The sequence below is a fragment of the Nuphar pumila genome, chromosome 6 (assembly GCF_984573655.1).
Source record: "Nuphar pumila chromosome 6, dmNupPumi1.hap1.1, whole genome shotgun sequence".
NCBI classification, from domain to species: Eukaryota; Viridiplantae; Streptophyta; class Magnoliopsida; order Nymphaeales; family Nymphaeaceae; genus Nuphar; species Nuphar pumila.
Window position 1 is genome coordinate 45,827,303 of NC_143254.1, and position 240,976 is coordinate 46,068,278.

General features: G+C 37.5%; 3 protein-coding genes and 1 long non-coding RNA gene across 8 annotated transcripts in view; 2 read left to right on the forward strand and 2 right to left on the reverse strand.

Moving 5' to 3' along the window:
• Positions 1 to 14,159, forward strand: part of LOC149834771 (protein FATTY ACID EXPORT 5-like) — a 16,963-nt gene extending 2,804 nt beyond the window's left edge. The window contains exons 2-5 of one of the 3 annotated variants that reach the window (XM_090011546.1): positions 9,333 to 9,420; positions 9,736 to 9,804; positions 13,421 to 13,540; positions 13,681 to 14,159. In XM_090011546.1, coding sequence (XP_089867672.1) covers positions 9,333 to 9,420; positions 9,736 to 9,804; positions 13,421 to 13,540; positions 13,681 to 13,684 — 281 coding nt within the window. In that variant the 3' untranslated portion in view covers positions 13,685 to 14,159. The other 2 variants (XM_090011545.1, XM_090011547.1) reach the window with 2 other exon arrangements.
• A 16,629-nt stretch (positions 14,160 to 30,788) lies between these two features.
• Positions 30,789 to 153,747, reverse strand: LOC149834772 (uncharacterized). 3 transcript variants are annotated; one of them, XM_090011548.1, is made up of 7 exons: positions 153,275 to 153,747; positions 152,072 to 152,212; positions 151,609 to 151,974; positions 150,991 to 151,236; positions 81,303 to 81,395; positions 80,926 to 81,126; positions 30,789 to 31,185 (listed from the first exon to the last, which is right to left on the reverse strand). In XM_090011548.1, exons 1-7 carry the CDS (start codon positions 153,608 to 153,610, stop codon positions 30,970 to 30,972), a joined length of 1,599 nt encoding a protein of 532 aa, XP_089867674.1. In that variant the 5' UTR covers positions 153,611 to 153,747; the 3' UTR covers positions 30,789 to 30,969. The 3 variants fall into 3 exon arrangements, with proteins under 3 accessions (XP_089867674.1, XP_089867675.1, XP_089867676.1); XM_090011549.1 differs by lacking the exon at positions 150,991 to 151,236 and having other exon boundaries at positions 153,275 to 153,744; XM_090011550.1 differs by lacking the exons at positions 80,926 to 81,126; positions 81,303 to 81,395 and having other exon boundaries at positions 153,275 to 153,743.
• An 11,185-nt stretch (positions 153,748 to 164,932) lies between these two features.
• LOC149834773 (uncharacterized) lies at positions 164,933 to 174,069 on the reverse strand. Its single transcript, XR_016432565.1, has 3 exons — positions 174,001 to 174,069; positions 165,471 to 165,501; positions 164,933 to 165,345 (listed from the first exon to the last, which is right to left on the reverse strand). It is a non-coding gene; the product is annotated as an uncharacterized LOC149834773 (long non-coding RNA).
• A 2,671-nt stretch (positions 174,070 to 176,740) lies between these two features.
• On the forward strand, positions 176,741 to 178,180 carry LOC149834774 (fatty acid desaturase 4-like 2, chloroplastic). The gene has a single exon (XM_090010289.1). It carries the CDS (start codon positions 176,944 to 176,946, stop codon positions 177,904 to 177,906), a length of 963 nt encoding a protein of 320 aa, XP_089866415.1. The 5' UTR covers positions 176,741 to 176,943; the 3' UTR covers positions 177,907 to 178,180.
• Positions 178,181 to 240,976: the final 62,796 nt, after the last annotated feature.

Sequence of the window (240,976 nt, forward strand, 5' to 3'; positions counted from 1 at the left end):
TTAGCACGAAAATTGTATTTTATTATTGAGTTTCAAACTTAATCCTCGACCGAAACAACCTTCGGAACATTAGATCTTCACATCTAATGTTGGGATACCAGAGACCTCCACATCCATAAGTGCAACTTTCTTGGTATACCAAAACAACAACTGTGTCTAAATACCACCCCCAAGTAAAGTGACAGATTCTCTCTAAATCCGTAGCCAGAAGAAATAACCTCAATATCGGGTTCAGAAGTAACAACAATGTACACAGAGTTTTTGTATTCTCACAGTTCTCCAAAACCGCAACTCTAAGAGTCTCATTTTAACCATGAGATATCTCAGAACGTATATTACACTGTGATATTTCTTTATCTTTTTATTAATAACCGTTTCATTAATTTGTAATTCAATATGCCAAATTAGTAACACAAGTACACATATTCAAATGCGAGACTCATCACGGGATCACAACCCACGAAAAAACATAAAACAATACAACATAGTGAAACAATATTAATGTAACTTTTGCGATGTATTAGAAACAAGTAAAGAAGGAGCAATCCAAGCTGAGGGCTCACACAACCCATCGTGATTTATGTCACAGTGATTCGGCTAGCAGAGTGCCGCACCCGCGTCGACGCGACTCGACGCAGGTGCGGTCAACCCGATCCTGGGTGTGTTGACCGCACCCAGGATCATTTAGATCCATTTTTTTTTTTGGATTTTTTTTTTTAAAATTTGCCCTATGAAATGGGCTGCGGAATTTTAAAAAAAAAATTTTGCTGACAGCTGCTGCTGCTCCTGCCTTTTCAATCATGATCCTTCTTTTTCGTAAAGGATTTTCTCTCTCCATAATAAATGATAATGATGGTGGTAGCCTTGCTGGCTATTAGTATTCACTGTTCTCCTGACGAGATGGGTGTGCTATCGTGCAACTGTATATAAAATGAAATTTGAAAAAACCCGCGTCGGGGGAACCCCCGGACCCCCTTATATATATATATTTTATATTTTTGCCCCTGCCGCACCTCCGCACCCGGGTTTTTTGGAAGTGCTGAATCCCCACACCCGCACCCGCACCCGCACCCACACCCTTGTGACATAGATCGTGATCTATTATTTGATCATCGATGCATCATATGCAAAAATCATATATATGCAATGATGTCAACATGCTTTCAAATGCACATTGATATATGTCAATTTAACATGTGCATGATGTCAACATGCTTTCAAATGTACCCGCCTGCTACAAACAAAAATCCTGCTTTAAAAAAAAAGATTTGTTTCAGATTTTTTTTTCTTTAATGCCTCAACATCGGCTGTGGTTCAGATCAGGCCCAGCCGACCAGGGTCGACTGGGTCTGGTCTGGTCAAACCCAGCTGGGCCTGGCAGGAGGCTGCCCGATCCGTGCCAACCCAGCCAGAAGGCTGGGCCTGATAGGCTCTGCTAGCCCAGGCTAGCCAAGCCAGCCCAACTGAGCTCACTCAGCTGGGCCTGATAGATCATGCACAGGCCCGACCTGGCCTGTGTATGTGCTGCCAGGGCCCGACAGCATAAACAAATTTTTTCTCTCACAAAATAACCTACATCCAACGGCTCATTCAATGAAAATCAAGTCTAGCATAGATCAAGCCCTCCATAGGCCATTTTATCGTGAAATAAATTCTATTTTAGCACAAGAATAGACATGTACCGAGTTTTATTTGAGAAAAGGTGAAAAGAATCATCAACACACCTATGGAAGAGGATCTATGAATCCTCATCCATGTATTTTTAGGGTAAACATCCATATTTATTTTCTCATTTTATATAGATTTTCATCAAAACATTGCATGAAAATCTCATCTCTATTCAATAGCTCACTCGATTCAAGAGAGGAAACCTGTACCTTAACCGTGAATCGAAAATAAATATGGATTTGATGGTAAAAACGTCAAATGATTTGACTTGAATTTCGTTCGAATTTTGCCTAAATTTAAAGGTAAAAAATAAAATTATTTTTTACATTTGAAATGGCTCGTTTAGACCTAGTTGATGAGGTCTGGAACATGCCCAGACTCAAAAGTATCCGTCAAAAATCGAGGATCTAATGATTTTTCTTCTATACTTAGCCAAATTTTCAACAAAATCATAAAATGACTAAGTGCGAAAATACGCGATATTACAAAATATTCAAATCAGTCTAAAGAAACAAAAACATTAAATAACAAAAAATCTACTTGCTGAATTGTTATACTAACTAATGAATGAAATAACATGACCTGGACGTGAGCTATACTAAACTCTATTTCTAAAGCAACATAGGTGCAACAATAAACTACTTGGCTCACGCACACAACCAGAATCACTCATGTTGTGTCTTATGCTTTACTCAATGACGTGATTGTGACTTGCGCACATACACGTGTTCAGTCTGGCATACAAAAGCTCTACTGACAATACCAGTTGACCGAGTCACACGACAAACGTGATCCCTAAATCACGATGGAACTTTGTAGCACCAACATATACCAGGGCTCGTGTAATATATTTACTTTGATTTATGCAGATTATAAAACACAGATTCACGTATGAAATCAAGACTTCAGATCCTGATCACGCCCATAGATGTGGATATCAGAATGCGTGGTCTAACAAGAGCATGCTGATCTACATGATTCATAAAGTCACATTAAATAACATAATCTTGTCTTGATGTGAATGAGATTCGATCAACTGGTTTGACCTTAATCAAAAGACTGACCAGACCTGCCTATACAAACATATCACATTCGGTTTTTAAGCAGGAGCGAACAACGTGCACTACAACTGAAACTTGTCTATTTGATGCTGAAATAAATTTATACTACTCTCTAGATGCAACAAAACAAAAATCAAGAGAAAAAATATTAAACTATTGCAATAGATAAGAACAAGCAATCTAAACTATATGCAAGATTAAACAGTGCTATATGCAACGATGAAATATTTATCATGTATTCTACGAAATAAATAAAAACTAATCTAAATAATAAGCTATGGAAAGATGGGAGAGAAGAAGCAAACCACGCGGTTTACCTCTGATGGAGGGGTTGAAAAAAAGAAGTGATCTTTCCTCCAACGGACCACACTCACATGTCTTCTACGACAACGATTCAGGTAGAAATAAGAAGAAACATAAGGGAATAAGAAATAAACAACGAATAAAGGACTCACCCAGCCTCCAGAGTCGGCAGTAGAGGATTTCGACAAAGAAGGGGTCGCCGGAAAGGTGTGTCCACAATGTAGATCCCAGCAACGGCTGGCGTCGGCGTCTCCCGCGACGTTCAGACGACAGGGTAAAGAAGGAGGGGAAGAAAAGAGGAAGAAGGGGAGATGGCGTCGACGGTAAGAGTGTTTCAGAAGGGAAGGGATCACCAGAGTGGTGTGGCGCTGTCTCAGGTTCCAGCAACGACAACAGTGGTGGCGTCGACGTATCTAGTTGACGCTCGAACGGAAAAGGGGAAACCCGACGAAAAATAGAGAAATGAGATGGGAAGAAGAAAGAGAAGGTGAGGAAGAGGGCGTGGGTCGACGACGGGGCTGCTCCCATGGTCTATAGACGAGCGAGGAGCTCTCAACCAAGAGGTTGATCAGGCGGAGGAGATGGGGCTCACGACGACAACACTTGGCTTTGGACGACTTCCGAACGAGGATGGAGGGAAGGAGAAGAACAAGGAGAAGGAGGGGGGGGGGAATAAAACATGCAAGAATAGGCTTCTCGCTAAGGTTTCTATTACGAGTGTGTTATCGGGTCCGGTTCAGACTTAGTTTGGGTCCGATTCGGGCTTGACCCAATGAACGAGAGAAAAAGGCCAATATATATATATATATATATATAGAAAACGTGAAAACAAAACCATTAAAATTTTTAACTATGACATTTCATGATGAAATGGGTCTTGTATACATGCGATAATAAAAGATTTAATTTAATTGAAGGTTAATAATCCTATTTTAAACAAATTTTTGATTTAAAAGTTAATATTCTATTAAATTACAATATTTTTTATACTAACTTTTATGAATAAAATACTCTTTTTGCGAAATTATTCTTAGAACCATCAAAATATGTCCAGTTACGCTCGAAGCACCTCCAAAACGCTTAAATGAGTTTGTGATTTATTAAAACGATTAAATTGAATATTTTAATAGTATTTTATTTATATAAATTATTGAAACGAGTGTAGCTGAGATGCGTATGCTTAGATGGATGTGTGGAAATACAAATAAAAGATAAGATTCAGAACGACGAGATACGTAAGAAGGTAGGTGTTGCATCCATTGAAAATAAGATGAGAGAATTGTTTACGGTGGTTTGGACATATTCGTCGAAGGCCTAATGATGCTCCAGTTAGAAGGATGGAGAAATGGGAAAATATATTAGTTAAAAGAGGTCGGGGTAGGCCTAGGAAGACTTGGATGGAGATGATAGGAAAGGATATGAATGCTTTGAACCTCACCGAGGACACGGCATTGGATAAAAATGATTGGAGGAGAAGGATTCATGTGGAAGACCCAGAATAATTTTCTTTGTTGGTTCATATCGCCGACCCCAATTGTTTTGGGATGAAGGCATAGTTGTTGTTGTTGTTGTATTGAAATGACCATTTTATCCTTTGTCAGAAAGATAAAATTAAGCTTATAAAACACACACAATACACAATAAAAGATAAAAAATATTTTCAACTCGAAATAAAGCAATTCTTTCATTTATTTATTCTTAAAAATTTACAGGTTTTACAATTTCATCCTCTCAACCTTAGTTACTCGAATCTTCTTCTTCATTATCCTCTTCATCCTCAACCAGTGAACCCGAGTCATCCTCACCTTCGTCAGGTATTAATCTCATTGTTGATTTAGGCCCTCCACTGTTCCCAACTCCAATCTCCTCACTTGTCACTCCTCTTCCTCCCCCTCCCCCTCCTCAGCCTCAACACACTCACACTATGATCACCTTCACCCAAGATGGAACCTTGAAATCTTGTCTGTATCAAGCCACCAAGTGCCCATTACCTATTGCTCTCTTAACTGAGCTCTTCATTGATGTCAAACCTGTCTCCTTCAAGCCTCCACACAATCCCATCTTTGCTTAAAAATCAGACTTTGACCCTTGTCCTTCCATCAGAATATTGTGTATTGGATTGCACTGCCTGATGGAGCATCATAAGGTAGTTTATCTAGAGATCAACAAAATGCTTATCCAATGTCCTGTCATAAGAGTTAATACTTTTAACATTTTTAATCGTCATATTTACCTGCATAATTTCTTTTAGGATCATAATTGCTTAATATATGCTCATTTAGGCCTAACATTCCATTAAAAAAAGAAATATGTTTCTTTAGGAGTAAGTTCCAACTATTTTTTGATAGATGGTCTAATTGAAGCAGGATTGGTCTTCGGGTTACTATCATGTGCATTCATCGACTTCTCTTTTGATTATTGCTTTCATTTTTTCCTATTCCCTTCTACTTGCAGTCTTTAGCTATATACTTTTATGGATAAATACTGTTTGGATAATGCCTACATGTGAATGCCATGCTTTTTTTTGACTTTTTGCATCTATTGGTTCAGACCAGTCAGGCTTAGACATTCACAAGAATCCTCTGAAATTATGTTGTGTCCCATAGATCATGCACAACAGATGGGCCTTAGTGTCTCAATGAAGGAGAGTGCTAGGATGGTTAAGGGACTTCGATGTGGCACATCTGGACCAATCCTGATGTACGCGAGGAGCAAGACCCGATCCGGATTGCCGTGCCTGCGACCCCAAGCCAAAAACACTCAATTTGGGTCCAAGTGGGGTCTAGGGGCAAAACCATCATTTCATATTTTTGATTTTTTTGAGAATTTTTATCACATATCTTAGAAAATATTTTTGTTATTTAGTTTCAAAATTATGTTGTATTTGAATTTTTAAGTTGTAATTTTTATTTTTTATTTTATTTTATTTTTGGTAGGAGCCATATTCTACGGATCTAGATAGTTCTAGTGCCCATTAGGATCTCTTTATGATAGTAGAGGGTGTAGTGAGTCCTTGGGGTCAAATTTTAATTTTTAGATCCAGATCTGGATCCATTTGAGAGCATGATCTCCACATGCCATGTGGACTCTTGTGAATGGGTCTTGAGTGAGGTGGCCACTTAAGTGACCAACCATGGGCCAGCCACCTCATCTCCAAAACCCATTGATACTTTAGAAGTGCCGCCCAAGTAGAGCTCTCATTGGCTAGCCAAGAGGAGAGTAAAATAAGAATTTTCAAAATGAGGCCTCTCATTGGCCTTAAGGAAGGTGGCCTCCCAAGAGACCAATGAGGGCCAAAGCTACTTTCTTTCCTCTTTAAAAGAGCTTCAGAAGACTGTGTAAGGGGATTTTGTCTATCTTTGAATCTGAAAAAAAGAATTCTGAAAAAAGAATGAAGGGAAACCACCGTGAGGGTGATGAAAGGAAAAACATGAGCTTCATTGGAGGCTGGTGCGTGAAAGCTTGTGAAACTGGTGCTTGTGACTGAACATATGAGGGTTGTGGGTGAGAGAGAAAAGCTTGTGCGTGAAGTTTGAGTGTGAGAGCTTGTGTGTGAGTGTGAGAGACAACTGGTGGACTAAACCTAGGCTCGTTGAAAAGTGTTTGGACCGTGTGTGAGACCTTGGAGAAGTCGTGAGAAGGTGTTGCTATGCATGTTTTGGTCGATGAACCAAAACTAACTGTAAAAGTGAAGTTCGAACCAGTGTGGTCTGAACCTTGTGCTGATGCTGAATCGAGGGTCATGAAGGGCGTTGTTCGCTTCTGTTACCATTTCCGTCGTTTGGCTGATTTCCTGTCTTTGATATTGATATTCTGTCTTGAACCACATTTTTAGAAACCCTGTTCGTACTCTGTTATTGTTCGTCATATTCATGCTGTTACAGATTTGCTGTCATTAGACTTTGTTTGAAGTGACTGAACTTGTTGAGCTTCTTCGCTGTTGTGAGCTACCGTATAAAAAACAAATTAAGATTGTTGACACTCCTTAAGTCATTTGTTCCTGCTTGAGTGGATGTATTTGGCATGCGTAATCTGAGATCAGTTCGATCGAAGTGTTTGCCGTTATTTGAATTTTCAGAATCATGATTGCTGTTTGAGATTCTGATGTTCAGATGAGAATGAAACCTGGGTCTTTGAGAACCCTGTTTGACTGACGTAACCAGTCCCTGTTCGGCATCGGCTGTGACTGCCACAGACTGGTCTAAAGATTTCTGTATGCTGCAGTGTACCTTCCAAGCGTTGACAGAACCTGACAAGCTGCGCTTGTTAACTGATTTTTTACTCCTTGTTTGTCGATTTAGTTGGCTGTGCTAATGCCTTAAGATTCATTTGTGATAAATCAATTTATCTAGTTTGAATATTGAAGTGCATTTGATTTTGATTCATGGTGTTCGGTGGAAGTCGGAGATACGTATTTGGAGTGTTTGTGTGCAGGTTGCTTTTGTTTCCCATATATATATGCGTTTGGTCATAGTCCTTAATTGAGTGTAGCGTAGTGTAGGTAGTTTCGTATCTTCTAAAAATTCTAAAAATATTAGTTTTCAAATTTATTTCTCATTTAGAAACAAATCACTTACTCATTCCAAATTAGCTATTTAGGCACGTTTGGGAACCGACCCCAAGTAGTCGGTTGCACCATTCAATGTAATTATAACTCCTAGTGTATGTACAAAAAAAAACCCTTTCTTAGTGTCTCTTTGCCAAGTGAAAAATGTCTAAGGCCCTCTTTAGTTTTCATTTATATTTATTATTTATAAAAATAAATAGAGATGATCGGTACAAATATATTTTAAAATAAATAGACAATTTTGTTTTTCTCGAGTGCATTTTATATAAATATATTTAAAAATAAAATATAAGCAATTTTGTCTTGCTCGAGTGCATTCCTATTTTTTGCTCCCTCTTTGCCTCTGTTGCTCTGAAGAAAACATTACCAGGAGAAGACTTGGGAAAAGACAGTACTTGAGCAAGAGGGCAATGGGTTTGCAGAGAAGGAAATTAGTAGGTTCTCGTTGGTGATGGAGGCAGAACACGTATGAATTTGGTTTGAGAGAGACAAAGATGGAGGAGATGGGATCAAAGGGACATGCTATGACAAAGAGGGGAGAGCAGTTGAGGTCTGCCCAAGGCACTCGGCCATCAGTTGACTCCCAACTGTTGATTGTTATTGTGGAATTTAGGGAAGCTGTGGTGGTGGACATGGGGCCAGTGGGTGGGGTGCCAGTCGTGGCAGATGTGAGTGATGAGGGCAGTGGAGGTGGTGTACATCGGGCACTGATGAGGCAACAGCGGTAGGCTAACATGGCAAACGGAGAGAATGGGGAGAGTGGGTCCAATCAATTGTAAGAAAGAAATAGAAATTGTAGATTGCCTCTTTTTTTTTATATTTTTATTACAAGAGCCTGTTTCTGTTTAATTTTAATGAAATTTCTAAACAAATAAATAAAATGAAACAACCAAACACTACATAATTTATTTAAAATAAATATGGTATAAATAAAAATTGGCCATTTATAAATACATCCAAACTCTACCTAAATGTAATTGTGCACTAATCTACCAATGTTTAAACCATTACCTTTATTGTAAAACACATACATGCTTAAAGTGTCCAATTTTCACAAGGAGAGGGAACTTCCATGTATATTACATGTGTGTGCACACGCTCATGCATGTGTGCTTCATTCAGAAACTGCAAGAGAGGTTGGCCTGGAGATTGGTTGCAAAAAGCTTATAGTTTGTTCGTGGCACAGTAGGGCTTCCTTCTTTCCCCGCTTAGATGCAGTTCCTTTTTTTTCTATTTTGATAGACAAGCTGGGGTTAGGCAGACCCATACCATTGGGATTCAAACTTGCAACGTCCTAACACAAGGTGACACACACTAACTCCTACAGACAAGTGGAGCCCCCGTTGGTGCTTTTAGATGCAGTTCCTTCTTTTAGATATGATGCATAAATCAGAATCTTGTTTTCATTATTTATTTGGTTAACGTGTCTCTAAGTAGTACTTCAAGATGGTCTTTGAGTTGTGATAGCTGTCACCTGAGATTCCTCTTGCTTGGTGATAAATTTTGAATGTTTTGAGTTTTAGATATAATTGATCCTGAGATGTCTATACAACACGGGTTCTCTTATGTTCCAGACCTACAAACTGAGGAAAAGATGAAGCACCAAAAAATCAATTACAGTTGCATTTGGATTTTAATGATTGTTTTGTTCATTGAGACATTAATAGTGGAAAGCCCCGTGCCTTTCATGTTTCAACAATTGGCTTATGTTTTGATGCTTGCTTTTGGTACAGTATGCTCAGTGACATTGGCAGTTGTAATGGGAAGGAGATATGTTGAAACTTCCAAGATAATGCCAGCTGGATTAGTTGCTGCAATCAGGTTAGTTTAACTAGATTTGATTTTTTTTTATATATAATGTAATCTTAGTCCATTGTATAATTCTAGCAGTTTATAATAGTTTGGTTTTCAATGATTCTCTTAATTATACTTGACCTTTCTATTTTGTTTCTTATACACTCAATCCACTTTCAATCACACATGAAAATTCCATGATTGTGATATAGGCAGGATGGAAATGTAGAAATAGATCCATTGAGAAGATATTTTTATGTACTTTTGTTGTTTTTTGTGTGCCTCTCACGTATTAAGTTTATTTGAAAATAAAGGTTGATTGATTTTCCAACTGATCTGCAGTGCTTTAATGACGATCTTTTTTCTATACAAGATTGTGGGAGGTGGCAACCATATTCCCTCAAAAGCTGAGTGAGTTCGATGTACCATCTGTTGTTTCTCTATGGGCATTGTATTCCACTGCTTATATTTTCTTGTTTGATTGCTTTACAAGCATGAACTTCACAAAAGAAGCGTTCGTTGAGTGTTAAAAGATGTGTAACTCTTTGAATGGAGAATTCCCGTTGACTGGCTTAACATGTGCAGATTTCATGCACTACAAGGCACCGTTTGCTTGTCATTTGTAATTGTAGAATTTGAACACAGCATTGTTTTTTCTTTTCTACTGAGTCAACACACGGGTGAAATCATGGCTGCATTGTTCTCCTTTTCTACCGAGTCAACACGTGGGTGAAATCATGGCTGGAATTGCTCGGTAAGGCCATTTCTGCATACCCTACGAGAATATTTTACACATGGCAACCCCATCCTTTTCTTGCAACAGAGCGGTCAAGATGGTTGCCAAAGTGACCATTAATCCTGATCAATTACTAATCTATTGATCCTGCGCATGTTATAGTAGGCATTAACTCAATGCCTTCAACATTACTATTTGTTTTATTTGAAGGGCAGAAGTTTGGTCTAGATTTGCATATAATGCCTTCAATGGTTATCTTTTTGTATCCTTTTAGTTGTATTTCCTCTTTCATAATTTGCTTCTTAGCCATGATTATATCTAAAACAAAAGGTTCTTACAAACTTCCTGCTTTAGAATAATATATCAAACCGAATTAACTTATCCTTCTAAGCTATACAACCAATATTTCAGACAGGTCAGTTATGAAATTGTGCTTTCTCTAGAAGCTAAGTGTTATTTTCTGGCTGTTCTTTTTTCATCTGTTCTATACTAATTTTTGGCCACCTCCGAAAAATAGAAAAAAGTAAAAAGAGATCAGGATGTTAGCTTTCCATGCCACCAAGAACACCTTGATTTGAAGAGCGGTTGAGGAGAAATATCTTGTGAAAGATACATTGTTTCTCCTAAACATACGAACTATGGTAAGGATGAGGAAGTTCACATAAAATATATGCAGACTTGAGGAAGTCCAAAATAATATACGAAAAATGACCGTATCGTAGGAATAATTCAACATGATTTTCTAAAAAGCTTATAATTTTTTATATTTCTTTCAATGTCCAAACTCGCAAATATCTAACATCGTTAGGACTTTTTTTATCCTTTGCAATTGCTAATTGATGCTTTATTGCGATAGAATTGTACTGCCGGTTAGTGCAATCGTACGCTTAAATCTAAAATCACATCTTTTTTTTTTATGTAGACCTTATGAACTCACATAAATTTATTTGTGAATTTTCAATAAAATTGAAACCACCAAAATCACAAATATCTTACCTTTTCACGTATACTTCAATATTTTGCATAAATATATTTGTGAAACTTCAATCACAAATATCATATATTTTTCATATATTTCATGAATTAAAATAAATATATGGAAAAAATGTAAGAAACTACAAATTTGCAAATATCGTATTTATTTATATATACTTCACAATCTTTCATAAACACATTTGTGAATCTTCTTACGTTGCAAATATCATACTTAAGTATTTACAAATTTATGAAAAATATGTGATATTGTTTATTTTTTATGGATTTATTGAATTATATATAAACTTGTTGTGGTTTCGCTTATTTTCACATAATCTAAAGATTTTTTTTGTCCCCAATTAGTGATCCTCAAATTGCATCTCTTTCGATAACTATTTTTGGCAAATATTTTCAATAACTATTTTCAACAACTATTTTCAGCAACTGTTCATAGGTGACACTTTATCACTATTGAACCATCGACGATGTATTTTTTTGGGAAGCGCAATGTTCTCTTTTGTTTAACGGCTGAATCAAAGAGTGTTCTCTTTTGTTAATTTAATAATTAAATCAATAAATATTTCCTTTTGTTTTTTTTAAATGCTTTTTCAATATTACCATCAATGGTGTCTTGTTTGATTATTCATCATTGCAAATAGTTTGTTTGCTTTTACAATATTTCCTGTATTGTAAATTTTTTTGAATATGTTTATTAATACAATATGGCCAATAAGAAGACTGTGCCAAAGGGGTCCGCATCCATATCATCTTCTAGTGTTGTAGCATGACAACAAAAGCCAATGAATAACTATAAAGTCGGTCATTTTATTGCAAGCACGACTTAGTGTGCAGAAGTGGGTAGAGAGGGAGCCACATTCAAAGCAAAAAATGTAGGGGTCTAACATTTTTCACAAAAAATACACTTTCGATAACCAATCACCTTTGTCGCGCTCAAATAATCAGCTGCAAAAAAAACCTTCATTGTCGTATAAAGAACAATTACAAATTTTAAAATGGCTTGCATCTAAGGCAACATGTGCAGAAAAAGTTGAGCAGTTTGTGGGCATATTATTGTCTCTTATCTCGGAAGTATCTAAGGAGGGAGAAAGTGACCCATTGGCTTGCACTGAGGTTGTTGCTAACCTCAATGCCCTAAATAAAGCTGAAGATGCGCCCACCTATAGGTACAATGGTGAGAGGGCAGAGAAGGTACCTGACAAGGGGTTGAGGTTAATGTGGACCCTCCTCAAGAAGTGGATGTAAGTGAGGGTCATGTGGATGGATTTAATGTGAACCTTATTTAAGTGTCTCACGCTGCTCCCCATGCGGAGGAGAAAGTTCATGTTTTGACCAAGAGGTCGCAGTGGGAAAGAAGGTCTTGGTGCTCATGGACATGTATTTTATTTATTTGTTATTTTGTAATAATCAGTTTCAATTTTATATTCAATTATCGATTTTATATATATATATATATATATATATATATATATATATATACACTACATTCAATCGTTGATTTCAGTAATATTAATTTTAATTAAAGGATCATCAGGTAATTGATTTAAAAGAGCCAACATCCTGCATGCACTAATTCTACTGAAACCAAACACACTAATGGTTTTTAAAAGTATTAGAGGAAGCGAAGGAGTTATTGGATCAAATGCATTTTCGCAAATTCTTGGAGATCATACCATGGAACATCACTCATCCTTCTTAGAGGTTGTTGTGTAGTTTTGGAATCCAACAATCAACATATTCAAAGATGTTGGGATGATCATCACGTTGGAGAAAATGACACGAATCACTGAATTGAAGTACCATAGGAAGCCAACGAGTAGACAACATTAGAGAGACTTCAAGCACTTGTGTGCTATTTATTTGCAAGTAAATGATGATGCATTCAAATGCAAAATGATCATGTTTTCATGGCTAATGAACTATTATGACCACACTAAGAAGAAGATGATGAGCAAAAAACTACTGTTGGAGGGAAGGGCGGTAGTAGTAGGGTGAACATGTCGGTAAGAGCATTTATGCTATACTTTTTCGGCTCATGCTTATTCATTGACACTGATGGGAAGACAATCCATGCATCATACATCAAACTGTTGGTGGAGCTGGATCACGTTGATCAATACGCATGAGGAGCAAGCTCACTTGCACACTTGTATGCAAGTTTGAGTAGCACGAAGAGTGAAAGGAAAAACCTTGTTGGGATGTTGGTGCTATTAGAAATATTTATACTCATACATTATACTTATATGATGTGTTTTGATATATACTATATTTTAATCCTTCTTATTCATTGCCATGCAGGTTTGGACATGGGAGCACATATCCATTGAAAGACCCCAAATGTATGACGTTGCCCATGAATTTTCATATGACGCAATATAGAGTCGGTCATCTAGCGAAGAAGGACATGATCGAAGATTGGTAGGTCCTCGCATATCACATGCAAATGCATTGCATCACTTCTCAGGTTGACTAGGGCAAACATAAGTATTGTTCTTGATATTTCATATTTTTTTTTAATAAATGCATGTTTGTAGGCCTAAACCATAAAGAAAATGTAGGTAAACTGGTGCCCGTATGAAGGCGCGTTGGAAGAAGAGTAGAACTTGTCGATATGATTCAACTATGAAGAACTTGTTGCAATAATCTTCTAGTAGCTTACCCTGATACAAACTGCATACGATCACATGTTCACAAGAAATCCCGCTAACCTGTCACTCTTCACAAGAGCACAAGCATCTCTTAAGATCAACACTGTAACCATAAGATCGGTCGCATGCTTCGTATTATTGTTGAAGGCAATGCACTACTTGCATACATATTTATTGTACATTTTTCTTTAGTTCATTTAGCTTGGCACCATAATGCCTTTCATATGCTGCTCTGCAATTATTATTTTCTCAAAATGTTTCATTAGCATGAGACAAAGTTTTTCAATAAGTGAAATTAAAGGCTTGTCACGTATGACGAGAAACTATGAATTGAAGCTCTCTGTTATATTAGATGTTAAACAATCATATCTTTCATTGGAAAGTGACAGTTGGCCCAATGTTTTGGATCCACGTCAATGATAATATAATTGTATGCGTCTATACTTTGTTCTTTAATTTTGTCAAAAAAAAAACAATTGCATTGTTCTTTCCTGATTGCTCAAGCTACACTCTACCAAAGTGCACTGAGTAGTGAACCAAATTTCTTCGAAAAGTTCTTTGTCAAATCTTTCATGCAAAATCCAACTATATGTAGGCCATGTGTGGGGGACAACATACTTTAAACCTGAATGCCTATATGAGATAACTATCAATACCCTCTCTCTAAACTCGTTGAAGTCTATGAATTCATGTTTTAAACATTCTAAAAACCATGCCCATAAATCATTGGACTCCTTATCAACAACTGCAAATGCTATTAGATACATCTCACCACAACAATCAATAGTATGAGCCGACAATAATATACCTGAGTATCTTCCTTTTAGGAACGTGCCATCTACCATAAGAACTAGCAGACATCCTTTAAAAAATCCATCGATGCTTGGTCGGAAGGATAAAAATAGATACTGAACTCGATCTTTTCGATCGGTCTTAATATACCCTAGTGATCCTCAGTTAGCCTTCATCAGATGATTCAAAGAGCCGAAAAGCATCTTGAAGGACTCTTTAAATGAACCATATAATACAACGTTTGTGTGTTCCTATCCGCACCATGCTTGTTTGTAAGTAACTTTCCCACCTTCCTCACGACTAATATCATTTATGATTTCTCTTGAAGTTATCTTATTGTTATCGTGCATGTGTTTGTAAATAACATCTAAAATCCACTTGGAAGACACTTTGTACACTATAAGGTTGCCCAGTGATCCACCACATGTATGCTCACTTTCATACTTCTTCACTTGAAATAAGTCTACTGCACGTACTTTTGTGCAATAGATCTTTTAGAGGCAACCAATTGTCATATATTTATTTTTTCTCGTGCATACGAGAATGACTGTTATTGCAGCTCTTTAAATTTTTTTTTTATAGTTATTCTTGATTACATAATCTTTCAAAAACTCGTGACAGTACTCAAGATCATTAAACCTTTTGCCCAAAGTAAATTCTCAATCATTTGAGTTTGTTATTAGCCATTAAAATTGTTCACAAACATTAAACTTTTCATTACGTAATTGCTCATTGATGCGATTTTGAAAACAATAATTTTAAAATAAAAAACTGTGCACCAAATGATAATTTTAAAATAAGTTCTTGCACTCGTTGTAGAGTAGAAAGTTAGATCATCTTCTTAGAGAATGAGACTAAGGCAACATAATTCACAAGAACTTACTTTATTAATATCTCGAAAAAGAAAATAACTTATATTATTCTGAATTACAATGTTAAATTGAAATAAAAGCAAAAACAATAAAATTAACAATTCTAAACTATGCTCAGGACTCTAGCACGCTCCAAGAAGCTTTGAATATATATGATCACCTCAACCCACCCTCCTCCTGGTTTCGTGGATCAACTTGTAAAAAGAATAAAAGAATCTATTCTATTCTAATCGGTTAACACAAACAATAATTAATATATAAAGAATTAATTAAATCTAACTAAATAATGCAAATAACTGACATAAAAAGCAAATAAAAATGAATGCAATTAATTATCTAAACTAAGATTTAAAAGACAATTATTAACTAAAGAAGATCAATTATTCTAAAACTAAATTATTCTATCAGCTAATAAAGAATTAACTAATTTTAAAATGAATTAATTTTGAAAAGACTAATTACTAAAAATAAATGATTGAGAAACTAACTAATCTAACAAGTGATTAACAAAAATTAATTAACTAAGCTAAACTAACATGAAAACAACTAACCGAAAAATACAAAATTGGAATATTTAAATCTAATTAAAGGAAATGAATAACTAAATTAATTACTAATTAATCTAACAACTAACTAAGCATTAAAGAATTCAAATCTAACATAATAACAACTAATCTGGAACAATAAACAACTAATCTAATATATCTAATCTAACTAATTAATCGTAGAATAAAAAATAAAGAAATTGGCAACTACCTAATTACATATTAATTGTAAACAAATCTAATTTAAGTGCAAAATTCAAATTCTAATCTAAACTAAAACTGGAATAAATGAATTAGATCTAATCTACTGAATTAAACTAAAATTAACTACAGCTAATCACAATTAATTCTACAAAAGAAAGCTAATATTAATTATGCTTAATTTAATGCAACCAAGATAACATCGAACAAAAGAATTGAATTCAGTTAATCTAATCTAACTAAATTAACTAAATTAACTAAATTTGATTAATCTAATTTTATTCTAATGAGATTAAATAAAAGTAATGCTAATCTAATTAACTTAAAAACAGAATTTAATGTGAACTAAAAATATTAATTTAAAATAAAAATTAAAAACTAGCTAGATTCGGCTAGAATGAAATTTTCTAAATATGCAAAATTAACTAGCAATTAAATCAAGTAATTTCTAACTAAATATTGGAATCAAATTCTGGAATTAAATTAAAAGGGAACTAACTAATTAAATGAACGAAAAGCAATTTATTATACTCCACTGAGATTAAAAACTAACTGACAATTAGCTATTTAATCAAAAATTAACAATGCATAATAAATACGACAATTAAAAGAACTAATAACTAACTAACTTGTTGGAAAATAAATAAAACATGAGTTAATAGTAATTAAAATAATCTATTTAATGGAAATAGACAAACAACTAGATCTAACAGTTCGGTATTAAAAAGAAATAAAACAGAAATTCAAGAACACTAATCTATTAGAATTAAACTTCCAATAAATTAACTCCTAAACTAATTACCGAAATCAAAATCTAATTTATATTGAACTAAACTAAATTGGACCTTAAATAAACTACATCTAACGCAATAGTAATGAAAAGAAAAACTAGATATAATTAGATTAAACGGAAATTTAATGCTATGCGTGAAATACAAAAAAAATTGATGGAAACTATCTAATATCTAATTTTAACTAAAGATTAACATGAATCTAAAACATAAAAAAACCTAGTCAGACCTAAGATTAATTAAAACTAAACTAAGTAACAAAAATAAAGAAATAAACTATTAAACTAAATAATACAAACACGGTTTACAAGTCCACGCTAGCCGACTGGCCTACTCGGCTATTGTTTTGGCCCGAATGACTCAAGACTCGATTAAAACACCATCAAGAAAATGATCAGACCGTAGAATCTGATTCTACATGCAAAATAACACGACGTATCAAAAACCCAAACCTAAACACGAAGAAAAACTGACCAAGACTCGACTTCTTTGAAAAAAATATAAAAATAAAAAACGAAAAGTAGAGAGGGGGAGGAAGGCACACCTTAAGGGCTGCTCGACGAGTTTAAGGGTAGAAAAGAGCAGACTTTTACCTCGAATCTCATGCCACACATGTCTTTTTGTTGCTTAAATCCAATCTTTGATGCAACACATTGGAAGCCGAATCGTTGAAGGGAGAGAATTGGTGGAGAAGCAAAGAGATCGGTCAGTTGAGAGGGAGATTTCTCGACCGTCGATCATGATGGTAGATGGTGGTTCACACCAAATCTGAAGTCGAAGCTTCCAACCATGGGTACCTGCAACAAATATAAGAATCTAAACAACGAAAAGGAAAAAGGAAAACACAATGAAACCAATGAAGAAGAGAAGAAGAAAATGGCAAAAGAAAAGAAGAAGAGAAGAAAATAAGAAGAGGAGAAGAAGAATAAGAGGAGGGAGAAGAGAAGAAAGGGGTTGAAAAGGGTAGAATGAAACCCTAGGAAAAAGATGCCTAACCTATGTTGGGCGTCCCCTATTTAAAGAAAATTTTATAAACAATTCCAAAACAAGGCTTAAATAAAATTATTTCTAAAAACTACCTAAAACTTTCTAAAATTTCTAAAAACGCCCTATGCGCCACACATGGATGATATTTTCATTATTTTTCTTTTTGGATCTATGGACTTTGGTTCGTTTGAAGTGTGGATCAGATCTAAGGTCCATTAAGAAGAACTTTGGATCAGATTTGGATCCAAATTACATCAGTACAAATTCATTTTTTCAAAAAGCCTCTAATTTCCTCATTTTAACTCAAATTTTGATGAAATTTGAATCGAAACTCTTTCATACCTAAAACATCATAATCACAGGTAGTTAAGCTATAAAAACACATAAATGCATGAATTTATGATAAAATAATATGCATTTCATGCATTATCACTCATATAAATCGAATGTCTTTGCTTCAATGATTTTCAATTGCTCTCCATTGTATGAGAACCCATTGAACGAAAACCAAAGGTTCACATTCTCAAATGCTATTGGTTCATCGCTTTCACCTGCTCTTATTCGTCTAATATCATAATTGTCTTTATCCTCTCTTATCGATATGATATACTCATCATTATAAACAATATGAACATCTGATTCTTCACTATCAACACGATCATTGCTATCACTATTTGATTGTTCGATTGCTCCGATTAAATCAAAATTCATTGTATTTATCACTTCATTTGCTTTCATTATTCTTGCATTTTCAACATTCAAGATTAACCATCAAAATATCAGATCATCATCATACCTACATCTCAACCATAAATTATATCAAAATTATAACTGGTACCCAGCATTATCGTATGCCCATGAAGGTTGCATGTCATTCAAATTATTGCGATGAAGATCACTGGTACTGGTTTGGCTATATGGTTCCACATCCTTTGTAGTGATCCATTGATCATGTACAACATTAATATCGTCTAATGTTTGGGACAGTTGGATAATCAACAAAGAACTCGACTCAATAGATGATGACTAAGATACATGCACATTCTCTACGGGATTCACATCATTCTATTGATAACTGCTCATTGATTAACTTTGCATACATCCAAGTAAATATCACCACTAAATAACATTGATTCTATATTATTATTGTCTTCAACATGTATCTATATTTTTTTATTGTTTAAGTTTGAAGAATAACTATACCAGAGGCTCACTGAGTTTGCGTACTATTTTTGAAGATCACTATAGATTTTTAATTAGTGTAATCATACCTACGATAGTGTACTTTAGCCCTTTTATATGCTATGATTGACTTCCTACAACAACCATGGTAGTGTACTTTAGTCATTTTAATGGTCATGCATAGTGAACCCTAGCCCCATTATACCAACACAAGAACAACAAATATCAACTAAAGGACGAACAAACATCATAAATCATCTATAACAATATATATATATATATATATATATATATATATTTCTATGAAAAAAATATAAACATAGTAAACCCTAAACAGTAAATTCGATGGCCGGAAAGTCTATGAGAACACAAGAAAACATAAAAAAAACATCCATAGCAACAAAAAAAGAGAAATACACATGGGGATATTAAATGATCATGAGCTGGATCTATTTGCACCCCTGATTATAGGCTATCATATTAAACAAAAATACACATGGGGATTCACATGTATGTATTATATGAAACTCACCTTTCAAACTTATAGATGAGAAAGCGATTACAAGGATGATACCACGGAATGCAAAGCCAAATTACACAAGAATCGTTGAAAGGGTTCTACATGAAAGTTCTTTGTAGACACAAATGAAAAGAAGAAACCCTCGAATAAAAAATGAATATAATATGATTTGAGAACTCCACAAATATTAAGAAAAATTATATATAATAATAAATTCACAAATATATAAGTAGGACATTTATGATTTTGCTGTTTCCCTTTAAGTGGAGTTTCACACGTATATTTATGCAAATTCATGAAGTATATGCAAAAAAATAAGATATTTGCGATTAGAGTTTCGTAAATATATTTATGCAAAATAGTGACGTATATGCAAAAAGGTAAGATATTTGCGATTTTGGTGATTTTAGTTTCATAAAAAATTCATAAATAAATTTATGCGAGTTCACGAGACCCGCATAAAAAATGTGTGATTCATAATTTAAGTGTGTGTTTGCACTAGCCGAAGGGCAGTACAATTCTATCACAATAAAGTGTCAATTCATATATGCGAGGGGTAAAAGGGTCCTAACAATGTTGGATATTTGCGAGTTTGGACATCAAGAGAATATAGAAAATAGTAGTTTTTTAGGAAATCATGTCAAATTATCCATATAGTATTGTCATTTTTCGTAAAATATATGTGGACTTGAGGAAGTCTGCATAAAATATGTACAGACTTTCTCAAATCTGCATAAAATATATGCAGACTTCCTCATTTTGTTTGAGTTTGACAAGATGTTTGCAAATATTATTGCGCGAACTTCGTGAAGTCTGCAAAAAAAAAAAAATATGGACCTCATTTTAAGTGGGAGTATGTGGCACACATTTTGTATGAACTTTGTAACTTCCGAAGGGTAAAAAGGACATTCAAAAGCTGGTTATTTGCGATTTTAGACATAGGGAGAATATCTAAAATTGTAAGGCATTTAAGGAAATATGTCAAATTACTCGTACAGTCATTTTCAGTTTTAAAAAACGTGTTGCTTTTTTAAATTCATTTTCTTTCAGTCCCTTAATTGACATCATGCACAAATAGCAGCATCACAGTCTTGGCTTGCTTTTCTAACTATATTCAGAAGAAGGTATTGGTGTTATGAGAAGTTTCGTCTTTACTTGGCACAAAGCATCATTAGGGCTACCAACGAGGGCTCTGCTTGTTTGGTAGGAGCAGTGAGTGCACGTCACCTTGAGTTTGAGACGTTGCAGGTTCAAATCTCATTGGTATAGTTATATAACTGGTGGGGTTCTACCTAACCCCAGCTTGCCTATCTAAAAAAAGCATCATTAGGGCTTAGTGCATTAGGGTAAAAGTTTTGGTGTTCGTATCTGCCAACGAGATGGGAATGAGAGTAGTAACAACAAACATGCACATATGCTAAGGCACTCACATGGATGCATGCATGTGAGAAAATTTCTGTGACTCAAATGAAAAATTAACCCTCTCCCTCTCTCATTATTTGATATCATGAATAGTTTTCATGGAAATGAATTGAACCTTTTGGAAAAGAGAAGGAGAATAACAATTAAGATTGTTTCAAAAGATTCAGCCATAACCACTAAGTCCAGTTTGTTTTTCTGCTCATGCCATTATGCAATGAGAGAGAGAGGGATGGCAATTACATTATCTTGAAGGATGTTCAGCCATCACAAGGTTAACTTTGGTTTCTAATCCTTTCAAGCCAGCTGAATGAGGATGAGTCTTGAAATCACTGGTCACCCTTCCTCTTTTCCTTCTATATTTAGTAGAAGTTTCAAGAAGCTTCCACCTGGTATATTAGGCATACACTTCATAGGCAAAGCCTGTCATTTCTTCATGCGGTGAAGAACGGAGCTGAAAATTGGGTTAATAAATGGACCGCATTTTAATCTCCCTCTATTTAGGACTCCAAGAGTTTCCCTGTGTTCCAGCTGCAAAGAAGTTCGTGTTAACGGCAGATGCTGATGCTCTTGATAAGCAACCTCTTTGGAATAGAGACAACCAAGGTTTTGGGATCAGAAAATTTGCTGAGTTGAGAGGAGGGGACCGCATGCTCACGAGGGATGTGCTTATCTTCTTGTTGCAGCCAGAGATGTTGGGGAAGTATGATGGAGACTTTACATTCTAGTTGAAGAGGATGTTTTAAGCGAGTCCATCCTCAACATCACATTTTGGCAAAACCATATTTTTAGCAACGCATGGAAATGATGTTTCCATCTCAATGCAAGGTTCCCAAACAGAGCCTTAGTGGCAAGGCCAGTCAGCCGTCATGGCTCCGTGATTTTGCCTGTGTGCGAATGCATAGATACATACATGCATGAATACATATATACTCATATGAGTGCATGTATACCTAATTTTGCATAAATGAAGTGAATCTACTAGTACACACGTTGCATCAAAATCAGTTTGACATAGAGGCTAAAGAGCATATCAACACTGTATTTTTTTTAATAGGAAAGCTGGGGGTTAGGCAGACCCCCACCAGTATTACAACCGTACCATTGACATGGAGGCTAAAGAGCATATCAGCACCGTAATTAGCATCGCTACTCAATACTCGGTATCAAAGTTCTGCCGTGGTAAGAAACATCGGCACTATTTTGATGGAACAGAATTTAGATCCATATCTACTTTGGTTTTCATGACTCACGTCTATTTTTGCAGTACATCGGCATTGAAGTAAACATATTCGAGGCCAGCCCATTTCCACGTGAATTCTTATATATATGTGTGAAAATTGGTAGCTGCTCATTCGTTAGGTGGTAAAACCTAAATCACTCACGCTGAGCATCTACAGCACGGTTAGGCCCAATTTTTTTTGCGTTGAGTTTTGCCTTATAATAGCCTACCAAAAGCCCTGCATGGCTCACAAGGGCCTATCAGCCTTGCAACCCTTTGTATAGATTTAAATATTTGTACTTTTGCATGGTGCTTGATACTATTGTATATTCCCTGCGTTCAATTAATTGATTTTTGCTGAACGTTCTTCTCTCCTCATCTATTCTCTCGTTCTCTCTCTACTCTCTCTCCGCTCTATGTGATTGTTGCCTCATTATAATTATGTGTTTGCTTGCAATACTGCCTGCACACTTGTTACTTTCAAAAAGATGTGTTCACTTTTGGAACTCGCTAAGGCATGTTAGGTCAATGTTCACCTAATGCCGCATGGGCCTTTAAGTTTAGCATGTGACAAGTGATACCATATATTACTTTACCTTGAGAAAGGTGAAGTTCATCGAGTATCGCTCGACCAAGTGACAATCGTTGATCAAGACTTCTAGGGATTTTGGTGTGGTAATACCACCGAAGCCAAAGAGCAAGAAAGAAAAGGAGACTGCGATGCCCATCACCAAAGAAGTTTGGGAAGCTCTTTCAGCATAATCCACCAAGTTGGAAAGATTGGTGGAAAGACTCCTACGGGATATGCATAAGATGAAGGCTATATTTTTTGAAGCATTTCTCTGCTATCGAAAGCTCGATGGTGAGCTCAAGATTGCAAATGAAGACCTCCAAGGAACGGTCATGTTGCTCAAGATGGAGTAGACTCAATCATTGCCGAATTTGACACCACGAGAGATCAAGGGCTAAGGATGGAACAAAAGAACCAAACTTTAGAGCGCAGAATCCTAGCTTTGGAATGTTGGCCAGCGATCGACGATAAAGGTGCAATCAAGATGTTGATCACTTGTCTGAAGATTTCTGAGCTCAAGAAGTTCATTTGTGCTCACAACGTCAAGGAAGTAGAAAATTTCTTATAACAGATAGAGAAACTCGTCGAAGTAAATTATATCAAAGATAAAGCAGTTAAGATTTGTGCAGCCACAATGTGGTTGGCTGATAATGTCATTGTTTGGTGGCGAAGAAGACACAATGACATAGAAAAAGGACTTTGCACCATTGATACATGGGATGCCTTCAAAAGAGAGTTGAGAAGTCTTTTCCTTCTAATGGACCCTAATTATCTGGCATACAAGATGATGACGGGCTTGAAACAGACTGGGTTGATCCATGACTACATCTAGACCTATTCAGCCCTTATGTTGAAGATTACAGATATGAGGGAGATAAATTGCCTCTTCCATTTCATGATGGGACTACAATCTTTGGCAAAGCAAGAGCTGCGAAAGCAGGAACCTCAAGATTTGCTAGAACCTTAGCAGCGACAATACTTTCAGATTTTTTGCGAAAACCTAAGTTCAAGGGAAGACAACTGAAGAAGATAATTTTCAGGGACGAGAAATAAAATGATAATTGGGATGATAGATAAAATGCTCAAGGGAAGAACCGCCAAGACAATCGAAACTAAAATAAAAAAAGTTATCGGGGACGGTATGATGGGAACATGAACTACATTGGAAATAAGAGAAATGATGATAAGACTGTGAATGCTGCTCAAACAAAAGATCCACCAAAGGATAAACCAAGGATGGACACTCTACAAAGAGTATCGACACTCAAGGAATTGAGTGTTGACATGCCTTCATCCAGCAAGACACTCATGTATGTGAATGTCATCGTGAACAGGATGACCACTCATGTCATGGTCGATTCAGGTGCCACCCATAACTTCATCTCTCAAGAAGAGGTAAAGCAGTTGGGCTTTAAGTCTACAAAGAAGGTGAACAACATGAAAATAGTAAACTCTGAAGAGAAGCCAATCCTCGATGAGACAAAGAATGTAACTCTCAAGATGAGAGATTGGTTGGGCACAACCAGTTTCTCGGTAGCTCCACTCGACAATTTTAAGGTAATCCTCAATGTGGAGTTTTTATGGGTGAACAAAGCCTCTGTCATGCCCCACTTGAATATGGTGTCTTTTATAGTGAGTGATGCCCTAGTATGGTCTCTGCTCGTCCTGTTGGCATTTCGCATATGCGGATTATCTTCACAATTCAGTTGAAGAAGGGCATCAAGTAGGGCAACGAGACCTTCCTGGTGGCCCTCCATGAAGCAGAACCTCTGAAGAAACTAGGCACCCCGTCTGGATTGGTCCCTATGTTGGAGGAGTTTATTGAGGTAATGCCTCCTCAGCTCTTGAAAAGATTGCCTCCTCGAAGCGAGGTAGATCATGAGATTGAACTACTACCCGACACAAAACCCCTTGCTATGACCCCATATCGCATGACTCCACCAGAGTTGAAAGAGCTATGAAGATAGTTAGATGACATGCTGGCCTCCGACATCATTTATCCCTCAAAGGCAGTGTTTGACGTACATGTGCCTTTTCAGAAGAAACATGATGGGTCCTAATAGCTATGCATGGACTATCGGGCATTGAACAAGGTGACAATCAAGAACAAGTATCATTTGTCATTGACCATTGACCTGTTTGATTAGTTGACAAACACTTGAGTGTTGTTAAAGTTATACCTGCGATCAGGGTATTGACAAGTTAGGATCATAGAAGGAGATGAACCCAAGACTATGTGCGTGATGAGATATAGAGCATACAAATTCTTGATTATGTTGTTCGATCTGACGAACGCCCTTGCAACTTTCTTGACCCTCATGAACAAAATCTTTTACCCATATCTGGACCAGTTTGTAGTCCTCTACTCGGATGACATCGTTGTCTACAACAAGAATTTGGAAGATCATGCACATCACCTGCATATTGTGTTTCAATTGTTGAAGGATAATAACTTATATGTAGAATGGGAGAAGTTCCTATTCAGGCAAGCAAAAGTTGAGTTCTTGGGCCATGTTATTAGATGTGGCATATTGCAGATGGACTAACAGAAGGCCCAAGCCATTGTTGAGTGGAAGTTGCCCTCCTCTATGTTTTGAATTTCGCACCAGCTGCGATCATTCATGGGACTCGCAAATTACTACCACTGGTTTATTGATGGGTATTCTCTAGCCTGTGCCCCTCTCACAGATCTGCTTCAAAAGGATCAAAGTTGAGATTGGTTAAAGGCATGCTAGGCAGCCTTCAAAGCGCCGAAGATGGATGTTACCAGTGATTCAGTATTGAGGTTGCCTAACCACATGAAGACGTTTAAAGTCCACACAAATGCTTCAGATTTTGCAATTGGTGGAGTGTGCATGCAAGAAGGGCACCCCATTGCTTTTGAGAGCCGCAAATGGAAGGACGTTGAGTGACAACATTGCATTCATGAGAAAAAAAAGACTACGGTCGTGCATTGCTTGGAGGTTCCTGAGATCTCAATTCATCGTCAAGACGAACAACAATGTCACTATCTACTTTCAGACTAAAAAAAAACTTAGCCCTAAGTAGGCTAGATGACAACAATTTCTAGCAGAGTTTGACAAGGTTTTAGAGTATAAGCCTAAAAAGACTAATGTCGTAGCCGACACACTCAGTAGGAAGACCGAGTTGGCAGCCTTATAAGAGGAGGATGCCTCATCTGTTCAGCCACAAAGTGACCTCATCGACTGCATTCAGGAAGGCATCCAGTTCAATCCATTAGCTCAACACCTGGTGACCCTAGTTCAACAAGGAAAATTTAGGAGATTTTTTATTCAAGATGGCCTCCTAGTGACTAAGGGCGGTCACATTTTTGTACTACGATGGGGATCATTGCAGAAACTGGTGATCAAGGAGTGTCATGATACATGATACCTGGTACTCAGGGTACCTAGGGCAACATTGAACGCTCGCTTTAGTAGAACAAGCTCACTACAAGTCTTTTATACAGAAAGATATAGAAGGTTACGTTCACACCTTCCTGATTTGCCAATAGGATAAGCTGAGTAATTAGAAGCTCACAGGACTACTCAAACCTCTTCCTATTCTAAGTTGTCTGTGGGAAAGCATTTTTATAGACTTTATTCTGGGACTACCAAAGGTGAACGACTGTCGTTCAATATTTATGGTAATCGATCAGTTTTCAAAATATGTCATCTTCATGTTGATGTCTCCCATAGGTACAACCAAGCAAGTTGCATGATTGTTTATGAAGCATGTTGTGATCAACTGGGGGATTCTAGAAAACATCATCAGTGACCATGACTTTCACTTCATATAGACGTTCTAGCAGAAAGTGTTTCGATTGTTAGGGACGAAGTTGAACTTTTCAACGTGCTTTCATCCCCAGTTGAATGACCAAATTACCAATGCTCTCCTTGAAGAATATATGCATCACTTTGTAGGTTCAAATCAGACAAACTGGGTAAACCTTTTGGACATCGCTCAGTTTCTCCATAACCTGTATAAGTGTGAATCAACTAGCCATAGTCCCTTTGAGTTGGCAATGAGGAGATAGCCCAAGATGTCGCACACCATTGTGGTGAATTATAAAGGCAAGAGACTACTTGCCCATCATTTTTCTTCAAGAATGGTAGGATTAGACAGAGCTGACCAAGGTGTTCCTGCACAAAGCTGCCAAGATGATGAAGAAGTGGGTGGATCAAAAGTGTCGTTGTGCGGAGTTCAAAGTGAAAGACCAAGTATTGGTCAAGTTATACCCTGAGAGAATCAAGATCTTCCATGGTCTCCATCAGGGCCTCATCTGCAAATACGAAGACTCCTTTCCTATCATCAAGCGCGTAGGCAACCTTGCCTACAAGCTCGAAGTTCCTCCGCACTTTCAAGCACATCCAATCTTTCATGTTAGCAACTTCAAGTTGTTTCACGCCGATAAAAACGACAATACCTCTTCGCACAACTGACGCCAAAGAAGTAGAGTATATCATGGACCATCTGTGCAATCGTCAAAGACAGATCAAAGAGTATCTAGTCAAGTAGAAAGGATTGCCAAAAGAAAAAGTCAGTTAGGAGAAATCAAAGAATGCCCACTAGTTTTCCTCAGCAGTGGATGAATATGCAGCATGGGCCCTGTCACCAAGGACATCAACAACTTACATCAACAACTTAGGTCGGGGAGAATGTTAGGTCCAAAGCTTTTTACGTAGAGTTTTGCCTTGTAATATCCTACCGAAAGTACGTGGCTCACAAGGGCCTATCAGCCTTGTAACCTTTAGTATAGAGTTAAATACATGTACTTTTACATTTCTCTTAATGAGAATGTGGTACTTGACATTATTGTATATTCTCCGCATTCAATGAATTGATTGTTGTTGAACATTCCTCTCTCTCCCTCAATTCTCTCATTTCTTTGCTCTATGTGATTGTTGCCTCCTTGTAATTGTGTGTTTGCTTGCACACTTATTGCTTTCGAAAAAATCCGCTGCATTCACTTTTGAAACTCGCTAAGGCTTGTTGAGAATGCCCAACGTCACACTGGCCTTTGAAGTTTAGTTCGTGACATGATAGACACTCGGTGATATTTTTTTGCTATATATATATAGAGAGCGATAAGAATTGAGAATGTGATAATATCTCAGCATGGAGATTATTTCAGCCAGATGTGGTGTTACTATTGCCGCTATGAGTTCATGCATTTGAATCGGGTTGTAGCAACTTGACCAAGCCTTGTTTAGTCTATCTCCTATATGTTGCCTTACTATCTAATGCAGGAGTAGAGAAAAAGTGCTATTCGGGTTCATAAGAGATCCATTTGTGTTTAGTTTAGTTTAGTTTAGTTTAGTTTAGTTTAGGGTTATTTGAGCTTTTATTTAAATATTTTTTGTTATGTAATAGATTCATCTTAGATCCAATTTAAAATCAGGGTTTTTTTGTCTTATATATAAATACTCATTGTAGGGATTTTCCATGGAGGCTTGATTGATTGAGATTTTGGTTATTTTCTTTAAGTTTATGAATTATTTTATTGTTGGATTTTCATTATTCCTGTTTTTTGTAGTTCAATCTTCATAAGAGTAAGGTAACATAAATTTTATGTATCCTCGAGATGAGGGTACATCAATAATGATGCATGCAATAGAGGTTCATAAGAGATCTATTTGGATCTAGTTTAGTTTAGGGTTATTTGAGTTTTTATATAGATACTTTTTTTGTCATGTAATGTAATGGATCCATTTCAGATGTAATTCAAAATTAGGGATTTTTTATATTCATTATAAGGATTTTCCAATGATAGTCGATTGATTGAGATTATGGATATTTTCTTTAATCTTATGAATTATTTTATTATTGAATTTCTATTGTTCTTATTTTTCATAATTCAATTTGCATAAGAGTAGGGTAACATGGTTATCACTCTCTCTTGCTTAGATTATAGTTTTTTATTGCAAAGTGCTGAGATGCTGGGTCAAGACCGGTCCGCATTATTTGAGCGCATTTGGGTTTTATCAAAAAACCCTTTTGGGCTTTGACCATGTCATTTCTTTCAAATGGATACGGTCTTGTCCCCAGCCCTGTTGTTCACGGAGGATTATAAGGGTGAGCTTGGAAGGTAGGGTTGGACCCCACAGTTCTGACCCAGATAGTTAATCAGACCCCTTTCTTTGTTATAAAACCCTAACACTACTGAATCAGATGATAAGGTGCTAACACATGAACCAAAGCATTTTTTTGGGAGCCAATAGAGTTCGATCTCAAGCATTTTGAGAATCTCTCATCAATCGACAAATACAGCTGTTGCTTTATTGCAATGAGGACCCATCATGGAACTCACCTTGCGAGGATGGCGTTTCTGTTGAAGCCCCAAGTGATACAATGCACATGGTATCTTTGTTGGAGGCCTCCATCTTGTAGATTCTTAGCTGATAGGGCTGGGACTGCCCGTGGCTCATGTTCGGTTCGTAAAGAGCTCATTTGAACTCGTGAAACTTGAGCATGAACTACCAATGTTCATCTTGGCTCGGCTCATTTAGACTCGTTAATTAATAATAAATATGTTATATATATATATATATATATATATATATATATTATATTATAGAATGAAGATGGTTGAAGTGTTTGGCTTGCAAACAAAATAAGCTTAACGTTCAAATCCTATTGCTTATATTTTGTAAATGAGCCAGTTTGAGCTTGACTTAGTAGGTTTAGGCTCTAAATTTTATTGTTTTTAACATTTAAAAAAAAAATTTATTTTGTAAATGCCTTGTTCATATTCCTCTCATTTAGCTCGGGCTTTTCATGGGCTCAAGCCCAGCTCGCACGACACAATAAACAAGCCAAGCTTGAAAACCCTCTGTTCTAGTTACGTCTGAAGTACAAACCCAAAACTCAAAGGGGGACATGACATCTTGCGATGCCCTAAAAAAAATATTGGTGATGCTATTGTCAATGTTCTTCGGTGTCATCCAAGACCCTCTTTCCATCGAGTGCATGTGCGTGCGTAAGTGTACCGAAGGGTTTGAAAGGAAGTTTTACCTGCTCGTGTACTTTCCATCAGATCAGGTCAGTAAGATATAGCCGTCATATTTTACTAGGTAATGCAGATCCTCTTCGAGATTTCACACTTTGGATATCAAGATAGCTTCTCATAAAAGGACAAGTGATTGTGCAAACCACACCAACATGCAGTAACTAAGATATTAGCTCCTGACATTCAGATCACTTGGTCCCCCAAAAAAAGATAAAACATAAAATTGTTTGCTCTAAGGCACGTAAGTCTTTGCTTGCCTTAGATCTCAGAGTTGAGGTAATCTGATTCAGTGTTTGAGGGAGAAATGTGTGAAAAAATGAAGATCTCTGGCCCGACCTCCCCCTTTGGACCAAAGGCTGAGTGTTGGATCTCAGATTCAAGGCTCTGAGAGTCTCTGTTTGCAAGGCTCTGCGTGGTTGGTAGGAGCTGTTACTGCACGTCTTTTTGTGGTGGGATGTTGCAGGTTCAAAGCCCCAGTGGTACGTTGAATAACCTTACCCCAGCTTGCCTTTCAAAAAAAAAGGCCCCAACCAAGACAGAAATTGAAAATCACGACCTACTCTCGGCTTAAGAAATCAATGTTTCCTTTGGCAGAAGACAAGACAGTAAGGTATAGAAATGCACCAACAGGGGCACCGTCCGTTAGGAGCAGTTTGTTCAAGTCACAATGTGATGGGGGCAAGTTTGAAACCCCACTGGTATGGGTAGTTGAATAGCTGCCTGGTTGTATAATACCAGTAGGGCTTGTCTACTGGAAAGGAGGGAGGCCCTGAATCCCCCAGCTTGATAATAAAAAAAGAGGCATAGAAATGCCAAAAAAATCAAATCCATGACGGAGTTCCTAGCAGTGGATTTTGCATGACCCTTTGCAATACAAATGAAATTGAAACAGCTCTAACAAAGGAGATTGAAACTTTAAAAGTGGTTATAGATGATCTGATTTTCCCATTTGTACATTAGTTTACAATAAATCAGCACTAGCATATTACCATATTTACAAAAGAAATGTACACTGCGAGCTAGACATTAGGACCGAAATCAGCACTTGTCTAGTATACAAACGGCAGTAAAATGTTAAAGTAAAAATATTAACAGTTTTTGGCCCTATTGTATTCAGGCGGTAGGGATGGGCACCTCTCGTTCATCTGAGGGTAGGGATCCATAGTATTGTATCCCGGCAATTCCATCCTATATCTCCCACGGATTTGGCAAAAAGGAAGCTTCACGTCATCACCCGCATTGCACCACTGTGGCAGTCGGCTCGAGTTATGTTCGAAAAAACTGAGGCTGTAAGCATCTTTTATCTGCACCAAATAGACAAATATCATGAATAGGAAGATCTTTATCACCACTTTCATCCAGCTTTTTATTAAATTTCCTGTGGTTAATGTTTCTATGAGAATTCTTGCAAATGCCATGATAAAAATACAGACTTATTGTTAATTGCTAAGCATAAAATCTGACACTGCTTAGTTTGCAGTGCAGCAAAGGAAAATTATATGAGCAAATTGTTTTAAAAAAGCAAATTTAATAGAGCAATCTATTTATTTTAGCAGTGTAAAAATGGCATGACAACATACACAAGCTACTGTTCATTGGTCCAAAACAGTCATATCCATCCACCCTTTTTTTTAACATACCACTTCCCAAAGGTGGATAGAAAGATCCATCCTAGCGAAAGATGAGAAGGGAAAAAAAGAGGATCACAAACCAAAGTTGCCACAAGTATGTGTGAGTTTTGGCAGACTTCCAGACCTAAATATGTTGAGAGAGAGAGAGAGAGATAGAGATCCTTTGGGATGTTCCTCTATTTCTACATACATAGGAGGACATCCCTAGGCTTATGTTATAGAGAAAACAATACAAGATATTGTGTTACATTGGGATTGTTTTATAAGAGTTAGTGTTGGACTAAAAGTAGTCCAGCAATATGACTAAAATGCCCTCAGCTGGGATGATATCTATAATCTGAGATTACAATGCCTGAATGATCAGAATACCCTCACGTGTCTATCCAGAAATAAAGAGTGGTTGCACTTCCATATCTTCCACTCATTCGTGAATAAAATGTTGATCTAAATCAACACGTTTCGTCTTTCCATGTTGAACGGGATTAGTTGCAACAACCACTGTACTTAGATTATCACAATATATGATTTATTTATCTATCCGTTGTCGCAAGCTCAAGAGCAGGTGACGAAGCCATAAGATTTCAATCGTGACAACAACCATTACTCTATATTCAGCTTCCGTGCTTGACTTGGCCACCGTTCTTTGACTCTTGCTTGACCATGCTGTAACTGACCTTCTCGTGGAGGAATCACCAGCCCAATCCAATCTGTGTCTGAATACGCAACCACCACAAGGTCCATTGAATATGTATGATTTGTTGTGTTAGAGTATACAAGACCATCAATAATTGTGAATTGATATATCTAAGGATTCGTTTCACAAAGTCCACGTGGCTTTGATGCATGAATTGTGATACCTGGTTAATGACATAAGCCATATCTGGTCATGTAAAGGTTAGGTATTAGAGGTGATGCAAACACGACCGGACTATGGGAGGTCAGTCCTGCGAATACGCGTACATGCCAAATTTATGTGCAGAAGCAACTAAATCCTAAATGATAAAATAAAATTTTAAAAACTATTTTTGTTGTTTTTTCAAAAATAAACAAACTATGCTAGACTCAACTAAGGCTATATATATAGGATCCCTGGAATATGTAAACCAGGGAAAGATGTAAACCGGTTGAACCCATTAGAATTGTCCAATCAACTCAGATCGGATGGCCTTCATTTTGTTAGGGTTACCACGTTCAAACTGTTTTGAATCTTGCGCCCCTTGAAAACATTCCTGCCCCATCACATCAATGATCAGTACGAAGTCTTGAGGATTACACCCACCTGCTTGCTCTCTCTCTCTCTCTCTCTCTCTACATGCCATGATACCCATTACCCACCCGCTCTCTCTCTCTCTCTCTCCACCCTGACGCTACTTTCCCACCCTTTGGTTGCTCCCACTCACCACCCCTGCTCGCTGGAATCCCAGACTGAGGTTGCCCCATCTCTCTTTTTTTCCCCATCTAACCTGAGCCCACAAGCCCTTGCTCAAGTTTTCCCCTATCTCTCTTGTTCTCTCCATCTCACCCGTCCCTCTCACCATCTCATTTCCCCCATTTTCCCTCCTCTCTCTCGCTCTCCCATCGTTGGAGCAAACCCTGTCGGAGCCCGATTTAGGATATATGATTGATCGCCTGATTCAGAATTTTGGAGGTAACTCGTCAGTGTTGGAAGGATGTGCAAACCGGTCTTAATGGGTTCAACAGGTTTACATATGTATATAAGAATATTCCTAAGATGGAATAGTTAATGGCATGGCAAGATAGGAATGATATATATATATATATATTAGACACGATGAAACTGGACAGATTTGACTACTACTAGCAACCAACAATTTCAACACAATGAACCCTCAAATCCAAACACCAAAGCAGATCTTATTCACACCCTTGACATACACATTCAGCCAAAAAAAAACAGATAAAAAACTCACTATATTCAAGTATGGAATCAAGAAAACCGAAACATGTATTTCTAGGGAATCGCCTATTTAGATTGGAAGCATGCAAAGAGAGAAATAATCCTCTAAAACAAATCAGACCAGATTCGTACATTAATTACACCATTAATATCAGTCACAATTTTAGTCTGGAATTCAGCTCACTAATCAGTTCGTAATCAGATAACAAACTAGATAATACAAAACATGCAAGAACTATATAGTCAACAATAGCAATAGGCACTTTCTAGCACATTAAAATATTCAGATTCAATTGCAATTCCAGATCAAATTCTTGTACTACTCAAACTGCAATTTTCAGTAATTAACTCCATCCACAATCAGTCCATATGACAGAATATTCACAGCTAGCAATTGAACTACACGATTCTCGCACTAACAAGGAAATCGGCTAGCACATTCTTTGGAAACTAGCATGTAACAACACAACCAATGGTCCGTATCTGATATAGGATCAGACCAGAGTCGAACTCAAGTGTTTTCAGACTTGGGATATGCTCACAACAGAGTTCTAACAGTCTATAACTGGGCTGCAATCAAATCAGAACATTCATATAAGTTTTGGAATGTATATATGTTGGATAAAGCCAAACCGCCATGGATCGGATCCGGGTCAAGTCTGAAACGGATCAGATTTGAATTGACATGTGGGTGGACTGGGATCACCTCAGAAACACGTCTAACAGAGAACACAAGCCGAGCACTTTGATAGGATTCAAACATCACAAGAAAAATCCACCGAAAATTCAAGTTAGTGAAAATCGACTTCCAAAGCTTGGGAAAACAAATGTGAAACCTAGAAAAATGTTCATTCGACCTCAGGAAACTGATACAGACCTAGACCCATGTCTTAGGTTCTGAATCAAATCCTCAAACTCAAATTTCAATCGAGTTACAGATCTGGAACTAATTAGCTACGAATTGCTGCTTTCAAAGCTCATGGTTTTTTCCAAAAAAAGAGGTTTTTGCAATTTTTTTCAAAGAGTTTAATTCCAACTCTTTTCCCAACTTTCACAAATTGATTCCACATATATGAACCCTCTACGGTTCAGCAAGCACACAGAAAACAGAGATGAAATTGATATCTCAAAAAATTTCTAGATTAAAATCACATAAAATATCGGTTTTGGAGTGTTTTGTAAGACCAACACCAAATACAAGTTCTAGGAGCTCAAACCAATGGTTCCACCACTCCTCCAAGGCTTGAAACTTCAAGGTTCAGTCCTCCACAAGGTTTGAACAGCAGCAGCAATGATGGTTCAGCAAGGTGTGCCGTCTTCTCCAAGGATGGTGCCTCACGAGTTGACGATGCACAAGACGAAGTAGCAAGAGGTTTGGTCGACCTCCGTGGTTCACTCCAAGCATCACAATGTCCACTCTACTTCTCACACAAGCTCACAATGGTCCAGACGTCGCAGCCACAAGTCCACACAACTCACATTCAACCCCTACACTCACTCTCACCTTGTTCCTCACCCACAAATTCACACTCACCTCCACTCACGTTTTCAACCCACAAGGTTCAAACCCTCCAAAGCTCACATTTTCTCCATGTTTCCTTCTTTTTCAGATTTTTTTTTTAAAATAAACAAAATACCTTCACCTTTGTTTGCTGAAATTTTTTTATATGGAAGAGTCAAAGTAGCATGGCGTCTCATTAGCCACAAGGGAAGCCACTGACTTCACAACATCACCTTCGGGATATCTGGGAGGATGCTCCATGTATACTTCATATAATTTTCCGTGAAGAAACACATTCTTCATATCAAGCTGATACAATTGCCAACCAAAAGAAACGACAAGGGAAAGGATAACACAAATTGTCTCCAGGACTGAAAGTTTCATCAAAGTCAAGACCATGATTCTGAGTATAACCTATGACAACTAATCTTGCCTTATATCTCTTAATACCGTCGTCAACCTTATACTTAATTTTATAGACCCACCTACATCCAACAATATTTTTATCTATGGGTTTGTCTGTCTATGACTTTCCAAGTGCCACACTCGTGCATGACATTGATTTCTTCATTCATAGCTTCAATCCACCGATTATTTTTACATGCCTCAACGAGACTGTACGGTTCCTTTTCTTGATGAATGGTAGCTATAAACAATTCAAAATCAACAGAAATGTATCATAACCCACTTGTCCGGCAGATGGCGCGGTCTAGTGGATCTCCTGAATTGAATATGTTGTCCATCAGAATTACAACTTGTTTCTGATATGCCATGAAGATAATCTACAGTCCCTGTTTGGATCCTATCATCATCATTAGCTCTTTGATTGAGCTGTGATTCCAGCTGCTCCTTAGAATGCCCCTTATATACCAAGGGAAACTGCTGAAACTGGACTGGTCGAGAAATATTATTAGAACCAGCAGTACATGATTTGGTTCCGCTATCCTGTCCAATATCCGAGTTTTGCCGCATACTGAACTCATGACCCTAATCAGTATTACGACTAAACTGCAGATCATCAGTTGCTGGTTGGGTCCCCAGCTGGCTGCCAATGGATTGCACATGATTTGGAGGTGTTCCCTCATGTGATTGAGATCGGTTGGACGTTGCTATAGGCCATAATTTTATCAATGGTTTAAAGTTTAAACTGACCTGAATCATCTTTTTCAGCTGAAACTGCACTCATTTTCGTGGAATATAACATGTCTAGAAATGACAAGACGATTATTCTCCAGATTATAGCACCTGTAACCTTTAACTTCATCGTCATATCCAACAAATTGACAAACTTGAGCATTGGGGCAAGCTTGTTCCGAAAGGAATCATCAACATGAACATAACACTTGCAACCAAAAGTAAGGACAGAATAATCAGGATGCTTTCCAAACAACCTGAAGAAAGGTGTTTAACCATTTAACCCATTTAAAGGCATCCAATTAATAAGAAACTGTTAAAATATATGTAATTCATATATATATATTTATATATATATATAATACCCGATAGGGGTATTTCTGTCATTTCACAAGTACCCGATAGGGGTACTTGTTTTTCTTAGTTTATTTTTCTCTTTATTTTTTGTAAAATGTATTTTTTATTTTTTTGTTTTTTGCTCACTAAAAGGGGGCCCCACCATGTAGTCGATGGGGCCTCCAACGGTCACATTAGTGACCGTTGGGGGCTCCCAACGACTACATGGGGAGCCCCCTAGGTGGCTCTCCTTTTAAGGCCTCTTGGCCCTCTCCCTCTCCTTCTCTTGTGTATAAATAGGGGTGCTCCCCTCTTGTATTTCTTACTCTTGAGAGCTCTCTCTCTTTCAATAAGAGGCATTTATATTTTTATGTTGTGTTGTCTCTTGTGGGTTTGGGTATTAGCCCCTCTTTGTTTGTTCATTAGTAGATGTTGTAAGTGCCTAGTGCACTCTTTGCTTTTCCGCATATTTCATTACATGGTATCAGAGCCTTGTGTATGCTCTTCTTTTTAATATAGCTAGTGGTGTAGCTATATTTGTTTTTTTTGTTTCTCTCTCCGTGATATTCTCTTGTAAGTGGTTGTTATGGAAGGAGAACAAAAGATTGATCTCTCCTTCAAGCTCAATGGTTCCAACTACATGATGTGGGCCGCCGCCATGGAAAACAACCTCAAAGGGAAAAAGCTTTGGGGATACGTTATGGGCACCATTCCGGAACCACAACTCCAACTAACTAAGATGGAAGGCGATCAAGAAAAAGCTCTTGAAGGAGATGCCCGCATAAAGGCCATTGAAGATCATCAATCTAAAATAGAAGATTGGGAGAGTAAGCATGCCAAGATTCTTGCTTGGTTCATGAATAATGTGGAGCTCAAGATTTGCGCCAACATTGCCAAATTTAGGATGGCAAATGAAGCATGGTTCTTCATGAAAGGTATGTTTACACAAAAAGACCTTGCTCGTCAATTCTTTCTTCAAGAAAAAATCCGGACTATCAAGCAAGGAGAAATGAGTGTTAGGGATTACTTTAGCACTCTTGGCCCTCTATGGGATGAGCTATCCTTACTAGAACCAAAATGGGTTTCTAGTATAGATGTGGAATTAAGGAGAGAACAAATGGAAAAAGAACACTTTTTCCAATTTTTACATGGGCTTAGGCCCGAATATGAACAAGTGAGATCCTCCCTCCTACATAGATCAAAGCCTCTTCCCTTGGAAGATGCCATAGCCGAAATATGCCAAGAAGAAACCCGTCTTGGCATGATTAAAGGAGGAAATGATGTCTTGCCGTATCTAAACCCGGCAACCATATGAAAACCTACAAATCTCCACATTTTGGAAGACAAAATAACTATAATGGCAACCATAGAAAAGCCATTTGCCATCATTGTCAAGAACCGGGTCATATAAGACCTAATTGCCCTTAGTTGAATGAAGCACCAAAAAATAAAGTTGCTTCCGTCGAAGAAGCTACTCAAAAGAAAGAGGAAGCAATCAAAGGAACGGACTCTTTTTCTCTTGCTCAACTATCGGAGGCACTACAAACTCTACTCAAGATTCCATCAACTTCGGGTGCCGCCGTAGCTTCCTCCTCTCCTCCAGGTATGTCGTCTTGGATCCTTGACTCTGGAGCTTCCTTTCATATGACCCCCCTTGAAAATGAGCTTTCCGATTTATGTAATAACTTTAAAAACTCCTATGTTTCAACTGCCGATGGTACATCTTTACAAGTTAAAAGTCTTGGAACCTTAAACTTTTCAAAAGACTTCTTTGTGCCAAACGTGAGAGTTGTACCTCAACTTAATTTAAATCTCCTCTCTGTTGCTCAAATATGCGATCATGGATGTAAAATCTCCTTCTCAACTAAGGATTGCTCTATACAGGATCTCCGGTCCGGGAAGCTGATTGGGCAAGGCCATAGAAGGGGAGATCTCTATTACATGAGCAACTTGAAACTCCCCATTAACTCTTTTTGTAACCATGTCCAAGATAAAAATATTGATATTTGGCATCAAAGACTTGGACATCCAAGTTTCTCAAAAATGTACTCCTTTCCATTTGGAAAGAAATTTTGTAATGAGAAACATTTTGTTTGCAAGAATTGTATTTTTGGCAAAATGAAATCTACTCCTTTTCCAAACTGGACTTTTGTATCCAAAAGACCTTTTGAGTTAGTCCATTCGGACGTTTGGGGCCCTTCCCCCGTCATGTCTAAAGGAGGGTACTCCTATTATGTCACTTTCATCGATGACTATACTAGGTATGTATGGATCTACTTTCTCAATTTAAAATGCGAAGTCTTTGAGTTTTTTAAAAAATTTCATATGATAGTTAAAAATCAATTTTCAAGTAATATCTCTACTCTTAGATCCGATTCGGGTGAAGAATATTTATCAAATGAATTTCAAAACTATTTAGAAGTAAATGGGATTTGTCATCAAAGATCGTGTCCTAGGACTCCTCAACAAAACGGCTTGGCCGAAAGAAAGCATAGACATATCATGGAAACCACTAGGACACTCCTTATTTCCAAAGAAATTCCAAAGAATTTTTGGGCCGAAGCGGCCTTAACCTCAACTTATTTAATAAATAGAATGATATCTTCATCCTTACAAAATACATCTCCATACGAAAAACTATTTGAAAGAACACCTGACTTCAATAGATTAAGAGTGTTTGGATGTAAATGTTTTGTCCTTACTCATAAACGGGACAAATTATCTCCTAAAGCTATTGAATGTGTCTTCTTGGGTTATGGAGAAAATCAAAAGGGTTTTAGATGTTTTGACTTGAAAAATAACAAACTCTATGTATCCAAAGATGTAACATTTTTGGAAAATGAAAATGGTTTTGTGAAAACTAAAGATATTGACGAAAGTGAATATACTTTTTTATTTGATCTTCTATCTCAAGAAGATGAGACTCCTCAAGAAGAGGAAATCTCTAATGAGTCTTTGAATGACCTAGAGGAAATCCATCTTGATAATGCTGTAGATGAGAATAATAGACCAATCCAAACATATGTTAGGCGTGGTCAACAAACTCAGATAAGTGCCTTAGAAAAATACTCTCAAGGATCCGACATTGAAGAAACATCTTTAAGGAGATCCAGTCGGATCTCCAATCCTCCAAATAGGTTTGTTTCCTATGAGTCCCTAACTCCTAGATATAGAGCATGTCTAATTGCATTACATTCATTTCATGAACCTTCACACTATAATGAGGCCAAAAATATTCCCCAATGGGTTGAAGCCATGAATTTAGAGCTTAGTGCCCTTGAAAAAGCAAAAACTTGGGAAATAACTTCGTTACCCACTGGAAAGAAATCAATAGGATGTAGATGGGTCTTCAAAATTAAAACCAAGAGTGATGGTTCATTAGAACGTTATAAAGCACGATTAGTAGCTAAAGGATATGCTCAGTAATATGGTATAGATTATGAAGAAACCTTCGCACATGTTGCTAGAATGACTAGTGTTAGGACTCTTATTGCTATTGCGTCTGTAAAGAAATGGCCTATCTATCAACTTGATGTTAAGAATGCATTTCTAAATGGCGAATTAAATGAAGAAGTTTACATGGATCCCCCACCAGGAGTATGTATTGGTAAAAATAAAATTCTTAAACTTAAAAAGGCATTATATGGTTTAAAACAAGCTCCAAAGGCTTGGCATGATAGATTTAGTAATGTAATGACAAGTTTAAATTTTCGTTCATGTTATACTGACACTGCTTTGTTTGTGAAAAGTGCAGGGTCTTCTGTAGTTATTTTACTACTTTATGTTGATGATATGATCATCACAGGAAGTGATGAGCAAGGCATTAATGATATTAAAAAGGTTTTGAAAGAAAATTTTGATATGTCTGACCTTGGTTTCTTAAGATATTTTTTAGGAATTGAAGTGGCGTACTCTCCTCGAGGGTACATTCTCTCTCAGATGAAACTTGCTGCTGACATCTGTTCCAAATCGGGTATCTCCGATGACAAGAAGACAGAAACCCCAGAAGTCATCAATGCAAAATTAAGGTTGGAAGATGGAACACCTCTCGAGGATCCTACTCCCTACCGGCAACTTGTTGGGTCTCTAACCTACCTATCCATCACACAGCCAGACATTGCTCATGCCGTCCACTCTGTCAGTCAGTTTCAACATGCACCTACAACCGTGCACATGAGTGCAGTCTTAAGGATTATCAAATATATCAAAAATACCATAACTAAGGGAGTTTTTCTTTCTTATGCCTCGTCACTTGATTTAATTGCTTATACTGATGCAGATTGGGGAGGAAATCCCAATGACCGTGTCTCAACTACCGGTTTTTGTGTTTTCTTAGGTGACTCTATGATTTCGTGGAGATACAAGAAGCAACACAAAGTATCATTGTCCTCGACGGAAGCAGAATATCGTGCTATGGCCACTATAACCATGGAACTTGTATGGCTAAGAAGCCTCCTCAGTGATATGGGCATTGTCATCTCTACTCCTTCGAAGATGTGTTGTGACAACAAAAGCGCAATCTATATTGCAAGCAATCACACCTTCCATGAGCGTACTAAACATATTGAGATGGACTGCCATTACGTTCGGGATGAATACCTAAGAGGAACTATAGCACTACCTTACGTCACATCAGAGTACCAGTTGGCGGACTTCTTCACTAAGGCTCTTGCGGCTCCTCGGTTTTTGTTTCTCCTTAACAAGCTTTCGGTTATATCCCCGTAAAGCTTGAGGGAGGGTGTTAAAATATATGTAATTCATATATATATATTTATATATATATATATATATATATTTATATATAATACCCGATAGGGGTATTTCTGTCATTTCACAAGTACCCGATAGAGGTACTTGTTTTTCTTAGTTTATTTTTCTCTTTATTTTTTGTAAAATGTATTTTTTATTTTTTTGTTTTTTGCTCACTAAAAGGGGGCCCCACCATGTAGTCGATGGGGCCTCCAACGGTCACATTAGTGACCGTAGGGGGCTCCCAACGACTACATGGGGAGCCCCCTAGGTGGCTCTCCTTTTAAGGCCTCTTGGCCCTCTCCCTCTCCTTCTCTTGTGTATAAATAGGGGTGCTCCCCTCTTGTATTTCTTACTCTTGAGAGCTCTCTCTCTTTCAATAAGAGGCATTTATATTTTTATGTTGTGTTGTCTCTTGTGGGTTTGGGTATTAGCCCCTCTTTGTTTGTTCATTAGTAGATGTTGTAAGTGCCTAGTGCACTCTTTGCTTTTCCGCATATTTCATTACAGAAACAACGGTGTGAAAGGCTTTTGTCCATAAGTCTGCTCTCAATTCATCATAGTGAGAGCCGTCTCCATGATGATGTTAACTTTCAGTGGTGTCATCCTGAGTTGGAGTTCTTGGGCAGGACATTTCATGCATAATACCGTTATCATGGAGATACTCAATAAAAACATTTGAGGTGAATTCACCTCCCCCATCTTTATGAAAGGCAAGAATTTTTCTAGAAAATTGGATTTCAATATTTGCTTTGAAATGTTTAAAAGTAAGAAAAACTTGATCCTTGGATTTCAAAAAGAAAATCTAAGTATACCTACTAAAATCATCGACAAAGATAACATAGTATTTGGATTTTCAACGAGACATATCAGGGCTTGGTCCCCAAACATCAGAATGGACAAGTTCAAAAGAGAATAAAGTTCTTTTATTAGAATGTTCAAACGGTAATTCATGACTCTTACAAGCGCGACAACTATCACGAGAAATAAGACCCATGACTTTGTCTCTTAATAGAATGATTCTTATTACATAAAAGACTCAAGAAACCAGAATGACAATGACCTAACCTATGATGTCACATCTCAGCATCATTAATAGGATGAGTTACTCCAGATAAAAGTAAGGAACAATCAGAAGGAGGAGACACACGAAAATCTGATGATGGAGGTACTTCATTCACCACATAAAGACCCTCGCTTCCCTTCCCTTTAACGAGCATTCGCTTCGTGTGAATATCCTTCACAGAAACAAAAGACGAAGAAAAGGAGACATGAGAATTTATTTGATCAGACAATTGAGAAACAAAAACAAGGTTACGCTTAATACTAGGAGAAAGAAGGGTGTTGGGCAAATAAAGAGGACCAGAACTGGTAGGTACCAAGACAGTGCCTATAAGAGTGATGGGGTGATGTTTACTATCTCCTATAATAATGCGACCCAATCCATGATAAGGTATAGCATGCACGAATTTACCTTAATCCCCTGTCACATGATGTGCTGCCCCAGAATCTAGATAGCAAGTATTCTGAGAGGAAGGAAGAGCATGAGAAAAGGAACAAATTGTGTTAAGAACTCTCATCCGGTCAGAAGTTTCAACTCTATCGGATTATCAGGATTATCAAAACTCTCATCTGATTAGAGTTCCATTTTTTTATAGCATTAAAGTGTTTTAGATAAACTGGTATTGTCCATGTGTGTTTTATGTTTTTCTGTTCTCCTCATGTATAAATACTTGTATATGCTGTATGGAATTTAATGAAGCAAGTTTTCCTCAATCCTCTCTCTTCTCTGTGTGCCGAATTTCACATGGTATCAGAGCTTGGATCGCTTGTGCTCTCATGCTGATGCCATTGAAGACCTAGGCACAACCTCACTGCTCTCTTACCGGATCCTCCCTTGCCGATCTACTTCTGAGTCAGATTCAACCCTCAATGACCATTGTTAGATTCCCATCCTCCACCTGTGATCTTCCTGTTGAACTGTAGATTCATTGGCAGTGTTCCTCTGCAATTTTGTTGTTCTTCCAGTGTTTCACTGGAGGCACAACCTGGGTTTTTCTTATAAGACATAAGTATGAAACTTTTGCCATTATAAAAGATTTTTTTAATCTTGTCAAGACCCAATTTCGTAAACAAATCAAGATCCTTCGTTATAATAATGGGTCAGAATTTTTTTCACATGAGATTCAAGATTTTTTTTTTTAAACTCCACCTGTGTATAACTGTTTAGTTATCCACCGGTCCCAAGCCCGGATAAAGGAGGAGGGTTGCGGTAGGCCTGTGACAGCCAGCATAAAAACTTAGTCATACCCTATGAATATGAACCAATATGAGAATTTCGTTGGGACGTTCCCTATTGAGCGACGCGCTGTACTCTATAGGCCCGGAGGCAGTGATAAATGGGCAAGGGTTGCTAGGTCGTCGCCCGGAAGCGACACGTCACACCGGCGCCCGGGTGTGGTGTCAAATAGGCAAGGGTTCCCTCACTTTGTTGGACGGGTGGGGGTAAAGAAGTTAGTCCAAGACCATAAAATTAGGTTAGCCACTTGGAACATAGGATCTTTAACTAGTAAGTTGGTAGAGTTAGTAGATGTTATGTGTAGGAGAAAGATTGATATTTTATGTTTACAAGAGACCAAATGGGTAGGTGAGAAAGCAAAAGTGATAGAACCTTGGGGATATAAGATTTGGTATACAGGAATAAATAGGAATAGGAATGGAGTAGGGATTGTTATGAGTCGTGAGTTTATAGATAATGTAGTTGAGGTCCGTAGGAAGGGTGATAGGATTGTCAAAGAAGAACTGGACGACATATGACCAATCTAAGAACTGCTCCGCATCGAACCGACCCGCTAACTCTGGAAGCTCCAACTTCACCCCATATGTGGAGGGGCGCTCTGGTGCTCTCTGCTGTCGGGCCTCCACCATGCCTGCTGGGTACTCATTCCATAAAGTATCATCGTCTCATACTGCTTCATCGCCCTCTGTGCGGTACTGCTCGCCTGGATGCTGGTGCTGACGAACTCCACCGATGGGTGGCCGATGCTCATGTCGCGCCGGTCCCTGTTGATTCTGCCTTCAGTTTCTCCTCCACATTCATGGCATAACTACTGGCCTGATCTAAGGACTCGACTGTGATACAACTGAAGTTGTCAGAAATGGCAGGACGGAGACCAGAAATATACCTCGTGACCTGCTGGCAGGCGGTCTCCTCTATCTACACTCGTAGGGAAAGACGATGGAACTCGGCAGTGTAATCCGCCATAGTATTGGTGCCTTGACGCAGGTTCAGGTACTCTTTGTAGGCTCTCTTGGCGTGATCTGACGGCACAAACTTAGACTGCATTAACTGCTGCATCTCTTCCCAAGTTTGTACATGCATTAATCCCTGCCGCTCCCTCGATCTCTGCAGCTCAACCCACCATGTCTTAGGTTCAGAGGTTATTAATATTATTAGTGTTTATGCACCTCAAGTAGGTTTAGATGATTCCATTAAGCGTCAATTTTGGGAAGATTTAGATGGAGTAGTACAAGGGATATCTTATGGAGAAAGGCTTTTCATCGGCGGTGACCTTAATGGGCATGTAGGCATTAGTAGGGATGGATTTGAGAGTATCCATGGAGGCTATGGTATAGGAAAAAAAACGAAAGTGGAGAAAGGATTTTAGATTTTGGTGTGTCCTATGATATGATCTTAGCAAACACTTGGTTTAGGAAGAGAGAGTCTCACCTAGTAACATTTAAAAGTGGGCTTAATACGAGTCAGATAGATTTTTTCCTACTTAGAAAGATATATACGGGTTGTTGCATCGATTGTAAGGTTATACCGGGAGAAAGTGTAGCTACACAACATAGAGTCTTAATTTTAGATCTTAGAATTAGAAAATGCCACAAAAGGGATAGACATAGGATAAATCCTAGAATTAAGTGGTGGGCACTGAAAGGAGCTAAACAAGGAATGTTTGTAGAGAAGGTAGTTAAGGAAGCTGATTGGTGTCTCGAGGAGGATTCAGAATCAATGTGGAATAAGATAGCGGGTGGCATGAGAAAGGTGGCTAGGGAGGTATTGGGTGAGTCTAAAGGCGATGCACCGCTAGGTAATGATACATCGTGGTGGAATGAGGATGTCAAATTAGCTATTAAGGTTAAAAGAGAGTGTTATAGAAATCTAAGAGTCGTGATAATGAGAATTTGAAGAAGTATATGATAGCAAAGAAGGAAGCTAAAAAAGTAGTTCAGAACACGAGGGATAAGGTATATAAGGAGGTTTATGACAAGTTGGATACCAAAGAGGGCGAGAATGATATTTATAGGCTTGCAAAGATGAGAGATAGGAAATCGACGGATCTGGGTATGGTTAGATGTATCAAAGATGAAACGCAAAGGGTTTTAGTCAAAGATGAGGAGATTAAGGAGAGATGGAAAGATTATTTTGATAAGCTATTTAATGAAAGTCATGCTCAAGATCTTGGAGACTTTTCCATTCCTTTTCATGAGATGAATCGTGGCTTCATGCGCAAGATTCAAAAGAAAGAAATTGCAGAGGCTTTGAAGAAAATGAAATCAAGAAGGGCAGTTGGCCCAGATGGTATACCTATCGAGGCTTGGAAATGCTTGGGAGAGAAAAGTTTAGAATGGTTGACAAATCCTTTTAACAAGATTTGGCGGACAAATAAGATGCCTAATGAGTGGAGGAAGAGTACTTTAGTGCCTCTATATAAGAATAAGGGTGATATACAAGATTGCACAAACTATCGTGGTATAAAACTCATGAGTCATACTATGAAACTTTGGGAGAGGGTGATTGAGTCTAGGTTGAGGAAGGTTGTCATGATATCGGAAAATCAATTTGGTTTTATGCCTGGAAGATCAACTATGGAAGCTATACATCTTCTTAGACAACTTATTGAGAGAAATAGAGAGAGGAACAAAGATTTGCATATGGTTTTTATTGATTTGGAGAAGGCATACGATAGAGTACCTAGGGACGTTCTCTGGTAGACAATGATGAAGAAAGGTGTTTCTCTCAAGTACATTAGTATAATTAAGGATATGTATGAAGGAGTAGTAACCAATGTCGCACTTGTGGAGGGATGACAACCAATTTTCCTATAACGGTTGGGTTACATCAAGGATCTGCTTTAAGCCCTTTCCTATTTGTTATAGTGATGGATCAGCTTACAAGATCAATTCAAGAAAATGTGCTGTGGTGTATGTTGTTTGCTGATGATATTGTTTTGATTGATGAGTCTAGAGCTGGGGTTAATGCTAAGTTAGAATTATGGAGACAGACATTGGAAGCAAGAGGTTTTAAGTTGAGTAAGAGTAAGACAGAATACATGGAATGTCGGTTTAGTAAGCAACGAAGTAGTGATGGGAGTGTAGTGAAGCTTGGTGAGCAAGAAATACCGGTGGATGATTGTTTCAAATATTTGGGATCTATCATTCAAAAGTATGGAGAAATTGATGGAGATGTAAATCATAGGATAAAGGTTGGGTGGATGAAATGGAAAAGTGCAACTGGAGTATTGTGCGATCGTAGAATGCCATTGCGGTTGAAGAAAAAGTTTTATAGGACGACTATTAGGCCCGCTTTACTATATGGTACGGAATGTTGGGCTGCCAAGAGACATCATATTCAAAAAATGAGTGTAGCTGAGATGCGTATGCTGAGATGGATGTGTGGAAATACAATAAAAGATAAGATTCGAAACGAGGAGATACGTAAGAAGGTAGGCGTTGCACCCATTGAAAATAAGATGAGAGAGAATCGTTTACGGTGGTTTGGACATATTCGGCGAAGGCCTAATGATGCTCCAGTTAGAAGGATGGAGAAATGGAAAATATATATTAGTTAAAAGAGGTCGGGGTAGGCCTAGGAAGACATGGATGGAGGTGATAGGAAAGGATATGAATGCTTTGAACCTCACCGAGGACATGGCATTGGATAGAAATGATTGGAGGAGAATGATTCATGTGGAAGACCCAGAATGATCTTCTTTTTTGGTTCATATCGCCGACCCCAATTGTTTTGGGATGAAGGCGTAGTTGTTGTTGTTGTTGTTGAGATTCAAGATTTTTTAAAAAACAATGGTGTGGTACATCAACATAGTTGTGTTTATACTCCCCAACAAAATGGGGTAGTTGAACTTAAACATCGACATCTTCTTGAAGTGGCCCGGGCTCTCCGTTTTCAATCAAACTTACCTATACGGTTTTGGGGTGAGTGTGTTCTAGCTGCAACTTATCTAATCAATCGAACACCAAGACCTAAACTCAAGGGAAAAACTCCTTTTGAAAAATTGTTTCATAAAAAACCAAATTACAAACAACTTTGTGTGTTTGGTTCATTATGTTATGCAACCGACACATGCCAAAATAAAAGCAAATTTGACTCGAGAGCCCGACGTTGTGTATTTATTGAGTATTCAGAAGTGCAAAAAGCATATAAAGTGTACGATTTAGAAAATCATCAAAGTTGTACCAGTAGAGATGTAATTTTTCATGAAAACGTATTTTCTTATAAATCTATTAAAGAAAATGAGGATGGAGCTGTGTTACCTAAGCCTATAGATCATGCCGAAGACCAAGGAACCGTTACCATATCACATCCATTACAGGACCCAGTACCTGAAGTACCAACCCATGAAACTCCAGATTCTTCCATAGAGGTTCAATCAGAAATTGTAAATGAAAATTTAATATCGTTGAACCTGCATCTTCCGTACCTCCTCTCGAGAGTGGCCTTAGAAGATCATTTCGTCCAAGAAAACCCAATGCGTGGTTAAAGGAATTTTACTGCTCGTTGATTTCTTCACCAAGCCTGAACACGTCTTCCATGCAAGGGTCCAAGTTAAGTACTCGGGTTTCCATTGTCAATGTTTGTCTTCTTAAAAAAAAATTCAACATTCTTTTTTCTAGCCTCTGTTGCTTCTACTCATGAACCTGATTCATTTGAAGAAGCGGTTTAGTATAAAGTTTGGCAGGATGCTATGCACTCAGAAATATGTGCTTTGCAAGAGAATAATACTTGGACCATCACCACTTTACCTGACAACGTGAAACCTATCGGTTGTAAGTGAGTGTATAAAGTGAAACATAAATTTGACGGGTCGATTGAACGGTATAAGGCACGACTGGTCGCCAAAAGATACTCACAACAAGAGGGTCTCGACTATAGTGAGACTTTTGCCCGATTGCAAATATGGTCACGGTAAGAACTTTACTCGTTGTTGCGGCTACCCACAATTGAGTACTTTGTCAAATAGATGTTCAAAACGCATTTCTTCATAGAGATTTGCAAGAGGAGGTTTATATGGAGATCCCTCCAGGATATGCCCAACAGGGGGAGAATCGTGTGTGTAAACTATAGAAATCCTTATATGGTTTGAAACAATCACCGCGGAACTGGCACCACAAACTCTCTAATGCTCTTGAAAGTTTCGGGTTCAAAGAGTCTCATGCATATCACTCTCTATTTACTTATGTCCAACGCCATATCTTTATGGCAGTTTTAATCTACGTGGATGATCTAGTCATTGCGGGCAACATTCCAGGAGAAATTGATAAGCTAAAGTTGCATCTCGCAGATTTATTTCACATGAAAGATTTAGGTGTTCTTAAGTACTTTTTGCGCATTGAGGTCACCCACTCAGGTAAAGGAATCTATTTATCCCAACAGAAGTATGACTTAGATATCATAACTGAGATGGGCCTTTTCGGTGCCAAACCGGTTTCCTTTTCTATGGAGCAAAAACATGGACTAAGTTCAGAACAAAGAGCCCTTGTACATGATCCTCGTCACTATTGTCGTCTGGTTGGACGATTAATATATTTAAGCGTTACACGACCGGACATCCAATTGCAGTGCATGTCTTGAGTCAGTTCATGCAACAACCTCGACTCCCAAACTTTCAAGCTTCCCTTCGAGTAGTTCGATATTTGAAGTTACAACCCGGACAAGGAATATTGCTGCAAAACAACAATCCTCTCCACCTTACCGCATTCTGTGATTCAGATTGGGTAGCATGTCCCCAAACACGACACTCTGTAATCGGGTATTGCATATTTTTGGGCCCTTCTCCTATCTCCTGAAAAACAAAGAAGCAAGCCACGGTTTCTCGTTCGTCAGCCGAGTCGGAGTACCGAGCTATGGCAAATTTTGTATGTGAGGTTATATGGCTTAAGTTATTATTAACCGACTTATATGTTGAGCACATACAACCAGTCATTGTATTCTGTGATAATCAAGCGACTTTGCATATCGTCGCAAATCCGGTGTTTCATGAGCGCACTAAACAGATAGACATTGACTATCATGTTGTGCGGGAAAAGTTGGCACAAGGTATTATTCGGACATGTTACCTTCGCAGTCAAGATCAAGTGGCAGACCTCTTTACCAAGGCATTGGGAAAAGAAGCATTTCTTTATCTTCTCGACAAACTCGGTGTGTGCAATCTCCACGCACCGGTTTGAGGGGTAGTGTTAAGAACTCTCATCTAGTCGGAAGTTTCAACTCTATCGGATTATCAGGATTATCATAACTCTCATCTCAGGATTATCAAAACTCTCATCTGATTAGAGTGCCATTTTTTTTATAGCATTAAAGTGTTTTAGATAACCTTGTAGTGTTTTAGATAAACTGGTATTGTCCATACGTCTTTTACGTTTTTCTGTTCTCCTCATGTAGAAATACTTGTATATGTTGTATGGAATTCAATGAAGCAAGTTTTTCTCAATCCTCTCTCTTCTCTGTGTGCCGAATTTCACAATTTGTCCATTAACATTGTGTTGTTGATGTGAACCTGTGGACCACAAATTCATCGGTTGGGTTGTTGCAAATTTAACTGGCTGAATGCGATACTAAGAGTATCATGATCGTGATATGCGCAGGATACAAAGGCAGTGTTGTAGGGGATAATGAATGATCATGCATAATTTATTCAATATTTTACACAGTTTGTATGCATGATTTTGTGTAAAATGAGCATTAACAACCCCCATTTAACCGATGTTTGTGCACGGTCCTGCATAGAAGAGTTTAATATTAATTACAGAAAAATTTAAACAAGTTTTCACCATGGTTACCAAACTAAGAAGCGGAAGCGGTAAACGATACGGGAAGCAAAAGCGAGAAGCGATGCATTTTAAAATTTATACGAAGCGAGAAGCGAAGTTTAATTTAAAAGCAAAATATGAATAAAAATGAAGCAATATGGAATCAAACAAGAAACAAATAAAAACTAAAATAAAATTGAGCATTCTTATATTTCACGATTTTTTTATAAAAGAGTTAATTTTTTGTTAAAATCTAACCATGATGGTTACCAATTTAAAGAAAGTACATGGAAAGTGAGTGAAAGTGTGAGAGAAAATACATGAAAAAGATGAAAAGAAACGTGACAAAAGTATATAGTATGCATAGACCATGTGTATGATAAGCATAGAAGAAGCATGGAGGAATTGAGCTTCCCATGAAGTTTCGGAAGCGAGGAGTATCGTGCTTCCAAACTCCGAAGCGAGGTTCCAAGAAGCGAACTTCCCACCTACCTAAGAAGCTTCTGGTAACTTTGGTTTTGACCCATTTGAGTTTTTTTTAGAAAAGTTCGGTTTTTACTAACAAGTCTTTAGAAAATAGTTTTTGAACAAGGAGGTTTTATGAATTCATTGAAAATCAGGAAAGTGTTTTAGAAAAGTTTCTAAAACATTTTTTAAAACCTAAGTTAACCCTATAAATATTTGTTAAGAGGAGTTAGAGGGTTGTTTTCCCTCTGAGAAACACGCCCCCTCCCCGCCTCTCTCTCTCCTTTCTCTTCCCCTTTTCTTCTTCCTTTCTCTCCCTTTTTCCTCGCCTGCTTTTTCTTCTTTTTCATCGGAGGTGCTGCGTGAAGCGTGCTAGCGTTGAGAAGGCTGCTCTGCTCTCTCGAATCCATTGGAGGCGACTTCATGTACTCCTCTTCTCCCCCTTCTCGTTTCAAGTTGTTGCAAATAGGTAGTTTCATTTATTGGTGCAGTTTTATTTATTAATTTGTTGCATAATATAGGTTTTTGGTCAATCTACTTTTTTTTAGCATAAATTAGTTTTTTTTATTCTGCTCAAATTGAAAACAAAAAAAAGGGGCTGTGCTTCTTTTTCTTAGATCGGTCGATTTGATCTTTCCGATCAGATCTCACCAGATCTGATTATTTTTGCAAAGCCCAGCCAGTGTGATTCAGCAATCACGCAGACCCATGCCTGTGTATCCTAGTCAGCCTACCAGCCGCCTTGAGCGTTACCAGTTGATCAGGCCTAATCTGCAGGTTTTTTTTTCATAAATGCAGCCTGTTGATCAGCCCTGCAGCTCCAGAAATATTTTTTTAAGCCTGCTAGTTCTAATTCAGCATGCGTCTGACCGAGCAAAACTACAAGCTGAACCGAGTCCACGCTGATCAGTCTGCCAGGGCAGACTGATCTGTGAAATATTTTTTTTTCTCTCACCTGGTTTGAATTGCAGAGCCAATCATAATCTGACCGGCTAATCGGCCAGGCCAGACCAGGCCGATAAAGTCCGGTTTACTTTCATCAGTCTTGTTGTCCGCAGCAGTGCAGAGCCCGGCCAGCATGACCCGACTAGATTAAGACCTGGTCAGGCTCGGCTAGCCTCAAAACCGAACAATATTCAATCTGCACAAATTTTTTTGGGTCTACTGAACTGAGTAAAAATTGGACTAGATCAAATCTAGTTGGACTCGACCCGCGTATCAGGCCTGCACAAAACTGACAAATCTGATCGGATTCGAAAGATAAAAAGAGGCATGACTGATTTCAATGTCTGTTAGATAACTATTTCTCTTTAGTTCATTTCTTTTTTTATTTATTTAGATTAGGGTTTCATTGAACTTTAGTCTAAAATTTGATTGCCTTTAGAATCAGATATAATTAGATTCTTGTATTGATTTTTTTTTTATTTAATCTTTATTTTCTGCAACTAACATTAACTAGATTAGGTGATCTAGTTGTGTTATTTGTTTTGTGGTTTTATGCTTTGCAGGTGGGTTCATGCGTGTTGACTAGAACATGACAACGAGGGTCGTGCACGTGCGAACAAGAGAAGCTAGATCGTGAATGAAAAGAGCCCTGCAGATTTTTTCTTTTCTTTATTTGTATTTTTAGGACCGCAGGCCATTTAATTTATTGGGTTGTAATAATTTTTATTTCTTCTCGAACCACTGTAATAGAGTAGCACATTTTATTTACATTTCATTTAAGGCAATAAACTTCGTTCTTCCGTGGAGTACAAAAGTTATAAAGTCGTTCCCTAAGTTCAACCCAGACTTCACCACTAGTGTGAACTGGTTAATTTAAGATTTGATACACGGTTTGCATTGATAATTTTTAATGAAAAATTCCTTTTAAAATACTTTCAAGAAAAGTTGCATCAAATTTTTTGCACCATTGCCGAGGAACGACGATTTAAGACTAAGTACTCACTTTATTGCCTTTCTTTCACGCATATTTAAGATTGCTAATTTGCTTTTGCATTTTTTTATTAGGATTACTTAGTTTAATTTCCTGATGATATCTAGGACAGCTTAGTTTGCTTTTATTTATTATTTAGGACTACTAGAACCACGCTGAGTGCAAACCATAAAACCAACTTACTTTTTCTGCACGACCCACCTACTAGGGTACCATCTTAGGTGACTCTGGATATAGTTTGCTTTTAAGCTCTATATCTGCACTTGAGTGCTGTTTGTTTATTTTCAGCATTATTTTTCTATTTTTGCTTGCTTCGTGATGTGGTTTAATCGCGATTGCACGCTAGTGTAGGTAGAAAACCAACTTTTAGGATGTTTGTTGCGTCGGGTCTCAACTCTACAGGGTATGCAAGGGCGACGTTCTTCAGGCCCTGAACTTATAGATCCTGTTAAGAACCCTGAATTAATTCTCAGAAGATCTCGTAGAACCAGACCCATGGTGAAAGAAATTGCCCAAGCTCGTCCCTTGAGAGAGTACTTCGTCTCTACGAAGTACAATCCGGTGTCGTGCATAGTGAGACTTAATATAGGAGCACCCCAATATGAGATTAATGCCAGCGTTATCCAAATGCTACCATCGTTCTATGGCCTCAGCAATGAGGACCCTTACCGTCATCTCGATGAATTTTTAGAGATCTATTCCACTGTGAGTATCAACAATTTTGGAGATGACGCACTTAGGTTGACTCTGTTCCCCTTCTCCCTCGAAGGTAAAGCCAAGCACTGACTGAAGTCTTTGGATACGGTCCAGATCACCACTTGGGATAGAATGCAAAAAGAATTTTTAAAGAAATATTTCCCAATTGGTAAGATGAATCAATTTCGTAAGGTTATCACCAGTTTTACGCAAATTGAGGGAGAACAATTCCATGAGACGTGGGAGAGGATGAAGGATCTTTTCTGAAAGTGCCCCCATCACCATGTGCCCATATGGCAACTGGTGCAATACTTCTACGACAGGCTGACTGAGAAAAATCGACAAATTGTTGATGCAGCCTGTGGGGGCATATTTATGCTCAAGAGTGAGGACGAAGTGTGGGCTTTGTTCGAGACCCTAAGTGAAAAGTCTATGCACTATGCTTCGGCCTCTAGAGCAGAAAGGGCAGCACCTGCTACAATTAGAGCGAAGAAAGCTGACATGTACAAGATTGGGACAAACCTTGAGTTGCAAAACAAAGTTGACCTTCTGACACAGAAATTGGATCAGTTATTGTCAAATCCCTCCCCAACTATGCAAGTGTGTGCGGTGTGTACTAGCCCAACACACTATGTGATTGATTGTCCTGCGGCGTCACAATATCCTGAATTTGTGTAAGAGCAAATTCACGTGGCGCAAGGTTTCGCCAAGCCCGCAAATAACCCTTTTTTCAACACCTATAACCCTGGTTGGCGAAACCACCTCAACTTTTTGTGGAGAACTCCACAACAACCCCCTGCTCCTTCCCAGACCCAAGTCAATCAAGCTACTAGAGACCCAATTTCCATCAGGCTCAGCCTATGTTTAGCTAGCCTTAGTCTCAAGAGCCCACTTCTAGTCAGACCTTTGAGGACAAAATGCTTCAGGCTTTTGCTGACATAAAGGCAAATGTGAACTTCCACACTCAATCTATAGTGAAACTAAAGACACAGATAGGACAATTTGCCAAGGCGTTAAGCAGGCGTAGCGAAGGAACGCTACCTAGCCAACTGATGGTCAACCCTATAGAAAAGAAACTTATTCATGGCCTGCACATGACTGATTCACACCAAGAGCAAGCTAAGGCGATCACTACCCTTATGAGCGGGAAGAGATTTCATGGAACAAAGGAGACTACTGAACAGTTTCAGAGACAAACAAGTGAGCAGTCGGTCCCCTTAGATATACCCCAGGAAAGTGAGAGGGCTCCACAACTTGAGCTTTTCAGATCTTATATACCCAAGGCCTCCTTTCCTGAAGTAATGGAGAAACCCAAATCATTTGGCAAACAAGGGGTGAAGATACAGAAGATGCTTGAGATATTCAAGCACGTTCAGATTAACCTCCCCCTATTGGATGCTATTCAACAAGTCCCTGCATATGCAAAATTCTTGAAAGAACTTTGTACACAGAAGAGGAAGTTAAGGTCCAATGTGCCCAAAAAGATTTACTTGACTAAGCAGGTAAGCGCGGTGTTGCAACACCAAACTCTTCCCAAGCTCAAGGACCCAAGGGCTCCTATTATCTCGTGTCATTCGAGACATTAATGTCGAGCGCGCTTTGCTCGACCTTGGGGCAAGTGTGAAGATCTTGTTGGGTTTCTTTTATGACGCTTTCCTGTTAAAAGAGATGAAACCTACACCTATGACCCTGCAGTTAGCAGATAGATCAATCAAGATCCCGCGAGAGATTTTTGAAGATGTGTTGGTCAAGGTAGAGGATTTTTATTTCCCTGTCGACTTCATTATTCTAAACATGAAGGGAGTTGATCATGTTAGGCAGACAACCATCATCTTAAGACAACCCTTCTTAGCTACTGTCAATGCGTGCAGTAATTGTCGCATAGGATCAATCGACGTATCATTTGGCAACAGGAAGATACAATTGAATATTTTCAATGCTGCCATGAGCCCTACGGGCGAGGATGCTTGCTTCAAGGTCGATTTGGTTCAAGACCTGGTAGGAGCAGAGCCTTTATGGACGTTGAGTGATCCACCTCAGGAGTAGAATGATGAATCACTCATAGAAGATAGTATAAGATTGATTGATAGATTGTCAGGTAAGCTAAATTGGACTTGTCACTTAGAGTCCCTCCCGGATTTGGCAGAGCAACCTGCCAAACCTTCGATTGAGAACCCGCCTGAGCTTGAGTTGAAGCCTCTAACAACTTCTCTCAATTATGCATTCTTAGGAAAAGAGCAGACCTTGCTTGTAATTATTGCGGCAGACCTGACGAGTATTCAAGAGTGCCAACTTTTGCAGGTTTTGCATGAGCATAAAGAAGTGATAAGTTGGTTATAGTGGCGGATTTAAAGAGAATAGATCATTTTTTTTTGTATGTATCGTATCATCATGGAAGATGGTGTTAAACCCTCTAGAAAAATGCAGAGGAGGCTAAACCTTAATATGAAGGAGGTGGTGAAGGAGGTAGTTAAGTGGTTAGACGCGAGGATTATATATCTTATCTCCGACAGCCAGTGGGTGAGCCCAACTCAGGTTGTCCCTAAGAAATTTGGGGTCACCATGACCATCGATGACAAAGGAGAAAGCGTCCCCACAAGGACTACTACAAGGTAGCGAGTATGTATTGATTACCGAAAGTTGAACGCAACTCGGAAAGATCATTTTCCGTTGTCGTTCATTGATCAAATATTAGAGTGACTCGCATGTCAGCAATATTTTTGTTTCCTGCATGGATATTGAGGATATAATCAAGTGGTCGTTTATCCTGAAGACTATGAGAAAACTACGTTCACCTGTCTATATGGCACATTTGCTTTCAGGTGAATGTCGTTCGAGTTCTGTAATGCCCCAGCAACCTTTCAAAAGTGCATGATGGCTATTTTCTCGCATACAGTGGACGATTTCCTTGAAATCTTCATGGATGACTTCTCAGTGTATGGCTCATCATTCGATGATTGTCTCTAAAAGTTATCGAGAGTGCTCAAACGATGCATGGAGACCAATCTTGTGCTCAACTGGGAGAAGAGCTATTTTATAGTAAGGCAAGGGATTGTTCTGAGACACATTGTGTCCGAGAAGGGGATTAAGGTCGATAAAGCGAAAGTGGAGTCCATTGCAAAACTTTCTCAGCCGAACTCTGTGCGACAAGTTCGATCATTTTTAGGGCATGCAAACATTTACAGTCGGTTCATTAAGGATTTCAGCAAAATTTCATGATCGCTTTGTAACTTGCTATCAAAAGATCAACTTTTTCATTTTGATGATGCCTGTATGAAGGCATTTCTTACTTTGAAAGAGGCCCTGACCACAACACCCATCTTGAGATCTCCTGACTGGTCATTGCCCTTCGAAATCATGTGTGATGCTTCTGACTATGCGGTAGGAGTCATTCTAGGTCAAAAGGTTGAAAAGAAACCGTACATGATTTACTATGCCAGTAGAACCCTCTCTGATGCCCAGATGAACTACACTACCACCGAGAAGGAACTGTTGGTTGTAGTGTTTGCGTTAGAAAAATTTTGATCATATTTTTGGGCTCGAAGGTTGTTGTTTACTCAGATCATACCGCTCTGTGGTACCTAATTAGTAAAAAGGACACCAAACCGAATTTCATTCGTTGGATCTTACTACTGCAAGAATTTGATCTCGAGATTCGAGACAAGAGCGGATGTGAAAATCTAGTAGCAGATCATCTATCCAGACTGACAGTGGAGTCATCCACTGATCACGGACAGATAGATGATTCGTTCTCGGATGAGCAGATTTTGCACGTCAATCATCTTCCCTGGTTCGCGGATATTATTAACTATTTGGTGACCGAAAAATTCTCTGCACATTGGAACAAAAATGAAAAGGATCGATTTATGGCGCAGGTGAAACATTATTTCTAGAAGGATCCAGAGTTATTTAAGTTATACCCGGACCAGATGATTCGGAGGTGTACCCCAAAAGAGGAGAGTGAATCAGTTTTGGTCTTTTGTCATTCCCTGGTCAGTAGAGGTCATTTTTCCAGTTGAAAGACCACAACCAAGGTCCTCTAATCTAGATTATGGTGGCCTACACTATATAAAGACTCGCATGAGTTTTGCAAAAGATGTTTGCAGTGCCAGCAAACAGGGAACATTTCTAAAAGAAATATGATGCCCCTGCTCTCTATTCTAGTTGTTGAGATTTTTTATGTTTGAGGCATTGATTTGATGGGTCTCTTCTCGCCTTCATTTGAAAATGTGTACATTTTGGTGGCGCTTGATTATGTGTCAAAATGGATAGAGGTCGTAGTCTCTCGGACCAATGATCATAAAGAAGTGCTTAAGTTCATTAAGCACATCTTTAGTAGGTTCGGAGTCCCGAGAGCGATAATTAGCGATGGAGGTAAGCATTTCAAAAATGTACAAGTCGCTTCCTTACCTAGGAAGTATTTCGTGCATCATCGAATTGTTACACCATACAATCTGCAAACCAATGGCCAAGTTAAGGTCTCTAACAGGGAGATCAAATGGATTTTGGAGAAGACAATCAAACCAGATCGCAAAGATTGGTCTCAACGCTTAAATGACGCTTTATGGGCGTCAAGAAGTGCCTTCAAGACTCCTATTGGCATGTCCCCATACTTGTTGGTATTCGGGAAACCATGCGACCTCCCTGTTGAATTGGAGCACATGATCTATTGGGCGATAAAGAAATTCAATTTTGACATGGCCTAAGCCGGCACAGAACGTAAGCTTCAATTGAGCGAGCTCAAGGAGTTGCGAAATAATGCGCATGAAAGTGCCCAAATTTATAAAGCTCGAACTAAAAACTTTCACGACAAGCATATCTTGATAAAGAAGTTCGAGCCTAGTCAAAAAGATTGGCTCTTTAATTCGTGGCTCCAACTTTTCCCAAGGAAGCTGAAGTCAAGATGGGATGGTCCATTTGTAGTCCAGGAAGTATTTCCACATGGTGAAGTTGATGTTTTGGACCCTAGAACGGGTGGGAAATTCAAGGTCAATGGGTAAAGGCTGAAGCCCTGCATTTCTGATGTCACTTTGAATCGGGATATCGAGGCCATTGACCTCGTGGATGCATAAAGAAGCACATTGTATATTATGTTAGGATTAGGATGCATTTTTTTTCTTGGTAACTAAGTAGTTTTTATTGCATATTTTTTTTCTTTTGTTTTATGAGCATGAATGATAGATCATGTATACATTTCACTTTTTGGATAGTGCTTATGAGTTGCAGGTTACAGGAAAATGTGGAGCCTCTCAAGGAGCAATTTCAGAGTCAATCATGTTCAACACATGCAGGGTTCCATCACATACATCATACATCAGGTGATATATATCCTCTCTCGTATTTCTTTTATTCCCCTAGTGTGCATTCATTCAATTGCATATAAGCATGGGAGAGTGCCATAGAGGACAGTGTCATTTAAGCATGGGAGAGGGTATAGTATGCACACCCAATTTTTTTTTTTATCTATGTATCTGCTCCGATAAAAACTCATAAGATTAGGCGTTGAGAAACAAGTTTTTAAGCATATATGAATGTTTTACATAATCTGACATTTTAGAGAATTTTTAAGCCTCATGTGAAATTTTTTTCTGAAACTAATCTAGAAAGCATGGTTAATTATGTGAATTTTAAAGAAAAGATTGTATATGAATGTTGGAGCTTGTGTTTTGAAGCACAAATATGAATATGCACAACTTTATTTTTTTAAAAACTAAGCAACTGAAAAAATATAAAGAAATAAGAGATTCAAAAGAAAAAGAGTATATGTTTAGTTGTTTGATGTCTTGGTTGTTCCTTAGAAACTGAGCTCAAACACAAGTTGAAGTGTTTGCTTCCCATATTGAAAAAGGACAACGAAGGAGATCACTTCTTTGTCTAGTCAATATATGTGGCTTATTTAGTTCGAGCAAGTAAGGTCCCCCTAAAGCCATCTGGTTTAGGAGCCACTGGCCCGAAACCCCGGTACATGAACTTTATAGAAAGCCTAAGAGACGTTGACATTGCACATGACAGGAAGATGACTATATATAACTATAAATCTAAGGTCTAGTGACTCGAGCAATTAAGTCTGGAGGAATACTCTGTATCTGGTGCCCTAAGGTCGTCTGGCCTAGGAGTCACTGACCCAAAGCTCGTTACACGGGTCACGAAAACCTGAAAATTGATATAGTGCTCAACTAAAAAAAAAAAAAGGTGAAACTGTGAAAATTTGAAAAAAAAAAAGAAAAAAAAGTATAACAAAGAGGTTATTGAAAATTCATTGCTTAGAAATAATTATGAAAAACTGTGCAGAAAACATACAAATGATGCTAAATGAGCAATATCATGATTGTACTTGAATTTATAAGAAAAAAGCATAGATAAGTGCAATTTTTAGAAAAGTGAAAAAAAAAAAATTCTTTTGTAGTGGCATGTTAAAACTCTAAATATGTTTTGAAAATGTAATTACATGAAATATTTGTTTAGACGAATTTCTTAACTGCCTAATGTTTTTTTAATTTGAATTCTTATGTATACATGACAGAGATGTTTGTGGGTAGCATCACTGTAAACCCTCACGAGACCTTACCCATCCACTGGGGTAACCCAGGGGTTTAAAGGGCTTGTTGCATATGCTAAATGCAACTGTGATTCCTACGAAAGTGAGTTACGTTATTAATTTGCATGTTTTGTTTTGCTTTTGTTAAGGGTAAAGTTTGCTCGAGGACTAGCAAACGATAAGCATGAGAGAATTTGATCATGCTAAATTTATTCATTATTATTTTATACAGTTTATATGTATGATTTTATGTGAAATGAGCATTAACAACCCCTGTTTAACCGATGTTTGTGCACGGTCCTGCAGAGAAGAGTTTGATATTAATTACAGAAAAATTTAAATAAGTTTTGACCCATTTGAGTTTTTTAGAAAAGTTCAGTTTTTACTAACAAGTCTTTAGAAAATAGTTTTTGAACAAGGAGGTTTTATGAATTTGTTGAAAATCAGGAAAGTGTTTTAGAAAAGTTTCTAAAACGTTTTCTAAAACCTAAGCTAACCCTATAAATTGTTAAAATGTAATATAGATATATATAATAATATTATTATTATTATTATTATATTTATTATTTTTATTTATTATTTATTATTTTTCTTTTAATTTATTGTATAATAAATATTATCTAGTTCATATCGAACTAGATAATATCTAGTTTGGGCTAGATTTTTTGGCCGTTGGACTAGTCAAACAGCTAGATGGGAGAGCCCTTTATGAGCTCTCCCATTAGCTCTTGTATAAATAGGGGTGCAGCTCCCTTTTAAACTTCACTTCTTGTAATGCTTTTCAAGCATCCTTTTTACATAAATAAAATTATTTATTTATGTGTGTGTTGTTTCTATTTTACCCTTTTTAAGGGCTTTGCTTAAAGTGTCTTTTAGACACTTGATTTGATCATTCCAAGGGCATTCTTGGAAGACCACCATTTCATTACATGGTATCAGAGCTACGGGAATATTAGATCTTAGAGAAAAACTGCCTCGGTTTCCGTGCCCTTTGCAAAAGTGTTTCGTCGCTTGAAGGAAAATGTTTTATCACTTCATTTGAAGAGTTCCCACATCTTGTATCACTTTCCTTTTTCATTCTTTTATTGTTCTCTTCTATCCCTATTCTTTCTCTCCCCTTGTAATCGATGGATGACAATGATAAAGTCACCATCATTCCCATGAAGTTAAGTGATATGAATTATGTAACATGGGCTTCTATCATGAAGCACCATATATGGGGAAAAGGTTTATGGGGATTGTGGATGGTTCCGATTAGGAACCTAAACTATCTCTTACTAAAAAAGAGAGAGATAAAGAGGTTCCTCTATCGGAAGAAGAGAAAATCAAAACCCTAGCCTCTTATGAGAAAAAATGAAAAGAGTGAAGAATGGCTCATGCAAAAATAATGTCATGGCTTATCAATAGCATTGACATTAAAAAATGTTCAAGCCTTGCCAAATTTGATCATGCCGATAAGGCATGGGAATACTTTAAAAATATGTATTCCCTTAAAGATATTGCACATGTGTGCAACCTCCAAGAAAAGGTTCGAATAATGACTCAATGTGATAAAAACGATTCGTGAATATTACAATGGGTTGTCGGAACTTTGAGAGGAACTTCCTCTCTTAGAACCAAAGTGGCATTGTGCAGAAGACATTGAGCTTCGCCAAAAGCAACTTGATGCTGAACACCTTTACCAATTTATAACTGGGTTAAGGCCAGAATTTGAAACCACAAAATCGGCCTTCCTTCACCGGGGAAAGATTCCCTTCATTGTTGAAACTATTGAAGAACTAACAATGGAGGAAAATCGTCTCCGAAAAGGTTCCTCTAAAACTGATGATGATTTCGTCCTAGTTGTATCTAGGCCTGGGAATCACACTCGCACTTACAGGCCACCTCATTTTGGGAGGCAAAATGGCGAGTTTGATAAAAGAAAGGTGATTTGTCATCACTGTCTTGAAGCATGGCATTATAGGCCTCAATGTCCAAAATTAAAGAAAAGAGATGAAAAGAAGGTTGCATCAGTTGAAGAATCAAAAGATCAAGATCCACCTGTTTCTATGGCTCAACTTATGGAGATCCTTCAGCCTCTTCTTCAAGGGGTCTCTTCTTCCGCTGAAGCCTCAACTGGAGCGACAGTTGCATCTGTTTCCGGTCCAGGTAACTTTCCTTGGCTTTTAGATTCTGGTGCCTCATTTTATATGATCCCACATTATAAATGTTTATCCGAATGTCTTAAAAATAACTCAAGTATTTCAAAAGTCTTTACAACAGATGAAACATCTCTTGAAACAAAGGAAATTGGGTGTTTTGAAAAACACAAAACTTTTTGTGTTCCAGAAGTTAGATATATCCCAAAACTTAATTTGAATCTCTTATCTGTTTTTCAAATTTCTGATTATGGATGTAATATATCCTTCTCTTCTGATGGTTGTTGGATACAGGATCGTCAGTCAGGGAAGCTGATTGGGGAAGGCCATAGAGAAGGAAGACTATATTACATGGATTTTTTGGAGCTACCCAAGAATGTTTTTTGCTTAAATGTTTAGAAATTGGAAACAGACTTATGGCACAAAAGACTTGTCCATCCTCATATGTCTAAAATCCAATATTTTCCAAATTTGAGAAAGTTTTGTAAATATGAAAATTTTGCTTGTAAAGACTGCATTCTTAGAAAAATGAAAAGATTACCTTTCTCTAGTAGAACTTTTGTCTCTTCAAAACCACTTGAGTTAATACATTCAGATGTTTGGGGACCCGCACCAGTAATTTCTAAAGGTGGTTTTGCATATTATGTCATCTTTATAGATGATTTTACTAGACATACTTGGATTTATTTTCTTAAACATAAATCTGAAGTTTTTACTCACTTTCAAATATTTCATAAAATGGTCACAAACAAATTTCAAAGTAATGTCTCCATTTTTCGCACTGATTCAGGGGGAGAATTTATGTCGAGAGTTTAAAACTATCTTATTTCATATGACATTATTCATCAACGATCTTGCCCAAACACCCCGCAACAGAATGGTCTTGCAGAACGCAAACATCGTCACATTATGGAGACCACTCGGACTTTGCTAATAGCAAGCCAAGTGCCAAAAGGGTTTTGGGCAGAACCGGTTGAAAAACTTTATACCTTAGCTCTAAACTACTCCAGACTAAGAGTATTTGGTTGCAAATGTTTTGTATTTACAAACAAAAACGATAAATTCTCCCCTCGTGCAATCCCATGTGCCTTTTTAGGATGTACCGAAAATCAAAAAGGGTACAAATGTTACGATGTTCAAAATAATAAATTATGTGTCAAGGAATGTGACCTTTCTTGAAAAGGAGAATTTTTTTGAAAGTGAAAGCACAAGGATATTACTGAATATTCCTTTTTAATTGACTTAACTTTCAAATCTGATGAAAAGGATTTTGAATGTAGTTTTGACAATGACCAAAGCCCTACTAGCTTTGATCTTGATACTGAAGATCAAACTAGTAGGGATGTTAGTCTTCAGTATTCAAGACGAAGAATTGGAGAGCAACGCCCTCCATGCGCATTAGAAAGATTTTCTGAAGTTCCTCCTCGTAGGACTTCTAGGATCTCTAGACCCCCCAGGAAGTTTGTGTCCTATGAATCTTTTTCACCCTCGTATAGGGTAACTCTTGCTTTAATTCAATCCTATGTTGAACCTCCCTCATATTTTGAAGCCAAAAATCATGCAAAATGGATTGAAGCTATGAAATTAGAGCTAGATGCTTTAGAAAAAGCCAATACTTGGTTCATCCAAGACCTACCTCTTGGAAAGAAACCTATAGGTTGTCGATGGGTCTATAAAGTCAAAACCAAAAGTGATGGGACCCTAGAAAGATACAAGGCACGTCTTGTGGCCAAAGGCTACGCTCAAGAGTATGACATTGATTACGAGGAAACCTTTGCTCATGTGGCTCGAATGACCACAGTTCGAACTTTAATTGCCTTAGCCTCTATTAAGAAATGACCTATATTTCAAAATAGACGTTAAAAATGCATTCTTAAATGGGAGCCTTGTTGAAGAAGTATACATGGAAGCTCCTCCTGGTATTAGTCTTCCTAAGGGTAAAATTCTTCATCTTGAAAAAACGCTTTATGGTCTTAAATAGGCACCAAAAGCCTGGTATGATAGGTTTAGTCATGTTATGACTAATATTGGTTTTCGTTCTTGTTTGACTGACACTGCCTTGTTTATTAAGCAATCTGATGCAGGTATCATTATCCTTCTTATTTATGTGGATGATATGATCATCACTGGATGTGACAAACAGGGAGTTGCTAATATCAAAACTCTTCTTAAAACTCATTTTGAGATATCTGACCTAGGACTATTACGATATTTCCTCGGCATAGAAGTTGCTTATTCCCCTAAAGGGTATTTGATTTCTCAAACTAAATTTGCTTTTGACATTGTTTGCAGGTCTGACATCTCAGATGAAAAGAAAGTAGATACTCCAGAAGTAGTTAATGTTAAGATGAAAATTGATGATGGAGAACGACTTGAAGATCCTACTCCATTTAGACAACTTGTTGGAGCTCTTTCCTACCTTTCTATCACTCGGCCAGATATTGTACATGATGTCCACACAACTAGTTAATTTCAACATGCTCCCACCTTTGTTCACATGGGAGCAGTCTTATGCATTATTAGATATTTAAAGAGTTCTCTTTCACGAGGACTTTTCTTGTCTGCATCATCTTCTTTAGATTTAATTGCTTATACTGATGCTGACTGGGAGGTGATCCTAATGATAGACACTCAACCACTGGTTTTTGTGTGTTCTTAGGTGAATATCTCATATCGTGGAGGTGCAAGAAGCAACAAAAGGTCTCTCTTTCCTCCACTGAAGCCGAATATAGAGCCATGGCAACCACCACAATGGAAGTTGTTTGGCTCTGAAGACTGTTAGCTGACATGGGAGCTGAAGCAACACAGGCCTCGCGCATGTGCTGTGACAATAAGAGTGCAATCTACATTGCAAGCAACCGGACCTTTCATGAACGCACTAAACACATAGAGATGGATTGTCACTATGTTCGAGAGGAGTACCTACACGGCACCATTGATCTGCCATATGTTACATCTGAGTACCAACTAGCAGATTTCTTCACCAAACCTCTTGTGGCTCCCAGATTTCACATCCTCTTAGACAAACTTTCGCTCATTGTACCGTAAGTTTGAGGGGGAGTGTTAAAATGTAATATAGATATATATATAATAATAATAATATATTATTATTATTATATATATTTATTGTTTTTATTTATTATTTATTATTTTCTTTTAATTTATTATACAATAAATATTATCTAGTTCGTATCGAACTAGATAATATCTAGTTTGGTTAAGTTCCACTTGGAACTTAACCAAATACTAGATGTTGGAACTAGTCCAACAGCTAGAAGGGTGAGCTCTTTATGAGCTCTCCCATTAGCTCTTGTATAAATAGGGGTGCATACCCCTTGTAAACTTCACTTCTTGTAATGCTTTTCAAGCATCCTTTTTACATAAATAAAATTATTTATTTATGTGTGTATTGTTCCTATTTTACCCTTTTTAAGGGCTTTGCTTATAGTGTCTTTTAGACACTTCGTTCGATCATTCCAAGGGCGTTCATGGAAGACCACCATTTCATTACATAAATATTTGTTAAGAGGGTTGTCTTTTCCTCTCTGAGAAACACGCCCCCCTCCGCTCTTCTCTCCCCTTTTCTCTCTCTATCTCCTTTCTCTTCTCCTTTTCTTCTTCATTTCTCTCCCTTTTTCCTTGCCGGCTTCTTCTTTTTCATCGGAGGTACTGCATGACGTGTGCTAGCGTTGGGAAGGCCGCTCCGCTCTCCTCAATCCATCGAAGGCCACTTCAGGAACACCTCTTCTCCCCCTTCTCGTTTCAAGTTGTTGCAAATAGTTAGTTTAATTTATTGCTGCAGTTTTATTTATTAATTTGCTGCATAACATAGGTTTTTGGTCAATCTACTTTTTTTTATCATAGATAAGTTTTTTTTATTCTACTCAAATTGAAAACAAAAAAAGGGGTTGTGCTTCTTTTTCTTAGATCGGTCGATGTGATCTGACCAGATCTTATTATTTTTGCAAAGCCCAGCCAGCGTGATTCAGCAATCAAGCAGACCCAGGCCTGTGAATCCTCGCCAGCCTACCAGCCGCCCTGAGTGTTACCAGTTGATCAGGCCTAATCTGTGGCCAGCAGCAGAGCCAAATCAAATTGCGGTTTTTTTATTTCATAAATCCAGTCTGTTGATCAGCCCGGTAGAAGCAAATCTCCAGAAATATTTTTTTAAGTATGCATCTAACCGAGCAAAACTGCCAGCTGAACTGAGTCCATGCTGCCCAGACTGATCTGTGAAATATTTTTTTTCTCTCACCTGGTTTGAATTGTAGAGCCAATCCTAAGCTGACCGGCTGAACGGCCAAGCCAGATCAGGCCGATTAAGTCTGGTTTACTTTCATCAGGCTTGTTGCCTGCAGCAGTGTAGAGCCCGGCCAGCATGACCCGACTAGATTAAGACCCGGTCAGGCTTGGCTAGCCTCAAAACCGAACAGTATTCAATCTGCACAATTTTTTTTGGGTCTACTGAACTGAGTAAAAATTGGACTAGATCAAATCTAGTTGGACTCGACCCGCGTATCACTCCTGCACAAAACTGACAAATCTGATCGGATTCGAAAGATAAAAATAGAGGCATGGTTGATTTCAATGTCTGTTAGATAACTGTTTCTCTTTAGTTCGTTTCTTTTTTTTATTTAGATTAGGGTTTCATTGAACTTTAGTCTAAAATTTGATTTTTATGCTTTGCAGGTGGGTTCATGCGTGTTGACTGGAACGTAACAACGAAGGTCATGCACATGCGAACAAAACAAGCTAGATCGCGAATGAAAAGAGCCCCACAGATTTTTTCTTTTCTTTATTTTTATTTTTCAGGCTGCAGGCCATTTAATTTATTGGGTTGTAATAATTTTTATTTTTGCTCGAACCTCTGTAATAGAATAGTACGTTTTATTTACATTTCATTTAAGGCAATAAAGTCCGTTCTTGTGTGGAGTACAAAAGTAATAAAGTCGTTCACTGAGTTCAACCTAGACTTCACCACTAGTGTGAACCGGTTAATTTAAGATTTGATGCATGGTTTGCAGTGACAATTTTTAATGAAAAATCTCTTTTAAAATACTTTCAAGAAAAGTTGCATCAATGAAGGCCTTGGGCCCCCTCAACTCAAGCTCGAGCCGAGTTTGAACAACCTATGCCTAGGATCGGATTGGCTCGAGCTAAACACATTTATAAAAATAAATTAAAAGTTTTTTTTCAATTTGTGTCGAAAGCACTTTTTGAAAGAAAGCGGTGGGATTTAAACCCAAGTCAATTTCAAAAGTCCAAAGACTTACCCACTAAGGTAACACTTCTTTTTGTGTTCATGTAAAGAAAAAAAATATACATATATAAAATCTATTTTCTTTATATAACTAGGCGAACCGAGCTTAATCGGGTTTAACAAACCTATCCGAGCTGGACTACTTGTTCAAGCTCGGCTCATTTACGTGTACCGAGCCTAAACCCTTGTTCAAGCTTGGCTCATTAATTTTTTCGAATGAGATCGAGCCGAGCTAGCTCAGATTCGTTGTGCAACCCTACTCCTGAGAGTGCGAGAAAACATTGTAGAATAGGAACTGTTGGTGGGTGACACGTGGAAACATACATCCAGTAACACTCCGAACTAGTGTGTCCACATCTTAGTTGTCATAGGCGTTAGGCAGAGCCTAGGCGGTGAGCCCCTAAAAAGGCCTAGAAGGTACCAAAAAAAAAAAAACATAAAAAAAACATAAAAAACATAATAAGAAACATGATATTGTCATCTTTTTCCTCTTATTCTTATTCTCCTCCTCGAAGAAAACAAATGATGTCTTAAAAAAAACTTCAAAAAAAACAATGCCTAGGCTTTAAAAAAAGCTTATGTGGCACTTAGGCGGCAATATAGGGCCCCACTGCTCAAACCTGGTTGCCCAAGAGGTGGGGCTGCGCCTAGGTTGCCTACGCTGCCTAGTCGATGCCTTTGACAACTAAGGTCCACATTTGCCACACATCTGACAGGGAGTCGATAAAAGTCTCTATTTGAATGCGGTCCACCACAGGGAGTGGGTAAAAGTCCTGGACCTCTACCAAAGGAGTTGGCTCTACCACATCCTCTGTCTTCGCCACCATGACCAGATCCAGAATATGAGCCAGTAAAAAGAACCACATTGGACGCCTGATCCATATTCTTCCTTCCAGAGGAGTTACCTAGATCAAACATAGCCTAATATTCTAGTAACATGGAACATGACTGATTGAAGGGAGGTTGTGGTCTCTGTCCTAAGTACATAGTAACCAACATGTTGAATTCTAACCCCAAACCTCATAGGGTCTGCATGCATATATCCTCATCCGCCACAAGAGCACCTATTGTTGCAAGTTGGTCAGTGGTAGATTTTACTTTGCTCATATAATCTATCACACTAGAAACTCCTCTAGTAATCCTCCCAAATTATCCTTTTAGATTATAAATTTTATCCAAATCCAGATCTGGATTCAGACTGACGTGCCTAATGTAATGCCCCTTATGTTAATGCCTCTATGTATTTTCTTTCTCGTTTTGCCCCCCTTATGTATGAGGCTTTGTACATTAGTCTTAAGGGCATTATTATACATGTAACATCACATCAAAAGAAACTCACGACATGAAGTATTGTTGTAGCCCTCTTCTCCTATCATTCTTCTCCCTTCTCTCAACCTCTGGTGACGCATCCCTGATTTACATGATATCAGAGCGCGATTGGGTTTTGATCTCCTCTCCTCACCGTGGTAAGTTCGGATGGATTTCCTTGTCTGAAAAACCCTAGATCACGATTTTGGGTTTGGGTTTTTTCTTTAAACTTCTCATTGTTTTCAGATCTGAATCTGAACCAAGATTCAAATCTACTCTCTTTCAAAGTCGTCAATCTGATTTTTTGTTCCTATTCCACGACCCAATATTGGTTTGGGTGTTTCTTTCTCATGTTAACTATAAACAAAGTTTCTTTCTCATTATTTTCAGATTTGAACAGGAACCCAAATTCAGATCTGCTCCCTCTCAAACTCATGACCAAAAATATTTATACATACATACATACATATATATATATATATATTATTCTTGCTTTGAAACTGATAATATTGATTTGTTGTTGCTGATAAACATTTTTTTTTCGTAACTGTCTGCCCTGCAAAAAAAAAATCAAGACACCCGAATTTGTCTTGCGGAAAGAAAAATGATGAAAAAGGAGTTGTTATTGCTACCGTTCATGTTCAAAATCCGGAATATGTATCATGGATGAAGCATGATGAAGCACTTATTGTTCATATCACCTCTACATTGTCACAAGAGGTCTTAATGGGCATTCCTGACAATTTCACAACCATGGAACTATGGACTAGGCTTGTGCAAACATATTCACAGGTTTCAGAGGCTAGGATTATGTTCTTGAAGAAAGAGTTTTTGAATCTTGAAAAGGCTCTATTTCAATCATGGAATACCTGAATAAGATGAAAGAAATAACGGATTAGCTAGTCATGGTCGGATGTGAGATTCCCAATAAAGACAAGGTGCAACACCTCAATGGGCTCAGGCCTGAGTACAGTGTTGTGAAAAGCGTTGAGGCGTAGCGAGGCGCTCCACCAAAAACTGAGGCGAGGCGTAAAGCGTAAGCCTCAAATATTTTTTTTGAAAACTTCAAAAAAAATATCTAAAAATAAAAATAAATAAAGAAATGCTTTATTGATGAAATAACAACCAATAAGAAATAGAAAATCTCAAATAAGTACTAAAAAATGTGAGATTAACATATAAAAGTAACTAAAAACTGATTACATAACTGAAAAATATATGAGATTTATCTTTTGTAACCAATATGGCTTAAACACACATTCCTCGATATTGCCCCTCAAACTTCTGATGTTCATATAATGAGGAATTGCAAGGCAGAAAGAAATGATGTAATGTGAGGCTTTTTAAAAGTGTCAATGAACCTTAGGGATGTCATGAAAGGCATGGTGATGTATTCACAATTTATTGTCTATTGAAGCATGCATTATGTATTATTTTTCAGTTGTTTATTAAGACAAAACTAGTTGCTGTTTAAGTAGCATCTCATTGCCACACTTCATCAAGTTAGGATCAGAGATTGAACACCGATTTCAGAAGACAACCAAATGAACTACTGGCAAGTAGTTCTATAGAGCTTTTTGATTGGAATATAGTTTTCTTTTTACTTCACCAGGACATGAAAAAACTATCTCACAAAAAGGCACTAACTTGTGGTGGAAAAGTACCCACTCTTCTCCTTTTCATGTTGTCAGTATCAGAAATGCTCATGGAGCTCAAAGTGAGATTTAATGGAAGAAATAAGTTGTGTGCATCCTTTTGTATGATGGGTGGTACACATACTGCAAAAATATGTAACATCCTGAAATTGGATAGAGCTACGAACTGCGTTAAGAACAATTATCCACTCCACTCTTCTCAGTAAACTTGCCAGACTTATTGAACTCGTTGCACAGTGCTGAAAGTTCTGAAAAAATGCCTAACTGGACCACATGCCACAGGATGCACCATTGCCCAAAAGTAATATTTTCTGGTCTTCTCTATCAACAAGTTTCACAAGTCTCGTTTTCTTAAATGAAACCTCACTCAAAACTCGTAAACAATTTGATCCCTCCCCCAAAAGAAAATGAGAAAAAGCAGTAGACTGCGTGTGAGAGAGGTAAGAGTACCTGTGTGAGAAAAATATGAGAGAGAGGGAGAGTATGCGTGTGAGAGAGAGACTTCGCATGAGAGAAAGAGAGTATGCGTGAAAACATAAAATATTAGGGTTTGTTTAAACTTTAAACCCTAATTTTTGGTCAAATGAGGGTTTTGACCCTCATTTGACCAAAAGCCCCAGGCATACTGTAATGAAATAAGCGGAAGAAACCAAGAATGCTAAAGCATTCACTATGTCCCACACGGACAAATGCAACAAACAAGAGAGAAAATCCACTAAGGGATATACAAAGGGCCTTATAAAAAGGCTACACACATGAAAAATAATATCACTATTATTGAAGAGGAGCTCTCAAGAGCAATACCACATACATGGGGGGTTCCCCCTATTTATAAGAAGAGGAGACCAAAGGGGCTCCCAATAGAGTCGTTGGGAGCCCCCAACGGTCACATATGTGACCGTTGGGGGCCCCAACGACTCCATTGTGGGGCCCCTTTTCGGTATCCAAAAAATACAAAAAAAAAGAATAAAAAGAAAAATAAAAAATAGTGAAATATGAGAAACAAAATAAGTACCCCTATGGGGTACTTTGTGAAATGACCATAATACCCCTATCGGGTATTATGGTATTATTACATATGTTTTAACACCCCCCCTCAAACTTTACGGGGGAATGACCGAAAGTTTGCCAAGGAGGAACAAGAAGCGAGGAGCAGGCAGGGCTTTGGTGAAGAAATCAGCAAGTTGATATTCTGAAGTGACATATGGCAGTGTTACTGTCCCACGAAGATATTCATCACGTACATAATGACAATCCATTTCAATATGTTTCGTCCTCTCATGGAAAGTGTGGTTGCTGGCAATGTAGATAGCACTTTTGTTGTCGCAACAAAGCTTCGAAGCCCCGGTAATTTCGACGCCCATATCTTGAAGAAGACTTCGAAGCCACACCAGCTCCATTGTAGTGGTTGCCATAGCCCTGTATTCTGCTTCAGTAGAAGACAATGAGACTTTCTGCTGTTTCTTGCACCTCCAAGCAATTAGCGAATCTCCTAGGAATACACAAAAGCCAGTAGTTGAGATTCGATCATTTGGGTTTCCTCCCCAGTCAGCATCAGTATAAGCTAGTAAATCTAAGGAAGAGATTGAGGATAGGAATAGCCCTTTAGTCAAAGTATTTTTAATATATCGAATGATCCGGAGCACAGCACTCATATGCACAGATGTAGGAGCATGCTGAAATTGGCTTGCAGAGTGCACAGCATGAGCAATATCGGGCCTGGTGATAGTCAGATAGGTGAGGGAGCCTATGAGTTGCCTGTAGAGCGTAGGATCGTCCAGCAGAACTCCATCCTCCAGTCGTAGTTTAGCATTGATAACCTCGGGAGTCTCCACCTTTTTATCATCTGAAATCCCAGATTTGGAGCATATGTCTGTAGCAAGCTTCATCTGTGATAGTATATACCCTCGAGGAGAGTATGCAACTTCTATGCCAAGAAAGTACCTGAGAAAACCCAGATCAGACATATCAAAATTATGTTTTAACATATTTTTAACTTTAAGAATACCGCTTTCATCATTGCCAGTGATGATCATATCATCAACATAAAGCAGAAAGATGATGATACTATTACCTGCATTTTTAACAAAAAGAGCAGTGTCAGTATAACATGAGCGAAATCCCAATTGTAACATGATAGCACTAAATCTATCATACCAAGCCTTAGGGGCTTGTTTAAGACCATATAAGGCTTTTAATAACCGAAGGGTTTGACCTTGGTTAACACTGATTCCCGGCGGAGGATCCATATATACTTCTTCATTCAACTGACCATTAAGAAAGGCATTTTTAACATCTAATTGGAATATAGGCCATTTCTTAGATGATGCTACCGCAATTAAAGTTCTAACGCTTGTCATGCGAGCCACGGGAGCAAAAGTCTCCTCATAATCGATGCCATATTCTTGTGAGTATCCCTTAGCAACTAATCTCGCTTTATAGCGCTCTAGGGAACCATCACTTTTTGTTTTGACTTTTTAGACCCATCGACATCCTATAGCTTTCTTATTTGGAGGAAGGTGAACTATTTCCCAAGTTTTAGCTTTATTTAAAGCATCTAGTTCAACTTTCATTGCTTCAACCCAATGAGGTATACTTTTTGCTTGATTATAATGGGAGAGTTCATAGTAAGAATGCAAGGCTATTAGACAAGCTCTATATTTAGGTGAAAGAGTTTCATATGAGACAAACCTATTAGGTGGAATTGATTCTCTAGAAGAACGCCTAAGGGAGGTTAATTCTAGGGGTTCATTAAGCCGCAAGAATTTTTCTAAAGCACTAATAGGTTGGGCTTCCTCACGCCGAGTGTATACTTGGAGATTGTCACCATTAGTTGGTGATACATCATCATCATGAGAATCATGAGTATTTTCTAAAATTTCCGGATGACTCAAAGAGTCATCATTTGAATCTTCTAAAAGATCATTGATAAATATATAATCAATTTCATTTGATTTTTCCAATATGTCAAATCCATTTTCATCTTCTAAAAAGGTTACATCTTTGGAGACAAATAACTTATTGTTTTTATGATCAAAGCATCTATAGCCTTTTTGATTTTCACCATATCCTAAAAATACACATTCTATTGCTTTAGGTGACAATTTATCTCTTTTATGTAAAAGAACAAAGCATTTACACCCAAAAATCCGAAGACGATTGTAGTCGGGTGTCATATTAAAAAGTTTTTCATAAGGAGAGATATTATTCAATTTTGAAGATGGCATCCTATTGATTAAATAGGTGGAGGTTAACACGGCTTCGGCCCAAAAATTTTTAGGAATATTTTTAGAAATGAGTAAGGATCTAGTGGTTTCCAAAATATGCCTATGTTTTCTTTCCGCTAGACCGTTTTGTTGAGGAGTTCTTGGGCAAGATTTTTGATGACAAATGCCATGTTGTTTTAGATATGCTTGAAAATCATTTGATAAGTATTCTCCACCCGAATCGGATCTAAGAATGGATATTTGACTTTGAAATTGATTTTGAATTTTTGCATGGAATTCTTTAAAGAAGTTAAAAACTTCCGATTTAAAGTTAAGAAAATAAATCCATACATATCTAGTATAATCATCAATAAAAGTAACATAATATGAATAACCACCTTTAGATAGAACCGGAGATGGCCCCCAAACATCGGAATGCACCAATTCAAAAGGTCTTGTTGTCACAAAGGATCTAATAGGAAAAGGAGTAGACTTCATTTTGCCAAAAATGCAATCTTTGCAATTGATATCTTTTTCTTTACAAAACTTGTGTCCAAAAGGAAAAAGATACATTTTAGAGTAACTTGGATGTCCAAGCCTTTTATGCCAAGTTTCAATATTTTTGTCTTGGACATAAGTACAAAATGAGGTATTTGGAAGCATTAAATTATCCATAAAATAAAGGTCTCCCTTCCTATGGCCTTGCCCAATCCGCTTCCCGGACCGGAGATCCTGCACAAAGCACCCTTGGGATGAGAAAGATATTTCACATCCATGGTCGGCTATTTGAGAAACGGAAAAGAGGTTAAGATTTAATTTTGGAACTATTCTAACTTTTGGAACAAGGAAATTTTGAACATTTTTAGAATCAAGAGTTCCAACACCATTTATTTTGAGAAAAGTTCCATCGGCCGTAGAGACACAAGACATTTTTGAATTGGTGTGCACATTGTTTAATGCATTTTCATGAGGGGTCATGTGAAAAGAAGCTCCAGAATCTAAAATCCAAGAGTACGTACCGGGAGGTGATGATGAGGCAATGGCGGCACCGGAGGTGGAAGAAGTGACCTTTAAGATTTGTTGAAGAGCCAAGGAGATTTGTCCAAGAGTGTCTTTGAGATCCCCGTTCTTGCCGTCATCTTCTTTGGTGGTGGATTCTTCAACGGAAGCCACCTTTGGCTTGAATGCCCCATTTAGCTTTGGGCAAACGGGTTTAATATGTCCCGGCTCATAACAATGGTGACATATAATCATTTTTCTTCCACCACTCCCTTGCTTACCAAAATGAGGTAGTTTGTATGTTTTAACATGATTGTCGGGTTTAGATACGGCAAGAACTTCCTCTATGCTTTTACCCATGCTATGCCTAGTCTCTTCTTGAGTAATCTCGGCAATAGCTTCTTCTAAGGGAGGAAACGTGGATCTATGGAGAAGTGAGGATCTCACTTGTTCAAATTCGGGACGAAGCCCAAATAAAAATTGAAAAAATCTATCTTGTTCCATTTGTTTTTGTCTTAGAACCACATCCTCCATAGATACCCATTTGGGCTCTAAAAGAGCCAATTCATCCCACAAAGGATTTAGAGCACTATAGTAATCTTGTATGCTCATGTCGCCTTGTTTTGTGGTTCTTACTTTTTCTTGCAAGAAATAAGCTCTTGCAAGATCCTTTTGGGTAAACATACCCTTCATAAAAAACCAAGCTTCATTTGCCCGGCGGAATTTTGCAATATTTGCACATACCTTAAGTTCGACATTATTCATAAACCATGCAAGGATTTTTGCATGGTTGCTCTCCCAATCTTCCATTTGATGATTATAATCTTCAATGGCCTTGAGACGAGCATCGCCTTCAAGTGCTTTCTCTTGATCTCCTTCCATCTTTGTGAGCTTAAGTTGGGGTTCCGGAACGGTTCCCATTACATAACCCCAAAGCTTCTTGCCTTTGAGATTATTCTCCATTGCGGATGCCCACATCATGTAATTTTTTCCATTGAGTTTGAATGATAGATCGATCTTGACTTCCATTGCTACACAAGGAAGATGTGAGAAAGAAAGGAAGTAGAGAGAGACAAGATTTTACCTTTAGAAGATCTTATGGCTTTGATACCATGTAATGAAATAAGCGGAAGAAACCAAGAATGCTAAAGCATTCACTATGTCCCACACGGACAAATGCAACAAACAAGAGAGAAAATCCACTAAGGGATATACAAAGGGCCTTATAAAAAGGCTACACACATGAAAAATAATATCACTATTATTGAAGAGGAGCTCTCAAGAGCAATACCACATACATGGGGGGTTCCCCCTATTTATAAGAAGAGGAGACCAAAGGGGCTCCCAATAGAGTCGTTGGGAGCCCCCAACGGTCACATATGTGACCGTTGGGGGCCCCAACGACTCCATTGTGGGGCCCCTTTTCGGTATCCAAAAAATACAAAAAAAAGAATAAAAAGAAAAATAAAAAATAGTGAAATATGAGAAACAAAATAAGTACCCCTATGGGGTACTTTGTGAAATGACCATAATACCCCTATCGGGTATTATGGTATTATTACATATGTTTTAACACATACACGCCTCAGTTTGAGGCGTGCCTCGCCTCGAGGCGTGCGCCTCAAGGCGTATGAGGCGCACGCCTCGAAGGTTTTGCGCTTTATATATGCGCCTCAAGGCATAAAGCCCCTCGCCTTGAGGCGAGGCACGCTTTTTGCGCATTGAGGCGCGTTTTTAATAACACTGCCTGAGTATAATGTCCTCCACTGCACTTTGACATGTTTTGATATGCTGCCCACATTCGAAGCCTTGCATCCCAAACTGCTTCAGTTTGAGATGAATTTGATAGGTACATCAGAGAGTTCATCAGTTGCAACAGATAGTCACAATGTACTCATGTCAGGTACGCAGTATGAGAGAGGAAGAGGAGGTATGCAAGGAGGACAGTAATGAGGCGGAAACCAGGGAGGCTGTGAGCTGCTTCCCCTTCCCAATATTCCTCATATCCCCTATCAAGGTAGGAAAATCCCCACTTGTTTCATCTGCAAGAACCCAGGTCATGCAATCACAATCAAATCAGCTATACCAACCTTGGATGAGTTTTGTTTCATATGGAACCGGTCACAGAGCACGATGAAGTTGATTAAGTTAATGGTGAGCTTGCCGATTAAGGAGACAGAATAGAGGATGAATCTAATACTAAGCAACAAATCAACAAATCAGCAAATCAGATTCAGTAGATGGCAAGTTCAAAGGTATCAACTGTAGGGATAGAAGTAGTACAAAAAATGTTTCGGAGCAAGGAAACAATGAATTACATAATGATCAAAATGTACAAACAGTAAGAAGATCCGAAAGAGTTCAACATCCTATTGATTGGTGGGCTATGTCACACAGACTCGGCTAGGGGGTCGACACACCCACGTCGACACACCCGCGTCGACACGCCCCGACATGGGTGCGGACACGGGTGCGGCTTCGGACACGGGGCGGACTCGATCAACAGGTGTCGGACTCGGTCAACGCACTTGGGCCGAGTCCGTCCACTTTAGACTCAGACAACTTTAACTGAGTCTATATTCGTCCATTTTTAAGGCAAAACACTAAAAAAAATCAAATTTTTTATATTTTATATATATATAACCAGATTGTATGCACAGTCACATGGGCAGTGCTATCTTATTATTTTGATCGTTCCCAGTGCTATCTTATTAATTTATTGTTATATATATAATTATATATATTTAAAATATATATATATAGCCGAGTCCTCGTGTCCAAAATTTTTGAAATTGCGCCGCACCCGTGTCGCACCCGCACCCGCACCCATGTGACATAGTTGGTGGGTAAGCTAAGAGAGTTTTAGTGTTAAGCATCAAACATTTTCTACAATTATTTCTAAACAAGAAGAACCCCAATCTTATAATCAAGTTGCAAAATCCAACAAATGCATTGAAGCAATGAATGAAGAAATACAAGTGTTACATGAATGCAAGACTTGGGATGTTGTCAAGATGCTTGCACAAAAGAATGTTAGATGATTGGATCAAAATGGGTGTTAAAAATCAAATACAAACTAGATAACATAGAAAGATACAAAGCAAGGCTGGATTCAAAAGGGTTCACTCAAGAACATGGAGTGGCCTATAAAGAAACCTTCAGTTTGATGGGGAAAATAGGCTCTCTAGTTGTTGATCATGGTTGATTCTTGAGCCAGTTAGATGTAAAAAATGCCGTCTTGCATAAAAACCTTAAGGAAGAAGTGTACATGGAACAACCACAAGGATAGAGTGAAAAGGATCTTTCAGTTATGTGTGTAAGCATCCAAATCTTGGTTTAAAAGATTTTCACTTGAAATTTAGAAACGTGGTTTCAACCGATCTCATTTGGATCACTCTTTTTTAGTTATAAAGATCAAGGACGGATAACTGTATTGCTAATCTATGTTGATGATATCATAGTTGTAGGGGACCGTGAAGAGCATATTAGCGAGATCAAGGAGGTGTTGAGTCGAAAATTTAAAACGAAGGACCTGGAAAATCTCAAATTCTATCTAGGTGTGGAAGTTGATAGGAGAAAAGATGCAATGATATTGACTCAACGCAAGTACACCATTGATTTACCCAACAAGGCTGGAATAAAGGATTGTAAGTCATTGTTAACTGAAAGTGTATTGCATTAGAAACTTGGACGTGATGGAGAGATTTTTGATGATCCCACAAAGTATAGGAGCATTGTGGGCTATGTCATAGGGATTCGGCTAGCAGGGTGCCGCACCCGCGTCGACGCGACTTGACGCGGGTGAGGGTGTGGTCAACCCGACCCTGGGTGCGTTGACCACACCTAGGGTCATTTGTGTCCAATTTTTTTATTAAAAAAAATTTGTGTCCAATTTTTTTATTAAAAAAATTTTGTTCTAAGGGGCGCAGCCCCCCCTGGACCCCCGCCCGCTGACCGCGCAGTGGGACCCGTGCCGGGGGGAGCCCCCGGACCCCCCTTTCTGCAAGGGTAAAAACTCTGAATCAGGCTCCACAACTCATCAGCTCGACTCCTCCCTTGCACAAATTTATATATATATATATATATATATATATATATATATATATATATATATATATATATATATATATATATATATATATATTTGCCGCATCCCCGCACCCAAGTTTTTTGAAAGTGCCGCACCCCCGCACCTGCACCCATGTGACATAGATTGTGGGCATGCTTCAATATCTCACAATACCCGTCCTAATATTGTATATGCAGTCAATCAAGTTTCAGAATTCATGCATTATCCACAAACCAGTCATGTTGAAGCAATTAAGAGGATACTTAGATATTTGAAGGGTACGCTTGGAGATGGACTTTGCTATAAAAAGAAGAATAGTAGTGAGAACACAATAACAATGATGGCCTTTTCAGATGTGGACGGGGTAAGGGACCCAGATGAAAGGAGATCAGTCTTTGGGTACTGTGTTTTTATTGGCAAAAATCTAGTTTCATGGAGCAGCAAGAAACAAAAGGCGGTGACTCATTCCACTACTGAAGTCGAATATCGGTCAACGGTTGCAGCTTCATCGGAGATAACTTGGATCTCAATTAGCAGACGCCATCTTCCATATTTTTTTGTGATAATCAAAGCGCGATTAAGATCTCACTTAATCTAATTCAGCATGAAAGTACCAAACATATTGAAATAGATCAACACTTTATCATAAGCATGATAGAAAGTAGAAAGTGAGGAGGTTCCAACTTAATTTGTTGGGACTCAAGATCAAGTGGTTGATTTGTTCACAAAGGGGCTAAGTAAGCAGAGATTTTGGTACTTGAAGAGCAGGTTGTCCATGGTTCTCACCATGCACAACTTGAGGAGGCTATTAAAATGTGACATTTTGGGTCTGGATCCAGATTGACGTGCATAATGTAGCACCTTTTATGTTAATGCCTCTTTATGTATTTTCTTTTCTATTTTGCCCCTTTTATGTAAGAGATTTTGTACATTAGTCTTAGGGGCATTATTGTACATGTAACATCATATTAAAAAGAACCCACGACCCACAAGGGGTGTGCGTGGAGTATTGTTGCAGCCCTTTTCTTCTCCTATCTCTCTTCTTCCTTCTCTCAACCTCTGGTGACACGTCTCTAATTTACATAGAGATCTGCTCAAACCAATAATGCAGAATTTGTCAAAGGTCTCGAGCATTAACACCTGGGGGGGGGGGGGGGGACATGGAGTAAGACCTCTTGAGATAGAGTAGCTGAAATATAGGCAAAAACAACTTGGTCATTTTTATACCATATGGAGAAATCCGGATTAGGTGCAAGATTATTTGTCTGCTTGTCGTCCTTTGATTCAGATTGTAATAAGAACTCCGCGAGAAGTAGAGTCTCATCGAGATGCCCAAAAAAAACAAGGCTGCTGATAAAGGGGATGATCTGCTTCTTCCAAGTAACAAAGTTGGAAGAGTTTAACTTGTCTGATACAAGTTGACTAAGGAAGAGTTGACAGGAGAGCTGAAACTTAGGGTAGCCATGATGAGAGGGATCTTAGATTATTTGAGAAGGATAGAAGAAAAAGAGAATGGAGAAAACCAGCAACAGTTTTTTTTTGGTCGAGAACAGTGACTACAGACTACCAAGATTCTGCAGATGAAATCTTTCTGGAACAGAATATATATTTTTTCAAGAGACAAAGAAATAAAGAAAGAAAGAAGGAAAGAAGGGCTCAAAAGAGTGGGCTGACCAGCAGATTCAGATCTGGAAATTGATTCAAATCTGAATCTTTAAGATGTCTTTTGCCCCCTTTTTTTTAAAAGACACATTCCTTTTTTTTTGGAACGTGACAGATCTGAAACAGATCAGAACCGACAGGCATGCGATTCTGGATTTTTTTTTAGAACATGACTCAGATCTAAAACAGATCAGACCTGAAATCCACGTGATTCTGGAAAAGGGTTTAAGAAAGAAAGAAGTAGAAGAATAAGAAGGTAGATCACCTTACCAGCAGCCTCTGAGTTGATGGGTGCTTACTCTCGCACCTGCTCTGATACCATGTGAGTTTTGGCAGAGTTCCAGACCTCAATATGTTGGAGGGAGAGAAAGAGAGAGAGTTGAGGAATCCTTTGGGACATTACTATATTTCTACATACACAGGAGGACGTCCCTAGGCTTATATTTATAGAGAAAACAATATAAGATATTGTGTTACACTGGGATTGTTTTACAAGAGTTAGTGTTGGACTAAAACTAGTCCAGCAATATGACTAAAATGCCCTCAGCTGGGACGACATCTATAATCTGATATTACAATGCCTGAATGACCAGAATACCCTCACGTGTCTATCCTTAACAGTATGTTCATCTTAGCAAAATCATATCAGATCTTTATCGGAATAACTAAAGAGGGCTTCATAGATTCAAAAGATAACTTTATTACTCAAATCATTAGTCAACTGACTCAACTTCATTTCTCTCATTCTTAATGATGCCAATATCACTTTTCATGGACAAAACTTACCGTAAATTCAGTGACTTGAATGGAGCTTGCAAAAGGGTCAAACAAGCCTGCCTTCTTATACATTTGAAGAACAAAGGCAATGCAAGAGGTTGAATACCCATCTGTGTAAAGCCAATCATCTTGTTCAGGAATTGTTAGCAACTTATCAAATGATAGCCCACGGTTTTCACTCTCAACAATAATTTCAGGAAGATCAAGACCCTGCAAAAATCACAAAAAACAATTCAAATCACTTATGTAACTATAGACACGTCTGAAGATGAGAAAATGATAAAGGATTACCGGTAGCCATACAACATCAGAGGACGACCAAATAATAGAACAATCAATTTCCCTCTATGTAAATGACTATTTGAAAATGGAATGGAGATTATTACCTTGGTCCCAAGCCGTTTATTCAGTGCTTCATTCCACATGTTAGCAGCATACGTAGGCTGCATCCGGCTCCACATAGTCATCACAGAAGCAACCTATAGAACATTGAAACATCATGAGTACTCATCTTTTGATCAGAGGAAGGTTTAAAAGAAAGCCTTAACAGCTAACAGATGCCATGTTATGCAGTATGCACATGTCTACTAGCAGCCCTTAATGGTATTGTACTTGGACTGGTACTGGGTGTTTCTAAGTATAGGTTAATTGGGTTTTAAACTTGACTCATGTTCATTTTATGATTCAAACCAAGGTTGTCCGTATCCCTACTTTTTGGCCTAACGATATGATATATACTCGTATCGCGATACGAGTGTGTATCGTACCCATAACAGGTGGGTGTATCGTAGGATACACCTTGTATCGTACGATATACCTTGTATCGTACAATATGGGTCTGGTGCACTTAAAAAGACTCGAAAACAAGTCTTTTTCGTTTTGGGTTTAAAAGCCCTTTTTAAGGGCAGACTTCTACACATGTGTAGAGACTCTTGAAAGGAAACTCATGCATCTTAGGTTCTATGAGATCGATTTGGGGCCGATTCATGCGCAAGGGAGAGAGATTTTGCGATTTTTTCAAGAGTGCATTTTCACCTATTTTTTCACTCAAGAAAGTGGGTTAAGGTAAAAAATCCCTATTTTTTTGTGTGTTATTGAGTGTTTTTTAGGAAAGATGGCATCGAAAGATCCGGCATGGCAATGGTGCACTCAAGTAACGAGTGGAAACAGATTAAAAATTAAATGAAACTATTGCCAACATAGTTTTTCGGACGGTATCTCTCGATTGAAGCATCATTTAGTCGTGACACATCATAATGTTGTTGCATGCACATCAAGAAAATTGCCGAAAAACATAAAATGACAATACTGGCAATTACTTGATAATTTGAGAGGAAAAATACAAGAGATACGAATGAGGCATAAATGGGGTATGCTCTAGGAGGATGTGTATTACGAAGATGAGCTCTCTACTTTTGATCCTACAACCTATAGCATAGGATCAGAAGTAGGAAATTCTGCAGCAAAGAGAAACGGTGTGGTTGGTGTCGATAGTAGTGCCACAGACACAAAAAGAAGAGGAAGAAGTTTTTTGATAGAACAACCAGGAGGTAGAGCTATAGGCTCTATTAGGAGTTTTTTTCCTCCTAAGACTGCCCCTGGAGCATAACCCGATATTTGTATTGTTATGACTCCTCAGCATTTAGTTGAGCATGCAGATGTCACGGTTGGGTGATGGTTCTATGATACCTACGTTTCTTTTAATGTGACAAATTTCTTTCATTTTCAAGCCATGACAGATGTCATATCATGCTTTAAGAAGAAGTATTTTAGATACTAATATGAATGAAGTGAAGGCTTATTGTAATAAGATGAGGCAGATATGGAGAAAGACTGGGTGTAGCATCATGACAGATGAGTGGACTGATAGAAAGTCGACCTTGATAAAAAAATTTGTCTATTGTCCCAAAACAATCATGTTTTTAAAATCAATTGATTTGTCTGATATGCCTAAGACAACAAATATATTGTTGAGGGTTATTGACCAAGTTAAGGAAGAGGTTCAACCTCAAAACATTGTACAACTCGTTTCTGCAAAAAAAATACTAAATTTATTTACAATCATGCATGGGTTTTGAGCCTAATAAAAAAGTACACTAGTGGTGCTGAGTTGATTCATAGTGCAGGTACTAAATTTGCTATGAGTTTTTTAACAGTGCAAAGTTTAATAAAGAATAAAGTTGCACTAAAAAAATGTTTTAGCAGATGGGTGAAATGTTTATCTCCATGCACATAAAAAAGCCCAGACAAATTGTAGATGTTGTATTCAAAAGTGAATTCTAGGATTCATGTGTGAAGTTATTGAGAATAACTATACCTTTGATGAAGGTACTTCGATTGGTTAACATTGAAGATAGACCAATTGCGGATTATCTTTATGAGGCCATGGATAAGGCAAAAGAGGCCATTAGAGATAATTTGAAGGGGAAGAAGAAATTCTAAATACCTATATGGAACATCATTGATCATAAGTGGACGGGGCAACTTCATTAACCTCTTCATGTTGCATGCATACTATTTAAATCTTGCATTTAAATACTCTCCTACTTTTAAAATGGACAAAAAAGTCAACAAGGGACTTTTGGATTGCATCGAAAGGCTGAACCCAGATTATAACATTTAAGATCAAATTCATAAGGAAATGAAAACTTATGATAATGCATTTTATGATATGAAGAGACCTGCAACAATGCAAAATCATGCCACAATGCGTTCAAGTAATTTATTGTCTATTTCAATTTTAATTTCAAAATGTTATTTGGTTATGATGTTTTGTACGATTGTACATTTGTTATTGTCTTATAATTGATTTCTTATTTTTTTGTTTTTTATGGTGGGCCAAGTTTGAAAGTGATATTCCAAATCTGAGAGCTTTTGTCATTTGCATTCTAAGTCAAACATGTATTGCAAGTGGATGTGAGAAAAACTAGAGTGTCTTCAAGCAAATCCATACCAAAAGAAGAAATAGATTGGAGCACAAAATGCTCAATGACCTTTGTCTACGTTCGCTACAACTTATGGCTGAGGCAAAAGTATATAAAATTCTAAAATTTATTTTTCATTTTAATTTAAAACTCAACTAATTTTAATTTTTTCATGTCATCTTTTTAGGCAAATTAAAAAGTTATCAGCAAAGAGGCACAAAGAGCATTTTGATCATGTCAGTTTGGAACAGAGTTACCGGAAGCGCCTAGGCAAAAGGGGAAGCGTACTTCCCCGAAGCGCCCTTCGGAAGCGTGAAACGTCGCGCTTCCGAAGCGTGAGGGGAAGCGTCCCCCTTTTTTGGGAAGCGCACTTCCCTTTTATGGGAAGCGCGTTTCCCTTTTATGGGAAACATGCTTCCCCCACGTTTCCCCCACGCTTCCCCATTTTTCATTTTTTCGCTTCCGGTTCGCTTCCTAAGTCACTTCCGGTTCCCTTTCTTGGTCGCTTCCGAGACGGTTCGGAATTTTCTTCTAAGTGGTCCCACGCTTCCCCGCTTCCTAAATTTTTGAAAGTGACTCGCTTCCCGCTCCCGCTTCCCGTATCGCTTCCCGCTCCCGCTTCCTCAACTGGTAACTCTGGTTTGGAACATTTTGATGAATTTGATGCATAGGCTGAAGAGGAAGCAGAAACTCTTTTGAATAAAGAGAACATTCAATGGATTAACATGGAAGAAGCACAAGAGGTAGATGATGAAGACCCCACGTATCTTGGGGACGATGTGGATGCCGAAAAAGGAGAAGAAGATAATGAAGATGATTATGATTATTGATATAGAGAAGAAGAATATAATAAAGATGATTATGATTATTAATGTAGAGAAGAAGATAATGAAGATTATGATTATTTATGTATCATGTGTTCATGTTTTATTTAAAAACTTGTTCTTATGAGATGTTTTTGTTTATTTAATATAAAGTATGACTCTTGTGGTAAATGTGATTTTATATATGTAATTTGTACAATTCATTATTATTTCATGTGAAATGATTTTTACTGAATTTTTTATTTTTGTATTTTTCTTGATTTTTTTTTATTTTTTTTTATTTTTTGAATTTTTTATTAAAAATTTATGATACGTTTACGATACGATATGGTGTTACCAGTGTTGTTAAAATCATGCCTCAAGGCGCAAAAGGCACACCTCGCCTTGAGGTGCATGTATGAGGCGTAAATGACAAAAGCATAACAAAAAATGCATTTTCAAAACATTAAAATGCATTATTTATTATTATTTTAAAGGTTTATTTTAATAAAATACATTTTTTAACATTAAAATAACAAAAAATAGTTTTTTATTAATTAAAAACTTCAAAATATTGTGTCCTCATATCTTATTTTTCAAAACATTTTCAAACTTACGAGTCGAACCTGCTCATGCATCCTTAAGTCGACGATGTGTCTTTCTGACATACTTTGAGATGGATGGTCATCAGCAATGGAGTTGTATGCTAAGTGAATCGAAGTCCAATCTGAATGCATGTTCGGATCTTACTTGAATGATTCAAATATGGAAATAATATGCCAGACTTGGATTGGATATTTGACGGTATCATATCCATTTGCACCCCTAGTCTATAGGATGTTAGGTTGAAAAGTCTAAAACCAAACTGAGCATTGATGGTAGAGAAGATAGTTAGGGTAATGAATATCCTATGTAGTTTTTCTCATGGAACTCATTTAGAAAATAAAAATCAATAATTTTTTGCATAATTATGTGTTAGGAAAAGCAGAGTTACCAGTCGAGGAAGCGGGAGCGGGAAGCGAGGCACTTTCAAAAATTTAGGAAGCGGGAAAGCGGGGGACCACTTAGAAGAAAATTCTGAACCGTCTCGGAAGCCAACCGGAAGCGAAAAAAATGGGGAAGCGAGGGGGAAGCGTGGGGGAAGCGCGCTTCCCATAAATGGGAAGTGTGTTTCCCATAAAAGGGAAGCGCGCTTCCCCTCACGCTTCGGAAGCGCGACGTTTCGCGCTTCCGAAGTGCGTTTCCCCTTTTGCTTAGGCACTTCTGGTAACTCTGGGAAAAAGTAATTATGTATAATAATCTTTTTGGTATTTATTTGAGATTTTCTATCTTATTGGTTGTTGCTTTATCAATAAAGCATTTTTTAATTTATTTGTATTTTTAAATATTTTTAAAAGTAATTTTTAAATTTTCAAAAAAAAAAATGAGGCCTACGTTTTACGCCTCGCCTCAGTTTTTGGTGGAGCGCTTCGTTATGCCTCAACGCTTTTTACAACATTGGGTGTTACTATTGGGTCGACCGATATGAGTAATGATGCACTAATTACAACCTTGATTCAAACAATGTGTAGTTTACGCTAAGACATCAAAAGTGCCTACTATTAACCAGAGAGCAGACAACTAATGCATTCCACTTATTTAACATAGTATGTGTGACAAGATGATGCCTGAAATGTCATCTTTGTATTTGTATTCTTCACATGTATGTTTTTATGTGTGTTTATGTATTCTGGGTCTGGATCTTATACCAGACCCGATCCATACTGCAACATAAGGAGTTTAAATACAAGTTTTAGGTCACGATTTTTGCATCGAAAATCATGACAGCCGCAACCCCTTCTTTCTTTATCTTCTTTCTTGCAAGATAGATACTCATAAAAAACTAACATGGTATCAGGGCAGAGATCCTTCTAGGGTTTTGAAGTAGCTTACAAAAGGTCTAACCTGAGAGATCGACCTGCTTCCAATCAAGGTTTTTTTCTCTTCCTTTCTTCTTTTTCGCATATCTAACCCAGAATCAATCTGTGTTTCTCCTTGTCGTTCCTGTTGTTGATAATCTTGTATTCTTGCTTTAGAATTCTGACTGGAATATTCAGATCTGGCAGTGAATCTGCATCAGATCTGAATCTGTGTTTCTTTTATCGCTCCTCTTTCTGGTAATCTCGTATTCTCGTTTTGCATCTAGCCTACAATATTCAGATATGGGCGTGAACCTGCGTCAGATCTGAAGCATTCAATTTCTGTTGAGGTCAATCCTATCTGCATCAAATCCAAGGTGATGTCGATATTCTGTTTCTCTTCAGATTTAAAACTTTGAGTCAAACCTGAAATCTGTGTTTTAATCTATCAATTCCTTCTTTGCTGTTATTCTATCCAATTATGTCTGATCTGAAAAACATCTTCAGATCCAAACTCTATTCAGCATGTGTTGTTCATTCAAAACAAAAAAAAAGGAAATCAAAAGAGGTCTTTCTACATCAATTTCGATTCTTTGATAAAAACAAAGGAACAAAAATTATCAGATTTGTTTTCAGGCCTGAAAGTTTTCGGCCTTTGCTTTCTTGCTCTCGAAGGTTGCACAACTGCAAAAAAAAAAAAAAGAGGACCAACGTATCATAAATATCTTTGTGAGAATCTCTTCTTCTTAAGTTATGGATCCCTTTCATTCCTCCCAATCTGGCCTTTCCTCAAGTTTTCTCAATCAGTTTGTTTCTGAAAAGTTAACCACCACAAATTTCTTGATTTGGAAAAGACAAATCATTCCCTTTATAAGGAGTCAAGGTCTCTTAGGTCATCTAAATGGAACTACTCTAGCCCCGCTAGAATTTGTTGCGCAAGAAGAGAAAGATAATAAAGGGGCAACTTCAACTGTATATGTTAAAAATCTTGAATATCTCAACTGGGAGAGAAAGGATCAGTCAGTCGTTGCATACATTACCTTTACATTGTCACAAGAGGTTCTTGTTGCAATTCCTGATAATTGTACGGGCATTTAACTTTGGGAGACACTGGTTCGGACGTATTCACATGTTTCACTGACAAGGATGGTTTTTCTCAAAAGAGAATTCCAATTGTTGAGAAAAGACTCCATGACCATCATGGAATATCTAAACAAGATGAAGACTATTACATATCAACTTGCAGTTATAGGGTGTGCAGTGAGTGACCTTGACATGGTGCAACAAACTCTAAGCGAATTAGGGTCTGAGTATAATATGATCATCACCTCATTATTGTGTTTGCCTGCTCTCCTCACTTTTGATGAGTTGCGGGCCAAATTATTTCAGTATGAGATGACTCTGAAAGGCTTTTCTGAAGAAACTCACGCTCGCACGAATCCACAAGAAGATTTGGTCACATGGGTGACTTATGGTCGAGGACGGGGACGAAGAAGACAAGGGAGAAATGGAACGTGGATTGCTTCTCACTCCTAATATGTCGCCCACTGCTCATAGACAAAGACCCATTCCCACTTGTTTTCTTTGCAACAAAAAAGGGGCATATCAAGGCGAATTGTTGGCATAATCCACAAAATAAAGGAAAGTTTTCACAGACAGAACCTAAAAAGGAGCCCAACAGTACCAAAGACAATGGAGAGATTAGAGAGTTGCTGATATTTGTTGTGTCAGGATTAAATCTAAAGCAGAATGACCAAGGAACTTGGTATGTTGACTCCGGAGCAGCAACCCACGTGACTGGTGATGTAGGTAAACTTTTCAAACTTATTCCTAATTTTGGAAAAAGTAAGATTGTCACTGAAGATGGATCTTACCACCCTATTTCTCACGTTGGAAAGTCAGTTATTCCCATGCCACATTCTACTCTTGAACTTTCCAATATCCTCCATGCTCCCAATATCAAGAAAAATATTGTCTCTATTTCTAAACTTGTCGATGATAATCATGCTTCAGTCGAATTCAGTCCCTTCTCTGTGCAGGTCAAGGACCTTCACACGAGAGAAACATTCGTCGAAGGAAAGAGACAAGACAATATGTACGTCTTTCAAGAAGATCCATGCCATTCCGCTTGTCCTGTCCATGTGGATTTGAAGCCTTCATTAGAGTCATGTTCCTTTTCTTCTGAAAATGTTCTTAGCATCTCTGAATGTAATAAGCCTTTTCTATGGCACAGTTGGTTTGGACATTGTGGGAGTCATTTTATGCAAAAGTCATGTATTGTCTTTTCATTCTGTTAATAAAAGAGCTTCAAAGCCTTTTGAGATAGTGTGTTCTGATGTATGGGGGTCTACTCCTATTGCCTTTGGTTCTAGAAGAAGATACTACTTGATTTTCGTTGATAGCTATTATCGATACACCTGGATATTCTTCATGAAAAATAAGTCAAAAGTTTTTCCTTTGTTTCAGAATTTTTTCTCATTGGTTAAAAACCAATTCTCTGAGTCCATTCAATTTTTCCAATCTGATGGGGGAGGAGAGTTTTCATCCAGTGATTTTATTTCTTTTCTTTAAAATAACGAAATAGGAAGAAGGGTATCATGTACACACACTCCACAACAAAATAGGATTGTTGAACGAAAACACCGGCATATCATTGAAAGTCTTATGAGTATGCTGCATGACAACAATCTCCCCGTTAACATGTGGAGAGAGGCTTTTCATTCAGTTGTACATGTGATAAATAGACTGCCTATGGTTGTTTTGGAAAATAAGTCCCCTTATCATTGTCTCTTTGGAGTTCATCCTGATTATCATGCTTTATGTGTCTTTGGATGTGTTTGTTACGTGCACATTGACCAATCTCTGAGAAACAAGTTTCCGGACAAAGCTCAAAAATGCAGATTTGTGGGATATGCAGATGACTATAAAGGATACAAATGTTATGACCCTGCTAGCAGACGTGTTAAAACATCGAGAAATGTTGTCTTTGATGAGCTGAATTTTGATCATAAAGCTGGCATAACTGATGCGGCTTCTACCACAGTTGAAGTTTATTATCCTTGGCTGAGTTCAGAACTTTTTGTTGGTTTCGATGAAGGGTGTTCTTCGAACTGCATACAGGAGGAAAAAGGGGGGTCTGAAATTTTTAATGCATCGTGACTACAGAATTATGTAGAAGCACTGTCATTGATACAAGGCAGATATAAGGGCATTTCTTATACCCGGCAAAGAACAAATACTTCAGGACTCTTAGATCGTGCACCAGAGGTTGCATCTACTTCCTCACATCCCCTTGAGGTCAGAAGATCCAATCGCATGTGACATCCCATTGATAGGTGGGTCAATTATAACAACTTCTCCATGGATTTTCAACTCTTTTTAACTGCGCTCGACAATGAAAATAAACTTATCATGTACTATCAGGCGGCTACTTCTAAGAAATGGGTAGAAGCTATGAATGATGAAATGCAAGCCTTGCACGAATGTGAAACTTGAGAGATTGTTCCTAGACCATTTGACAGGAATGTGGTAAGATGCAAATGGGTCTACAAAATAAAGTACAAACTAGATGGAACCATTGAACGATATAAGGCAAGACTTGTGGCAAAGGGTTCACACAAGTGGGGCAAGATTATGATGAGACTTTTAGCCCAGTTGTAAGAATGGAAACAATTCGAATTATCCTTTCCTTGGTTGTTGAACATGGATGGACGCTGAGCCAGCTTGATGTTAAAAATGCATTCTTGCATGAGGATTTGAAAAAAGAGGATTACATGTAACAACCACCTGAATATTATGAGCACAATTGTAGAACACGTGTGCAGATTAAAAAGGGCTATCTATGGTCTAAAGCAAGCATCTCGTTCCTGGTTTGATAGCTTTTCTCTTGAGATTCAAAAGCATGGATTTTTCCACTCCCTACTGGAGCACTCATTATTCATTTTTAGAAGACAAAATGTGATCACCTTATTACTAATTTATGTGGATGACATTGTCATCACAGGAAATTCTGAAGATCACATTAAAGTGAAAAAACTGCTAGGTTAGAGGTTCAAAATGAAAGATCTTGGTACCTTACGTTAGTTTCTTGGGGTAGAAGTTGACAGGCAGCCAGATGGCTTAACCCTCACTCAACACAAGTATACGATGGACGTTCTAAGCAAAGCAGGTATGAAGGATTGTAAACCCTTGGGAACTCCAAGTGTCCTCCACCAAAAACTAAGCGCTCACGATGGCGACTTGTGTGAGGACCCCACCAAGTACCGAAATCTAATAGGGATGTTGCAGTATTTCACATTCATTGGACCTAATATTGTTTATTAGGTCAATCAGGTATCTTAATTCATGCATAAACCACGTACTGGACATATGGAGGTTGTTAAAAGGATACTAAGGTACCTAAAAGGAACAGTTGGAGATAGATTGATATATTCTCAGAAGCCATCTGGCAAGGATAAGCATGAGATTACTGTGCAAGGGATCCAGATGAACGAAGGTCCACTTCAGGATATTGTGTCTTCATTGAAAAAAACTTAGTATCCTAGAGTAGTAGAAAACAGAAAGCCATCGCTAGATCAAGCACTGAGGCCGAATAAAGATCCATTACTGCTACTGCTGAAGTCACATGGGTCTGACATCTATTGACCGAAATGGAAGAGGTGATCTCTCGATCTATCTTGTTATGCGACAATCGAAGCGCTATCAATATGTCATTTAATTTGGTACATCACAGTCGATCTAAGCATATTGAGATAGATCAACATTTTGTGAGGCAGAAGGTTGAAGAAAAGGAGATTAAGCTTGAATTTGTTAACACTGAAAGACAAGTTGCAGACATATTCACAAAAGGCTTGACAAAGGATCACTTTTGGATACTTAAAGGCAAGTTGTTCATGGTTCAAAACCATGATCAACTTGAGGGGAGGGGGGGTGAAAAGATGACGCCTGAAACGTCATCTTTGTATTTGTATTCTTCACATGTATGTTTTTATGTGTGTTTATGTATTCTAGAACTGGATCTTATACCAGACCCGATCCATATTGTAACATAAGTTGTTTAAATACAAGTTTTAGGTCACAATTTCTGCCTCGAAAATCATGACAGCCGCAGCCCCTTCTTCTTTCTTGCAAGACAGATACCAGTGAAAAACTAACAATGTGGTCGGTCTATGACCCTTGAATGTCGAAGACATCCTTGAGGTGATCTTTTAGTTCCTATAGGGTGGAGACGATGGGGTCTTTCCTTCATTTGCCACATTCTCATAGTTGGTGCTGCTGCACGTACAGGAGTTTTTATGGTAAGACTATAATCCAACTACTTGACACAACGATCTATATATTTGCTGATCATAATTTTGTTAGTTAACTATATACCTTTAACATGATTTAGACTTTTAGTTTGTCATTGATGTGTATATAAACATAAACATATTTAAAAATCTTAATCTAAATTAATAAAGCATGAATAATATAATCTTAAGTAGGGCTGGACAACGTGATGAGCCGGCTCAGCCTGGCCTGGTTTTGGATGGGTGTGACCAGCCCGTTGATGGGTCAGGCCTGTCAACCAGCTGGGCCAGGCTTAAGCTCAGTTCAGATTTAGCCTAGGTCTAAGGCCTGGCCGATGCCCTGCCCATTAGGCCCATGACATGACCTGCCCATTAGGCCAATGGGACAAAATTGAGCCAGGTTGGGCCAGATCCGCGACATTGATTCACAGCCGCGGGGGAGGTGTTGCAAGTGGCATACGCGGGCTCATATGTTTAGGCATGAACGCAGACACACACACATTTTAGTCGGGCCAGGCCAGCCCATGTCAGCCTGCAGCCTAGCTTGAACGGGCCAGTGTAAATTCTTCAACAATATTCCATATGATAAAAAATTTAAATAATAAATCTAACTTGATGTAATGAAGTAAAAGGAAAGTGAATACAAAGTGTTTGAATACAAAAGACAAGTCCACTAAGGGACAATACAATTGTCAAAGGACAATACACAAGCACAAAAGTGCATATAATAGCTTACAATGAGCCAAAAGAGAACACACGAACATAAAAAAATATATTATTGATATCAAATGCTTGGGACAAGCATAGAATACAAGTGGAGGCAAACAGCCCTTATATATACACAAATAGGGCATTGGGGAGCTCTCAAAAGAGATGCTTGGAGCTCCCAACCATCATAAATAAAACCGATGGGATGGTCCAAACGTCTCTATGGTCTTTTAACTATAGAGCCCAAGAACAATATAAAAAAGACAAATAAAATAAAGAGAAGTAAAAAGAAATATAATACAAAAACAGTTCTTAATGAACGGTACCTAGCACCTAATTACATATAATTAATGACCAAAATATCCCTGATGAGCAAAATAAATGATATCACGAGACAGTTATATATATATTGTAGATAGAAAAAACCAATAGAAGACTCAGAAACGAGAGATAGAGAGAGAGGGAAAGACGTCAAAATCTTAATTAGGTCTAATCTCCTTTAGTTTAAATAGAGATTAGCCAAAAGAATAAATTTACATTTGAGTTCCTCATTATTCATAAAATATCAAAACAGCCTTAAGAATAAATAAACTCTAAAGTAGTCGACTTATCTTAACACTCCCCCTCAAGCTAGAGCATAGATATCAATCATGCTCAGCTTGCCGCAACATTTTGAGAAACTGGACCTGGCAAGAGGCTTTGTAAAAATATTTGCAACTTGATCCTCAGATATTACATACTTGGTAGAGATATGTCCAGCTTGAACCATATCTCGTATGTACTGCAATCAACTTCAATATGTTTTGTCCTCTCATGAAATACCGGATTATTGGCTATATATGTGGCTGCCTTGTTATCACACATCATCACCATAGGAGATGAAACCTTCACTTGAAGATCAGTCAACATTGTTCGAACCCACATCAATTCAGTTGTCGTTTGGGCCATAGCCCTATATTCTGATTCAACACTCGACCTAGCAACCACGGTTTGCTTCTTGCTTCTCCAAGAAATTAAGTTACCTCCTCCCAGAAATACACAGAATCCTGTGATAGATTTCCTATCCTCTATAGTACCTGAGTATCATCATTGTAGCATTTCAGTGTACCTTAATCGGTTTGTCCATGAATTGGCTAACCTTGCTTACAGCCAAAGCAATATCAGGTCTAGTCACTGTCACATATAGTAACTTTCCTACCAATGAGCGATAGCTCTTGCTATCAACAAGTTTTGACCCCTCATCCAATAAATGAACTTTGTGATCCATGGGAATATTTGTTGGTTTAGCTCCCAACATTCCTGTCTCTTTTAGTAAATCAAGAACATACTTCTGTTGAGACAAAATCACGCCCTCACTGCTCCTGACTACTTCTATGCCCAGAAAGTATCTAAGGGAACCAAGGTCTTTTGTAACAAAATGTTTTTGAAGATGAGCCTCCGTAGCTGTAATATCTTTCATGTTATCTCCTGTAAGGATGATGTCATCCACATATACCACCATAACAACTATGCCTGAGTTAGTTTTCTTAATAAATAACATGTGGTCTGACGCTGACCTAATAAAACCAAACTTTGACATCACCTCAAACAACTTTTTGAAACCATGCACGAGGACTTTGTTTTAGACCATATATCGCCTTTCTTAATCTGCACACCTTCTGACACTCCCCCTCAACCTCAAACGCAGGAGGTTATAGCATGTAGACTGTCTCAGACAGATCCCCATATAGAAATGCATTTTTCACATCTAGTTGACACAAACTCCATCCATGGTGAACAGCTACGGAGAGAACAAGACGAATGGTGCCCATCCGTGCTATTGGAGAAAATGTCTCAAAGAAATCAACACCATATGTCTGAGTATAACCTTTTGCTACTAACCTGGCGTTGTACCTTTCAATTGAACCATCTGAGTTGTACTTAATGGTATATACCCATTTGCATCCAATATTGCCCACATCCAATGGGGGATCAACGAGGTTCCATGTCTGTTGAGACAGTAAAGCATCTATTTCATCTTGCATAGCCTGCTTCCACCTGCTATCGAGTACTGCCTTTTGATAACTCAGAGGAATAGTTTCAGCAGATAAGTCTGAAATAAATGTTTTCATCTGATTACCAATTATGGCATCTGACACAAACTGAGACATAGGATATAAGGTACATTATCGTGTCCCCTTTCGCAGAGCGATTGGCCTGTTATCATCAATAGGAATGTCATTGCTATCAGGAGCACTTACCTCAGGACAAGAAGAAGATAAAGGCACTAGAGGTGGAGCTCTATGCACATACACCAATGGAGGATTGTGAAACTGTGAGGTAGGTGGAGTTGGATTCGATAATGGGGGCACTGATTCCAAGGAAAAATGAGGAACAGTAAGAGGAAAGGAGTCATCTTGATCAGCTTGCATCCTAGCACCAGTACTGGAATAATATGGAAGAGACTCCAAGAAAGATACATCCGCACTGACATACTCCCGACAAGAAATCGGATCATAACATCGATACCCCTTTTGATTTTTTGGATAGCCTATAAACATACACTTAGTGGCTTGAGTTGCTAATTTATCACGGTCAGGTCCGAGTCTGTGCACAAAACAAACGCACTTAAATACCTTGGGCGAAAGAGAGAAGAGAGGTACATTAGGATACAGGATTTGCAAAGGAATTTGGTCTTCCACGGATGATGAAGGCATGCGGTTGATCAAATAGCAAGTCGTGGTAACCGCATCACCCCAATACGAAGCAGGAACATTGGATTAAATCATAAGGGTGTTAGTACATCAAGGAGATGCCTGTGTTTTGGCTCAGCCACCCCATTTTGTTGGGAAGTATAGGCAGAGGTGGTTTGAGGTTGAATGCCATGGTCTCTGTTAACGACCTGAAAGCAAATGTAGAGAGAGAGAGATACGGTTGTAGGAAACAATAGAACTTGTTATTTGATTAGGGCTCCTCTCTATGTTAAATAGAGAGAGAGGCCAAAGAAGTGAAATTACACGTAAGTCCCTCATTAGAATAAAAATTCAAATAGCCTCTAGTTTAGGAAAACTTAACCATAAAACCTCTTAATCTCAACACTCCCCCTCAAGCTGGAGCATAGATATCGATCATGCTCAGCTTGTCACAACAATAGGAGAAACGAGGCCTCGCAAGGGCCTTGGTAAAGACATCAGCAACTTGATCTTCGGAAGATACATGATCTGTGCAAATATAACCAGCCTGAATCAAGTCACGTACATAGTGACATTCAACTTCAATATGTTTAGTCCTTTCATGAAAAACTGGGTTGTTGGCAATATATGTAGCAGCCCTATTGTCACACACCATCACTATAGGTAGGGATACGTTCACCTGAAGTTCGGTCAAAACTGATTTTACCCACATGATCTCAGCTGCGGTCTGAGCCATAGCTCGGTATTCTGATTCGGCACTCGACCTGGCTACAACAGTTTGTTTCTTACTTCTCCAGGTAACAAGATTTCCTCCCACAAAAACACAGAATCCAGTTGTTGACTTTCTATCTTCGATAGACCCCGCATAATCTGCGTTAGTGTAAGCAACAACGTCCAAGGAAGGATTTTGTTTAAATAACAGTCCTTTACCAGGAGATGACTTTAAGTACCTGAGAACCATCATAGCTGCATCCCAGTGAGCTTTGGTAGGTTTATCCATTAATTGACTAATTTTACTCACGGCTAATGAAATGTCCGGTCTAGTAACGGTCAAATATAACAACTTACCCACCAAGGATCTAAAACTGGTACTATCCACATATTCAGATTTTTGATCGAACATATGAGTTTTGGGATCCATAGTTATGTTAGCTGGCTTCGCTCCTAGCATTCCAGTCTCTTTTAATAAGTCCATCACATACTTTCTTTGTGACAAAACTAAGCCCTCTTTGTTTCTTGCAGCCTCAATACCCAAAAAATATCGAAGGGAACCAAGATCTTTAGTAACAAAATGTTCCTGAAGATGATCCTTTGTTGCGGAAATATCTTGGGCACTGCTTCCTGTTAATATGATGTCATCGACATATACCACCATAATCACAATTCCAGAACTAGTTTTCTTGATAAACAAGGAGTGGTCTGAGGCTGACCTGACAAATCCAAAATTCGACATTACCTCAAATAATTTTTGAAACCATGCCCGAGGACTCTACTTCAAGCCATAAATAGCCTTATTCAACTTGCACACTTTCTGACACTCCCCCTGAACCTCAAAGCCTGGGGGTTGTTGCATATAGACTGTTTCATGTAAATCTCCATACAAAAAGGCATTCTTGACATCCAACTGAGACAAGGGCCATCCATAGTGCACTGCAACAGAGAGAACGAGACGAATAGTGCCAAGACGAGCGACTGGGGAAAAAGTTTCAAAAAAGTCAACACCATAAGTCTGAGTATAGCTTTTTGCAACCAATCGGGCTTTGTACCGTTCAATTGACCCATCCGAGTTATATTTAATGGTATATACCCATTTGCAGCCAACAATATCTGCATCAGTTGGAGGATCAACCAAGTCCCAAGTGCCCCTAGAGCATAGGGCATCCATCTCATCCTGCATAGCCTGCATCCATTTGGGATCGAAGAGAGCCTGACTGTGATGAAGCGGAACAGAGGAGGCAGACAAAGCCGAGATAAAATTCTTCATAGATGCCCCAAGATTAACTTCAGAAACAAACTGAGAAATGGGATGAAGGGTGCATTGTCTTTTCCCTTTTCGCAGAGCAATAGGAAGATCCTCATCAAGAGCAGAAGCTTCAGTATGCTCAGAGATACCTCAGGAGAAGGAGATAATGGGGGCATGGAGGTAGGTGGTAACCTGTGAGTATACACTATAGGAGGGTTTCTGTATCGAGACTCCCCAGAGGATGGAGCCACAGGCTGTGGAGTGAACGACTCTAAAGGAAATGGAGGAATTGGCAGAGGAAAGACATCACCCTGACTCTCTTGTAACCTTGGAATAGTACTCGTGAAATATGGGGTAGACTCAAAGAAGGAAACATCCGCACTGACATACTCTTTATGGGATATAGGGTCATAGCAACGATATCATTTTTTATTCTTAGGATACCCAAGAAAAACACATTTAATAGACTGTGAAGCAAGTTTATCTCGTTCAGGACTCAGCTTATGCACAAAGCACACACATCCAAAAACTTTAGGAGGGATAGGAAAAAAAGGAGCCTCAGGACGGAGAATTTGGATTGGGATATGTTCTTCTACAGAACTTGAAGGCATGCGGTTTATAAGAAAACCAGCAGTCAAAACTGCATCTCCCCAGTATGACGCAGGCATATTGGATTGAATCATTAGGCATCGAGCGACATTTAGAATTTGTCTATGTTTTCTCTCAGCCACACCATTTTGTTGGGATGTATGAGGACATGTAAATTGAGGTTGAATCCCTTTATCAGAATAGAATTGAAGCAAGTCTTTGGATTTGAACTCAAGAGCATTATCAGTGCAAACAACTCTAACACACACATCAAATTGAGTTTTTATTTCAACAATCAAAGATTTAAGAATGGCAGGGCCTTGAGACCGATCTTTTAACAAGAACACCCACGATAACCTTGAGAAGTCATCAACAATGACCAAATAATGACACTGAGACCTACTAGGAATCCTACTCGGACCCCATACATCGACATGAAGGAGGTCAAACAATCTTTGACTCGATGGACTTTGACTAGAGGGAAAAGAGCTTCGGCAATGTTTTCCCAATTGACATGTTTCGCATGGAAAAGAAACTAAGGGAGGTATATGAGGAATGAGTCGACGAAGTTTTGGCATTGGAAGATGACCCAGACGATGATGCCACAATAAAGGACTCGAGGAAGACATAACAGCAGAATAGACAGACCCCACTGGTTGATGTAGATAATACACACCACCTTCCTCATAGCCGCCACCGATACTCTTCCCCGTAAGCAAGTCCTGAAAAGTGCAACCCATAGGATAAAAAATTACCCTACAATTCAGTTCTTTTGTCATTCGACTGACAGATAATAGATTCTGTGGAAAAGAGGGAGCATGAAGAACATTTGACAATTGAAGGGTAGGGGAAATAGACATGTTTCCCTGCCCTACAATTGGGGAAGAATTGCCATCAGCAAGGACTACCCTTTTTTTATCTGAGACAGGTTTTAAATTTAAAAAGTTACACGAATTCCCACACAAGTGACTGGATGCTCCTGAATCAATGATCCACCTACCACCTTGGCCAAGAAGGCCATCTCTTGTCGAGCCTGCAACCTCTGCACCAGGAGGCTTCAAAGCGGATGAACATAAGGCAAGGAGCTCATCATATTCAGCTCTGCTAAGAGTTACAGAGTCATTGGAATAATTTTCACCTGGTTTAGCCCCTTGAGCCATAAGATAAAATGATGGGCTTGATTAAAAAAAAAGGTACAACCACACGCGCACCCAGTTTGCTGAAAATCCAAATCTGATTCACAACCAGCTATACAACTGGCTATATCTAGTTTTAATTTCACAGATAAACCCTGAGATTCATGACCACCGACTGTAATACGACGACTATTCAGACCCAATATATCACATCCACCTTAACAATGAACTGCTATAGGCAGCATATCACACCACCACCAGAGATAGCACTAAAGACCTGCTCCACACTCTGCAGATCAACTACAGTTGATGGCCTTCACCGAAATACCTTGAAGCTTCAGCACAACTTTCTTCCAGACTTGACGTCAAACCTAATTCCAGATCAACGTCTGAAAAAAAAACTTTCAGCAATCCAGATCTCCACCTGATCTGGTTCCACGATCATTAGATTTTTCTCTCCACCTTCACTCGACTTCAACCTTCACGCTATCTCCTGGTTGGGTCTTCAAACAGTTTCCAGATCTGCCAGCAGACAACTTTAACTACAACAGAAGGAATATCAGATCTGATTTTGAGAAATCTGACTTCGATAGAGAATATCAGATCTGAAGGAATATGCAGGACCACGACTTATATAAGAATCCCTATAGTTTTTTTTTTTCGACAACCAGAACATTAAAGGAATGGCGATATAAGCAGATTAACATCTGTTTTCACAGCACTAATGCTACGACCAAAAAAATCACGACCCAGCAGGAATCACGCCTGCTGATATTCATGTTCTGAAAGTGAACAGCCAAATAAGATCCGAGAAGAACTCGGCAACCATATTCACGACCCACGATGACAGGCGCACGCAGAAGCATAGAATCACGACATCCAGAAACTTTCGGTTGTTTTTTTTTTCAGCAACAAACAAAAACTTTTCATATCCAGATCTTAATGACACACACTCATCGTGTCAAAGATCTATCATCAGAGAAAAAGGAGCGACACACCTGTTTCCACCTCTTTCAGTTTTATTTGAATTTTTTTTTTTTGTTGTGTAGATCGATCACGCTCCCGGGATCTACCGCTCTGATACCATGTTGACGACCTGAAAGCAAATGCAGAGAGAGAGCGAGAGAGAGAGACGGCTGTAGGAAACAATAGAACTTGTTATTTGATTAGGGCTCCTCTCTATGTTAAATAGAGAGAGAGGCCAAAGAAGTGAAATTACACGTAAGTCCCTCATTAGAATAAAAATTCAAATAGCCTCTAGTTTAGGAAAACTTAACCATAAAACCTCTTAATCTCAACAGTCTCGATAAAATTACAACAATGCTTTGGTTTTAAACTCAAGGGCATTATCAATGCGGATAATCTTGACAACGGACTCAAACTAAGTTTTTATTTCAATAACCAATGATTTGAGGATACTAGGAACTTCAGATCTTTCTTTTATTAAGAACACCCAAGACATCTTAGAAAAATCATCGACAACAACAAGATAATAACGACATTGGATTCTGGTAGGAATCTTACTAGGACCCCATACATCAGCATGAAGATGTTCAAAGACTTTATGACTTGACTGACTCTGACTAGAAGGAAACAAACTCCTATGATGCTTACCCAATTGACATGCTTCACACTAGAATAATGTAGTAGACGAAATTTGAGGAATGACACGACGAAGCTTCGACAATGAAGGGTGTCTGAGACGACGATGCCACTGAACAAGACTCGAGAAATAATCGATTGCATCAAAAATATTTCCTACAGGGTGATGTAGATAGTAGACTCCATTTTCTTCATAGCCTCCACCAATCTTCTTCCCCGTCAACAAATCCTGAAAATGACCACACAGGATCAAATATCACTCTACAATTTAGCTCTTTTGTAAGGCAACTAACTGAGAGTAAACTTTAAGGAAATGAAGGAGCATGAAGGACATTGTTCAACTGCAAGGAAGAGGATATAGAAACATTTCCCTGACCAATAACAGGAGAGGAACTCCCATCAGCTATTGAGACACTCCGATGTGCAGTAATAGCCTTTAACTCTGAAAAAATTTGAGAGTTTTCGCACAGATGTCTAGATGCACTAGAGTCAATCATTCACTTATTATAATGGGGAGAAAGATGGTCTCCTGTTGAGTAGGCCACACCAGCTACAAGAGAAGAGGAACTTGAAGGACGATGTGCGATCAGTGCATCATATTCTGCACAACTAAGAGTGATAGGATCACTAGGAGAATTGGTTTCATTCGCTACCTCTGGTTTTGTAACATTAACTTTTGGAACATTAACTTTTGGAACATTTGGCTTCAATGGAGAAAAGGCAGACCGTCTATGTTTATCCCAGCAACGATCTTCTAAATGTTCTGATTTTCCGCAATAGGTACATTAGAGTTTACCTCTACCTCACATACCTCTTCCACGACCTCTTCCTCTAACATTCAGAGTATTTCCTCATCCATAACTAGATGGAACAGCTAAAGCAGATGACTGAGATGCAGGTTGAGATTGTGGAAGAGAGATGGCAAGTCTACTCAATCGATTGTATGCATCAACAAGAGTAGAAACATCAGACTCTGTCAACATTTGGACTTTAGCAACTGAGAACTCTGACGATAGGTCTATGAAGAACCGAGCAACCATAGTCTGTTCTTGATGATCCTTTTGTTTTGAGCAACACAGTGGCCTATGAGCATTAAGTCTCTCAAAGGCAGCCTTAACAGAGGCATAGTACTGGGCCAAGGTCTGATCACTTTGCTGCAAATTATATATCTCTTGTTCAACTTGGAGAATACGACTCACATTAGTTTCTTGACAGTACGTATCTCGAAGATTGTCCTGTAATGAAAAGAGGTGGAAGCACCAATGGAGTAAAAAGCACTCTTTAAGAGTGACCTCAAGAGCCAAGAACACAAACACTAAAAGTGCACACACAAAACTCTCAAAAGTAGAAAATGACTTAAAGTCATAAGTTGGATTTATTGAAGAAAGGAAGAGAAGGGTGAAAACCCAATGCTTACAAGAGGAGAATACCTCCTCTATTTATAGAGGAGGGAGACTAAAGGAAGGGACCACAAGGGGCTCCCTATCAGATTTTATATCTGATACAGCGTCTACAGGAAACAGGGTGAGAGAGAGAGAGAAAGAGAAACCAATGGCTGGGACGGCTCACAATGCTCGACCTCCAAGCCCTAACCATTTAATATAAACAGCAAATATACAACTATCCTTGTAATATCACAGATATTACAAGGATGCCATTAATGATAGTAAAACAGCATGTGTTTCATTAATATACCATGCGTATGGATCTGGATCCAGATCCATACGCAAGCTATATTTTAACACCCTCCCTCAAGTTGTACGTGATTTTGGATAATGTACAACTTGCTCTTCAATAGCCAAAATTGACGTCCTGTTAACCCCTTGGTAAACAAGTTTGTCACTTGATCTTCTGTTCGAACATGACGTAGTTCTATCTCCTTCATCTCGACTTTCTGCCGTATGAAATGTTGGTCAATCTCAATGTGCTTCGTTCTGCTATGCTGGATAGGATTACATGCAATGTTTATTGCGCTTTGATTATCACATAGAAGAAAAGATCGAATAATTGTCTCCCCAAGATCACTCAATAAGTGTCTAATCCATGTGGCTTCTGCCGTGCCTGCAACCATCGATCTGTATTCAGCCTCTGTACTCGATCGTGCCACTGCCTTTTGTTTTCTGCTGCTCCAGGACACTAAATTGTGTCCAATATATACACAATATCCAGAGACAAATCGTCTCTCATCTGGATCCCCTGCCCAATCTGCGTTTGTATAAGTGATGAGTTCATGTCCTCTATGCAAATTATCGTTCTTGCGATAAACAAGTCCATCTCCTATAGTTCCTTTTAAATAACGTAGAATGCGCTTCACAGTTTTCATATGACCCTCCGTTGGAGCATGCATAAACTGGGATACCTGATTGACAGCATAAACTATATCAGGTCTGGTAAAGGTCAAGTACTGTAACATTCCCACGAGACTTCTATACATTGTAGGGTTGACACAAAGATGACCATCTTCAGAGCTCAGCCTTTGATGTAATACACTAGGAGTACTGACTGGTTTGCAATTCGTCATCCCGGCTCTTTCCAGAAGGTCAAGAGTGTATTTTTGCTGCATGAGTGTCAATGTGTCTTGTTGTCTGTCAACTTCCACACCAAGAAAGTACCTCAACTCCCCTAAATCTTTCATTTTGAAAGTTTTCATTTAAAACTGCTTCACGTCTTGCACATGATTATCTGAACTCCCAGTGATCACAATGTCATCAACATATATAAGAAGAAGTATAACAATGTCTGCCTTTTGGCAAATAAAGAGTGAGTGATCCAGAGAGCATCTTCTAAAACCATAACTTTGAATTTGCATAGAGAAACTTTCAAACCAGGAACGGGACGCCTGTTTCAACCCATACAGAGATTTCCTTAGTTTGCACACCCAGGCAGTAGGATCCTTCTCGGCATAACCAGGAGGTTGCTCCATATACACTTCTTCCTTTAAAGTTCCATGCAAAAATGCATTTTTAACATCCATCTGACTAAGGCTCCAACCTCGATCGACTGCTAGCGATATAATGACACGAATAGTACCCATTTTGACTACCGGACTCAAAGTTTCATCGTAGTCTTCACCATATTGTTGTGTGAATCCTCGAGCAACAAGTCGTGCCTTATATCTGTCAATGCTTCCTTCAGGCTTATACTTTGTCTTATAAACCCATTTTGAGCCAACTACATTCTTTCCTTCTAGCCGAGGGACTATTTCCCAAGTCTGGCATTCATGAAGGGCTTCCATTTCTTCATTCATAGCTTTAGTCCAATGACGAGATTGAAGAGCTTGATTAAAACAAGTGGGTTCAGCCTGTTTTGTGAGCTGAGACATAAACAACTGGAAATCAAGGGAGAAGGTCTCATAACTCACCCATCGTTGAATAGGATGCTTAATGCGTGACGGCCTTTGAGCCGGATCATTGGCGATGCTTTCCACATTTCTCGGCTCTGTATTTTTGTCCCGTCTAGTGTATACCAGCCTAGAGAAGCGTTCTACTGGGGGTGGCTCAACTGGAGATGATTCAACATGTATTTGTGAGTCATTCAGCTCCCTACTCAAGCCGAAGGAAGGACAATTTGTCTGACATGTTTCTCCTGTATTAGCAAAAAGATTTGCGCTCATCCATGGATCATATACTTCTAATTCTCGAGATGGCAACGCTGCAGAGTCATTGACCTGAAAATTTCGTTCGTCAAAAACAACATTTCTGGAGGTCCTAATGTAAGAACCACAAATTTTACACTAAAACTTAAGAATTATGTGGATTTGGGCCTAGGATCCGTTATTGGATCCAAAAGAAAATTGCGTATATTAGTGTATTCTAGTAATATTACCCAAGCCGAAGCTTGAAGTACGTGGCATAGAAATATTTCTCCGGTTCTAAGGTAATGGCTTCCCAGCATCCTTGAGCACCTACCGATATACCTCGGACTATGGCCCTTAGGTACGTGGTAGGGGGGCGCGAACCCAAATAAGTGGCCCAGTTGTGAGGCTCTCTCCCGAACTATGGTTCAGTGAGACAGCCCAGCAACGTGAAGACCGGGACAATATAGGTAAGGAGGTTTTCAAAATATGGGCAATCGTGCAAGAAATCAGAAGGCTCTAATGCAAGTCCTAAAGAGATAGATTAAAATGAAGAGAAGCATACACTTGCATACATTGTTTTGCATTCAATCCCAAAAATTGAGGAGAGTTGTATTTAAAACCTAAGTCTAATGTGAACATGAATAATTTCATCAATATGGTCCTACCAAACCATATTTAAATCCTATATGCAATGATGTCAGCTTAGGACAAAAATCTAGTCTCCTAAAGTTTGCATGAAAATGTAGCTGACATTTTGAAGAATAAAGACTTAGACAATGTCAAAGCAAAAGAAAAGGCATTAAATTCGACCGAACGAAGACAAGTCCCATCACGGTCGCCAAAACTGTGTTCATCGCAAAATTTTTCCTCTCGTAATATTCTCTCTTTTCCTTCTCTTTTCCTTTCCAACCTCTTATTTTCCTCCTTTTTGAAAGGAGAAAAGATAAAAGAACGGAAAAGAAAGAGAGAAGAGAAAAGAAAGAAGAGAAGAGAAGATGAACTCTTTTGCGGGTCTCACTTGACCTTAATTTTAAAAATATTTGAAATAACTCGCCTCTGTTTTTGAAATATTTGCGGGAAAACTGGGAGACGGGATCCGCTCGTCGGTACGAGGTTCGACCGTTCCTTGCACCTTTATCAGGGGTAATCGAACCAAGGGTCGAATTTTATGCCTTTTGCTTTGCAAAGAATTTATCTAAGTATTTATCCTAAGTCTAAAATGCACAATGAATCATGCTTGTGCAAATGCAAAGATGTATGCTCTTTTTGAAAAAATGTTTTGAAGAAATCCCAAGTGAAAGTGAAGAAATGTTTTCTAACTTTAGAACTTAAGATTAAAGTTCTAAGTTTTTTAAAATAATCAGGAGCTTGGGAAAGTAAATCTGGCATTTGGAAATTGATCTTTGAAGTCTTGTAATAAAAAGAGAATGAAGGAAATTTTCAAAGTCATAAATGGATTTTGAATTTAGAAGTTTGAACTTGGATGAATATCTAGAATGGAATTGAATTCCATTTTTTTTGAAGTTTAGAAGGGAATATGGGAAATCTAAATTGAGAAATGAGATTTGTAAAAGTTGAATTTTCAAGATGAAATCCGAATCCAAGTTCTGGATAGATTTTTTTTGAGTTGATTTTTAGGATCTGAAATAGGGACTTGGTTTGAATGAAATGGAATTGGTTTTAAGAATTGGAATACGAGATGGTATTTGGATCTGAAATCTGAGATCCAAAATAAGGTTGGACTCTGGATTCTAAGATGGAATTGGATCTGAAATCTGAGATCCAAAGTAGAATTGGGTTCTGGATCCTAGAATGGATTTGGATCTGAAGTCTGAGATCCAATGTAGGATTGGATTCTAGATCCTAAGAATTGGATTTTGGATCTGAATCTGAGACCCAAAGTAGGGTTGGATTCTGGATCTTAAGAATTGGAATTTGAATCTGAATCTGAATCTAAGATCCAATGGTAGAATGAGGATCTGGATCCTAAATGAAATTTGGATCTGTGGTTGGAGATCCAAAGTGAAATAAGGGTTTGGACCCTAAATGGAATTTGGATCTGTGATGGGAGATCCAGAGTAGAATAAGGATTTGAATCCTAAGAATTTGGAATTTGGATCTGAATCTGAGATCCAAAGCAGAGTTGGATTCTGGATCCTAAGAATTGGAATTTGGATCCGAATCTGAGATCCAATGGTAGAATGAGGATCTGGATGAATTTTGGATCTGTGATTGGAGATCAAAAAGTGGAATAAGGTTTCGGATCCTAAATGGTGATGGGAAATCCAAAGTGGAATGGAATTTATACTTGGAAATCTGGATCCAAGTTGAGATTAGGATTTGGGTTTTTGAAAAGTCCAAATGGGACTTCGATGGCCCGGATGAAGCCTGCTTTTAACAAATCTTCAAGTCCTTCTTTGACTTGTTGTTCAATTCGAGGGTCTAACTTCCTCAGTTTCTGCTTGATTGGTCTGGCTTCTGGTTTCAACTTGAGTCGATGCTCAACCAGCTTGATATCCAATCCTGACATATCTTCGTAAGTCCAGGCAAACACTTCCTGATGCTTTTTGAGAAACTGGATGAGTCTAGCTTTTTCAACTTCGCTTAGACTCGACCCGATTTTGAGAATCTTCGGATCATCTTCCGACCCAATGTTAATATCCTCAGTTGGATCTTGAACCAAAGATGATGGTTCATCCTGCTTCTGAATGTGAGCAAATTCTGGCAATTCCTGAATGGTGGAATCAAATTCGGCTGGCTCTTCAGCCTGTTCTGCTGCCTGACTGACTTCTGCTCTGTCTTTCATCTCAGGAAACCTTGCCAATTTTAGATACTTGGGATTGATAACAAATCTTGTCATTGGTTCAGGAGTTAATGGTCCTGAAAACGCAAAAAGAGGTTTTTTTTTAAGAGAAAATACGAGCCAAATCAAAATTTTTATATAAAGCAAGAGCAATGACATAGACAAAGTATAAGAAGGAAATGACAGATGCTCAAAATGTGAAGAGAAAATTGATTTTTCATTGATTGGAAATGAAGTATTTATAAGACATTGATAAAAGATGGGATCGCGTTGTCCCTACAAGATTTAACAAAAGATAAGAAAAGAAAGTAGGAAAACTAAGGCATCATCTTCATTTGTTTCCTCTGACAAATACTGTTTTCTCGTTGGAATCCTGGCCGGTAAATCCCAACCCTGAACTGTCTGCATGCCGAACTGGAATGATGGGCTCTATCATGCCATCTTCATCTTTCCCCATGCCTCGGAATGGCTGGTATCCATGTTTTATCAGCAGATCAAATCCCTTTCTTGCTTTAGAAAATTGAGGAAATAAGGGATGATCTTTAAAGGAGGCGTAATCAATGCGTCCTCCTAACTTGAAGAAACAAGGTCCCTGCCATTGGACCGTAGCTGCAACATTCGCCTCTTCCATGACATCTTTCAGTTTTAGCATCTCTAGACTGTCACTGAGATTGATCTCATCTGCTTCTCGAATGCTTGGAATATCAGCTGTGAATGTTGGACGAGGAATCATAGGTTGTGGCAGCCTCTCTTCAGGATCTTCGCCTAAAATGGTAGTGATCATTCCACCTTTGGACCACTTGATGCACTGGTGGAGAGTCGATGGAACGGCATTGGCATTATGGATCCATGTTCGTCCCAACAAAAGATTGTAAGTTGGTGGCACATTGACAACATGGAATAGCACTGTGTGTACTGAGTAATTGATAAAAATCTCTAAGAAAATATTGCCCTTGGCCGTCTGCCCGTGATTATCGAAGCCATAGATAATAATGGGATCGGGCACGTACTCTTCTTCCTTTAATCCCAGGGCCTTTGCTGTCATCTCTGGACAAATATTGAGACTGCTGCCTCCATCAACCAGTACATGCGGGACAGTCATACCCCTGGTCCTTACCACAATGTATAGTGCATTGTTGTGAAATGAATGAGGCTTGGGCAAGTCCTCATCAGATAAAGTAATAGGCGCATTAGTCATCGCCTGGTTTACAATCTGCGCCTTATCTTCGGGTGTGGTGCCCGGCTTCACCTTGATCTTCCTCAATAAGTCATCTAACTTCTCTTGATGCTTAGGAGAATCATGGGTTAATTCAAAAATAGAGATATTGGAGAGCGCTGTAATAGGCTTTTGAAGGCTTTTGGCCCGCTCTTCCGCTGCTTCTGAGGTTTCTGCTTCCTCTGTGCAGGTCTCCTTTCTTAGAAATCTTTTTGGAAAAACTTGGATTTTCCCATTTTCTACTGACGTATTTCTGATGTTTAAAAATGAGAGGATATCCCCTCTCTGAGATGCAGGCTGATCCTGGCGTAGAACCATTACCTGATGTTGCAGACTCATCTCCTCTTCGGAACAAGGATGTATGTGACTCTGCGGGAGAAAAGAATCTTCTGAAACGGTTGATGCGGAATGCTTTGGAAATGGGGCGGAAAGGATGTCCATTTTGCCCTCTTCTTCATCCTCGATGAGGATGCTTTTGTCGATGCAATCTTGGATCAGATGCTTCAGAACGAAGCAGTATTCGGTGTCATGACCCATCGCTCTGTGGAACTTGCAGTATTGTTCCTTAAATCTTCCCATGAGCACTGGCGGATCTGCAACCTTGGGAAGTTTCACCATCCCATGAGACAGCAAGTATTCCAATATTTTCTCCAAAGGCTGATCGAGGGGAGTGAATTTTTGATCCCTGCTCCAGTTTATATGTTTAGGTTTTTCTTGAAGGTCCCCCTTTTGCTGAGGACCGGTCAGGAGAGGCTTGTCATTGTTCTTGAAGAATTTCCCTTTCCTTCCTCTGTTCTGCTCGGGCTTTGTGCCACTGCCACTGCCCTACTTACTGCTACTGCCCTGATCATCCCCTGGAACCTCAGCGGAGTAGGTGAAGTGTGCCTTCTTCTTTGGGTCTGGGATATTTTTGGCCAAGGTGACACCTTCATACATTCCGTTCTCCACCCCCATCTCGAGCCATTCTGCTCGCTCTGTCAGTTCGATAAAGGATTTGGAGGGGTATGGAAAGAGGAGGTTTTTTAGAGGCTGGGAGAAGTTGTTGAGGATGACTTGGAGAGCATGCTCCTCAAAAATAGGGTTCCTCATTTTGTTGCACAGGCTTCTCCATTTGTGAATGAAATCCCTAGCCTTTTCATTGGGCTCCTGCTTCAAGTTGCACAGGTGGTTTAGGGTGGGCAGAGCTTCCGTGTTTAATAGGAAGCGTTCAACAAACATGTTGACCACCTTGTCAAAATCCCTTAGTTCGATAGGATTGACGTGCTCAGCATACCATTTGGCAGCTATTCCCTCCAAACTGCGGGGGAAACAGAGGAAGAGGGCGCGGTTGTCTTCGCTGAATCGGGCGCATTCCGCGAAGAACATGGCAAGGTGGGCCTTGGGATCTCCGGATCCATCGAATTTAATGAATTTTCGGGGGAGATTCTCCAAATTGATGTCTCCTTCCAAACCAAGGTAGAAATCCTGCCTGGTGTATGACCTTTTCCCTTTATCCCGGACTTGCAGGTCTTTGACAATTTTGGTCAGTGCCTGGATTGAGTCCTCTGCGGGGGCCCCATGCTTGGGCTTGTTCACTGACACTGGCTCTTCCACTGGCTTCTTGGACTGTCGCAGATGTTTCGGGATGTAGATCAACTGCTCTTCTTCAGAATTCTCTTCCGCTGACTCAGAATCTTCAGAGGTACTGTCACGCTGTACCTTCTGCTTGCTGATCTTGACTGGCTTTTTTATGGGCTTCTTCTTAGCCTTGGCTTTAGAAGCCGCCTTCTTTGGAACCGCCTTAGCCTGCTCGGCCATCATTTTAGTCATCATTTTCTGAAAGATTCGATACATGGCCGGATCAACGTCGCTTTCATCTCCGGAGTCATATTTTTTGGAATGTCTAGGAGAATTTATTTCTTCTTGCTCGCTATCACTATGCTGTTGAGCAGCCCTCTTATCAGCCCTTGTTTGAACCATTTTCAGATGCCAAAGCTTTCCTGATTTGCAGAATATGGGAATGATTAGAGTATGGAGAAGCTTTCGAAAATCATAATTTCTCTTGAAAACAAAGCAAGAAATGAGGGGATTTGGTAAACAATTTCAAAAGATTATCCCATTACCCGGGATTGGATCATCACTCGATTTGTGATAATTGTGTTACCATTTGATCATAACAGAGAAATGTGCCTTGTTACCTAGGCGAGGTCGTCAACCATGATAAGATATATTGAAGAAACGCTGAAGGAATACCCCTTTTACTCGGGATTAGGTCGTCATCCAAAATTTGTGACTTTTATTTGCGCTATAAACAAAACACAGAAAACAACATTTTTGGCCAAAAAGTAAAATTTTATTGATATTTTTAACTTTCAAGGACAAAGAGAGGGTGGGCAGACAGTTTGCCACCACTCTTGATATTCAGATGATACATTTGGCCCAGGAAATATAAACAGAGAAATAAAGGAGTTCCAGGTATATTTAGCGACATGATATGCCCCAGACCACTGATCCGACTGCAGGTTGAATTCTGACACGTTGCTTGTCGGGAAACGGGTGTTGGCACGGACCTGCCGCTGCGAAAACTGCCTCAGACATCGCTCCGGCTGATAATCAACACAAAAGAAGGGTCCCATCAATTTGTAGCGCTTGTCACGAGTATAAGTGTATCGAGGAACAGTCTCTCTTCTGTCAAAGAAATCCCAGGTGATCTCCTCCTGACGCAGCTTCTCGATCAGAGCTCAGCATTGGATGACTGTCTTCGGCTGCTTACTGTTGAATCTGAAAGAACTGGCCTTCGAAGGAACGTGTCGCAAGAACCACGACTGCAAGGCGTAAGTGCATCCTTCTACCAGAATGGTCTCCCCAAGGGCAAATCGAGCCAAGCCTCTGTAAAGAAAGGCTAATGCGGCCATGGAGACTGAAAGTTGGCGGGTTTGCTTGCTTCCCCATCTTCGAAAGAGCTGAGCGACTCTGATATCTATGAAATTCTGACCATCTTGGAAGAAAGCTAACCCCACTGTACACAGGATCATGGCATGCTGAATCCTGTCCTTCGCTGCTCGAGAAAGAGTGTCGACCTCTTTGTAGGCTCCATACTTTTGATATAGTTCAAATAGGTCGATGAACTGATTTCCACCGATCGCAGTGAGAGGCCAGGATCTGCTCCCTGTTGCTCTTGCTAAGGCTTCTCGAACGTCCACTCCTTTGATGTTGATCAAAAACTGTTGTTCGACAGGATCATCTGGTTGACCGGCTGGTTCGGGCAATCCCATAATATCAATGAATTCGTCCATCAGCAGAGTCATCTCTCCCCAGGGAAACCAGAAGGTGCAGGTACGCGGATTCCACCGTTCTGCCATAGCCTGAATCAGAGCTCCGTTGATGGTTCGCTTGCCTGCTGCTGATGCCATCTCCAGCCCACAGTCATCCAAGTGGTCTGGAAACATACGTGAGAAGGTGGCGAACCAAGAATAATACCACCGAGGGAAGAAAGGACGAGACTGGATGACCCGCAGATCCGGGGGTCCATCCTGAATCTGATAAAAGACATGATCTCGGGGAAAGACAGCATCGAGGGAATTTGACACCATTGAGATGATACTGGGGAAAAGAAGAAAATAAGGAGGATTAGATAGAAGGCAGGACTTACGGATAGATCTTTTTAAAGAATCAAACCTGGAAATTTTGAAAGATTGAGGAGATTTTAAAAGAATTTTCCAGGGTTTTGAAGAAAATTTGATCTAAAAGAGAAAAAGAAATGTAGGTAGATAAAAATATGCACCAGGGGTTTTTGAAAATAAGGGTAAGTTTTGAATAATACACCCAGGGTTTTTTAAAAGGTTCTGATACATATATATGAGAGAATAAGAGAAATATCACACAACCAAAGCTGCACAAACAAGGATGCGCATACAGCACTCCCTAAAGGCTGACTCTAAAATGCAATATTTGAAATGGCTTGTAGGACCTTAATCCTAACTCTAGGGTTCAGATCATCTGATTCCAATCAAGATACGCCGATATACCCAAGCCGAAGCTTGAAGTACGTGGCATAGAAATATTTCTCCGGTTCTAAGGTAATGGCTTCCCAGCATCCTTGAGCACCTACCGATATACCTCGGACTATGGCCCTTAGGTACGTCGTAGGGGGGCGCGAACCCAAATAAGTGGCCCAGTTGTGAGGCTCTCTCCCGAACTATGGTTCAGTGAGACAGCCCAGCAACGTGAAGACCGGGACAATATAGGTAAGGAGGTTTTCAAAATATGGGCAATCGTGCAAGAAATCAGAAGGCTCTAATGCAAGTCCTAAAGAGATAGATTAAAATGAAGAGAAGCATACACTTGCATACATTGTTTTGCATTCAATCCCTAAAATTGAGGAGAGTTGTATTTAAAACCTAAGTCTAATGTGAACATGAATAATTTCATCAATATGGTCCTACCAAACCATACTTAAATCCTATATGCAATGATGTCAGCTTAGGACAAAAATCTAGTCTCCTAAGGTTTGCATGAAAATGTAGCTGACATTTTGAAGAATAAAGACTTAGACAATGTCAAAGCAAAAGAAAAGGCATTAAATTCGACCGAACGAAGACAAGTCCCATCACGGTCGCCAAAACTGTGTTCATCGCAAAAATTTTCCTCTCGTAATATTCTCTCTCTTCCTTCTCTTTTCCTTTCCAACCTCTTATTTTCCTCCTTTTTGAAAGGAGAAAAGATAAAAGAACGGAAAAGAAAGAGAGAAGAGAAAAGAAAGAAGAGAAGAGAAGAGGAACTCTTTTGCGGGTCTCACTTGACCTTAATTTTAAAAATATTTGAAATAACTCGCCTCTGTTTTTGAAATATCTGTGGGAAAACTGGGAGACGGGATCCGCTCGTCGGTACGAGGTTCGACCGTTCCTGGCACCTTTATCAGGGGTAATCGAACCAAGGGTCGAATTTTATGCCTTTTGCTTTGCAAAGAATTTATCTAAGTATTTATCCTAAGTCTAAAATGCACAATGAATAATGTTTGTGCAAATGCAAAGATGTATGCTCTTTTTGAAAAAATGTTTTGAAGAAATCCCAAGTGAAAGTGAAGAAATGTTTTCTAACTTTAGAACTTAAGATTAAAGTTCTAAGTTTTTTAAAATAATCAGGAGCTTGGGAAAGTAAATCTGGCATTTGGAAATTGATCTTTGAAGTCTTGTAATAAAAAGAGAATGAAGGAAATTTTCAAAGTCATAAATGGATTTTGAATTTAGAAGTTTGAACTTGGATGAATATCTGGAATGGAATTGAATTCCATTTTTTTTGAAGTTTAGAAGGGAATATGGGAAATCTAAATTGAGAAATGAGATTTGTAAAAGTTGGATTTTCAAGATGAAATCCGAATCTAAGTTCTGGATAGATTTTTTTTGAGTTGATTTTTAGGATCTGAAATAGGGACTTGGTTTGAATGAAATGGAATTGGTTTTAAGAATTGGAATACGAGATGGTATTTGGATCTGAAATCTGAGATCCAAAATAAGGTTGGACTCTGGATTCTAAGATGGAATTGGATCTGAAATCTGAGATCCAAAGTAGAATTGGGTTCTGGATCCCAGAATGGATTTGGATCTGAAGTCTGAGATCCAATGTAGGATTGGATTCTAGATCCTAAGAATTGGATTTTGGATCTGAATCTGAGACCCAAAGTAGGGTTGGATTCTGGATCTTAAGAATTGGAATTTGAATCTGAATCTGAATCTAAGATCCAATGGTAGAATGAGGATCTGGATCCTAAATGAAATTTGGATCTGTGGTTGGAGATCCAAAGTGAAATAAGGGTTTGGACCCTAAATGGAATTTGGATCTGTGATGGGAGATCCAGAGTAGAATAAGGATTTGAATCCTAAGAATTTGGAATTTGGATCTGAATCTGAGATCCAAAGCAGAGTTGGATTCTGGATCCTAAGAATTGGAATTTGGATCCGAATCTGAGATCCAATGGTAGAATGAGGATCTGGATGAATTTTGGATCTGTGATTGGAGATCAAAAAGTGGAATAAGGTTTCGGATCCTAAATGGTGATGGGAAATCCAAAGTGGAATGGAATTTATACTTGGAAATTTGGATCCAAGTTGAGATTAGGATTTGGGTTTTTGAAAAGTCCAAATGGGACTTTTGAAGATGGATCTGGGTTTTGAAAACCCAGATTGAACTTAGGAATGTTTGGATTTGAGATTCAAAGTCAATCTCAACTTTGGTTTAAAATTTGAAGAAAACTTGATTTTGAATCAGAGGATGAATCAGAAATTTCAAAGTTAAATTGAACTTTGAAATTGGATTTTGAATTGAGTTGGGATTTTGGAATTTCAAAATTGATTTTGAGAATTTTGAATTTATAAATGAACTTCAAAGTCAATCTGGACTCTGAATTTGGAGCTTGAATTTGGAATGAATCAAGAATATACAGATTGAATTTTGAAATTTCAAAGTCAAATTGGACTTTGAACTTTGAAATTTAAATCTTTAAACTATAGACTTAAGAAAGATATTTGAGATCACTTGGATTTTGGAAAAGAATTTTGAAAAATATGATGTAATTCTATCCTATATGATGAATGAATTTGAATAAGTTTGAAATTGGAATTTGAAAAAACTATTTCATTCTTTAAATGAATTAAAATAAGATTGAAAATATAATACACCCTTGACTATGGTCATTGAATGTATTATATGATAATCTATATTTAAATTCAAAAAGAAGAATAAAATACATTTTTAGTGCTTTTATAGAATTTAAAATAGAATCCACCCTCAATATACCCTGACTATGGCCATTGGTATATATTTTGAGTTAATCCTAAGTTAAATTCTGATAAAAGAAAAAAATATTTTGAGAAAATATGATGGATTTTGAAAGTGGATCCAGTGTTATTTCGTAAGAGATAAAAATACTAAGTCTTGTTTACACCCTGACTATGGCCGTTGGTGTAAATCATCAACTTAGAATTAATTTACCTTTTTTGAAATGGTGCACGTGTCATTCGTGTTTCACCATTGTGAGAATTTGAGAAATAACGAAAAAAAATGCATGGAATAAACAATTCATGGTATTCTATGATGCTCATTCATTCTACCTAAAGCAAGAAATGTAAATTCTTATTCCAACCTAACTATTACAATGGATAAATTCAAATGTACAACTCCAAGTAATGATATTTTTTACATGTTTCCTACAAAACAACCTGATTAGTAATGAAAAGAGAAAGAAGATCACATATATCATGTGGATGTTAATGGTAGAAAGGCTCATATAGCAAGATATTTATAATGGAAAGGATAAAAATGACATACATATCAACATGACTATATGAGATATATAAAAACCTTGCAGTTAAAACACCTAAAATTTCCTAAATCTGGGATTGTAACAATATTTACAAAATTCTGCAGGTAGGATCATATTCTACATCATTGAAGGGGACCATCTCAACTCCATTATTGCAACTAAAAGGGGCCAGTAGGTGTTAAGGTGCTGTAGTGACTGAAAAAGGAGCCGTGGGTATAGTGAAACATGAAGTGTTTGGTGGTTGATGGATCTAGGCTCTAATCGGCTGGAATGCAATTTGGGGGTGAAGGCCAGAATGTATGAAAACAGAGGCTGGGATATTGAAAAGCATAGGGTACAGGGGATGTTGTAAGCACCCAACCAGGTGCTACTGCATACTAATGAGTAGCTAGTATATGCGGCTGTGCAGCAATGAGTCATGCTGGAAGATGATGACAGCAAGGTGCTGTAGGGGTGAAGGGATGAAGAATGATAACATGGTGTAGAGGGGTGAGGGGAATACAACCAGCTGGTTACAGGTGGATGTGCTTTTGTGGTGGATGCTAGCAGGGAGGTACTAAAAAAAAAATATGAGAATGGAATAGTGTATGCATGCCAGTGCATCATGATCCTTCCTGAATAGATGAATTCTTTCTGTGAACCGAAACACATCAAAATATTTGATCAATACTCCTTGTTTTAACAAGAATGATAGAAATTCTGCTATCGAATCTTATCCTTGAGGACGAATTCCATACTGCCAAGATCCCTGCAACTTCTCCTTGCTGTGATCTGTAAATGAATACCATTATTAAACATATACTGTAATACCCTTGTAACGTTCTTTTTATCCATTCCTTAGCCATGACTACCCAGCATGTTGATACCCAGTTTCTTAATCATGGACATCATCCCAGTAACCCTCATCTTGTAGAATCTGAGAGAGATATCCCTCAACTTGATCTTAATCTATGAAGTATGATGACCTTTCGATAACATAAACTATAGTCTGCTGAGAGGTTTTAACTTTTATATCAACATTTTCACAAACTACAGATGCAGATTGATGACAATCAACTAGTTATTTAAATCAAAGTAATTTTGATCACTTGCTGCCTCAGGGGACAATCACAACTTGATATTTGAAGAAAAACCACTACAGAACGACCAGGAAAACAACTCAAGCCTGATATTTTTCTAAAAAAAATGCAGGGAATGTTTTCAAATTTTGCTTCCGAATGGATATGCTCCATAACAGATCTGAATCAGAACCTGTCACAACCTTCTCTTCTCGAATTGCATTTGAAGTGCTTATGAGATCATCAAATCTCATTTCTGATTCAATGATATCCCACTGTAAGCCCGTAGAGATGCTGTTGTTGCTTATCTGCGTGTGGCTTTTACCGTTCTTCTCAGCCTGAGAAGCTTGGTTTAATTTCAACTTGGTCTGGTACGAATATCTCACAAACCTTTGTTCCTTGTAGGAACTAATTTTACCAATCTGATCACCTTATTCAGACGTCACCTCTAGAAATCCTCATTAACTGTAACGACCCCAACTCCTACCTTTGAAAAATGCAGAATATTTTTTTTTTTTTAAAAGAGTCGCGGAAAACTTCCCAGAGACCTGGGGTCACTACAGTTCCAATTTCAGTTGGATAACCACACACCACAAAGCAACTTACATTTATCAATCATAACCAATCCACTGAATTCTTTTGTTAATGAATCAATAAGGGTAATATGTTCCATGTCAAAAATGAAATATCAAACTGCAGGAAATCAGAAGAACTAAAAGAAAATAATAGTAGAGCCACTCTGTCTGTAAGTGAAGTCGTCTGAAACAAATGTGACCCTCGTATCTCTCAGAAGCTAGTCGACTTCACTGATCACCTGTGCCTGGGAAAAACCAATAAAATAAGAGGGTCAGAAATCCGAAGAATTATGCGTACAAGTTTCCCTAATGAATCAAATAAGAAAAAGAGCATAAATAAGATCCATGTAATATTTTGAGGAATACAATTATACTCAATTCTTAAGTCAATTAACCATTCATGCATAATTAAACAGTTAACAGGAGGAAACATGAAATATGCAACATTGATCATAACTTAATCAATATAGCAATTAAATGTAAAATAGATCAACATCATACAATAATCAACATAAACAACTAAGTGAACAGGTAAATATGCATGAACTAATGCATAGCAGGAATATGCATGATTTGTGTGCAATGCATGAACCATTTATTATCTTCCATTTAAGTTTTCCTCTTTCCATATGCATGTCCTATTAAATGCACACATCCTTAAGTTCCTCTTTTTAATTACAGTGGCCCGCGGATACACCAAACGGGTACAATCCCCGAGGTTAAGTAGGGTTCCCGGGGTAGCTTCACACACAATTTGTATTTTGTTACCGGGTTCCAAACTTAGCCCTCGACCGATATCAGGAAACAGCACCATCCATCGGAACCTTGGAAAACAGCATCCAAAGTCGGGGACACCAGGGAAAACAACATCCACTGGCGCCACTTTCTTGGTATACCAAAACAAACTCACAGCTGTGACTAACACACCACTCCCGGGTAAAGTGGCGGATTCTCCCTAAAACCGTGGCCAGGAGAAGAACCTCAATATCGGGTTCAGGGGCAACAAAACGCACACGGAGTTTTTGTATCCTCACGGTTTCCCCTAAACCGCAATATCCAAGATTCCCACGCTAAAGCAGGGACATCAAGGAGAAAGTGAATTACACTGTTCTTTATTTTCATTTATCTGGTTATTAATTCATTTCTTTTACATTTGCAAATTTACATGCAGAATTAATAACATAAGCTTGCACATCAGCATGCTAAGCTTTTCACGGGATCACAGCCCGTGACAACATAGAACAGTGCGATAAAACAACAATATCACATTTGATTTGTTGCAGTGCATCAAAAACAATTAAAACGGAGAACAACTAGTTCTCGCGGCTCATCCAGCCACAAATGATCCAATTTGATCATTACCACATGCATAAGCAAAAATCATAAAGAGTATGCCACTTATGCATTCTTTTCACATGTTTTTCAATGCGCATTCATTTAGGACAATTTAAAGGTGTACATGAAACAATAACATACATATACCTATGCATGAGTTCACAGCTTCAATTTAAATTTCATGCTTTCATTCCATACACATGCTCATATCCCATGTATGATTTCATTTAGCCTGTCAATGCATGCTTTAACATACATGTTCATGTCACATGCACACTTTGATGAAATTACACACCTAAATCAGCATGTGAACCTTCAAGTGGTGGTGCACGTGTCAATACATCAAGTTAGTGTACAATATGCATAAGATGTAGCTTTGCAGCAAATACTTTGATTTTGGCTTAATGTGTGAAATGCAGAAAAACAAAACATATCATGCTCTTACACCCATAGGTCTGAATATTAGGTAAGCATAAATATGAAAATTTCAAGAAGAACTGAACCTTACACAAGCTAATTTCACTCAGCCTATAATATTTAGTTTAAGCCGTGGAAAACAGCACGTATGATTACATGTTTAGCTAAATTATGAGAACACCCATAATGTTTGTGTCATACAGATTACATGGGTGTATGCCTAACAATCTTTACACGTCCCTATGCCTCTTAATCACCTTGTAAATAGGCATGACAGGATGCATGACAGTAATCAATCATGCTACAAAGCAATATAAAAATTATGAAGCAAATGACCACTCACACATGAGTGTATATAAAAAAAATGTGACCATGCAAAGCTGGACTAACACAGGTATAATGTAGTCTTATTTGAGAAGCAATGACCCAGCCAATGCACTTGGATGAGGCTCCGCAACCACCAGGCTCGGCCTGTCAGGCCAGCCAAGTTCGGCTGGGCTGACAGCCAGCCCACCTTAACAAAAACTTTTCAGATATATATGTATATATAGATATATATATATATATTGTTACAGATGGGGGCTGCCAACACTTTTTAAGACTTCAAAGGTTTCACAGCAACATCGATCGACTATTAAACATGCAAAGCTTTATCTAAATGGAATTTACCAGAAGACATAATACCTACGCCAATTAATAAACAGAGGCTTATTCAAAAGGACCGTGTATGGGTATATCTCCCTTCAAAAGGACTCAGAGTCATGGTACTACAACCCAAAACTCCATAACTCAATGGACTGAAATCCCTAAAATTGTCGATTTGGGGTCTCCCGCACATCAAACCCCCAAATCTGCCTCTCCCTAATGAGTACCCTAAAATATTCCAGGGAAAACAAATCTACACCCTCTTTCTCACTCGAAATCAAAAGGAAAACCCGTACCTTTACAATCCGATGTTTTGGGGGTTGCGGCTGACGTGAGGAGACGAGCTATTTCACCGGCCTCAACTGCTCCGGTGTCGTGATGGTCGCACGCAAGGGAAGAGACAACAAAAGGGGCTGCCGTGGTCTGCGGTGGCTGCAGCCTTCCGGCGATCTTCCACCTCCCCAATGCTCGCCCACACGAGAGAGAGAGAGAGAGAGAGAGAGAGAGAGAGAGAGAGAGAGACGAGGGAGACGAGAGAAGAGGGTGAGACCCCCCTCTTCCACTTCCCATTTATCGCCGAACCCCCCCCCCCCCTCTTTTCTTGCCGAGATGGGTGGGGGTTTCGGTTACGCCTGCGTAACCCCCCCCCCCCCTCTCTTTCCCCTTTTCTGCTCTGCTACAACCCTATCGGGCAACCCTATCGGGTTGCCCCTTTCTTTAAAAAGGGTTACACAGGGGGTGCGGCTCGGGTCCGGACCCGAGGCCCGTAACCCGACCCCCAACCATATGGATCCATCAGTTGGATCCGAATGGATCCAACTGTGGATCCTCGGATAAATAAAAAAAATAAAAATAAAAATTTAAATTTTATTTATATATTATATTATTAGTTTTATTATGAATATGGATATAAAGGCCATTTCATGGATCTTAGATCCATATGTTGGATCCAAACACGGATCCAACCTTAAATACTCGGTTTTTCTTTTCTTTTATACTATTAATTAATTATTTAACTATTATAAGTATAGTTTTAATACCCCATTGTGGGTTATTTACACGTTCTATTATGGATCCGGTAATGGGTCCGAGGCCCAAATTTAGAAAAATACTCGTTGTTTTCAAATAAATTTAAATAAATAAATTACAAAATTTGAGGTTATTACATTAACTCAAAGAGATCAGATATTTTAATGAGAAATGAGCGTAGATGCTGATTACAGAAAATGACCCCTGGTTTTATCGAGCACAGATAGAAGGAGCAAGAAAGGTGTCATGCAGTATTATAGCTAACACACATAAGAACGAAGACCGTGAATGTGATAAAAATGACATCCCTTAAATGCAGCAAAAATGCAGGGATGAAGAGCTTATATACAGAGAATATTACATTCACAAAACGATATGGGCTATGTTTATAATTGAATTCTATTAATTACGCAGAAGTGAACAAGTAGAAATTCTCAGATCTATACCACCAACATCTGATCAATAATAGATTCATGGAACTTACCTGCTGCCGAATCTGATATACAGAGGCCAGGAAAAGAAAAAGGAAAAGAAAAAAAAATGTTGTGCATATGTGAAACAGTGTTGCAAATGGGTGAATGGGTGGAAGATGGATTGAACTCCTTCCTTCACGGATGCTGATAATAGGTGGACTAGGTGGATCACCAATGGAGGAAACTCCTGGATGAGAGAGATACTGGCTGAAGTCGATGATGTATCTTGCAGGACAACTCGATGAAGATAGGCGATAATGGATTTTGGCAGAGAGGAATTCGATCGATAATGGGTGAATGGGTGCTCTTGCCGAAAGATCAATCTCCAGGGAAAAGAAAAAGGGGATGCTATGATTATTGTGGTTTAACCCCCTCTTCACTACTATTGAGGAGACGCCTTGAAGAAAGGGGCGAAATTCTTAATTCTGTAGAGGTTCCGAAGGAGGGAGTCACGCTCTTCTCTTCTATTACGGAGGTCTTCTGCTCCTGAAGTAAAGGAGATGGTTCGGGGAAGAGGAAGATCGCCGAAAAATGTATGATATGCGCTACCACAAAGAAAATGGGGAGTGGAAAACACTAAGGGATGCTGTTTGCAATGGATGGAAGTCGATGCCGGATGATGGATCCCGAAGGAAGAAGAGAGATGCCCTCTTTAAAGAGAAGAAGGAAAATTTGAGAAGCTATTTGTTGAAGATGAAAGGGGGAGAATGGGGGGTTTGTTGGAAGATCAACGGTGGAGAGGAGAAGGAAGAAGGCGCGGGAGGATTCCGTTGTAGAATTTCTCATTTTCCAAAAGGAGGCTTCCTTTTTAAGGAACTTTTTTTTTAAAAAAAAAAATGGTTATGAAAATGAGGTTTTCAGAAAATCGTTTCACAAGGCTTAAAATCCTTTGTTTTTCTTGTAACTTTTCCCAATTTTTTTGGTTTTTCATGTTATTTTTCTATTTTTTTGTATTTTTTAGAATAAAGTCCTAAAACTTTACGAGAAATCGAAGATTTAAAACTAATTTTTTTGTGTTTTTGTAAAATATTTACAAAAAGGAATTTTCTGAGCTATTTTGAGAGAATTTCTTTAGAAAATGGATTTGTGTCCGAATTTTTGAAAAATATTCGAGGTTTACAACCTCGAACTAAAAGATATAGGGCCGAGGATCCAATCATTTTTTTGATATTTTTGCGATTTTTATTTTGGAAACCGGACAACGGGGCTCAGGTTTGGATTTAAAATACTGAGTTCAGATCTGGAGTTGAATTTGAAATGTGGAACTTAATCCAGAGATCTGGAGAAAGACTGAAATTTAGCTTTGGTTTTCTCAGAAAATGGAGTCAGGGGTAAAAGGGTCATTTTTACAAAGCTTTGAAAAAATTGGGGTGTTCACAGGCCACCCACCTACAAAGGAGGGACCCCGAACCCTTCCTTCTCCCTCTCTCGCTGTCCCATTCTCTCTCTCACTCTTTTCTACCTTTCTAAACCTCGAAGCTCCCACCAATCCCAAGCCGCAGCTCGAGGCCTTGCAGTGAGGAGCCAACCTCGCCGGTGGTGGTGCTGTCCAGGCCGACCGACCCCTCTCGTGGATGCCGCAACAACCTCGCCGGATAATGGTAGGTTACTGTTTTTTTTCTGTAGGTAACTCGCGTGTTGGGGGTGTGAATGAGTGGGAAGGGGGGGAATCGAAAATCCCCAAATCACGAGGGGTGTTGTGACAGTTGGGGATTTCGGTAAATCCCACGCCAGAAAACCCCCAAACCCTAACCCTAAAGTCTCAAATCCACATCGATTTGGGTGGGTTCAACTCTTGGTTGTATATTGTAATACATTTTATGAGTTTTAGTTATACGAGTTGCCATTATGATGCACAAGTTGTTAAAATGTGAAATGGTTCCTAAATAATAGAAACTCTTTTATAATAGAAATTTACTTATAACAGGTTAGCCGATCCCTTGAGTCTGGTTCATTTAAGATTACATAACAATGGTTATCAAATTCCTGTGATGCATAACTGAATCTGTGTAAAGGAGTAAGGTCTAACCTGTTATCAGATTTCCTTTCTGATCATTTTCTCTATTAATATGCTGTTATCAAATGCTATTAAGACTGAATACCTATGTTTTAACTACCTGTAACCATACTTTATTCATTTTTATCAGAATTGAATTCCTCTGATTTCATGTGTACAGTGATGACATTTGTGTATCATTAAAGTAGGTATACTTTAGGAATTTCCTGGTAATCATACATATAGTCAGGGTTTGAACTCTTAGGGTGTTCGATAGAAAATGGATTTGGGCTTTTCCTGAATAAATTGTATTAGGAACTGTGATAGAATCACTGTGGGATGATTCATGTTTCATTCTTGTATATGCATGATTCATGATTATATTGATCGGAATTGGTGACATGTTTAAACAGTAAATTGTGAGTTTGCATGATTGACATATTAAAATAGTAAATCAGGAATGTGTGTTTTGTTAAAATAACAAATCTCTAAGTGTATGACGCTATAGAGATCAGGAATGTGTGTTTTGTTAAAATAACAAATCTCTAAGTGTATGACGCTATAGAGATGTTATGCTATTTTGATAGTTGTAATACTAGAGCAATACGTTAATTTGGGGTTTTCTATTAAGTCTGTAGTTTTCTATTAGTTTGTTAGATGTGATCAGATCTGAGTACTTGAAACCATGTATAAGAGTGTATAATTGTATGCATGAGGTTGGGTGAAATTCTATATGTCACAGTCTCATAAGTTTCTTTCTCATAGTTAAAGTATGCTGGATGTGATTTGTTTAAGTGGAATTCATTGTTTCCTCAGAATAAATTGGATTAAATCATGTGCTTCTTAGTGATGTTTGAGATACTTTATTTGGTATGTCTTGTTCGGTCGATGTTGCAATATGCTGTTAATATTGTCATTTGATGTGCTATAACCAATAAAAGATAGTTTCACTTAGTAGGGTATTACATTGGAAAACTTTGCCTAATGGACAAAATGGGTTGAATACCCGATATGGGTATTGAAACTATTAGCTTGTAGGCTATGACAATGAAACTGATGAAAAAACTTATTATAAATGATTGAATGTCTAACAGGTTTAAAGACACTGGGCATTGTGCTTGGTTGGTTTAAAGGCACCGGAGCACCTAGGGTGGGTTATGAAATCAATATGGCAAATAAATGGGGACTGTCATATTTCACCTTAGTAAAATGACTAAGGTTAGGAGTTCTACTGTTGTGGTAGTGGGGGGGGGGGGAAGTTGGGGAAAATACCCCGTACTTCGGAAAATAAATTAAATGAAAAGATTAACCCACTCAGTTCTTGGGCTTACCTTGGAGAGGGTAGGTGGTACAAAACTCTGGAAGCACGTGTTTTGGTTTCGAGCGTAAAGCGACTCGTTGGTCCCAGTCCTCAGAGTTGGGGGACCCAGACTACCAATTTTGTCCTAGGTGGTAGTTCTTTGTTCTTCTGCAGAAGTTAGGGATGCATCCTGTTTTGGTTTTGGCCTTTGGGAGTTTCTCTCGGTCACTGGCCGCTCCCTTGGGATTTCAGTCACAGTTAGAATGTTCGGGTTAATAAAACAACCTTGAATAATATACCCCCGAACGTTCTCTTCTGTGATGGTTGCCTTGGCCCGTGTGTACCCGCGGGATAAGAAAAGATAAACATTAACTAGAACAGTTAGGTTCAGAGTTACCAGTCGAGGAAGCGGGAGCGGGAAGCGATACGGGAAGCGGGAGCGGGAAGCGAGGCACTTTCAAAATTTTAGGAAGCGGGGAAGCGGGGGACCACTTAGAAGAAAATTCTGAACCGTCTCGGAAACGACCTAGGAAGCGAACCGGAAGCGACCTAGGAAGCGAACCGGAAGCGAAGGGGAAGCGAAAAAAATGAAAAAAATTGGGAAGCGAGGGGGAAGCGTGGGGGAATCGTGGGGGAAGCGCGCTTCCCATTTATGGGAATCGTGTTTCCCATAAAAGGGGGACGCGCTTCCCATAAAAGGGAAGCGCGCTTCCCAAAAAAGGGGGACGCTTCCCCTCACGCTTCGGAAGCGCGACGTTTCGCGCTTCCCCTTTTGCCTAGGCACTTCCGGTAACTCTGGTTAGGTATCACTATGTTGGAGTCATTAAAGAGACAAGGGCTTACTCTTTCATCATGCTTTATATTCGGTGCTTATGATGAAACGACATCCTAAACTGTGTATATATTAGTTAATTGAATTCATATTAAGGATGTTATTCATGTTAGTGTAAGTTCTGCTTTAATTGCTTAATATCTTACTTAATTGTTGTAGTTGCATAAAATGCTTTTTGTGCTTAAGTATAACTGTTACATAATCTACCTTTCTATTCAGATATATGTCTATTATTGCTATTGCATCGAATTCCTTATGTGTTTATGTTTAGACTGAAATTCAACACGGCACCCACATCACACTTGACACATGATCTACTTGCAAGAATAATTACAGTTTTCCTACTTAGACGTGGTAGTCTAATTCCTATCATTCCTATTATTTTCAGGAGAATAGTAGTTTTATGAGCGATGCGGGATGAGGCGCTGACCAAGACTTGATCTATTTGTTCCCTGGCGGTCCTACTTTCTTTAGGATTGGACAATTTGATTTTGAGACTCATGATGTGAAAACTTTGATTCTATTATTTTTGAAATAAGAATAAATGGTGTGGTTTGCTTTTACTTTCCTGTATCGTTCTGAAATACTTAACCCTGTAATCATTTGTTGTTTCCGTTTTAAAAAAAAAAAAAATCCTTGAAAATTTGGGTTAAATTTCGGGGCGTTACAGTTATGGTATCAGAGCCTGGGAACAATAAATCAAAGTTCACGGTCATGCCACATCCTGAGATCGCTCTGTGAGTATATTTTAGTTATTTTACTTTAGTATTCATGATAATTACATTGTTTCTCCTATATAAGTATAAATATATACCTGTAATGATTTTTGAAACACTATAATGCAAAGATAGTAAAACTGTGTGTATTGAAATGGTTATTAGATGTACCGTCGATCCCAAGCTAATTCGAGCACGGCAAACGAATGGCAGGACCAAAGGGGTTTCGTGATGGAAACTCTCGGTAACCTGGCTCAAACCATGGACACTCAAATGCGCCTCCAGGTGGAGTTAGCCGCAGCCATAAGCGAAAGGAATAATACGAGCACAATCACGTATGAGAAGTTCTTGAAGTTGAACCCGCCTACCTTCTCAGGCAAGGCCGATCCTGAACTAGCCGAGAGTTGGATTGCAGAGACAGAACGAGCTTTTCGGGTTCTGTCTGTTCCCGAGGATAAGCAAACGAACTTCGGCACTTACCGCTTGACGGAAGATGCACAGAAATGGTGGGACACAACCCGAACCATCCACTTTGCCGGAGAGGATACTATTCCATGGGAAGATTTCAAGCGGACATTTTTAGAGACATATTTCCCCCAGTACGCTCGTGATCAGAAGCATCAGGAGTTCTTGGAGCTTACTCAAGGAAACATGAATTTGGTGGAATACACTACCAAATTTCGAACCTTGGAGCGTTATTGCCCAAATTTGTTCGCGAATGATAAAGCCAGACCAACTAGGTATGTGCGCGGACTCAAGGACGGATTACGACCACGAGTGATGATAAATCTGCCGTCGACTCTCGCACAAGCTATCGAAGTGGCTACTATGTTGAATGAAGAATGGGAGCGATCAAGGAAGAGTCAAAAGGACACACCAGGGAAGCGGGGAGCAGGTCCACATCAGCACCACGGTGGCAAGAAGTATCAGCCACCTTACAAGAAGCAGAAATACAATGGTGGAAATCGTCCTTCGCAGCAACAGGGACAAAATCGGGTGTGCCAGAAGTGCAATCGGTCCCACTACGGACAACCTTGCCCTAGAGACATCGGAGCATGTCTCTACTGTGGGAAGATGGGTCATTATGCCCGTCAATGCCACAAGAAGATGGCGGATATGCAGAAACATAATGCCGGAGGAGGGCAGCAGCATCAACCATCGCAGCCGCAGCAAACACCACAGCAAAATGCACAGAAGAGGGTGCCGGGACGAGTATATGCCACCACTGCAGAAGAGTTGGAGAAAGGAAATCTGGTACAAGGTACTGTATTTGTCAATGGTTGTGCTGCACTTGTTCTATTTGACTGTGGTGCTACACATTCGTTCATATCAGTAGAGTTTGCAAAATTACTTGGGGCACATACTGAATCTCTTAAACATGAATTATATGTGTATAATCCGATAGGATATAATTCGATATGTGTAAACTACATCTCTGATGTCGTAATTGTACTGGAAGGGCAGAACTTACCGGCTGACCTAATCCTGCTCGATATGACTGAATATGATGTCATATTGGGGATGGATTGGTTATATGAACATTATGCCAATGTTCTCTGCCGCCAAGGGAAAGTGGTTTTGTCCCGACCAGGATTGCCAAAGGTTGAGTTTCGGCTCTCTAGACCTACAGTAAAGGGTCGAATTGTATCAGTATTAAAGGTCCAGAAGTATATACGACAGGGGTGCCGAGCATTCCTAGTAAATGTATTCTCCTGTGAGTCGAAGGTCACACCTTTAGAAGAACTTGAAGTGGTTCGTGAATTTCCAGAAGTGTTTCCTGGATTACCTCCACAGCGTGAGGTGGATTTTCATATCGAGTTGGTGCCTGGGACGACACCAATCTCGAAAGCACCTTATCGTATGGCTCTAGTAGAGTTGGAGGAGCTGAAGAAACAACTCCAAGAGTTGATGGAACAAGGTTTCATTAGACCGAGCGTGTCACCATGGGGAGCACCAGTTCTTTTTGTAAAGAAGAAAGATGGTTCTATGAGGCTGTGTATAGACTATCGGATGTTGAATCAAGCAACAGTCAAAAATAAGTATCCCTTACCTCGCATTGAAGACTTGTTCGACCAATTGCAAAGGGCTAAGGTGTTTTCAAAAATCGATCTTAGATCTGGGTATCACCAACTTCGGATCAAGGACGAGGATATTCCTAAGACGGCCTTTAGAACAAGGTACGGTCACTACGAGTTCGTAGTCATGCTATTCGGACTAACAAATACTCCCGCCGCATTCATGGATTTGATGAATCGGGTATTCAGAGCCTACTTGGATACTTTTGTGATTGTTTTTATTGATGATATACTTATATACTCTGAAAGTATAGAACAACATCGTGAACATTTGAGGATCGTATTGGGGACTCTCAAGGAACACCAATTGTTCGCCAAATTCTCCAAGTGCGAATTCTGGCTCGAGAAGGTCATGTTCTTGGGTCATGTTATATCGCGAGATGGAGTCGCTGTGGACCCAGCTAAGGTTGAAGCTGTATTAAATTGGGGTCAACCGAGGAATATCAGTGATATCAGGAGTTCTCTGGGATTAGCAGGCTATTATAGAAGATTCATTCAGGACTTTTCACGAATTGCCATGCCCATGACCAAACTTCTAAGGAAAGGAATTAAGTTCGAATGGACGGATAAGTGCGAGGAGAGTTTTTAAATCTTAAAGAAGAAGCTTACCACCGCACCAGTGTTTGCTTTACCTTCAGGTCATGGTGGTTTTGTGGTCTACTCAGACGCATCAGGTACTGGGTTAGGATGTGTTTTAATGCAGAATGGTAAGGTGATAGCGTATGCCTCTCGCCAATTAAAGATTCATGAGCGAAACTATCCAACTCATGATCTCGAATTGGCAGCCGTAGTGTTCGCTTTGAAAATATGGCGACATTACCTGTATGGGGAACAATTCGAGGTATTTACTGATCACAAAAGTCTCAAGTACCTGTTTTCCCAGAAAGAGTTGAACATGCGACAACGACGATGGTTGGAGTTTATAAAGGATTACGATTTTACCATTTCCTATCACCCAGGAAAGGCAAATGTGGTAGTTGACGCTCTCAGTCGCAAAGCTGGCTGCAGTTTGTCCAGTCTATTGACAAAAAGGTGGAATTTGGTGGAGGAATTTATTGATTGGAAACCGTTCGCAGATGTCGGGGGAAGTATCAAGTTATCTAATTTATCTGCTCATCCAGAGATCCTTACAAAGATTATTGAAGGTCAGAAAGAGGATCCCCAGTATGAGAAACTGAAGTCACTAGCCCAACAAGCAAATTCACACTTCTCACTCAAGGAAGATGGCAGTATCTGGATGAAAAAGCGACTTTGGGTCCCTAGTGACCCCAAGTTGAAAGAAGAGCTATTGGGAGAAGCACATAAGTCCAAGTACACCATACACCCAGGAGGCACAAAAATGTTTAAAGATTTACAACGAGGGTATTGGTGGAATGGAATGAAGCGTGAGGTCGCAAGTTATGTCTCGAAGTGTTTGACTTGTCAGCAAGTCAAGGTGGAACATCAGAAGCCTGGCGGAATGATGCAGCAAATGGAGATTCCACAGTGGAAATGGGAAGAAATTACCATGGATTTCGTGGTGGGTTTGCCCAAAACACGGAAACAACATGACGCTATATGGGTAATAGTGGATCGATTGACCAAATCGGCTCACTTTCTACCCATACGAATAAATCAATCCCTCGAGAGCTTAGCAAACTTATACATCAGAGAGGTTGTTGGACTGCATGGAGTACCAGTTTCTATTATCTCAGATCGAGATCCTCGATTTACTTCTCGGTTTTGGGGTCAGTTGCAACAGGCCTTGGGTACGAAACTGAAGCTGAGTACTGCTTTTCATCCCCAGACTGACGGACAATCAGAGAGGACTATCCAGACACTAGAAGATATGCTGCGAGCATGTATGCTGGATTGGAAAGGTGAGTGGGACAAGCATGTTATTTTAGCCGAATATGCTTACAATAATAGTTACCATGCGAGTATTGGCATGGCTCCTTTCGAAGCTCTGTACGGGAGACCATGTAGATCACCGGTGTATTGGGACGAAATTGGAGAACGGTCGGTAGAATCACCAATCGTGTTACAACATTACACCCAACAGATAAAGATGATAAGAGATAGACTGCTCACAGCCCAGAGTCGACAAAAGAGTTATGCAGATCAAAGGCGAAGGGAGCTCACTTTTGATGTGGGGGATCGAGTCTTTGTGAAGGTATCACCCACCAAAAGTGTGTTTCGTTTTGGTAAGAAAGGGAAATTGAGTCCCAGATATGTCGGACCTTTTGAGATTTTGGAACGGGTTAGAGAAACAGCCTATCGTATAGCCCTACCTCCTCAGTATGCTCAGATACATAACGTATTCCATGTATCTATGTTGAGAAAATATCTTCAAAATCCGTCACATGTCATCCAATATGAGGACGTAGATATAAGGGAAGACCTAACAATGGAAGAAAAAACAGTGGAGATATTGGAACGAAGTGAGCGAATCTTGAGATCAAAGACCATTCCTCTCGTCAAGGTGAGATGGCAACACCATGGCATCGATGAAAGCACGTGGGAACCGGAGGCTAATATGCGAGAAAAATACCCCAAGCTGTTCGAGTAAACACCGACAGGTAAATTTCGAGGACGAAATTTTTTTTTAGGAGGAAAGGATGTAAGAACCACAAATTTTACACTAAACCTTAAGAATTATGTGGATTTGAGCCTAGGATCCGCTATTGGATCCAAAAGAAAATTGCGTATATTAGTGTATTCTAGTAATATTATATAAATAAATATTTAAGAAAATAGATTTTTCAAATCCACGGTTCGGACCCAAGTGGATCCAACCCCTGGGTCCACTAATGTTCATGCAACCCGGACCCAAATCAAATTGGGTCCAGCCTCGCGGGTCGGGGGTCGGACCCGGACCCGACCCACTCCCTGTAATAAACTTTTATTACAGGGAGGAATAAAGAGGGGGGGGGGGCGATAGGAGGGCCGCCCGATAAACATAACCTGTGAGGGGGGAGAACCCCTCCCCCGATATATCGGGTGTTAGGGTTCGGCTGAACCCTAACACACAAAGGGATGGGGAGTTGGGGGAAAACACCCCGCAGCCGCCGGGAGGGTATACCTCCCTTCCTTTTCGGGAGGCCACCCACCTACAAAGGAGGGACCCCGAACCCTTCCTTCTCCCTCTCTCGCTGTCCCATTCTCTCTCTCACTCTTTTCTACCTTTCTAAACCTCGAAGCTCCCTCCAATCCCAAGCCGCAGCTCGAGGTCTTGCAGTGAGGAGCCAACCTCGCCGGTGGTGGTGCTGTCCAGGCCGACCGACCCCTCTCGTGGATGCCGCAACAACCTCGCCGGATAATGGTAGGTTACTGTTTTTTTTCTGTAGGTAACTCGCATGTTGGGGGTGTGAATGAGTGGGAAGGGGGGGAATCGAAAATCCCCAAATCACGAGGGGTGTTGTGACAGTTGGGGATTTCGGTAAATCCCACGCCAGAAAACCCCCAAACCCTAACCCTAAAGTCTCAAATCCACATCGATTTGGGTGGGTTCAACTCTTGGTTGTATACTGTAATACATTTTATGAGTTTTAGTTATACGAGTTGCCATTATGATGCACAAGTTGTTAAAATGTGAAATGGTTCCTAAATAATAGAAACTCTTTTATAATAGAAATTTACTTATAACAGGTTAGCCGATCCCTTGAGTCTGGTTCATTTAAGATTACATAACAATGGTTATCAAATTCCTGTGATGCATAACTGAATCTGTGTAAAGGAGTAAGGTCTAACCTGTTATCAGATTTCCTTTCCGGTCATTTTCTCTATTAATATGTTGTTATCAAATGCTATTAAGACTGAATACCTATGTTTTAACTACCTGTAACCATACTTTATTCATTTTTATCAGAATTGAATTCCTCTGATTTCATGTGTACAGTGATGACATTTGTGTATCATTAAAGTAGGTATACTTTAGGAATTTCCTGGTAATCATACATATAGTCAGGGTTTGAACTCTTAGGGTGTTCGATAGAAAATGGATTTGGGCTTTTCCTGAATAAATTGTATTAGGAACTGTGATAGAATCACTGTGGGATGATTCATGTTTCATTCTTGTATATGCATGATTCATGATTATATTGATCGGAATTGGTGACATGTTTAAACAGTAAATTGTGAGTTTGCATGATTGACATATTAAAATAGTAAATCAGGAATGTGTGTTTTGTTAAAATAACAAATCTCTAAGTGTATGACAGTATAGAGATGTTATGCTATTTTGATAGTTGTAATACTAGAGCAATACGTTAATTTGGGGTTTTCTATTAAGTCTGTAGTTTTCTATTAGTTTGTTAGATGTGATCAGATCTGAGTACTTGAAACCATGTATAAGAGTGTATAATTGTATGCATGAGGTTGGGTGAAATTCTATGTCACAGTCTCATAAGTTTCTTTCTCATAGTTAAAGTATGCTGGATGTGATTTGTTTAAGTGGAATTCATTGTTTCCTCAGAATAAATTGGATTAAATCATGTGCTTCTTAATGATGTTTGAGATACTTTATTTGGTATGTCTTGTTCGGTCGATGTTGCAATATGCTGTTAATATTGTCATTTGATGTGCTATAACCAATAAAAGATAGTTTCACTTAGTAGGGTATTACATTGGAAAACTTTGCCTAATGGACAAAATGGGTTGAATACCCGATATGGGTATTGGAACTATTAGCTTGTAGGCTATGACAATGAAACTGATGAAAAAACTTATTATAAATGATTGAATGTCTAACTGGTTTAAAGACACTGGGCATTGTGCTTGGTTGGCTTAAAGGCACCGGAGCACCTAGGGTGGGTTATGAAATCAATATGGCAAATAAATGGGGACTGTCCTATTTCACCCTAGTAAAATGACTAAGGTTAGGAGTTCTACTGCTGTGGTAGTGGGGGGGGGGAAGTTGGGGAAAATACCCCGTACTTCGAAAAATAAATTAAATGAAAAGATTAACCCACTCAGTTCTTGGGCTTACCTTGGAGAGGGTAGGTGGTACAAAACTCTGGAGGCACGTGTTTTGGTTTCGAGTGTAAAGCGACTCGTTGGTCCCAGTCCTCAGAGTTGGGGGACCCAGACTACCAATTTTGTCCTAGGTGGTAGTTCTTTGTTCTTCTGCAGAAGTTAGGGATGCATCCTGTTTTGGTTTTGGCCTTTGGGAGTTTCTCTCGGTCACTGGCCGCTCCCTTGGGATTTCAGTCACAGTTAGAATGTTCGGGTTAATAAAACAACCTTGAATAATATACCCCCGAACGTTCTCTTCTGTGATGGTTGTCTTGGCCCGTGTGTACCCGCGGGATAAGAAAAGATAAACATTAACTAGAACAGTTAGGTATCACTATGTTGGAGTCATTAAAGAGACAAGGGCTTACTCTTTCATCATGCTTTATATTCGGTGCTTATGATGAAACGACATCCTAAACTGTGTATATATTAGTTAATTGAATTCATATTAAGGATGTTATTCATGTTAGTGTAAGTTCTGCTTTAATTGCTTAATATCTTACTTAATTGTTGTAGTTGCATAAAATGCTTTTTGTGCTTAAGTATAACTGTTACATAATCTACCTTTCTATTCAGATATATGTCTATTATTGCTATTGCATCGAATTCCTTATGTGTTTATGTTTAGACTGAAATTCAACACGGCACCCACATCACACTTGACACATGATCTACTTGCAAGAATAATTACAGTTTTCCTACTTAGACGTGGTAGTCTAATTCCTATAATTCCTATTATTTTCAGGAGAATAGTAGTTTTATGAGCGATGCGGGATGAGGCGCTGACCAAGACTTGATCTAATTGTTCTCTGGCGGTCCTACTTTCTTTAGGATTGGACAATTTGATTTTGAGACTCATGATGTGAAAACTTTGATTCTATTATTTTTGAAATAAGAATAAATGGTGTGGTTTGCTTTTACTTTCCTGTATCGTTCTGAAATACTTAACCCTGTAATCATTTGTTGTTTCCGTTTTAAAAAAAAAAAACCTTGAAAATTTGGGTTAAATTTCGGGGCGTTACACCTAATATGTTTTGTAGTAGGATCATAGCATCGATAACATTTGTATTCATCTGCATACCCAACAAATCTGCACTTGACAGCCTTGTCCTGAAACTTATTTCGCAGAGATGAATCAATATGTACATAACATACATAACCAAAAACACGCAGCTCATCGTAAGAGGGATGTTGCCCGAATAAAGTATAATAGGGAGATTTCCGATCCAAAAGTGTCATAGGAAGACGATTTATGATATAAACAGATGTGTGAAAAACTTCTGTCGAGAAACTAACGGGCACATTGCTATCATGTAACATGCTCATCGCGCTCTCAACAATATGCCTGTGTTTCATCTCTGCAACCCCATTTTGTTGAGGAGTATGAGGGCAAGAAACCTGTCGACTTATTCCTTTATCCCAAAGAAAGGCAATAAACTCGTTCGATGAATACTCTCATCCACCATCACATTGTAAATGCACAATATCACAAGCAAACTTTGTTTTGACCATCGAATGGAATTCCCGAAATATTTGAAAAACTTCATGCTTGTGTTTTAAGAAATATATCCAAGTATAACGGGAATAGGAATCAATAAGAATAACATAGTAACGACTGCCCGAAAGAGAAGGAATAGGTGCGGGTCCCCAAACATCAGAACAAATAATCTCAAATGGCTTTGAAGCTCTTTTATTTATAATATGAAAAGAAAGAACATGACTCTTGCAGAGTTCGCATGAGGAACATTTATTATTATTATCAGAAAATGAACATAAACTAGACTCTGGAAGGAGACCATCAGATACAAGGTTTTCAACGAAACCTCGATTACAATGTCCCAAACGACTATGCCAAATATCTGGCTTATTACAATGAGATGAATTAAAAACTGCCAATGAAGGAAAAAACAAAGACTCTGAAGGCGAAGACACTGAAGAATGCTTGGACGACTTCAACTGGAGGACTGGGACTGAAGGCGAAGACATTAAAGGAATCTCCTTGAAGACGTACATGTTTCCTTGTCGCTCCCCCTTAGCGAACGTCTCATTCGTTCGTAGATCCTTAACATAAACAGAAGAGGGAGTAAATTCGACGGAAGAATTCATATCGTCAACAAGTTTAGCTACAGAAACAATGTTCTTTTTAATATTAGGAGCAAGAAGGACATTGGACAAGTGAAGTGAGGACGTTGACATAGGGATATGTGCATTGCCAGTATGACTAATGGAGTAATAAGTTCCATCTCCCGTAACTATACTACCTTTTTCAAAATAAGGCAATAAGTGAGATAACTTACCCGCATTACCCGTAACATGTGTGGCGGCACCTGAATCAACATACCATTCACCTTGTTCATTTTGCTTGATCGTCATCTGTGACAATGCTGATAACAAAAGTTGTTGCACATCTGTGGATGGCCCTTTTGTGTCCACAGCAGTAGCGGATTTATTTTCAATTTTGTTTATTTTTCCTCTATTCTGTAGATTGAACCAGCAATCAACTTTCACATGTCCTCTTTTGTTACATAAGAAACAAGTGGTCACTCTCCTCTGATTCCCTATGTTAAAACCCCCTGAAATATTGGGTGTAGGCAAGATACCACGTCCTCCCTGCCCAAAACGTCCACGACCTCTGCCTCCTTGATGCCCTCCATTCCATCGTCCAAAACCTACAGAAGTGTCCATGGCCAAAACTGAATGAGGACGAGCTGATTCGTTTCCTTCTGCCCTTTGCTTCATAATCATCTCATGCTGGAGAAGTTTTGCTTGGAGGTCGTCAAAAGTGGGCAAGTGAGGAAGGCATGATAAAGCTGTGGTAAACATGTCAAAGTCAGGACCCAATCCATTGAGGAGTTGTTGAACTTTATCTTTATCTGCAATAGCACTTCCAACAACAGCCAATTGATCAGTAATACTCTTCAAGCGGCCTGTGTATTCCATGACCGTCATGGAGCCTTTCTTCAAACTTTGAAATTCATTTTTTAAGAACATAACTCGGGATTCTGATATCTGAGAGTAAGTCTGTGACAGCTTACTCCACAGATTCGCCGCAGTGCAATCATCTGAAAGAGTAACCAACACTTCTTGAGAGAGTGTTGACGTAATATAAGCAACTAAAGACTGATCTCGCTTCCTCCAAACTGTATACTCTGGATTCTTAATGGAAATGGTAATTATGTCACCTTTCTCATCCTTGGTTTCCTGCAAAATAAGTCGTGGTGGTATAGGAACTAAACCATCCAAATGTTCATCGAGATCCTGACTCCGTATAAAAGGAAGGATTTGCCTTTTCCACGTCAAAAAATTAGAATGAGTAAGTTTTTCTGTAACAAGCTGACTCAAGAAATTGGCAGAGGGACCGGATGATGAAGACGAAGAGTAATCCATATCAGTAGAATAATGAATAAGCAAACAAGATGAATGAAAGGAAATAAACAGATTTGGGATCACTTAATCAATCAGTAAAACTGTAATAAGGCAGATACTTGTACGACCAAAAATGTTGCACAAAGAACACTAAAACAACAATGAAGGAAAGGAAACTTGTGGAATCAAAACTGGTTTGAAATAAAAAGGGAACAGCAGTAGGTGATGTGTAAAAAAAAATTTGAAACCAACACAGATGATAAAGTAACAGAAAAGAGAGAACTTAGGATGAACACAGTCGATGAGTACGCTGAAGGAGGAACACGCTGAAAGGAGGAACGCGCAGTCAGAGATTTTATATCTGGTACGCTGAAAGTACCAATTTTCAGAAGGGGAAACTGGTACGCTGAAAGTACCAACTTTCAGAAGGGGGAAATCTGTTGTTTTATATCTGGTACGCTGAAAGTACCAACTTTTAGAAAGGGGAACTGGTACGCTGAAAGTACCAACTTTCAGAAGGGGGAAATCTGTTGTTTCAGAACTTCTTCACGCACAGGGAGTTCTGTTGTTCACGCTGACCCCATCTCGATGAACACGCTGAAGGAGGATACGTTGTTTCAGAAAGGGAGATTTGCTGTGAAGATACGCTGTTTCAGAAGGGGAAAATATGTTGTTTCAGAACTTCTTCACGCACAGGGAGTTTTGTTGTTCACGCTGACCCCATCTCGATGAACACACTGTGCTCTGATACCATATCAGATTTTATATCTGATACAACCTCTACAGGAAACAGGGCAAGAGAGAGAGAGAGAGAGAAAAACCAATGGCTGGGGCGGCTCACAATGCTCGACCTCCAAGCCCTAACCATTTAATATAAACAGCAAATATACAACTATCCATGTAATATCAGAGATATTACAAGGATGCCATTAATGATAGTAAAACAGCATGTGTTTCATTAACATACCATGCGTATGGATCTGGATCCAGATCCATACGCAAGCTATATTTTAACACTCCCATGTAGTCGTTGGGAGACCCAACGACTTCAAGTGTGGGGCCCTTGTGGTCTTACAAAAAGGAGAAAATAAAAAAGAAAAAAAGGAAAAAGAAAAGAGAGAAAAAGAAAAAAAGTAAAAAAGAAAAAGTTACATTGTGGTTTTACAAGAATACCCCTATCGGGTATTTCAATAAAAGGGAAACGGTATATATATACATATATGTATATATATACGAATGTATATATATATAAGTATATGTATATATATATATACATATTTTAACATGCCCCCTCAAACTTTACGGGGAGAAGACCGAAAGTTTGCTAAGAAGAAACATAAATCATGGAGTTGGAAGCGCCTCGGTGAAGAAGTCAGCTAGTTGATACTCTGAAGTAACATATGGTAATGAGATAGTCCCTCTGAGATATTCGTCTCGAACATAATGACAATCCATTTCGATATGCTTGGTCCGCTCATAAAAAGTGTGATGGCTGACAATGTATATCGCACTTTTGTTATCACAGCAGAGCTTGGTGGGAGTGGAAATGGGGACGCCCATGTCACCAAGGAGGCTCCTGAGCCATACGATTTTCATAGTTGTCATTGCCATGGCCCGATATTCAGCTTCAGTGGATGACAGTGAAACCTTCTGCTTCTTGCATCTCCACGAAATGAGGGATTCACCTAAAAAAATACAAAGACCCGTTATTGAGATACGATCATTGGGATTTCCTCCCCAGTCAGCATCAGTAAAAGCAGTTAAGTCAAGAGATGAGGAAGAGGATAAGAAGAGTCCCTTGAATATAGTATTTTTGATGTATCGCACAATTCTCATTACGGTCGCCATATGAACCGAAGTAGGTGCATGCTGAAACTGGCTTGTTGCATGAACCGCATGAGCTATATCTGGACGTGTGATGGATAGATAGGTGAGAGATGCGATTAATTGACGGTAGGGGGTTGGATCCTCAAGAAGAACACCATCTTCAAGTCTCAGTTTTGCATTAATAACTTCGGGAGTCTCAACTTTCTTTTCATCAGATATTCCTGATTTGGTACAAATTTCTGCAGCTAATTTCATTTGAGATAGGATGTATCCTCGCGCGGAATAAGCCACTTCAATTCCTAAAAAATATCTCAAATATCCAAGATCAGACATATCAAAAGTTTTTTTAACATAGACTTTACATCATTTACTCCCTTTTTATCATTCCCAGTGATGATCATATCATCAACATACAGCAGAAGCATAATAATGGAGTCACATGTCCTTTTAACAAAAAGAGCAGTGTCAGTATAGCAAGAAGAAAATCCTAAATTGATTAGTACATTATTAAACCTATCATACCAAGCTTTAGGAGCTTGCTTAAGTCCATATAAAGCCTTTTTTAATTTCAAAATTTTTCTATTTAAATTCATACCTGGAGACAGTTCCATATAAACTTCTTCATTTAAATTACCATTCAAAAAGGCATTTTTGACATCAAGTTGAAAGATTGGCCATTTTTTAACAGAGGCTATACCAATAAGAGCTCAAACACTAGTCATTCGAGCAACTGGGGCAAAAGTTTCATCATAATCTACCCCATACTCTTGGGCATATCCTTTGGCTATCAACCTAGCCTTATATCTTTCCAATGAACCATCACTCTTAGTTTTTACTTTAAAAACCCATCTACATCCAATGGGTTTCTTGCCATTGGGAGGATCAATGATTTTCCAAGTTTGCGCCCTTTTAAGAGCATTAAGTTCTAGTTTCATAGCTTCATTCCAATGAGCATATTGTTTAGCATCATTGTAATGAGATGGTTCATGAAAGGAGTGAAGAGCAAGTAGGCATGCTCGAAAGTTAGGAGAAAAAGAATCATAAGAAACAAATCTATTGGGTATTTTGGAAATCCGATTTGATTTTCTTTGAGAAGTCTCTTCGATTGGCTCACTTTGAGAGAATTTTTCAAGGGCACAAGGAGGATTTCTTTCATTACTTCTAGAGTAGACTTGTATTTGTCTTGAAACATTTTCTTCTAAGTTTCGATCATCATTTGAATGTTCAAAATGATCTTCACCAAGGGGTTCACTAGGATCAATATGATCATCTATGATGTTTTCTTGAGGCAATAAGTCAAATAAAAAAGAATAATCAATATTTTCATTTGGTTGGTGCGAAAAACCATTTTCTTCTTCTAGGAATGTGACATCTTTTGAGATATAAAGTTTGTTTTTGAGTATGTCAAAACATCTATAACCTTTTTGTTTTTCGCCATATCCCAAGAAAATACATTCAATAGCCCTAGGAGAAAGTTTATCATTTTTGTGAGTTAGAACAAAGCATTTACATCCAAAAATCCTTAGTCTTTTATAATCGGGAGACATATTGTAAAGTTTTTCAAATGGAGAAAGATTTTTCAAAGAGGATGAAGGGGTTCTATTGATAAGATACGTTGAGGTTAGAACCGCTTCGGCCCAAAAGGATTTTGGGATATTTTTTGAAATTAATAACGTTCTTGTAGTTTCTATTATGTGTCTATGCTTTCTTTCCGCAAGACCATTTTGTTGCGGAGTGTTGGGACAAGAACGTTGATGACAAATTCCATTTTCTTTTAAATAGCTTTGAAAATCATTGGACATATATTCGCCTCCCGAATCGGACCTAAGAATAGATAGATTTCCCAAAAATTGATTTTTAACCCTTGCATGGAATTCTTTAAAGAAGGAGAAAACTTCGGATTTGCGACTTAGGAAGTAAATCCATGTGAATCGAGTGAAGACATCAATAAAGACCACATAATACGAAAATCCTCCTTTAGACAAAATAGGGGAAGGTCCCCACACATCGGAATGAACAAGTTCAAATGGCCGAGTGGTAAAGTAACTTCTTTGAGGAAATGGAGTAGCTTTATATTTCCCAAAAATGCAATCTTTACAAGTCATGTGATTGTTTTTACAAGTATTGTTCAAAAACGGAAAAAGATACATTTTTACAAAATTTGGATGACCAAGTCTCTCATGCCAAATGCCAATACTTTTGTCTTTTACAAGATTGCAAGATGACTTAGATGGAAGAGTCAAAAAGTCCATAAAATAGAGATCACCCCTTTTATGGCCTTGCCCAATCAGCTTCCCTGACTGGAGATCCTGCACGGTGCAATCTTTAGGTGAGAAAGAGACTTGACATCCATGATCGGTGATTTGAGAAACGGAAAAAAGATTTAAATTAATTTTTGGAACGATTCTTACTTTAGGAACGAAAAATTTTTGAGAATTTTTAAAATCAAGCGTTCCAATACTTTCAATTTTCAATGATGTTCCATCGGTCGTTGAAACATAAGAGGATATGGGTTCGGAAAAAACATTTGAAAGAGAGTTTTTATGAGATGTCATATGAAAAGAAGCACCGAAGTCTAGTATCCACATACCTGGAGGTGATGAAGAATAGGCGATGGCGGCTCCGGATGTTGAGGAAGAAGTCTTGAGAAGATGTTGGAGAACTTCGGAGATATGATTAAGAGTCGCTTTGATATCTCCCTCTTTGGCACTTTCTTCTTCCTTCTTTGGAGAATTTTCTCCAACCGCGGTTATTTTTCCTTTAAGTTTGGGACAAACCGGTCTAATGTGTCCCGGTTCATTACAATAATGGCATATTATTCCCTTTCTAGGCCCATTACTATTTTTGTTAAAGTGAGGAGGTCTATGGACTTTAACATTTGATCCGGGCCTAGTAACGGCCAAAACTTCATCATTCTTAATGCTTAAGCCAAGTCGAGTTTCCTCTTGGCATATTTCGACGAGGGCGTCTTCAATAGGTAGGGCTTTGCTTCTATGGAGAAAAGATGCCCTAACTTGTTCAAATTCCGGGCGAAGACCATGAAGAAATTGAAAGAAGTGTTCCTTTTCAATTTGTTCCCTTCTTAGTTCAATATCTTCCGGAGCCACCCATTTAGGCTCAAGAAGAGCAAGTTCATCCCAAAGAGGGGTTAGAGAGCTAAAATAGTCCCGGACACTCATATCCATTTGTTTGGTGGAACAGATTTTTTCTTGACAAAAAAATTGTCGAGCAAGATCATTTTGGGTATACATACCCTTAACGAAAAAACATGCCTCATTGGCCCTTCTATATTTGGCAATATTAGCACAATTTTTAAGGTCAACATTGTTCATAAACCATGCCAAAATTTTGGCTGGTTACTTTCTCAATCCTCAACTTTGGATTGATGGTCATTGATAGTTTTGATGCGTTCATCGCCATCTAAAGCTTTTTCAACCTCATTTTCGATTTTAGTGAGAACAAGAGAGGGTTCGGGAGTAGTTCCCATAACAAAACCCCAAAGTTTCTTACCTCTTAGATGATTTTCCATCGCGGAGGCCCACATGAGATAGTTGGACCCCTTTAGCTTAAAAGAAAGCTCCACTTTAGAATCACGTTCCATCGGCACCAAATCCTTCCTTTCTTCTTAAAATTTGAGAGGCACATGTTCCAAGATAATAAACAGAAGCCCAATCACCAACCAAGCTCTGATACCATGTAATGAAAAGAGGCAGGAAGCACCAATGGAGTAAAAAGCACTCTTTAAGAGTGACCTCAAGAGACAAGAACACAAACACTAAAAGTGCACACACAAAACTCTCAAAAGTAGAAAATGACTTAAAGTCATAAGTTGGATTTATTGAATAAAGGAAGAGAAGGGTGAAAACCCAATGCTTACAAGAGGAGAATACCTCCTCTATTTATAGAGGAGGGAGACTAAAGGAAGGGACCACAAGGGGCTCCCATGTAGTCGTTGGGAGCCCCAACGGTCATAAATCTGACTGTTGGGGCCCCAACGACTACAAGTGTGGGGCCCTTGTGGTCTTACAAAAAGGAGAAAATAAAAAAGAAAAAAAGGAAAAAGAAAAAAGAAAAAAAGAAAAAAAGAAAAAGTTACATTGTGGTTTTACAAGAATACCCCTATCGGGTATTTCAATAATATATACATATATGTATATATATACTTATATATATATATATGAATGTATATATATATAAGTATATGTATATATATACATATTTTAACATGTCCCACATCTGTTTAGCCGTATTGTAATAAATTAGGCCATATGCAATATGAGGTTCAATGTTATTCATGATCCATGACATAACAATATCATTATCTTCTTCCCAAGTATTGCATTTTCCTGTTTTATCATTTGGTTCAGATTCCAACATAATATGTTTTCTACGATGTACAGACACCGACATCATAAACGTTCTAGACCACCTTGCATAGTTTGTTTCATTTAATATCACAGAAGAACCATATGAGAAAGGATTTGCGAAGGCTTTATATTCCCCAATAGCCTCATTCTTGTAATCAGATTTTGGAACTTCACCCATAATGAATAACACTAACTCAGGATTCACAACCAATATCGCTGCTGCAATAGACGTCCACGTGCACACAAAAAAATTGTCACAGTTTGTAAATCTGGTCGACTACCAGCAAAAAAAAATGTTCAGATCTACTCTCCAATCCACTAAGAAATCAGATCTGAGTTCTTCACTGCTCCACAGTATGCAGATCCACTACGGTGATTAGTCTTCACCACGACACCCAGATTTGTGATCAGATCTGAACCAACTAGAACATATGATCAGATCAAAAAAATTTGCAGATCCACGACTATTTAATATTTTTAATCTTCACGACAACCAGATCTGTGATCAGATCTGAACAAACCAGAACATACGATCAGATCTGAACAAAAAAAATATGCAGGTCCACGAGTGTAAAATATATTTAATCTTCACCACACTCAGATCTGTGATCAGATCTGAACCAACCAGAACATACGATCAGATCTTGAAAAAAAAATTCCTAGTATGCAGATCCACGACAATAGACTGTATTTAATCTTCACCATGACACAAGCAAAAATAACGACCGTCAAATCTGACCATCACCCACTTCACGACGTCAGCATAGCACCCATACTTGTATCCACTAGATCTGGTCGACAGAAACACATAGTTTCACCACAACTTTTAGATCTAATTACAGATCTGAGTCATGACTCTTGTCAGACTACAGATCTGTACCACTCGGTTCCTCAAAAAAATAAACTGGACACACCTTAGATCTGATCCCCTTCATGCGATCTAATACCCTTCACGCAAGCTTTGGTGCAGAACCTGAAATCACGCTCCCAAGGTCGACAGCTCTAATACCATGTAGATAGAAAAAAACAATAGAAGACTCATAAACAAGAGAGAGAGAGGGAAAGACGTCAAAATCTTAATTAGGTCTAATCTCCTTTAGTTTAAATAGAGATTAGCCAAAAGAATAAATTTACATTTGGGTCCCTCATTATTCATAAAATATCAAAAAAGCCTTAAGAATAAATAAACTCTAAAATAGTCGACTTATCTTAACATATATATAACTATATAATTTAACACTCTCCCTCAAACTCACGGTGTGAACACTGAGAGTTTGTTGAGAAGGAAAATAAACCGAGGCACATAAAGAGCTTTGGTAAAGAAATTGGTAGGCTGATATTCGGATGTAACATACGACAACTCGATGGTTCCTCTTAGATATTCATCACGTACATAATGGCAGTTCATCTCAATGTATTTTGTATGCTCATAGAAGTTGTGATTGTTTGCAATGTAGATTGTGCTCTTATTATCGCACCATAGCTTCGAAGGTTTGTACATGATAACTCCCATGTCTTTGATAAGGTTTCTTAGCCAAACAAGCTCCATTGTGGTTGTAGTCATTGCCCGATATTCAACTTCTGTGGAGGATAAAGATACATTTTGCTACCTCTTACATCTCCATGAAATTAATGAGTCACCCAAAAAAAGACAAAAACCCGTACTTGAGATCATATCATTAGGATTTTCTCCCCAAACAACATTAGTATATGCAAATAAATCGAAAGAAGAGGGTGAGGATAAGAAAATACCCTTAGTTATTGAGTTCTTAATGTATCCGACAATCCTTAATACTGCATTCATGTCTACAGTAGTTGGAGAATATTGGAATTGACTGATTGCATGAGCTATAATTGGTCTAGTAATAGACAAGTAGGTGAGGGATCCAATCAGTTGTTTATACAAAGTAGGATTTTCAAGTAGGGTTCGTCTCAATTTAGCATTGACAACCTCGAGAGTCTCTACCTTCTTATCATTTGAAATGTCGGACTTACCACAAATATCAGCAACAAGCTTCATTTGTTAAAGGACATAACCTTTAGTGAGTAAGCCACTTCAATACCTAAAAAATACCTCAAGAAACCCATATCAGACATTGAAATTTTTTTTTAAACAACTCTAATTTCACCAACTCCTGTAATTATCATGTTATCAACTTACAATAACCATATAACGATATTTTACATGTATTCTTAACAAAGAGAACAGTGTCAGTAATAACAAGACCGAAAACCCAAATTAATTATAACATTAAACCTATCATACCAAGTTTTAAGGACTTGTTTAAGACCATATAACATTTTTCTTAATTTTAAAGTTTTTTCCTTTTTAATATCAAACTCTGGCAGAGGATCCATATAAACTTCTTCACTAAGATTTCTATTGAGAAAGACATATTTTACATCTAATTGGTAAATAGGTCATTTTTTTAATGGATGCAAGAACTATTAGGATTCTGACACTAGTCATCCTAGCTACAGGTGCAAAGGTCTCTTCATAATCAATTTCATATTCTTGTGAGTAACCTTTGACAACTAACATAGCTTCGTACCTCTCTAAGGTTCCATCACATTTAGTCTTCAACTCGCAGAGCTATCTTTGTAAGATGAAGACCCGTAGGCCCCGAGATCCGTCAAAGGCGCTACTGAAACGAGTTAGGAAGACCTAAGTTAGATATGAGCTCTTTAACTTTCAGGGAAGACCAGTAGCTAAGTCAGTTCTTGTTGGCTTGTTGTTTTACCCTTCAGAGAAGAAGACCCAAGTCGGATAAGAGCTCCCTTGCCTTGTTCATACTATGCTTCGCCATATGGTGGAAAGAGGAATACCAATCAGGGCAGGAGTACAGAAGATTGCTCTTCCTTGGCTTTCCGCTTTTTGTTCTTAGTTTTATGCTTGTTTAATTATTCAAACTCCAAAATGAATGCATGGCTCCCCGCCCTTGAATTTTAGTCACCTTAACAAGCAAAACATAGACGTAGGGTCAATACTTTTTTTCTATTAGCGATATTGAAGGTCTACTTCCTTTTGTGCGCCCCTCACCTCCTCCATGAGGATGATCCATTGGATTCATTGCAACACCACGAACAATTGGGTGTTTGCCTAACCATCGACTACTACTATAAAAAAATACTACTATTGGAAACTCAAAAAACGTCACTCTTCCACCTCTCCTCTCCATTGAACCAGTCGATACGAGCATTCTGTGTCTTCGGCAGGCACATCTGGTAAAATTGCCACTGGCACTGCTAAATTGCATCAGACAGTAGAATCAAGGTGTGGCTTCGACAAACAAGTCACACAGGATGCCCGCAAAGGGTGAGCACCAACTTAACCCAGCGACACACTGAGTGAGTGTCAACAGTCAAGCAACAACTCTCATCTAGGTGGCAACTCATTTAATATACATAAAATCCCACTGGGCACACTCACCAAGTGGCATTTGTCATGCTCTATAGTTGTCTTTATCTTAAACACCCATTTTCATCCTATAGGTTTCTTTCCTAAGGGCAAATTCATTACTTCTCAAGTACGGGTGTTACGAAGGGCTTCTAACTCAATACTCATAGCCTCAATCCAAAGGGGACAATTCTTGGCTTTATTATAATGAGAAGGTACATGATAAAAATGAAGAGTTAGTAAGCATGCTCTAATATTCGATGAAAAAGATTCTAAGGACACAAACCTATTTGGTGGGATTGAAACTCTATCAGATCTCCTAAGAGTGGTATCTCCTAGAGTTGAGTTTTGATTGGGTGTTTTATCTATGGGGAGATCTTGGGAATATTTTTCATAAGCACAAGGCTGGTTCCTTTGCTCACGCCGGGTATAGACTACTCCATTATCATAATTTAATTCCAAGATTCTACTATCATGATTTTTATTAACACCATTATCCAAAGAATGCTCACAAACATATCATTATCACGATTCAAGTCACCATCATTCAATTCACAAGATACAACTTCTTACCTTGGCAAGAGATCAAACAAGAAAGCATAGTCTACTTTTTTATTATTCCCTTATCAAAACCATTTTCATTTTCTAAGAAAGTCACGACCTTAGACACATTAAGTTTGTTATTTTTAGGATCAAAACATTGATAGCTACCCCATAAAAACACGTTCAATGGCCTTTGGTGATAGTTCATCACTTTGTGATAGTTCATCACTTTTGTGAGAAAGCACAAAACATTTACAACAAAAAATACGCAATCGTTTAAAATTGGCTGACATTTTAAACAATTTTTCAAAATGAGAGACATTTTTCAAAGATGAAGAGGGTGTTATATTTATTAAATAAGTTAAATTAAAATGGTTTCGGTCCAAAATTTCTTAGGAATATCTTTAGAAACAAGTAAGGTTCCAGCGGTTTTCATGATATGCCTATGTTTTCTTTCTGCTAACCCATTTTGTTGAGAGATTCTATGATAAGATTTTATAACATATTCTTTTTTGTTTTAAGTAATTTTGAAAATCATTTAACATATATTCACCACCCGAATTGGATTTAAGTATGAAAATATTACTTTGAAATTGATTTTTGATAATCATATGAAATTCTTTAAAGAAAGAGAAAATATCTTATTTAAAGTTAAGAAAGTAGACCCATGTATATCTAGTAATGTCATTAATGAATACCACCTAATAAGAATAACCTCCCTTTGATATAACCGGAGAAAGTCCCCATAAATCCGAGTGTACCAACTCAAAAGGTCATTTTAAAACAAAAGTTCTAAGAGGAAACGGGAAGAATTTCATTTTTCCAAGAACACAATCTTTACAAATAATATCTTTTTCATTCCAACAAGTTTCCACAAATGGGAAAAGATACATCTTTGAAAAAACTAAGAGGTTCAAGTCTCTTATGCCAAGTTTCAATATCATTTTCTTGAACACAATTACAAAATAATTTAGAGGGAATAGACAAAATTTATGTAGTACTGATTTCATCTCCTATGGCCTTGCCCAATCCGCTTCTCGGACCGAGATCCTGCACGGTGCAACCTTTTGAAGAGAAAGATTTCTCAACCATTATCGAAAATTTGAGAAACCGAAAAAAGGTTTAGATTAAGTTAGGAACAACTCTAATTTTTGGAACAAAGAATTTTTTATATGGTTTTGAATCTAAAGTTTCAATATTTCAATTTTTAAACAAGTCCCATTGGCGGTTGAAACATAATTTAAATTTGAATTGATACACATACCGGAAAGAGAGTTCTCATATGGGGTCACATGAAGGAGGCTCCCGAATCAAAAATCCAAGAGCACATACCTGGAGAAGAAAAGGCAATAGCGGCACCCAATGTAGATGAAGATTTGAGGATTTGTTGAAGTGCCTATGTTCGAAGTGAAAAAGTATCTTTAAGGTCTCCTCCATTTTTGTTTGTCCCCTCTTTTGGTGTGGGCTCTCAAACGGAAGTCACTTTGTTCTTAAGTTTAGGACAAGCCATTTTGATGTAACCCGACTTATTACAAAAGTGGCAAATAATTTTTCAAACATCACCATTGTTATTTTCCCCCAAAAAGTATGGAGGTTTATAGGTCTTTACAATGTTGTCGAACCTAGACACCACCAGCACTTTATCTCCCCCTCTTGACATGCCAAGGCGAGTTTCTTCTTGGCATACTTCGGCAACATCTTCAAGTGGTAGAGGAGAAGATCTATGGAGAAGGGAAGATCACACTTGCTCATACTCGGGGCGTAGACCATGTACAATTTGGAAAAAATGTTCTTTTTTCATTTGCTCACGTTGTAGTTCAATATTTTCAATGGAAAACCATATGGGTTCAAAAAGTGCTAACTCATCCCATAGAGGGGACAAGACACTAACATAATTTTGAACACTCATGTCTCCTTGCTTAGTAGTTCTAACTTTTTCTTACAAGAAATATTGTCTTGCAAGGTCCTTTTCAGTGTGCATGTCTTTCATAAATGACCAAGCTTTATTGGTCTTTCTAAATTTTGCAATGTTGGTACATATTTTAATGTCAACATTATTCATAAACCATGCAAGTATCTTTGCATGATTACTCTCCCAATCTTCTATTTTGAATTGATAGTCACAAATACCTTTGGCACGATCATCTCCTTCAATAGCTTCTACTTGATCTCCTTTCTTGGTGAGCACAAGTTAAAGCTCGAGAATAGTGTCCATCACGTATCCCAAAATCTTTTTTCCATTAATATTGTTCTCTATAGCAGAAGCCCACATCATGTAGTTTGAACTATTAAGCTTGAAAGAAAGATCTATCTTGGAATCATGCTTCATCTTGAATAGAAGAAGAAATAGAGAGAGATAGGGGGCTAGGTGTAGAGGAATGAGTCAACTTGAGTTACCGCAAGCACCATGAACACACAAACACTTTTAAATGCTTTTTCACGAACACGAATGTGTGATGGCCATTGTCCAAAAGTCCAAGAGCATTATGGCTCTGATACCATGTAATGAAGTAAGCGGAAAACAAATACAAAGTGTTCGAATACAAAGACAAGTCCACTAAGGGATAATACAAATGTCAAAAGACTACACAAGCACATAAGTGCATACAATGGCTTACAATGAGCCAAAAGAGAACACAAGAACATAATATATATATATATATATATATATATATATTATTGATATCAAATGCTTGGGAGAAGCATAGAATACAAGTGGGGGCAAACAACCCTTATATATACACAAGGCCTTGGGGAGCTCCCAAATGAGACGTTGGGATGGTCCCAATGTCTCTATGGTCTTTTGACCATAGAGCCCATGAACAATACAAAAGGCAAAAATAAAATAAAGACAAATAAAAAGAAACATAAATACAGAAACTGATCCTATTCAACCAAACTGCCCCTGATGAGCAAAATAAATTACATCACTAGACACAGTTATATATATATATATATATATGTATATATATATATATAATTTAACACTTGAGAGTCTAAAGATATTGTAATCAATAACAACTTTAAAAGGAAGCACACAAATAATAAAAAATAAACAATCAATATCATAAAAAGAAATAGATAAACTTAACGATACAATGTCGACTATATCTATTGAAGTATCCTGACGTGTCTAGTGTCATGTCATGTCAACACGAGATACAAGTAGCTGTGTGACATAGGAAGAAAGCCTTTTTTTAAGTCATCTTTTAAAATTAAAATGGCTGTAATCAGTCAAGCCCTTTTCATAAGTTCTAGATCACTGTGTCTTTTCACGCATGGCACCTCCTTGCAACTGTCACCCCTTAGCAGCCACCCACAACCCACCGACCTCCACCACCGAAACCCATTACCACTCTCCTCCCAAGGCACCCATTCCTTCTAAACCTCCATCACCACCATTGAAGACTGCCACAGATGCAGGTGGCACCAGAAGGAAGGGAATTTTCCTACATAATGTTTCCCTAAAGAAGTCTATTTCTGGTAGGCTCAAGGTGGACTGCAGGTTCATGGCATACACCAAGTGGCTAAACCGCTCCCTGATTGGGCTGCTTGTTGAACTTGGGTCCAGGAGTCTAGGTGGGGGAGGCTGATTGCTAAACTACATGAAGCAGTGCTTCTAACTGCTGCAAGGCTTCACTCAAATGGAGGTTGACAATGACCAGACATTGTTAGTGCTTCTAAACTGCTCCCTGATTGGGCTGTTTGTTGAACTTGGGTCCAGGAGACTAGGTGGGGGAGGCTGATTGTTGCACTACATGTAGTGCTTCTAATTGCTGCAAGGCTTCACAGTTCACTCTAATTGAGGTTGACCAAGCATTGTTAGTGCTGCAGGAAAAACTTTATTTAGAAATTGCAAATTTAATTTTAGAACACAAGTATACCATCCAAACACACTTCTTTTTAGAGAGTAATTCTGAATAAATCAATTTTGTGAAGTAATTTCATCATAACTGATTTTCCAAAAAAGGCATCCAAATGGGATCTCAGGCTCAATCCAGGACTTGAAGCAGTACAGAGATAAGCTATTTCACAAACATATAGTGAACAATAAGACATTTCAAGACATGACTGAATCTGACCAAGTGACTTGGGGCTTGTTGTAGTTCTGAGTTTATTTCAAACCCTAGTTCTATTTTAAGGGCATGTTTGCTTTGGTCACAGGTGGGGATTAACAATCACAGCTGAGAAAGTAGAATTTGTGATTGTTGGCCATAAGATCAATCTTGTGACCAACTTTCACAAGCTTCAATGCATGAAAGAAAACAGCTGGCAATTACAATCACAGCTTGTACTTTTCTCATGTTAGACTAACTTTGAGAAGTGTTGTGGTTGTGATTTAAAATCCTAGGATCTTGAGAAAATCCAATAATCACAGGGCATTGCAAACATGAATTAAATATTTAATCTTTGTAAATGACATATACTTAACAATGGGGGAGTCCAAAACCATAACAAACTCAGCAGAACAACCGACTATTTGAGTCTAGCCAAGTTCCAAGTTGGGTTTATCTTGGCATGGACAGGCCAAGTTCACATCAAATGTAGCAAGTTCTAAGTGATTGAACCAATACTTTTGAATAGAATGCTGCAAAATGCAGTGTTATGTATCTAGTATAGAAAAATGGTCTAAAAAGTCCATAAAAAAAATACCAAGTGTGCATCCAAGGGTGGCGGATAATTTTCTGCTACAGTATCTATCCAGCTAAATATCATGTTATGATAACCATATGGCTTTCCTGACATGCTTAATGCATATTCCCATGCAGCAGAATTATTGAACTTGGCCCTCATATCAGGATGCAGAGGAAGTAATGCGATATGTGGATTAGAGTCATCCTTGTTCAACTCAAAGTTCCACCATTCTTCCCAGGGCAACACAGCAATGATATCTTCTCCCTACATGAATATTTTCAAAGTCAAAACAAATGATATGGAACACATTAATGTAAAAGGTTCTCATGCATGTCACAACAATCATATAGAAGCACATCTTTAATGAATAAACCAAAAAAGAAGAGATCAAGGGGTAGTAGCAGCTGATAAGCACGGAGCAAAATGAAGAGCAGGAGGCCACTTCTAAAATTTTAGAAACAGAATGCCTTGGGCAATGATCATTACTGAACATCAACTGAATCACTAATTAATATAAAAATGATCATAAACTGCATCTTTATATCGATGTATGTTTAATATGACCATTAATGGGATAGGAATTATTAATTTAGAAGGACAACCGAGAGAGATAAAATTACAGTAGAATGAGTTTACCATATCATTTTCATGCCCAGATTCTCCAACCCAAAGCTTTCCCTCCGAGTCTTTTAAGCAAACGGCAGTATGACCAGCATAAGCCCCAGTAACCCACTTCTCTAAAGTCTCAAAACCACCCCAACGCCCGCGAATTTTGGATATTGCCAAGAAATCTCCTGAGTGAATATCATCAACACTGATGTTTGACACCCATGGCTGGGGACGTGGTTCAAATGCTGCTCCCATATGCTTTTTCAAGAAGGCAAGGTTTGAACTCTCTCCCCATCCAGTGTTTGTAAACAAAGGCAATACATCCCATAGAGCTAGAAGGGTTCCCAACATCCCTGATTCCATAAGGAATATAGAGACTCCATTATTTTTTACCTGGTTTCAAATCATTACAAGTAGATCTTGTTATGGAAAAGTAAACTCATAAAGTATTTTTTTATAATTACTGTCAAATCCAAAGTGGCAACTTTACATATTCAAACTCAGTTTCGCCTTCCCACTCCTTAAACTCAAAGGTATGATCCCGAGCAAGAAGGTAGTAATCCCATGTTACGCGATATGGAGTTGCAAACACATAAAGATCCATACATGTCCAACTGTGAGCATTGCTAGTCTGGAAATCAACAAACAAAGAAAAAAAGAGTTTGTAAGATAAAATTGACATGCTTAAACATGGCCCTAACACAGCCAAAGTAGTAGTAATAATAACAACAGATAGAAACGTGGTTATACACATTGTAAATCACTTTCCACAATAACTATAGCAATTTTCCATAACTTGGACTCGCAAGTTGAGCTTTTTAATTACAAAATCACATAACGATTTTAGATATGCATCCCAAAATTTCATAATTCACTCATCAGAATGATTCAGATAGCCGCCCCTTCAAAGAATGAAAGAACGAACCAATAATAATTTTACTTGAATTGAAGCAAATCAAAACCAAGGGCCAGTGCTTAAGAGATAAACATCAAAACTACAGATCATGATTTGCTAAGCCCAATTCTTTGCTTTATTTTTTTATTGTTCTCATCAGGAAAAAAGCAACACGAAGAGATGAAAATCTCAGAAAAGGTCCCCAACCCAATGGAAAAAACATCAATTTCCAAAGTTTACATCATCAAAGCTAAAACAACCATCTGCCGTTACTAGTCCCAAAAAATTTAAATTTACACCGTGAAGCAACCAAAAACAAGATGCCCTGCCAGGAATTTAATTGGTACTCCGAAAAGATCTTAGTCTAAAGAACCAATTTTTAGGCCCAGAAACATCAGTTCTATCGAAAACCAAGAAATCAAAATCACGAATCCTTTAGGATAACCGAAAAGACAAACCCAAGAAGTATAACAAAGTTCAGATTCAAAGAAGGGAAATACCACCCGCCCCCCCCCCAAAAAAAAAAAAAAACTACACCTATACGTTCGGCCCCTCAACTCGCACTCTGATTTGGAATCAGAGCGATTTCCCAGGGAACCCAGTGATTTCAAATCAGAATGATTTGAAAATCATGGCTGCCTGAAATCTCATGTTCGGTTGAACATGAGACTTCAGGCTTCCTTTAGAATCACACTCTCAGGGCCCTGAGAGAGTGATTCTAAAAGATGCAACCGAACATGAGTTTCAGCGGACAAAAAAAAGAGAAAAAGAAAGAAGGAAAACAGAAAGTATGAGTACCTTAATATGAAGAGTGCCTCCTCCCCACAGGCTGCCGCTTCGATTGTTGAATTCCATCCAAGCGTGGTTCTTGTAAAAACAAGCACCCTTCCATTGGACGGATGAGTTCGGGGAAGAGACGGCACCCACAAAGGAAGGGAGAAGGTCGGCCGCACCGTAGAGGGTGTTGAGGATGGGCCAGGAGATCTGTCTAGGCAAGAGGGGCAGTACGTCCTTGGGGCGGAAGGGCAGTTTTGGAGGGTACCCATACCCATCTGAGAAGGACGACGCAGCCAGCACCAACAAAAGGATCAGTCCCAACCACACAGGCTTAACAGAAGCTCCCCCGTTGCCCATCGCAGCACACACAACTCGGCTGCCTGCTCCACAACAAGTCCTTTTGCTTTCTTTCTCCTGCTCCTCCTTTCCCCCCTGCTCTCAGGGGAAGCGGGAGTTTCTCCTGCTCCGCCTTTTCCCCCTGCTCTCAGTGGAAACGGGAATGCGGCTGCTTTTTAGTTCCGGGCAGACTTCAGATTTGTCGCATTGGTATATACCTTTGTGGATCCGAGAAGCAAGCAAAGCCCCCATTGACCGACAGCTGAACCATTTGGATCCACAAACCACTAACTGATGGGGATTTTCTCTGGTATTCATGAACCTGGTGTGGTGGTGGCGGTGTTTGAATTGGATGCGATAAACCCAAAACTTCTTCAAAGAAAAAAAGGTGGGATGATAAGTTGTCGGGTTTTGTATTGGGGTTTTTTGCACTATTTAGTTTCGAGGTTAAGAGATTTGAGTTGGAGTGATGGGCCTAGTAGTTTGAGAGTGTTCCAAGCGGTATGCTTCTTGTCAAACGTCTCTAATCTGAATGATCAGGGTTAATTTAGACCAACGCCCCAACGGCTCGATAAAAGATATTTCATCAAAGGAGGACGAGCCAAAAAAAAGACTGAACCTTCAACGTTCCCAAACTCCTTTGCATATTGTTATTGTCCTGGAGTTCTACTTAGTAAAAAATGCATAGAGTGTTTGATGGGTTGTATGAGTGATAATAGAACAGCACACGATAAACAATAGTATCATTATTAGTGCATCATTGTATAGTGACACAGACGTGGAGCGTTATTTGGTTAAGCAGTGTTACCTCTCAATTTAGTGTTTGGATGTACAAAGATGTGTTTGGGTTAGGGCTAATTTTTTTAGAGATCACATTAGGTCATTCCAATCGAGTATCATGACTCAAGGCTAGGCATGTGAATGCCTAGGCGATGGTAAATGAGTTTGGGTGATGCTTTTCGCTATGGTGTTCAAACATCAACTAGTCTTCGAACTGAGGGTCATAAGGTCTAGTTCCTTCAATGGTGAGGTTTTGTTATAGCGTGCACATGGAGTCACAATACGCTCCATGGCACGCAAGGCTAAGACAAGTTTATACCATTTTCAGAAGTGATAGCAGGTATGAGACGACTATGCACTAAGTGACATGGACTAGATAAAATACACATTTGAATATGTGCTTGATTAGCTTTCGCTAGGCAATTGTGCACGAGGTGGTGTGCAAGGCCAATGAAATGATTCAACACATAGCAAAGTATTGATGCGCAACCTTTGGCCGTTAGGCTGGCCAGACTAAGCAATCTATCGTATCGCGAGTTTGTGAAAAATTCTACATCTGTGACAAATTGGCATCAGAGCAAAAAGATTCATGGAGACGTTGTTCATTGAGTGCGACATTAAAGAAAACAATGATGGTTTATCATGGTTACGCAAATTTGCGCAACTGAAGTATTGTTGACCAAACGCAGAAGCAAGATGTTGACAGGGTGGTATAGGTCATATTGTCGATGGTAAGAAGAAATGTAAGGTTGTTGTTCAGTTGGCTAAGAGAACGTGGATAAGCCAAATATTCCTACCAGTTATGTGTTAGGCTCGCAGGTGAAGCGTGACGTTTGCGCATGCAAAAAATACACGTTGGAATCGACTGGATGGATTTGCACATTTGGTTATGGGAGACTCAACTCAACTTCTATATTCGCTCACAAGATTGTGGGTTAGCAAAGTGTTCATCTTGAGCAGAATGCTCGTTGTTTTGGTTCCTTGATTTGGTAGTTTCTCAGTGGATTGTGTGTGCGAAAAAAGTTATTGTTCATGACTCATCGGTTTGGTTACTGCAAGAATATTTCGTTGGTTCTGAATGAGAGTTACAGTGTGTTGGCTTCATATGAGAGTTGTCATGTTGCCCCTTGTGTGGAAGAGTGTTCGGGAAGATGCTTTGAAAGACCGTTTTGGGGTAATATGCAAGTAGGCGTCCCCCACTTGAGAAAACCGCAAGTTGGTGCCTTGAGGGAGTTGATATCCTTGCGGCATGTGTTGATGGTTGTCCTTCTTTGCGAGGACCACGGAGGGCTTAGAATTGCCCTTGCTAGGGTCAAAAGGCACCCTGACCATGAACATGAAGACGACAAGTTTGTTGTGTGAGCGAGGATGACCTCCTTGTGTATGAGATTGCAGTAGGTCCCATGAGCAAAGAATGCTCGATGTTGATAAAGTGGAAGACTGTTGTATAAGTGATCGGAGGCGCATTAAAAAATGAGACTTGTCATATTAAAGGTTGCGGCGATGGTGGATGAAAACCAGAACAAGTTGAGTAGGGTGAAGAAAAGAAGTAAAACAAAAATAAGTACAAAGAGAAATTGACATATCAGTTAAGACTGTGTTCTTACTTGCACTAGTATTGTTAAGGACGACAATGGTTTGGGTGGAAGAGAATGTCCCGGACCAAGCCTTCGAAATGGGGCAGGTGTGGTGCGGAGCTCTACTGAGTGAAAAATGCATCGAGTCTAAGAACACGCAAAATGCGTTGGTTTGATCGGTGATGTGTGGTGATAGCACGACACGCGATAGACAACGATATCATCATTAGTGCATCATTGTATGGAGTCACAGACGTGAAACGTTGTTTAGTTAAGTAGTGCTAGTGAATCAGAGGATGTTGCCTTTAAAGATTTGGTTAAAGACCTCTTGGCTTGCAGGAGTTTTCCATACATAGCGTTTGGATGCACAGGGGTACGTGTGGGTTAGGGATAATTTCTCTAGGGATTACCTTAGGTGATTCCAACCAAGTATGGTGACTCGGGTCTAGGCGAATGAATGCCTAAGCGCCAATGAATGAGTGAGGGTGGTGCTCTTCGCTATGTTGTTCAATCATCAACTAGTCTTCGAACTGGGGGCCGCAAGGTCTTATTCATTCAGTGGAGAGGTTTTGTTGTAGCGTGCACATGCCAAAGACAAGGTACATGCTTGGACAAGATCAAGTAAAGCAGGTATGTCAATGGTTGAGACAATTGAGATTTTCAGATAGATACATCTCTAACATTGCTTGGGCTGTGAGGATAGACGATGGACAATTATATGTGTTGAAGATCAATGATTGTCATGTCATTATGCAACGGTTGATTCTCCTAGCATTTCATGATATGTTACACAAACCTATATGGGCGGTATTATCTGAGTTGAGTAGATTTTTTAGAACATTGTGTGCATCGAAAGTTGTAGTAACTGAGGTAAAGAATCTCGAGAATTTTGTCATCACTACTATTTGTCATCTAGAGAAGATATTTCCGCTAGCATTTTTTGATGTTATAAAACATGTGATCATACATTTGACATATGAACTTAGGGTTGGTGGTCCAATGCAATATCGATGGATAAACCCATTTGAAAGATATATTTTTATTTATACTTTTCATTTTAATGTTATTGAGAATTTATTATATTACGAGATGTATATTGTTGATAGATGCATGTTTGACGTCAAAAAAAGGTTCAGAATAAAGCAAGAGTGAAGGGTTTAATTTGTGAGGCGTACACTTTAGAAGAGATTTCAAATTTCTCATCTATATACTTTGAACCTCATATTCCAACATGTTACACTTGCCCATCTCGTAATGATGATGGAGAACAATTTATTGTAGCCGACAAATTATCAATATTTCAACCACTTGGGCATGCTTTTGGCAGTTGTGGGTCAAGACTCTTAGAAGATCGATTGCAAGATGTAACACATATCTATATTCTTTTTAATTGACCAGCGATCGATCCCGACATCGAGTAAGTATACTTAATATGTAACACTAAATTCTATATGTGCGTACATGGTTCAGTAATATAAATATTTGTTAAGTGTAGACAATTTAATCTGGAGTTGCGAAGAGAACTTTCACATCTCACTGATTCAAAAGTATAGAAAGAACGTGAAAATAAGTTTGGGGCATGGTTAAAAGAGTTGGTAAGGACGATGACATGCACTCTTTTCATATAAACAACAATATGTTACTTAATTGGTCATGATTACAGTCATTGTTTATGCTTATAGGTCCGCCATGATGATGTTAATGATCAAAGAATATGTGATTTACAAAATGGTTCGACCAAAGTTATGTAATGTTACAACGGGTACATCATAAATGGTTATCGATTCCATACAAAAAAGTGCGGTGTAAACAAGTCAATGATGAATAGTGGTGTGTGTGAAGGGTAGCAATTATGGTGAAAATGAATATGACTACTATGATATTATTGAAGAAATAATGAAGTTGACTTACTTAGGCATAAATAACACGATAACGTTATTCAAGTGTCATTGGTTTGATCCCAGCGCAACAAGAGTCGACAAAGCCTCAAACATTATGGAGGTGAATCATAAATCAAGGTTAGGAATATATGAACCATTCATATTAGCCTCACAAGCTCAACAAGTTTACTATACTTCATATCCGAATACAAAGAAGTCAGATAGAAATGAATGGTGGGTGGTTTGCAAGGTGAAGTCTAAACTATACCCCGAGTATGATCAGTTACAGGAAGACAAGATTGCTGAAGAGGGTAATTACTATCAATCAGATGATATGTACGACTTCTCTTATGGTCACGGTGTCACACATGGTTTGCATGTCACATCTTCATTATCCGATGACACACGTATGGAAGAATGTGATCCAAATGATATACCAAGTGGATGGGCACCCAATAAAGAAGACAATGAAAATGACAAAGAGGAGGAGGAGGAATAAGAAGAATATGAAAGTCAAACAAGTGATGAGGAAGCATACTCGAGCTAGTGAAATACATATTGTAATACATACCACATCACTTTTTCATATGCTCTTATTTTTGTAGTTCAGAGTCCATGCTAGTCATGATTGTAATTAGCGGGATATTGGAGTGTGTTTGCTGCAAGTACATGTTTAACATTGTTGTGATATGAATGATTTGAATGTATTGCAATATTTGACGTGACTATATCCATGCTTGCATGAAGTTATTTTTTATTTGATTATGTATCCATGTTCATGAAATTACATATCATGTTACATTCCATGCATACTTAGCATGTATATGCACAGTTATAAAACCGATTCAAGTAGGTCTTTTAAATCTTTACATTTCATGCATATGTCATGTCCATGCTAAGTTCAAGAGTTATGTAACTGATCCAAATATCAATTTTATTTGTTAGAATATGGTTCATAGAGGTCACAATGGTCGAGCACCTAGTGGTCGAGGACCAAGTAGAGGCCGTGGAACATCATTAGGTAGATGTCTTTGTGTTATATTTAAATATAGGAATTCATTATATTTTTTCTTATATGTTGATATAAAAATTGTTTCTTGTTAATTGTCTTTATAGGATCCCAACTCAGTGATAGCCAGTATCAGCCTTCATCTTCACATAATCCTTCATTAGGTATATCATTTAAATAAATATACAGTTGATTAGTTTACATGTGCATTATGTGAATTTCAAATTCATTGTTTTGTAGATGATGTTTCGCCAGCACATGACCCACCTACATCAGTTACTCATACACATCACGAGACAACGCTGGATGCAGGGTCTTCTCAGTCTGACACACAATGACTTATTCAAATAGTGTATATCGATAGTCGACCGTAAGTATTAAATTATCACTTGTCCAATACTTATCTGATAAATAGTGTATATCGATAGTCGATTGTTAATGTATACCAATTCATGTGCAGTGCGAGGTTCGAGCCACAAGAAGTAATACGATAAATTAGAAAGTTACTACTTCAACATCTACCAGGATCAGTCGCTCAATGGAAAGAGTACATGAAGGAGGTGTTTAAAAGATTATGGTCCTCATTCATGGTATACAATCGTTTATCATAGCTAATATATCTCATATATAATTTTTTGTTATAGTCATGTGCACTGACTTTCTGAAATTATTTGTAGACTTCAAATCACTTTAGGATGGCAAAGGAGGAGCAGGACACGAGAATAGTGTGGCAGAAGATGGCTACCAATCGATTTGCCGACATCTTGCACAATATGAAGACTACAACAATAAAAGTAGTTGGTAGGATAGATGATCCACTACAGTGGAAGGACCATGACCCTTCTACTATCAAAACGGATTAGTGAGATGCAATGTGCGACAAGTGGGCGAGCCATGAATTTTGAAACTGCTCAGCAAAGGCTACACAAAATCAAGTGAAGATGCTCGATGCCCATCTACACACAGGTGGTTCTAAGACTTTTGGGAGCCACCAGAAGAAAATGATAACTCATCAAAATATATATATATATATATATATATATATATATTTATATAAAATCAAATTTATACGTATTTTTGCATACTTTCTAATTGATTTTTTTTATCATTTAACTGTGCAGAAAACTGAAAAAGGAGGCATTGTGCCTTACAAGGATGTGTTTGTTGAAACACATCACTATTTTGGACGTGGGTTTCATATTGGTGATGCTATTTGTTTTTTTTTATGATGATGATGGTCGTGTATTGTATCTAAGTCAAACCATTGGTCATGATGTATTGTAACTAAATACCAATATTTTTTGTATATGAATGTGATTATAAATCACGTAGATTTGTGGTTACGAAGTTACGACGAGAATGATGTCTTTGTTGGTCTATGTGAACAAAATCGTTGAAGTAAAACCCAAAATCCTTAAACATAAAACCCAAAACCCAAACACTAAACCATAAAACCCAAACCCAAACTCTCAACCCCAATCACCCATAAAAGCGATTAGGAAATATTGTTAATATAGCCATAACCTGTAAAAGCAAATCGCGTTAGCACATAACCTTCATACGTCATTGTGTAAATCACGATTGTATAACGATTCACACGCGATATGTCTTTGTGCACATCACTATGTCTATGTTAACAATATTTCCTAATCGCTTTTACGAGTGATTGGGGTTGAGGGTTTGGGTTTTAGGGTTTAGGGTTTAGGGTTTGGGATTTGGGATTTTGGGTTTTAGGTTTAAAGATTTTGGGTTTTACTTCAACGATTTCGTTCACATAGACAAACAAAGATATATCGTTCTCGCCGTAACTTCGTAACTATAAATCCACATGATTTACAACCACATTCATATACAAAAAATATTAGTATTTAGTTACAATATATCATGACCAATGGTTTGACTTAGATACAATACACGACCATCATCATCAAAGAAAACAAATGGCATCACTAATATGAAACCCACATCCAAAATAGTGATGTGCTTCTAATGCAATTCATCATATACAAACAAAGACAATCGTCCGAAAAAGGAGGCATTTATACGTAAGTGCACATGAAAGTTTGTATCAGAGAAGGTGAGAGCGACAACAATATGTTTTTATTGTATTAATAAATATTATAATATACAAGTTACCATGAATTACATTATCATAAATATTGTAATTCTTAATTATTAATCTTTATTGTAATCATTACTTTGTAGGAATCATATGAGCAGCAAATGGTAGAACAATATGGCGATGACTCCACTCAACATCCGCCTTTTGATCCTGCAATATGGGTGACTGCAATTGGTGAAACAAAAAAGGGTCGTGTGTTCGGGTTTGGGAGTAACATGAACACCATACCAGTCATTGCCTCCTGCAGTCAGGGCTCTCAGAGTTCTTCTGCCAGCATCAACTCCCACTGTTTGATTGACCCTGCAGTTTCTTAGGATGGTGTCCGCCAACTTCTTCAGGACACAATGTGTGACTTTTTACATGAAGCAATTCCCAACCTTGTCCATAATGAGTTGTGCAACTTTTTTCGGGACAGGAGAACTTGGTCTGCATTCAACATGAGCTTTGGTGCCCGTCAGATATGAATGATTGAATCACTATAAATTTTTATTGCTAGCATTAGAACACATGTATGCATGATTTAATCACTATAAAATTTTTGACAACCTTAGAACACATATAAGCATGATTTCATCACTATGAAAGTTTTTTTATTGCCTTATAACACATATATGCATGATTGAATTACTATAAAAGTTTTTTGACAACCTTAGAACACATATAAGCATGATTTCATCACTATGAAAGTTTTTTGACTACCTTAGAACACATATATGCATGATTGAATCACTATGAAAGCTTTTTGACAACCTTAGAACACACATAAGCATAATTTCATCACTATGAAAGTTTTTTGACTGCCTTATAACACATATATGCATGATTGAATTACTTTGAAGGTTTTTGACAACCTTAGAACACATATAAGCATGATTTCATCATTATGATAGTTTTTTAACTGTCTTAGAATACATATAAGCATGATTTTATCACTATGAAAGTTTTTTTACTTTCTTATAACACATATATGCATAATTGAATCACTATGAAAGTTTTTTGACAACTTTAGAAGACATATAAGCATGATTTCATCACTATAAAAGTTTTAGAGTTTTTTGACTGCCTTAGAACACATATAGGTATGATTTCATCACTAGGAAAGTTTTTTGACTGCCTTATAACACATATATGCATGATTGAATTACTATGAAAGTTTTTTTACTGCCTTATAACACATATATGCATGATTGAATTACTATGAAAGTTTTTTGACAACCTTAGAACATATATAAGCATGATTTCATCACTATGATAGTTTTTTGACTGCCTTATAACACATATATGCATGATTGAATCACTATGAAAGTTTTTTGACTGCCTTATAACACATATATGCATGATTGAATTACTATAAAAGTTTTTTTACTGCCTTAGAACACATATATGATTGATTGAATCACTATGAAAGTTTTTTGACAACCTTAGAACACATATAAGCATGATTTCATCACTAGGAAAGTTTTTTGACTGTCTTATAACACATATATGCATGATTGAATTACTATAAAAGTTTTTTGACTGCCTTATAACACATATGCAAGATTGAATTACTATGAAAGTTTTTTGACAACCATAGAACACATATAAGCATAATTTGATCACTATGATAGTTTTTTGACTGCCTTAGAACACAAATAAGTATGATTTCATCACTATGAAAGTTTTTTGACTGCCTTAGAACACATATATGCATGATTGTGATATATAACACATTTATTTGACAACCTTATAAACGATATATGCATGATTGAATCACTATGACATATTTTTGACAACCTTAGAACACATATCTGCATGATTGAATCACTATTAATTTTTTTTGTCAGCCTTAGAACACATATCTTAATTTGGTTAATGTTCTTCACTTTATTGCTAGTTTGTGTGTCATTTAGCCATGTTACTTTGATTTCCTTAGATTAGGTGCATTGCATATAATTTATTTCATTATATTTTGTATATCAATACTAACATTTCAGTTCTCTTGTAGGATGTTGGAGATGATCAACGTAGAGGAGCTGATGCAGGCATGGATGAAGGGGCAGATTGAGACAATGGAGAGGATGAAGCTCTAAATTTTGGCGATGATTAGATTCATGTGTTGAATTTGTTGCACGTACTTGTTGTTTTAAACAAACTCTTTGTATATGTTCACATGTAACTAATTAGTACTTGACGAGGATTATACTGGGTTGTTAAATTTATTTCACTTATAGCTTGTGCTAAATTTGTTTCACCTACTTTGTATATATCTTTTTTATGTGTACTTTGTTTTTTATACACAGATTATATAAATTGTATAACGAGAATTTTTTTTCTCGATATTTATATTTTGTTTTATTTTTTTAAAATTCTGCGATGAATATTTTCCGTCACTAATATCCGTCGTAAATGTAGCGATGAATTAGGGATGAATATTAATCTGTCTAAAAAACTGAATCAGTCGATGTTTTACGATGGAATGTAATCCGTTGCTAAGCCGTCAGTAATTGGGCGACGGAATTTAGCAACGAAAACATATCCATAGTGAAATTTTAGCAATGGCTTAGTGACAGATATGTATCTGTTGCAAAACCAAATCAGCCCTTATTTAGCGACGGATCATGACATTCGCTAATTCACTGCAAATTAGCGACGAAAGTAAAGACATATCAGTTCTGCCGCTAATTAGTGATTAGGAAATCGCGACGGACGCTATCCATCACTAAACCGTCTCCAATCCATCGCTAAATGGATTGGCGGCAGATTTGCGATGGATTATCGACGGATACCGTCCATCGCTAATCCGTAGATTTTTTCTAGCGAGGTCCTTAACCAAATCTTCAAAGACAACATCCTCTAATCCGCTGACACTGCTTAATCAAACAATGCTCCATGTTTGTGCCACCACATAGCGATGCACTAAAAATGATATTGTTGCTTATCGTGTGTCGTGCTATCACCGTATATCACCGATCAAACTAACATATGCCGCTCGTTTATGCACTCGATGCATTTTCTACTCAATAAAGCTCTGCACTGCGCATGCCCCATTCTAAAAGCTCGGTCTGGGACATGCTGAGTACTTGACAAAAATCATGTTCCAAACCTGACTCTCATATTGCTGAGTTGATCTAAATATTATTAGAGTTAGTACTTTCCCTATTCATACTAAAAAAAAATCAGGCTCCTGTACCTAATAAAGTGGACCGGTTGACAGCCGTATTTATCAATGTATCATTATGCTTGCCAGCTTGTAAAGAAGAACAAAAAAAGTTACCTCTTATAAGAAAAAAAAAACAAGAAAGAAAAAAGCTAGAACTGTTATCTTGAAATGGCAAAAGCAATCACGGTAATGTCATCTATTTACTTGTGCAGTTCAACATGGATAAAAAAGAGTCAGATTTCCATATTCAGGGTTGAGATGGGTTTTGGCTTCTAAATTTTTAGATACCTATGGTTTGCCTATGTAAGGGATGACACAGTTTAAAAGTTCATCTGCACAATAAAAAAAGTTGTTTGGAAATTGTAACTTGAAAGGATTTTTGAACTAATAGTGTATTTGGCGCATTAGTTAAGAAGCATTCTAAAACACTGTTTTTTAGTAAAGGACCAAATTATCCTCGGCCTTCTAAAATGGGTCAGGTATTAGTTAAACCCACCCAGCCCAACCTGAATCCAACTCGAGGTGGGTCATGTCTAGTCATTGGTCTGGCCAACCTGAACCCAACTCGAGGTGGGTCGGGTTTGGGTCGACCTAAACCCAACACGAGATGGGTCAGGCCAATTGGATCCTACCCCGAACCTGATAGTCAGTTCTGATACTACTGTTGAACCATTAATTTTGTTGAAGCCTGAGCTGGTTAGTTCAAAAACAGTACAACAAAAAATTGCAAGATCCCTGGCCAATTGATAATTAGATATTGGCCTTCTCTCTCTCAGGTCCATGTGTCACAATAAACATAAGGATGAAGACATCGATCTTTCAACCAACAAAAATAAAAAACATTTCAACTCTATTTTGGCCACCCTTGGCAGTACTTTCCAACCACATGTGAATGTTCCTATAAACATCAAATTTTGGCCACCCTTAGAACATTTCAACTCTAATCTCTGCAGTTCAGTATATTTATACATTGTCATTCTTCTGAGCTCTGGTTATCACAGAAAGAGTATAACTACAACTAAAATCTACTACAGCTGCAACGAAACAGGGAAACCCAGTTACCAATCTTGCAATGCAACTGGTGAGTTGCAACACTCTATCCAAATAGGCCATCAAGATAGTTATATGATGGCATATCCTCAATCCGATATACATTTTTCAACGAAAACTCCCTCTCCAGCTGAGCACGAGTCGACTTCAAAGCCTTCTCCAAAGATGACTTCGCTACTTTGGTAACACAAACCATCTGCAAGAAAGAGCAGTCGTAAATCATGATAGTGAGGGGTCAATGTTCATGGCTCAGATGCATACTTTGAGCTTCTCACTGTAAGAAGAGTCAAATACTAGACTAGTGTCCTTGATATAACTCACCAGAAAGCACAAGCCCAGATACAAGTAGCACCTGCAATAATGTCATTAGAGACGCATATCAGAGATTCTGCCAGACGATGCAACTTAAACAAACCAGATAGATAAGTGCTTTCCTTGATAATCATAGAAATCGAACTTCAAAAGTTGGCACAACACAAAATAGAAGAAAAATAAAAATGTGGGCATCAAATCTACCATCAGCATTGTGTAAATGGGTACTTCTACATGGCCCCCACATACTGGTGGTGTACCTGCATTAGCACTGGGTTCAGGTCAATTAGGCTTCAACCTTAACTCGACCCATTTTTTATCCATCTTATTAACTTTAGTCTATGCTCATCTTCAAAAGTATCAATTGTTAACCACATATTTGTTGATCATGACCTGTTAGTTAACTATATAACCTTGACATGCTTTAGACATGAAGTTCATAAATGGCGGTCATTTAATTGAAGAAATGCTACTTCATCCAGCACTTTTCTTCTTGCTTCCTGGGCCCTCATTCCCTCCCTTGCCATGACTGGTGGTGTACCAGCATTAGCACTGGGTGCAGTTCAATCTTGGTGTGGGCACCACAGAAAAAGTCATGTTAACTACAGAAAGGTGGCTTTTTCTGTGACACACAAACAGAGCCTTGAGAAACAGCCAAACCCTACCCATTCATGCAAGTGAAGCTGTCTCAAAACTGAGTATGTCTTCTGTAATTTGGATGATAGATATACGTCTTTGTTGTATACACTTATGATTATCTTTTGCACGAAAGCAGCTGCTATTTCTATTGTACTCTTTTCCCAACATAGATAATTGGTGATTATTACAAGTTGATCAACTGTTCCACCAAGACAAAATTTTAATATGAATGTCCAAAACAATGATCTCCAACATCTCAAAACGGTAAGTGGAATTTATCAAGTGCCCTCACCCCAGCAGATGAGGTTTGATCTTTGATCTCCAACAAACAAATGCATAAAATTTCTTGATATGATGCGATATTCATACAAACAACTATGTTGTATTAAATGAACAAAGAATAATATTTGTATAAGGCTTACAAGAAAGATTTATAATGCAACAAAGAGAGTCTTGTATACCACCATTCCCAACCACGAAGCCATCATGTATTCTCCTACACTGACAGAGTCCCAGACAAGTAACTATAACACTTGAAGTATAATTCATCTTTTCATAATGAAAAACCAAAAGACCAGAACATCAGATCAGAATTGCTAAACTTTTATTTCCTTTCCAGTACTTCCATGTGCTCCTTAATTAATGCAAGATTTCAACTTTCATCATATGCTTAACATGCAGGATTTAAAAATCCACCGAAACAAAAGCAGGATCGAATACATGTCCTTGTTAAACCGTTGAGATGAAAAACAAAATAAAACTCAATGCGGAAGTGATATCTGAATCCATAGCGCTCCGATTGATCGTTGACGGGTATGATCTTCCAGAACCTGTATATGTGGCCCTTTTCCTTTCTCTGAAGCCTGATGAGAGAGAGACTGGATTCACTTTCTGATAATAAAGAGTTTGAAGAGGGAGGGCTTTTATATAAGGTTTGGAGACCATAACCTAATGTATATCTAATTAGGAGTCTGTCTCCAATTCAGCCCATTATAGAATTATAGATAGAGTAGGTTTTTCCTAGTAGTGTTTCATATCATATGAGATAACGCAGGGCTCAACCAGATTAAATCACATGAACCAAGACTGAACCTAGGATAGCTTTATGATGTGTGATTCAACATATGCAGGCCCACACGATTTTATAACAATCTTCCACTTGGACCACATATGCAACCATATAATCACACATTGTAACCTTATGAGCTAAAAAATACCGTCTTATCAATTGATATCTCTACCAATCCGGTCCATTGATCATGTCAATATAGAACCAAAGTGATATTCATTACAAATAGCGTAATTGGACCCATCAATAATCATGTATATTGACATAACCAAATGACATGAATCAAGTATGCATGTGAAACATGAAAATTACATGTAATGTGATCAAACATGCCTATTTTCTACTGATCCTTCTTGAAAACTTTAGTGAGACCACAACATAATGAGCACATAATGAAACTGAAACTTTAACTTTATGCCAAAATGGCTAAAGAAACTTTATTATATCATAGAACATCTAAATACAAACTCTCACTAAATCAACATATCATAAAATGATAAAACACCCATGCGAGCAGCATGCTCATGAAAGACCTTAGGTGACAAACCTTTGGTAAGTGGATCCATAATCATAGAGTTTGTGCCAATATATTCTATCAAAATCTGACCATTCTGCACTCTTTCTTTAACAATAATGAACTTAATGCCAATATGCTTTGACTTCGAGGAACTTTTGTTGTTATTAGAATATAGTACTCCTAAATTATTGTTACAAAATAACTTTAGCCATCTTCAACATTACCCAAAATTTACAGCCCTGTGACAAAATTACCTAGCCATATCCCATGGTTGGATGCCTCATAACAAGCTACAAATTCTGCTGCCATATAGTGAAAGAAACAATGAGTGTCTACTTGAAAATCCTCTAGGAAATAGCTCTCACGGTCAACAGAAAAACATAACCTGATGTGGATTTGCGACTGTCTTGTTATCTTGTAAAGTCAGAATCAGAATACCCAATGATCTTCAGCTGACCTGACTTCCTGTATGTGAGCATGTAACCTTTTATTCTCTGCAAATACTGCATAACCCATTTGACTGCTTTCCAATGATCCATACTTGGGTTACTAAGATATATGCCTAACATCCCAACAATATACGCTAAATCTGGATGCATACATACCTGAGCATACATAAGACTCCCTACATCAGATGCATAAAAAATCTGTTTCATAACCTTAATTTTAGACTGATGTTTTGGGCACTGAGCAAAACTAAATTTGTCGCCTTTAGCAACAGAAGTATCACTTGGTTTGCAATCCTTCATGCCATACTTTTGCAGAATCCTTTTGATATAGCTCTTTTATGATAATCCAAGAATACTCCAAGAATGATCTCAATGTATTTGGATCCCTAATACAAAAGAGGCATCCCAAAGATCTTTTATTTCAAATTTTTTTGTCAGAATTTTTTTGGTTTCGTGCAGTATGCATATATCATTACTGACAAACAATATGTCATCCACATACAAAACTAAGAAAATAAACTTACTGCGACTGAACTTATGGTATATGCATTCATCAACCACATTCATCTCAAAACCAAATAAGAGGATTACTTGATGAAATTTATGATACTAGTGACGGGAAGCTTGCTTAAGTTCATAGATGGATTTTTTTTTAATTTGCAGACCACTTTCTTGGCATCTCCTGAGACAAAATATTTTGGTTGGGTCATGTATATTCTCTCATCGATGTTCCCATTAAGAAATGTAGTCTTAACATCCATTTGATGCAACTCTAAATCATAATGAGCCACAAGTGTCATCATAATCCTAAACGAGTCTTTCAAAGAAATCGGTGAAAAAGTCTTTGTATAGTCAATGCCCTTCCCTTTGAGTAAATCCTTCTGCAGCAAGACGGGCTTTATATCTTTCCACATTACCCTTTGAATCTCTTTTGATTTTAAATATCCATTTGCAGCCAATGGGTTTCACACCTTCATGTAATGGGACAAGATCTCATACATAATTGTCCCTCATAGATTTAATCTCCTCATGCATTGCTTCAATCCACTTTTGAGAGTTAGAACTTTGTGTGGCTTGATGAAAGTTGATTGGATCATCTTTCCTTAAGCCAGTATCACCCTCATGTTTTTGTAGAAAGACAATATAATCATCTGAAATTGCCCTTCTCCTCTCTCTAGTGGATTTCCTTAATGGCACTTGTTCTTGATGTATTCCTTAAGGTTGTTGAGTTTGTACTATAGGAGTAAACGCTTGATTTTGGATAGAAAGATCTAAAGCATTACCTTAATCTGAATTTGTGGAAACAATGTCAGGAATGAAAATCTGATCATTTCGATCCACAACTATAGGAAAAAAAGAGTCTCTTCTTCAAAAGCAATGTCTTTTATTTTATCACTTCCCTCAAACTCAACACCCTTAAAGAAACAAGGGTTTTTTGTTTAAAAAAAGAACTTATTCACATGGTCATAAAACTTATAGCCCTTGGATCTTTCAGAATACTTGACAAAATCGTAGCTGACCATTCTAGAATCCAGTTTCTTTTCATATGGCATATATGGCCTAGCCTCAACTGGATAACCCCAAATATGAAAGTGTTTCATACTAGGCTTTTTGCCTGTCCACAATTCATATGGGGTCTTGGTTACTTCTTTAGAGGGTACCTTGTTCAAAATATAGGCTGCAGTCTTTAATGCTTCTCCCCAAAGAGACTCTGGTAAAGTAGAATGATAAATCATACTCCTTACCATATCCTTAAAAGCTATGTTTTGTCTCTCAGTTATGCCATTCATACTAGGATTACCTGACATGGTATACTGAGGGACAATCCCACATTCCTCTTGAAATTTAGCAAAGGGCCCTGAACATTGTTCTCCTGATCCACCATATCTACTATAATACTCACCACAATGGTCAGATCTGATGGCCTTAAATCTTTTGTCAAGTTAGTTTTCAATTTCGGCCTTAAACGATTTGAACACATCTAGAGATTGAGACTTTTTATGAATTAAATATAGGTACCCATAATGAGAATAGTCATATATGAACGTAATAAAATATTGTTGACCATTCCAAGAAGCCGTAGGGAAGGGTCCATAAATATCTGTATGGATTAGTTCTAAGACATATGTTCTCTTTTTGGCACCCAGTTTCTTTATGTTTGTTCATTTTCCTTTTATACACTCAATACAAACTTGAAGGTCAGTGAAATCAAGGGAATCAAGAATCTCACTTGACACAAGACTATTAGTTCTCTATTTAAAGATATGACCTAAGTGCTTATGCCATAATAAAGCGGAATTCTCATTTGTTATTTTTTGTTTTGTACCACAAGAACTTAAATGCAAGGTTTCATTGAATGAGGCAATAGTATTAAAGCAAATAAAGGTTGTCAACCATCGATAAAGAACCGGTCCCAATAGGATTTGAATCAAGAAACAATTTAAATTCATTAGTTCTAAATAAACAAGAATAATCGTATTTGTCCAAAATGAAAATACAGACCAAATTCCATCTAAAAGATGACACAATAAATATTTCTTTCAAATCCAAATAATTTCTGATCTTTAACAATAACCTAAATGTTCATATTGCCTCGACCTCAACTATTTTGCCATCACCCATATAGATGAATCTTTCAACATCAATTGACAGCCGACAACTTAGTCAACCCTGCACATACACACTTATGTTAGTGGTAGCACCATAATCCATCTACCAAGTGTGTTCGGGCACAGAAGTCAAATTAACTTTAGAATAAACTAAAGTAAGGAGCGTACCTTTCTTCTCACGCCATGCATGATACTTGGTACAATCCATCTTCATATGACCCTCCCCTTTGCAAAAGAAATAACTAGACTTTGGGTCCTTATATTTTTTTTGTTTCTTCTGCGATTGAGGGTCAACTATACAACCTCCTTAGCTCTTTTCTTATTCTTAAACATGTCCTTAGAGGTTACTGCCAAATGAACACTTTTTGTCTTCTCTTACTTCATTCTATCCTCTTCTTGCACACAGTGTGAAATGAGCTCATTAAGAGTCTATTTTTTTTTCTGGCAGTTATAACTGACCTTAAACTGACTGTATTATGCAGGAAGAGATATCAAAACCAAGTGCATGAGTAAGTCCTCAAACAACTCTAACTTTAGTCTCTTTAGTTTTGAAGTAAGATGGGACATCTCCATAATGTACTCCCTAATGCTTTTTTTCCTCTTATATCTCATTAAGACAAGACTCGAGAGAAGAGTACTTGTCTCATCCTTTTCATTTTTTCACAAAATGCTTTTCAATCTATTCAAGGAAACTTTTGACACTCACCTCTTCGGACATGGTGCCCTTGAACGATTCAAGAATTGCATGTTTCATGATCATAAGACTCATGCGATTAGATCAATCTCACCGCTCGAAGTTCTTTCTATCCTCAGTAGAACTTTCATCCGTAAGAACAGGTGGTTGATTTTCTTATAGTGCAAGATCCAAATCTATACACCCAAGCACAATCATAGCATTTTCTTTTTAGTTTTTGAAATCGAAATTGCTCAAAACAGGAATAGAATTAATCTTTGCAGATATGGTAGAAGTAGAAGTATTGATTGAATAAAGAACAAACACACTTACAATTAACATACATTTTCACATGTAATAACATAAAACAACATATTTAAACAATGGTGAACTTCATTACAAGATGCCCAACACAACATCAACACTTAGTCTTTGGATAGAAGTGTCAACTTATAAGCGGTACTCTCAATACAGTAATCAAAACATGGACAATAAGTTTTGTCAAACAATGAGCCTTTTTTTGGACCAACTTGTTATTTATATGGAAAATGAAATAATTATCCCATATTTATTACTGAAAGTATATATCTGTGTTAGGCCAAACAATGATCTTCTTTTGAGTTGATCATTATTCGCATGAACCACAAACATACAACCATCTCAATATTCTTAAATGAACTAATCTACACAACAAAGGTTACTTTGGAAACATATTGTTTCAACTAATTTAATTTAGAATATTGGACCCATAATCAAAATTAATACCAACGTTCAAACACGTCAAGTATACATATGAACATAAAGTAAGAGAAACAATGTACATAAACCAAAAAATAACCAAAATCAACCCATATAATGTGCATGCCTGATAGCTTAATTTTTTTTAAGCATAGTGCACGGGTCCGACCAGTCGGACCTGGCCAGACCCACCAGCAGGTCCCGAAGTCGGTTCGACCTGAGTCAGGTCAGACCCTGCATACCTTGCTCAGATGATGTCTTGCGCAGTGGGTCGGGTCAAACCAGGCCCCAATCCACACAAGGGCTCTCAATACTCGGTTCAACCCTAATGACTGAATGAGGCTTGAACTGGATTGAAGGACTACATCCAGAACAAGACTAAAGTCAGTTTGGCCCTATCTGGGTGCCAAACCAGGCTCAAGCCAACTAGTAGGCTGGATCTCAGCAATGCACATGACCAAGCCAGTCCAATGCATACATGAGAAAGCGACCTGAGCTAATGGCTCGACCCGGCCCGAGGTTGGCACCTGGGTTGTCCTGCTCGAGCCAGTAAAAAATGGGCGTTGAAGAGAGCCCTAAAACGGTCTGAAGAAGGATAAATTGGCCTTCAGTTTGGTTGGCAAAGAACTGCTCCAAAACCAGACTTTACAGCCAATAAGGTTCCTCCGATCGAGTCGGTGAAACGTTGAGCCTAAACCGAGATTACACACTGGACCAACTGAAACATTTCACCTGAACGTCCGACTTAACGCTGAAGCTTGTTGTCGGAGTGTCGAACTCGACTGCGAGCGTCGCCGATTTTTGGAGGATGCCAGTGACAGTTCAATCTGGCCAAAAGAGCCGATGAACACCCACAATCTGGCAAACGGTCGAAACAAAACCCTGATGGGCACCGAGGATGGATCTATGTGGCCGATGATTGAAGCACCTCTGTCGATGACCCAAAAAAAAAATGGGCCCCCAAATGTCGATGGTTGCAAGCCTGGAGAGAGCGGTCGCCCTTTGTCGTCCGATAAACAGAGCATGCAGTGCCCTACCAGTGAACCAAATGTTGAGCAATAGGCAGACGACCAGACTCGTATGTGATGACAACCTAGAACAGTTCGAGGGGGGGGGGGGGGGGGCTCGACCGGTGCATCTCCGGTGATGGCCAAAATCAGACCTGAATGCCAGAGAATATGCATTTGAAGGTATCCCTACCTTTCTCACCGTCCAGTTGCCTGAGAGAGCAATCCCTCGCTGGTGAACCAAAAAGGAAAGAGAAAACTCCTGACACACATCGTCTGGTCGGCTGAGAGTGAATCTGGGAAGGGCCGAACGACCCTTCCATTCAATCCGTTCGCAACAGAGACATGTCTTATGACTGTTCCTGTCCTCCCAGTCACAACAAGTAGAAGGACCTAACGGTCCTTCCGGTTCGACGATCAGAAAAGTGGAAGGGCCCAACGACCCTTTCGATCATTTGAAAAGGGGAATGGTCAGACGACCCTTTCGTCTGATCGTCACCCTAATGAAGAGCCCCATGGCTCTTCTGGCTTGGTAACCCAAAAGGAAAAGGAGTAAACCTCTTTGCCAAACGACGACGATCCGATGAACCTAATGGACCATTATCGAAAAAAACAAGAAGACTATATATGAAAAAAATTGTATTTTCAACGATTCAATGGGAACAAGATCGCTCTGATAGCAATTGTAGGATTTAAAAATCCACCAAAATAAAAGCAGGATCGAATACATGTCCTCGTTAAACTGTTGAGATAAAAAATAAAATAAAACTTAATGCGAAAGTGATATCTGAATCCATAGTGCTCTAGTTGATTGTTGACGGGTATGATCTTTTAGAACCTGTATATGTAGTCATTTTCCGTTCTTTGAAGCCTGATGAGAGAGTGACTGAATTCTCTTTCTGATAATAGAGAGTCTGAAGAGGGATGACCTTTATATAAGGGTTGGGGACCATAACGTAATGTGTATCCAATTAGGAGTCTATCTCCAATTCAGCCCATTATACAATTGTAGACAAAGCAGGTTTCTCAACGTAGTGTTGCATACCATATGAGATGATACCAGAGGGCCTAAACGGATGAAATCACATGATCCAGGTCTGAACCTAAGACAATTTTATGATGTGTGATTCAGCGTATGTAGGTCGACACGATTTTCTAACATGCCATTCAATTTCTCTGAGTTTTACAAACTAGTGTTATAATAATGATGACTATTTGTATTAGTCTCCTGTGCGGATGTGGACACGACATCCTCCCATTAAACTGATTTTATAGATGGTATCTCCCTAAGACTAGATTCACTCAAAAAACGCATGAGCAGTATTGCTTATTTTCAATCGTTTTTCATACCGTATGCACGCCCGCACCAAAGACATCTATCCCCCATTATGGATACCGTATTATTTTTTGTTGCTTGGTCATTCTTGGGAAAGGGCAGGCATAGACAATTGCTACTTCTTGGGAAAGGGCAGGCATAGACAATTGCTACTTTTTGAAAGTTGTGTCTCTCTCATTGTGACAAATTGATGCATTGAACGTGCAAGAAAAGCCAACAAGATTGCCACAAACAAACAGCAGCCTCAATCAGATGCTTACAAAGTAGTTATAAGCAAATTCTGTACTGAGTTTAAAGATTATGAAATGCCCTTTCTGCGATGTACTACTGTTTGAATAGTATAATTATTTGTTTTTCTTGGTACTTTTAGGAAGTTCAATTAATTTTGGATCCCAGGAATGAGTAAGAACGCTTGAAATTTCTAACGTTGCCCAACAGGCGGCCGATCAAACTGTCAAAAGTTTTATTGTTTAATTTGTTTTAAGTTCAGATTTGTTGCTGCCTAAGATTCGATGTATTTTAGGGACGCCAATGGATCAAATTTTAGTCGATATCGATCATATCCAACTCCGTTTAGTTGGGTTAATTTGGTAAGCCAAAAGGCCTAAAACCAAATCCGATTATATATAATTAGATGTAGATATAGTTTTGATTTTATGCTATTGAATTTGACAAATATCTGTATTTTGACAAATATCCAAATCATATTATATGTAAAAAATCAGATTGGTATGAGATTTTCACCATCCATATCTGTTTAGTTATAACATCTGATTAATTGGCTACATCCAACCTGAATCTGAGTCATTTGCATCCCTAATTTAACCGAACCCAATATTATGCTGCACTCGACTTAGTAAACATACATATAGTGGTGAAGCTAATTTAACTATAAATTCGTGTATCTAATTTCTTCACGGCTTTAACTTTGGGAAACCAATAATTTGTTTAATTAAGCCCAACAGTGAACAAGAATGCTTGAACTTAGTTCGTTTGGTTTTATAATAAAGTTCATGCAAACGTGCTCACTATGAGTAGATATGTACACACACATGCTCTTTGTAGCTTAAAGCCAATACAAAGATGGGCACGGGTACCATCTTAGAAGTCTCAGCAAATTAAGTCAGCTTAAAAGAAAATTGAAAATAAGATGAAACATGAAACAACCTATACGTACATTAAATTAAGTTACCTTACCTTCAAACAATTGAGAGAGAGAGAGAGGTGTGGCTAGTGGCTACACGCAATGTGGTTGCGTGTGGTCAAGTTCATATCATAGATTAGTCTGTGGTCATCAACCGCGTTGAAAAAATGACAAGCAAAGAGAGAAGTGACTACACGCAAGGTGCTTGTGGTGAATAGTAAATTGTGAAAAAATTAAAACCAAACAAGTTTTCTGTTTGGACGAGAACTACACGCAAGGTGAGTTCAAATTTTTTTGTGTTTTGAAATCATCACCGTCCATTACTCTTGCTCTCGTCACCTATTTCACTGAATGAATTCACTTGCCTCAAAAAAAAAAAATCACCAGCGTCCATAGTCTTTGTTTTTGTACAAGCATGACATCTGCATTTTTGGTGGGCTTGGCTGTTTGTACAATGAATGCCAGTGATGAAGGCTGTTGACGATGGTAGTTAATTTCAAAACATAATTTTTTTTTGGTGTTTTGACATATCACCTGATCTGACCTACTTAGTCATAGCCAATTGGTTGGAAAAATTGCAATCGGCAACAGGAAAATCAAATAAAAATGTGCTTTACTCACTGTATTGTATCATATATCTTGGGTCTAATAATAATAGTAATGCCGTTTTTTTTCTTTTTCTAAACAAACAGTCATTTGCAGGACAGATATAGATCATTTTTATGTTCACTACAGACACGAGATGAATCATGCATGTATGTCCTCCGATAACCGTACGTACGATTAGCCTTCAAAATTAAGGAATCGAATCGATCACCATAATGGGAAGGAGGGAGCGAAGAATATTAGCTATGACGCGGTGGCTAACTTTGTGTGATCAGTATGGGAATTAAGGGCATATTCGAACAAGACATGTCATCGGATAAATTGCTTAACAGAGAGAAGAGAAAGAGAAAGAGACACGCAAGCTCGCTCGAGGTATCTAAACCACACAGTTACATAAGATGATGCTTTGCACGTACGCTGCTTCGGAGAAACATAGGTGCTGGCTGGTGCCACATATGCTCGTGGGAGCACCACACAGGATATCTTGTGATTCACATCCTCAAACGTAGCGCTCTAGAAGCCTCACCTTTTTTCAGTCCAAGTCATGTTGAGTTCGTTTGATTATCACCACTCATGCTCCCTCCCTACCCTTTGCGAGGCAGCCCCCCCTCTCGTATTCATACATACATACATGCAATCTTTCCTTTACTCCTCAGCTCGTCCTTCACTACTCTCCTACGTGTGTTGGTTGGATCATGGTCTCGTTGGCCCAGCACTGCAGCCTGCAGGCTAGGCTCAGCCATGGTCCTAATCATGTTGGTCGCTTTTGCTTCTGTTACAAGGCTGTACAAGTGCGAGCTTCTGTTTCCATACGCGGTGAACCACAACAAACTGTGGCGGCCTCCCCTAGTCTCGAGCTGCAAGTGACAGGGAAACACCCACACCCACACCCACTGGTCGACATTGCCACCACCACCACCAGCTCCCCTCGTCGCCCTATGCCACACGACCACACCCTAAGATCGACGTGGGCTCATCGTGCCTGGGTTGCATGCGGTTGCGCTAGTGTGCTCGCTGCGCTTGCAAAGTCCGGCTTTGCAGCTGCAGACGATGGCTCCTGGGTGGAGTGCTTGTTGGCGGGTACTTTGGGCTACGTCGTTTCCGACCTTGGCACGGGCGTGTACCACTGGGCCATAGACAACTACGGTGACGCCACAACCCCATTCTTTGGCTCACAAATTGAGGCCTTCCAAGGTCACCACAGGTGGCCTTGGACCATAACCAGGCGTGAGTTCGCCAACAACCTCTACGCACTGTCACGGGCTACCACCTTCTTGCTGGTTCCATTGGACTTGATCCCCGGTGAAGCAGGTTTGCATGCGTTCGCTGGGATGTGCATAGGGTGCTTGATGTTCAGCCAACAGTTCCATGCATGGGCTCACGGCACAAAGAGCCGTTTGCCAGCACTAGTGGTGGCATTGCAAGACGCTGGGCTGCTGGTGCCTCGTGCCATGCACGCTGCACACCATCGCCCCCCTTACAATAACAACTACTGTATAGTGAGCGGTATCTGGAACCAGTTGCTAGATGAGGTCAATTTTTTTGAGCTGTTGGAGATGCACATATTCTTTAGGTTTGGGGTGAGACCCAGGTCTTGGAGCGAACCCAGCTTGGAGTGGACGGAAGAAGTTGGTCATGATAATTTCTCTTCATCCTAGACCCCTTATTCAAACAATATTGCCTTTTAATTGTTCTTTCTGGCTTTGATATTGTAGATAATTGTCATCAAACGTATTGGTGAATTTATGAAAATTAAAGCTGACCGATCGAATCAGCTGGTAAGCATATCAGCATGCCCACGAATATGTGGTGGAAGTCACTGGGAGCACGTTTTTTTTTTTGTTTTAATTGTATTAATTTAGTTAATTCAATTCCGATGAAAAAAAGACACTTAGTTCATTCAATTGAAAGAGAAGCAGCAATTTTTGCCAATGCAACGCGTGGTTGACACTTGAGATAAGGCTTCTCTTTCCTTTGTCATACTTGACTTTGAGAAGTCATGCAGTTTATGTTCATAAATAAAATTTGAGGCTTGCGTTGGCTTTATTTATTCGTAATGCATTGATCTGCGCGATACAGGTTTCTCGCTTCCTGGTCTACATTAGGATCTTTTTGCACATTGAGTTGGTGAGATGCTACGGTCAATACTGTTGTCCTTGGGATAACGCTAACTCATGTTTTGAAGTTATCATTTTACCCTTGTAATTGGTGAGATAAAATTATTAATTTACCCAAATTCTAAAGTAAGTTTGACCATGGATGTAGGGTTGTCAATGGATGTATCTTATGTATTCAATGTAAAAAACTAACTAAATGCAATTATACTCAAAAGCCGACCTCCACAATAACAAAGAAGTGACTAACCACTATACCAAGCAACTTATGATTGTTAGTGATTTTTAGAAAAACTTTTATATAATTAAGTTTAAATTCTAAAAGGCCAATCAACTTGACAATGACACAACCCGCTAATAGTACAACCGGTTCATGTTTGGTTCTTCAATGACTCACACTACTTGAAGAGCAAAACCCCATATTTTCTTGTGTCTCAAATTCTTTTTTTAATCAAATTCTATTTTCAAATTTATGCATTTTTTCCTTTCAAAATTTAGGGATCCACACCATAATCATGCCATCTCATATGGGGAGTAGCTTTTTACAACATGAATAACCTCTAAAGCCTTGGTATCAATGCAAAATACCACAACATTTTAGTTAGTATTTTCTGCATACCCTAGATTTTCAACTCTTAAAAAATTATGTGAAAATTTAAAACTTTTTTTTTACTAAAATCATTAGCAAAAACCTTTTCAAATAGGGGTTCAAAACCTCAGGCGGGTTACGTTACACTGAAAATGATTATATTGAATTCAAAAAAGGATAATATGACACAAATAAAATACTTTTATTCAACAAAATGGTGTATTATTTAAAATATTTCAAGACCAATACAATATCATGTGTATGAATTTAATGCCTGAAAATGAAAAATGATTGGCTCATCGATAGCACCACATCATCCTTCATTCGTGCTCAATCGTATTCTTTACCTGCAATCATCTGCCTATCAAATGGGGTAGACTTGTGATAGTCTAGTAGGTATATACCAATTCCAAGTAACTCAGGATATTAAAAACATATTCAAGTGCCATAATTTATATCTATCTGTGCATTTCAGATGTCACAATCTGTTAATAGTTTCACATAGATTTATTCTATGAAAAAGTATATTCTTTACACCAATCATGCTGATAAATACACAAAAAAACATACTTAATTGTTTGTATTATCATAGCATATTTTTATCTCAAATTGTATGGATCAAAGGTCTTTCTTTTGATATTTACTATCCATCCTGGTACGTGGGGAAACACAACATTGCATACAACCGAAGCATCTAGGGGTATATTATTCTCAGGTGTTTTAACTTAGGTGCCTGACTGAGCAGATCCAAAGCGGGCGGTCAATGACTGGGAGAAGTATCTGCTAAGGTAGAACAAAAATAGGATGCATTGTAACACCCCAAATATTAAACTAAAAAAATTTGGAATAATTTTCTTTTTTTTTTGAAATAGCAGAAATATTAAGTCTAAGAGTTGGGCGAGTTACAGGGTAATACCGAGAAGTAATAAAGAACATTCAATAACATTAAAAGTAAAACCAAGTCCATTTATTACAATCTCACTAATACAAGGACAAATAAAGTTATCAGAGTTTTAATGCAATATCATTAAAAATTGAGATCTCATAGCTTTTTCCGCAGTGACACCCGCAATCGCTCCAATCTATTCGCTACCTGAAAAATATTAATTCAGAAGGGGTCAGACTACCCCGTCTAAGTAAAAAACATTATATCCATATGCATGTGTTCAGTGTCATGTGTACAAATATGTGCAACATTTACAATTATTAATCTCATAAAATTTCATGCAGCATAACTTGCTAAGAAGGAAATTTTTACTGAGACAGACATGCTTTCTACTTTATTATGAAACAAGCAAAAAATACCAGCTATAAGCTCATTCTTACAGGCATTACTTGTTTCTATCATTTCTACGATCTAATACAAGGATTACAATATTTACACAAAAACTACTACGAGAATAATGTAAAACTTTTATGTTTCTCTTTCACTTACCATGTGGGTACACACATGCATTCGACATCGTATCAGATCGAGACCATACGAGGGTCTATTATTTAATAACCTGTATGACTAGCCGTACGGATATCCAAAAAGGACAGTCTGTGACCGAAAGAGAACTCTCCAGTGGCTAGAACTAGAATTAGGATGCACCCTCTAACTTCTGCAGAAGACTTGAATCTACCACCTAGGATATATTGGTAGTCTTGGCCCCTAACTCCAAGGACTGGGGACCGGGTGAGACACCTAACTCTCACAAAACACAATTGTCCCACAAAGCTTATACCATCTACCATCTCCAAGGTAGAACACGGGTCCGGTAACATATACCGTCCTTCAGGTGTACCAAGAGCCCTGAGAAAATAGTAACATATACCATCTTTCAGGTATACCCAAAATCTCAAAATTTTGTTCTATAAGCATAATTTATCTTTCGTTTGTTTCTTGTGCGATTCATTGCACTATTGTGATCGCTGCAATTTTTTTTCCTTTTCCTTTTTTTCTCTTTCCTCTTCTTTTTCCTTTCTAGCCTTTTTTCTTTTTTTTGAAGGGGAAAAAGAAAAAAAGAAAGAAGAGAGAAGAGAAAGAAAGAAAGGAAACTCTTTTGCAAGGTCTCACTTGACCTTTATTTGAAAAAGATTTTGAAATTTTACTCACCTTCATTTTTTGAAAATTTGCGGAAAAAGATGGAGAGACGGGATTCGCTCGTCGGTACGAGGTTCAACCATTCCTGGCATCTTTACCAAAGGTAATTGAACCAAGGATTGGATAAATGACTTTTGTTTTGCCTAAATTTGTCTAAGTGATTATTCTAAAATCCTAAAATGCACATTGAATCATGCTTGTGCTTAAAAAAATGCAAAGATGTATGCTTTTGAGAAATGCCTCAGAAATTTTGGGACTTTTCCAAGTGATTTTGAAATAAGTTTGAAAACATCTTTGAAGAAATGGTTCAAAAAGTAGAACTTGATTTAGAAAACTGAAATTTGAATCTAAACTTGGAATTTGAAATGAATTTGAGATTTGAAATTCTGAGGTTGAAATAATCATAGATTGAAAAAGATTAGAATTTGAATTGAAGAGGGAATATTTGAAAATGATGAAATTTGAAATTTGAAATTTGAAGTGAAATATTGAAAATGGAACTTGAAAATAAGAGTTGAATTTAGAATTGATACTAAAATTGAGATTTGGACTTTGAAATAGATTGAAGATTTGAAATCAAAATTGTGCTTGGAAATTGAATTGGAAATTCAATGAGGAATTTTGAATTGGTTTTGAGATTGAATTTTAACTTTGAAATCAGAAATGAATTTGGATTCAAATTGGGATTTGGAATTGAATTTAAAATTTGAAAACTTAGAACTTTAAAATAAACTTTGAAATTGGATTTTGAAATTGAGAATAGGATTTGAATTCAAACTTGAAATTTGAAATCAGAAGGGAATTTGAAAATTGGATTGAATTTCAAAGTAAATCTCAAAATTTGATTTGGTGTTTCAAAGTGAATTTCAAAACTTCAATTTAGAATTAAACTGAAAACTCAGAATTTGAATAGAATTCGAAAATGGAAATGATGAATTTCGAATGAAATTTAAAATATAAAATTTAGAAAGGTGAAATTCAGAAATAAGAATGGAAAGTTGGAATTTTGAAATAAGATTTAAAACTAATTGAGAATAAAAGATGAATTTGAATTTGTAAATGAAAATTTGAAAATGATTTGAATTTGGAAATGATAACTATATTTGAAAATTTATCTCAAAAATCACTTGGAATTTGGAAAATGATTTGAAATAATTTGAAAAAGAATGCAATTCTATCTTAAATGATGAATGCTTTGAAATTTATTTGAAAATTGAAATTTAAAAGCATATTTTATTCTTTAATAGAATTGAAATAAGATTAAATCATAATATATTCATGACTATGGTCTCAAACATATTATAATCTAATCTATATTTAAATTCTAATAAAGAATAAAATAATTTTTTGTGCCTTTATAGGATTTAAAATAAAATTAACTTTTAATATGTCCATGACTATGGCCACAAATATATCTTAAGTTAATTCACATATTAAATTCTGATAAAGGAAGAAAAGAATATTTCAGAAAAATATGATGAAAATCAAATATTATCCAATAAAAGATAAAAATCTTAAGTATTGTTCACATTTTGACTATGGCCATAAATGTGAATAATTTACTTAGAATTATTTACCTCTTATTAGAAAGGTGCACATGCCATTCGTGTTTCACCATTGTGAATTTTTGAAATAAAAGTGAAAATGAAATGAGATAAAATAAGCAATTATGAAAATTATATGCTCATACATTCTATTCTAAACTGAAAAGATAAAAATTCTTATTAATATATCATTATTAGAGTCTCAAATTGAAATTGAAATTGAAATTGAAATTATAAGATTCCTAATCTAGGAAGGAAATCAACATTTTCCACATATTTCCTACAAAACTGAGTTAACACAAGATAATAGAAAAATATAGAAAGAATTTGCAAATATCATGTTGAATTTAGAATGCAAATGATGAAATGTTCATGCATATGCCTTATGCTAATAAAAATTCAATGCATCATGTTTGATAAGAAAACATATATTGGAATACGTATTTAATGCACTAAGCTAATGAGGAAATAGATATTAAAATGCATATGTAATATCCTAAGCTAATGAGAAGATGAATGTTAGAATGTATATGAGTATAATGAATATCTATATGAAAAAGGCATATGCAATGCCTTAGGCTAAATGCAAATCTACATGTATTTGCCTAAGGTGTTATGTCTTATGCAAATGGAGGATGCCTATGAAGAGGTGTATACATAGGGGACTGTAGCAGTCTATGGATTGTTGTGTATTCAAACATGAAGCTTTAGCTATCAGGAATTGCTATGTGTGAAAAGCATAGCAGTCCATGGACTGCCATTGCTTGTAAAATGAAACCATAACAGTCATGGGGAGATCAAACATATGCTTAACAAAAAATTGTACTGCTAAAAGGGAAATTACCTATGCTAAGGCTGGGTCTGATGCCTATGCATAGTGAGATATAAGGCCATGAACAACATACAAGTGCAAGGATGCTTCAGGGGTTATGTGGAGGATGTGCTGTAAGTGTTGATGATGTATTTTGAAAAGTAAAGTGTAGTGATAAAGTGGAGTTGTTGTTTGAAGGTGGCATGGGATGGAGCATGCAGAGGGTGCGATAGTAGGGAGTGTGGTTGTGCAATGCAAATGAGTATGCAGCAGTGAGGTGAGGCACTATGCACAGGGTGTAGTGAAGTGCTGATGGTGGATGTGATATAGCTGGGAAGAAAGTGTTGTCATATAGCTGGGAAGGAAGTGCAGAGTGATATGTTGGAGTATATGTGATGAAGGAAGAGTGTAAGAAGTGATTGCTGTGAGTGCTAATTTACAAGGCACATCAGGTGGATAGTGTAGGGTGTGGAGATATTGATGTACAGAGAAATGAAGGGGATGTGCTGGCAGAATGAGAGGTTGAAGGTGGCGTGAGATGTGCAACAAGTGTACAGGGTATGCAATGGTGTTGTACATGTGCTCTTGTGATGTGGTTGAAAGTGCAGTAGGATCGAGGCAATGAGCACTAGAGGGGGGGTGAATAGTGCTTTTAAAAATTGTCTGCGGAATATTGACGGTTTTTGCAATTTGAAAAGCAAACACACAAAGAACACAATAATTTATTCTGGTTCGGTCTTTCCCGACCTACATCCAGTCCCCAAGCAAAACCCGCTTGAGATTTCCACTATCAACCTTGTGTAACTACAAGATCATACAGACCAAATCTGGTCCCACTTTCAGTAACATACCTACTGAAAGCAAACAACTCCTTTAAACGAAGGAGTCCTTCCTTTTACAAAAAATAAGTAACAACTTACAATACAACCTATGAGCCCTTCTTTTGAATGCAAATGTGATTCAATTGGCTTTTGAGGTTGTTGAAATACTCTACTCACGAATTCACTATCTCTCAAAGGAATTTGAGTGAAAAGCTGAAGTGAAAAATATCAAGTGAGTGAGAAAATAAATACTTGAATGAATAGGAGTGAAAAGCAAGAAGTAATTCAATTGGATTTGATTTAATTGAAGTGCTTTTGAGTGTAAAATGCACTCATATTTATAGTTGAAAGTTTTCATACGTTGAGGGTATGAAAGGGTGTCAAAACAGTCCATTTTGAACGATCAAAATGTTTGAAAAATGAAAAGACACGCCTTTTTGAAGTTTCAAGAAAAACAGCAAAATTAGTTGACTAGAACAGTAGTTAGTCGACTAATAGTTAGTTATTAGTAGACTGACAGTTATCGTCGGTCAACTGATCTGTTAATCAAGCCATTTGAAAATCTGAACTTTTGAAACTTAGTCGACTAGAGATAAAATTAGTCGACTGATAATATCATCAGTAGACTGAAAAACCTTTCAGTTGACTGCTGCTAAAATCTTCTGAAAAACATACATTCTGTCCAGTCGACTGATAAAACCTTCGGCCGACTAATTTGACAAAAATGACTTTTTAGAAAATATGACGCGAAAGTATTAGTTGATTGGTGAGTCTATTGGTCGACTAATAAACAAAAAAATTTAAGAAAAGAGTTTTCTAAAAAGATTTTCATGAGGGGTTCTTTTAGAAAAGTTTTTCTAAAGACTTTTTAGGTGAAATGCAATTTAAATATGCACTCTAAGTAAGGCTCTTACAAGAATCTAAGACTTTTAATGAATTAAACATTTGCACACTAGTCTTCAAAGATTCTTCATCAAATTCTTCAATGTCTTCATTGCCTTAGCTGAAATGCAGTTGATTTCACTTGCTCATCATCAAAACCTTGTACTTAAAGTATCATGTACGGCTTTATTGTCGTAACAATCACCCCCTTTTTTATGATGACAAACTTAATCAAAGATGGAGCATTTTAGATGCAAAGATGGAGATTTTACTCCCCCTATCAATATGCTGCAAAACATTAAAAGTTAGCACATTTAAAGCACATATATCACATATTGATTGATTTGCATTTTCATTCATCATTACTTCGTGCATTTAAAAACTTTTTCATAAATGCAATTTTCAATGCTTTCTTGTTCTCTTAATTTCGCATTTCTAATGCAAGATCTCCTGCAATTTCAATGTAATGCTATCGTTTATATTTTTCTCCCCCTTTGTCATAAGCAAAAAGAATAAGGGAAAAAATAGCATAATCAAAATGTAAATATAAGTTTAAAATATTACAACCCATAAAGTATCAAAGTTTAGTAAAGACAGAACATAAAGATCAGAAAAGTGAGTTGAGCAAGTCCTTGATTGAAGTAATCTCTTTCTGAATCGAAGATAGTTGTTGAGTCACATGCGTTGATGCAGCTCCAATGCTTCCAGTCGCTGCAAAACTTCATCTTTGTCTTGACTTGTAGAAAATTTCTTTCTTTTTGCTTGAGATGAAGGTGTCGCAGAAGATGGTGAGGGTTCAGAAATAGATGGTTCAGTAGGATCAGATGGTTCAGTTTGATCAACATTTAAAGGAGACAGATATTTAATTTTCATTCTTTTAAAAATTGTTTGATCAAAGAACTCCTTTTGCTCAATATATTTTTCATTTGTTAAAAGAACTTTGAAATGTCTGAAAATACGAGTTAGAAGACAACCATAAGGAAGAAATGGTTTTTGTTTCCACAAATTTGTAAAATACACATTGGCCCAATTTACAGAAATATTTCCAAATAAAACATAAAGAGCCGTAGATAGATCTGTGGAATAATAATCAAAAGAACCAGTTTTAGGTAGAACATTTTTGGCAAGGATTCGTCCAGCAATGCGTGCACGAGTTTGAAAATTAGTATTTTTGAAAGGAGGGCAATGAGGTGCACCTGGAAGAAGAATTTGTTCAAAAATTCTCTCATAATTCAGTTCAATAGTGTTGAAAAAAGTGTCTGAAGATGAAATTTCTAGAATTTCTCCAAGTAGTTTGGAATCAAACTCGATTTCAACATCACGAACAAGATATGACAGAACTCCAGTTTCATGATCAATATGTAAATTCGTATAAAACAAGTGAATCAGAAAAGGATAGTGAATGGTATCTGCACAGGCATCAAAAAGATGTGAAATTTCTGGAAATAATTCTCTTATTTTGTAACGAGAAAACATGTGAAACAATACATTTCGGCCTGGTAAAATAGGTAGTGCAGAAATCAATCCAAAAGTATCATATAAAAGAGGATTTCAGAGTAATCTGAGAGAAAATCCATATCTTGAAGAAGGTGTAGGAGGAGGAGAACCTAAACCTTTTGCAGATGCAGACTTCTAACGAGGCATGGTTAAAAAAAATAGATTCACCTCAAAAATAATAGTTGTAGAGAATGATGTTGACTTTCAAATGTCGTCCGGCGAGAGGAAGATGTTGTCGTGTGTCGTAAAGGAGAACCAATGCAACAGAAATAGAGGAGGATACGATGGCTGATGGCGGGTGAGAAGGCTGTCAGAAGGGGATTCCGAAAATGGCTAAAGATACACCGTCACGACAAGAGTGTTCCGGCGTGATTTGAAGATGCGCCAATTACTGCAAGAGGATTTCGGCGTTTCCCGGTCACGGCCAGAAGATTCCGGCGTCTCCCTGTCACGGCAAGAAAATCCCGGCGAGAATAGGATCGAACGGCACTCTGAGGGTTTTTCAGAAGAGAGAGAGGAAAGAGAGAGATAGAGGGTTTTCGTTTTAAGGGTTTCATTTTTTAAGAAAAACGAAAAGGTGTGAAAATAAAATGAAACGATGCCTTTTTTAAAAAAACGGGTGTTAAAAAAATCCAAGGGGTATCGGGACCCTTCAGTTAATTTTTTTTTAAAAAAAAATTAGTTGACTAAAACTTTATTGGTCGACTAAGAATGTGCGACTCATTCTAAACATCAGTCGACTAGAAATATATCGGTCGACTAATATGGTGCGATTCATTCTAAAATTTTAAATCATCAGTCGACTAAAATTTGATCGCTCGACTAATATAGTGCTATTTTGAGATTTTGTTCAAAAATCAATATTTTTATAAATCCAAAAATGAGCAAATACCTAGTTCTCTCCTAATTGTCATAAAATCTTCATTTTTAAGAGGTTTAGTGAAGATATCAGCATGTTGTTCTTTAGTGGAAATAAAATTTAACGAAATATCTCCTTTTAACAAATGATATCTAAAGAAATAATGTCTAACTTCAATATGCTTAGTTCTTGACGATTTTTAGAAAGATTTATAGCACTAGTGTTATCACAATAAATATTTGTTGTGGAGTAATTCAAACCAAAATCTTTTAAGGTCTGTTTCATCCATAGTACTTGTGAACACGCTAAACTAGCTGCTATATATTCTGCTTCAGTTGTTGAGAGTGATACTGAATTTTGCTTTTTACTAAACCAAGAGACTAAGGAATTTTCTAAGAAATGACAAGTTCCACTAGTACTCTTGCGATCAGATTTACTTCCCGCAAAATCTGCATCATTATATAAAACTAAATCAAGGGAAGATGATTTTGGGTAAAACAAACTGAAATCTGAAGTATCTTTCAAATATCGAAGAATTTGTTTTACTGCAGTTAAATGAGATTCCTTTGGATTAGCTTGAAATTTTGCACACATACAAACACTAAACATAATATCAGGTCGACTAGCAGTTAAGTATAACAGAGATCCGATCATACCTCTGTAGAGCTTAGTATCTACACTTTTACCATTTTCATCTTTATCAAGAGAAGTAGTTGTACTCATAGGATTCCTTCTTGATTTCGATGAGTCCATCCCAAATCTCTTGAGAAGTTCTTTTGTATACTTAGCTTGATTGATGAAGATTCTTTCTTCAGTTTGCTTTATTTGAAGTCCAAGAAGTAGTTTAATTCGCCTATCAAGCTCATTTCAAACTCTTCCTGCATAGCTTTAGCAAATTCTTTACAAAGAGAACCATCAGTAGAACCAAATATTATGTCATCAACATAAATTTGCACAATAAGAATATCTGAATTAAGATTTTTAATAAATAAAGTGGAATCTTCCCGACCAATGGAAAAACCAGATTGTTTTAGAAAATTTCGTAGTCTTTCATACCACGCTCTTGGTGCTTGTTTAAGTCCGTACAAAGCTCTTTTTAATTTGTAGACTTTTTCTGGATATTTCTCGTTTTCAAAGCCTGGAGGTTGCTCTACATAAACTTCTTCATTGATGTGTCCATTTAAGAATGCACTCTTAACATCAATTTGATATAACTTGAAGTTCATGTAACTAGCAAAAGCAAGCATCATTCGAATTGACTCCAATCGAGCCACTGGTGCATAGGTTTCATCAAAATCTATGCCTTCTTCTTGATTATAGCCTTGTGCTACTAGCCTTGCTTTGTTACGAATGACTTCACCATTTTCGTCCAGCTTATTTCGGAAGACCCATCTTGTTCCAATTACCGGATGATCCTTTGGTCTATCAGCTAGATCCCAAACATCATTCCTAGTAAATTGGTTAAGTTCTTCAGACATGGCCAAAAGCCAAAATTCATCATCACAAGCCTCATTGATATTCTTTGGTTCTATTTTAGATATGAAATCAACATTTGCAATATATTTTTCTAATTGCTTTCTAGTTTTAACACCACTTTTTATTTCTCCAATAACTTGCTCATGTGGATGATTGGGAACTTCTTTCCAAACCGGTTGAAGAGGAATATTTTCTTGAGAAGTACTCTCTATCAAGGGTTCTTCTAGAAGTATTACTTCTTCTCTTTCGCTTAGAGGTATAACCTGCTCACAATTCTCATCAAATGCAACATGTAAAGATTCTTTGATGCAAGATGTTCTTTGATTGAAAATACGATAAGCTTTACTTCTAGAAGAGTATCCAAGAAATATTAATTCATCTGATTTTGAATCAAACTTATTAAGATTATCTTTGATATTTAACAAGAAACATTTACTACCAAAATTTTTGAAATATGAGATCTTTGGTATACGATCATAATACAATTCAAAACATGTTTTATGTAAGATTGGTCGAATAAGAACACAGTTTAAAATATAACATGTTGTATTTATTGCTTCAGCCCAAAAGTATTTTGATAAATTTTTATCTTGAAGCATGTTTCTAGCACATTCTTGCAAAGTTCTATTTTTTCTTTCAACAACTCCATTTTGTGGAGCTGCTCTAGGAAAAGCAAAGTTGTGAGATATACCATGTAAATCACAAAACTTTAGAAAAGATTCATTTTCAAATTCACCACCATGATCACTACGAATTTTAATTATAGATGTAGATTTTTACAGAAAAGAAATAACAACTTACAATACAACCTATGAGCCCTTCTTTTGAATGCAAATGTGATGCAATTTGCTTTTGAGGTTATTGAAATACTCTACTCACGAATTCACTATCTCTCAAAGAAATTTGAGTGAAAAGCTGAAGTGAAAAATATCAAGTGAGTGAGAAAATAAATACTTGAATGAATATGAGTGAAAAGCAAGAAGTAATTCAAATGGATTTGATTTAATTGAAGTACTTTTGAGTGTAAAATGCACTCATATTTATAGTTGAAAGTTTCCATACATTGAGGGTATGAAAGGGTGTCAAAACAGTCCATTTTGAACGATCAAAACATTTGAAAAATGAAAAGACACACCTTTTTGAAGTTTCAGGAAAAACGGTAAAATTAGTCGACTGGAACAATAGTTAGTCGACTAATAGTTAGTTATTAGTAGACTGACAGTTATCGTCGGTCGACTGATCTGTTAATCGAGCCGTTTGAAAATTTGAACTTTTGAAACTTAGTTGACTAGAGATAAAATTAGTCGACTGATAATATCATCAGTAGACTGAAAAGCCTTTCAGTCGACTGCTGCTAAAATCTTCTGAAAATATACATTATATCCAGTCGACTGATAAAACCTTCGGCCGACTAATTTGACAAAAATGACTTTTTAGAAAATATGGCGCGAAAGGATTAGTCGACTGGTGAATCTATTGGTCGACTAATAAACACGAAAATTTAAGAAAAGAGTTTTCTAAAAAGATTTTCATGAGGGGTTCTTTTAGAAAAGTTTTTCTAAAGACTTTTTAGGTGAAATGCAATCTAAATATGCACTCTAAGTAAGACTCTTACAAGAATCTAAGACTTTTAATGAATTAAACATTTGCACACTAGTCTTCAAAGATTCTTCATCGAATTCTTCAATGTCTTCATTGCCTTAGCTGAAATGCAGTTGATTTCACTTGCTCATCATCAAAACCTTGTACTTGAAGTATCATGTACGGCTTTATTGTTGTAACAGTGGTGTTTATCAGCTGTGCACAGGGTATGAGGACGTTGAATAGGGATGGTGCTGTGAAGGAGGCAACAAGTGTGAGTGGAAGATATAGCAAGTGAGGTGTTGTATCGATGGCAAGTATGATTACATAATAGCAGTGGATAATGTGCAGGTGTAAGTGGTGGAGGTGTGATATTGTGTGAACATGCAAGAGTGAATAGTGTAAGGTGTTACACAGGGATGCTGTGAGGTGGGTGAAAGGATGTGCAGAGTGCTGCATGTACAACGGGTAAATGCTGTAGTGCAAGTTCAGATGGAAGAGCTGGAAGTGGTAGATGGTGTAGGAATGCAAGTGGAGTGTTGTGTGTGTATGCACAGGGGGTGAGAATGAAGATGCTAGAAATACAAATGTGGATGACAAAATAATTGGGGATCAAATGTTGAATGACAGCATAATGAGTGAAGTGAATTATATGAGAATGACAAGACAGGGTTAAAGCATAAAAGAAACGTAAAGCCCATATAAGGGAAGCAACACATGACATTCTGGTATAAAATATAAAGAGTGAGATGCTGATTAAAATTTCAACATTTGTGCTAGCCTTCTAAAATACCGAAGTGTACTGATTAAGACAAAGCATCATAAACATGGTGATATGCTAAATAAAACTGAATTCCCAACCTACAGATATGCTAAAACACTATATAAGCGTATGATATGGGATACATAGATGAGGATGGATACATGTTTGGCAAGGACAGTGTCATACTGAATAAAAGAAAAGAAATACAAGGATGCTCTAAGAAAACAAGCACAAACACTATATTGGATGTTGGGAATTGTACGCTTGGAGGCTCAATACAAAAATGTAAAAAAAAAAAACTTAATTCAGTTGTTTGTTGGGATCACACCTTCAACACATCAGATTTTGCAAAATGGCTCTTAAGAAACTCAAACTCGCTCTCAAGGTTCACTATCCTATCATCCAACAGGCAGATATCCTGCTACAAACCTTGAACTTTGCTTCCCATTCATCAGAGAACCCATCATCCTTTTCCACAACCTACCGTGAGAAAGAAGCTCTCTCTTCTTCCTCTCATTCCAACAAATATTTAGCCATCTCCTCAAGGGCAAGAACAAAGCCATGAAAATGAACTTTGAGACAACACCACTCAAGTGAGCAGGAAAAGAAACAAACGAATACGTTTTGCTCATTTGGGCACCAAGATTCCAACCTTTCGGGTAAGAAGAAAATGTTTCAAAGGACAATCATATAGTGCAGATTCCACCAACCACTCAAAGAAGATTAGAGTGACAATAATTGGGTCTCAAAGGGAATCTATACATCAGCTATTAACTGTGCAGCAAGTCTCCATCCATCCCCACAAAGTTTTGTGATTGGGAGAGGAGAAAAGGTGGAACATATCTGATCCTATTGTAAGACATACGATAATCTCACAACGAGCGTACAACAGATGCTATGTTCACCGTGAAATCATTAGAGATCTTCAAATCAGCAAAATAAATTTCTCAGTGAATCCCCTTTGCATGATTTTACAATAGTTCAAGTAGAGTAAACGCTGAAGAGGAAGATGCAGCGTAAAGAATAAAGTGCTAATGCAGATAAGCAAATGAGGATGTAGAGCAGATAAGATGGAGCATCATGCAGTAACAAACGAATGACTGCAGGAACAACAAGTAGAGAATCTACAGAAGATGACATGAAACAATAAAAAAAAGGAAAGAAAAATGTAAATAAAAAACCAAAATACAGTTGATACAAAACTGAAGTAATCAAGGGAATGTAACACAGAAAATAAAGTATATTGAATAGGTAAGTGCAAATGAAGTAGGAAGCAAGATGCAAATGCTGGAGATGTTTAAAAAAAAGGGGGATTAAAATACAACAAATCAATGAATAACACCTGATCAGATATTGTGTGAAATCGGATCCATTGTGAAGATCCTCTGCATTGCTCATGAGGATCTCACAATGGATCAAATAGGAGTTTCACAGCAAATTCGGATCAGGTGATTCCTTGCATCAAGTTAAAACAAATGGAGCCATACTTAAGCCAGAGCAAATGCTCAGATCTGCCTTCACGATAGATCAGGAACTAGACAACGAATGTAAGGCTTTATATACGTATAAATGGATGATGCTGAAGATGATGAATGAAACGTATGAACATATGCTGATGAACTACCAGGCGGTATCAAGTTTGATATAAACAGGTACATGAAAATCAAATAAATCCAGAAATAAATCTAAAGAAATAAAAAAAAGGAATGTAGGAACACGGGCATTCCAATAATATTATACATATATAGATCGATATTGCTATAAGCAAATCGATGCTACGATGGGTGCTTTAATGGAGCCATGAACAGGAAACATCAAGAAAACAAAATTTTAGAAAGAGAAGAGGAAGAGGACTCTTACCGTGGCCTTATGCATGGATTGATTTAGATTGAGAGGCGAGCAGGGCCTCTTCTGAGTGATTATTATGTGAATTCAGAGGAGAGGGAGCCCCTGCTTCTGTGTTCACCCTGGGTTGAGCTTCTTCACTTGGTGAGGAAAGAAAGGGGAATCAGAGGGAGAAAGGGGAATAGGGAAGAAAAGGAAGAGGGAAAGAGAAGAGTGAAGAGCGATCAGAGCAATAGAGGGGTGAAAGGCGATCATGCGTAGAAGAGAGAAGGGTGAAGACGATGGATTTCATCGACCCCTGATGGTCGGTTTTTATAGGACGAGACCGTTAGAAATTTTTCACAACAGGTCCCTCTTTTTTTTTAGATTTTTCAAGAAGGTGATTCTTTTTACAAGGTTTTTCAAAAAAGGGGCTTTAGGCCATTTTCTGAAATCCTTTTTCTTTTATATTTTTGAAAGAGAAAACTAAGAAAAATATCAGGACAACACGAAGATTTTAAAATATGGGATCCAAACGAGGTTTTTGACAGGTTTTTATAAAATATTTGTTTTGAAATTTAAGGATTTAAAAAAAAGAAGTTTTTGTGAAAATACATGGTTAAATTTCAGAAATTTGGTTTCAAAAATGGGTTTGGATCTGAGATTTTGAGAGAATATTGAGTTTGAATTTTGAATTGAGATTGGATCCAGATAAAATATATGAGAAAATACAGAGAATTGATTTTTTTGAATATTTGAAAAATAGAATATCCGGGCTCAAAATTGGATTCGAACATCAATTTTGGATCTGAGATTGGGTCAGATACGGAAATTGAATTTGGATTTTGGATCTTCAACCAGTGAATTCGAGAAATGAATGAAAATTTATATAATTGCCCTTCTAAATATCTCAGAAGGTGAATGCTAGGGGTAAAAGGAGGAATTTTTTAAATTTTGAAAAATTTGGGGTGTTCACAACCATAAGAGATTTTTAGCAATCCCAACCCACGCTCGAGATGATTTCACTGTAAGCACATTACATATCGGCTGCCCACAAAGCATCACAAAACTTTTCAGAACTTTGGCTTAATTGTGCCAAGCACCTGATCTACCCTCTCTGAGGTAGGACATGGGTATGGTAACATACCTCATTTTTTTAGAAATACCCAGAACTCGACTTCACAAGCACCCAACCTGCATTCGGGTAGTTCAACAATGTGCCCACTCGGATCTAATGTGTAAAAATACCAATAGGGTTTTTCATTGAAAACCAAGACTCGTACATGAGTCACAACACACAAGATTGTTCATCCATGACAATAGCACCTAGTCTTACTCATATTTTACCCTCAGCTGGGTCATGTGCATTTGCCTTTCAAGCCTATATATATTACAACCCGGTGTGCCATTGCAGATTTGCACACATAGCCAAATTTTGTATTCCCCAATACAATGGCGAAAACATGTTTGTCGCAGACCTACATATGATGTTGTATGCCTTACATGTTATCAATGGTAGATTAATACCAGTATCAAACTTGTGTACGCTGCAGTGTTACCGACATGAATTCCATGGTAGATTCATGTCAATAGCAAATATGCCCATGCTGCCGCGTCATTGTCATGAATTCAATGGCAGATCCGCGTTGACAGCCAATATGCATATGTTGTTGCATCATTGTCATGAATTTAATGGCAGATTCACGTTAACAACACATATGCATATGTTGCCGCTAACTTACATCCACAAATGAAACTATAGGTCCACCTGCATGGCCATTCACGAATAAAAAATTTGAACATCTAAGTAGTCCATATAGAGTGTTCGTGCATAGTTAGGTGCAAAGTCCATACTTCTGATCCTAATGAACATGGTGTGCTGATCTAGTCGTCAATCATCTATTTCCATGCATAAAGGAAACATGATTAAAAAAAAACACATCTTTGCATTTACATGCTATGTCTACATTTTTAGAAATCTATGGGAGACGTACACAACATAGAATGAGATCCACACTTCCAAAAACTTAGGAATGAAGTTGCAAGAGTATAAAATTTACCTACATGCCGTATTGATCATCTAATCATTCTGAAATGGTGTGTGCAAACCGACGATCAACATGGTCTTTCACTTGACTATAAAGTATCTGGAAATTCATAAAATGACAATATGTCAGGAATATATTATAGTCACATACCCATAGTTTTAGACTATGTTAGAACACACATAGATGTACATGGTGTGAGTGGTTTTTCTTTTCCTTTACATGATGTCATCATTTGCCCAACATCAAGATTGATCAATGCACGACTAATGACATCAAACACCACTGTATATGTTGGTTGTAATATGCAACATACAACATCTAAACATTGCATGTCAATGAAGGTAAAATAATCACCACCATTTACCTTTGCAACAAGGTCTGACCTACAACGTCTCACACACTTAGATCTATGTTTTTTTTTTTGAACAATGCATCATTACGACAGACTATCACTTAGTTATAGGTAAAGAAAAAAAACATTTGGTTAATGAAACGACTTATGCATATAGTTTTTTTCTTCTAATAGCTGCCCAAAATTGCATATCTAAATAAAAAAAATCCATAATACCGTGTTATGCATTATGTAATACCATCATGGATGAAACAAGGTACTCATGAAATTTTAAATATTGAAATTTCTGGCCAAGGTATCTTAACACATCTTATGTGTGTACAAACCCAACTCGAACTTGGTTTATTCTCTTGTGAATATCATTCGAAGCTCCATGAATACGCAAATCCATGTTTCCCCTGGATCTGCACATCCGTCTTAGCAAAGGGTACCGTTATCCTTACTTAAAGCTCCTTGCGGTCAGTAAATCTGATTACACCATTTGCAGGGTTTTAATAAGCCCTCAACTACCATGGTTGAGAGCCATGGCAGAATATGTATGTTTTTCATAGATAGAATCAATCGAATACCACATATTTGTTTTACAGGGCAATGATATGAACACATGTATAAGAACATAATATCCCTTCATTTAGTTCGAAGAATCATGCCCGCAGACAACATCACTTCCTTCTCGGTTGAAGCTCTACGTAATGTGAGGAAAGAGAACTCACACAATAATAATGGTGGTTCTTTGGAGGGCTGAGAGAGAGAGAGAGAGAGAGAGAGAGAGAGAGAGAGAGACAGAGAGAAGGCAAATTGTGGTTCACAAATTTTTTGCCAAAGAGGTTCCTCCCTCCCCGATTTTAACTCCTCTTAATTAAGCCTTATCTTTTTGAAAAAAAAAAGTGGAAACCATGCAGCCCATGCACGATTTCCCTTTTTCCTAAAGTTTCTCACTCACATTCCTATGTTGCCCCTTCTTCTTAGTTGAACATTTGCTTTTCCCACCATTTTTTTTCATTTGTGGTACCCTTCCTACTCTTGTGGTGGGATTCTCCTAAAAACTTGGAAAAGTGAAAAAAATAGCAAATATCCACTCCAAATTTTTGTTGAAATGGGCTGAAACGTAGGAGCTCTTTGGACCCACGTTTTCACCTTTTTTCAAAAAGGCAAAATTCTCGTCGACCCATGCAAAAAGCCACATGCACATGGGGTTTCAAACCGAGGATGGTTCCCAAAGGAACAACAAACCCCACCACTGCACCAATTCACATTTCGTTGTAAGTGGTGTGATTTTTATTTTTTTTAAACTCGTGTAGGCCTATTTGGTTTTTATGTCAAAAAGGAAAACATGTTTCTTTATAACACGCATGTGCGCATGGTTGGTTTTGAACCTGTGTCAAAACCCAAGAGGTAACAAGCCTCACCACTATACCATACTCTCTTTCATTGTTTGTTTTTGCAGAATTAATTTACATAAGCCTTCGTTTGACGTTTGACGTTTCCCTCTTGGTGGATTCCCCATTTCTAAGTGGTTTTCCCCAATTCTTCTTATCTTCGCATTAAATTTTATTTATTATGTTTTGGGTCTCACACAAGAGTCATGAAATTTCAAATTTATTAAGATTCTCTTGCAAATCAGGTTGGATCTTTGGATCTCCGTGGAGTCCGAATCCGATTCTCAAACCGTATTTCCTTTATTGGACCCGTGTGGTCCAATTTAGATCCAGTAGAATTTTATCGGACTTGACATAGTCATATCATTTTGCAACAACTCTCACTTTTATTTATCTGAAAATTTCTTAAAATTTCTTGATTTTGCATGCATCCTAGTCTACTGCAGTAGTTGGAGATCTATCAATTATGACACGTGGATAGTCCTGGTCTCCAAGACCTATAAGTGAGTGGAGACTACTAGGATGCCTTGCTCCAAAAAACATATCAAAATCACTCAGGGTTATACCATCTACCTTCTCTAAGGTGGAGATCAAAATAGAATAGGTCAGAAGGGTTATCTTTATTATAGGATTAAAATACCATTTAGGATAATAACCATAGTCTCGTGTATCCAACCAAATTAGCGATTGTTCTTTATATACGAGTACTTTGCCTATGAGGTAGCTCACAAATTTAGGTATGTTTCAAATTGACAGATGGTGTCTTTGGCACCTCAGGATTCATACAGACCTTTAGAATGTAAAGCGTACCTTGACGACTTATAGTGCAATATCAGTTATAAGTCATACTTAGAATGTATAAGAGTGTTTTGATGTCTTACAATACAATGATGGTCATAAGCCATACTCAAAATATACAAGCATGTTTTGATGTCTTATAGTACAATGGTGGTCATAAGTCATACTCATAATGTACACACATGTCTTAACGTCTTACAGTACAATGGCAATCATAAGCAATACTCAGAATGTACAAGTGTGTCTTGACGTCTTATAGTACAATATTAGTTATTCATATATTATACACACCAATGGGCCCAATGGCACCTTTGAGGTTCCTTGAACCCCCACTTTCTACATTGTGATCATTGCAAATTTTTTTCTCTTTTCCTTTTTCCCCTTCCTTCTCTTTCCTTTTTGTCTCTTTTCCCTTTTTGAAGGGGATAAAAGAAAGAAAGAAGAGAGAAGAGAAAGAAAGAAAGAAAGAAAGAAACAAAGAAAGAAACAAAGAAAGAAACAAAGAAAGAAAAGAGGAACTGTTTTGCAAGGTCTCACTTGACCTTTATTTGAAAAAGATTTTGAAATTACTCGCCCCCGTTTTTGAAAATTTATGGAAAAATGAAGAGACGGGATTCGCTCGTCGGTATGAGGTTCAACCGTTCCTGGTGCCCTGACCAAGGGTAATTGAACCAAGGATCGAATAAATGCCTTTTGCTTTGCCTAAATATTGTCTAAGTAATTATTTTAGAATCCTAAATGCACAAAGAATCATGCTTGTGTAATGAACATGCAAAGATGTATGCTTTTGAGAAAATATTTCAGAAATTTTGGATTTTCCAAGTGATGTTGAAATAAGTTTTAAAATTAGGATTGAATTAGAGAAAATTGATTTTGAGACTGAGAGTCAATTTCAAAACTTGATTTTGAATTTCAAAGTGAATTGAATTTGAGAATCAAACTCAAAATTTAGATAGAACTTGGAGGTTTTGGAGTTTAAAATAGAAATGGAGAATAAAACTTGAATTTAAACTTGAAATTTGAAACCAGAAGAGAATTTCAAAGTTGAATTGAACTTTGAAATTTAAACATTGAATTGAATTTGAATTTTGAACTTGGAAATGAATCTGAAAATTGAAATTTGAATTTTAAAAAAAGATAGAATTGAGAATAAAAGATGAATTTGAATTGGTAAATAAAAGTTGAAAATGATTTTAGAAGTGAGAAATATATTTGAAAATTTATCTCATAAATCACTTGGAATTTGGAAAATAATTTAAAAATGATTTGAAATGCAATTCTATCCTAAATGATGAATGCTTTGAAAGAATTTAAAGATTGGAATTTAAAAGCATATTTCATTCTTTAATAGAATTGAAATAAGATTAGAATTATAATACACTCATGACTATGGTCACAAATATATTATAGTACAATCTATATTTAAACTCTAATAAAGAATAAAATAAATTTTTGGTGCCATTATAGGATTTGAAATGAAATTAACCTTCAATATATCCTGACTATGACCATGAATATATTTTAAGTTAATTTACAACTCGAATTTTGTTAAAAGAAGAAAATTTTAGAGAAATATGATGATTTTTAAAAGAGACCTAAGTGAAGGTCAAATGTTATTCCATAAAAGATAAAAATTCTAAGTATTGTTCACATTTTGACTATGGCCATAAATGTGAATCATTTACTTAGAATTATTTACCTCTTATTAGAAAGGTGCACATGCCATTCGTGTTTCACCATTATAGATTTTTGAAAAAAAAAATGAAACAGGTAATTTGTGATATCTATATGCTCATACATTCTATTCTAAGATAAAAAGTAAAGATTCTCATTAATATCTAGCTATTAGAACCTTTAAATTGAAATTTAAATTACAAAAGTCCCTAATTTAAAAAGTAGCATTTTCCATGTATTTTATGTAAAAGTGAGTTAGTTCAAATACAAAGCGAGATGGCAATATCATATGGGATCAAGAAGGAAAATGATGAAATGGATTTAAAATGCATATATTCAATGGTAACATGCACATGAACATGTATATGCAAGGTTGATATTGATGAAAATATATAATGTGAAAATATAGGTATAACAATGAGTTGTGCAACTAGAATAGATGCAGGGGAAAGTGCAGGAAACTATAAGTGTGTGTTTACAGCAAGGGTGCTGGGATGCTGTATTGAATTGCAGCAGGGCAGCAATGTGATGAAGGTGCCAATGGGTGAGGTAGTGAAGATGTGGAGTGAGGTGAAGGTGGAGATAATGAGTGGGTGCAACAATGGTGATAGGTAATGAGGTAGAAGCTAAGTGCTATGAAGTGGGTGTTGTGACAGGATGTGAGTGCAAAAATGCTGAAAATGAAAGTGTAGTGGAGGTTTGTGAGGGATATAACATTGAAGGTGCTATTGGTGAAAGGAGTGGAAGGCGGCCTCGCAGCAAGTAGCTGTAGCTTGAAGCTACAAAGGCAGTGGGGATGTGCTGTGAAAAAAGGTGCTAGTGTATAAGAAGTAGTAATGTGATGGGTGAGCTACAATGAGTAGGTGTAGAGGCTACAACATGGAGGATGCTATGAATGGTTGTTGTGCAGTGAGAAAGAAGTGTAGTGTTGTTGCCATGAAGGCAGCACATACAATGTGCTACTGTAGGTAAAAGTGGCAAGGATGTACATGCTGTGTCTAATGGAGGTGTGAGTGGCTGAAGGTGCAAAAATGTGGAAGTGAGGTAGCCACAGGGGTGAATGTTGTGTATAATAGGAAAAATGTGAATGTTGTGAAAGTACTATATATATGATACAATAAGTGTTGTGTATTGGTGAATGGAGTGGAAGTGAAGGCAACACAATGCACTGCCGCCAGTGCAGTGGTAACTGATGCTGGGGCTGCAGTCTGTAGGTGTTGAAGATGGCGGATAATGGGAGGTGAAGGTGAAGTGGTAGTGGCTGTATACAGGAGATGAGTGCAGGGGAAATGGTGCTTGCAGGTGGTAATGATTAAGATGAAGTAGTGACGTGCTGTGAAGATGTAAGGTGTAATGCAAGGAAGTAAAGTGAGGTATGAAGTGAATATGCAGATGGAAGTGGTGGCTGTGCAAGTGCATAATGAAATATGGTGTATTGGTGAGATGCTATTGGTGGAGTGTGTGGGTGTTGCGAATGCTGAATGTTGTGTAATGGCATGGTGAATGAAGTGGACAAAGGAATGCTTGATAAATATTTCAGAAACAACAAGCATATTATTTGTGAAATTGCATCTTTCTCGCCTTCCAGATCCCATGCTCTAGCATAGAGTAGGTCAACTTATCAGGCAACACTCCCTTGACCAACATTGCATCAACAAGGTCTATGGCTTTATCCATACCCCCTTGACTGCAATAACCAGAGACCAAAGCGGTGTAGGCTAGAGCATCAGGTATTAGTCCTCTTTCCGTCCTCTCTTTGAAGAGAATAAGAGCATCATGAAGATGTGAACACCCCAAATTTTTTAAAATATTGTAAATATTCTCTTTTTGCCCCTGACCCCATTTTCTGAGCAATCGAGTCAGTTTTAAATCTAAATTCCAGTATTTCTCAGATTTTATTGAAATTAAATTCATTTTTATACATCTGACTCAGTTTCGAATCCAGTTCCATTGCCAAAATCCAAATCTGAGCTTCGTTGTCCAATTTTCAAATTGAAACTACAAAAATACAAAAAATAGTTTTTTTGAATGGCTCAGACAGTCCATCCGGCATCCGTTTGGATTCATTACTCGATATTCCTCAATTCGAGGTTAAAAACTCGAAAATCTTCTAAAATTCTGAATCCAAACTCATTTTCTGAAGAAATCAAAACCCAAATTTTTAGAAAACCCCTCTTTTTGTAAGTATTTATCAAAAATACAAAAAATAGTCTTGTCTCTCGTATTGCTTAGGTTTTAGGGTTTTATTTCCAAAATGACAAAAAAAATCAGAAAAGACCGAGAAAAGAACAAAGAAAAAAAAATCAAAATAGTAAATTTGCAAAAAAATGGCTTTTAAAAACCCGTTTTTAGAAAAGTTTTCTTTAGAAGACCCTTTTTGGAAAATTTGGAAAAAATCCCTTTCAACCCTCAAAGAGTCGAGTTAGGGTTTTCGGACCCTCTCTCTTCTCTCTCCAGGGCATTCTCTCTCTACCGCACTCTCTCATCCCGCCACCACCAAACCCTCTGGAAGCTCCTCCATGGGCTTCTCCATCCTCAACCCTCGATCGCCAACAACCTCCATTTTCTCTCCTCCAAACCGTCGATCACCAACGGCCACCACCCCCCATCCTCAACCCTTCATCGCCTACCCTCTCCCTCCTCCATTGATCCTCAACAAACTCTCCCCCTTCTCGAGTCTTCCTCGGACTCTACATAAGCAGGGCAACAACAAAGGGAGGAGGCATCGACCGTTCTTGCATCGCCTCTCATCTTTCTTTCATCACCAAGCTCAATCCAACCCCCCTTTTCCCTCAAGTCCACAGAAGAAGCTTCTCCTTACTTCAGAATCTCTGCAAACAAGGTAAGAGTCCCTTTTCTCTCACTTTTTTTTTTGTTTCCTGATCTTCTCGATTTTTCATATTTCTGGTTTCTTTTCTTTTGCCCCATCGAAGCACACAGGGTGATATTGATTTGTTCATGACAAATCAATCTGCCTCCGTGCGACATTAACGGGAATAATTCGATCCCGACATTTTTTCTTACCTAGTTATTTTCTGTCTTGCTTTGATTTCAGTGTTTATTCACTTTGGATTTTGCTGGTTTCCAAACTACAATCCAGATCCCTGCTTTATTTTGATTATAGTTCTATTCTCTTATTATCTCAGATTCTGTCTCTATTTTGATTTCTATTTTTTTTTACATCTTCATTATTTTGCATTTCTTGTGTTCATCGAGCCATTTCCCCCGTTATGTCTGATTTCTAGTTTTATTCTAGTTACTTGTTTACATTCAATAGCATGCGATCATTTACTTTGTCCAACGTCTTTTATTCATTTTTAACTGTCATTTTGATGTTCGGTGGCTCATGGTGTCTAGGGGTCCTCCCCGTTTTAGCTTGATTTGGTTTACCATGCTACACGATATACATCATCCACATCTTATCCAACCTCATTCATGCGCCATACCTCCTTGGTTTCACCACCGCATCAGTATCATCTGTATTTCCTGCAACCTGTTGTTGCTATAATCTGTATAGTGCTCATTTTTATTAGTTTAGCCTCATTTCTCGTTCATTGGCATTTGCAATAGCATGGCCATTCTAGCATTTCCTGCATTACTAATTTCATTATGTTTCTTATATTTCCACTGTATTATTCCTACTCAAGTATCTGATTGTAACTGTCTTATGTCTGATTGATCACCTGATTGTCTTCGATGTCCTGATCTGATGGTACTGGATCATCCTTTCGATTGTATTTTGATCACTCTGTTCATGGTATTTATTGCCTCGCTGAGATCAGATCGGTGTGCATTATACATAACTGTCCATACTCGTTGCATTTCATGCCACCACACTCATTTTTTTTTTGGGTTCTTATCACAGAGATGAAATTTAATGTTAGTTTGGACCAATGTTTCTGTGTCATTACAGGTCTCTGCCTTCAAAAGCAGAGAAGGATTTAAGAATGTTCACCTTTATGCCTGAATTATCTTGTTTAGCAAAATCCACTCATTGTCGCATCGGATTGTTTGTGATTTTTTTCTGTATCATGCTATAAGTTGAGTTTTTCTAATTTGGGTTGCGATATTATCTAGATTCATGTTTCTCCCCTTTTGGGGTTTAGTATATTCCCTCTCATTTTAGCGATATTTTAGCCCTCATCTATTCACTAGTTACCCAACTAAATCGTTCCTCTTCATTTTAGTCATAATGTCTGCCTATTTTAACTTAGTATAGGATAATCCATTATCGGTTTAGCATCTGCATTCACAGCATCAATGTACATAGGTTTGCTTCATAGCATCATCCAGTAGCTATTGTCTCGGCCCTTTTGTTTTGGTTTCATTGGAGGGACAAGGATTTGCAGAGATGACGTTCGCACTAGACCAAGTCAGAGTCAAATCGAATGGAAGCCTATACCATATCTCTATATACAAGAGAAACTGGTGGGGTACTGTGAAAATAGTGATCTAGTAGATCAGCAAGTGTCAAGCTTAACATGCCTGATGATGTTCTGCCCTCTGAAGGATGGAAGGACCTGTGAGCCCTGCGTCAGTGGAAACATATGTCTCGGTGGTCTCTTAGGGTCTGATGTTTGAATGACATGTATTCCCCTTTCATGACCTTACCTCTTGCATCTTAATCATAAATCAATATTCTCGTTGACATCAGGTATTTGAATTTTTTTCCTTCTTTAGGTAACATGATTTCTGTATCTAATATTATTATTTTTTTGTTTTGTTCTTTTTCTGTTTTAGTTATATTTGCAGAGTTAGTTATGTATCATGTAAGTTCATTTGAGCACCTGTTTCACTCATTATGAAATTCACTGTATAACATCAATGACATCTCTATGTTTTCATCATGGTGCCCACTCATTGCACTTCAAGCATTCTACTGCATTTTCTCACATCATGTATATCACTACAGCCTGTACACCTCTGTACTGTTTCACCTCACTTAGACACCTTGCACAACACCTATACCACTCACTGTAGTCACATTACAACCATGCTATCACACCCTGTGTGCGTCCTTCTTCTCTTCAACCTACTGCAGCAACTGTCATCATTCATAACAGCACCACCTGTAGGTCATCTCAATACATATGACAACATTGCATTGATTACCTGTGTACATCGTTTGGGCACACGTATCCCATCTCCTCACAGTAACATTGCTGAGATTACAACACCCAGTGTCAGCCTTTAGCTATTGTACCCGTTTCCTTCACAACAATAGTGCTTCAGTCATTGTTGCACAAGCATCTCCACCTTCAACATAGCTTACCCTCCAATAAACCCTCTGCATATTATCACCTGTATACTTCACTTTCTGCACTATCTACATCTATCATTCACTACCTGGTACCTATTAGGCAACATTCCATCGCTATAATCATAGCAATACATACCCTTGCTGCAACATGTGGCATATCATCCGATCTGTCCATAGCATATCAATGTCTCATTATATCCATAAACCTGCCAGATTTGAAATCTGTTTCACAGATCAATGGATTAGCCTTGCTGTAAAACCTCATTAGGGTCCAACTGTCGACCCACTGTTCTATTGCAAAACTGCTGGAACCCGGTTGGCCAAGAGTCACACATTTTTTTTAGCCTTGGTTTTGTGGTCTGTGAGACCATCCTATAAAATGACTATGAAATCCGCTTCAGTATGCTTCTTCATATATCACCTCATTTAATCACTTATACATGCTGTCGCCATTGCGCTTACAACATGTTATATTCACACAACAATTTTTTTTTACCTGCAGCATGCTTATATATGCCTCCTCCACCTGCACTAGTTATGTCACTTGCATCTCCATCCACATTTTGCCCATTCCAAGTAGTGCTTTGAGTGGTGGTTGTGACTAACAGTTACTTTTTCAGTAAATTCCTGTACAAAATGCACAGTCTACCATCTGTTACATATATCTTTCATTAACCTAAAGCCTTGTGTATACCTTCTTACATATGGATCTTAGTTTGCCTATGGTATTGCTTATATATATACATATATATACGCATATATATATGTACATATATATATATGCACATTCTCTCACAAATACATAATATGCCACTATGTACATGTATATATGCACATTCTCTCACAAATACAGAATATACCACTGCCTCTCATATATGCATTCTTTTCTATTTAGGCATGTCTATCTAATTATTGGTATCCTTAGATCCAAGGTAAATATTTTGCCATTTCCATTTTCCTCTCACATTATACTAACTAAGCGTTTTGCAGGGAATATTCAGAAGTTGTTGAAATTTCCTTAGATTTAGGATTTTATTATTTCTTTGCATTCCCAAACTTGTAATAAGTGCACATTCTCTCACAAATACAGAATATGCCACTGCCTCTCATATATGCATTCTTTTCTATTTAGGCATGTCTATGTAATTATCGGTATCCTTAAATCCAAGGTAAATATTTTGCCATTTCCATTTTCCTCTCACATTACACTAACTAAGCGTTTTGCAGGGAATATTCAGAAGTTGTTGAAATCTCCTTAGATTTAGGATTTTATTATTTCTTTGCATTCCCAAACTTGTAATAAGCTAGATATTAATGAAAACTTTACATTTCTAGTCTTAGATTAGAATGAATGAGCATGTAAATAACATTTGCTTCATTATTTTCCTTTATTTCTGAAAATTCACAAATGGGAACACGAATGACAAATGTACTATTCTAATAGAAGGTGATTAATCCTAAGTTGATGATTTGCATCAATGGCCATAGTCAGGATGTGAACAAAACTTAGGATTTTCATCTTTTATGGAATAACACTGGATCCATACTGAATCCCTTTAAAAAATCATCATATTTTTCAAGATATTTTTCTTTTATCAGAGTTTAACTTAAAATTAACTCAAAATATATATCAATGGCCATAGTCAGGATACATTGAAAGTTAATTTCATTTTAAACTCTATAAGAGCACCAAAATATGTTTTATTCTTCATGTGAATTTAAATACAGATTATTATATAATACATTCAATGGCCATAGTCAGGGATGTATTATATTTTCAATCTTATTTTTATTCATTTAAAGAATGAAACATGCTTTCAAATCCAATTTCAAAATTCTTCAAATACATTCATCATTTAGGATAGAACAACATCATATTTTCAAAATCCCCTCTCAAAATCCAAGTGATCTTGAATATCTTTCTTCAATTTCTATTTCAATTCATCAATTCAATCTCATTTTCGAAATCCGATTTCAAAGTCCAATTTGACTTTGAAAATTCAAATTCATTTTATATTCAAAACTCCAACCAAATTCAAAGTTCAAATTAACTTTGAAATTCTTGATTCATCTTCTGATTCCAAATTCAAGCTTCGAATTCAAAGTCCAAATTGACTTTGAAATTCATTCGTATATTCAAAATTCAATTTTTAATTCCAATCAAATTTCAAATCAACTTTGAAATTTCAAAGTTCATTTTCAAGATTCAAATTCAAATTTCAAATTCAATTCAATATCTCAAATTCAATTTTCAAAGCTCAATTTAACTTTGAAATCTCTGATTCATCTTCTAAATTTAAAACTTTAGAAATCCAATTCTAAAATTAGAATCCCACTTTATTTAGGGGTCCAGATTTCCAAATCCAATCTCCACTTTTTGGATCTCATACTTTAGATCCAAACTTCATCTTGAATCTCAGATTTCAGATCCAATTCCATTTAGGATCCAGAATTTCAACTTCATCTTGGATCTCAGATTTTAGATCCAATTCTCATTTAGAATTCTAGATCCAGACTTCAACATCATCTTGGATCTCAGACTCCAGATCCAATTCCATTTAGGATCTTAGAATTCAACTTCATTTTTTTAGATCCAAGACTTCAGATCCAATTCCATTTGGGGTTCTATAACTTCAACCTCATTTTGGATCTCAGACTTCAGATCCAATATCCATTCCCGATTTTGGATCCAACTCCATCTTGGATCTCAGACTTCAGATCCAAATCCATTTAGGATGCCAAATTTCAAATCCAAGTTTATCTTAAATTCTCAAATTCCAAAAACCAATTCCATTTTTCATATCTCATCTAGAACTTTTCCGAACCCAACTTAGATTTCTCAAATCCCATTCTGATCTCCAAACTTCAAATCTGGAATTTAATTCCATTTTAAAATATTCATCTCCTCTCCCAAATCCAGGTTTAAAAACTCAAATTCAAAGTCTATGTCTAACTTTGAAGTTCTTCCTTTCTTTTCCTTTTATCTCAAGCTTCAAAATTATTCTTTATAAAAGTCAAGATTTATTTTTCCAAGACTCTGATTATTTCAAAGACTTAGAAACTCTAAAACTCTTTCCTGATCTATCTCCAGTTCTAAAGTTGGAAACCATCTCTTCACCCTATTATCAAAATTCATCTCAGAAACACTTGGAGACTTTTTCAAACCATCTTTCGAAAAGAGCATGCATCCTTGCATTAGACTTAGGATAAATTCTTAGATGATCTTTTAGCAAAGCAAAAGACATAAATTCGATCCTTGGTTTGATTACCCCTGGTAAAGGCGCCAGGAACGGCCGAACCTCGTACCAACGAGCGAATCCCGTCTCTCCATTTTCCCGTGAATTTTCAAAACGGAGGTGAGTGATTTTAAAACATTTTTTTTCAAAAATTTTGGTCAGATGAGACTTGCAAAAGAGTTCCTCGCTCTTCTCTCTATTTCTCATTCTCTCTTCTTTTCTATCTTTTTATTCCCCTTTAAAAAGGGAATAGAGGCTAGAAAGGCGAAGAGAAGGAAGAAGAGGAATGAGAGAATTTTTTTTTGCGATGATCACATAAGACAATCTATCTTGCACCGACCATCAATCAAAACAATATAGCAAATTACATCAGGTTTAATCCCCATTTCTTTCATTTCACTGAACAATGTAGAAGCCTTGGCAACAACTCCTCATTTTCTTTTCCTTAGTTCCTGAAGTTTACAACCTTGCTGTAAACTTTTCTTAAAGAATCCATCAAGTAAAACTGTGTATGTAATAACATCAGGTTTAAGACCCTTGTCTTTCATCTCTTTAAAAAGATTGTAGGCCGCTCGTAGGTAATTCACTCTGCAGTATCCATTTATTGATGTAGTGCATGTAATAACATCAGAGCAGACACATTGGCCATTCACACCTGTTCTTATGGCAAATCTGATATGCTATTAAGACATATCGGATTTGCTTTCACGCTATGCTTGAATCTCATTTTATAATCAAGGCAAAGAGCCCTTTCACGTTAGCAAATCTTTACAGCAGACGAGGTTTCATAACAAATTATAACAAATCTTGATAAGAGTTTTGCAGTAAATGAAATGGGAATTTACAATGAATCAAATACGGACATTGATCCTTCAAATTCAATGTATTAAACTGACTAGAAGATCTGCTCCAAATATCAGATTCTCGTAGTTGATAGCAGCGAACTAATCTCTGCTGTTCAGGCACACAGGGAGTCGATTTCTGCTTGGTGCCTAGCAAATTCAGTCTGCTGAGGTTTTGAGAGGGAGGGGAGGGGGTGGACAAGTCAGTACAGGGTTCACCTCCATAGGGAATCTAGATCGTATGTTGGGTGTTATTCCAACTTTGATCTGGACTTGGAAGCAGATGACGTTGGGATGGGGGATCAGATCAGGATATGGATGAACCAAGGTATTCATACAACATAATTGGTTATAAGATAGGAATTCCGATGCAAAAAAGGAAATTATGATCAACATGACCATCGAGATCAACAACCGATCCAGATGGAAACAAAAATTCAAAAAATAAATAAATCAAAAGATGATAAAAATTGCTACCCGATTACCAACATGGGACAAAGCATTAGAGGAAATATAATATAACTGAGAATAACAAAACATAAATGAAAACAAAAACTATGTATGAATAGGGTTATTTTGTTAATGTCGCACAGGCGTGGATTGACATTGCAACAAGCAACTCAACATCACGAGGGTGCTTTGATGGGTCAATGAACAAGAAAAACCAAAATATAAACAGAAATAATAGAGAGAGAGGGAGTACCTACCGTGGCTGATGCTTCGGGATTGGAGCTCCTTCAGTCAATGAGAAAAACCAGTAGGAAGAGGAAGAGAGAGGGGAATCAGAGAGGAGGAAAGGGAAACAGAAAAAAAGAGGGTCAATCGGATGCCAAAAGGGTGGAGGGGTGAAGGCGATGAAGAGAGGCTTCCCCTGCGGTTTCTTTTATAACGAGAGACCGTTAGCGAAGTTTCAAAGGAGGTCCTTCTTATCTTGAGCATTTTCAGAAAAGTGGCTCTTTAAGTTTTTCAAAATTTTCAAAAGGAGGGTTCTATTATAAGTTCTTTTCATAAAGGGGTTTTAACTACAAAAATGCTTTAAAAAAGAGGGTTAAGCAATTTTTTTTCATTTTTTTCTTTGTGTTTTCCATTTTTTTTGTGTTTTTAAAAGAAAACATTCTAAAATTATGGAGAAAAATAACGGATTTTCCAACATTTTTGTAAAGCTTAAAATTTTTACAAAAGAGAGGTTTTCTAAGAATATAGGGTTTGACTTCAGGAATTTTTCAGAAAACGGGTCTGGATCCAGAGTTTTGATAAAATGTTCAAGTTTTGGATCTCAAATCGAGGAATAAAGAACAATGGATCCAAATAGACATCGGATGAACTGTCTGAGCCATTCAGAAAACTATTTTTGTATTTTTATAATTTTGAATTGAAAATTGGATAATAAGGCTCAGAATTAGTTTTGGATATCAGATCCAGATCCGAAATTGGGTCAGATGTGAAATTTGATTTGATTTTCGGACCTGAATTCTTGAAATGATTGGAATTGGATTAGAAATTGACCCAAATTATTCAGAGGATGGAGCCAGAGGCAAAAAGGAGTTTTTTTGAAAAATTTAGGGTGTTCACAGATGCCCCTCTTTGCTGCTAAGCCGATTGAAAGCCGAGCTTAGCGGCAAAGAAAACACTCTAAATTTTGAAAAATGCCCCAGTCAGAAAATCTGAACTGGGTGTGGAAGAATTATTTTGAAAAATATTATTCTCAGGCTTAACACCTTATCCTGAATGACTTTAAAAAGATGAAATCCTGTAAAAATGAGATAATCAGACAGAAGGAAATGAGGAAAGCATGATGGGACTTTAGGATGAAAATCCCAAGATGGTGAAAGATGGAGATTTTGAAGAAGTCTCCTGGCTGAGACAAAATAAGCTTTTTGAAAATGACTCAGGTTTAGCCCTTAACCTCGATGAGACAAAGATATTTTAAAATGAATTTCAGGTTTTACCCTTACCTGAATAGAGAAGAGATACATGAAGACTCTGATGAAACATTTTTGAAAAATGCCTCATGAGATGAGGTTCAAGTACAATTCTTTCCTGAATGGATATACAAAGCATGGATTTCTTGATGAGGAAAAACCATGATGGGACTGGAAGAAATACCTCGTCAGAACGAGGCGACTCTTTTAAAATGTAAACCATGCTAGGTTACATCAAAATAGACATTGAGTATTTATTTTATTTTTGGATAACCAGAATTTTTTTCCAATAAGATGAAATTGATGTTGACTCAAAAGGCTTGAAAATGTGCACGTATGTGCAAAAGATATTCCCTCTTTTTACCTAGAGTATTCCTTCCAAATGAGGTTAACTCTCTGAATTCAACAATCAAATTTGAATTTTAGCGTTGATGTTTTTCTTTAAGGAAGCTATCCATTTCCTTGATATGAAAAGAAAAGAAATATTCTCATTTCATAAAAGCAAGCAGTGAAAAGATATTGATAAAAGAATTTTGCATAAGAAAAGATGATTCATAGCAATTTCGACAGATTGATATCTGGGGGTTTTCCCATGATGATCTTTTTGCACTATTTTTTTGAGACATTGAGCTTTCTTGGGTTTTTGGTGAGAAGTTTATTACATCATTCTTCATTTTAGAGATGTCCTCACTTTTCTTTTTTTGTGGGAAGGGTACATCACAAACTCCTTCAACTTGAAGATGCTCTGATCCTTCTTTGTCTCAGGAATTATACTGATGATATTGTCTCTTTGGTTGGAAATCTCTTGATGATAGCATAAATCAAATATCTTTTAGGGTTTGTTGGGAGGTTTGTTACATCCCTCTTTAACTTGGCGGTGATCTGAACTTTTTCTGGAAGGACACGTCACAAACTCCACCTTGGAGATGATCCGAGTCTTCTTTAGCCTCGAGGGTCTAACTCATCCACTAGTCTTGAACTTGACGATGATTGAGAGATCTCTTTTGCAGATATTTAATTGCAGCTTAAGTGACTGAGGAGATAGGGATTAGGTGAATTCTTTTTTATTGCTCAGGATACTTCCACTGCCTGATTGCCAGAAAATCATTTTTAAACATGCGTCATAACTATGATCAATATCGATTCGTTTATGGCTTTTCTACATTATTGAATATTTTTTTCACTAATCATACCAAGGATATTTCTTACATCCTTTTGGTTGATCAACAGGGAAAAGATTTGAATTTTACCTTTTTTTCACAAAAAGTTTCACCATTTTGGAAAAAATACTAGAGGTAATATGAGGTGATTCTCTTGTGCAATAAAATATTAGAATCAACAAATATTTTTAGAAAATTGGCAAAGTTTTTGAGAATCCTTTATGAAATAATCACTCAATATAGATTTTGATGGGACCTTGGGTTGAAATTTCAGATTTCGGAGATCTCGACCAGTAAAAGAAACTAGATTTTGTAAGACAGATCAGCGAAAGCTGGAACCTTTGATGGAAAGTTTGACCATCGTAAAAACTGGATTTAGGAAGTTCGACCAGCTTGAAAGCAGGATTTGAGAAGTTCGACCAGCTCGAAAGCAGAAGTTGGAAAGTTCGACCAGCTTGAAAGCAAGATTTGGGAAGTTCGATCAGCTTAAAAGCAGGATTTGAGAAGTTCGACCAGCTCGAAAGCAGGATTTGGGAGGTTTGACCAACTCAAAAGTAGGATTTGGGAAGTCTGACCAGCTCAAAAGCAAGATTTAGAAAGTTCGATCAGCTTGACAGCAGGATTTGGGAAGTCCGTCCAACTCGACAACAGGATTTAGAAAGTCCGACTAGCTCGAAAGCAGGATTTTGGGAAGTTCGACCAACTCGAAAGCAAGATTTGGGAGGTTCGACCAGTGTGAACTGGATTTAGGAGGTTCGACCAGCTTGAAAGCAGAATTTAGGAAGTTGGACCAGCTCGAAAGTAAGATTTGGGAAGTTCGACCAACTCAAAAGTAGGATTTTGTTGTTCGACCAGCTCGAAAGCAGGATTTGGGAAGTTTGACCAGCTCGAAAGTAGGATTTGGGAAGTTCGACCAGCTTGAAAGCAGGATTTGAGAGGTTCGACTAGTGTGACCTGGATTTAGGAGGTTGGACCAGCTCGAAAGCAAAATTTAGGAAGTTCGACCAGCTCGAAAGCAAGATTTGGGAAGTTCGACCAGCTCGAAAGCAGGATTTGGGAAGTTCGACTAGCTCGAAAGCAGGATTTGGGAGGTTCAACCAGCTAGAAAGTAGGATTTGGGAAGTTCGTTTGTTGTTCGACCAACTCGAAAGCAGGATTTTGAAGTTCAACCAGATCGACTGTAGGATTTGGGAAGTCCGACCAGCTCGAAAGCAGGATTTAGGAAGTTTGACCAACTCGAAAGTAGGATTTGGGAGGTTCGACCAGTGTGACCTGGATTTAGGAGGTTCGACCAGCTCGAAAGCAGGATTTGGGAAGTTCGACTAGCTTGAAAGCAGGATTTGGGAAGTTCGACCAGCTCGAAAGCAGGATTTGGGAAGTTTGACCAGCTCAAAAGTAGGATTTGGGAGGTTCGACCAGCTCAAAAGCAGGATTTGGGAAGTTTGACCAGCTTGAAAGCAGGATTTTGTTGTTCGACCAGCTCAAAAGCAGGATTTTGAAGTTTGACCAGCTCGACAATAGGATTTGGGAAGTCTGACCAGCTCGAAAGCGGGATTTGGGAAGTTCGACCAGCTCAAAAGCAGGATTTGGGAGGTTTGACCTGGATTTAGGATGTTCGACCAGCTCGAAAGCAGGATTTGGGAAGTTCGAACAGCTCGAAAGCAGGATTTAGGAAGTTCGACCAGCTTCAAAGCAGGATTTAGGAGGTTCGACCAGCTCGAAAGCAGGATTTAGGAAGTTCGACCAGCTTCAAAGCAGGATTTAGGAGGTTCGACCAGCTCAAAAGTAGGATTTGGGAAGTTTGATCAACTCAAAAGCAGGATTTTGTTGTACGACCAACTCAAAAGAGGATCTCGGAAGTTTGACCAGCTCAAAAGCAGGATTTGGGAGGTTCGACCAATGTAAGACCTGGATTTAGGAGGTTCGACCAGTGTGACCTGGATTTGAGAGGTTCGACCAGTGTGACCTGGATTTATGAGGTTCGACCAATGTAAGACTGGATTTGGGAGGTTTGACCATTTCAAAAGCAGGATTTGGGAAGTTCGATCAGCTCGAAAGCAGGATTTGATTATTTGACCAGCTCGAAAGCAAGACTTGGGAAGTTCGACCAGCTCTAAAGCAGGATTTGGGAGGTTCGACCAGTGTAAGACCTGGATTTAGCAGGTTCGACCAGTGTGACCTGGATTTGGGTGGTTCGACCAGTGTGACCTGGATTTAGGTGGTTCGACCAGTGTGACCTGGATTTAGGAGGTTCGACCAGTGTAAGACTGAATTTGGGAGGTTCGACCAGCTCGAAAGTAGGATTTGGGAGGACCATTATAGAGGGTTGTATTGAGGATTATCCCTTATCCTAAATGGGAAGCTCAGGTTTATCTCTTAACCTGAAGGGGAAGAAGGAAATTTTGAAGAGAGTAAACCTGAAGCTTGAATTTGGAAAATGGAAAATTTAGGATTTGAATGGACCATCATAGTTAGCTGTATGTGGTCTGATTTTCAGGATTAACCCCTTATTCTGAACGAGGATGAATAAAATTGAGAAGAACTGATGAAAAAGATATAGAAATTGATGGAAGATTGATAAAAATAGAGAAAAATTGAGGAAAGATTGATGGAAGTTCTGAATTTTGATAGGCCATCGTAGTTAACTGTATGTGTCCTGGTTTTCAGGATTAACCCCTTATCTTGAACGAGGATGAAGGAAATATCTCGAAGGTCGAGGTTCAGGTTTATCCCTTAACTTGAAAGGGAATGAAATTATGAATGATGAAGAGATTTTATTTGATCCTGCCTGCATACAGGGTTTTTGAAAAATGAATTTTCATAAAAATAAAAAAATGCCCCAGTATAACTGGGAAGGAAGAATAATATTTGAAGAAGGCTATTTGAGAAAAACAAGAGAACTTGAAAATGGGATATTTAGAGAAAAGAATTTTGGAAGAAATTTTGACAAAAGAAGGAATCAGGTTGATAGTTTGAAAATGATATCCCATTACCAGGGATTGGGACATCAAAAAATTTATGACAATTGCATTGTTTCTCCGTGAAAGGGAATAAATAATTAGAATATGAACAAATGCTATTTTGAAAAGGAATATCTCTTTGATAAAAAGCGATTTTATTTGTGAAAAAGGTAAACAAGAATTTTTGAAATAGAATCAGAAGATACACTGGAAGATACGAATGAAAATAGATAGCAAAAATTTAAAATTTTTAAAAAATTGCAGGCAGGATCAAAGAAATTGAATGAATTAGAAGAAGAAAAGAAAAATATACCTGGACTTTTGAAAAATAGAAGAAGACTTCAAAACAAATATCTAGAGTTTTTAGAAAATAATTTTGAAGAAATATGGAGAGAGAAATATATACCTAGATTTTGAGAAATAGAGGAAATTTTGAAATAAATATCTAGGGTTAATTTTTTCTGAAAATAGAGAAAGAGGAATACATACCTGGATTTGAGAAATAGAGAAAATTTTGGAATAAATATTCAGGGTTTTGAAAAGGTGAAGTAAATAAGGATTTATAAGATAATATCCACAAAAGAAGCAAAACTATACAAGTAATGATGTACAAAACAACACTCCCTAAAAGCTGATTTTAAATGCAATGTTTGAAAAGGCTTGCAGGATCTTAATCCTAATTATAGGGTTTAGATCATCTGATTCCGATCAAGATACACCGATATACTCAAGCCGAAGCTCGAAGTACGTGGACTAAATTTTTTTCTCCGATTTTAAGGTAATGGTTTCCCAACATCCTTGAGTGCCTATCGATATACTTCGCACTATGACCCTTAATACGTGGTAGGGGGGTGTTAACCCAAATAAGTGGTCCAGTTTTGAGGCTCTCTCCCGAACTATGGTTCAGTGAGGCAACCTAGCAACATGAAGACCGGGACAATATAGGTAGGGATATTTTCGAAACTATCCTCAACATGCAAGAAATCAGATGGCTCTAATGCAGAGTCCTAAAGAGATAGAATTTAATAACAAAGAAGCATACACTTGCATACATTGTTCTCATTCAATCCCAAAATTAAGGAGAGTTGTATTTCAAACCTAAGTCTAAGTGAGCATGCAATAGATCTCCTCAATATGGTCCTACCAAACCATACTTAAATCATATATGCATAATGTCAGCTAGGACACAGTCTAGGCTCCTAAGGTTTGCATTAAAATAAAGCTCACATTTGTAGAATAATGATTTAGACAAAATCAAAGCAAAGCAAAGGCATAAATTTGGTTGGACGAAGATGAGTCCCATTACTGTCGCCAAAATTGTGATCATTGCAAAATTTTTCCTCTTTTTCTTTTTCCTCTTCCTTCTCTTTCCTTTCTGCCACTTTTCCCTTTTTGAAGGGGATAAAAGAAAGAAAGAAGAAAGAAGAGAAAGAAAGAAAAAAAGAAGAGAGGAACTCTTTTGCATGGTCTCACTTGACCTTTATTTGAAAAAGATTTTGAAATTACTCGGCTTCATTTTTGAAAATTTATGAAAAAATGGAGAGACAGGATTTGCTCGTCGGTACAAGGTTCAACTGTTGCTGGTGCCTTTACCAAGGGTAAATGAACCAAGGATCGAATAAATAAGAAAGAAAGATGAGAGAAGAGAAAGAAAGAAAAAAAGAAGAGAGGAACTCTTTTGCATGGTCTCACTTGACCTTTATTTGAAAAAGATTTTGAAATTACTCGGCTTCATTTTTGAAAATTTATGAAAAAATGGAGAGACAGGATTTGCTCGTCGGTACAAGGTTCAACTGTTGCTGGTGCCTTTACCAAGGGTAAATGAACCAAGGATCGAATAAATAAGAAAGAAAGATGAGAGAAGAGAAAGAAAGAAAAAAAGAAGAGAGGAACTCTTTTGCATGGTCTCACTTGACCTTTATTTGAAAAAGATTTTGAAATTACTCGGCTTCATTTTTGAAAATTTATGAAAAAATGGAGAGACAGGATTTGCTCGTCGGTACAAGGTTCAACTGTTTCTGGTGCCTTTACCAAGGGTAAATGAACCAAGGATCGAATAAATGCCTTTTGTTTTGCCTAAATATTGTTTAAGTAATTATTTTAGAATCGTAAATGCACAAAGAATCATGCTTATGCAATGAACATGCAAAGATGTATGATTTTGAGAAAATATTTCAGAAATTCTGGATTTTCCAAGTGTTTTTGAAATAAGTTTTGAAATTAGGACTGAATTAGAAAAAAGTGATTTTGAGACTCAGAGTCAATTTTAAAACATGATTTTGAATTTCAAAGTGAATTGAATTTGAGAATAAAACTCAGAATTTAGATAGAACTTGGAGGTTTTGGTGTTTGAAATCGAAATGGAGAATAAAACTTGAATTCAAACTTGAAAATTGAAATCAGAAGAGAATTTTAAAGTTGAATTGAACTTTGAAATTGGAACATTGAATTGATTTTAAATTTGAATTTTGAACTTGGAAATGAATTTGGAAATTGAAGTTTGAATTTTAAAATAAGATAGAATTGAGAATAAAAGATGAATTTGAATTGGTAAATAAAAGTTGAAAATGATTTTAGAAGTGAGAAATATATTTGAAAATTTATGTCAGAAATCACTTGGAATTTAGAAAATGATTTAAAATGCAATTCTATCATAAATGATAAATGCTTTGAAAGAATTTAAAGGTTGAAATTTAAAAGCATATTTCATTCTTTAATTGAATTGAAATATGATTATAATTATAATACACTCATGACTATGGTCACGAATATATTATAATACAATCTATATTTAAACTCTAATAAAGAATAAAATAAATTTTTGGTGCCTTTATAGGATTTGAAATGAAATTAACCTTCAATATATCCTGACTATGGCCATGAATATATTTTAAGTTAATTTACAAGTCAAATTCTAATAAAGGAAGAAAATTTCAGAGAAATATGATGATTTTCAAAAGAGACCTAAGTGAAGGTCAAATGTTATTCCATTAAAGATAAAAATTCTAAGTATTGTTCACATTTTGACTATGGCCATAAATGTGAATCATTTACTTAGAATTATTTACCTCTTATTAGAAAGGTGCACGTGCCATTCATGTTTCACCATTGTGGATTTTTGAAAATAAAAATAATAATAATATGAAACAGGCAATTTGTGATATCTACATGCTCATACATTCTATTCTAAGTTAAAAAGTAAAGATTCTCATTAATATCTAGCTATTACAACCTTTAAATTGAAATTCAAATTACAAAAGTCCCAAATTTAAAAAGTAGCATTTTTCATGTATTTCCTACAAAAGTGAGTTTGTTCAAATACAAAAAGAGATGACAATATCATATGGGATAAAAAAGGCAAATGATGAATTGGATTTAAAATGCATATGTTCAATGGTAACATGCACATGAACGTGTATAGGCAAGGTTGATATTGATGGAAATGTGTAATGTGAAAATATAGGTATAACAATGTGTTGTGCAACTAGAATAGATGCAGGGGAAAGTGCAGGAAACTATAAGTGTGTGTTTACAGCAAGGGTGCTGGGATGTTGTATTGAATTGCAGCAGGGCAGCAATGTGATGAAGGTGCCAATGGGTGAGTTAGTGAAGATGTGGAGTGAGATGAAGGTGGAGATAATGAGTGGGTGCAGTAGTGGTGATAGGTAATGAGGTAGAAACTAAGTTCTATGAAGTGGGTGTTGTGACAGGATGTGAGTGCAAAAATGCTGAAAATGAAAGTGTAGTGGAGGTTTGTGAGGGATATAATGGTGAAGGTGCTATTGGTGTAAGAAGTAGCAGGTGGCCTCGCAGCAAGTAGCTGCTGGTGATGGTGGGTAGCTGTAGCTAGAAGCTACAAAGGTAGTGGGGATAAAGGTGCTAGTGCATAAGAAGTAGTAATGTGTTGGGTGAGCTATAGTGAGTAGGTGTAGAGGCTACAACAAGGGGGATGCTATGAATGACTGCTATGCTGTGCTACTGTAGGTAAAAGTGTCAAGGATGTACATGTTGTGCCTAATGGAGGTGTGAGTGGCTGAAGGTGCAAAAAATGTGGAAGTGTGGTAGCCACAGGGGTGAATGCTGTGTATAACAAGAAAAATGTGAATGTTGTGAAAGTACTGTAGATATGATACAGTAAGTGTTGTGTATTGGTGAATGGAGTGGAAGTGAAGGCAACACAGTGCACTGCCGCCAGTGCAGTGGTAACAGATGTTGGGGCTGGAGTCTGTAGGTGTTGAAGATGGCGGGTAATGGGAGGTGAAGGTGAAGTGGTAGTGGCTGTATACAGAAGATGAGTTAAGGGGAAATGGTGCTTGCAGGTGGTAATAATGGAGATGTAGTAGTGACGTGCTGTGAAGATGTAAGGTATAATGTAGGGAAGTAAAGTGAGGTATGAAGGGAATATGCAACTGGAAGTGGTGGCTGTGCAAGTGCACAGTGGAATATGGTGTATTGGAGAGATGCTAATGGTGGAGTGTGTGGGTGTTGCGAGTGCTAAATGATGTGTAGTGGTATGGTGAATGAAGTGGCCAGAGAAATGCTTGATAAATATTTCAGATACAAGCATATTATTTGTGAAATTGCCTCTTTCTCGCCTTCCAGATCCCATGCTCTAGCCCAGAGTAGGTCAGCTTATCAGGCAACACTCCCTTGACCAACATTTCATCAACAAGGTCTATGGCTTTATCCACAACCCTTGTCTGCAATAACCAGAGACCAAAGTCGTGTAGGCTACAACATCAGGCATTAGTCCTCTTTCCATCCTCTCTTTGAAGAGAATAAGAACATCTTGAAGACAATCTGTCTTGCACCGACCATCAATCAAAACATTATAGCAAATTACATCAGGTTTAATCCCCATTTCTTTCATTTCACTAAACAATATAGAAGCCTTGGCAACAACTCCCCATTTTCTTTTCCTTAGTTCCTGAAGTTTACAACCTTGCTGTAAACTTTCCTTAAAAAATCCATCAAGTAAAACTATGTATGGTATTACATCAGGTTTAAGACCCTTGTCTTTCATCTCTTTAAAAAGATTGTAGGCCTCACGTAGGCAATTCACTCTGCAGTATCCATTTATTAATGTAGTGAATGTAATAACATCAGGACAGACACATTGGCCATTCACACCTGTTCTTACGACAAATCTGATATGCTATTAAGACAAATCAGATTTGCTTTCACGCTATGCTTGAATCTCATTCTATAATCAAAGCAAAGAGCCCTTTCACAGTAATGGTTAGCAGATCTTTACAACAAACGAGGTTTTATAACAAATTGTAACAAATATTGATAAGAGTTTTGCAGTAAATGAAATGAGAATTGACAATGAATCAAATACGAACATCGATCCTTCAAATTAAATGTATTAAATTGACTAGCGGATCAGCTCCAAATATCAGATTCTCATAGTTGATAGCAGTGAACTGATCTATGTTGTTCAGGCACACAGGGAGTCAATTTTTGCTTGGTGCCTAGCAAATCCAGTCTGCTCGATCGTGGTTTGGAGGGGGGTGGGGGACAAGTCAGTACAGAGTTTAGCTCCACAGGGAATCCAGATCGTATGTTGAGTGTTACTCCAACTCTGATCTAGACTTGGAAGCAGATGGCGTTGAGATGGGGGATCAGATCAGGACATGGATGAACCAAGGTATTCATACAACGTAACTGGTTATAAGACAGGAGTTCCGATGCGAAAAAAGAAATTAAGATCAACATGACCATCAAGATCAACAGTCGATCCAGATGGAAACAGAAATTCAAAAAAACAAATCAATAGATGATAAAAATTGCTACCCGATTACCAACATGGGACAAAGCATTAGAGGAAATATAATATAACTGAGAATAACAAAATATAAAAGAAAACAAAAAATATGTATGAATAGGATTATTCTGTTAATGTCGCACAGACATGGATTGACATTGCAACAAGCAACTCAACATCACGAGGGTGCTTTGATGGGTCGATGAACAAGAAAAACCAAAATATAAACAGAAATAACAGAGAGAGAGGGAGTACCTATCGTGGCTGATGCTTCAGGATTGGATCTCCTTCAGTCGATGAGAAAAACCAGTAGGAAGAGGAAGAGAGAGGGGAATCAGAGAAGAGGAAAGGGAAACTGGAAAAAAAGAGGGTCAATCAGATGCCAAAAGGGTGGAGGGGTGAAGGCGATGAAGAAAGGCTTCCCCTGCGGTCTCTTTTATAACGAGAGACCATTAGGGAATTTTCAGAGGAGGTCCTTCTTATCTTGAGCATTTTTAGAAAAGTGGCACTTTAAGTTTTTCAAAATTTTCAAAAGGAGGGCTCTTTTACAAGTTCTTTTTAGAAAGGGGTTTAAACTACGAAAATGCTTTCAAAAAGAGGGTTAAGCCATTTTTTTTCATTTTTTTTTCTTTTTTTCTTTTCTTTGTGTGTTTTTTTTGTGTTTTTAAAAGAAAACATTCTAAAATTATGGAGAAAAATAACGGATTTTGAAACATTTTTGTAAAGCTTAAATTTTTTATAAAAGAGGGGTTTTTTGAGAATATAGGGTTAAACTTCAGAAATTTTTCAGAAAATGGGTATGGGTCCAAAGTTTTGATAAAATGCTCGAGTTTTGGATCTCGAATCGAGGAATAAAGAATAGTGGATCCAAATGGACACCGAATGAACTGTCTGAGCCATTTAGAAAACTATTTTTGTATTTTTATAATTTTGAATTGAAAATTGGATAATAAGGCTCAAAATTGGTTTTGGATATCAGATCCAGATCCAAAATTGGTCAGATGTGAAATTTGATTTGGATTTCGGATCTGAATCTGAGAAATGATTGGAATTTGATCAGAAATCAACCTAAATTATTCAGAGGATGGGGCTAGGGGCAAAAAGAGGAATTTTTTGATTTTTTGGAAAATTTGGGGTGTTCACATACATGAGCCATATCGATTGATGCATGCATGTTATGACATTTCAACATGCCAACACAATCAGTAGGGTGTCGTGATCCATTACTCTATTGAGCAAAATCATTCATTGCATATATCAGTTATATGATATAACATTTTAACAGAAAAGCAGAATTATCACATAATTCAAAACATACGTATTCTAAAATGTGAAGCATCTAAACCTTGATCATTCATAATTCTTATGTATTTGAAGTAATTCATACATGTATTATCAGAAAGCTCGTAGACACATGGGTAAAAGCTCATAATACATGTCAAAAACTTGTAATATATATTTAAAAATCATAATATATGTCAAAAGCTCATAATATATATTGAAAGCTCATAATACTTTTTGAAAGCTCTTAATACAAGTTAAGAACCCATAATACAGGTTGAAAGCTCATAATACATGTTGAGAGCTCATAATATATATTAAAATCTTGTAATACAGGTTAAAAACTCATAATACAGGTTGAAATCCCATAATATAGGTTAAAATTTTGTAATATAGGTTGAAAGCTCATAATATAAGTTAATACATGTTGAAAACTTGTAATACTATTTGAAAACTCATAATACAGGTTGAAAGTCTGAAATACAAGTTGAAAGTTTATAATATAGGTTAAAAGCTCATAATACAGGTTAAAAATATGTAATACTGGTTAGAAGCTCATAATACAGGTTAAAAGCTTGTAATAAAAGTTGAAAACCTATAATACAGGTTAGAAACTCATAATACAGGCTGAAAGCACGTAATATAAGTTGAAAGTTTATAATATAGGTTGAAAGCTCGTAATACATGTTGATAGCTCGTAATAAAGGTTGAAAGCCCATAATACAGGTTGAAAGCTTGTAAGAAAACCACGTGAAATTATCGAAACATCATTAATCATACACGAGCATATGCACAACAAGAATATATCTTTAACATAAAAAATTATGAGCATTTGGTATACAGACCTGCACTGTAGAGCATATCAACAAGAGACAAAAAAAATTCAAAATATCCTAGAAGAATTTTCCTCTAAATGCAAAATTTTGGCGATTCTTACATATTCATAAGTACATTGATGGAGGTGAAATCGATTAATGTGAACCGAGTGATGGGAAGCCAGTAAAAAAAGAGAACCAGTTTGAGGGAAACCGGGTCACTAGGGAACTAAACTACTAGAAAAACCGGGTTGTTAAAAGGGGAACCAATTAGTAAAGGGTAGAACCCGGTTAAGGGGGGTATGAACCGGCTAGCCAAGGACCAGGTCAGGTTTTGGAACAAAACCGGTTAGGCTGAAATGGTGGAGGACCACTACTTTTGGTGGTTGAAAGGGTGACTAAGAGAGGGGACAAGGGAGAGAGAGGGAGAGAGGGCTTGAATGAGTCTGAAGAGAGGGGGTGCCCTCCCCTTTTATAGGGGGAGGGAGGGGCAAAAGGGTCATAAGTGGGGGTAGCCACTTGGCTACCCTCCCATTACAAGTGTTAACCCTATGTTTTTTACACTTGTAAAATCCATCACAAACCATGGGCTGGATCTGGGTTAGATCCAGATCCAATTCCATTAATCCAAGAAATGTCATGGTTTGGTTCAAAGCTAACCAATAGTTTAGTTGTAGTTAGGTTCTAATTAATTCCTAACTAACCCTATAACCTTTTCTAAATTGCCATTTACTTCAAATGGATACTTTTAAGTTTAAGAAATGAGTTTTTTCAAGAGTAGATATTGTAAAAAACAATTTTATAAAGTTGACCAGGCTTGGTCAATAGGATCATGGACAAAATTGACCCTTAGGTCATCGCGATTCCTAAAAACCACTGAAATGAACTTGCCGAGCATGTTCTAAATGCATTTCAACTCTAATTTTGATGAAATCAAAATCATTCTTTTTGGATTTTTGATATGAATGAAATCATGTGTTCAAAAAATCATAAAATAGACTTTTAAAATTATGATTTTGCCCTTGGTGTTGTTGGGCATGCTTTGAGTTCGTATGAACTTCGATTTTGATGAAATCACTTTTGTTTTATTTAAACTTTCGGTGAGAATGCTAATGTATTATCAAATAACATAAATTATGGTTTTGCCATTATTCAAGAATATGAAAAATAATAATTTAGTAGTTTCTTCGATACTTAGATTTTCCCTAAAATTTTTCAAATAAAAACAAATGTTGTCATATATCCGAGATTTAATGATCCAATAACTTTAGTAAATATCAAAATATTATTGATAAATAATTTGATAATAACAGTTAATCATATTAATGTCATTAATTATGCCAAAATAGTTTATTTATAATCTTAAAAAAATTGTGGGCATTACAATTTATTACATCTTTATTGGATTCATGATCTATAACCTTTCATCTTGAAGCAAGACATACATTACATGTATCTTTAGTAGATGATTCTTTCCCGTATAACATGCAATCATTTGAACATGCATGAATCTTATTGTAATTAAAACACAAACCTCCAATAAGCTTTTGTACATCATAATAATTATTCTGCAACTTTTCACTATTTAAGGGTGCTTCCTTCGACAACTATAATAGGATGGTAAAATATATTGTTACTCCATTCCACTGAAACACTTTATATGAAAGAATCAAACAAGAAAAGATAGTCTTGAGAACTTCGTACGCCCGAGATTTAATTCTTGCTCAACATCTTCTAAGAGCTTGAAATATCATGCATATCATCTACATTTTATTGAAGTTAAGGGTTGTTTGAGGTAGATGTCCCTGATATAGGCTCTTCATTATAATACCAATGAGTGTATTTTGGGCAGAACTCATCACATATCACATATCATGTGATCTGTAACATTTTTCATTGTTTGATATGAGGAATTATTGCACTTGACACATGGAAATCAGATCTTTCCATTCCCTATCATGTTCTTACTCCATGCAAATTGAATAAAAGCATGTACTTGTATAGAATATAAGAAGCTTGATCTATAAAAGAAAAAGTATGTACATAGTTATTAAGTTTTTTTAATATAAGCACAATTATTATTGTAATGTTATACTAATCAAATATAATTCCTTTTTTACCAATCCAATTCTTGTCTACCTTAGAATGTATTCATAATTTTTTTGCAAAGATTAATAACTAATTAAATTAAGATAGTGTGTTGTAAGTCTAAGCAATTGTAGGTAATATTATCTGAGGTAGTAGTAAACATGTGTTGACTGTAACAAATGCACATCTTAGAGAATAACACATCATTGTATATTTGCCCGTTGAAATTGTATAAGATTGTATATCACTAGCGAGAATTTATGTGATAATTTGTATTTCACATATTGAATCTCATCATAAATTTTTATTTCAATAGAATAAAAGAGTGCATGTTTACAACTAGTCATGAACAAAAATATAGAAAGAAAAGTACACCAATTATTTAAATACATAAAGTCCTTCTATGAGTTCCTGGCATCATCACCCTAGACCTAAAACTTGTGTAATGCTAAATTACTACCACAAAATTTTCATAACTGGTACCCAAATCTCCACCATCTCTTTACCCTCACTGCCTATAAGCTTCTCATGCCACCTGTGTCGGTGGACCTTCATTATGTTTTTCTTCTTGACAATCATCAGCAATCACTTTCTCTTAATCCTCACTATTTGGGAAAATTAATTCATTTTGGCCCTCAGTGTCTGAGACAAGTAATTATTCTTGGTTCTCAGTATCTGGGACAAGTAATTCTTCTTGGTCAAAGTTTAGCATGTACATGGCATCTTCTGGCAATGGTATTTCTTGCTTAGCATGTGCCAGTGGACTTTTATTATTTTTTCATTCTTCTTATTCTTCTTCTTCTTCAGAATCTAGAGCAATTAGTGTGTGCATCGCCTTATTAGCTTCATCTCTAACTGATGCTAGAAGGTGAGGTGAGGGATACTCCATTGTCGGGTGGTGTTTGAAGGGATGATGCCATCTATAAAACAAACACCACAAAAGTTGCACTTTAGGAATTTCACTTCTATATATGTGCAATTTTTTTCTCAACAGATCTTCATGTCCCCGCATTTTTATAACTAATAGCAAAATAAAATTACAAAATCTATAAAGTAGCAAAAAAAACAGTTAATTATAAAATATCACTTATTAAATATTCAAGTGCGGAAAGATGAAAAAATACATAAAGATAATATGCAGTAATCCAATAAATACATGCATATGCATCAATTTACATAACTAAGACTATGGTGGGGATATCCCATCCAGATTTTGATCAACCATGTCTAATGAGCCCCCAAACTATGTACATACTATATTTTTGGAGCTTTGATTTACCCTTGTGCCCAACATTACTATAAGCACCTTGCTTATAGTGCTTGGAATATGAAGGTGAATGTGATCCTGACCAGGATCTTCATATTTTATAAATCTTCTTAAAAAAACAAGGATCTTATAAATCCCCTTGCTTTCTAGTTTCTAAGTTTTCTACTAAACCTTCTATTTACAGGTTTTAATTTAACCTCTTACACAATTGTTTTTTTGGTTCACATAGAAATCAAGGTTTAAAACACAACAATCATGATTACCCATTAAGAGTGTCTAATATAAGATCAAAGATAGACCCTCCTCCCTCCCATGAAATTGAAAATATCAGATATTCCAAGGGGCATACCATCCAAGAAGCTCCTTTGACAATTATGTAAGATGGAGAAGAACAATAGTAATAGTCATACATGCAAAAGCAATCCAGAGGATCACAACCAAATGAAAGCCAAGTTGTTCTTATTAATGATGTATGCAAAAGCAATCCAGGGGATCACAACCAAATGAAAGCCAAGTTCTTATTAATGATGTATAAAAGAACTACAAGACGTGCATAACAATTAAGGATGGGTGGCATAGGTACAAGCTGATCATTATACACAAGATCAACCTGGAAAATGATAGTGACAAGAAAGGTGAACAAATAAAAAATCACAAATCTAGTTAATCTAACATTGTGTTGTTGACAAAATGGTGGTCGATGATAGAAAACAGGAATGGGTCCGCAATATGTGTCCTTCGATTTAAATACAATATACAAGGCTGGCTGTGGAATTGGGTGGAGAGCTCAAAATGGAGGACGGGGTCGAGTTTTTGAAAAGGCTAGTGAAAATATTTGAAACTTTCATACAGCGCATGAAGGTTCAGGTGGGGGGTGGTCGATGCACAAAATTTTGGAGGGATATATGGTGTGCAGACTTTCCTTCTAGATATTCTTTTCCTGATTTATTTCACATATGCAGGGGAACTGGTAGTGCAGTTGGTGAATGATGGTTGGATGGGCACGGTTAGCTGATCCGAGTGAGACGCAGGCCACTCACCGACAATTGTATGAGCTGCAACATCTGCTAGCAGATAAGCAACTCTCAGCGATAAAAGATCAGTTGAATTGGATGCACACTTGTGACAGGGAGTTCACAGGGAGGTCATGCTACAGGGCATTGTGAGAACACGCAGTTTCATGGCTACTAGAACGTTCTTTATAGGGGAATGGTCACCCCCGCGCTCTTCGTGTTTTGGATGGTTGGTTCTTCATGGAAGAGCCAAAACGAACAACAATTTAAAGCAAATGGGAATTCAGCTCGCAAGCAGATGTCGTTTATGCTAGAGAAAAGAGGAAGATATAGAACACATGTTTGTTAAATGTCAATGGTTCCAGTATTTACATTTCAGGTTTTGGAAGCAGCCCCCACCGAGGAATTGCAGGTGGCCACAGGATCTTTATGTCTCTTCGATATTGGTAAGAAGCAGAGGTGATTTTATTTGCATTCCTGGCTGCTAATTGTCTGGTGATAGATGTGGCTGCACCCAAAATTAAATAGTTTTCGAAGGGGCAGCCCCATGTTTACATAAGATTCATTACAGAATCTGCAGTGAACTATGAGCAGCACGTTGGAGTTTTGAAACCACCGATAAACTAAAAGGACCATCAATCTTGTCCACGCTAAATCGTTGAAACTAAAATATAAACCAAACTTGATGTGAAAGCATACTTGAATCCATTGACGCTCCAGCAGATCTTCGCGGGTATGATCTTCTAGAACCTGTACATGTGACCCTTTTCCTTTCTCTAAACCTAATGAGAAGGACTGATTTCTCTTGTTATAGATGAAAAGTCAAAAGAAAAAGTCACTATATATGGTTTGAGAACCATAACCTAATTTGTAACCAACTAAGAGTCTCTTTTCAATTTAGCCCATTATAGAATCAGAAAATGAAAGATAAGAGCATAAGAGGTCTCTTCACATAATAAGATCGTACCATATGAGAAACCACATGGCCCAATCATATTAGATCATAAAATATGAGTCTGCACCTAAGACAACCTAGAACATGTGATTTATCATATGTCAGCCCACACGATTTTTCCAACAATCTTTTACTTGGGCTACATATGTTACCTTATAATCACACATTATAACCTTATGAGCTAAAAAATATTGTCTTATCAATTGATATCTCTACCAATATGGTCCATTGATCATGTCAACATAGAACAAAATCAGTTTTCATTACAAATAACGTAATTGGACCCATCAATGATCACATATATTAACATAACCAAATGGCATGGATTAAGTATGAATGTAAAGCATAAAAATATATGTAATGTGATCCAAACATGCATATTTCCAACTAGTCATTCTTTAAACTTTAGTGAGATCACAACATATAAGTACAAAATGAAACCAAAATTTTAACTTTATTCTGAAGTGGTAAAAGAAACTTTATTATATCATAGAACGTCCAAATACAAACTCCTACTAAACTAGCATATCATAAAATGATAAAACACCCATTTGAGCAGTATGCTCGTGAAAGACCTTGGGTGACAAACCTTTGGTAAGCAGATCCACAATTATGGAGTTTGTGTCAATATGTTCTATCGATATCTAGCCATTCTACACTCTTTCTTTAACAACAAGGAACTTAATGTCAATATGCTTTGACTTTTACGAACACATGTTGTTATTGAAATATAACACTGCTGAATTATTGTCACAAAATAACTTTAGCGGTCTCTCAACATTATTCAAAATCTGCAGTCCTGTGACAAAATTATGTAACCATATTTCATGATTGAATACCTCATAACATGCTACGAATTCTGCTACCATGGTGGAAGAAGTAATGAGTGTCTACTTGGCACTCCTCAAGAAAATAGCTCCCCCGACTAACAGAAAAAGATAACCTGACGTGGATCTGCGACTGTCTTGGCATCCAACAAAGTCAGAATCAGAATACCCAATGATTTGCAGCTGATCTGACTTCTTGTATGTTAGTATGTAACCTTTTGTTCTTTGCAAATACCGCATAACCTGTTGGCTGCTTTCCAATGATTCATACTTGGGTTACTAAGATATCTGCCTAACATCTCAACAATGTACGCTAAATTCGAATGCATACACACTTGAGCATACATAAGACTCCCTACAGTACATGCATAGAGAATCAATTCTATATTCTTAATTTCAGACTGGTGTTTGGGCCACTGAGCGAGACTAAACTTGTCTCCCTTAACAACAAAACTATCACCTGGTTTGCAATCCTTTATACCAAATCTATCTAGAATCCTTTCGATATAGTTTTTTGTGATAATCCAAGAATACCTTGAGAACGGTCTAGATGTATTTGGATCCCTAATACAAAAGAGGCATCACCAAGATCTTTCATTTTAAATTTCTTTATTAGAAATCTATTGGTTTCATACAGTATGCCTATATTATTACTGACAAACAATATGTCATCAACATATAAAATCAAAAAATATATTTACTCCTACTAAACTTATGGTATATGCATTCATCAATCACATTTATCCCAAAACCAAATAAGAGGACAACTTGATGAAATTTATGATACCACTGACGGGAAGCCTGCTTAAGCCCATAGATGAATTTTTTTAATTTGCAAACTATTTTCTTGGCATCGCCTGAGACAAAATATTCTGGTTGCACTATATATATTGTCTCATCAATATTACCATTAAAGAATACAGTCTTTACATCCATCTAATGCAGCTCCAAATCATAATGAGTCATAAGTGCCATCATAATCCTAAAATAGTCTTTCGTAAAAATTGAAGAGAAAGTCTCTATGTAATCAATGCCTTCCCTTTGAGTAAACTCTTTTGCAACAAGATGAACATTATATCTTTCCATATTATCTTTTGAATTTTTGTTGGTTTTAAATATCTATTTGCAACCAATGGGTTTTACACCTTCAGGTAATAGAACAAAATCCCACACATCATTGTCTCTGATGTATTTAATCTCCTCATGCATTACATCAATCTACTTTTGAGAGTTAGAACTTTGTGTGGCTTAATGAAAGTTGATTGGATCATCTTTTGTTAAGCCAGTATCACTCTCATGTTCTTGTAGAAAGACAATATAATCATCTGAAATTGTCCTTCTCCTCTCTCTAGTGGATTTCCTTAGTGACACTTGTTCTTGAGGTGTTGCTTGAGGTTGTTGAATTTTTACTCTAGGAGTAAAAGCTTAATTTTGGATAGGGAGATCTAAAGCATTGCCATGATCTGGATTTATGGGAACAATGTCAGGAATAAAAATCTGACCATTGTCAACCACAACTGTAGGAAGAGAAAGAAACACTTCTTCAAAAGCAATGTCTTTTACTTTATCACTTTCCCTAAACTCAGCACCCTTAAATAAACAAGCGTTTCTCATTTCAAAAAAGGACTTATTCACAGGGTTATAAAACATTCCTGGACCTTTCAAAATACCCAACAAAGTAGCAACTAACCGTTCTTAAATCCAGTTTCTTTTTATGTGACCTGTAGGGCCTAACCTCAACTTAACATCCCCAAATATGAAAATGCTTTATACTAAGCTTTTTGTCTGTCCACAATTCATATGGAGTCTTGATTACTCCTTTAGATGATACCCTATTCAATATATAAGTTGCAGTCTTTAATGCCTCTTTCTAGAGGGACTCTAGTAAAGTAGAATGAAAAATTATACTCCTTACCATATCCTTAAGGGTTCTGTTTTGTCTCTCAGCAACACCATTCATGCTAGAAGTGCCTGACATGGTATATTGAGGGACGATCCCATATTTCTTAAGGAATTTAGCAAAGGGCTCTGAATGTTGTTCATCTGATCTATCATATCTACCATAGTACTCACCACCACGGTCAGATCTGATAGCCTTAATTCTTTTACTAAGTTGGTTTTCAACTTCAGCCTTAAAAGATTTAAACACATCCAAGAAATGTGACTTTTCATGAATTAAATATAGGTACCCATAACGAGAATAATCATCTATAAATGTAATAAAATATTATTGACCATTCCAAGAAGTCGTAGGGAATGACCCACAAATATCTATATGAATTAGTTCTAAGACGTCTGTTCTCATTTTGACACCTAATTTCTTTATGTTTGTTTGTTTTCCTTTTATGCACTCAACACAAACTTGAAAGTTGGTGAAATCAAGGAAATCAAGAATCTCACTCGACACAAGCCATTCACTTCTTTGTTTAGAAATATGACATAAGTGCTTGTGCCATAATAAAGCATAATTCTTATTTGTTAATTTTTATTTTGTATCATGAGAACTTAAATGCAAGGTTTCATTATATGTGGCAACAATATTAAGCAAATAAAGGTTATCAACCATATATAAAGAACTGGTCCCAATAAGATTTGAATCAAGAAACAATTTAAATTCATTATTTCTAAATAAACAAGAATAACCATATTTGTCTAAAGTGAAAATAGAAACTAAATTCTGTCTAAAAGATGATAGAATAAATATTTTTTTCAAATCTAAATAATTTACAATCTTTAAAAGTAACCTAAATGTCTTTATTGCCTCAACTTGAACAGATTTACCATCGCCTACGTAGATAAATTTTTCAGCATCAATTGGCAGTCAACAACTTAGACAACCCTTTATAAACACACTTATGTGAGTGGCAGCATCATAATCCATGCACCAAGTGTGTTTGGGTACAAAAGTTAAATTAACCTCAGAACAAACCAAAGTAAGGAGCGTACATTTCTTCTCACGTCAAGCATGATACTTGGTACAATCATTCATGTGACCCTCCCCTTTGCAAAAGAAACAACTAGACTTTGGGTCCTGATGTCTTTTCTGTTTCTTCTGCGATTGAGGATCCATTGCAGCTTCCTTAATCTTTTTATTTTTCTTAAACTTGTCTTTAGAGGCTATTGCCAAATGAGCACTTTCTGTCTTCTCTTGCTTTATTCTTTTATTTTCTTGCACATAGTATGAAATAAGCTCATTAAGAGTCAATTTATCATTCTGACAGTTATAACTGACTTTAAACTGACTGTATTATGCAGGAAGAGATATCAAAACCAAGTGCACGAGCAAGTCTTCAGACAACTCTAACTTTAGTGCCTTTAGTTTCAAAGTAAGATGAGACATTTCAATAATGTACTTCCTAATGTTCTTTTTACCTTTATACTTCATCGAAACAAGACTCGAAAGAAGAGTGCTGGTTTTAGCCTTTTCATTTTTAGCAAAACGCTTTTTGATTTCTTCAAGGAATCTCTTAGCATTTACTTCTTTGGACGTAGTGTTCCTGAATGATTCAAGAATTGCATGTTTCATGATCATGAGACTCATGCGATTAGATCGATCTCATCGATCAGAGTTCCTTTTATCCTCAACGAAACTCGTATCCGTAAGAGCATGTGGTTGATCCTTTCAAAGTACAAGATCCAAATCCATACATCCGAGAACAATCATAACGTTCTCTTTCTAGTTTTTGAAATTAGAACCACTAAAAACATGGATAGAATTAATGTTTGCATATATCAAAGAAGTAGAAGTATTAACTGAATCAAGAACAAACAAGCTCACAATTAACATATATTTTTACAATTAACATAAAATAACATATTTAAACTATGGTGAACCCCATCACAAGATACCCAACACAACATTGACATTTAGTCTTTGGACAAAAATTTTAATTTGTAAGTGGTACTCTCAATACAGTAATCAAACATGAACAATTAATCCTATCAAGCAATGAGCCTTTCTTTGAACCGACTCGTTATTAACATAAAAAACCATACAATTGTCTCATATTTATTACTAAAAAATTATATATTTGGGCTCGCCCAAATAGTATTCTTCTTTTGGGCTGATCACTATTCACATGAACTACAAACATATAAACATCACAATATTCCAAAATGAGCTAATCTACACAATAGAGGTTACTTTGACAACATATTGATTTAATCAATTCAATTTAGAATATCAGACCCTTATTCTTAAAAGAATATCATAGTTCAAATACGTTAATACATGCATATAAACAAAAAGGAAACATGATCATAATCCGTATAGGGTCAAAAAATAACCAAAGTCGACCCTCTAAAGTGACCCATAAAATATACACAACGCCCCTCAATTTAATAATAAAATCCTGATAATATATATATATATATATTGTTTTCATTGCAAAGTTTTACTTTTGCAAGTCAAACTGATCTTTGAAAAAGTTTTTGAAAATAACTCACCTCCATTTTAAAATGTAGGATAATTATGAAGAATGAGACTCGCCTGTCGATACAAGGTTCAACTGTTCCTGGGGCCATAACCAAGGGTAATTGAACCAAGGATCAATCATGTACTTTGCTTTACTCAACTGTCTAAATCGATGTTCTATTTCCTAAATGCACAAAGAATCAGGCATGCGCCATGATTTAGAAAATTTTTGACTGAAATCATGATGTATGCTTCGAAGATTGGAAAATACTTGGAAAAAGAAATACCTTGAAAATCATAAATCACATTAAGAAAGTATTTTAAAGAAAAAAAAATCGATTTCTGAAGAAATCCTGAGGTTTTTGATAAAATTAATTTCTAAAGAAGATTCTGAGAAAATTGATTTTGAAATTGGTCCAAGAGATGGGCGTGTGGCCCTGTGAAGTATTTTCATGATAAAATCTAACATAAATGATGTATTAATGCAATTTGAGAAAATATTTTTTGAAGAAATTTTGAGAAAAATCATTGATAAAAGATTTCTTGTGCCTTACAGAACTTAGATGAAATAAATTTAGCACATATTCCTGACTATGACCATGAATATGCATTGAATATATCTCATTTGGTTCTAAAAGGGGAAAATATTTGGAAAAACTTTAAAAAATGCAATGATTTTTTGAAGATAGCCTAAGAGTATAGGTCATTTATAACTTAGAAAAAGATGATAAATCTGGGTTTCGTTCGTATTCTGACTATTGCCATAAATACGAAACCCACCAAGTTTATCATCTCCTTAGAAGCAAGTGCACGTGCCATTTGTGTAGACCATTATGAGTTTGAATATGCATGAATCATCATTCATCACATGAATGATATTTATAAAAATAGACTATATGCAATGCGGCCCTATTTTAAGCAGAAATTTAATTTCTCATTCCAAAGTTTATATTTACAATTTATCAAAAAAGAAATAAAAGAAAATATATTCTTGAATAACCCTACAAAATTAGCAAACTTGTTAGTGGAGATATGTCAACTTTTGAGGATTTATCCAACAATATCTAGAAATTATTGAATTTATTCGGATATAAGCCTTTTTCCATGCTTCCCTGAGATAAAATAATATAAAAGATGATGTATGATTTAATAAAAGGTGAAACTAAACTTGGTTTGAAAATTAAAAATTTGAAATTGGGATAAAACATGAATACTTCTGATAACCCTAAAATTAAACTGCAATTGAAAATATATTTTTTTGGGATTATTTTGATGCAAAAATTAAATAAAAATATGGAAAATAGGCAATTTTACCTACGGTCATGAACCTATCATAATGTTAGACCAGAATCAGGTACAAACCACCATAGAAATTAATAAAAATTTACAAGAAGAAACTAGACAAATTAACAAAAAATTCTCTTTTTACAGATCTAAAAAATCATCTCCGGTTAGGGAGATATCGTTCTGGCAATATACGCTTGATTCCGGCGAATACGTAATGGGTTGAAATAAACAGATCCAGTTTCAGGTGTAGAGAAATATAGCAAATAGAGTTAAAAAATTATGAGCTTTTCTCAGATGATAGTAAACACACAGATTAGACTATTCCTTTTTACGGATCATCGATCAGATTACCGGTTAGGGAGATACGATCTGCACAAATTGATCTAGGGTTTAAACAAGGCATAATGGCTTGATATAAATAGATTCTGATTTATGACAGAAAAAAATAGCAAAAGGCCATGAAAAAATATGAAAATTTCACTAAAAATACTAAACATCATGATAAATCCACTTCTTTTTACAAATTGTCAATCGAATCTCCGGTGAGGGAGATATCACCTTGATAAGCTGCACCTGATTCTATATAGTGTTTTCATGGTACAAGAATCAGAGTTTGGTTTATGATTTTTTAAACAAGGTTACAGAACCCAAAATAATCCGATTTTTTTTATGAGAAATCAATGACACATGCACGATTTAACCCTAAAAAAATCAGAATTTATTGACAGAAAAACAAACATGAAATAATGTTGTTTCCACATACTTGGAATAAAAAACACGTATTATCATTAAAGCATACGAATAAACCTATTTTAAGCATGCAAAAATCATTAAAAAATATAAAAAATACAATGAATAAATTTTTGATGCTTGAACCTGTAAAATAAATATTAATATGATAAATAAAAAAAAATTAGGGAAAGCATGGTTGGGATTTGATGTAGCCATTAAAAGATGGATTCGACCAATCGAATGGTCGAATCTTGGTCTTTTCGGGCGTTTAGCATAATAATCACATCATTATCGATTTCAATGGATCAAAAATGCATAAATAAGCATAAAGGATCCGTGAATCATGATATTCAATCATGGAGCATGAAACTTGTATGAAAAAAATAAGAAAATCATGCACAAGAGGGGCAATAATGGTGAAAAATTATAATAAAATAAACAAAACATAAAAAGAAAAGGGAGAAGATGACCTACCTTGGGGATGCCACAATGGAAGAACTTGAGAAAGAGAGGGCGACACGAAATTTTTGAGAGATAAAAGGAGAAAATAAAGCATGGGTCGACCCCCTTGGTTGCCTCTTTAAATAAGTTTTCAAAACTCTTAATTAAAGAGTTTAAAATTTTCAAAACACTAGTGAATTAACTAAGATAAGTGCAAGTGGGGGGCAATTTTTCTAAAGGGGTTCGACTTTTCAAACTCTTTAATTAAACCCTGATTAAACCTAATTGAGTCCTAATTAGCCTAGAAAAAAAAATCCAAATGTGGCGCCACCTACTGTGGGCTCACATTTGATTTTAAAAGTCTTAATTTCAAGGTTTTAAAAATGAGATTTTAAAAAGTGAAAATAAAGGTTAGGTTTTTAAAATCAATTTGGCTTTTTCAAAACTCCTAAACTAACCTAAATATCCTCAAATGTGGCACCACCCACTATGGGCCCCATTTGGGTTTTCAGAAAATGATTTTAAAACTTAAAAATAAAGGGGTTAAAATGATTTTTCTCAAAAACTTCAAAAGGACACAAAAAATAACTAATATTTATTTCTATTTTTGAAATATGGAAGATGTAAAATGAAATGAAATTGAAAATTAGGGTTTTGCACCCCTGCAAGGTGGGCTCTGCTTGAAGAAAGTTAAAAATTGGTCTGAAAATCAGGTTTTTAAAATAAAGGGTTTTAAGAAAGAAAGTTTTCAAAAGAAAGTTTGAAAATAAAACTGAAGTTCTAAATCAACTAGAGTCCTAAATGGATTGAAACTCTTTCAGATGTGGCGCCAACTGTGTGGGCCCCACACCAGTGTTTTAAAAAAGCTAAAATAAAGACTGAAAAGGGTTTTGAAACGGAGTTGAAATCACCAGATGGGAATCAAAAGTTTTTAAAACAGAGTCCTAAACTAACTAAAATTCTTGATTAGAGTCCTAAAATTTTGAAACTCTTAAACTTTAGTTTTTGAAAGACAAACTAAGAGATTTTGAAAGATTTTCTCAGAGATTGATAAAAATGAACGAAAGACGAGATCAAGGTTAGACTACTAATCAACTGAGACCCTGACTAGAGTCCTGAAATTTTGAAACTCTTAGAATTGAATCTATTTTCGCAAAACCAATAAAATAGAAATAATGAATGGAATCAGAGTAGAGTTCTGAACCGATCGGGGACTCTGGGACAAAGTCCTAAAATTTTGAAACTCTAAGATAGAGTCTTAAATTTTTGAAACTCTAAGAATGGTGTATGTTTTCGCAAAACAAGTAAAACAAGGGTAAAAATGGAGTTTTGAAATGATTGAAACTCTGGGACAAAGTCCTAAAATTTTGAAACTCTACAACGAAGTCCTGGAATTTTAAAATTTGATTTTTGAGAGATGAATGAAGAGATTTTTGAAAGATTTTCTCAAAAAATGAAGTCAGGGTCAGAGTCCTAATCCAACTGAAACTCTGGAACAAAGTCCTAGAATTTTGAAACTCAAGATTTTGACTTCTTTTGAAAGATTTTGAAAGATTTTCATGAAAACAGCTAAAAAACAAAGTGAAAGGTAGAGTCCTAATCCAACTGAAACTCTGTGATTGAGTCCTAGTCCAACTGAAACTCTAGGATTTTGGCCAGAATGAAAGATTTTGACAAATTTTGTTGAAAACAAGTAAAAATAGAGATGAAGGACAAAGTTCCGGTCTAACTAAACTCTATGATAGAGTCCGAGTTCGACTGAAACTCTAAGATTTTTGTCTTTTTAAAAGTCAGATGAGAAAGTTTTTGAAAATAAGTAAAAAACATGAATAAAGGATCAAATCATGATACAGTCCTAATCCAACTGAAACTCTGCGTTAAAGTTCTAGTCCGACTGAAACTTTGAGATTTTTGGCCAAAATAAAGGAAATGGACTAGGGATAAGACTTCTTTTGATTTAAAACTGAAATAAACTTTTGAAAATGTTTAAAAAAGTGAAAAGATAGAGTCTTGGTTCAACTAAACTCTAAAATTTAAAAAATTTGAATGAAGAAGTGATCCATAAGCGACACCACCTAGATGTGTCTCATCTGAGAGTTGAGATCTGTTAAAAATTGAGTTTAAAATGAATCCAGATCGCTTTTCTAAGGAAAATATTTTAAAATAAAGAAATATAAGATCTTGGGGGTTAGCCAAATGGCAAATGTCGATTTAAAACCCAAGTTTTTGAAATTGATTTTGAAAGAAAAGTTTTAAAATCGAATCTGGATTGAAGATTTAAAAAAACCAGAGTGTTGAATCTCGAGAATGATATGCAATGCGATGAAATGACCTGAAATGCAATGAAATGACATGAAATGATATAAAAATGTAAACCCCGGATAAGGGATTAGAAATCCCAGACCCCTAGCGGAGACAATGAATTGAAAATTCCTATCTGAAAACAAGCTTTGATAATTGAGATCGGGCCAAAAATGGAGATTGAATTTTGAAATATTGGAATTCGGGGCAAAATTCGGGCTCTAAATAGCCCTGGCTCGGGTGTCGACCAACTAGTTCCCTGAAGGCTTCAGAGAGCAGGTCTCAGTGGCAGGAGGAAAGAGTTTGTAAACGAAGGTAAAAATTTGAGGTGTTTACAGATGCCCCACTTTGCTACTAAGCCGGTTGAAAGCCGAGTTTAGTGGCATAGAAAAACACACCAAATTTGTGCTATAAAAGTGCCCCAGTTAGAAGAATCTGACTGGGTATGAAAGAATTTGCTCTAATGATAATGGTAGGCATAAAATAAAGAATTGAGAAGAAAATTGACCTCATCGAAATGAGGCTCAGACTTGACACTTGACCTGAATGGGGAAAATAGAATGAAGAAGAAAATTCACCTCATTGAAATGATGCTCATGCTTAGCCCTTAACCTGAACGGAGAAAAATATAATGGAGAAGAAAATTCACCTCATCGAAATGAGGCTTAGGCTTAGCCCTTAACCTGGATGGGATGAAAAAGTAGAGTCCTCGAGAGAAAAATTCGAGGAAACTACAAAAAATACCTCATAGAATGATGGGCTGCAAAGAAGGCAATAAAGATGAGGTTTACATGAGGCAACTTAGAAGAGAAATAAGGAAATTCATTTGAAAAGTATAAGGCAAAATTTTTTTGTTAGTGCAAAAGACAAATAAGGCAACTCTCTCAAAGAGAGGCAAGGGTGATTCTTTCGACAACGCGAAAGACGAATGAGGCGACTCTTTTGAAGAGGAACAAGGCAATTCTTTCGATAACATGAAAGACGAATAAGACAATGTGAGGCAATTCTTTCAACAATGCAAAAGACGAATAAGGTTATCCTTTCGGAGAAAAGGTGATGCAAATCTTTCATCAACGCGAAAGACTAATAAGGCTATCCTTTTAGAGAAAAGTGAGGCAAATCTTTCAACAACGCGAAAGACAAATAAGGCTATTATTTTGGAAAAAAAGTGGGGTGAATCTTTTAACAACGCGAAAGACGACAAAGGCTATCATTTCAAAGAAAAGATAGGGCAAATCTTTTAACAACGTGAAAGGCGAATAAGGCTATCCTTTCAGAGAAAAGTGGGGTGAATCTTTCAACAACACGAAAGACGAATAATGCTATCCTTTCGAAGAGAAGTGGGGTGAATCTTTCGACAACGTGAAAGATTACTAAGGCTATCCTTTCGGAGGAGAAGTGAGACGGATCTTTCGACAACACAAAAGACGACAAAGGCTATCCTTTCAGAGAAAAGTGGAGTGAATCTTTCAACAACACGAAAGACGACAAAGGCTATCCTTTCAGAAAAAAAGGTAGGGCGAATCTTTCAACAACGTGAAAGGCAAATAAGGCTATCCTTTCGGAGAGAAGTGGGGAAAATCTTTCAACAACGCGAAAGATGAATAAGGCTATCCTTTCGGAGAGAAGTGGGGTGAATCTTTCAACAACACGAAAGATTACTAAGGCTATTCTTTCGGAGGATTAGTAGGGTGAATCTTTCAACAACGCGAAAGACGACAAATGCTATCTTTTCAGAGTAAAGTGGGGTGAATCTTTCAACAACGCAAAAAATGACAAAGGCTATCCTTTTAGAGAGAAGTGGGGTGAATCTTTTGACAACGTGAAAGATGACAAAGACTATCCTTTCAGAGAAAAGTGGGGCAAATCTTTCAACAACGTGAAAGACGACAAAGGCTATCCTTTCGAAGAAAAGTGGGGCGAATCTTTCAACAACGCGAAAGATGACAAAGGCTATCCTTTCATAGAGAAGTGGGGCAAATCTTTCAACAACGACAAAGGCTATCCTTTAGGAGAAAAGTGGGGTGAATCTTTTAATAACGCGAAAGATGACAAAGGCTATCTTTTTAGAGAGGCATAAGGTGACGCCAGGATGTGTCAAAATGAACATCAAGCTCTTGCTTTATATTAGGATAGCTAGAAAATATTGCCAATAAGATAAAAATTGTAGTTGATTAAAAATAATTGAAAGTAAGCACATTTGTATGAAGATATATTCCCTCTTCTACCTAGAGCATTACCTTCAATTGGGCTAACTCCGTAGAATCTAGAATCCAAATCAAATTATTGTTGTTGAGTTTCTTCAAGGAAGTTGTCCATCTCTTTGATATGAAAAGAAATGAATTTATTCTCAGTATCATAAAAGCAATTAATGAAAGGATATTGATAAAGGCATTTTACATGAATAAAGAAGAAAAGATTCTTGGCAGTTTGGTAGTTTGATATCTGGGGCTTACCCATGATGATCTTTTTGCACTCTTGTGAGACTTAGAAAACAAGCTTTCCTGAGATTTGACGAGAATTTCATCACATCAGCCTTTAACTTGGCTATGTTCTGATTTTCCCTAGAAGGGCACGTCACATACTCCTTCAACTTAGAGATGATTCACGTCTTCTTTGGTCCCAAGGATTATATTAAGGATGCTATCTCTTTAATTGAAATCTCTTGATGATCTTTGTATTCTTTTGAGACATAAAAAGTAAGCTCTCTTGGGATTTGACGAGAATTTCATCACATCAACCTTCATCTTGGCGATGTTCTGATTTTCTCTGAAAGGACATGTCACATACTCCTTCAACTCGGAGATGATTTGAGTCTTCTTTAGTCCCAAGAATTAAATTAATAAGATTGTCTCATTGGATTGAAAATCTCTTTATGATAACGACAATCAAATATCTTTTAGGGATTGTCGGGAGGTTCCACGCACCAGCCTTCAACTTGGCGATGATTTAAACTTTCCCTGAAAAAACACATCACATACTCCTTCAACTTAGAGATGATCCGAGTCTCCTTTGGCTCCGGGGGTCTAGCTCATCCATCAGTCTTCAACTTGACGATGATT

Coding starts and splice junctions, on each gene's coding strand:
- LOC149834772 (XM_090011548.1), bottom strand. CDS start 153,610: ATGGGCAACGGGGGAGCTTCTGTTAAGCCTGTGTGGTTGGGACTGATC. Junction 151,975..152,071: donor GCGAAACTGAGTTTGAATAT/GTAAAGTTGCCA, acceptor ATTTGAAACCAG/GTAAAAAATAATGGAGTCTC. Junction 81,396..150,990: donor CACCCTTGGATGCACACTTG/GTATTTTTTTTA, acceptor AATGTTCTATAG/GTTGCTTCTGTGATGACTAT.
- LOC149834774 (XM_090010289.1), top strand. CDS start 176,944: ATGGTCTCGTTGGCCCAGCACTGCAGCCTGCAGGCTAGGCTCAGCCAT.